Source organism: Mchenga conophoros, linkage group LG14 (assembly GCF_057382185.1).
Source record: "Mchenga conophoros isolate Kocher_MC1m ecotype Shallow Benthic linkage group LG14, M_conophoros_male_GT1.1, whole genome shotgun sequence".
In the NCBI taxonomy this organism is placed as follows: domain Eukaryota; kingdom Metazoa; phylum Chordata; class Actinopteri; order Cichliformes; family Cichlidae; genus Mchenga; species Mchenga conophoros.
In genome coordinates, this window is record NC_140539.1 from 4280700 (window position 1) to 4569057 (window position 288358).

General features: G+C 41.4%; 1 protein-coding gene and 1 pseudogene across 3 annotated transcripts; one reads left to right on the plus strand and one right to left on the minus strand.

The window, feature by feature from the left end:
- Positions 1–1461: 1461 nt before the first annotated feature.
- On the minus strand, positions 1462–242081 carry sez6b (seizure related 6 homolog b). 3 transcript variants are annotated; one of them, XM_085244803.1, is made up of 17 exons: positions 241674–242081; positions 156293–156817; positions 149316–149449; positions 70563–70752; positions 43186–43371; positions 40304–40472; positions 27748–27914; positions 24891–25085; positions 24176–24314; positions 12145–12341; positions 10174–10368; positions 9195–9386; positions 7055–7249; positions 5481–5516; positions 4576–4684; positions 3828–3927; positions 1462–2077 (listed from the first exon to the last, which is right to left on the minus strand). In XM_085244803.1, exons 1-17 carry the CDS (start codon positions 241747–241749, stop codon positions 2048–2050), a joined length of 2835 nt encoding a protein of 944 aa, XP_085100929.1. In that variant the 5' UTR covers positions 241750–242081; the 3' UTR covers positions 1462–2047. The 3 variants fall into 3 exon arrangements, with proteins under 3 accessions (XP_085100929.1, XP_085100931.1, XP_085100930.1); XM_085244805.1 differs by lacking the exon at positions 156293–156817; XM_085244804.1 differs by lacking the exon at positions 5481–5516.
- LOC146559111 (uncharacterized) lies at positions 185450–209537 on the plus strand (annotated as a pseudogene).
- Positions 242082–288358: the final 46277 nt, after the last annotated feature.

Here is a 288358-nt window from a genome sequence, read left to right on the forward strand (position 1 = left end):
GGCTTCATAAAATGCAATTCCAATAAGTCTGGGAGAATGCTAAATCTCTGAGCGTCTGTAATAAAGTAAAGGCAATTAAAATTCTACACAGAGCTCACATATCACCTTCTCCACGCCATAAATACAATTCTGACCTTTCTCCGCTGTGCCCTAAATGAAAAATAGAGGTGGGCAACCCCACGCACTGTCTATGCACCTGCTGCAAAACACAACAATTTTGGTGTGTCAATGCAACCCATTGTGCATGTTACTTGGAGTGGCAAACGACAAAATCAGGGGGAAGTTTGGAAAGCAGCTCTACGCACTGTTAACATTCTGTGCTAGGAAATGTGTCCACGGCCCCATCTAAGACTCAGTGGCACCGGACAGTATTGGAATATGTATATGTGTCACTAGATTTCTTAACATGCAAGTTACATAGTTGGGACAAAAAGTTTAATAAAATATGGGACCCATTTATGGCGTATGCCAGTTTGGATATTTCTGCTATTTTCTCACGGGCCCTGGTACAATGCAAGCAAATCACTGCTGTTTTACATATGTGTATTGTTAATTGTATCTCATAATCAAAGTGTCTGGAATTTCCATTTATTTATTTGTATTCTTGAGCCGGGTTGTTTGTTTTGTTTGGTTTTGGCTAGTTTGTTTTGTCCTGTTATGTTGGTTTTGTTTAATGATGGTGTCAGTATAAAGCTTAAAACTCAACAAATACATGGAAGGAAAAACAATTATAGCATACTAAGTGCAAAAAAAAAAAAAAAAATGCAATTCCAATGAAGGCCACTGGATGCTAGATACAAAACCATTCTTGGCCGCAGCTGACGAATGTTCAAATAGCACAGAATCTTCTTAAAGATGGAAAATAAATACTTTATCAATTACTAAATAACATTACTAAAAGTATACTGGTTGTTATGTTGGAAATTATTGCTTCATTATTGCAAACCAATAAGTTTTGAATGTAATACCATGTTACATACAAATTTACTGGCTCATTAATCTGCTAGCATTTGATAGCTAAAGCAGCTGGAGACACAACAGACAACTTATCATTCACCTTATACTATTTTAAAATCTGCCCAAAGTCCACCATCTGAGGTGCACGTGTAATTGGTGCACTGTAATATAAAATTCACTCATAGCCTTGCACTCACTGTCCAATGACAAAGTTTACATTAGCAATAAGCTATAACAGCGTTTAATTATTTTCTTCAGTTTTTCAAAGAATTCAGAGAATGAAAAGTTTAAGAAATCCACAAAACTATAAAAGGGGCTTTAATATTTTTTTCCAGCTTGAGTCATTGTTATCAGATGTAGTTTGTTTTTAAATGGAGCTTTGGAGTTTTGGTTTATCTTCGAGCTCTAGCTGTTTCCCCCTGCTTTCAGTTTTTATGCTAATCTAAGCAAATTATATATTGCATTGATCACTGTGCTGAACATACAGACATGAGAACATCACCCTTTTAGAGAGACAAATATTCCTTCAAAGGTCTTTTATTTAAGACATTTTATTTGTCAAAGAACAGATTCAAGCAACAACAGTTTGGGGATAATCAGATAATTGTTTATACTGTTGCTTTTTTCTAACATTAAAGTGTAAAATCTTAATATACCAATGTACCGCATCCCAACAATCCGTAAGCATTGTTCCTTTAATGGTGCTAGACGACAATGTGTATAATGTACAAAACACAGCCTAACACCTGTGGTTATATGCACTTAATGGCATTGCTTTGCATTGATCCCTCTGCTTTCTGAGATGTTACTTTGCACCGAAAGTTCTCAGGATGTGAGCACAGCGTTAAAAACTGTACAAACTGCTGCTGGACGGTAACTGTTGAAGAACTAGAAAAATATTCTGGTGGCTCAGCTTTTCCAGGGGTGCTGTGGTGGCCTCTGCCAGGTAAATAAAGAAAAGTTCATATTCAGTGTAGAGAAACCAGGGTGGAGGTGTCAAGCGAGTTACCAAAGGAATAAGTGTGGGGGATGTTGAAAAGGCCAGCAGGCGTCTTATCTGTCCATTAAACACACACATACATTGGAGTCTTCAGATAGAAACCTCGTATTCTCTGGATTCCTGTGAAGACATTGCACGAGTTTGGTCAGCACTCAAAGCAGTCAGAAAACTAAACCAGTGTACACTTTAAAATGGCAGGACAGCATGTTACACAAACATGATGGACAACAATGGAAACAATTATAGTTTTTAAATTATTAATAAAAAAACAATAAATGAGCAGAGGAACTTTAAAAATGCAGATAATTTTATAGAGATGCACTACATCAGCGGTCCCCAACCCCCGGGCCTCGGACCGGTACCGGTCCGTGAGTCGTTTGGTACCGGGCCGCGAGAGTTGAGGCTCAGGTGTGAAATGTGTGGTTTTCAGGGTTTTTATGGGTTTTCAGCATTATTTTATTATCGTTTTTATCGTTAACTCGGTTTTCCTGGGTCTTTTCACGTGTGTTATGAATAAATCTTCTTTTTTTCAGTACCGGTACTAGTTTTATTTTGTTGTATTTATCCGCGACACCTTAAAGGCCGCTGCACTACATGGAACAAAATAATACTCATCAACTCTTCTCTGTAACAGAGTCTGAGCTTGGTTCACCCGAATTGTAAAACTCAAAAACCAGTTCAATTTGTTGTTATCTATGATCCACCTGACCTTTACTCACAGTTCCTCTCAGATTTCTCAGACTTTTTGTTTGATTTAGTGCTCCAAATAATTGTGAGTGATTTTAACACCCATGTAGATGCTTAACAATGACAGCCTCAACACTGCATTTAATATATTATTAGACCCAATTGGCTCAACAGCTCAACCACCACTTTAATCACATTCTGGATGATGTTTTTGTCATATGGCTTATAAACTGAACATTTGTGTTTCTCTTTTGTCTGATCATTTCTTAATAACATTTAAATTCACAATAATGGGTTCCACACCACAAAGGCACCCTTATTGTAGATGTTTTTCTTGAAAAAAGGAGTGTGTAGCCCTATAAAAAAGGCTCTCTGTAAATCTAAGACATTGATTGAAGAAAATAGGTTTCACTTCAGCGCTGTAGCTCGGCTGACAGACAGTCAGAGATCTGGCTGCTAAAAATGGAGCAAAGTAGAAGTGTAATAAAGCTTGAAAGAAATCCTAGTACATGTACCTCAAATTTGGTCCTTTTGTGACCAAACTGTTATATAGATAGAACAAATGTGCCAATATTTTAGAGTATTTAGGCAAATGAATTCACTTTTGATACACAAATGAGTATTCAGGAAGTATAATCACAAGAGTATTTCACAGGAGGATCGAGGACTGACTCACCTCATTGTTCTTCAGAAATCGGAAGCATGGAAGGTGAACAAAACAGCAACTTAGACACTAAAGGAACATCCTCAGTTGCCATATGTTATTGAAGAACTAAGTGTTGAAAGCAAACGTTTGTTCTTATTTATTAATCACAGGTATGTTACTGTTGCTTCTCCTAAAGGAGATGGTATACTGAAAACTTGGGATGTGTGATCAATATATGATGTTTTTCTCTGACAGTGTCATAGTAGCAACTTTCAGTAGATCTTCCACTCTTGGATTTGATTCAAATCATCGTGGAAAACTTTGTGGTGCTGATGACCCATATTGCATTATTCAGAGATACGCAGCCTGCTATGTAGCCTTACCTTACTAATATAATAAGGGTAGATAATATTAAAATAACATCCATCAGTATACCACAGTACAATGCAAGTGAACCACAAAGTGGTTCTAAATGAATGGAGGGCCATTAGATTTGATAGCGTAACAGACTGACAGCTGTGGGGAATGTTGACTCACCATTGTCTCATAAACTGAGTTATAAAGTGTAGACTCTCCAGTGATATTTTCATATGGTAAGTTGGAGTACAGAGTGAGTCTTAGTGGCTTCCTCTGGAACCTGAGCACATAGAGAGAAGCACACATCAATTAAAAGGAGACAAAAAGAATTAAAAAACAAGAAAAACCCAACAACACTAGTTTGTTAAAACAGCTACTGTTTTCATAAGCAAGCGCTTACAGAGATGTATGTGCATAAAGAACATGACCTTACGTGCTTTAACTGAAAAACTTTATTTTTTACCAAACTCTTATTACTAATGATTATCTTCCACAAAACCCCAATTCAGGTATAAATTAGAAGTGTGTGTTTGCTTTCTGCACCAGTTTGAGGCCACACTCTGGCCTTTTGCTCAACATTGTTCTAAAATCCATGATACTAATTCCTTGGCAGGTCCTTTCAGCTAAATATATTTTCATTTGCTTTCAGTGCATCCCAGTCAGACCAAAGCCCCCCAAATCTCCTTATTTGTGACAGAGTTCAGAAATTTATGTTACTAAAAGCTTGCATGCACATTGCATGACTCTGCATTTGCACTGATTCTCTCATTGCATGACAAAGAGAGGCTGTAGTATTACTGTGCTGGAAATAAGTGCTTATTCCAAAAATTGTAAAGATTATGCTGTGTATATTTAAATTCTTTTCTCTAGTCATAATGTAATTTATTCTTTTTTTTCCAGCAGCATTTGTCAACTAATTTGGACATACTTTAAAAAATAAAGGTAGAGCCCAATGATGAGGATGAGGAAGAAGGTGATGGAGATGAAGACAGCCAATGCTACTTGGGCTCCTTCCATCCTTAGGTCTGCAGTAGGTACTGTTGGAGAAAAAAAAAGATTGTGAAGGTTTAACTTTATTTGCAGCATTTTCATCATGAATTCCTGATTCACGCTGAACAGTTGATATTAAGATGGGCCTACTACTTAAAATCTAGAAAGCAGTGATGTGGTCATTAATATAAGATGATAATACTGATGAATTCCTCCTCCTCCTCAGAAGCTTCATCTTCCTTTACTATTGGAGTCCTAGGGTCAGAGCCTTTTAGTCTTTGTGAAGTTTGAGAGATTGAGATTTATCTTCATTGATGGGCCTCCATGTCTTGAAATAACAATATACTTGTTTTGTTTTATTTGGTTGCTTTAATATGGATTCATACATTGACTGAATTAACTTATTAAGACCCAGAGGTTTGCCTGCTAACTGGAACCCAACCAAGTGATCACCTTGTAGAGCTGACTCCAATATTATCAGTGGTTTACAAAGTAACTACCAAGGCAGAAAGTACAGTAATATACGTTTTTCAAATGACAAACTGTGATTTGATGTCTTTAGTTTTATTATACACTCTAAAAATTACAAAAAATGCAAAAGCGTTGAAATAATAGGTCTGTTAATATGTTTGACTGCTATTACACACCTTTACACATATAGTTGAATTCCCCTCCAGTTGCCTTTATTTTTTTATACAAATTATGATTATATATTGCATATATATTGGAAATATTTCTAGCACAAATGATCCTTTAAACTGTTCATCCCTGATGGTAACTCGTTGTGTGCAGGTAGAATCAGAAAGTTTATACAAAGACTTTTATCTCTGTAGGTAAACTTACCAGCTACTCTGTGCTTATCATACTCTGTTGGGTGGGCTGAGAATACAGAAAGAATGAATGTTAAATAAAAAACAGCAAAAGAAATTAAGAAAATACTTAATAAGGTATTATTAAGTATTATTATAGTATTATTAAGTACATCACTCTGTCAACAGTGATGAAAGTTTAACAGAATAAAACTTCTTGACTTGATTACATGAAAAATTACATGTGCAACTACAGCCTAACTGAAGGAGACATTTTGCAAGCACAGTGAATACTTTTTTTTATCAACATTTTTTTTTACTTGCAATCATATATATGCATAATGTTCACAGTTTTGTGGATTATTATGAGTTTAATTCTATTTAAAATCGAATCTATCAGCTTACAATTTTCCTGGTTGGTATGTTAATTAATTTAATCTCATCTATCTAAATAAGTCAGCTCCCTTAAAGTTTTCCAGTTAAATTGCTTAAGAAGTGAGCTTTTGATTGTTTGGGCTACCTGTAGTATATCAGGATTTATTTTTTTAAATATTTTTTTTATAAATCAGGTAAAAATAAAAAACTTACTGAAGTGCATTTGGATATACTCCTTATTACTTTATTGTACTGTACATTGCAAAGATTACAGTACAGAATCCAAATGGCAGAAAACTCGCAGGATGATATTGCAAAGGACCAGATGAGATGCAAACACAAGGGCAGAGAGGCTACACCTGGGAGGACAGCCGAAACTATTCAAGACAATGAGACAATGTACGAGAATGGGAAAAATCATTACCAAAATAAACCTGGAAGCACAGAGCAGGAACTATAATTGTAAGGAGATGTATTTTGTTTACTGAAATGTAATTTGTATTGGAATTATTATAATTTTGGTACAAAATGCAACAAAGGGTTGTTGAGACCCTTTTTCTGCTCAGATATACTGTACCGTTTGCAATCAGAAAACAAATAAGTTCATTATTTTGTGCATATACAGCAGCTTGACTGTGCAACCTCTGAGACTCCTCTAGTAAAAGCAAATTACAGATGCATACTCTCACTGGAGTCCTGATAGGTCTCTCCTGCCTCGTGGTTGTTTGTTTAACATGTCCTTACTGCACCCTGTATCCCTGAGTTGCCTTGATCAAACAGCAGGCTCAAGGTAAAGGCTGCTCTTTTGTTATTTTAGCCTCCAGACTGGAACAACCTTCTCCAAATTGTCAGGACAAAAAAAATCAATTTGAAAAAAGACAGTTCTTTTTCATCTATGGCCTTTCACTGTGATTGATGTGAGTTTCTGCTTTTCCAAAACATACTTTTTTTTCTTAAGATGATCTGTCTTTCAGTCTGTAAGGTTTCATCATGGTCACGTTAATGTCATCTTTCCAGATCACGTTGCTATTCAAGGTTCATTAATACCTTTTTTTGCATTTTTTCTTTTACTTTTGTATGTTTTGAATTTGATTTAATATGGAATTTACATTTCCAAATATAACCTTTTTGCTTCTGGCTTGGCCACAACCAGTTTTTCTGAGCTGTTTTCCTTCACATGATCTTAAAAAATGAATTGACAATGTAGAAACAAGTCGTGCTGCAGTTTTCTACCTTTGCAGACAGGTGGCAGCCCACTCCACTGGGACGGGTGTCCAGGAACACAGTAGAGAAGAGGTTCACCCAGCAGCTGATGGCCATTCTGGCAGGAATAATGCAGGGTCTCTCCAGCCTGGAAGTGGAGCTTATTAGAGCTGGGCATCCCATAAGTGGGGGTTCCTGGATGATTGCAAGGCTCGAAGGTCTCAGCTGAAGGCAAAGTAATAAAAAATTATGGTCACAACTGTGTAATTAATTAACTCCATGGCAGGTCACAGAGTTGTTGTTAATTAGTATTTCTAACAGAATGCCATTATTTAATCAGCAGGACAGGTGGAAAATTATATTGTCAAGATTTCAATTAAATTATGTTGGTTATTCAGAATCTGCAAAGAAAGACAGCATCTATTATTGTAACAGCATCACTGTCACTCTTACGATATTCACTAATAACTAAGAAATGACAAAATTTCTGTCCTGATGGGAGTTGTGTCCTCCAGGATGACAGTACCACCATTCACAGGACACAAGGTCTTAATTAACGATTTGAAAATGATGAAAACGAGATGAATCATATCCTGTGTTCTTTGTATTCCCCAGGTCTAATTGGAGATTTAATACACACTGAAGCTTGTTTGGTCTGGTCAGGTGTCCTGCTTGGGTTCTGGTTTTAAACAAAATTGGGTCATTAAATTTAGCATTGATGAAGTTAGTTAGAAATCTGTAAAAGTGCAGTGAATGTCTCTATTTCTATGACTAGGATATTATAATCTGAATAGTAAAAGACTTAAAGTAGTAGATGATACTAGTTCAGACAATTTTAAAGAAGGCCTTCATACCAGTTTGAAACTAATAAGCAGGCTTAATACTTTCCGTGTAGATAAAGCTTATATTTAGGGTTGGATCAGGTGACCTTGGACCATCGTAGTTATGTTGCCATAGGCTGAGGCTGCTGGGGGCTTCCTATGCTGTGCATTTCTTTTTTTGTATTAATACATATTTATACACTACTATTACATTTACTCACTAGTAACTATGCAATTCTGACTCTTTCTCCCATAGAGTACATTTGTCCTGTCTCCCACTGCTCTCTTTTTCTTTCATTTCACCACCAACTGGTCACGGTAGATGGCTGCCCTCACTGATCCTGGCTATGGCTGACGTTTCTTTCTGGTAAAAGAACGTTTTTCTTTTCCAGTGACATCAAGGGCTTGCTCGCAGGGGGCAATGTTGGGGTTTTGTCCTGTTATTTAAGGGGATTGTATATGAAAGATGGACATAATGTTGCAGATGAGCAGTCCAGAGTTCACTGGTATGATGCAGAACATTTGCATTTGCACTGTTTCTCTCATCTGTACCTTGGGCCTCACAGTTAGAGAGCTGACTTCTGTCAATGAATGCTACATACACTGAGTGGTCTTCCAATGGACTTGTGTGTTTCTTAATAAGAAAGGTAAGAAAATCCCAGAAAGTTGATTCTGTTCATCTGGATGCAGCATTTTTCAGTGAGGGTGTTTCTTCACTCATCAGAATGACTTCTTCAGTCTCAGCTGACAGGTGACAGCAGTTCTCCACAACCTTATAAGCAGTGTTGCATAATTACTAAAACTAACTCCAAATGTCTAACAGTTGTCACAACCACAACAACAACAACCTCATTTGTTATTAAAATACAAATTGTGATGATCATTGATCAATGCTGATTACTACAAAGAGAGTTGGGGAATGTCTGCAATCACATCTGTCCATCAGAACTGTTTTCTGTCATATCCAACAGGCCTTGCAATACTATATTATCCCAATAGATCATTGCTCTTAGAGTGCCTGGTTTTTTTGTGTTTCCTAAAATTTCCGAAATTAAAAGTAGGACCAAAGGCACAGCCGTTAGCTCATGTCTTGTGAAGACTGATGCCCTCTTTACTTTTCATTTTAGGCTTTTACAGTTTTTTTTTTAATTCACAGTTTATTTATAAAACTATAGGCTCTCATTAAAAGTGGCACAAGTACAATGGCTACATGCAGACCCATAAGACAGAGCTTACATATAAAGCTTACAAATACCTTCACACACCAGAAAAATCTCCTCATGAAGTCTGTCTACTAATTTCAGTCATCTACAGTAATTATTAAAAGGGAAGGAAAAGTGTGTACGTACGCAGGCATCTAGGTAGCTTCTGGCTCCACCTGGGGCCTGATGATCCCCGACTGAAGCAGGTTAGCAGGCTGTTTCCAGACAGAGTGAAGCCCTTGTTGCAGATATACTGAATAGTTGAACCTACGGTGAAATGAGTACCTGACAGCACCCGTCTGCTATGCTCCACCTTTCCAGGGTCAGTACAAGACACCACTGGGAGGACAAAGAAACAAAGATTGGTCATTACTGACCAACTACTGACCAGCATCCCAGAAGTGCTCATTGGGGCTGAGGTTAGGACTACAGAGAAGCCATTCCATAATCTCTACTACAAATTCTGGAGCTTGTCCCTGATAAACTCTGCTCTGTGGGGGCGAGTGTGGAGTTGAGATATGGGATTACCACTGGTTGCAGAATCTCATCTTAATAGCTCTCCTCATTGAGGTTGCCTTTAGTGATTGTTTTACCAGTCAGGGAGATGTCGTCCCACACCATCACGTCTTCTCTACTTTACAGCCTGTCTCTGATATTGTAGTTACAACTTTGCCTTCAATCTGGAGATAAGAGAAGGGCTCACTCCAAATAATTCTGCAGATTGGTTTTGTGGAACACCAGCTTGAAGTTGCACTGTGACACAAGCCCTATCAAGATCATTCAAACATGGCATGCTTGAAGCAGACATCAAGTGACCACTGTAGCAGGGTCCATGCTCACAGGTGGTCCTAACCTGGGGTGATAATCTAAAATGTTTGGAACTGGCAGAGAAGATTTGGCAAGTTTTTCATGGGTGCTGCTCAAACCATAAATGTATTTTTCACTCACAGGTGCTTTAACGCAAGGAGTCACTGCTTTCCTCTGTTTTATATTCTATATGATTAACGGATTAATTAGACAAAAACACAGATTAACAGTGAGACAGTTAATTGTTTATCACTAAATACAATTTTTTTAGCTGTAGCTCATCTGGACTATTGAATTTTGACCTATACCAATTTCTCACCTCTTTCACAGCTCGGGAGATCGCCACTCCAGGTGAGGTCCCACTGGCACATGAGTAGTTCGGAGCCTACCACCTGATAACCAGGGTAACACTGGTAAGTCACTACGGTGCCCTGAACCAACTCAGGGTGAGATGTACTCTTCCAGCCATTAGAGATCTCAGGGAGCTCAGGGCAAGTGTCATTACGAGCTACTTCTGCAGGAGACAGCAAAAAGAAGAAGACAAAAATCTGATGGATGTAAGGTTCGACTGAAAGGTGCTTTACAAGACTTTAAAGTTCTTTCTATCTTTTACTAATGTCAGTTAATCAGTCTCTCTACCTTTTTATGGCCTAATTATGGCTAAAATAATGTTTGAAGATACTGTTTTAAATCCAAAATGTCCATGTAAGGTGATATTTTTGCATAACTTGGAGAGAAACTGAGAGTGTTTAGCTAATACATTAGTAGGCAATTTTTTGGCCCTGCTCAAGATGTATGGATGAATCTTGTAACTCTGGGTCAGTAGTGATTTTTGTGCTTGAAAAAACCTAGTGGTGGTGGGTGGCATTCCTATAACAACTCCATTTAGTACTATGTTCCTGCAGTAGTAAATGTGTTAGTTCTTTGGAAATTAAAGTTATCTAAACCTATTGTGGAAAAGTTTCTGATAGGACTGGGATCATCTGGTACACACATGCTCCTCAGAAGATTTCACTGTAAATAAAATGATCTGTCTTTTTTTTTTTTTTAAATTGTCCATTTAAATTTGCTTTATGCTTCTCACCTTGCAAAAACAATTAAACACTGTAAACTTAAAGCCACTTTACTGATGATTTCTATTCTCATTTCTTGTCTATGCAACAAGAAATAACATTGATTCTTATAACATAAAAAAGTATTATACATTGGTATTGTTTTCATATGTTAGACAGCTGTGTGCTGCTGTGTGTTGAGCAACATTATAAAATTTTACAGAGACATCAAAGTATGTATGAGGTGGACTCTAATTCCTATTGTGCACAAAAGAACATGCAACCAGCGAATTCTGTGCAGTGTCATTCTACCATTTGGTTGGTGGTTTGTAGATGTGGCTCATAGCACATAAAACATCTAAAACCTGAATATCTTAATTTGTCTTCAAAGCTTAGACTCAGTTGTTGACAGTATTTTCCATCATTTTAAATGACCTGTTCTCTGGGCAAACTGCCATACCTGATTGCTTTCCTCTGCTCATTCCTACATAACAGCACTCTTCTTAGGAGTCTAATTTCACCAAACACGCCAACGTAATTGCATCTGGGCACTAGACAAGCAGAATTCTCCAACACCTGTCTGTTTTGATGTCTTGTGTTTACATTACTCCAACATGTTTCATGAACCGATTGTAACAAGCTTTCCCTTTCCTTTGCTGGTAATCTGTATTCCGTAGCTTTCCTTTTCCTCTGAATTTATTAGCTCTTATCAGATAAAGTGTGGTCGCTGTGGCATGGTGCTGCACTAATGACACATTCTGTCCAAAACTAGGGATGGCCTCTCATTGCTTCCATTTTAGGTGCCATATCAGCAAAAATGAATTCAAACTTTTTCTTTTTGCCCAGCTTTTTGCTTAATAATAAATATGTGTTAGAGGAAATAAGTATGACGCTGCAGCTGCAAAAATGCATTGACAGGAGCGTAAGTTTTGTGGGTGATCCACTAAAAATGCAGCAACATCATTGCAGTAATGACAAGCATTCTACCCACTCCTGAGATGAGACACATAGAGGTGTTTTGCATTGTGTAGTGATCCCAGTGTCAAAATGTGACTAAAAACCTGAAACACTGCAAAACCACTACAGGTTTCACTTAAGGTTTAGCTTTCAGACAATGTCATCGTTTGAGTTTAAAGAAAAACCTTCAAAACCAGTGTACAATGTATCTGGTTTAAAATTCACATGTGGAATATGGCAGAATGAATATGAGCTGAGGCACAATTGTGCCTAAGACTTACCAAAGAAGTGGACCACAAAACCATTTCCATAGCCATAGACGTTAGTGGCAGGGTCAGACTGAAACTGGATGGTGACATCTGCAGTGGAGGTGTAGAGCTTAAAGCGGGACTTTGATCCTCCATACTGACCCAGCAGTTTGGCTGTAAGGTCATCCCCATCATAAAAGGTCAACAGGTCATTCTTCCCGATATTTAACCTGAAACAAAAATACAAAGAATAAAGTTTTATCTCTGTTAGTGATATTTAGTATTTTATTCTTTTTTATTTATTTTTTTGAAGGTACTTCATTCCTCCTCTCTTTGGCCTCACCTTTAAATTGCACCTTCTCCACGATAGATTTCCGACAGAGCTTAATGTTAATGGTAGGCCTCATAATGTGCTCATACATTTTTAAAATGACAGCAATTACTCAAAGAGAGTGAAGACAAATGTGAGCCACACAAAGGTTACATATTACTAATGTAGAGTATTGCATTATTCATCAGGGGCAGCATAGGTCTGGTTTCTCACTGCAGAGAACAACATCAAGATTTTAATGTGACATTAGTCTAAAGTAAGGTCGTGGTTGATGAACAGAAAATGCGCACTTAAAGTTCACAGTAGACTGAAAGTAAAGCTGCGACTTCTTTTTTCGGCTGCTTCTTTTGGGTCACCACAGATCATCTTCCTCCATCTCATCCTATCCCTAGCATCCTCCTCTGTCATACCAACCCTCTTTCACTGTATCCACGAACCTCCACTGAGGTCCTCCATCCTGGAAACTCCATCTTCAATATCCCTTGTCCAATATATCCACTATACCTCCTTTGCACATGTTCAGACCATTTCAGCCTTGCCTCTCTATTTTAGTTTTTCAAAACACTCAACCCATTTCTAATTCTGTCCATCCTCGTCACTCCTAATGAAAATCTTAGCATCTTTGACCCTGCCACCTCCAACTTGGCCTCCTGTCTCCAGACTATACTTCCTTTCATTCTTGCTCCTATCCTTTTGACACTCATCTCCACCCACCTCACCCTAGAGTGGGTACAGTGCCCTTGCTTCCTCACCTCGCTTGTGCACTGTACATTGCTTTGAACTGTGCACAACACTCTGCATTTAAATTTATCTACCTTCACTATCTCTACTCCTTACATGTTCACCATTCTTCCTTTGAATACTTTCCTGTTGTTCCTCATTCCACCATCATGTCTCCTTGTCCCCTTGTGCTTTACAAACCAAAACTAGTGGATTCTTCCTTTTCATTGCAGCAAGTCAGTAATAAAGCTTGGCCCTGACTCATCGAAGAATTAAGAAAGCGGAACCGGCTGTCCGCTGGGATTGGAACGATGGGAGAGGCGTGAGTTTCTCAAAATGGGCTCATTGAGTCAGCACGGATAAGATCTTGGAGAGGCTCCGGCTGCTGTGAATACTCAGAATAAGATCTCTGACTGCAGACTGGATACATCTCAGAAGGGCTAGCTCGGAATAACATCTCTGGGCGCAAATTGGATGACATCTCGGGGAGGCACACTGCCGTGGGTTCTCAGAAATCGGCTCCTTGAGCACAAGAAATGACAACATCACAGAACGCAAGTATGGCAAAGCTCGCGGCTCTCCAACGGGAGATTGAGAGACCAGTGTTGGACTGTAGAACTGCTTTGAAATTCATATGAGCTGTTTGCACTAAAGTAAAAAGCACCATCACTTCATGCGGATACCCCTTTGGCGCCAGCTGCGGTCTCAAGGCTGGAGCTGAACAACAACACCCTGATAACGACTGTGTTTCGTCTGTTCCCTCCCATTCCATGCAAGGCCACCTGGGTTGGCTGGAAGACTCTTTACTTAGCCTAGCAGGGCGAAGGACACTGTCTCAGCTGAACTCTGGACACATACATATACACTGATATGCACACACTCATCCCCCCTCCCTTTCCAAACGCCTTCGACACTTATTCCCTTCCGATGCTGACGGGGATCAAGGAGACCAGCGCACAGGCTGCAGGCCCGGATGTACTGTCTAATCCGGCTGTCTCTCACCCTTTACCCACCCCTGTTGCTTGTCATGTGTTTCTTTGGTGTATTAAGAGTTTTTTCATGTGCTTTGTGCAGAGGTGTTTTTTCTGTTCTCAAACTGATCTCCCTGTTGGAGCTCAGTCTGGGGGGAGTTATTTTTTTCTCCTTATCTTTTCACCTGTCCTCAGACATCCTGGTGAACTTCTATCGTTGCACCATCGAGAGCATCCTGACCAACTGTATAACAGTCTGGTACGGGAACTGCTCTGCCTCGGACCGGAAGGCGTTGCAGAGGGTCGTGAAAACTGCCCAGCGCATCGCCGGAGCACCACTTCCTGCCATAAAAGACATCTACAGGAAGCGGTGTCTGAAAAGGGCTGGGAAAATCATCAAAGACCCCAGTCACCCATCACATGGACTCTTCACCCTCCTGCCCTCTGGGAGGCGCTACAGGAGCCTCCGGACTAAGACCACCAGGTACCGGAACAGCTTCTTCCCCACAGCTGTCAGACTCCTGAACTCTGCCTCCTGACATCTGACCCACGTTAACACACGGACTGAACATACACACACCCACAATGGACAACTGTACCCTCAAACACACAATAATAACATGGACTGAACCACCACTCACAACCACTAGCACTTTATATAGCCTCTGTAGGAATTACAGTATATCTCACTTATCTTAACTGCACTATAGCTCTGTGTAAATAATCACTCTGCACATTTGATAATTTTTAATCCTACAACTGTTTACAACTTGCATAGTTCCCATTTCTGTATAGCTGTATATCCCAGATTCTGTAAAGTTATTTATTTCATATTCTGTATAGTTTTTCATATTTATATCCTGTTCATAGCCTGTACATAGCCTGTACTCACTACAGCCTGTACATACTTATAGTTATAGAATAACAACATACTTCATACCGTGTACATTATAACATACCATAATAGACCCATTTCTGTAATATACTCACATATCTATATTATTGCTAATATATATTGTAATATATCTATATCACTAAAGCACTTCTGGATGGATGCAAACTGCATTTCGTTGCCCTGTACCTGTGCATGTGCAATGACAATAACGTTGAATTCTATTCTATTCTCATGTGGTGCATTTTCCATTGTTATACCTCTCTGACCTGTCTTCCCCATGTGATGTTTTGTGTAATGTATGTATGGTCGGAGGGTAAGATGGCGCCGCCATTGCGTGCAATAGGTCGGCAGCCTTAACATGAAATTTCCCCTTGTGGGACTAATAAAGGTATATCAATGCAATTCAATTCAATTCAATTCAATAAAGAAGCATGTGTTGCTTAGAAGGCAAAGAGTAAAAGCAGACAATCTTTCCTTGTTTTTTTACATAAAATCTATTGTTACAGCTGGGCGCAATATGAGAGTGACCCTGTTAGAGCCTTTATTTAGTTTTAGTTTCTTCGTTTTCCATTAAGTTATTGGTTATTGGCCAAATACAGTGGTTGAACTAAAATCAATTCAGATAGTAACTAAGTTTTTGCCTACAGCATATATGATACTTCATCCACATAGTGAAGTCTCCAAGCCCAAGCTAAGATAACACTGCTGACATTGGCAGCTCTTACATTATTAGTTCCCATTAGATCTTCAGTCTATAACTGTTACACAGGATGAAAAATTCATTCCATAATGAATAAAGAGATCGTATGTTTTTGGGCACTCATACTCCTCCCACATAACCCCCCCAAGTCTCTAATCTTTAAAAACAGTAGTGTGAACTAGTATGTTATAGCCAACAGTCAGAACAAAAATAAAATTAATGACGTCTTGAACCTTTACAGAAGTTTCACGAGACACACAAGACGTTGTTTTTCAGCTGCCTCAGGTTGAGTGTCAAAATGTTAATGGTCAATAATGCAGAGATTTCCCTCTAGGAGAAGATTGAGTTAATATTGTGGTGAATAACTACAGTCCCTCGCTTGAAAGGCACAGTGCCTTTCATTTGCACTGATTTGACCAGAGCTGGAGCTCTTTTAAACCTCAGGGCTATTTGAAAATGTCACCTGGGGTTGAGCTATCTCTTTGTAGAAGGAAGATTTAGAGCATGGAAGAAATGGCTTAGCCAGAATAAAGCCGTGACATGCTCTTTGCTGTCGCTAATTAATCACCAGTGGCTCCTGATAAAACTCATTAGCCAGCCTGAGATTGAGCTATTAATCACTATGGGAATGCTGGAAAATCAAATGTTCAAGAGGCGTGGAAAGAATCGACACATGGCAATGCCTAGAAAAAGATACAATTTTCTTTCTCTTTCAAGGAAATGGTGGGAATGTGACTGAGCTTGTGAACAGATGATAATATGATTGTGGAGTGTTTATTCTTCCACAGGCAGACCCATTTGTCTTCTCTCAGCTGTAGAGAAGCTGAGAAAAGAAAAATGGTCACACACAGTCTTAGCTCTTGTTATTATATACTTGTTAGGACTTCTCACTGAACAAATTACATTGCAATAACGCTAACTGTAACCCACTAAACTTAGCAAGGCTTGATCAAGATCCAGTATTTACCAGGTTTCAAGCTTTAGGATTCTAACTGAGAAACAAGAGTGACAGCAATGACTGAAGTTTTTTAGTGGCACAAATCAGTCACATCCTTCAGGATTTAACAGGGAATAATCCTCAAGTGGTCTCAGCAGGTCTTTCTAATCCATTTATATTCTAAATGATAATTCTAGCAATTGTTGTGATTATGACTGTACATTCACACAGACTCAGAAAAACATAATCCATTCCTCTTGACATCCAGTTTGTGTAAGCAGGTTTCCCATTAGGCAGTCACTAGTAAACTGCCAAGTGGCCATTGTCACACAGTTTAACATGAAAACTGCAATAGTAGTTGGTAGGTTCAGAAAAATGAAATACAGATGGTTTTATTCTATATGTTACTATGCTGTTTGTCCATTGCTTATCTCACAATGAATATTAAAACAAACGCACAGTTTCTTAGGCAGTGGTTGCTAGACGACTGAAGACCAGTGTTTGGTGTAACATGTTACACCCATGTTACTGCGATCGCATTACATTTTTCAGTAGCGGATTAATCTAACACATTGCTGTACTGATTTTAATAATTACATTACAGTTACAATTGTGTTTTCACCTGTTTTACATTACTTTTTCAGTTATCTGCAGTCAGATGCACAGAAGCAGCTGAAAACACACAGTAACAGGAGGAGTAACTGTCATGGACGAACCTTCCTCTGCACCATCAACACACAGAGGGAGTGGCAGACATGTGCTACCTGTGTGTCTGTGGCTAAGATTTATTCTCAACTTTAATACTTTATAACCTCTGGCCAGACTTATCAGGACGTCCTTGGGTTTTGTATCATTTGGGGATTTGAAATCTTGGTACATTTAAGTTTAAAGATTTATATAAACTTTACCATTATGCTAGTGTTCTAGTTTTGATTTGGTATTTGTTGAATGTTTGGTTCCTTTATTCTTATGACTCTCAGACAGTTTTATCTCTGCTGATATTGAGTTTTCAGTTCACTTTACGATTAACTTTCTGGTTATTATAGTTGAATTTCAGGTTTGCAATCCTTAGTTTTGGTTCAAGACGTCACTGTTACTAATGATGGTTTTTAGTTCCCTCAGCATTTTCCTACATGTTTCTCCCTCTGTCTCGTTTCTGTGTTCTGCGGTCTGACATTGGATGTGTTAGTATTCATCTCTGCATCTGTTCTCTTGTTTATTCCATGACTTTGTTTCCATGATGTTTCAGTTCTGTGTTTGTCTTTGATTATTTCTTCCCATGTCTGTGTCCATCTATCTTATCTCTAATAAGTCCACTGTTTGTTTATATTCCAGTCTTCCCTGTATTCATTGTCAAAATGTCTTTTATGCTCCCTCTGTTTATACTCCTGTGTGTTTTTATTCCTCAGGCGTAAAAGGCTGATGCAGTATTGTCATCACCCTGCCAGATGGGCAGGCAGGTGGTTTGGAAACCAACATTGGGAAATATGATAACTCATTGGCTAGGTTTTCACTCAGGACAGTCCAGTTCTTGCTCCTCACCATTGTCAGTGGATTTTGATATTTAATTTAGATTGTTAAGCCACCTAACACTGACTCCTCATACATAGGTGCCTTTTTTATGCTGAATGAACTCATGGAATTAGTTAAGCCTTTTGCTTTTTAGCTGAATCAACAAAAATGCTGAAGATAACAGTTTGACAGACAGAAAATTGTATCTTTGCAACACAAACGTGACTCCCAAACTTTTCGTATTCACACAGACTCAGACTGATGTGCCCTTAAAAAGAACTGAAGACAGTGTGTAGGACAAAAGAAGTGGCAGGCCTAAAACACTACTTTTACCAGTTGGCAGGTGAGGAGCTTCATCACAGCACTGTCTTAGATAAAAGGAGAGACATCACTTTACTTTGCTACGTTTTTTTATGCCTATTTTTCACTTTGACGCTTGTCCTGACAGAACACCGCTGACTCCTGCTTACCTCAAAAATATTATTAAATTTGCAGATAACACAACACTTGTGGAGCTCATCTCACATGGTAATGAGACCGCCTACAGAGGGAAGTGCATAAACTGGTTGAGTGGTGCGATTTCAACAACCTGACACTAAACATCAGAAAAACAGAAGAGCTCATTACACACGCCAGGTGTGTCAATAGGGGGAGCTCCTGCCACTGAAAATCGAAGAAGTGGGGAGGGTGTCCAGCTTTAAATTGTTATCAGTAAAAAAATATTATAGATATATATTTACATATATGTCTTAACTTGAATCATATTTCCTACATCTGGTATTTTTCTTTACTTTTATTGCAAAGTTTTGCTTTAAATGTATTGTGCACCACATTTACGTTTTCAGGGGGAAAATTACACTAAATTGATTGAATTAATCTTCAGGAGTTAAGCTATTTAAGTCTATTTTTATTCCATCATATGTTGTTTTTAATCATTTTAAATTCTTATGGTATTTTTTATTTCTTAAGATGACTTTTTTTTAATACATAAAGGGTGTGAAAAAGTGTTTGCCTCCTTCCTGATTTCCTATTTTCTTTGTATTATTGTCACACTTTAATATTTTAGAGGATCAAAGAAGTTTAGATATTAGACAAAGATAACACACGTAAACGGAAAATGCAGTTTGTTTATTGAAGGTGTTTATTATTGGGGGGGAAAAAACCCACATGGCCCTTTGTGAAAAAGTGATTGCTCGCTAAACCCAATAAATGGTTGGGTCAATGTTTTCCAGAGCTATTCACACACCTGTTCTGAATCAAGAAAACACTTTAGTAGGACCTGCCTGACAAAGTGGAGTAGACCAAAAGATCGTCAAAAGACAAACATCATGCTGCTATCCAAGGAAATTAGTAAAAAAAAAGTAATTGAGATCTCTCAGTCTGGAACAGGTTATACAGCCATTTCTTAAGCACCCCAGCGAACAACCAGCCATGATCCACAAATGGCAAAAACATGGAATAAAACAACATCCAACATCTTTGTTCATTATTTAAATTTGTTTGATGATCTTAAACATTGAACTGTAACAAAAATACAAAACAATAAGAAATCAGGAAGGGGGCAAACACTTTTGCACACCACTGTTCATTAAAAAAAATTATTAAGCACGTCTGCAATGCAGCTTTCGTTCATTCAAGAGAGACAACACATTTCATTAAAAGTCACATGTAAAAACAAGAAAAGATATCCTATTCTATTCTACACCCAGCTGTCCTTCTGTATTTCTGATGAAGCCTCTTTTTTTCATAGTATCATGTTGTAAACAATAATATTATTAAGATCTTTCATCAGAGACTGTATACAATATCTTTTATTAGCACACCAGTGGCTCCAATGAACTGGGCCTGGTGCTCTCTTAACTGGGTGACGATTGGGGGAGCTGTCACTCAAGAAGTGCTCCAGCTTTGTTCTTGGGTGTAGCTAGTGGCCATTCTACATGTGCATTGTGCTCCAATACAACTGAGCTGTTTTCAGCCCCACTTTTTCAGTAGATCAGTTGAATGAGTCTCTAGCAAACACTAACACGGTAACACTAACACTAGCAAATGAACTGATCTTTGGGGTCTAATGCATTGAACAGTATAAATTGCACAGGGTGACTATACCCTAAAGACTCTCACTTTGGAGAACACTTTGAAATTATGAAGAAAGACAGAAGTGTAATTTTCTGTTATTAAACTAAAACCATTCTTTTAAAAATATTTTATTCTCATAGCTTGTGTCTTATCCATGTGTATACAAACAGATAAGTAAAAGCTGCAGAGAACAGTGGTTTGAAATTATTTTTAGCAACTTTGTATCCAACCAGCCAGTATTTTAAGTGAAAACTAATGTTTGCTAGTTACGGATGTTTGATTTAGAGTCTGTAGAGTGGTTAGAAAAAATGTAATGGTATTCCAGTCCTCCAATGCCCTCCTGCCATTTTTTTAATCTCTTGCTCTCTACCTTAGCTCTTTGTGTGTGTGTGTGTATGGTGTGCACGTATATGAGTTAACCACACTATACCTTACAGGGGAAGGCTCCTCCTGGGATCTCTGCCCTCGTCCCGTGCATACGAAACGTGTCTGTCTGTGTGAAAAGTGAGGATTTTTGCCTTTTCCTGCATTTTGTCAGCTCAGTGCAATATTTGCCTTAAATAAAAGTGAACTAAAATTCTTACAGAGAGTCAGACTGACCCAACATATCAAGGATCATTACTGTTGATGAGAGCTGATTCTCTATCATATCGAGACCTTCTCTCCACTCCGTTACATATTCCATTTGTACGGGGTGGAGAGATAGTGCCTCACTCACAGAACCAAGGTTACAATGTAACCGTACGGTCTCTGGCTATGACACAGATATCACAAAGCTGTCTTGAATAGAAGACTCCATGGTGTCACATTTGGTTACAAGCGTGTGCTTGCAACCATGTGTGCTCATTCACATGGTAGTCATTTTGAATTTGTCCCCTCAAGTCAAACTGTTTAATACAGTTCTGCTGTAACATCCTGAGACATCAACTTGAACTCTGGTTCAAGTTTTTTTTCTCCAACCAAACCAAACCAACACATTGATTGTATTGGTGGGAAGAGCACACACACACACACACACACACACACACACACACACACACACACACACACACACACACACACACACACACACACACACACACACACACACACACACACAGGTGCCTCCCTGCTGCTAAATTAAATTCTAATTGAAGTGTTGCTCTTTGACACTGTAGAGTACTGGGCTAGTGGACAACTGGGAGCAAGGATGGACAAGGAGACAACCTTATAGTGTAGAATAGTTAGAATCACGCCTAATTGTACAAGAAGCTTTAATGTAGGACATCATTATCAAACACAGGCTGATAATCATATAAAGATAAGTCATCACTCGGCATCAAACACTGATGAGATAAAGTTTCAACAGTTTTAAGTTCCCCTACAGAAAGAGAGGACAAGAGTCTGTGTGATATTATTCATTTTACTTCCTTCAGTTCTCTTTAATGACACTTGTACTTCCTCCTCTTTCATTTGAAAGCCATCCATGAAACTCATTTATTGATAATATCTCCCCCTCCATCAGAAAGATGGAGCTGGTGATATGTATATGTACACATATGCACAGGTGCGCAATGTGAGGAACCAATACCCAGGGACCATGTTAAAGGCCTCATTTATCTCTGTACACCAGAGATAAGCTTAGGGAGAACAACTGCTATTGATAAACCTGATATAAATGCTCAGGCACCTGCTGGCATGTGTTCAGATGGGGGAGGAGTTGTGCTAGATTAGATGTTAGTTCCATGGATTTGGTTAAATCCCATGGCCATTCTCTGGAAATCTGGACCACAGTATGTGCTGACACCTTTAGTTTGAGCTACAGATTTTTCACAGATTATTCCCGTTCACTGACACTGACACATGTAACAATGTGCCTGAGAAAGTCTAAATCCCCAATTATCATCCCAGAAGTGACAACATACAGTAGAAACCACAGTGATGATTCTTCAGGAAAGCGGGGGAGCAACAGGGGTTTTCACAGCTATCTGCTTATGACATTTACTTCATTCTAGTAACATTCAATCTGTTGTGACGATATTTCTTATTGTAGCATCCAACAACAATCCAACAAAAGTAAATTTAAAATAGCTGATGTTGCATTTAATGTCATATGTTTTAATCCTGCCACCTTTCCTGAGAGAATATTAAAGGATCATGTGGAGTTTTTGACCATTAACAGTGTTAAAACAATGATTTTTATCAATTAGGAGAAAGCTTTAAACTGGTATTGGATTATGAATTAGAGAACCAGATCAGTGAAGAATCAAGCTTTTAATTTCAACAGCAGTAATAAATCAAATCTGAATCATCAGAATGATGATCTCACATGTAGCTAAAATAGCAGAAGTGAGTAACTACATTGGGTCATTCGGTGCCTTTCTGACTTTATACTATGTCCAGACTTTAGACCAGATTGTAATATGCCAGACAGCTAAACCAAGGGTTAGGGGAACAGAAGAAGCCCGTGTCATATTATGGAGAACACGTGTTTCAGGTCCATGCTTTATAGTAACTTTATTCTTAAAACACAGATTTGGCTGCCAGGGAAGTTTTACTTTTACATCACCTGCTCAGCAGCAATAATTACTGATGTTTGCAAACTCCCTCTCAAAATCCAGAAGAAGCCATTAATCAGTATTTCTCAAAGTACAACACAGGTGGTGCTCAGAGAGAGAGAGAAAAGCGGAGCTTAAGATGCATCCGATGCAAATGAGCCCCCCTTAATTTGCTTGCAAATGGCAAATGATTTTCTATGGCTGACTGACTTATCAGGCCCTGACAAAGCAGGGTGTGCTGTTCTGTGTCTTCACCTTGGCACCGCAATCTCAGGAAACAAACACTCTCATGCTGTACACTTGCACCCTGTACTCCACACATTTATTTATTTATTGTCATTGTCAAGAACAATGAAATTGCGTTTGGGGCTTCCATACAACCCCAAAAAAAGAAGAAAATAATAAATACCCCCTAAAACCCAAGTGTACATATTTAACCCAGTGTGACTCCAATGCAATAAGACAATCCTTAGCAATAATGTTCGTAGAAATTCAGACAAAGACCTGAGAAACATGACAAAATACAACAATGCAACCCATTCAATATTATTGTACTGTGAGATATGATATCAGATATGATAGTTATCTATTTAAGAAAGAGGGGGGGGGGGGGCAGGAGGGGGAAGAGAATAAAGATATGATGCACCAATGCAGACCAGTTCATTGCTATTAAGAAGTTGGATATGGTTATTGTCCGTGAGAGGGGGGCAGAGAGTTCAGGAGCCTCACAGCCTGTGGATATAGGCTGTTGGCCAGTCTGGATGTTCTGGCCTGTATAGACCTGTACCTTCTCCCTGAGGGCAGAAGATAGAAGATATTAATAAAGTTCTATCTTATCTTATCTTAGATGGAAAAGGTGGCGCGCAGGGTGATGTTGGTCCCGCAGGATACTGTGCACCCTCCTCAGACAGCGAGTGGGGAAGATATTACTGATCTCCGGCAGACTTGTTCCAATAATTCTGCCAGCTTCTTTCACCACCCGCTGGAGTGCTTGCTGATCGGCCTTGGTGCAGCCATTACAAGAGTGCAGGGTTGGGGATTGGGGGAGGGCTCCTAAACAAATCCCTGATATAATTAGTTTTCTCCACTGCACCTAATTAACCTTTGTCTGTGTGCCATTTACACATCTCATTCACAAGCTGAGCATTCGTTCATTAGCTGCCTGTTGTGTTTTTAATGTGTTTTACTAGTCATGGTGAGGTAGCGCTTTGTTAGTGTCATACTGTTTCTGTGGATGTGTTTGAAGCCTGGGACTGCTGTATGTATCAGCAAAGGAGATAAAGCAAGTTTTGTGATGATTAGATGCTGCTTTAGTAATGTGGTTTTATGCTCATCAAAGGCCAACGGAGTGAAATAGATTGAACATGTGGAAGATGGATACGTACACTTGAATATCTAGCATGATCCTCTTGTCCTCCTCAACGTGGATTCCCCAGATACAGTCCTGGCCTTTATCATAGGATTCAGGCCAGTTGGGAGAGAGCACCACACCAGCTGAGTCTGTGATCTCACCACTGCACACAGCTGGAACACAAACACACAAAAAAAAACATGTTTACAGTTTAAATCTCTAAGTCATCATCAGAGATCGCTCTGTCCCTTTTATTTTGGGGTGTGTAACAAGCAAATTGGATGCGTGATCTCACTAAATATAGAAACAGAACAAAGAATTTTGTAATACAAACAATTAAAGAAATGAAGTCTGCTGTCAGTTTTGTATTGCTGAGAGTCAGTGTTTAATTATCTGTCATCCTGGGGCCAAAGATGTCAGTGAGCCCCCCGAGACTCATTCTTATATAGTGCTTTTTACAACATGCCACATTCACTATGTTTTAAGTGCTCACTAGCTAACATTCAGACACATTCATATCTTGCCCAGGGATATTTGGCACGCAGACTGGGGGAGCCAGGGATCAAACCACCAACCTTCCGATCAGTAGATGATCTGCTCTACCTCTGAGTTCAATCCTAAGTGTTAAGATGGGTGTATCAAGGGGAAAGTGACTCAAAATGGACAAAATTGTTGCAAAAATGTAGAAGATGACAAGAAAGAAGCACAAGTAATCCAAAGATGCATGTCAATAAATCAGGCATACAAACCTCTGCAAGCAGGCTCAGTCTCATTCCACTGTGGATTGTTAGGATCCATGCACTCAATGGTGACAGATCCCTGTTCCAGAGTATACCCCGGGTCACAGGCAAACTCCACCACAGCTCCTACTGACCAGGTGTTGTCAGTGCTGGTCATGTTACCGTACTTCACAAAGGGTTCATAGCAGTGACCCGCTGAAAAAGCTAGAGAGATGGAAGTAATGTTACAAAAATAGTTGTAGGAAGGAGTTAGAATCCATCCATCTATTCGCTTCTGCTTATCCTTTTCAGGGTCGCAGGGGATGCTGGAGCCTATCCCAGCAGTCATAGGGCGAGAGGAGGGGTACACCCTTGACATGTCTGTGCGGTACACCCTTGACAGGTCGCCAGTCTGTCACAGGGCTAACACACAGAGACAGACAACCATTCACACTCACATTCACACCTATGGGCAATTTGGATTAATCAATTAACCTATCCCCACAAGCTGCATGTCTTTGGACTGTGGGAGGAAGCCGCAGTACCCGGAGGGAACCCACGCAAACACAGGGAGAAGATGAAAACTCCACACAGAAAGACCCTGGCCTGATGGTGGAATTGAACTCAGGACCTTCTTGCTGTGCGGCAACAGTGCTAACCACTGTTCCACCGTGCTGGAGTTAGAAGCTCTATTAATAAATAATAAACAATTGTTTATATTTGCCCTTATATATATATGTTCAAAATCCATCTTTTAGAGTGTGCATGTGTCAACCAGCACACAGCCTGTTTCAGTTGCTGCTTTTTCTCTTTAGTTTAACTTTTTTCTTACTAATTTTCTTACTTTTTTCTTACTAATTTGTTTGTCCTTTACTCTTCACTCAGATGAGTGTTCATCTGTATTAATAGCTTTCTTTTCTACATCATTTTCCTAGGGATTATTAAAATATTCTGATTCTGAGATCAAATGTATTTTGTTTATATTTTCTTAAAAATGTGATTTTGTTAAAATCATATTGCATCTTTCACTAGATTTATTTCAAGGTCTCTTTTTTCAAGTGAAACACAGAAAAGAAAACATTAGTTAACAGATAGTCAAGCTTCATAACAAAAAATTTTTAAAGACTGATGCAAAATAGTGAAAAATATTATATTTAGTTCAGTAAAGCTATGAACCATATTTTAAATTTTACCTTCATCTATGTATTCTGTGGTAACTTGTAGGTTTTGACCCGTGTCTTAAATCAGCCAAACAAACAAACAAAAAAAAACAACCAGTTGTTTGTCAACCAATTGTTTGTTAAATCTTTTTGGGCTTCCTTAGCCATTAAAAGATTGGTTTTAATATTGCATGCTCAGTGAATAACTCAGCCAGCAGAAACCCAAAAATGAAGAAGAGAAGCCATCATAGGACAGGCCCCTGCATGGTATGTACCACCGGCAAATAGAGGAAGTGACTGACATCCAAAAATCCTACTGATGGCTGGACAAAGCTGGACTGAAAGACAGCACAGAAGCACTAATCAGGGCAGCACAGGAACAAGATCTAAGTACAAGATCCATAGAGGCAATGGCCTACCACACCAGGCAAGACCCCAGGTTCAGGCTGTGTAAAGATGCCCTGAGATAATCCAGCACAAAACAGCAGGGTCCAAGATGCTTAGCAGGCAGGATATACGTGGAACACCGTAGCCAAGCGGCCGGCATAGTATACAGAAACATCTGTGCTGAACACCCCTTGGAAGTCCCGAGGTCAAAATGGGACCTTGGGTGGTTGAGAATGACTGGGCTAAGATCCTGTGGGACTTCCAGATACAGATGGACAAACTGGTGATGGCTAACCAACATAACAACATCGCTAACGTACAGTACATAGTAGTGGTAGACAAGCAGTAGAAGATGGCCGTAGTGACAGATGTAGCAATGACCAGTGACAACAACATCAGGAAGAAGGAACATGAGAAGCTGGAGAAGTACCAAGGGTTGAGGGAAAAACTTGAGAAGATGTGGAGGGTGAAGGTAAGAATGGTCCCAGTGGTAATCTGAGCACTTTGTGCAGTAACACCCAAGCTAGGCGAGTGGCTCCAGCAGATCTCAGGAACAACATCCGAGATCTCTGTCCAAAAGAGCGCAGTCCTAGATTAAAGGTCTGTCAGGCAGTAGTTCCCCATTCGCTCAGATTCCATGGCGGCCAAAATAAAAACAACAAAAGTGGACTGATATTTTGGTTTATTGTGGGTTTAGATTAAATTAAGTTAATTAGGGCAATAGTGAGTGTGGATTTCTTTAAATTGCCACTTTGTTGTGTTTCCAGATTTTAATCACAACATTTTTTAGTTTAATTTAATGTTATTAATATGATATTAAATGGAAACATCCATCCATTCGCTTTTCAGGGTCGCGGGGGGCGCTGGAGCCTATCCCAGCTGTCATAGGGCGAGAGGCGGGGTACACCCTGGATAGGTCGCCAATCTGTCGCCGGGCTAACACAGGGACAGACAACCATTTGCACTCACATTCACTCACGCATTCACACATATGGGCAATTTAGATTGATCAATTAACCTATCCCCACTAACTGCATGTCTTTGGACTGTGGGAGGAAGCCGGAATACCCGGGGAGAACCCACGCAAACATGGGGAGAACATGCAAACTCTACACAAAAAGACCCCGGCCTGATGGTGGAATTGAACTCACAACATTCTTGCTGTGCGGCAACAGTGCTAACCACTGGTCACCGTAAATGGAAACAATAATTATAAATAATAAGAAGAAGAAATTACCACATTAGTACATTCTTGTTTCTTCATTGTTACCCTACTATTACCACTTTATTATCAGGCTGTAATAGAAAGTGCTATCCAACTCATCATGCATAATTCTTACCTTGATACCTAATGGCTATGCCAGTCGATGTTCCTGTGGCATCTGTAGTAAGCTCAATGAAGAGCTGCCTAGATGTGCTAAGGAGCCCTTCATTAGGCAAATACTCCACCTCATAGGAATCATACAGTACGGCTGCATTTATGCTGTTGCCATTCTTGATCAGGAGCCTGAAAGACAGTGAACAAAATTTTATTTACAGGGTATCTTATTTAACAGAATGGAACTTTTTGACTCCTACTGGCTGTTCTTTATCTGTTTGCATCCTTGCCTACAATTGAGTATAAAATACTGATTAACGTAACATATTTGAATGATCTATTTAGGCTACTTTGTAAATTAAAAGAAAATATCAATTTGCATGTTTAAACATATGTACAGCAAATTATAAACAGATATTTACAGCATTTTTCTTTTCAATTTGCCTTTGTACACCTCCAGTTGTTTAAATCAAACATCTGACTTTTCTTTTATTTCAGAGGGTTTAAGAACAATATTGCATTTTCATACATACTCCCTATTTTCAGACACTCAAAAGTAATTTAGAAGAACTAACATAAAAAAAATCATTTATAGTCAGCGACTGGCTGAAGTGTAGAACTCACAGACGTCACTGGACTGCAGGAGAAAGTTTGAGTCCCTGGAACTAGCAGAAAGCCCCAGTAGAATCAAGCCCTGAACCTTCTTGTTAAGTGGCAGCAGTGTTAATCACTAAATAACAGTGTCACCAGTGTTGGGGAGTAACGGAATACATGTACCGGTGTTACGTGTTTAAAATACAAAATATGAGTAACTGTATTCCGTTACAGTTACCATTTAAAAAGGTGGTATTCAGAATACAGTTACTTTGTTGAAATAAAGGGATTACACGATGGTCTTTTCCTGTTTCATATGTTAGGCTGTCCCCTCTCTATTTTTGGTAATTCCACGCTGGTGGAAACCCAAGCAAAACACGCATTAAGAGGCTCTAATGTCTGGGTCTCAATCTCGCGGCCCATATCACCTCTACTTGCAGCCCGCAAAACGACGTGAAGAAATATTTTTTAAAATTATTCAAATTTTTTTTAAATATGAAGGCAATAAGCAGAGTATTACAGGCATAGCCCTAAAGAATGTAGCCTCATGGGCAGTGTAGCCCAGTTGTAAGTAAGCTATTAAGACTCGACTGTACACTGTGTTCCTGTTTTCCTCTGAAACAATAAGCTCCGTTGGAGCAGCCTTTCAACGCCTCTCTCTGTCTCTCACTAGCAAAGTTGACCCAGACAACAAAGTAAAGCCAGTTTTTGGCTACGAGCCCGACACGGAACCCGCCAGAGGTCCCTTTACTACGGGTTCGGAGCTGCGGACCTGTTTTATATACGCGCGGAATAGTTTTCTATACGAGATCGCTGCAAAAAGTGCAGCCTTACCTAATGTCCACCCTACTGTTACTCATTTTATATTAAGATTTAAAAATCTAGTTGGTGTTGGTATGATGAGTGACCTTCAGTAATAGCAACAAATCACACAGCAATAGTACATTCATGTAGTTGTAAAAAGCATGATAATGTATTAAGTCATCCAAAGTATTCAGAATACGTTACTCTCATTGAGTAACGTAACGGAATATAATAATGGATTGGATTTATATAGCGCTTTCCAAGGCACCCAAAGCGCTTTACAATGCCACTATTCATTCACTCTCGCATTCACACACTGGTGGAGGCAAGCTACGGTTGTAGCCACAGCTGCCCTGAGGCAGACTGACAGAAGGGAGGCTGCCATGTCGCGCCATCGGCCCCTCTGGCCATATGCTACAAAATACAGGGTGGGCCATTTATATGGATACACTGTAATAAAATGGGAATGGTTGGTGATATTAAAGTCCTGTTTGTGGCACATTAGTATATGTGAGGGGCAAACTCCTCAAGATGGGTGGTGACCATGGTGGCCATTTAGAAGTCGGCCATCTTGGATACAACTTTTGTTTTTTCAATAGGAAGAGGGCCATGTGACACATCAAACTTATTGGTAATGTCACAAGAAAAACAATGGTGTGCTTGGTTCCAACGTAACTTTATTCTTTCATGAGTTATTTACAAGTTTCTCTTTGTTCACAGCCATTGACATGTCGAAGAGGTTAACACGTGAGGAGCGGATCGAAATTGTGTTGATATCTGGTGAACGCAGTAACCGGGTCATTGCAGCAGATTTCAATGCAAGACCCCCTACAAGACCACCCATCTCCCATGCTACAGTTAGCAAACTGCTTGCTAAGTTTCGTGAAACTGGTTCAGTGTTGGATTTGCCAAAATGTGGACGCAAGAAAACTGTCATTAATGAAGAAACATCAGTGGCTGTCCTAGCTTCATTCAGCAAGAGCCCACAGCGTAGCACTTGCCGCAGAGAGAGTGGAGAGTGGCATTAGTCGAACATCCCTTCGGCGGATATTAGCTACTCACAAATGGCACCCTTACAAACTCCAGCTACTGCAGCATCTCAGCGAGGATGACCCAGATTGGTGCACAGAATTTGCAGAATGGGCAAAACAAAAATTGGAACAGGACCCTCAGTTCACGCAGAAGATTTTGTTCAGTGATGAGGCAAACTTTTATGTGAATGGTGAAGTTAACAAACAAAACCACCGCTATTGGTCTGACACTAACCCACATTGGATGGGTCCCTCCAAGACTGTTGGAACAACAAAAGTGATGGTTTGGTGTGGTATATGGGGTACAACGATAGTGGGTCCATTCTTCATCAATGGAAACCTCAAGGCCACTGGATATTTGAAATTGCTACATGATGATGTGTTTCCCTCTTTATGCACTGAAGCTGGCACGTGCCCTGAGTTTTTTCCAGCAAGATGGTGCACCACCGCATTATGGGTGCCAGGTCCGAGCATTCCTAGATGAACAGTTTCCTGGAAAGTGGATTGGTCGTCATGGGCCAGTTGAATGGCCCCCAAGGTCTCCCGATCTGACCCCCTTAGACTTTTATCTTTGGGGTCATCTGAAGGCAATTGTCTATGGTGTGAAGATACGAGATGTGCAGCTCCTGAAACTACGGATACTGGATGCCTGTGCTGGCATTTCTCCTGCGGTGTTGCTATCAGTGTGTGAAGAGTGGGAGAAGAGGGTTGCATTGACAATCCAACACAGTGGGCTGCACATTGAACACATTTTATAAGTGGTCAGAAACTTGTAAATAACTCATGAAAGAATAAAGTTACGTTGAAACCAAGCACACCATTGTTGTTCTTGTGACATTACCAATAAGTTTGATGTGTCACATGGCCCTCTTCCTATTGGAAAAACAAGTTGTATCCAAGATGGCCGACTTCTAAATGGCCACCATGGTCATTCACCACCCATCTTGAGGAGTTTGCCCCTCACATAAACTAATGTGCCACAAACAGGACTTTAATATCACCAACCATTCCCATGTTATTACGGTGTATCCATATAAATGGCCCACCCTGTACATTTTGGGGCATGTAATCTGTAATCTGTAGTGGAATACATTTTAAAAGTAACCTTCCCAACACTGTGTGTCACCCAATCATTAATTACCATGTATGAAGGCATATACACACATAGAACACACACACAGATTTGATGTTGATGCACGTCACAGCCCTCCACCAGCAGCAATCTTGTGGTTGTCTTATTCTTCTCAGTTAAAAGAAAAAGGTTTATCAGAGCACTAAAGTGTTAAATAAAATCAATAAACTATTATAAAATATGTGTATATTTATGTTTTTTCTTAATGTTCCTGTTGGTTACTTCATAATGTAATGGGTTAGAGATGTGCCTAATAAACAAATAATATCCAGTTCAGTCTCAGGAGGAGACGCCCTTTGCGTTGTGTCAGGAAGAGCATCCAGTGTTCAAAACATGGGTAAGGGAGCAGTTGAAAATAACTTTTTATTTTTATTGTTTCTATTCACATAGACTCATATTCATACTCATATTCTCTAGATGGGTAAAAACCCTAAAAACACTGGCTATAGTTTTTCATGCCATTACCTATAAATCATGCAACATTTTGAGTATTAATGCATTCATAACAATTTTTCTTGCCTTCCAGATAACAACTGCCTGTGATTTCTTGCTATAACAAAAGTAAATCAGCAAACTCTACATTTGTAATCTGTTAAATAGAATATCAAGGGAGCATTTTGAGTACATTGATTAGCTAACGTCTAAAAACCTATAAACAAGAAAGAACGGTTAATTAAGACTGATTAATTAACTGAAGTCATTTTCTGTCAGTATATAATATCTGTGGGCTTGTGTACTGTAGTATCAATGATAAATCACCAATATTTGTCATTTTCCATTGGTTTATTGGAAAAAGTGAGTACATAGCTACATGGGATACATCATAGCAAGTTTCATGAAGTGCAGCTGAACACTATGAAATAGTGAGTAAATGGTCTTAAATGACAGATCTTAGATTTTTTTTTTGTTGAATAAACACTAGTATTTATATACTTAGGTTATATAATAACTAACTAGTTAAATAAATAATAAACTAGAGGGTTATATGATAGAGCATCTATCAATCGGCGGATCAATCAGTGGCTCCTCCAGCCCATGAGGGAAAGTATTCTTGGGCAAGATACTGAATTGCGAGTTGTCCCTCCATGTGACTGTGTGAATTGATGTTAGTTTTAAAAAGGGTGGGGGTGGGGGTGCGCTGTATGAATGTGTGTGTGATCGTGTGAATGAGACCAGTAGAACACACTTTGTTCAATCAAACTGAGTAGAAAGGTGCTATACAGTATACTGGAAGTACCAGTCTATTTCTGGCCTTTTAAAAGCCAACAAACCTTGGTGCATTAAATGAACACCTTTTGCACATTTGTCAGTTAACCTTTCCAAATCACCACTTCACCTAAATCTTTTCCTTTTGTTTCTAGAGCTGTCCAGATATCCCTTCGTATCTGTGAGGTCTCCATCTGTAGCATGAGTATAAGAGCAGCCTGGAGCCACTATTGTCTGGCAGACAGAATGGATTACTCAGCTAATTTCTCCCCCATGGTTACTCTATTCACTGGCCCTTAATTGCAGCCCCATGCTGCTAAAATGACATTCAGCTGTCACCGGTATGCGCTACACTGACATCCTGATGTTATTCTGTGGAGTCTTCAGGGACAAAGCAGAAGGTACAAAGATAAGAGGCCTCATGATTGAACATAAGTTAAGGACTGTGCTGAAGTAAAGAGGAAAGTAGTACATCAAAGTTAACAGGGTGTGAGCCATGAGACAGTTACACCAGCCAGCAAATAGCTCATATTTTCTAACAATCTGAAGTGTTTAAGGAGCTTGAAAAGAAAAGCGTCTGGACTTCTTTAAGTTGCTTGAAGACGTTTCACCTCTCATCCGAGAAGCTTCTTCAGGTCAGAAGAAGCTTCAGGTCAGAACTGAACTCTTCAGCATAAGCCCTTCAAGCTTACATGTGCTGCAGATATGATGAGGCAGAGGCGGAAAATGGGTGGGGGTGCTCTGGATAGAGGATTTTGTCATGTAATTTACCTTAATTGGACGGCCAAACATATTAAAACCCAACTATAACACTTCTCACCATTGCCAATATTAACATAACTAAAAAGGGTATGCACAACAGTCCTCCAGACATGGGCATGTGTGGTACCAGGGAGGATTGAACGATCTTAATGTCGTACGACCAAATACATGTTTGGGGTAACTACCCAGTATTGGTTGAGTACACATGCTTCTTTCTGAACTTCTAAAAGTTTGATTTAAGGGGGCAGGATGTTTGTTTAAGAGGATGTTTTTACGATACCAGTTTACTAGCTACTACCCTGTCGTTGCTGGTGCGTTGCAGGCATTTTTCAAGTCACCCCATGCACAATACATGTACATCCCAACTGTAACCTGAGTCTCACATTTGAACAGATTAGTAATTACAATTACTAATCCTCCTTGAATCGCTACCTTATCGTGGTGGAGGGGTTTGTGTGTCACAGGGATCCCAGGGGCTATGTTGTCTGGGGGCTTTTGCCCCCTGGTAGGGTCTCCCATGGCAAATTGGCCCTGGGTGAGGGACCAGACAAAGAGCGATTCATAAGACCCTTATGAAAAGGACACCGAGGGAACAGTTTACCCTGCCCGGGATAGGGTTACCGGGGCCTCGCCCTGGAGCCAGGCCCGAGGAGGGTGCCCGAGGGCGAGCGTCTGGTGGCCGGGCCTTAGTCCATGGGGCCCGGCCGGGCACAGCCCGAAGAGGAGACATGGGCCCATCCTCCCGCAGGCCCACCACCCGCAGGAGGCGCCATAGGGGTCGGGTGCATTGTGTGCCGGGTGGCGGCCAGGAGCGGAGGCCCTGGCGGACTGACCCCCGGCTGCCAAGACTGGCAATAGGGACATGGAATGTCACCTCTCTGGTGGGGAAGGAGCCTGAGTTAGTGCGTGAGGTTGAGAGGTACCGGCTAGATATAGTCGGGCTCACCTCTACACATGGCTTGGGCTCTGGAACCAGTCTCCTGGAGAGGGGCTGGACTCTGTCTCAGTCTGGAGTTGCCCTTGGTGAGAGGCGGCGGGCTGGGGTGGGTATCCTAATATCCCCTCGGCTTGCTGCCGGTACGTTGGGGTTTTTCCCGGTGGACGAGAGGGTTTGTTCCCTGCGCCTTAGGGTCGGGGAACGGGTCCTGACTGTCATCTGGCAGTTCAGAGTACCCAGCCTTCTTAGAGTCCCTGGGGGGGGGTGCTGGAGGGTGCTCCACCTGGAGACTCTGTTGTCCTGCTGGGAGACTTCAATGCTCACGTGGGTAACGACAGCGAGACCTGGAGGGGCGTGATTGGGAGGAACGGCCTCCCTGATCTGAACCCGAGCGGTGCTCTGTTATTGGACTTCTGTGCTAATCACAGTTTGGCCATAACGAACACCCTGTTCGAACATAAGAGTGTCCATAAGTGCACGTAGCACCAGGACGCTCTAGGCCGTAGGTCGATGATCGATTTTGTAATCGTATCAGCAGACCTGCGACCATATGTTCTGGACACTCGGGTAAAGAGAGGGGCTGAGCTGTCAACTGATCACTAGGGTTGCAAAATTCCCGGAATTTTCAAAGATGGAATCTTTCCATGGGAATTAACGGGAATTTATGGGAATTAACGGGAATTAACGGGAATTTATGGGAATAAAGTGGGAATTTTCAAAATTGAAGGTTGGCTCTTCTTAGGGAACTTAAATATAGTTGAGGAAAGTATATTTTAGCATAATATTGACAAAAACAAACAAATGCAATTCAAATACACTTGAATATCCATGCCATTCCTTAATCACATGTACAGAGCACAAGCTTGCTGCATGGCTATTGAGACCACCTACTGGCACTGTGCATGCCTCCATCACATGTACACATGGACCACACTTTTGAGCCTGAAGGACAAAGAGTATTAAAGGCACACATTTGAGCCTGTGGACTTAACAAGTGAGGTAAGTTTTGATGATATTATGGGAAAATATATTCATTAAATGTTTAAATTGTGAATATCACATAAAATGTATTAATCTGGTAGATAGCAATCTGATAAGATGCTAATAAAATGCTAGCATCTAATAAGATGCTAAATAAAATGCTAGCATCTGTTAGATGCTAAATAAAATGCTAGCATCTGTTAGATGCTAAATAAAATGCCAGCATCTGTTAGATGCTAAATAAAATGCTAGCATCTGTTAGATGCTAAATAAGCCATAGCTAGTATAACATAAAGAAGATGCTAGCTTCCTCATTTGGTTGTTTTGTTTTGAAGATCATTCCAGTTGTTTAGCTAGCCTTACTATTTATATCTGTTTATTATCATATTGCAATTGTATTATTACGATCTCTTGCATTGCATTAGCATTTTTACAAGCTCTTGTTTTATTTTACAGAAAAATGCCACGTGCGCTATCTGATGTGTGGAGACATTTTACACCAGCTAATGTACAAGGGAAATCTGTATATATGTGTAAGTATTGTGATAAGACGTACGTGAAGAATGCCACAAAAATGCAGCAGCACATTGCAAAGTGCAAAAAAATTCCTCAAGGCCCAACACATGCAGCAGCCAGGAGTTCCACTCAAGGGGAAAATGAATCTGTTTCAGCTGTATCAGAGTCAGATACCCACTCATCAGCTCCTGGTCCCTCTGCCATCAGAGGATTCTTTGATTTTATGGATGACACTAGCCAGAAAAACGCAGATGAGTGTTTCGCTCGTGCAATCTATGCAGCTGGCTCACCCCTGATGCTGACATCCAATGTGTACTGGAAGAGATTTTTGAATGTTCGCCGACCAGCATACATTCCCCCAACCAGACATGCATTGTCTACTCATCTACTGGATGAAGAGTTCAGTCGAGTTCAAGCAAAGGTGAAACAGACCATTGACCAAGGTGACTGTATTTCAGTCATCACTGATGGATGGTCCAATATCAGGGGACAAGGAATTATTAACTACATAATCACCACTCCTCAGCCTGTGTTCTACTAGAGTGTAGACACAAAGGAAAACAGACACACAGGCCAATACATTGCAGATGAGCTAAAAGTGATCATCAATGACCTTGGACCAGATAAGGTTTTTGCACTGGTCACTGACAATGCAGCCAACATGAAGGTTGCCTGGGCACATGTGGAGGAGACCTACCCTCATATAACTACTATTGGCTGTGCAGCCCATACACTAAACCTTCTCCTAAAAGACATAATGGCACTAAAAACAATGGACACTCTGAATAAGAGAGTGAAGCAAGTTCTGAAATATGTTAAAGGCAAACAAGTAACTTCCGCTACATTTCTGTCAAAGCAAAAGTTAAAGAACAAGAGTACTACACTGAAGCTTCCCAGCATAACGCGATGGGGTGGTGGTGTTATCATGTTTGACAGCCTTCTGAAGGGAAAGGAGTCTCTGCAAGAGATGGCCATATCCCAGTCTGTAGGCATCGACAGTGACATCAAGAAGGTCATCTTGGATGATGTGTTCTGGGTATCTAGAGTATCTAGCAGTCAGAAAATCCTCAAACCTATTGCAGCAGCAATAGCGAAGATAGAGGGGGATGGTGCCATCTTGTCAGATGTCCAGTGCCTTTTTGCAGAACTCAAAGAAGAAATCCAGACAATTCTGCCCACTTCCCTACTACTGAAAGCAGAGGAAACGGCTGTGGTCAAGTCATTGGAACAGCGGAGGGAGTTCTGCATGAAGCCAGTGCATGCAGCAGCATACATGCTGGACCCCAAATATGACAAGGGCATACTTTCTGGGGAAGAGATCAACGGTGCCTATGCGGTCATTACAGCCATGTCTGACCACCTGGGTCTCGATAAAGGCAAAGTTCTAGGCAGTTTGGCAAAGTATCGAACAAAGCAAGGCCTTTGGAAAGGGGATGGAATATGGCAGTCATGCCAGCACATATCTGCAGCCACCTGGTGGAAGGGACTATGTGAATCTGAGGCCCTTGCACCTGTAGCCTCCATTCTCCTCCAAATCCCACCATCATCAGCTGCCTCCGAGCACAACTGGTCACTGTTTGGGAACACCCACACAAAGGTTCGCAACAGGCTCACAAATGTGAGAGTGGAAAAGCTGGTCGGCATCCGGGCAAACCTACGGCTCTTTGAGCCTGACACAGAGCCATCCTCAACAAGGCTGGAAAGTGACACTGAAGAGGAAGACTCAGAGTTGGATGCTGAGGAAGTGGACATGTTGTTGGATGATGATGAGGTCCAGGAAGAGTCTATTGACTGAGCAAAAATGAGAAAAGAGGATTGCTTGAAGGAAGATTTGCATGTTTAATGGGACGTTTTGGAGGATAAGTGGCATTTTTCATTTCACCTTTTGAATGGGACTTTGTGGAGATTTTTGGACAGGGGGCATTTTTGAATGAGCGGGGTTAGGGGATGGTAATATTGAACTCAACATTTCTGTTTTTATTCATCCATGAAACAAGTTATTGAAACGTGTTCTATTCTACTGTACTTACAAATAAATCTGTTTAAATATCTGTTGAAAACATTTTGCATGGAGGTTTTCTTATGATTTCTGTTTATATTTATGCTTGGAAATAATATATTCCCAATTAGTTCTCCTAAATTCCCATTAATTTCCATAATTCCCATTATTTCCATGGACAGTTTCCAATATGGAATATTTCCAAAATTCCCAAGCTTAACTTACCATGGAAATTTACCGGAAACTTTTCGGAAATTTACCGGAAATTTTCCGCCCCTTTGCAACCCTACTGATCACCACCTGGTGGTGAGTTGGATCAGGTGGCGGGGGAAGACGCTGGACAGACCTGGTACACCTAAACGCGTAGTGAGGGTGTGCTGGGAACGTCTAGCAGAGGCCCCAGTCCGCGAGATCTTCAACGCACACCTCCGGCAGAGCTTCAACAGCATTCCGAGGGAGACTGGGGACATTGAGTCCGAATGGACCATGTTCAGCGTCTCCATTGCCGAAGCTGCTGCATTGAGCTGCGGCCGCAAGGTGGTTGGTGCCTGCCGTGGTGGTAATCCCCGAACCAAATGGACACCAGAGGTGAAGGAAGCCACTAGGCTGAAGAAGGAGTCCTATCGGGCTTGGTTAGCCTGTGGGACTCCGGAGGCAGCCGACAGGTATCGACAGGCCAAGCGGAATGCGGCTCGGGCAGTGGCTGAAGCAAAAACTCGGGTGTGGGAGGAGTTCGGAGAGGCCATGGAAAAAGACTTTCGGACTGCCTCGAAGAGATTCTGGCAAACCGTCAGACGTCTCAGGAGGGGAAAGCGGTGCTCTACCTGCACTGTGTATAGTGCTGGCGGAGTGCTGCTGACGTCGACTGAGAAAATTGTCAGGCGGTGGAAGGAATACTTCGAGGACCTCCTTAATCCCACTGACACGTCTTCCGAGGAGGAAGCAGAGTCTGGGGATGAGGGGAATGACCCGCCAATTTCCGGGGGCGGGGTCACTGAGACAGTTAAACAACTCCTTGGTGGCAGAGCCCCTGGTGTTGATGAGGTCCGCCCTGAGTTCCTGAAGGCTCTGGACGTTGTAGGGCTGTCCTGGTTGACACGCCTCTGCAATGTTGCGTGGAGATTAGGGGCAGTACCTGTGGACTGGCAGACCGGGGTGGTGGTCCCCATCTTTAAGAAAGGGGACCGGAGGGTGTGTTCCAACTACAGGGGGATCACACTCCTCAGCCTCCCTGGGAAAGTCTATGCCAGGGTGCTGGAAAGGAGAGTTCGTCCGTTAGTCGAACCTCGGATACAGGAGGAACAATGCGGTTTTCGTCCTGGTCGCGGAACACTGGACCAGCTCTTTATCCTCTCCAGGATACTTGAGGGTGCATGGGAGTTTGCCCAACCAGTCTACATGTGTTTTGTGGACTTGGAGAAGGCATTCGACCGTGTCCCTCGGGGTGTCCTGTGGGAGGTGTTGCGGGAATATGGGGTGTCTGGCCCATTGCTACGGGCCATTCGATCCCTATACAACCGTTGCAAGAGCTTGGTTCGCATTGCCGGCAATAAGTCGGACTCGTTCCCGGTGGGTGATGGGCTCCGCCAGGGCTGCCCTTTGTCTCCGGTTCTGTTCATAATTTTTATGGACAGGATTTCTAGGCGCAGCCAAGTGGCGGAGGGCTTTCGCTTTGGTGGCCTCAGAATCTCATCTCTGATTTTTGCAGATGATGTGGTTCTGTTGGCTTCATCGGGTGAGGGCCTCCAGCTCGCACTGGAACGGTTCGCAGCCGAGTGTGAAGCAGCGGGAATGAGGATCAGCACCTCCAAATCTGAGGCCATGGTTCTCAGCCGGAAAAGGGTGGAGTGCCCACTCCGGGTCGGGGATGAGTTCCTGCCCCAAGTGGAGGAGATCAAGTATCTCGGGGTCTTGTTCGCGAGTGATGGGAGAAGGGAGCCGGAGATCGACAGACGGATTGGGGCTGCAGCTGCAGTAATGCGGACGCTGCACCGGTCCGTCGTGGTGAAGAGGGAGCTGAGTGTAAAAGCGAAGCTCTCAATTTACCGGTCGATCTACGTCCCTACCCTCACCTATGGCCACGAGCTGTGGTTAGTGACCGAAAGAACGAGATCGCGGATACAAGCGGCAGAAATGAGCTTCCTCCGAAGGGTGGCTGGCCTCTCCCTTAGAGATAGGGTGAGAAGTTCGGCCATCCGGGAGGGGCTCAGAGTAGAGCAGCTGCTGCTCCACATCGAAAGGAGCCAGCTGAGGTGGTTCGGGCATCTGACAAGGATGCCCCCTGGGCGCCTCCTGGGTGAGGTGTTCCAGGCATGTCCCACCGGGAGGAGGCCCGGGGCAGACCCAGGACACGCTGGAGAGATTATATCTCTCGGCTGGCCTGGGAACGCCTTGGTATTCCCCCGGATAAGCTGGAGGAGGTGGCTGGGGAGAGGGAGGTCTGGGCCTCTTTGCTTAGGCTGCTTTGTTGCATTAGGTGATACTCATTCTAAGACTGTGTAAGACTGGAAACTTGAAAATTGTGCACATAGGAGCTTTAGAGTAATTGTTTTTGAAATGATCAATTTGTTAAAGGAAAGAGTTTTCAGTTTACAACAATCTCAAATCATAGCTTACCGATCATCATCCTCAGCCAGTGCTACCTTCTCAAAGTGGATGTGGAGCCTCTGGCCCTCAGGGGCCTCCAGCAGCCAGTGGCAGGTTAGGTTGTTGCTGTAGTTGCTCGGAAAACCAGGAGAGACAATCCGACCAACTGTGATGTTCCTCACCAAACCTCCACAGGCAGCTGAAAAACAAGAAGGAATGGAAGTGAACATCAAATTAAACTGTGGTGGATTTCACATTATGTAGTGAATCTCAGTCAAATTTACTCGTACTGACATCATCTCATTCTCTATTACCCTAACTTAATAACCAAACTCAAACTGGTGACCATGAAAAAAAAAACAAGAACCAGCCTAATAAGACTGCTTTTAGTATTTGAAAGCATTCAGACATTTGCCAACATCAAAATTTATTATAGCAAAAATTATTTATATTTCCCTTAATTTTAACATTATAAATTGTAAACTTGTAAAGCATAAATTTGATCCATCCACTGCATAATTTGATTATCATCATTAGTATCACACCACTGCTGCTCTGCTGTCAAGTGCTGTTACAATAATTTTAGTAAGTCAACACTTCCTGATACTGTTAGTTGTTATCAAGTAGCTAGTGTAGTACTGTTTGTACTATATTATGAAATTTCCGTTGCAGAAAAATAATGTGAATGTCTGGATGAAATAAAGCCTTTTGGGTTGTGCTAACAGCAGCCAAAGAAGAAACAATGCAAACTGGAGGTGACTACATAAAGAATACAACTGTCTAAATACACTTGTACATTTTACAATGCACAAGAAATGTAAGAAATGTGAATAGCATCAATTATTATTATGTAAAATAATTCTGTAGGAAAACCATTTAATTGCTGTCTGTCTGAGTAATTCACACTGTCAGTAGTTTTCAATTAAAACTACCTTCTACCAAGAAATGAACCTATCAACAGTAGATACACGACTTGATACAACTGCATGTAGGTGAGAAAATAGCTTTTGTTAATATTCAACCTGTAATCAAGAATTTAGATCGTCAAGCTGTTCCTAAGACCGTGCTGTTCTGTCCTTCCTGAAATCTGCTGGCAAGACTCGCCCAGTTTGGAGGTCACAGGCCTGAGTGTTCTGATTACCATGGAGACCACTGATGCCTTTACCTTCCACATCTTTTCCAGTTACCTCTCAGCCCTTCTCAAGCTTCATGTGTCCTTTCTTCCTGATGTTGCTATCAGTTACTATTTCCACATCTATCACCAGAGATGGGCAGTAACGCGTTACTGATTACTTTTTTCAAGTAACGAGTAAAGTAAGGGATTACTATTGCAAAAACGGTAATTAGATTACCGTTACTTTCCCGTAGGAACGCTGCGTTACTGCTACTAAAACCGTGATTTTTTGCGAGAATGTCTCATGACAGTGACGTAAGCAAGTGCGCTGTTAGTGACAACAGCTGTGTGCAGATCAACAATGGATCACATATCGAATGTGGGAGAGAGTACGAACGTGCAGCGTTTAAAGCGTGGAAGTACTGACCTTACTTTGAGTTTGATTCCATAAAAAGTGACAAAAACATTAGCGTCCATCGTGCGTGGGAAGAAAACTTCTTTTTACAGTGACAAAACCTAAACTTCCAAGCAAGCACCAAGTGCGCAAGGACATAATGGGAAACTCACAGAGAAACTCGCGGATTCTTCCACTGACCGCGGCACACCTGCACCAGCGTAAACCTCCGCCTACCCCACTCCTGCTTTACAGGTGAAAATAGACCGCTAGTCTTTGACTTTATTTATTTTCTGCTGTGTTTTACTTGCATCTATTTGAAAGACTGAGTGTAAACACAAAAAATATTTTATTTTATGTGCTGGAATGTGCAGAAAATAGATTTAAATGTTAAACTAATTTATTCAAGTCAGAGACTGTTGCATATAATTAAATTTTTGCTTGATGCATAAAGTTAAAAGATCAAAACTGATAAAACAAGTTTAAAAAAAGAGACTTTTCCATTTGATTACATTTTGTATGATGGATTATGCAGAAAAAGTAGAATTGGGCTGAAAGATCTATGGCTTTATCACCTATTCAGGTTGTAAATCGTGTTTTTAAAAAGTAACTAAGTAACTAAGTAATTAATTACTTTTGAAAATAAGTAATCACTAAAGTAACGGGATTACTTTTTTGGGGAAGTAATCAGTAATTAGTTACTGATTACTTTTTTTAAGTAACTTGATCAACACTTTCTATCACAACCTCTTCTTCTGCTTGTCCACCACTCGGTGTATCCCATTTTGACCCTGGAACTTCCAGGCCATAGATGGCATGTATGTATGTTCCTGTATGCTATCCCACCCACTCGAAACGCATATGCAATACTTCTATTAATTACTTTCTCTGACTAACTTAGACTGAGACTTGGGGCGATCGTGGCTCAAAGAGTTGGCAGCTTGTCTTGTTGCCGGTTCGAGCCCCGGCTCGGACAGTCTCGGTCGTTGTGTTCTTGGGCAAGACACTTCACCTACCGCCTACTGGTGATGACCAGAGGGGCCGATGGTGCGATATGGCAGCCTCGCCTCTGTCAGTCTGTCCCAGGGCAGCTGTGGCTACAACTGTAGCTGCCTCCACCAGTGTGTGAATGAATGAATGAATGAATGAATAGTGGAATTGTAAAGCGCTTTGAGGGGTCCCGAAAAGCACTATATAAATGCATTATTATTATTGATACAATTAAATGTAAATAGAATGCATAAAAACAATAATTTTGCACTTTTGTTAATGTGTAAATGCTATGAAATACTTATAAAAAAAACCTTTGTAACTAAAATATTGCCTGTATAATTAATTAGGTTATGTGTATAATTTCCGTCTTCAGCTGTGGCTAGTCGAAGAGTTTCGTCTGGGAAACGTTACCTAGGCACTTTGGTTCCTTCCCACTCCAGTAGGGTGTGCTAGAATTGCGGCAGGTCAACACAGAGGAACCTTGCAGCTTGTAGCCCGTCAAACAGGAGAAGAAAGCCTGCCCTCCAGAGTGGAGACTGCTCACTGATACATCACCATAGAGAGGCTGCTTGGGGAAGACACAGCTCAACATGAAGGCTGGAGAGAAAGAGGTGAAAGAGTCAGGGAAGCAGAGAGACAGCGGAAAATACACAAAAGGAGACTGAAATTAAGGTGTAAAATGTGAAATTTCAGCAAGACATGACATTTAGTTTCAGAAATTTAGACTAGTGTTTCCTGACAGTGGTGCAAGCATTATAAAAGAATCTGCTCCAAAGCCACCATTAATCTCTAACCTATAACACATAACCCACTTAACACCTTTCAAAACGTTTTCACACCCTCAGTTATATGGTCTTGGTTTTGTTTGTTTTTTTGTCTCTGCAATAATACAGATAAAACCACAAATATTAGACAACCCCTATCAGCAAGCACTTGAGCAAATGTGGGAGGGAAAAACTCCCTTTAAACAGGAAGAAATTTCGGGCAAAATCAGCCTCAGGGAGGAGCAGCCATCTGGGCTAGGGCGAGGGGAGGGAGAGAGGTCAGGAGACATGTTGTGGAGGCGAGCCAGAGATTAATAATAACTCATAATTAAATGCAGAGATGGATAAACACATGGTGAGTGACAAGGGGTGAGAGAAGGAGAAATGCTGAGCATATCATGGGAAGCCCCCAACACACTACGTTTACTGCAGCATAACTAAGAGGGGATTCATGGTCACCTGATCGAGTCCTAACTTTAAGTTTTGTCAGAAAGGAAAGTTTTAAGTCTAATCTTAAAAGTTCAGAGAGAGTCAGTCTCCCAAATCGAAGCAGGATCTGGTTCCACAGAAGAGAGGCCTGAAAGCTGAAGCCTCTCCCACATGTTCTACATTTAATTACTCTAAGTAACCCAGCAGTCTGAGAGCGAAGTGCTCTATTTGGGTTTTTTGTGTCTATGAGGTCTTTATAATAAGATGGGGCCTGATAATTCAAATAATTGTATATAAGGATATGGGAGAATGTTTGTTTGAGAGGATGTTTTTGGAAGAATCTGCTCTCTCTTGCTACAGCATTTTGGTAAATGGCCTGCATTCGTATAGCACTTTACTTATTTATTTTGGATGAACTGAAGGCTTTTCCGGAAGCTTTTAGGGCAACCAGACAATAATGAATTATAATAATCCAGACTAGAAATAGTGAATGAATGAACTAGTTTTTCAGCATCACTCTGAGACAGGATATTTTTAATTTTAGAGATGTTGCACAAATGCAAGAAAGTAGTTTTCCATATTTGTTTAATATGCACACTGAAGGACATGTCCTAGTCAGTCGCTGGAGGCCAAGGTAATGCAGTCCAGAGTGATTATCTGGTTAGACGTCATATTTCTAATATTTTTAGGGCCAAGTATGATTAACTCAGTTTTATCTGAATTTAGAAGCTGAAAATTTGAGGTCATCATGAAAAGAGAAAGGTGGCTATCATCTACACAGTGGCGATACTGCATAGGGGAAGCATAAAGAAGAATCCCCATTAACATGACAGATGTCATTCAAACCATGCGGAGCAGTACCTTTAATACCTACGACATGCTGTAATCTTCCTAATAAAAGTTTACGGTCAACATTGATGAATGCTGAGGTCAAGAAGGACAAGCACTGCGACGAGTCCACTGTCAGCGGCCACAAGAAGATAAGAAAAACAATAAGCAAACTTACACTAATGTGAGGCAAATGTCCAGATATCTGACTAACAACTGAGAATTGTTTTTAAAGTGGGTGTTTTGGTTAAGCTGCTACATTTTCTCAAACACTTCTTTAAGCAATATACAATCAGATTTGTTTATAGCAGCAGCATTCTCTTACTGAAACCCCATAATAACTCATTTGCATTTCAGTTAGCTTGCTGACTGAAATTCTTGAACTATGTTCAAATATTCACATTATACTTGTCTGCATAGATTCTCATGCTGTAAAAAAGTTGCGAAAAGCTGATGAAAGCTGATTTTGTGCAAGTAAAAAGAGAAGAAAAACCCCACTGGCGCTAACTTCCTATCTTTTCAATTATTCCACTGGTATAAACAGAGGTAAATAAACCCGAAATAGTACAAAACAATGAAACACTACAGTGCCGTATCCTCCTGTGACTCCCACCCACTAGAACCTTGTGCTGGCATTTACATTAATTTCTACAAAGAACTATCACATCATTGCAAAATGCTCGGAAACATGTCCAGAGTGCCTCTCAGGTGACCAGTGAACTAACAAGTTTCTTTATAGCCCACTGACTTGTCTTCCTACAGCCTCCTGGAATTCATCCAAACATATAAATAATATACTACTGCTAAAGATTCTGATCCATCTTACTGTAATTGTGCTAGTTTTATTGTTACCCCTCGATGGCATAGAGTAGCTCTGTTATTGATTCTGCCTGTTGAGAGCAGCACTGTGCCTCAGGTGAGGAAATATGTAGGGAGATTAAATAGGCCAATAAATGACAACCTATAACCCCAGCTGCTTCTAGTACTCTGTTAGTGCAGAGGGATGTTGCCCAGCTCTATAGTGGCTCACAAAAATAGAAATGAGTGCTGCATTGGTCTTTATAGTATTTCTTGTTTGAGCTAAAACGCAGCTGCTTAAGTCGTGTCCTCTCACTCCCTGAGCTGGTCATTAGCATGGTCAGCTGTAGCTGTTAAAACCTAGGCCAACCAAAAAACTAAAGAACTGAAAGGCTCGTGGGAGATGAGAAAAGAGATAAAGGAGCCATCATGGTAGCACTGTGGCATCATAACACTGGTGTTAGCAGGGAGCTTTCACAGAGACAAATTGTCCCCGAGGCTGCTATGTGCTACATCATTTTGCTGTGTCTTTCCAGAATTTATGGCCATTTATCATGTTTTGACTTTAATGAAACTTTACTGATATGCTCAGCTTTTATTTTTCTTTCATGTAAAATGTAGCAGATCTACATGGGGATGAATGGTAAAATAAAAGATGAAAGTGCAGTGGCAATGTAAAAATAGTTCAGCCCTGGACTGGCTAGAAGCCAAATATGTACAACTGCTGTGAAAAAATGTTAGCCTCTGCTGTATCTAATCAGGCCTTATGGCCACAGTGTAGATCACGAGAGAAGAGCAATAATTTCAGATGTTTAATGTTCCACTGTAGCAAGCGAATGTAAATTGAATTCATTTATTTTGAGCTTCTGATATGGCTTTGATGTGAAATGACCCAGCTCAGCTCAAACTTAGTCTCTAATCTCATTTGCTCCCTCAGAGGATTTATTTCTGCTGACCATTGCCCTCATATTACTGGAAGGAGATGACAAGCTCTACAAAGATTAATGTATGTTGCAGCTCTTTTTCTGGCTTTGCTATGGAATAGCTAGGCTACAGATACAGAGTCGGTGGGCATTGCTATTCAATAATAATGGAAACTGGCAGTTATTCTCTACACATTATTTCAAGCAAACAAAACACAGTTAGCAACATCCAAATTGTGTCGTATTTCACAAGGCCAACCATTAAGCCTTAATCTGGATATCAAAAAACAAAACAAAAAAGAAAACACCAGAATCACTTTGATTAATTCAGATGTCCAGAAAAACAAATCTTGCAGTGGTGTGGTGTTTTGGTGGTGTGGCATAAGAGCCACTTCTGGCAATGAATATGCAGGAGTACTAGAGCTTAAAGCCAAATATAATATAAACTAGGTTGGACTGATGCATCTTTCTCTATTTTTAGAATAACCACAATTACCTCTGTCTGTTAACTATAATATCTAAAACTAAAGTTCCTTATGTATTGGTCATTTGCACTTAGTGGCCACCCAGTTAGGCTTCAGTGTTCAAACACGTCATTAAAGAAATAATCTCAGCTGATATAGCAAATTCAGTTTATTTCTTTATTTTAATCAATTTTGGCAATTATTTACCTATCCCATCATTGTGTGAGTAATTTGATCAGATTCAGTAAGAAGGACTAGAGGTTACAGTCCCTGATAATGCATTGCTTTAGATGGAGAGACTCTTGACGGATGGCTGTTATGAGGAAAGGCAGCCCAGAAACTTTGTCAGCAGCACGCACCATTGTGTGCCTCAACTTTCGGTCTTTTACCCAGGCTAATCTGCCATTTTCCTTCCTTGGTTAGGTTTAGGGATTCGAGATCTGATCTGGATTATCATTTTAAAATTTGGGACACATCGTCAGTAGTGGACCTTTGATTCATCGGGTGTTTCGGCCGTTATCACTAGACACCCTCATCCAAGGAGGCCCTGCCAGGGTTGATCAGGCCCTGGAGTGTGCCACTGGTTTATGTTAACTTGTTATTTCTCTTCTTCTTTCTTCTGTTTAGTTTCCTACAGTTTATTTTCTATCTATTCACTGCAACTGAGAAATAATACTTACCTCTTTACCATTAATGGAGCCTAAATTCTTCAAAGGGATAGAAAAGGTGATAGAGAGAAGTAAGACAAAAGGGACAAGATAGGAGAGAGGAGAGCCAGACGGGGGGCGCCCGGTCGTACGCAAGTTTTTGGGAGTTAGACTAAAGGACGAGGTCTGGTCGCAAAGTTGTTGTTACGATCTCTGTGGGAAAAATTGGCCTCTGATCCAAGTCCACTTGCATCTGCCAATCCCTGGCAACCTTCAGCGGGCCCAAGTCTGGGGTTGAGGGGATTGTCCTCGGCTTGTCTCCTTCCCGGACAAATGTTGATGAAAACTGACGCTCCTCTTGGTTCATGAAAGGTTGAGTGATGATGGATTTTCTTTTGCACTCAACTTTCTCGGCTAGACACCCGGGAACCTGGTTGTGTCTCCATGTCTATCTGCCCTGAGTACGGCTAGTCCTACAACCAACCAAGATGTGCTTGAGTGTTGCTGGGACTGTACACAGGGGGTAGGATGGGTCCTTTCCAAACCACAGCTGCAGATTTATTGGGGAAGGTAGCAGATTTTATGTCGCTCGGATGATGAAACTTAGTCTATTAGACTCCATGCTGCAGATTTCACTCCATGAGAGTTTCCTATTTTCCACACTCTATTGTGTCATGCTGTCTCCCAACAGCATGACACAATGAAGGAATCACAAACATTTTTCTTTCTAGATGCACTTTATACAAACATTAGCACAAAATGCAAAGCTCATTGAGAATCACATTGTATATTTTGTGAAAAGTTTATTTCCCAAAACAATGGATTCAATGTGAATCTAAAGCAGCAGGCACTGTTCTGTTTGTATTAGCAGTAACTTAATCCCTCATTTTTCTGACTGTGTTTCCCGGACACTTTCCATTTTGACAAGTAGACTAAAAAGGCTGGTTCTAATATAATGCCTTCTTTGCTTACATACCTTGCTGTATTCATCCACTCACAATAGCACTTTTCTTCTATGTCTAAGTCTTCTATATAACATTCACACTTCAATGAACTCATCACTTCAGTCCCTTGCCCGAGGATACCTTGGCATCCAGACTGGAACAGACAAGGATCGAGTCACAAATGTTAATTAATTAATAGCTAACTGTTACTGCCAAAATACTTTCTCAAAATTTACACTCAGTAGCAACTGTGAAATCGGTAAATGGACTGGCATACATTGGTTCACCTTGCTAGTGCTTGTAAAACAGCTAACTGATCATCTGCAGAGGACTGGTTTATTTGAAGAGTTTCAGTTTGCTGGATGCTGGATTTTTCATGCAGGGCCAAATAAGAAAGGTCAAAGGCAGGAACACAGCTGGAGGCACTGGATTTCAAAAGCATGACCTCTTTTTCTTTCATTAAAATTAAGATAATAGATTTAGATTTACTATTAGCCAAATGTGAATATAGATAAATGTTGTTAGCAGTCTGTGTCAGTTTTAACATAAAAGACTGGATGTTAAGACCTCTTACCCTCTCACCAATGTAATGAGAGGTAAGCCAAGGGTACTTCAATTTCTTTCGATCTCACCTTTCTCGACAATAAGGGTATTTATTTGTTCTGTTCTGCCCTGACATCAACCGAAGCTTTGTTGGATAGAGAATCTTGATTACAGCACAAAGTGGCTGGCAACATTAAACAGAGCGGACTATTTGAATATTGGCAAAAGGCAAACCAGTGCAGGATTATGACAGTCATAGAGCAAAAGGCGGGGTACAGCCTGAAGAGGCTGCTAATCTATTCCAGGGCTAGCATATAGAGATAGACATATTCATATCTGTGGTATGAATACAATCACTAGTTAACCTAACTTCATTCATCTTTGTGTATCATCCATCTCTCTGGTTTATTGTAGGGTATTTACCTTATAATATAAAGTGCCTTGGGGCAACGGTTATTGTGATTTGGTGCTATATAAATAAAATTTTACTGAATTTTAATTGAATCTTTGGACTGTGGGAGGAAGCCGAAGTACCTGGAGAGAACACGCTAACCCCATTCAGAAAGGCCCCAGACTTGATTTGAAATACAGGACTGGCATAATTTCTGTCTGATATAAAAAAAAATCGTATCAACAGTGACAAGGAATTTCAATATATTCAAGAAGGAGCCACCAAGAGCTAGTATAAATATATCAGAGCTAGTATAAAACACAAAGACTTTCTTCATAAGTGTTCTAACAGTATTCCAGACATTGTCTGTGCTGTCCTAATTTCACAGAGATCCACTGGGAGAAAAGTCTGTGCCTTGACAGAGAGAGCAGCAGAGAAAAACAAAGAGAAACATGGAGAAGACCTACAGTATCTGCTCTGAGAAAAATCTACAAGAGCTGCTTCCCTCTTTTCTTCACCCTCAAGAGGCGATCAACTATGATAAATAGCCAGCAGGAAGAGTTGATGAAGACACGGAAACACCCACATAGAAATCATACATAAATCAGAGGGCCACAGATGATGCAGGCTGAGCTGAATGGAAAAGAACAAGGGGAGAAACAAATTGCTGGCACACTTGGGTCTAATCCAGGGGTCGGCAACCTGCGGCTCCGGAGACGCATGCGGCTCTTTAGTCCTTATAGTGCGGCTCCGCGTGGTTTGTGAAAATAAATTAGAAGTATTTAGCTTAAGTGTATTTTATTTATGTTAGTTCTTTTTTAACTTGTAGTTCTAAATTGGAAGATGATTGTGATATTGAAATATAAAAATACAATTATATTCTTTAATTTTTTCATCGCTCAAAATAAGCGTTACACTCATGGAAGTCGGTGTACGAAATGCCGTGCATTTATCGAGACTTTCAACTCCAGGTAGGCCAGTTATGGACCTTCGGATCCACATTATGTCAGCAGCTGTTCTCCACCATGAACTGTATTAAAAACAAACACCGCTCACGCCTCACAGATGACAGCTTACAGTCCTGCGTAAAGATGAGGTTCAGGAGCAGAAGTTCCATTGTAAACATATCACGGCAGACCCGACGATGTTTGCATGAAAATGCTTTTCAGCATCTCCTTATTGACCACTTTTTACACACGATTGCTGTATACAGCCGGCTGCAGAGGCGGAGGCAGACATTTGATACACCCGGGGCTTAGCCCTAAAGGGTAGAATGCATGTGGGATTGTGGGGGGGGGGGATGACTGAGTTTTGAAACATGGACATATATATATATATATATAATTCCTATAACAGTGATCAGACAAGAGACAAGAGGATGCAAAGGGGTCTGCATGGGATCCTATGGATATATATATATATATATATATATATATATATATATATATATATATATATATATATATATATATATATATATATACGCCCTGCCCGTGATCAGGTACCCTGCTGGGGTAATAAGCTGGCCAAAGGAGGAGATAGAAGCCACTGACATAAAGACAAGAAAGCTCCTTACCATGCATGGAGGGTTTCACCCCAAGTCCAGCACCCTGAGGCTGTACGCTAAGCGGAAGGAAGGGGGCCGGGGACTGGTGAGTGTCAGCACCACAGTCCAGGATGAGACAAGGAACATCCAAGAATACATTGGGAAGATGGCCCCAACTGACCGAGTGCTCAGTGAATACCTCAGGCAGCAGAAACCCAAGAAAGAGGATGGAGACGAGGAACCATCATGGAAGGACAGGCCCCTGCACGGTATGTACCACCGGCAGATAGAGGAGGTGGCTGATATCCAGAAATCCTACCAGTGGCTGGACAAAGCTGGACTGAAAGACAGCACAGAGGCACTAATCATGGCAGCACAAGAACAAGCTCTGAGCACAAGATCCATAGAGGCTGGGGTCTATCACACCAGGCAAGACCCCAGGTGCAGGCTGTGTAAAGATGCCCCAGAGACAATCCAGCACATAACAGCAGGGTGCAAGATGCTAGCAGGCAAGGCATACATGGAACGCCATAACCAAGTGGCCGGCATAGTGTACAGGAACATCTGTGCTGAGTACAACCTGGAAGTCCCGAGGTCAAAATGGGAGATGCCCCCAAGGGTGGTGGAGAATGACCGAGCTAAGATCCTGTGGGACTTCCAGATACAGACGGACAAAATGGTGGTGGCTAACCAACCGGACATAGTGGTGGTAGACAAACAGAAGAAGACGGCCGTAGTGATCGATGTAGCGGTTCCGAATGACAGCAATATCAGGAAGAAGGAACACGAGAAGCTGGAGAAATACCAAGGGCTCAGAGAAGAGCTCGAGAGGATGTGGAGGGTGAAGGTAACGGTGGTCCCCGTGGTAATCGGAGCACTAGGTGCGGTGACTCCCAAGCTAGGCGAGTGGCTCCAGCAGATCCCGGGAATAACATCGGAGATCTCTGTCCAGAAGAGCGCAGTCCTGGGAACAGCTAAGATACTGCGCAGGACTCTCAAGCTCCCAGGCCTCTGGTAGAGGACCCGAGCTTGAAGGATAAACCGCCCGCAGGGGCGTGCTGGGTGTTTTTTATATATATATATATATATATATATAGTCAGAAGGTAGTCAGAACTGAGGGGATTGAACTACCAGAAGGCAACATTGCAGACATAGAGGACAGTTACAAGTACCTGGGGATCCCGCAGGCCAATGGGAACCATGAAGAGGCCGCTAGAAAGGCTGCAACCACCAAGTACCTGCAGAGGGTCAGGCAAGTCCTGAGGAGTCAGCTGAATGGTAAGAACAAGATCCGGGCCATCAACACGTACGCCCTGCCCGTGATCAGGTACCCTGCTGGGGTAATAGGCTGGCCAAAGGAGGAGATAGAAGCCACTGACATAAAGACAAGAAAGCTCCTTACCATGCATGGAGGGTTTCACCCCAAGTCCAGCACCCTGAGGCTGTACGCTAAGCGGAAGGAAGGGGGCCGGGGACTGGTGAGTGTCAGCACCACAGTCCAGGATGAGACAAGGAACATCCAAGAATACATTGGGAAGATGGCCCCAACTGACCGAGTGCTCAGTGAATACCTCAGGCAGCAGAAACCCAAGAAAGAGGAGGGAGACGAGGAACCATCATGGAAGGACAGGCCCCTGCACGGTATGTACCACCGGCAGATAGAGGAGGTGGCTGATATCCAGAAATCCTACCAGTGGCTGGACAAAGCTGGACTGAAAGACAGCACAGAGGCACTAATCATGGCAGCACAAGAACAAGCTCTGAGTACAAGATCCATAGAGGCTGGGGTCTATCACACCAGGCAAGACCCCAGGTGCAGGCTGTGTAAAGATGCCCCAGAGACAATCCAGCACATAACAGCAGGGTGCAAGATGCTAGCAGGCAAGGCATACATGGAACGCCATAACCAAGTGGCCGGCATAGTGTACAGGAACATCTGTGCCGAGTATAACCTAGAAGTCCCGAGGTCAAAATGGGAGATGCCCCCAAGGGTGGTGGAGAATGACCGAGCTAAGATCCTGTGGGACTTCCAGATACAGACGGACAAAATGGTGGTGGCTAACCAACCGGACATAGTGGTGGTAGACAAACAGAAGAAGACGGCCGTAGTGATCGATGTAGCGGTTCCGAATGACAGCAATATCAGGAAGAAGGAACACGAGAAGCTGGAGAAATACCAAGGGCTCAGAGAAGAGCTCGAGAGGATGTGGAGGGTGAAGGTAACGGTGGTCCCCGTGGTAATCGGAGCACTAGGTGCGGTGACTCCCAAGCTAGGCGAGTGGCTCCAGCAGATCCCGGGAACAACATCGGAGATCTCTGTCCAGAAGAGCGCAGTCCTGGGAACAGCTAAGATACTGCGCAGGACCCTCAAGCTCCCAGGCCTCTGGTAGAGGACCCGAGCTTGAAGGATAAACCGCCCGCAGGGGCATGCTGGGTGTTTTTTATATATATATATATATATATATATATATATATATATATATATATATCCAGAAGAGCGCATATATATATATCCAGAAGAGCTTCTTCCTGATATTGCTGTCATGTAGCGGTTCCGAATGACAGCAATATCAGGAAGAAGGAACACGAGAAGCTGGAGAAATACCAAGGGCTCAGAGAAGAGCTTGAGAGGATGTGGAGGGTGAAGGTAACGGTGGTCCCCGTGGTAATCGGAGCACTAGGTGCGGTGACTCCCAAGCTAGGCGAGTGGCTCCAGCAGATCCCGGGAACAACATCGGAGATCTCTGTCCAGAAGAGCGCAGTCCTGGGAACAGCTAAGATACTGCGCAGGACCCTCAAGCTCCCAGGCCTCTGGTAGAGGACCCGAGCTTGAAGGATAAACCGCCCGCAGGGGCGTGCTGGGTGTTTTTATATATATATATATATATATATATATATATATATATATATATATGTCCATGTTTATACTGGACATATATATATATATATATCGGCTTTAAAACCAAGTTAACGCTGTAAGTACAAACATCACTAATGTCACACAACTTAGTTGTTCACACAAAGCATAAAGGTAAAAAACATTATATACAGTGTTATCTTCATTTTAGATGGCAAAATGTATTTTCAGCTCCCAGAGTTTTCGTTTGCGTGGAAACCGGGTTTAAATGGCTCTTTGGATGTGAAAGGTTGCTGACCCCTGGTCTAATCTATGTCACAGTCATTCCCCCACTGCCTGAGAGTCAGTGAGCCAATCAGGGGGCTTCAAACATAACTGCAACACCCACCCACACACCACCCCTCCAATCTATTTCATTTATGCTCAAAAGGCTGCAGTATGTGGACATGTTACATAGAGATCACTCTGAAGATTGCTTTTCAACTAGCCTAAACTGGTATGGAGTGCTGGATCTTCCACCCAATATTCAGTCACCCAGTTACCAGTTATACAGTTGTTGGCAATTATGCAAAATTACTCCACAAATATAGAGACCTAAGGAAGCAGCGGTTTCTTTCAAATGAAAGAGGTTCATCCTTTTCTAAAGACAAATACGGTTGGCGAATTTAACACATTTAATTGCAGTTATAGTTGATTGTCACTATATGTTCAAAGCCAAAAAAGAAGTCATAACCATGACAACAATGTCAGTCAATGTGTTGGTCACGCACCATGAGCTGGGTGTCAAAAAATGATTTTGTTTGGATTTAAATTCCAGATCAGTGAAATAAAGGCAAATGATCAAAGTCAAGGTGTTTTTGGAAGCTGCTTTGATTCAGTAAAAAAAAAAAGAAGGTTTGTTTCTTTTCTGTAAATATTTCTTTTAAATGGCCCAATGATAGTGCAAAATGTATTAATTTCACAATAAAGACTCTAAAATTGTGACAACTTTTCATTCTAAGTTCAAATCATGGTTTGGATTAAACCAGATAGAAAGGTTTAGAAAACTTTCTAAGAAGCCTTTAAATCAGACCTGAACGACGCCCATGCCACAGCCAGCATTTTGGTTCTCATGCTGGGCGGTCAGGGACAATTAAGAATTTAAATCTAAAAAATTTCTTGGATCAGATTCCTTGGATTTCATGGCTTTGTCTGTGCACTGAAATGGCAAATAAACTGGTTATTACTTAACCATATGCTTTACCTGACAACTCAAAGTGCTTTTTACAACTTGCCTAATTCACACAAGCAGTTTTTTCTTTGCTTATGTGCTTTCTATCTAACATTCACACTCAGATAAATGCATCAGAGAGCAACTTGGGGTTAATAGCTTGCCTGAGAATATCTGGCAAGCAGGCTGGAGACCCCCGGGATCAAACATCATTTCCTTTGGGATTAATAAAGCGTTCTGATTCTGACACCACAACCCTTCCAATTAGTACATGACCTGCTCTACGTCCTGAGCTACAGCTGACATGTGACAACGTGACATGCACTGTCAACTATGGGACCTTATATAGACATGTGTATACTTCCAAATCATGTCCAGTCAGCTTTAACACACATGGGCTCCAATCACTGGCGTGCACAGATAGAGACGAGGTGGTGCTGAAGCACTTGCCCTTTTGCCCTCAGTCCAAAAAAGTGCCCTTTTGAAAGACGTGATTTTTTTTTTTTTTTAAAGCTGCGCGATTTAAAAAGGTGTGAAAATAATGGCTTGATTTGTGCCCCTTCTTCAAAGACACCCGAACCCTGTCGCTTTTTCACTGTCACCGTGTCACGTGAACACGCTTGCAGTTCATTTGTTGTGAGGCGTGTAGCAGCGGCATGACACAGGACTACTTGGAGTAGGCATAGTAGGCTAACTGTCATGAATCGCCGTGCGGCAGGCAGGAGTAGGACCCAAAATGCAGGACTCACAGGCACGAGGGAATGAACTCAAAACTCAGCTTTATTCGCTGGCAGAACAAATATACAAACTAAACTAAACTGGGAAACTAAGAACTCACAGAGAGACACAGGGAGATCCACACACGGCATGAGGGACGACGTCACGCTGAACAGAGGGAGACGCAGACAGAAATACACAGAGGGTTAACGAGGGGAGTGGGAACACACGGGGAACACAGGTGACACTGATAATCATAACGAGACAGGGCGGGGTGAACTGAACACTGACGGGAGAGGTGAAACAGGAAGTACAGGAGGAGAGAGAGCACGAGTAGAACACCAACGTAACAGGCAGGAGAGACATGGAATAAACACGAAAGGGGACGAGGGCTCATAAATACATAGAGGGCACACAGGGGGAAGAGAGAGCACGGGGAGAACTTAGACATAATGGGCAGGGGAAGCATGGAATAAAATACAAACATACAAGGAAACTAAGAACACTGGGCCAACATGGCCCAGGACCATGACAGTACCCCCCCCTCAAGGGCTGGCTCCAGACAGCCCAAACACAGAAAAACAAAACCAAACAGAAAACAACACAGGGCGGGCGGCGGGGGCCCAGGACGGAGGGCCCGGAACAGAAAACAAAAGAGCACAGCAAACACCGGAGCCCAAGAAAATAACCCAAACACAGAGCAGTTCAGGGGGCCGACCGTGCGCAAGGCAACGGCGGCGACGCGGAAACAGTTCAGGAGGCCGGCCGTGCGCAAGGCAACGGCGGCGACGCGGAAACAGTTCAGGAGGCCGGCCGTGCGCAAGGCAACGGCGGCGGTGAAGGAGACGACGGAGCAGTTCAGGAGGCCGACCGCGCGGGAGGCGGCGGCGACGATGACAGCGCTGGTCCGGGGGCCGACCGTGCGGAAGGCGACGGCGGCCACCCAGGCGAAGGCGGTCCGGGGGCCGGCCGTGCGGAAGGCGACGGCGGCCACTCAGGCGATGACGGTGCAGTTCAGGGGGCCGGCCGCGCGGAAGACAGCGGCGGCGGCTCTCCAGTGTCAGGCGTACTGGCCGAGGCCCGGTGGGCACAGGACCAGTCGAGACGGGACCAGGCGAAGCACAGGCTGAGGCTGCAGCAGACGAAGACTCTGAGGAGGCTGCAGCGGACGAAGACTCTGAGGAGGCTGCAGCGGACGAAGACTCGGAGGCCGGACCAGACGAGGACGAAGACTCGGAGGCCGGACCAGACGAGGACGAAGACTCGGAGGCCGGACCAGACGAGGACGAAGACTCGGAGGCAGGACCAGACGGAGCTGCAGAGGCCGAAGCCGGACCAGGCGGAGCAGCAGAAGCACAGGCTGAGACTGGACCAGGCGTAGCAGAAGCACAGGCTGAGACTGGACCAGGCGTAGCAGAAGCACAGGCTGAGACTGGACCAGGCGTAGCGGAAGCACAGGCTGAGACTGGACCAGGCGTAGCGGAAGCACAGGCTGAGACTGGCCCAGGCGTAGCGGAAGCACAGGCTGGCCCAGGCGTAGCGGAAGCACAGGCTGGCCCAGGCGTAGCGGAAGCACAGGCTGGCCCAGGCGTAGCGGAAGCACAGGCAGAGGCTGGCCCAGGCGATGACGAAGACTCGGATGCGGCTGGCCCAGGCGATGACGAAGACTTGGATGCGGCTGGACCAGGCGACGACGAGGCGGTCGCAGATGGCGGCTGGACAGGCTCCTCGGGCCCTCCAGCCGATGCGGCGTGAGGCTGAACGGGCCCCTCGGACCCTCCAGCGGAGACAGGAGGCTGAACGGGCCCCTCGGACCCTCCAGCGGAGACAGGAGGCTGAACGGGCCCCTCGGACCCTCCAGCGGAGACAGGAGGCTGAACGGGCCCCTCGGACCCTCCAGCGGAGACAGGAGGCTGAACGGGCCCCTCGGACCCTCCAGCGGAGACGGGAGGCTGAACGGGCCCCTCGGACCCTCCAGCGGAGGCCAAAACAACGCCAACAGGCATGAAGTCCTTCGGCCGACATGAGGACAACTGGCGCTGCACTGAGCACTGACTCTGCCCAGGCAATGCGAACATGGTGCAGTTCTTAGGGGGCTGCTTAAACTTCAGGGGTCCAGAATCAGCTGGTGACTGAGACCTAGCCTCTGGGGAAGCCCTGGAGTGGCAAACTGTGCCAACGGCGGCTAAACCATGGAAAGTACCCTGAGTAGAAATCCAGTTACCTCTCTGCATGGAGTGAATGAGCAAAACTGGCGACACAGGAGACTGAGCGGAGAGTGGCTGCTGGGCAGCTAACTGAGTTACTGGAGACACGGGTGAGAGCGGGAGCTGAGCTGCTGGAGACACGGGTGAGAGTGGGAGCTGAGCTACTGACGGTGGTGAAGTAGATAACTGCACGGGAGACTGAACTGAGGGCGTCTGCACTGGCACAGGGGACTGAACTGATGTCTGTTGTAACGGAGGTGGTGAGAGTGGAGAAGGCAGGGGAGTTGATGACTTCACAGGAGAATGAACCAGAGGTGAGTGCACAGGAGACTGAGCTAGAGGTGGTAGTGATAGTTGAGGGGAAAGTGGAGCTGGTGATTGAGTGGATGACTGTGCTAAGGGATGCTGCACTGGGGACAGCAGGGCTGCTGGAGACTGCACTGGGGACACTGGAGACTGCACTGGGGACACTGGAGACTGCACTGGGGACACTGGAGACTGCACTGGGGACACTGGAGACTGCACTGGGGAAAGCAGAGCTGCAGGTGACTGCGCTAGAGACTGCAGTGATGGTTGTAGTGGAGGTGTGACGGGTGGAGGAGTGGCTGAAGTGGCTGCGGGTCGGGCGGCTAGTGGCTCAGCTACAGAGCATATTAACGGCAGGGCTATGGGTTGAATGACTGACTGAGTAGCAGCCTGAGTGGCTGGGTGTAGTGACGGTTGTGGTGGAAGAGAAACAGGTGGTAGTGTGGATGATGGAGCTAAGGGCGACTGAGTGGCAGACCGAACTGATGACTGAAGCGATGGTAGAGGTGAAAATGGAGCTTGTGGTGGAGTTAATGGCTGAGCTAGCGGGGACACAGGAGACTGAGCTGCGGGTGGCGGCGAGGGAGCTAACTGAGCTGCGGGTGGCGGCGAGGGAGCTAACTGAGCTGCGGGTGGCGGCGAGGGAGCTAACTGAGCTGCGGGTGGCGGCGAGGGAGCTAACTGAGCTGCGGGTGGCGGCGAGGGAGCTAACTGAGCTGCGGGTGGCGGCGAGGGAGCTAACTGAGCTGGAAGTAGCAGCGAGGGAGCCGACGGAGCTTCTGGCAGCACAGAAGGTGAATTAGAAGGCCGAATGTCCGGCTGTGGGGTGGCGCGTCGGCGGCGTGAATGCCGTTTCTTTTTTGACGATGGCTCTGACGGGCCGAGCGGCTCCACATCCGGCCCTTCAGGCAGGTGGGTAGTAGCAGCTGGGGGATGAAGGTGGAGCTCGTTGCGGATTAAATCCTGTTCGAGTGGGTGGAGCGCACTGAGTAGCCATGGAAGACCAGAGAACAAGCGCTGTAGTTTGGTTTCCACAGCACGGCGAAATTCCTTCCCCTCATGTTCGAGCCACAGATGCAGGAGTCTTTCCACGGAGTAGATTATGTCCAGACGCAGTTCTTCTGGTGGGTTGAGTGCTGCTGGGTCCATATCTGGTGACGTCGTACTGTCATGAATCGTCGTGCGGCAGGCAGGAGTAGGACCCAAAATGCAGGACTCACAGGCACGAGGGAATGAACTCAAAACTCAGCTTTATTCGCTGGCAGAACAAATATACAAACTAAACTAAACTGGGAAACTAAGAACTCACAGAGAGACACAGGGAGATCCACACACGGCATGAGGGACGACGTCACGCTGAACAGAGGGAGACGCAGACAGAAATACACAGAGGGTTAACGAGGGGAGTGGGAACACACGGGGAACACAGGTGACACTGATAATCATAACGAGACAGGGCGGGGTGAACTGAACACTGACGGGAGAGGTGAAACAGGAAGTACAGGAGGAGAGAGAGCACGAGTAGAACACCAACGTAACAGGCAGGGGAGACATGGAATAAACACGAAAGGGGACGAGGGCTCATAAATACATAGAGGGCACACAGGGGGAAGAGAGAGCACGGGGAGAACTTAGACATAATGGGCAGGGGAAGCATGGAATAAAATACAAACATACAAGGAAACTAAGAACACTGGGCCAACATGGCCCAGGACCATGACACTAACTATAGCGACTGGGAGCCACGGCGGACAACACGGCAGCTCTTTCCCTTCCCAACCAGTCAGGTAACCCATGAATCGAGTGAAATTATTCTGTTTGCCCTCTAAGACCAACCTGCAATTGTTTTGTTGTGAAGTAGCCTGTCAGAAACTGCACATGACAAACTTTGCCAGCTTACCCCTCCATCCATCCATATGGATAAACAAAAAAACGACACATTTAAAATGTAACCTAAACCATTTAGGCAACCCCACTCTCCATCAATTCCGACCTTTTTGCATACACTATTGAAAATATCACGTTATGCTATAGGCTAAGGCTACATGCCGTTAGGCAGAGGGCTCTTTTGAGCCCATTTTTCGTTACAAATTTTAGGATGATCTCACGGAAATCTGTGAATAAATACAAAGTTTTCAAACTGAAGTCAGTGACGGGAAGACATCACACTTTTTAGAGATGGAACTGCAGAAAAACCTAAAACCTTGACATGATTATGAATAATAGAATTATGGACGTTTCTCCGTTTTTGTGGATTAGCCTTTCCATAACTAACGTCAACTACTGTCCTACTTTGGTAAGATTGAAATTAATGTCTTTGACTGTCTTTAGTAGGTGTCTCCTGTGAGAAAGTTAGAACACCGTCCAACTGTCTAAAGATGCAGTCTTTAGCCTAACTGGTTGTTACTGACTCAGCGATGCTCGCAGACATTTACGCACTGTGTTGTGACCTGATTGTGACAGAACAGTGACGTTGTTATTGGTAGTTTGAAGGGTACGGTGTTGGGGGTGTTAAAAGTTTTGAGAAGCACTGGTTAGACATGTTAATTTTTTTTGGTGTAACATATTGGCAACATTAACACATTAATTTGCTAAAGGAAAAATAGGCAGTTCCCAATTGCCTGTGAAAACGACCATTCTGCCCTGTTCTTGTAATGACCACAGTCAGTCTTATTCGTTCTCATACATTTTGGTCTATTTATTTACTAATTTCAGCAAGCATAATGTCTAGGAAAGAGAGGCTGAGAAAGGAGAAAATAAAAGTCAAATTGCATTTAACCTGTGCGATTTTTTTATTATACAAAGAAAAGGTTTTCCACATATGCAAAAAGTGCCCTTTTTTCCCCCTGGAGCACTTGCCCCCCAAAATGTCTGTGCACGCCACTGGCTCCAATCAAGTTGTAGAAATATTTGACAGATGATCGATCAGTTAAAACAGGCTGCACCTAATTTTGAGAGTAATGGCTGGGAATATTTCTTTAAATAATATTGTGAAATGACAAAAAGTTAAACACACAAAGCACTCTGAATACTTTCTATATGCACTGTATTATACACTTGGAGGTGTTGTGTAAGTCAGTGCTTTAAATTAACCAAATTGTTGATATGGATATTTAATTTTTAATTATGCTAATGAGGCTAATAGACTTGACTTCCTTCAAAATGTGAAAGATCCCACTAACTGTTTTAATCACACACTGGATCTTGTGCTTACATATAGCTGAAATTGAAAATTTAACATCCATCTTTTGTCTGATCATTTTTGAAAACATTTAATTTCCCAATAATAGATTACACAGATACATGTTATTATAGTAGAGGTCTTTCTGAAAGTGTTGTAACTAAATAGCGAACTAACTGAAGAAGTGATCTCTCTACTATGATCTTCTTTATGCCATGTGCCAACACAATACAAAAGAGCTACCTAAATTTTACTCTCACCAAGGTTCATTGCCATCTTAATAGTTTACATTGTCACTTTATACAAGCCTGTATACTGTGGTTCCTCAGAAAAAGAAGGCAACTAATCAGAGATGCTTGACTCTTTGGTATAACTCACAAACATGGACCTCAAAGAAGAAGACATACAAAATAGAGAGGAAATGATACTGCACTCATTTCAAAGACCGGTTGGCCTGGAAAAATAGTTTGTTACTTTATAAAAATGCCCTCTGTAAAACTAGGACATCTTACTATTCATCAAATTGAGGAAAACAGGAGCACACTGTGCTGCAAGTCTTTAAAATGGATGATGTTACGAGAATGGTTCTCAGAACTGTTAATTTAATCCGAGCAAGTTTGAATCACCATCAGTTTGGTAGCTTTGTTAGTGATAAGAAGGCTGCCAAACTGATGGTCAAAGAGACTGGGCGGTTTACTAATCAAAAGTGACAACGAGTGAGTGAATTACAGGGTGCAGAATGGCTGTAGGATCATGCAAAAATGTTGCAAGGTCCCAATAAAGTTGCTATGCAGGAGTACAAGATTGGATTTTCCATAAACTCAATACTCAGATATTTATTGGTGCTAAACATTAATATTGAATTAAATAACTCATTTGCAACCGTATTGATAACAACTGTGCCGTCTTTGCCTCCTCCAGCTGACACTTCAGAGAGGAGCACTGCAGGCAGTCAGACACACAGCTCCTCCACTCACTAACTGAAGTAGTTAATATTAATAACGCAGGCATGACAGAGGTGCAAATGGTTGCAGTAAAGTGCCAAAGACAGTCAGCAGCATGAAGGTATGAATGCAACAGTCCAGGGGTGGGGGGTAGATGGGGGGAGGTAGTGAACAGAGTTATGTCTTCCGGCAGCCTGGTGAATGAAGCTGTTCAGCAGTTGAAGATGTTGATGCTGTTCTAGTGAGCTGAGCCTCGAATCTTCGGTACCTCCTCCCCGAAGGCAGGAGGCTGAAGAGGGAGTGTGAAGGGTGAGAGGGTAAGGGTGCTGATGATTTTGTGGGTATGAAAATGCCCATGAGGGAGGGTAGAGAGGCACCGATGACCTTGCTGGTTGTATTCATGTTTTGCAGTCTTCCAGCAGGAGGACATGCAGCCTCCGTACCACACAGTGATGCAGTTGGTGAGGACACTCTGAAGTCTCCTGCTATGATGATGAATCCATTTGGGTGTGCTGTCTGTTGTTCACTGATACCCTGGTAGAGCTCAATGAGTGCCTGTTCCTAATGCTGATAGTAGTGATGGGAGGGATGTAAACAGCAAAGAGGATAACCAATATAAATGACCTCAGCAGGTAGAAGGATCAGCACTTAATGATAATAAACTCTGTGTGACACACACACTGTCTGGGACCCTGGACATGGGGTGTCACCATCTCTCTCTGGCTCAGGTCTTTTCCTCTTCTCTGGTCCTAGCTATTAAAACAGGTAAGGCATAACTGGGTAACTGATCCCAGCTGCCCTGCCAGCCTCCCCAGCACTGCCCCAAAATCCACTGCATCACCCTTCCTCTGCAGCGGAGTCACAGACTACACCCTGCCACATACCCCACCAACCAACTTAGGTTGGGGAGCCATCAGTGAGCGGGACAAGAAATCAGCCCCGACCGTCAGCCTATTGACCACCACAAACTTAAAAGGCTGGAGAGTCAGATACCACCAGGTGATCTGGACATTGGCACCCTTCATGTGGTGCAGCTATTGCAGTGGAACATGATCCTAACAGAGGTTGAATGAGCATCCCAGGAGGTAATAACAAAGCGAGTCAACCATCCTCAGGATTGCCAGACACTTTGCATTCTGCTTTAAAGTTTACAGAGTAAAATCCAGACTAACCTGGTTACATTTTTGAGCAATGATAATGATTTTTACACTGTAAGTCAGCAACAGTTGCATGCTAGGACTCCATCAGCAGACTGCAGTATGTAAACTGCTCATGTTGCAAACTCACAGCTAAAAGTTGAATGTCCATAGAGACTTTCCTCCATGGTAAAAGGACTGCATCACCTTCCATTCACAAGCACTGGTTAAGCCATGTCCTCATACTTCTAATGTCTTACCAGCACCCACAGCTAACCCATCTTATTAATCAGACTCCACATTCCTCACAGAGGAAATATCAATGGAAGGTTTATTTTTGATGAGTGAATGGGTGAAGAGGGAGCTGAGTGTAAAAGCGAAGCTCTCAATTTACCGGTCGATCTACGTCCCTACCCTCACCTATGGCCACGAGCTGTGGGTAGTGACCGAAAGAACGAGATCGCGGATACAAGCGGCAGAAATGAGCTTCCTCCGAAGGGTGGCTGGCCTCTCCCTTAGAGATAGGGTGAGAAGTTCGGCCATCCGGGAGGGGCTCAGAGTAGAGCAGCTGCTGCTCCACATCGAAAGGAGCCAGCTGAGGTGGTTCGGGCATCTGACAAGGATGCCCCCTGGGCGCCTCCTGGGTGAGGTGTTCCAGGCATGTCCCACCGGGAGGAGGCCCCGGGGCAGACCCAGGACACGCTGGAGAGATTATATCTCTCGGCTGGCCTGGGAACGCCTTGGTATTCCCCCGGATAAGCTGGAGGAGGTGGCTGGGGAGAGGGAGGTCTGGGCCTCTTTGCTTAGGCTGCTGCCCCCGCGACCCGGCCTCGGATAAAACGGATGAGGATGGATGGATGGATGGATGGAGGTTTATTTTTCACTTTGGCTATGCATCTACAACATCATCTTTTGAGTTCCTGCATTGGTCTTCAAAACACCACTGCTGAAGCCCAACCATGAAAACTGATAAATAAAAAAATCATGAGGATCATACAAAGGGAAAAGGCAAATTATGCCAATGGTTTATATAATCTGAGCCAGACAGATATAGAGCCTCAGAAAGACAAGATTAACCCATATCTATGAAGGAAAAACACAAAAACTATCTGCTGCAAGAAGGTGCCATTTACAAGGTGCCATGATTGAATATAAATTAAAATAGCTTACTTCATTAGGACAACAGCACTGAATCAGTCACCGTTTGTTGTGCTTTTGGAGGAGCATGAGACTCAACATGGTGACATAGGCTACTAGATAGCTGTCGGGTTGCTCACGCTGGGCAAAGTGTTAAAAGTATGGGACATGAAAAAAAGCAAGGAAAGGCTGGTGGCGCGATCCCTGGTTGCTCCAGTCTGCCATATCACTGGGCAAGATAATAAAAAACATGTGTGAATGTTGGTAGAAAGCACTCAAGTGTAAAAAAATGCTTTTGTGAATGACAAATGTTTTCTAACTTGCCTTGAATTCATGAGTAGAGCAGAAAAGCACTATATAAGAACCAGTCCATCCAAAGTGCAAAGTAAGGGTCTATTTGCACAAAAATAAAGATTAGTTACATGAATCCCACGCTTAGTTGGCTCACAGGCATCAAAGCTTTGAATCTCACTGTGAGTGCATTTATTCACACAACTGCAAAAGGCTACCTGTGATTAACATTTTTGTTTTAACACCTGCGCAACTGACCAGTATTGTTGTTTTTCATTTTCTCTTTAAAACATTTTACACTTGAACATTCACTTGTATATGTGAGATATGGCAATGCAAATGAAATTTGCCTACAAATGACTACTGAAGCTAATTTATAGCTGCTTCCTTGAGAGGAAATTGTATCTGTGAGGGAGAGGCAAAGAGGAAGACAGAGAGAGATTAGACAAGTTTGGGCCCTCTTACTGTATTATCAACATTTCATTAACAACTATATTACAATAAGAGCATCTTAAAACAGCAGGCGAAGGAATGCTGCAGATGGGAGGCACTTAAAAATATAATTTTACACATTCTCTTCATTCAGATATATATTACTAAATTTCTTTTGACCATTTTGGAAAATGTCATGAAATAGACATTTATTTAGTAACTAGAACTGAAAACTGTGGACATTTACAAAGCCAGGAATGATATTAGAGTTTAGGACAAAATGCCAAGATATCAGTGCCTCCTGGTTTAATTTTAATTATCGTTTTTCAAAAATGTGTCATCCTAGAGTCCCCTAAATCTATTATTAAAAAATACTACTAGGTCACTAAACACCTTAATACACCCTTTGGCCTTTGCAGAAGTGCAGTCAGACTACATGCTAGTGTATTTTCATGTTAAATATACAGTACATACGTCAAGCATTTGAACGCACCAATTAAAACGGCGTAAATGTAAGGGTTGCTATGGCAGACACTGCCCTAGTTTCCAGACTAAGTCTGTTAAATAAGGTTGCACACCTTCAGTTTAATGTCCTGCTCTTGACAGCCCTGCATATGTTCTTATTTATAGCACCATGAAATCTCCTTTTGCTAACAGAGATTAATGGTCTATTAGCAGTCTTGCATTTTACATGAAGTGATGAAAAATAGATACATCTTATTCTGTGCCTGGACATCAATGAAGAAACTTACAAGGGAGATTCATTTATGGCTCACTCATCAGAGCTCACTGAAAATAAATGGGCGTGACAGGCTTGCACAGGACAAGCCAGTGTGGGTGGGAAATATCCTTCCATAATGAGATTCAATTTCACACAATGTCATAACTCCTGTCATGCTGGATGGGACAAGGCTATGAAATTTGAAGTCTAAATGGAAGTGGTACAGACAGCTCTGGAGAGAAAAACACTGTGCAGTGTTAACATGGGAGAAGGGGTGACCTTGGCTCAGGGGGTTGGGAAGCTCATCTGTAACCGGAAGGTTGCTGGTTCAACCCCCCTGCTCTCTGGTCGTTGTGTCCTTGGGCAAGACACTTTACCCTACTGGTGATGGCCAGAGGGGCCGATGACGCGATATGGCAGCCTCACTTCTGTCAGTCTGCCCCAGGGCAGCTGTGGCTACAACCGTAGCTGCCTCCACCAGTGTGTGAATGTGAGAGTGAATGAATAGTGGAATTGTAAAGCGCTTTGGGTGCCTAGAAAAGCGCTATATAAATGCAATCCATTATTTTTATAAACTGTAGAATTATATATACTAAAGATATTCATGTGATCACATACAAGGGAATCCAATCCAACTGAATTCTATTCATATACCACCAAATAACAACAACAACTGCCTCAAGGCAAATGAGTTATACAAAAAATTCATTGTACAGCCTGTCTTCCTTTAGGTTGTGTAATACTTACTACAATCTGAAAGTGTGTTTATAACTTCTAAGAAGATGCTATATCTATAACATAAAATATTAGAAAACTACATGAACACTTGCATGAGCAACTATGACACAGCCATACATTCACAGTAAATGTTAGTCATCCTCTTCCAGCGCTGCGTGAACTGTCCAATCCTTTCTCTGCCTGGGAACAATAAGTGGGCCCAGCAACTCAATCTGATGAATCCTATCTGAGTTAAAACATGGTCTCCCTCATCACTTGAGCTACTGCAGTCCAAAATCATTTAATTTATTGATCAATAGCCTCTTTTTCAGTATTACTGACGAACACTGAGGCCAGGGAGGGAACCATTTGAACGGAAAAGCACAAAATTGAGTTTTTCTGTGAAAAGTTTTTGCTCAGTGGTGGAAAAAATAGTGTCTACACTTTGAATTAACACTAACATTAAATCCTTTCTTTACACCTTCCAAACAACATTATCTATCCTTATAATTACATCCTCCAGTCGGGTTTCAAAGTTTCAAAATTTTCAAAGAACCTGCAAATAGTATGTTGTACTAAGGTATATTACTGTCCATTCAACAGGATTGGAAAGAGCTATGTGGGCCAGTAAGCTCAAGCTTTCTTTGCTGATCTAACCGAGCAAAGATGCATAGAAAAGCAAAGAATAGAATGCCTCAGAGAAAAAGACAGAATTTAATAAACCAATATATGAAACAATGAGTGGAGGGAAAGGACTATCAGTATTTGAGGTGGAGTTTTTGAGTTGTTTAGTCTGGATTTACACTTTTAAAATCAATCTCCTCCAGAAACTCCAGACATGCAAACAGAGACAAAAACACCATCAGCACAAAACAGTATTTAAACAGTGTTCAAGCAACACATCACCAAGGTGTAATTTTACTAAAAACATGTCCTGGTTCACAGAATATTTTTTCACAGAAGCCAGGGCTTCAGTTTATCAAGTTAGGTCATCATTAGAAGCATGTTGTCTTTGCAGTTATTTATTTTTAGTTTTGGAAACTATTTTCGTTTTTTGTTTCTTCAATTGTATACAACTGAAGAAACAAAAAAAACAGTAGAAACTATGTATAGTAGAAACAGTAGAAACTATATATAGTTTCTACTGTTTGCTGCTGCCAAGACAATCCTTTCATTCCACATTTAAATTTTTCTATCAGGAAGTATATTTAGTAGTACTTTCCTTGAGAGCAGGGAAGTCATGTTTGTGTTGCACTTTGATTTCACCTAGGCTACGGGATAACGCTTTACACTATCAAAGTGGATTTGAAATCAATCAGCCAATCATATTGAACATCATCCTCTTCAGTTTTGCTCAGTTCAAATCACTCTCATGACCGAATATTTGAATAGCCTTATAGACTGTGAATTTCTTGCTCATGTTGACTGATGCTACTACAGAATAAAACTGATAACATCTCACCCAACTCCCATTTATAGATGCTAATGTTTATTAGTCCCTGTCCAGGACGTGTACATCCTCATCACTGAAAGAGTGGCCACTAAATAGACTGCAGAGTCCTGGCCTGATGAGGTAGCTCTTCTGTGTTGTGCCATTTGGTTGGTCAGAGGTGGATTGGTTTGGCCATTTTAACACATTAAAAGAAATTTTCACCATTTCACTATCTCTAAAAGAGAGAGAGAATATACCTGCTGCTCGGCCTGTGGCTTTTCATCAGACTCGGGGAACACGGTGCTGTTTTTTGTAGCCATCCATTATTGTCGGGTTTCATAAATGGCATAAATAAGACACTCTCATGACTCATCGAGTGACTCTACTGACCAGCCATTTGGTGGCATGCAGTCTGACGATGTCACATTTTAGTACCTTGGAACGCTTGGAACCCCAGGAGAGCAGGTACTAAAAAAGTACCTGGTACCAGGTACTTTTTTATTACCTGGTACCAGGTACTATGACCTAATGGAAAACCCTGAAACCTGTGGCAGGTAAGGGTACATCTGGCACCATCTTACAATGCTGTGATTGCAGCCATTCTCCAACTTTCTGAATGGTACTCATGGCCATTGATCCATTGATAAATGGTCTTTGATCAGTGGTTGTTGATCAGTGGTCATCACAATTTGCATATTAATGACCAAGAAACTGACCTTACAGCCTATTGTTCGCCAGTAGTGCTATTTTCAGACCTTTTGCAAATGTACCGCTTATGAGGTTGGGGAAACCTGCATTCAACTAAACTAAAGAACTAACTCGGATGAGTGATGAAACGTTTTTTCCACTGAAAATGCTACATCAATATGAACAGAATCAACACTTTGGGATTTCCTTACTTGGATGATTGAGCATGCTTCAAGACAAGCACAGGCAAACGTTTTTTAATTTTAACTGCATTTTCAAGTTTTCTTCCGACTGATAAAAAAACATAAGAACCATTTCAACAACCACCAAACAGCTAAAATAACAAATGATTAAAGAGCAGGTAAACAGATTCTGCAAAATGGTGTAAATACAAAGCGAGGCTCCCACCATTCACCTGATATCAGGTGCTGAAAGAAGCCATCTGACAGATTCCCAAACTGTAGGTTTCATCACCCTCCAACCAAAATTCACTAAACCAGCAGCAAAAGAAGACCAAAACTACGCTTCACATTTGAAAAACATTGTAAGGAATTCCCTCTTACTTTGGCTCTCTTGCTTCCACCATGATATTGGCAAGACCCCAGATGCAGGCTATGCAAAGTACGTAGCTTTACATAGCAATGATACATAGCCCTAGCAAGACTCCTACACACTGGGGGACACTTAAAGACATAAAAATATAATGCAAAATACAATGATCAAGAAGAGTCTGGATCCCTTTATCAGTGCACAGTATATTGTTGTGTTATTTTTTTCCCCCAATAACTGTACTACAAGAAATTTCTGAGTCATTGCTTTGAATATGAATATTAAACAAGCAGGTACTGAAAAATAACAGAACAGGACAGTGTTTTAGTCTATAGTTTTAGTCAAAGCTGCTATTCAGATTTTCAAAAGTACATGTTGTCTTTAGCATTTAATATTTTAATAATTTATTTTAATATTTCTTGAATATCAACAGTGCGTTATTAGTGGAGGCCAAGAAAATACTGTTGAACTGAAGAAATGTACTTAAGCTGTTAAATTTAGCTGCACACAGTGCAATTCAGGCAGTCAGTTGCTGTAATACTTTTACATTTTGTGTGACATGTTTTTGAAAGTTGAGGTTTGATTTTTGTTCAGGTAAAAAAGATTACAAAACTGAGTGTTAAATACTGATTTTTGCTAAAGTAAAAAAGTGACTCTCTACTTTAAAGTGGCTCTCCTTTTAAGTTATGTTAGCTTATTTCCATGGGAGACATAAATGAAAATGAATGAAAAGTTCAAGTATATATATATGTTGTGTGTGTGTGTGTGTGTGTGTGTGTGTGTGTGTGTGTGTGTGTGTATTTGTGTTCGATGCACAACCTCATAAAAAAGTCATAAAACAAGATTGAAACATCTTCATCACTGCTGCATGCTGTGCCTGAATCTATGTTCATGCTTTGCAACAAGCATGAAACTGTCATTTCTACTTTTTTTTCAGCTTAAACTTTCAGCGTGAAGGAAGAACACGTTCAGTGATTCAGACTTACCTTGATATCTGACAAGGACTGCTCCAGCCTGAGGATTGATGCTGTGGAAGCGGATGGAGATCTGATTGCTGTGACTTCTTACTACCAAACCCCTCATTAGAATGGACTCGTTGGCCAGCACTGTGTTCTCGCTGTTTAGAACATCTTCAAAGATCACTTTGTCTCCTTCAGAAAGATTCACATTCATCACCTGACAAAAAAGGAGTACAGATTATATTGTTTGCACATGAAAATAATACTAGAAAAATCCACGTTCTGTGTCATTCTGTGAACTTTCCTAGAGAATGTTGGCTGTAGAGAGAATTTTCTAAGTTTCCGATACCACCACCATCTTTGATGTTTTTTGTTTGTTTGTTTGTTTGTTTTTTAAATGAAATGCTATGTTTTATACAAGATGCAATGGGATGCTAACTTTCCAAGAAGTTCAACTTTTGTCACAGAAAAAGTTGCAGAATATTTTTCTATGAGTCTTTAGAATCTTTAAGATGTGAATGTGAATGAATTTGTGTTGTTTTTGGTCAGCAGTGGTTTTTTGCCTTGGAACTCTTCCATGGACGCCATTTTTGCCCAGGCTCGTTGTTATTGTTCGATCATAAACAGTGACCCTAACTGAGGCAAGTAAGGCCTGCAGTTCTTCAGATGTTGTTGTATTTTTTATGACCTCCTGAATTAGTCATTGATGCGCTCTTGGTGTGATTTTGATAGGCCAGCTACTCCTCAGAAGTTAGATAGTTATAAATAAAGTTATAGATAGTTGATGTAGTTTCTTATCTCTTTCTTTAGATCATGGGATAGTGTATTGACCTACTTCACTTTGTCAGACAGGTTCTATTTGAGGGATCTTAGTAGATCTGGCAGCAATCAGGTCTAGCTGTGGCTAGTGAAATCGAATTCAGTTTTACAAAAAATGTTAATTACACGGTTAAATAAAGAGGTAATCTTAAAACATGAACCTCCACCAGGGAAGTTCACTCTCTTGGCAGCATTTACATTTAAGGGAATAGTATTGCATTTTGTATATATTCATTTTGTTTTCTCTGTTTTTTTAAAACATAGTTTAAGATGTTTGTAGTGCAGTAAAAGTCAGATTAGTGCAGCACAACAGTTTATTTAGATTACGCAAACATTATGTATGAGTAGGTAATGGATTACAGTTACTGATTTGTAAATAACTGGACATGAATAAGTTGAGCTTAGTTCTAACCACCTAGGTCAGCTTAGTGATATTTAGAATCCCTATATACCATTTCTTTTGCCTATATGTTGTCAATACAAATAATGTCAGTAGCAAACATAGCTTCAAATAGCTCTCTATAGCAGCATTATGACTTTGACTTCAGAGCAATCATTAGCATTGAAGGAGAGATCAAAGCTCAAAAGTGACAAATTAAATTTTTGTTATTAATAACCGTTATTATTGTTTTATTTCACAGTGGCTTTCACAAACAAAATAATACATTAATACTAATACTTTAGATGTTTTTAATATGAAATAAATCACTTTGAGTTCATTGAACAAACGTGGATGTTGGTTTTTAAGTTGCTTCACTAAATAAGAAATATTTTTCCCTTGAAGAAGCATTGTTCCCCTGAAGCATTGTTTGTGTTTTACCTTTTGTGAATTAATCATCAATTATAATCATTATTAACAAACAAGGACCCTTGCATTTTCAGAATTTTGCTATTGAATGGTGCCATAAGCATCAGTTCTAGATGCATCCCTACTGTTGACCGTCATGGACTTCCCTCTGCAGTTACCTGACTTCAACAACAATAAACAATTACGGGGGAACATTGTTAGTTTCAACCAGGAATGCCCAATACAGAAAGGCCTGGAACCGGATCTCTGTTTAAAAAGTCTTGGACTCTGATCCAGTGATTATTACCCAGTAGGCAAACGGAGCTTGGATACAGCTGAGAAGAGGACTCGCCCAGCTCTAACTGCTTTTCAGTCTCCGAATGTTGATACTGCCTGCTCTGAATGCATGCTTGCCAGAGATGCCTTGCAGTCAAGCATGAATCTTCAGTCACATCCATTATCAGAAGCTCTCATCCAAATCCGTGCTCTGCATAACTAACTGGGTTAACTTATAGTGGCCTGGAAAATACCCCCCAAGGATCTGTTTATTATAAAGGTTTTTACTTTTGCTGTTTCACAAATGATTAAAAAGGGAATCGCAACAATTTGGACTTTTTGAGTACAGGATATTTTACTAAAGCAATTTAGCAGAAACAAAGCAAAACCCAAGTCAAATAATAATAATCACATAAACAAATCACTTGATTTATAATTATTGAATTACAATTCAATTCAATTCAATTCTTTATTTATTTGTCACATGTAGTTATAACTAGTACAACACACAGTGAAATGTTTTTTCCGGCTAAAAAGTACCCCCCCCGACTGTGCATCTTACTAAACTTATAATAAAAAAAAAAAATCTATATAAAAGTATAAAAATGTATAATATCGTGCAAAATATTACGCTGTAATAGTTAAGAGCTATAGTGTACGTATTTACATAAATACAGATGTAAATGATAAAATACAAATAAAAATAAGGATAAAACTCAAAAGAAAATTATATACTGTGTATGGAATTGTCCATCATGTTGTCCGATTTATGTTTTGATTGAGGAGTCTCACTGTTTGTGGGTAAAAACTCCTCCTGAACCTTTCAGTTCTTGTTTTCAGGCTACAGAGGCGTTTCCCTGACCTCAGTGGCCTGAACAGTTTGTAAGCGGGATGGCTGGAGTCGTTAGTGATCCTGATGGCCCGGGATCTGCACCTTTCAGCGTAGATGTCCTGCAGTGTTGGTAAAGATGTTCCCATAGTGCGTTCAGCTGTGCGCACGACCCTCTGCAGGGCTTTCTGTTGCTGTACTGTGCAGTTCCCGTACCACACCGTGATGTTATTACACAGGATGCTCTCAATGACCCCGGTGTAGAATCTCCTCTGGATGTTCTTGGAGATCTTAAACCTCTTTAAACGCCTCAGATGATAGAGGCGCTGTCTGCCTTTGCTGATGAGGAAGTCCGTATGTGTGTTCCAATTAAGGTCCTCGTTGATATAAACACCGAGGTATTTAAAATTAGAGACTTTCTCCACAGGGTTTCCATTGATCTGAATTGGGGTGTGAGTTTTCTCGCCTCTCTGTCTCCTAAAATCATCACCATCTCCTTTGTTTTGCTGATATTCATGGAGAGGTGGTTTGCCACACACCACTTTGCTAATCCGTCCACCTCGCTTCGGTAGGCCCTCTCGTCATTCCCGGAGATGAGTCCTACCACCACTGTGTCGTCAGCGAACTTCACAATGGAGTTAGTGGGGTATCTGGCCGTGCAGTCCGCGGTGTAGAGGGAATAAAGAAGAGGGCTAAGCACACATCCCTGGGGGGCCCCTATGTTCAGTGAAAGGGTATGAGAGTACACATCCCCTATTCTCACCGACTGTGGTCTCGCAGTCAAAAAGCTGTGAATCCACCTGCACAAGGATGTGCTGAATCCCAGATCCCGGAGCTTATCCGTAAGGATGTGGGGCACTATGGTGTTGAACGCTGAGCTGTAGTCTATAAACAGCATTCTCACATAGTTCCCACGTCCCTCATCTAGATGGCTCAGTGTGGTGTGCAGGACCTGTGCTACAGCATCTCCAGTGGATCTATTTGTCCGGTATGCAAACTGCAATGAGTCCAAGTCGGGAGGGAGGAAAGAACTAATAAAGGGTTTCATGAGCCTCTCAAAACATTTCATCACTACAGATGTTAGGGCCACTGGGCGATAATCATTTAGGCTGGCTGGGCGGGTGTTCTTAGGGATCGGAACAATCACTGATGTTTTAAAGCAGGTGGGGACTACCTGCTGGGCCAGGGAGGCATTGAAGATGTTAGTGAAAACTGTAGTTAGCTAATCTGCACATACTCTTAGCACACGTCCCGGTATGCTATCTGGTCCCGCTGCCTTCCTGCAGTTGGTTGCCCTCAGAGCTCTCCTCACGTCATGCTCAGAGAGTATCAGTGGTGCTGGTTCAGCAGCGGGGGCGGGTGCAGGGCTCTGAGATTGAAACTGAGGCGCCTCAAAACGCGCAAAAAAAGCATTGAGTTCGTCAGCTAACTCCGGTTTCGTACATCTCACCGTGCTGGGTTTATAATCTGTGATTGTTCGTAGCCCGTCCCATATACGTCGGGAGTCGCCATATTGGAAATGCGACTCCACCTTGTCCTTGTAACGCCTTTTAGCCGCTTTCACAGTCTTCCTTAAACCATAAGAAGCTGCTTTATAGTTGGTCATATCGCCCGATGTGAGCCCCATATTGTAGGCCGTGGTCCGTGCTTTGAGAGCTTTGAGAGCTCTCCTGACAGTAGAGTCAACCCAAGGTTTTTGATTGGGAAAGGTCCGAATTGTAGTCGAGGGGATGATGGTATCCACTAGCATTCCAATGAAGCTAATCGCTGTGTCCGCAAACTCGTCAATGTTTGCGGAAGTATCCTGGAATACGTCCCAGTCTACATCACCGAGTACGTCCTGCAGCGTCGCCTCTGATTGGACAGTCCAACGTTTGACCTCTGGCGTCACCGGAGCTTCCTGATGAAGCCTTTGTTTATATTCCGGGGCGAGTAAAATGGCGGCGTGGTCCGATTTCCCAAAAGCCGGTAGGGAGATGGCTTTGTAGCCGCCTTTAAATGGACTGTAGCAGTGGTCCAGTGTGTTGTTTCCCCTGGTGGGACAGGTAACATGCTGGTGAAAATTAGGCATGACCTGTTTTAATTTAGCCCTATTAAAATCCCCCGCCACTATGAGGGCGGCATCTGGATGTTTAGCCTGGTGACTGCTCAGCACATCATGGAGGTCCAATAGCGCCTTGTTGTTATCCGCTTGTGGCGGGATGTAAATCGCAGAGATAATCACAGCCGTGAACTCCCGAGGGAGGTAAAATGGCCGACAGAGGATGGTGAGAAGCTCCAGATGGGGTGAGCATGACCGGGACAGGAACGTGATATTCTGAGGGTTACACCATCTGTTATTAACCATAAAACAAACCCCACCGCCCCGCAGTTTACCGGATTCCGCAGTTCTGTCCGAGCGGAAAATAGAAAATGATTCCGCCGGGGTTATCGCATGGTCCGGCACAGAGCTGGTCAGCCAGGTTTCGGTCAGGCAGAAGATGTTGCAGTCCCTGATGTCTCGCTGGTACCTGGTTCTCGCCCTGATGTCGTCCAGCTTGTTCTCAAGTGACTGGACATTAGCTAGCAATATGCTAGGCAGTGGAGGGCGGTATGCTCTGGTACGCAGCCTGTTCCGGACCCCTGCTCTTCTACCTCTGTATCGCCGTCTCCTTTGTCTCCAACATCCTCTGGAGTCATTGTTCTCGTCGCGGAGGATCTCTTCCGGCCACAACGTTGTGTCCAGTAAACCAGTAGCAGAGGTGAGTGAAAAGTGTTGTCCTATATCCAAAAGTGTGCCAAAGTCATATTGAGTCCGGCCTAGTGCAACACGAGCAAAAAAACCAATAAAAAACATAAATAAAACGAAATAAAAGCACAGTCGTCGCAGAGCTGCCAGGGCGGCAGCCGAACTCAATGGCGCCATCTTGATTACATGAATTACATCCTATAAACTGATGCTGGTTTCTAATGTTAATCCTGGAAGGAGAGAGGTTCGAAGAAAGAATGCGCATGCCTTGGCCACTACAGATTTATCTCTGATTGGTGTAGTTATACTACTCCAACGGGAAGGCAGTCAAATCCTTGGAAGTTGCAATCCAGTGGGAAATAGCCAAATTCTTGGAAATTATAATCCAACACAGCAAAAATGAGTAGAGAAAAAGACAAAAATTATAAATCCAGTTTGTTGGTCCAAAGTGTTTGGGCAGTGGTTGCTCCACTGTTTCTTACTGTATTATACAACTATGAATTCCCAGAGTCAGATCTTTAAATGATGCTCTCCTACTCATTGCACGGAACAAGAGGAAGAACCCCAATGTTCCTCTTTTATACTCATGTGCCCATATGCATCACCTCCTCTTTTACCTCCTTCATGTTCACCATCATGCAATTACTTACTGCACATAATGTCCTCCTGTATATATCCACTTAATGTATATAATGTTCTCTCTCTCTTTTTGCACAGTTGAGGAGCGTGTCAGGATACATTTCACTGCGTGTTGTACTCGTATAACTATGCATGTGAAAAATAAAGAATCTTGAATCTTGAATATGATTATGACATATAAATCCTCTTTTAAGACACACCTTTGTCAACAAGCTTCTTCTCTCTGTTTTTCACATTTCATATACATGATTTAAAGCAAAGTTCAAACATTAAAATCACTTAATTACCGTGGTTACATTTTCTTCTTTTCTATGTTGTACTTTAACATGATCTCACATTAACTGCATCACATGTGAATGTTCAGTCCCATATGAATATACAGGGTGGGCCATTTATATGGATACACCGTAATAACATGGGAATGGTTGGTGATATTAAAGTCCTGTTTGTGGCACATTAGTATATGTGAGGGGGCAAACTCCTCAAGATGGGTGGTGAATGACCATGGTGGCCATTTAGAAGTCGGCCATCTTGGATACAACTTTTGTTTTTCCAATAGGAAGAGGGCCATGTGACACATCAAACTTATTGGTAATGTCACAAGAAAAACAATGGTGTGCTTGGTTTCAACGTAACTTCATTCTTTCATGAGTTATTTACAAGTTTCTGACCACTTATAAAATGTGTTCAATGTGCTGCCCATTGTGTTGGATTGTCAATGCAAACCTCTTCTCACACTCTTCACACACTGATAGCAACACCGCAGGAGAAATGCCAGCACAGGCATCCGGTATCCGTAGTTTCAGGTGCTGCACATCTCGTATCTTCACACCATAGACAATTGCCTTCAGATGACCCCAAAGATAAAAGTCTAAGGGGGTCAGATCGGGAGACCTTGGGGGCCATTCAACTGGCCCATGACGACCAATCCACTTTCCAGGAAACTGTTCATCTAGGAATGCTCGGGCCTGGCACCCATAATGTGGTGGTGCACCATCTTGCTGGAAAAACTCAGGGAACGTGCCAGCTTCAGTGCATAAAGAGGGAAACATATCATCATGTAGCAATTTCAAATATCCAGTGGCCTTGAGGTTTCCACTGATGAAGAATGGACCCACTATCATTGTGCCCCATATACCACACCAAACCATCACTTTTGTTGTTCCAACAGTCTTGGAGGGACCCGTCCAATGTGGGTTAGTGTCAGACCAATAGCGGTGGTTTTGTTTGTTAACTTCACCATTCACATAAAAGTTTGCCTCATCACTGAACAAAATCTTCTGCGTGAACTGAGGGTCCTGTTCCAATTTTTGTTTTGCCCATTCTGCAAATTCTGTGCGCCAATCTGGGTCATCCTCGCTGAGATGCTGCAGTAGCTGGAGTTTGTAAGGGTGCCATTTGTGAGTAGCTAATATCTGCCGAAGGAATGTTCGATGCCACTAATGCCACTCTACAGTGATTTAGACTAACAAGCACCCTGCTTGTTAGTCTAAATGTGTTAGCAATGTCTTAATCCAACATGTAATTTAATCAGACTAAATCAGATTAAATCAGATTAAAAGTATTACAAATCATTATAAGTATTACAACACCCTTATTAAGATAAACTTTCGGATTTCTAAAATATTAGCTTTGAATTGTCAGTCACGCTATTCAGCAGACTACATTTATTATACCAACATTTAACAAGCTGTAGAACATTTTACAAGAAATTAAAAAGTTATTATGTTTTGCAGAAACAAATTTTCTGTGATGTAAATATCTAATAATTCATGCATCTTTTCTAGTTTTATGTTTTATTTTGAAGTTTACTTGAGTTTCATTTCCTATGAGGATTGTGAAATTATTATTATTATTATTATTATTATTATTATTATTATTATTATTATTATTATTATTATTATTATTAATATGGGTAATTTCTAAAGTGCCATAGAGGCTATGGACAGTTTTTCAGAGGTAGAGTCATTATTGTTGCCACACAGCATACTGTCATCTAGTGACAGAGCAAACTGGAGAACTTACCTGTTTCAGATCAGATGACGAAATGGTCCTTTTATGAAAAGACTTTATGGCACAAAAGTGCTAGCCTTCACAGATTAGTTTGAATTTAGAAGCTACTTGAAAGCTGTGATAGAGAGGTTATAAAAGGAAGATTTAAAAGCCTGTTTGCACTTAAACTATCATTAATTTCCTGGTAAAAAAGAGAATTGAAGACAAACTCTGACTTTCAGTTTTGTTATATAAATGCTGTCTTTGTCAAATCTAGCACAGTATCAGACATTTTATTATATTAACATTAAAATATCAGCATGTATCGGAAGAAACTTGATCAGATGTCTGCTTTGAATATTGTTCAAGAACAAATCAAACGTAAGAAACACAGGAAAAGTTTAAAGGACAGTATAGAGAGAGCTCAGTGATAATGCTTTAGATAAGCTTGTCTCTTTCAGTGAAAGCATGTATGGTGACACAAAAAAGTGTCACTTGTAACTTTTTCATCACAGCAGGTATATCTTTAGGAGGCATCCTATTTTTTTTGCAGTTTTCTATAGATCATATCAACCACATCACCTCATACCTAACTAAGAGATGAATCCACAGCTTTCCTTAGAAAAGCTGCCAAGGTAGGTTTGTGGGCTGGATATCCACTCAGAGGAGTGGTCAGCATGTTCACAAGTATGAACATCAAACTGGACTTAAGACTTCTAAGTACAGAACAACACTAAAAATGTTGACATACTTACAGTATAATATACATTTAACACATTAACATGTACAAACGCAAAGTCTGGACTTTAAATCAAATCAAGATGTTTAGAATTGACCTTAAACAGGTTGTTTGTGCCTGGAAAACCATCTTATGTGGCTGAATTAAAAAAAAATTCCACAAATGATAGTGTGCCAAAAGTCCTTAAAAGCAATGTGAAAAAATTATTCACAGTTATTGCAAATGCTGATAACAACTAGTTATTAGGGTTAGAGAGCATGTGTGTTTTTACACACAGGGACAGCCACGTTTAGATTTTTTGTCCTTAATGAATAAAATCATCCTTTAAGTATTCTCTCTGGTTTAGAGAAGGCCCAGACGGACAAGGTCAGGGGGCCGACCCAGAGGCCAAAACAGTTCAGTTCCGGGGGCCGACCGTGTGAAAGGCAGCGGCAGTGGGGCAGGTCCGGAGGCCGGCCACGCAGTAGGCAGTGGTGTGGAAACAGTTCTGGGGGCCGACCGTGCAGACGGCAACAGCGGCGTGGAAACAGCTCTGGGGGCCGACCGTGCGGACGGCAACAGCGGCGTGGAAACAGCTCTGGGGGCTGACCGTGCGGACGGCAACAGCAGCGTGGAAACAAGTCCGGAGGCCGGCCACGTGGAAGGTAGTGGCGGCGTTCAGGAGGGCGTTCAGGAGGGCGTCCACGGTGGCGGAGATGCCCAACAAGCGGCCTGGCAGATGACCGACGATGTGGAGGTGGTAGTAGGGGACCTGAAGGCTGCGTGGCCCCTGCAGCCCCAGGCGAAGCGGAGGCTGGACCAGACGAGGCGGAGGCGGAGGCTGGACCAGACGAAGCTGATGAGGACGCTGAAGCAGAAGCTGGACCAGGCGAGGATGATGAGGATGCTGGAGCCGGACCAGGCGATGCTGATGAGTATGCTGGAGCCGGACCAGGCGACGAGGATGAAGACACGGAGGCTGGACCAGACGAGGATGAAGACACGGAGGCTGGACCAGACGAGGATGAAGACACGGAGGCTGGACCAGACGAGGATGAAGCAGTGGCTGGACCAGACGAGGATGAAGCAGTGGCTGGACCAGACGAGGATGCAGAGGCTGGACCAGACGAAGATGATGAGGATGCAGAGGCTGGACCGGATGAAGCCAAAGCAGACGCTGGACCAGGCGACGAGGATGAAGCCAAAGCAGATGCTGAAACCGGACCAGGCGAGGCCGAAGACTCTGAGGCCGCAGCAGGCGAGGGTGATGAGACTGCAGCTGGTGATGAGACTGCAGCTGGTGATGAGACTGCAGCTGATGGCTGGACGGGCTCCTCGGGCCCCCCAGCTGACGAGGCAGAAGGCTGGACGGGCTCCTCGGGTCCCCCAGCAAAAACAGTGTCAGACCCAGTGGGCACTGGAGCCCCTGGCACACACAGAACAGAACCAGCAGGCACACGGGCCTCTGGCAGGAACGCAACAGAACCAGCAGGCACACGGGCCTCTGGCAGGGACGCAACAGAACCAGCAGGCACGCGGGCCTCTGGCAGGGACGCAACAGAACCAGCAGGCGCGCGGGCCTCTGGCAGGGACGCAACAGAACCAGCAGGCGCACGGGCCTCTGGCAGGGACGCAACAGAACCAGCAGGCGCACGGGCCTCTGGCAAACACATGGCAGACGGCAGCTGCACAGAGCATTGAGTCTGCTCAGGCAGCGACGGCCGGGTGCCGTCCCCAGCTGGCTTCTTAACCGCCAGGGGTCCCGAGTCTGCTGGGGGCTGAGACCCAGCCTCTGGGGAGGCCCTGGGGCGAGTAACAGTCTCTAAATTAGCCAGTTTCTGTGAAACTAGAGTGGTTTTAATGGGTTTGTCTCTCCGCTTAAAATGGGTGCTAGGAACGGGATTCAAAATGGGTGGCACAGACACAGCCTCCAGTATGGAGGGAACGGGTGATCGGGCTAATGGCATAGATGCAGGCTGGGCTAATGAACTGGCTAAAGGCTGATGTACTGGTTGAAGTGAGACTGGAGTTGGTGGTGGAGTGGATGAAACACAGTCAGTTACTGTTATGGATGTTTTGAAAATGCCAACTTGTGAGAGGTCAGTTACCACGAAGGTAGGTAAACGCCGTGTACTGTCTCTACTTTCACTATGAACAGCCCCAGAAAACACAGTCCCAGAAGCACCAGCGTCCTTAAAACTCACCACAGCTGGTCGCACAGGAGTCCCTGAATCCGGCTGTGGGGTGAAGCGCCGGTGGTGCGAATGTTTCCTCCCAACCGTTGACGGCTCCGACAGGCAGGGAAAAACCTCTGGGGGGTCGGGCCGTGAAACCTCCGGTGGGTGACTCTGAGACGGATGCTTTGTGGCGGTCGTAGTCCATTGTTGCTGGGCGCAATCCGCTACTTCCCGAGCTTGCACCGCTTCCCGGGCTTTATGCAGTAAGTCTGTAAATCCCCGGACCTGGTGGAGATAGGGATTTCCGGCCAGGATTGCTTCAACGGCATTTATCCCCACAACCTTCGCTCGTGCATTGGAGGTGTGGGTTACCCAGTCCACCAGGCGTAGGGCCCGTGTGAGGTCGCTCTCCCCGGTCAGGGCCGCTGGATCCATCTTGTGGTCGCGTCGTACTGTCACGGCTGCACAGCAGTCGTGTGGTGAATTGAGTAAAGGATCCAAGATGCAGGCACTGACTGGGGTGCGAGTGAATATTTATTGCAGAGGTGATAAGGGGACAAAAACAGGAGGAGCAGAGCGGGGAGTAAACCAACCTAAACTGGGGAAAACTAAAGAACTCAACTTAAACCAAACACACACAGGGGGAGGAACAAAATACACAATGAAAGATGGCGGAGAGACGCAGACTAAACACCAGGTTACACAGAATGATGCAGACGGACACGGAGTTAAACAGACGACGCGACAGAGAGCACAGGAAAACACAGGGCTTAAATACACGGGGAGTAATCAGGGAATGGGCCACAGGAGGGAGACACAGCTGGGAGCAATAAGGCTAACGAGACAGGGGAGAGGTAAAACTGAACACACTGACATGAAACATGAACTTTCAGAATAAAACAGGAAACTAACAGACACAGAGAATCAGACAGGACACTGAACATGACAGGCAGACTCATGAGCAGACACAATAACACCATGGACAGACAGAGGGAACACAGAGAAGTGGGAGCAGGCAGGCAAAGAACAGAAACCTAACAAATGGCAAAATCACAACAGAATACACACTCGGAATGAACAAAAGCATAAGAAAACACAAAACACTGAGTCCTCAGACTCAGGACCATGACAGGTTATCCCTCTGTGTAGTTAGGTCCTTTGTCTTCCTCTGTTTCTTGCCCGATCGTCCTGCTAACCTCCCTTGCGTCTCCATGAGGTATTTCCAGGTTTAGGTTTTCCCAGTTTAGGTTTTTGTTAGTTCCAGTCCTGTTTCTGTTTGTTTTCGGCCGCCAAAAAATGGCTCACGTTCTGTTCAAGTTCCATTCTTTCTCCAGTGCTTGCGTTTGGGTTGTACCACTCTTTCCACTCCACACGTCTGCCAGCTAAGATGTGACAGAACGATCCAGCCACACCATGAACCCAGCAGAGCTGGAGGCTCAGGAGACGCGGTCCAGCCTCCTGTTTCATTGGCTGGAGGATCTGAAGAGCTTGTCCAGCCATCTTCCTCATTCGCTGGAGGGTCAGGAGGCTCATTTAATTTAGCGCAACATGTTAATACATGATGGTAGATCTGCTTTCCCCATCTCTGAACCCAAATGCATTGTTACTGACACAGATTTACAGTTGGTGTTGCCTTGAATTCAAGTAACTAACTTAAGTAAGTTTGTTAATTGGTTTAATAGTGTATTTTCATCAGTTCTCAGTAGCGTAGCCCTATTACAAGTCAGATTAGCTCCAGTGATCCAATCCAAGGTTCTTCCTTGTTCTTCCTCCATAATACTGCTCAGTTTTTATTTCAGTCTTCTTGTCACGATCCTGGATACTTTGACCCAGCGTTTTGAGTTTTAGTTTATTTTGATGTTTATGGTTTATGTTTAAGTTCATTAAGTTATTCAAGTTCATTTGTTATTAGATCCCCCTTGTGTTTTCAAACCCTGTGTTAAGTCTTCCTTGTCCTTCATGTGTTTCATGTCTGCGTTTCATTATGTTTCCTGATTTATTTTGAAGAGGTCCTGTGTTCCTATGTTCAGTGTTTTTAGTTTTACTCTCCCCTTGTGACGTTGTTATGTTCACGTGTGTCAGCTGTTTCCCCATGTGTTCCCACTTCCCTCATTAGCAGAGATGGGCAGACGCGTTACTGTAATCCGATTACTTTTTTCAAGTAACAAATAAAGTAAGGGATTACTATTGCAAAAACGGTAATTAGATTACCGTTACTTTCCCGTAGGAACACTGCGTCTCATGACAGTGACGTAAGCAAGTGCTACGTTCGTGACAACAGCTGTGTGCAGATCAACAATGGATCATATATCAAGTGCAGGAGAAAGTATGAGCGTGCAGCGTTTAAAGCGTGGAAGTACTGACCTTACTTTAAGTTTGATTCCATAAAAAGTGACAAAAACATTAGTGTCCGTTGTGCGTGGGAAGAAAACTTCTTTTTACAGCGAAAAAACCCCCCTAAAGTTCCAAGCAAGCACCGAGTGCGCTACGACGTAATGGAAAATTCACAGAGAAACGCACGGATTCTTCAACTGACCGCGGCACACCTGCACCAGGGTAAACCTCCGCCTACCCTACTCCTGCTTTACAGGTGAAAATAGAGCAAAAGGACCGCTAGTCTTTGATTTTATTTATTTTCTGCTGTGTTTTACTTGCATCTATTTGAAACAGTGAGTGTAAACAAAAAAAATTATTTTATGTGCTGGAATGTGCAGAAAATAGTTTTAAATATTAAACAAATTTCTTCCAGTCAGAGAATGTTGCATATAATTAAGTTTTTGCTTGATGCATAAAGTTAAAAGATTAAAACTAATAAAACAAATTTAAAAAAGAGACTTTTCCATTTGATTACATTTTGTATGATGGATTATTCAGAAAAAGTAGAATTGGGCTGAAAGATCTATGGCTTTATCACCTATTCAGGTTGTAAATCGTGTTTTTAAAAAGTAACTAAGTAACTAAGTAATTAATTACTTTTGAAAATAAGTAATCAGTAAAGTAACAGGATTACTTTTTGGGGAAGTAATCAGTAATTAGTTACTGATTACTTCTTTCAAGTAACTTGACCAACACTGCTCATTAGCCTCCTGTGTGTATTTAGTGCGTGTGTTTTCAGTCATTCCTTGTCAGGTCGTCTGCTGTGTTCACGTCATGCATCCAGGTTTTTTCCATGTTTCCATGCCAGGTTCCATGTGTAAGGTTTTTCCATGCTTTAATCTTAGCTCACCCAGTTCAGTTTATTGTTTAGTTTCACCTTTGCCTTTTGTTTTGTACTTCTTTGCCAGCCCTTAATAAACGGCTCATTTTTGTTATTCCACGTCACGTTTCACAATCTGTTTTGGGTTATTTGAGTCCTTTTTCGCAACACATACAGTCTGGCAGGGGCAGACTGTGACACTTCTGATGACTGTGAAGAACTTTTTTGTTCATTCGGCTGGAAATATTAATGGTATCAGGTCACAGTCTGAGGATGTGTTTGGACATTTCCTCACAAAATAAAAGACACTTTCCAAATTAAAAAGAAAAAAAAAACACGTGTGAATTCCATGGTGGTTCTGAGTGTGAGTATTGTTTTGTATCGTAATATATTGTTAAAGCAAATTTTTTAAAAGTTATGGAATTGTTTCACGTTCTTCTTCAAGTTAAATGAAAATTATGTAATTTATAAGAAAAGACATAAGACAAGCATATTTCTTATCAAATTATTCAATTCATCGATGGAATAATCAATAAATTACTTGATTTCTAAAATAATGGAGCTGCAGCCCTAGACCATACATGCACTGAGGTGGTACTCAGTTGTAATGGAAAACAACAGAGTAGAGTCAAGTTGAGTCAAACAGGTACTAGTGGGAAAGCGGCATAAAAAAAACAGGTAAACACAATGCTCTAGCTAATTAATGTACACGGCTGTCTTTGAATGAGTCTACATTTATAATGCAGTTTTTTTCTCCTTTTTCTCTTTTAACTCCACGAATCCTCCACGGAAATATTCTAAATGTAAACAAGTAACTTCCACGTATACATAATGAATAAGTAACTCCTGGTTAAAAAACAAAAGACAATCATACCTCATGCAGTGACACAGCACCGAATAGAAAGCAGTGAGTGCTGTAGTGTAAAAGAAAAGCCTGTCTGACATCCATTTACTTTATAAAAGCAACAAATGACAGCTGAATAATTCAACTGACACTCGCTCATTAGATATAAGTTGACAACATTGGGGAAAAGCATGGAAGATGAGAGCAAAACAGCGACAGATGGAACTCTAGGAAATAGTGCTGATTAATTGATCAAAGTCTATATGAGTGTGTGTGGTGTGTGAGGGAGAGAGACTGAGTGAAAACAAAAACAGTAACACAAAGAAGAAGGCTGGGACAAATAAGAGAAGCATGCAGTGCAATGCAAAATCATTTTGAATTTTGTAGAAAGTGTTTCTGTACTATATTATCTCCTGTTGTCGGTGAGGACACTTGTTGTTGTTTTCTTTTTGTTGTGAAACATAAAGCGAGTAAGAGAAAGAAAGACAGTTTACATGTAAAGGTTCCCTCCATTTCAGACAAAGAAAAATCAAATATACATTCAGGTACTTCACTGGCATCTGCTTGTGATGTAGATACTGAACATTCCACATATATTCCTGTATCAAGGTTGATGTGTCTGAATGTGTGAGTGTGTTTGTGTTTACTAATAAACAGCAGTAATTAAGAGGGAGGTGAGTAAATGATGGTCTAGAGAACATCTGTTCCAGCAGGAGAAGAGGGTCACAGCAGGGAGCGACAACACAGACACTGAGGTGTTTCACAACCTGTCGGTAAATACACACGATGGAAATCCTGTTTCTTCCTACTCGCTGACTGTCTAAAGCAGGAATATCAGACTCATTTTACATCACGGGTCACATACACCTCACATACACTTTGATCTTAAGTGGGCTGAACCAGCAAAAACCCCGTTTCTCTCACTGTAAAGATGTTTACACTCATGTTTATACTTTTAATCACATTTTATGTAAAAACGAGCACAATTTCAACACCACAACTCAGTTTTTCTACATGATAAATGCTGATGTAATAAATATAAGAAATCTGTCACCACAAATAAATAAATGTGTAAAATTACAAATAAAGTGCTGATGCTGATGCTCGCTGCACCATGTCGCTTTTGTCCTTGTGAACCCAGTGGAAATATTAGATAGTGAAAAAACTGGAACTTTTCTATGACTTAATTGTTACTGTTTATTGTTTATTTAACTACTTTGGTGCATTATAAATAGCACTGGTGGATATCTTTATGGTAAATGCTGTAAAACCTATGAAAATAAAGAGCCCTCCTCCACATTTTACAAAGCCACCTTTGCTGGGCCAATTCCAGCCCTCAGGGCTTGTGTTTGACACCCCTGGTCCAAACTGTTACATGGACAACAACGGCGGAAAGATGATATACCCAAGTAGCAACGTATGACGCTGAAAGAAGACGTAAAAATGTGCATCCCGAGTACAGCACTTTGTCAAATGTCGACTTGAAGTTAGAGCTAAAAGTGAAGAAATCTCTAAAAACCCCATGACTTACATAAAATTACTGACAGCCGGGATGGCCTCCAACCCTCACACAGGACCACATTTTCTTAAAATGTTTGTTTCGGTTCCATCAATTAAGGCCAATACCTTCCCAAAAGTCTTCGGGTTTGTCACGTTTTTTTCGCAAAAGTAATAGAGACCTTTGTGTTCTTTTTGGTCAATGGTTTTCGTCTTTGAACGCTCCTTATGGATGACATTTTCGCCTCTTTTTTGTCTCTTTCTTATTGTTGAATCATGAACACTGACCCTAAGTGAAGCAATTAAGACTTCAGTTCTTTAGATGTTATGTTGTTATTCTTTTGTGATCTCTTGGGTGAGAGGAGGGATATTAGGTACTTTGTGTCAGACTGGTGATTTATGACCCTCTGACAAATTATTTGCCAGAGGAAGTAATAAAAGTTAGAGGCAGCCATAATTTTAATGACTATAATTAAATTATGTCAATAATCACATTTTGTCATTTTGAGGCAAAAAGTTTACTTTTTGACAAAAATGCCACCTTTTTAAACAGCTATTTTTGGGGACCTGTGTGTGTGTGGAAATGTGTTAAACCATAATAAAAAGGTTACTTTTAATGCAAATGGTGCTTTTTGTCACGGCTGCTGGGGCGAGCCGTGTGGTGTGGGAGGAAAAAGGACCCAAAATGCAGGCAGTGACTGATGATACGAGTGACGTTTATTTACAAGTGGCGGAGTGGCAATATGCCATATATCCCACAATTCATAGCGCGGCGGTGGGTGTGGCTAATTTTGCCGCAAAATACGGCAGAAGGGAGCGGCCGAAGAGTGAACTGTCAAAAGTAAGTACTGAATGTTATGTCACTTATTTATGTGCGAATGTTTAATGACGAAGAACATTAAAACTGTTGCTGTTGGCCACATGTCGGCAAAGTTGTGTGACATTAGTGATGTTTGTACTTTCAGCGTTAACTTGGTTTTAAAGCCTCTACATATATATATAGTCGACCTTAATCTTACAGAGAATGTGATGATTTTATGAATAATTAAAGTCAGTCATATATCCACAAACACAACAAGCTGAAAGTCAGTGATGCTGCTCGGTTTGCAGTCCTGAATATCACAGCACAAGCAGGATCCACTGCACTGTTAATGTTAGCTATGTTATATTGCTGCCTCTGTTCGGTGGTGTCGAGCCAAACGGACTTTAACGTGTGTTTGAACGAGCTGACGGTTCACTTGTTAAGCTGAAAGAAAGATGCTTCAATCACAGCAGTCACACATGTGTCCACTGTACCATCTGGGAACTCTTCTTGTTTACACTCGTAATAACACAAACACTAAATCCTCCTTCTCTGGTGCTGTTGTGTAGCAGTGTGTACACCTGAGACTGTCACCTGTCTGTCTGTCCTGCACTCTCTCTCTGTTTCTTTCTCTCTGATTGTGGAATAAAAGTATGAACATGTGTTTATAAGTTACACTTGTGTTTGAATCCTGCAGCTTATCACACATTTGATTTCCATGTGTGACGACTGCAAGTGTCCAGAGTGAGGACAGACTGAGGGACCCACTGCTGCACATCATCTGTGAGGCTTTGCAGCCCTGATGATCCACCAGGACAAACTCAGCAGTGTGTGAGGAAGAGGAGGAGGAAGAGCCAGCAGCAGCTGACAGATGGAGAGAATAGACAGACTGTTCCCTGTTTGTGAAGGACTGCTAGGAAAGTTTAACATAACTGTCTGTGCTGAATCAGTCTTATTAGGTAATGTTCAGATAATGTTATCATTCCAGTGTTTTCAGTGTGGGAGAAAGTACTCAGGGCCTTCAAGTTACACACTATGAAAGGCAGCAACAAATTTAATGTTCAGAAACCTAAAGTCTGTATCAGCAGCAGAATGGAGCTAAAAATAAATGTTTGTTTCAGTTCTATGAAGCTTTGAGTATTTTGGATCAGTAGCTGCTGTGTTTGTTGCATCATATTGCTGTGATTGTTTATTTGCTTTATATATTCTGAGGTAAGTTGATCTATAGTGTTACATCATATTCTATAAGGATGTTATGTGTTTGTGTACTTTCTGCCCAGTTTGACCCATTTAGCAGAAGTCAGCCTGTTTAAGGCTTTGATATCTATTATATATGACTTAAAGCAGTTATGACATGGTCTGATTTTCTCACCCAATAAAGGAATATTTTATATATCAGTCTACTCTTCATTCTATCAGACACAGTTTTCACATCTCGTACATTTTCCTTTTTACACATGTATGTAAGCATTGAGCCAAATGTAATAATGCCAACATATTAAACGAACAATATTTCTCTTATGTATAATACATCTGTATATACACTTTTGAGTGAAGATTTAAGGTGATAGGAAATATAAATAACTGCAACTTGAATCTTTGACCCAGAGTTCAAGCTCACTGCTGTAATATATATATATACACACACACACACACACACACATATATATATATATTTCCAGTCCTGTGGTCTCAGCCTCAGATACTCAACTAATCAAAGTGATGTCATGACAAAAATGAATGACCAACAAACGTTTCTCGCGGTTAGTATCATGGTTGCTAGGCAACCTGAACAGCGCGACGAAGGCTAGACCGTCCCATTTCACAAGCCTCTCACTTCCGCACTTCTCGTACTTATAGTACGCATCGTACGTAGTACGCGTAGTGCGCGTAGTGCGCGTACTTCAAGCGTGCAGACCCTGAATTGGGACACAGCCACAAACAAGGAGACCAGGAAATGACATACAGGTGGGAGTACAGCTGATTCTAATACACAAGACGACCTGAGGATACAAGCTGAACAACAAACACAGACCTTCAAAATAAAACAGGAAATCCACAACACAAACAGGGCACGAGGGGAGGACACAGAATACCAACATCAGAATAAACTAGAACAGAAGACAATAATCATATAAAACACAAAACGCTGGGTCAACGACCCAGCACCATGACACTTTTGTTACAACAGAGAGCAGTGAGGATGGGAGGAGTCGGAGGTTGCATGTCCCACTGGAAGGCTTGAATTCATACTTAGACACAGCTCCACCACAACATGAGACAGCTATAGCGAGCATCCCCGGGAAAAGTGAAATTGCATCTTCACACATCAGCCAGTGTGGGCAGAAATGACATTCTCTTTTATTCACAGTTTGAACCCTGAGCTAGTGCTACTCGCCAATCCACCAATAAAGCAATTTAAAATAGAGGTAGTGCTGGCTTTTGCCAGTTAGAAAAAGCACTGATCAATAAAGCAAGCCAGAAAGGCTCTCGCTTTGACCAATCAGAGAGCAGAGTAGGTCAGGGTTTTCCGGACCCCCTCCTCTCCTGAAGCCAGCAACCCGCGAGTCACCAGAAGTTGTCGCCTGCCTGACTTTGAGCTAATGCCATGACCCTTGGCCGAGAGAAAACTTCAACATTTCATGTTTCAAATGAAAGCACAGCAACATGGAAAGATATTTTTCTTTAATGATGTTGCTGTAGAAATCTCAAATGCTAATTATTCTAAGATCTTATGGTCAAACTCCATGATTTTCCATATGTGTGTAGAGTAACATGGCCTTTCTCTGATGATGCAAATGCTGTGACCGAGATCATTCAGGTTTAACAACACAAATTATTTTGATAGCAGAAAACATTCTCAGACGTTTTTACAATTACAAAAGTATCTCGGATATCCCTTATAATACTGGCTCTCCTGGTATTATGGTCTAATGATTGTGTGCAGTTGTGCAGATGGCTCATGTGCCCATGTCTTTCTGTGCCCTGATCATGGCTCAGTACATGATCAGGGCACAGAAAGGAATTGTGAAGGAATACCAGGCAAGCAAAACACCAGCTACTGGTAGGTAGAGTAGTAGCTGCAAGACTAGGCTGACCAGCATGGACACTGTCTGGTTTGATTACAAGAAGGCCTATGACTCAATGCCCCACACTGGGATCCTAGAATGCCTAGAATTGTACTAGATAATTTTTTTTTATCAGGAACTCAATGGGGACCAACTTCAAGCCCAAAGAACAAGTTACCATCAAGTGCGGTATCTGCCAAGGAGGTACGCTGTCCCACTGTATACCCCTGAAACCCCTCAGTGAGGTAATTGACAAGACTGGCTATGGATACCAACTACGGAATGGAGCAATGGTCAGTCACCTCCACTACATGGATGACATCGAGCTGTATGGAGGACATCGAAATGTCTTTTGGAGTGGAGAAGTGTAGTCAGATGATAACGAAGAGAGGGAAGGTAGTCAGAAATGAGGGGATCGAATTACCAGAAGGCACCATTGCAGACATTGAGGAAGCTACAAGTACAGGATCAGGGATAATAAGCTGGCCAAAGGAAGAGATAAAAACCACTGACATCAAGACAAGGAAGCTCCTGACCATGCATGGAGGGTTTTACCCCAAGTGGAGCACCCTTATACTGTGCGCTAAGCAGAAGGAAGGAGGCCAGGAGCTAGTAAGTGTAAGTACCACAGTCCAGGATGAGATAACGAACATTCACGAGTATCACCAGCAGATAGAGCAAGTGGCTGACATCCAAAAATCCTACCAATGGCTGGACAAAGCCGGATTGAAAGACAGCACAGAGGGACTAATTAAGGCAGCACAGGAACAAGCTCTAAGTACAAGATCTATAGAGGCTGGTATCTATCACACCAGGTAAGAGCCCAGGTGCAGGCTGTGTAAAGATGCCCCTCAGACAATCAAGCACATAACAGCAGGGTGCAAGATGCTAGCAGGCAAGGCGTATATAGAAAGCCATAACCAAGTACCCGGTATAGTATACAGAAACATCTGTGCTGAATATAGCCTGGAAGTCACGAGGTCGAAATGGAACACACCCCTTACGGCGGTCGAGAATGAACAAGCTAAGATCTTGTGGGACTCCCAGATACAGACTGACAAAATGAGGATGGCTAACCAATCAGACATAGTGGTGATCAAGTAGAGCAGTGGTTCCCAAACTTTTTTTGCTAAGGCCCCCTTTGTTTTACAAGAAAAACGTTCGCCTCCCCCCAATGCACAAATGCACAACGCACAAACACATCCTCCAACCACACATACCCATATTTTGCTCCATTTATTTCACACCTCAAACATTTAGTGAACAATTAAGCAAATACAAGTAAACTGCAATAAATTACAGGTAGTAATAAAATAAACTACTAACTCTTTACTTCACTACATCCACACCTATACAGGTATTTTGGAAAACGCAGCTGTTTCTATGCATTTGGACCTTTCGTCCACACGTAAATGGCGTTTTGAATCACCGAAAACTGAGGATTTTTTTAAAACTCCTTTTTTGTGTTTACGTGTGGATGAGGAATACAGAGTTCGACATGCAACGTCAAAGGTATGTGCCTTTTTTCACGTCACGCTGTGCGCCACGTTATTGTTTACATGAGATGAATTGCAGAATGGCAGATAGAGAAAATACTGTTAATCTGACTATCTGCAGTTTTACACGCTTACATATAAACACACAGTTACTGTCCCTCCATTTAGAAAGGCAGAGGCATCACGGTGTAATTATTTTACGTGTAGTTGTTTTTTTCAATTACGAAAAAAGGGGAGTTATGAAGGGGAGACCTACCTTGGCACTTGTACAGGTGAAGCCAAAGGGAAGATATGCTTAACCATATTTTCTAGTCTTTGGTTTAGAATAAAGTTGGTTTGGAAACATATCCAGCGATGCTTCATCTCCTGCTTTGCGCTTGTGTGTTTTTTCCCCTTTTCATACCGCGCCCTCCCTGCAATGGCTCTGCGCTCCCCCCTAGGGGGCGGGCCCCACACTTTGGGAAGCTCTGAAGTAGAGGAAGACGGCCATAGTGATAGAGGTAGTGATACCAAATGACAGCAACATGAGGAAGAAGGAACACGAGAAGCTGGAGAAGTACCACAGGCTCAGAGAAGAGCTCAAGAAGATGTGAAAGTTCCCAGTAATTGAAGCGCTCGATGCATTGACCCCCAAGCTAGGCAAGTGGTTCCAGCAGATCCCAGCAGATCACACATGAAGACAGACACACACACACACACATCCTACACACTATGATAGCCTTCTCCCAGTCTCCGTGAAGTGGAATATTACCAATTGCAATTTTTCTGATTCAATTCAATTTTATTTATATAGCGCCAAATCACAACAAAAGTCGCCTCAAGGCGCTTTATATTGTACAGTAGATACAGAGAAAAACCCAACAATCACATGACCCCCTATGAGCACGCACTTTGGCGACAGTGGGAAGGAAAAACTCCCTTTTAACAGGAAGAAACCTCCGGCAGAACCAGGTTCAGGGAGGGGCGGGGCCCTCTGCTGCGACCAGTTGGGGTGAGAGAAGGAAAACAGGATAAAGACATGCTGTGGAAGAGAGACAGAGATTAATAACAGATATGATTCAATGCAGAGAGGTCTATTAATACATAGTGAGTGATACAACACAGTATTTTATTCTACAGGCAATTGTCTATGGTGTGAAGATACGAGATGTGCAGCTCCTGAAACTACGGATACTGGATGCCTGTGCTGGCATTTCTCCTGCGGTGTTGCTATCAGTGTGTGAAGAGTGTGAGAAGAGGGTTGCATTGACAATCCAACACAATGGGCAGCACATTGAACACATTTTATAAGTGGTCAGAAACTTGTAAATAACTCATGAAAGAATGAAGTTACGTTGAAACCAAGCACACCATTGTTTTTCTTGTGACATTACCAATAAGTTTGATGTGTCACATGGCCCTCTTCCTATTGAAAAAAACAAAAGTTGTATCCAAGATGGCCGACTTCTAATTGGCCACCATGGTCACCACCCATCTTGAGGAGTTTGCCCCCTCACATATACTAATGTGCCACAAACAGGACTTTAATATCACCAACCATTCCCATGTTATTACGGTGTATCCATATAAATGGCTCACCCTGTATTTTGTAAAGTACTTCATTCTATTGTATACAGTATTTTATTCTATTTTGTATAGAATGTTGTTCTATTTTATCTTATTCTATTCTATTTTTTTCTTTTTTTTTGCTCCTCTTAACTTTGTACTGTCAACTTTTCTGCCATGACAAAAGCATTTTCCACGTGAGATGAATAAAGGTTTTTCTTTCAGTGCCCAAAGTGCTCTGTACCAAGTACCAAAAAACCACAAAGGAAGGCAAAGAGATGCTGAAGGTCAGAAAAAAACAAACTGTTGAGTGTTTCCCTGTTTCGGCAAATTGTAATCTACTGTACTTTAATATTGCACACACAGTAGCAACAAATTAGACAGACAGATGCTACTATAAACTGAATTTGAAATTCCAATTACATTTTGGGATTACTTCATATGGCAAGAAATTCAATAATAACAAAATATCCTCTCACAGGCTTTCATACTGACAGGGACAAAATACTTTTGTCTTCTGCGTTTTGGGTTTAGAACAGACAGTTTCTATTCTCTGTACAATCTGGTGGAGTTGCAAGAGAGACAGCATGAGGTGAGTGTGGCCTTCTCTTTGTAGATGAAAGAAAAAAAAGCACAAAAAAATATCTGGCCTGCTTTACACCACTGTCCTTGAGACGTCCTGTAGTTTCCTGCCACACAAGCTGCTATCAAAAGAACCCAGGCTACAAACAAAAAGAAGAGAGTAATTAGAGATTAGCCTGGATGTTTGAAAGGAAATTGAACATTGTGCGACCAGATGAGATGGGTTCTTTTACTCTGTTTTAGTTCCTTTTCTCCCTCAGGACAGCCAGGTAATCATGATTTCATGGACGGTATGAATGCAGATGGGCAGAAGGTTATCTGCTCCTATGAAGGTCAATTCTAGAGTGTTTATAAAATTGACCTAAACTGCTTAGCTGCAGTTATTCACAGCAATTCAGTTTGTTGTTTTAAATACAACACTTTTAGTCAGTTTTGTTAGTAAAGTTTACTACATTCATTTACTTTACTACGTTAATAATGATTACTCTGCATGGCATTACCTTGGCCTCCAGTAAGACTGTGATGAATCTTGGAGTCATTTTTGACCAGGACATGTCTTCAATGCACATATTAAACAAATATGTAGGACTGCACAACATCTAAAATTAGAAACATCTTATCTCAGAGTGACGCTGAAAAACTATTTCATGCATTTATTACTTCCAGGCTGGACTACTGTAATTCATTATTATCAGGATGTCCTAAAAACTCCCTGAAAAGCCTTCAGTTAATCCCTAATGCTGCAGCAAGAGTCCTGACAGGGACTAGAAAGAGAGAGCAGAATTCTCCTATATTGGCTTCAGTTCATTGGCTCCCTTTTAATCAAGAATGAATTCAAAATCCTGCTCCTCACATACAAGGACTTAAATAATCAGCTTATCATCTTATCTTAATGACCTTTTAGTACCATATCACCCTATTAGAGCACTTCGCTCTCACACTGCAGGCCTACTTGTTGTTCCTAGAGTATTTAAAAGTAGAATGGGAGGCAGAGCCTTCAGTTTTCAGGCCCCTCTTCTGTGGAACCAGCTTCCAGTTTGGATTCCGGAGACAGACACTATCTCTACTTTTAAGATTAGCCTTAAAACTTTCCTTTTTGCTAAAGCATATAGTTATGCTGCAATAGGTGTAGGCTGCTGGGGGATTCCCATGATGCATTGTATTTCTTCTTCAGTCAACTTTCTCACTCACTATGTGTTAACAGACCTCTCTGCACTGAATCATATCTGTTATTAACCTCTGTCTCTCTTCCACAGCATGTCTTTACCCTGTCTTCCTTCTCTTACCCCAACCGGTCGCAGCAGATGGCCCCGCCCTTCCCTGAGCCTGGTTCTGCTGGAGGTTTCTTCCTGTTAAAAGGGAGTTTTTCCTTCCCACTGTCGCCAAAGTGCTTGCTCATAGGGGGTCATATGATTGTTGGGTTTTTCTCTGTAAGTATTATTGTAGGGTCTACCTTACAATATAAAGCGCCTTGAGGCGACTGTTGTTGTGATTTGGCGCTGTACAAATAAAATTGATTTGAATTGAAAATTGATTACTTGGTAGAACTTTATCGAGATGGCTATCTTTAGTAAAAGCTAAAACTGATGCTTTCTAAACAAGTTTAGTAAGTAAATTAATTTAGTAAGCTAGTAGGATGGTGCTTTATGATTTGTGTCCTGTTTCTGTCACTCTTTACTTTTGTTGTATTTGGTTTAGATACACATACTGATTGGGAATGAGGCTGTTCTCACTATTGCCACATCAGGTGTGCCATAATACTGATGTCTGTGCATGTTTCAGATTACAAAGCTGCACCTGACCCTCTGGGAAGGAGGATCGGCTCACTCATCAGCAGGGCTGGACTGGGACAAAACATCAGCCCGCCATTATAGGAAAAGCCATAAAGCCTTTGAATGAAATCAGATAAAAACTTTGGTTGTAAGATTCAGATAATTACTTATTCAAAGTGAGACATTTTAAATGAGAATACAAAAGAAAAGTATTTCTTTGTGCCCCCCTTTCCCTGTTAATGCCCCACCTGGCCCCCCTGGCATAACTTTGCTAGACCCGCCCCTGCACAGTTACCAGCTGTCAGCTACTTAGAAAAGGATCCTGGTGTTATTTCTCAGAAACAGTTAATAACGTCCCTTCAACTCATTCATGTCACCTAAAAGGTAAACCTGTTTCTCCATCACCTGTTCAGCTCTGATGATTCAGTAAGAACATCTCCTGGTTTCATCTTCATGTTTCCCTCTCACCACATAACCAAACCGACATCATGACCAGCAGCTTTTACAGCTGTGGCTCCAGCAAACATCAGCTGATACTAGAAATAAATATTAAATAAATTCTAACAACAGCTGATCAAGCTTAAACGTGCTGCTGTTGTTTAGCACGACATCCGCTGGTTTCTTTTTTATGGCGCAAAGAGGGCGATAAACAAACAAGAGAGACGGAACTTGCGTCAGAAATGCAGATCAGCTGATCATTGATCAGTTTCATGATTGAAGTAGCAACAGGAGAGGGAGGGAGAGAAATTGAGGGGAGGAGAAACAGCTGTTCAGTGTAAAGACACAGAATAACTGCAGCTTTGTGTCTTTTTTCATTCTAGCTCAAGTCTGGGACAAACTGTTCCTTTTCAGCTCAATACGAAACACGTAATATTTTTTCTGAATATGGGACAGTTGCCAACTCTAATAACTAACCTTATGAATAAAATAAAGTTCACTATCAGTAACATCGTAGCATCCACCCAGCTGTATAGAAACTCTGTCATGCTAGCTAGTACGCAGTACGAGTTGTTGTAACTGACTGTAAAAGGTCAGCACAACAAAAATAAACTCCATCTAAACTTGGTTTATATCTTCTTACCTGAAGTTCAGTTCACCTGACACTCGGACCAGCGGCCGCCTCGGGTCTCTCCTCCTCCTGCCTCTCCTTTCCCTCATCCACCTGCTGGCCTCTGTGAAAGCTCCGCCATAGAAACCACCACCAAACAACTGAGTTATTTTTACACATCGGCCAATCCACCACCTTTCATTGTTTATACCATTACAACAAAACAAAAACAAACAAAAAAACACCCATCGACCCATAAAAACGAAAAATCACCATCGCCCCACCTGGCAAATGGCCGATGGCCAGTCCAGCTCTGCTCATCAGGGTCACTCATAAGCTTATCCCAACTATCACAGGACGAGACGTCTGGTCCACCTTGGACAACTTGCCAATTTGATGCAGGACTAACCCAGAGAAACAGACAACCATTCACCCTCACAGTCACACCTATCATTTTAGAATGACCAATGAACCTAACCCCACTAATTGCATGTCTTTTTCTCTGGGAGGAAACACGAGTATCTGGAGAGAACCCAAACAAACACAGGGAGAATATGCAAACTCCACACAGAAAGGTAAAACTTGGTACTGCCCATGACTGTCCACTTGTAAAACGCAAAATTGGTGGCATAAATTAAACTGCCTTTATTAACCAACTGGTCCTTTATATTACCACAGCACTTATCATTCCAACATGTTTTTCAGTTCTTGACATTTGACTGACAAAGTCACAGGTGAGATATATATAAAATAGTATGATATACTAATTCAACCTATAGCACGTATGATTCACCTTTTTACAAGAACTTCCTTAATAGAGGAAAGAAACCTCAGGCTGGCTGAATGTGTGAAGAAAGAGTGACAAGGTCAAAGGAACAAAACTATACATTAATTCACTGAGCTCTATTACATTACAAGACTGTCTGTTATTATTTTATGAAGCGCCTTGAGGCGACTTTTGTTGTGATTTGGCGCTATATAAATAAAATTGAATTGAATTGAATTGAATTATTAGATTAAATTAGAATCATAACCAACTATTAAAAAGAATAAACATCTGCAGTACTGTCTCTCTGTGTTAGTACTGCAACAGACTGCAACTTTTCTATGGTGTACCTGACTCCAATGCGTTCACAATTCTGAATTGGATAAGTGGAAGAAGATGGATGGACTGATACAAAACTAAACGAGCAGAACTTTAAACCCTTGACTTTTGCACATGTCATCTCTTTTTATGTTACATCCTCTGGTCATTAATAAAAGAACAGGATTGTCATTTGTGTGTTACTGTTCAGACTCAAATTGGTTTGATGTTTGGAGGCTTGCAGTGAGTAGATATACAGGCATTTGTTTAAAAATATACATAGTAAAAGTAAAAAGTAGTCAGAAAAACAATACTTAACTAAAGTACAGGTATTTGAAAATTGTACTTAAGTATAGTAACAAAGTATTTGGACTTCCAATCTTTGTCATATAGTCACCAAAAGCAAAAAATTTATTTCCTTTTTAATTATATTTGTATGGGAACAATCCCTTTGTATACAGCAAGCTTGTATAATCCCGTGGAGGAGAAGCAGGAGAGTGACGTTTCTAAAAAGCCAAGTGAAAAGTCAAGGGCAAGAAGAAGGACACTGTGTATTAAGATGTGTGTAGCTTCACTGAGCTCTGCGAGGTAAATATGTTGATATGCATGTGTGTGCAAGCAAGCACAAGTGTGTGTCTCTTCAAGCGGTGAATCAAAGGCCTTATGTGCAGAGCTGCACAGAGCTGATAGCTGACCCATCAAGCGTGGCCCACCTAAAGCAGAATAAAAAACACCCACATCAGAAAAAGCCTCAGTGGAGAGAATTTCTAAAGTGCAGCGCTGCACTGTGCACGTCTAAAAGGCCTACCTCAGCCACAAAAACATCCCTCAAATCCTCAGCCAACAATGGACACTTTCAAAAGGCAGAGAGAGGGCAAAGAGATGGGAAAGAGAGAGAGGGTTGGAAAAGACTTTGTGCTTCCCTCTCCACTCTCCAACCTTTCATGGTCAAGCTGCATGTTTCCTGACAGCAATTACTTGCACTCAGTGTGGTCTGGAGTACAGGACAATGTTTCTGCTACCCTATCAATAAGACCACGCAGTGCATACTCCAGCTGTGAGTGCACAGATTTCACCTCTGTGAGAGAAACATGAAACTGTCTGACAGTCTGACTTGAATCATAAAAATGAAATACACTTTTTTTTTACATTATTGTGATGAGGAGCACATGCTATTTGCCTTCTGAATACATGGATCATAAGGTAGGTGTAGCATCAAGTCAATCTTCTATCATATTGATCTGGTCTGTTAAGTAGCAGAGGGAGTTGTTAATCAGTTTCAGATGCTTTGTTGTTAATGGAATTGACAACAGGTGCACCGGGAAGGCAACAAAAAAGAGATTCTCCAGAAGAAGAATGGTTTTAAAGGTGGTGATAGGTACTTTTACATTTGGCTAGGGTCAGTGCCACTACTGCGACCAGGACCCTACAGAGGTTGCACAGGTATTCCATGGAAGGCATATCAGTGCATGCCATTTTCAAAAGGTTTGCTGTGTCTTCCAGCACATTGTCAAGTCCCTTGAGGAAATTCCAAGAGACTGGAGCTACTCTAACAAGGATGGATGCACACGATGAGCACTGCCAGAGCCCTACAACACCACCAGCTGGTGTGAATGTCTCTGACCACAACAGACTTCATGAGGGGGGCCTGAGGGCCCAATGTCCTACAGCGGGACCTGTGGTCACTGCGCAGCACCATGGAGCCCGATGGCATTTGCCACAGAATAGAACTGGCAGGTCCACAAATGGTGGCCTGCGCTTTTCACAGAGGAGAATGCTGCCCCAACGTTGTTAGGCATGCATACAAGCCATATAAACTACTGAGGACCATTCTGAGCTTTTTCGATGAAATGTGAAAACTGGGCTAGGCTGCCACATCATTTTTTTTTCTTTGAATTAAGCTTTCTGTAAGTTTCCATTTCCATTCAATTATTAGGCACATTTACTTTTAAATACAATTATGCTGTCATCTTGTGTTTAATGTCTTTAAATTCATTCCTTAATATTCCAATAAAAAAGAAAATAATAACGTTCTTTTTTTAAATTTTGGTTAAATGAAATCTTGTTATGAATAATTTAATACATTTTATTCCTACAGCCTGTACTAGTTTACAGAAAAATCATATCTTCATTAAATGAAAAATAAATATTATACATTTTAAATGGGATCTTTGTAACAATGATATTTATGATAAATAAGGTAACAAGTAATCTATGCTTACCAGTTAACCAGCCTAAATCCCCTGTTACAATTTTTTACTCTGTATCCAAAAAGCAATATGGGTGGTTGTCTAGTGCTTTTATCTGTACGTATTTTTATCTGATCCATTGTACCACTAGACCATATTAGACCATTCCATAGCCATTAACTGGCACCATGCTTACTGCCGGAGCAAAAATCTCTCTTTGACCAGAATTGATGTTATTATGGCAGATTTTTAACCACATCCATCCGTTTTCCCATTTTCTGTTTGTGGAGAGAAGCAAATTTAGACTTGACAACAGCCAGTATTGTTATATATTTTCCACAACATCGCCCAGGTTGACAGCGACAGGAACAATCACAGCAAGATGATACTGTCAGACTTTCCTGCTGCCGAATTAACCCTCTCAGGCTCAAATTAAACTTTCTGTTGCTAATGCACAACCAAGTCCTGCAGTGGTACTTCTGAGTAAAAAAACCTCATAAAATATGTATGTGGGGTAACCTCTCTCAAGCCTTTGCACTCTTTTTGAAAGCGTATGCGGCAACCAAGCAGAAGAGACCAAACACTGTAGACGAGGAAAATACTTCATCACTGATCTGTCGTCTCCTTGCACAGGTTCAGGCATTAATATTTAGTTGTTTAGCCATTTAAATCCATAATCAAAGCCAGCGAAAGTAAGAGCATTACCATAATAGCACAAAACAGGGGAACATTATAATTATATAAAGGGAAATGGAGACAGAGCGAATTAGCTAAAAACAAAATCCAATTAAAATATTCATCTGATCATATTTTCAGTCCTACTTTTTTATATCAAATGTTTTAGCGAGACCATTATTGATATAAATGTAATGATGTTATCTTTTTTAAGCTGTCAAATTATGTGACTCTTTCACTCCATGCCAGTGTGGCTGTCTGCCAAAATGTCAGTACTGCAATTTTCATATTGCAAAGAAGCTTCTTATAGTTCTCTACATTTAATATGATAATGTCATATTGTTTAGTTGATGTGGCATCACACAGTGTTAATTAATAGTCTATTCTGTATTTCATTGATATTTCATTTATTTAAAATAAAATTCCGTAAAATCTGAAAAAGTTTTTACAGTGTACATTTAGTGTATTTAAGATTTTGTTTAATTGCAATGTTTGCGACACGTTATTATGGGATGTGTTGTTATTATATTTGTGCATTTCCTGTAATGTAGGCTTTGTATCTTTTTTAATTTTTAATTATTTATGGTGCAGTATGACTTTCAAGCCTAACTGGTGAAATAAATATCAAGACCTAAGGAATATGTTGTTTTTATTTTTACTGCACAAACTAATCATGTATCAATTAACTTTTGTGCAGCATCAACACACACACACACACACACACACACACACACACACACACACACACACACACACATACAAACAAGAGAAAAAATGAGAGAGAAAAGAGTTTTCTTTCATAATGGATAGATGAGTAGAAGAGTTGATGCTGTTGTTTAGTGAAGGATATGCATTGTGGAGGATCCCATTCTCTGTTTATGGAGAGAAGCATATTTAGACTTGACAACAGCCAATATTGTTGTATTTTTTCCACAACATCACCCAGGTTGACAGCGACAGGAGCAATCGCTGCAAGATGATGCTGTCAGACTTCCTTGCTTCTTGTCTAAAAAATACATTTTTTTCTTTTTTCTGTTCCATTTCAGTCCTATTGGGAGAGAGAGGGGGGGGGGGGAAGGGGGCGGGGGGGGGGGGGGGGAGAGAGAGAGAGAGAGAGAGAGAGAGAGACAGAGAGAGAGCAAAGGATACATTGCTGCTTAGCAATGATCTGGTCAATGAGATCTTGATAGGCTGTTCTTATCTAATCAACACCTCCACTATTTTAATCCTGTGGTCCGATCTATTGCCTTCTTCGATTTCCTCCTCTTTGAAAGGCAATCAGAGTGTAGGGCACTTTAATAGCTACTTGGCAAAATGCACTTCAAGGGACCATGAACTCAGGACAAGGATCTTTCATCAGATTGTCAACTTTGAGTGATGTGAAGCACTCTGGATGGCACAAGCACATGAACGGGGTGGGGCAGTGGAGTGCAGGTTAGTGCTGTGACCTTGGACACATAATATCTCTGTAGATGGATAACTATAAAAAATGCACCTACCCACCTCTCTTGTGCTGACTCAAGCATGACACACAGTCAGACAAGATTGTCCTTTGTGATTAATTTTGACTGTTAGTCCTTAATAGGCAAGCCAAACAAGCTAAAGTCACAATGTTGCTGGAGACACATTCTATGTGTTTTCTATAGCAGCTGTATGCTGCAGTGCTGTGTACAGGACATCTTTTATTTTACTTTTGGTTGATACAGGCCTCGGTTATTTAACTGCTTTGCCAATTATAAGTGTATAACATATTACAATTGTGAACTCCAGGGATCCACCAGGAGATGCTGAAGGTTGTTGGGAAGAATGTCAGCATACAGTACACAGCACAAATTTGGTACTGGAATTCATATCCAAACTCTTATGACAAAGAAAAGCAGTTTGATTAAAGATCTGTGAATTTATCTCAAATTTTTGTGGCATTCTTTATTAAACCAGACCTCTGAGACACGCCTAATTTCCAGGAGACAGGGTTGTTATGTGTTATGAAATTAATAGTTTTCTTTTCATTTGAATATTTTCTAGTGATTCTTAGTGTGCTTTGCTATTTGCTTCCCATGTTTCTTCCTTAGTACCCGTTAGTTTGGTTTATAATGTCTATGTAATTTCTTGATTCGTTTCATCCTCTTGTGTTAATTTTATTTGTCAGAATCAGAATCAGAATCAGAAAGGGGTTTATTGCCAAATGTTGAGCAGGTTTACAACATTAGGAAATTGCTGCGGTGCTTCAGTGCAAACATAGTGTCATAAATAGCACTTAAATAGACATGAAAAAATAAAAGTAGAATAAGAATTAAAAGTGCTACGTAGAAAGATATGTGCATGAGATATACATGAGATATATACATGAGAATAAGAATTAAGAGTGCTACGTAGAAAGATATGCGTGCAGGTGGTGATCAGTGCCAAACATGGAATGATGCAGTGACACAGCGTAGGGTCATGTGTTAGTGGTGGGAACAGTCATATGGTTATTGTTCATGAGTCCAACAGCAGAGGGGAAGAAACTGTTCTTATGGCGAGAGGTTCTGGTGCGAATGGACCGGAGCCTCCTGCCTGAGGGGAGCAGGTCAAACAGACTGTGTCCAGGGTGAGAAGGGTCAGCTGAGATCCGAGCTGCACGCCGCAATGTCCTGGAGGTGTACAGGTCCTGCAAAGATGGGAGTCTGCAGCCAATCACCTTCTCAGCAGAGCGCACAACACGCTGCAGTCTCTGTTTGTCCCTGATAGTGGCTCCAGCGTACCACACGGTGATGGAGGAGGTGAGGATGGACTCGATGATTGCAGTGTAGAACTGCATCATCGTCCGTGTTGGCAGGTTGAATTTCTTCAGCTGCCTCAGGAAGTACATCCTCTGCTGGGCCTTCTTGATGACGGAGGTGATGGTGGGCTCCCACTTCAGGTCCTGGGTGATGGTGGTACCCAGGAAGCGGAATGAGTCCACAGAGGTGATGGGGGTGTCAGTCAGGATGATGGGGGGGAGTGGGGCTGTGTGCTTCCTGAAGTCCACAATAATCTCCACTGTCTTCTGGGCATTCAGCACCAGGTTGTTGTGGCTGCACCAGGACACCAGACGTTCAACCTCCCTCCTGTAGGCAGACTCATCCCCGTCAGAGATGAGCCCAATAACGGTGGTGTCATCTGCAAACTTGATTAGCTTGACAGACTGGTGGGTGGAGGTGCAGCAGTTGGTGTACAGGGAGAAGAGCAGAGGAGAAAGAACACAGCCCTGAGGGGAGCCGGTGCTGATGGTCCGGGAGTCCGAGACATTCTTTCCCAGCCTCACGTGCTGCTTTGTGTCTATTTTCCTGTTTAGTTGTCGCATTTCACTGTTTTATTTTGATAGTTATTTGTCTGTGGTGCTTGTGTTTGGTTTTACTTCCCCCTCATCTTGTTTTTCCAGATTGCTTTTCCCCATGGCTGTGTCATTTTCGCTTATCCCTCAGTGTTTATATAAACCCAGTCAGTCCTTTGTTCTTTGTTGGTGAATTAGTTAACCCTTCTCAAGATGTTTCTAGTTGGTTTATGTTATTTTATTATTATTTGTTTGTTTGTTTGTTCTTATGGTTTCTAAGGTCTGTTCCTTTTTGACTGAACCACAGATTATCATTAAAATTACCTTTTCGAGTTTCATTCTACCTGCCAGGATTCTGGTCTGCATTTGTGATCCTCTGCCACATCCACACCCCACATGACATGTTATGTCTCTCATGTCATTTAATTTTTCTGTATGTTTTGATTTCTTCATGTACAGTGATGTGAAAAATGATTTTGCCCCCTTTCTGATTTCTTATTCTTTTGCATATTTTTCACACACAACCTTAGAAAAAGATTATACAAGTAAATACTAATGCAGTTCTAAAATGACAATTTGAGTTTTTTTAAGAGAAGCATGCTATCCAAACTTTCCTCGCCTTCATGAAACAATAGTTGCCATCCTTGTAAAATCATTAGTTAATTGTAAGTAACCATGTGTTTTTGGAAAGCTGTTCAATTTCTCTAGCCACACTGAGCCTGGTTACTGCCAGACCTGTCAAATCAAGAAATCACTTCAATAGAACCTCTCTGACATAGTGAAATAGGCTAAAAGATCTCAAAATGCAATACTTCATGCCACAACCTAGAAACACAATCATTGGCATCTTTTTTTCCACTAGCACCTACTCTGCTCAACTCTGAAAAAGACAAAATATCCAGTGGGCAGCAGTTCTCTGGACAAGAGTATGTTATTGACACCACAGGTGAATAGCCAGACTGCCTGAGCCGACAGGAAGGCAACAGTGACTTAAATAACATCTTGTTATATCCAAGTAGAGACCTCACAATACCAATAGTAGAAAGATTACATTATCCCATGTACTTAAATATTAATGTCTTTATTAAAAATCACATTAAAATAATTGACACAGTGGTGGCAGACAATTTATTTAAAATGTAAACATTATATTTTGTTCATCTTCTTACATGTTGAAAGGCTACCAGTTTGGAAAAAAATTCCCCTTCATTGTTGAAGTATGGCAGACAACAGCTAGCTGGTGTTCTCACCAAAATGCTACATGCGTCTTGTGATACAACTACAGTACTGGATGAGTGATACAGAGGTATCATCATAGTTAACCTAAAACATTGTGATAACTGGCACAGAATCACACTTTTTGTCTCTGGAAAACTCCTCTGCATGGCTCTGTTGCATTGCTGCCACTGAATAGTTGAAAAGCAATTATGAGAAAAACAAGCTGACTGATCTTTATGAATGATTATCAGTTATCTCTCAGTTAACTTTATCAGTTTAGTTAAAGCTTTCACTAACGTACACTGCTTCAGTGGTCTACACTGAACAGTTAACATGTTTTACTTACTTTACCATCACTCCCACTGCTACATCTGCACGGATAAGGGGAGCACAGATTTCTTTGAGACTGAGCCTGGACAACATCAGGGTTGTGTCCCCTCAGCTTTTCTATTCTTCTTTGCCATCAATTTTTTTATGAGAAGGTCAGCCAACTAGGATTGTGTAGGATTGTCTTGGAGAGCAGCTACATATCTTGTAGACCTCAGTTTTGAAGATGACATAACTATCTTCGTGTTGACACAGAAAGATCTAAATATGACGATGGCAAAATAGGAAGCCATGAAAATGGCATGAGGAAAAAAGGAAAAAAAACTTTGCACAAAGAAGACGAACGTTCTGTGGATTGGCTTTATGGTATGGCCAACTTAGATGTCATCAGACAGGTGGGCAAAGCCTTAACTACATTATTATGACTAAGGCCGATCTGAGCATCTTCCTCTCTAACCTCAGGTAGAAATGGTAAATGGACTAGTGCTTATGTAGTACTTTTCTACTCTAGTGGAGCACTCAAAGCCCTTTATACAACATGTCTCATTCACCCATTTATATAAGCACTTTTTTCCATGCCTAAGTGTCTTCTATCTAACATTCACACACAAGCAACTTGGGCTTCAGTATTTTTTTCCAAGGATACTTTGGCATGCAGAATGGAGCAGCCATTGATCAAGCCACCAACCTGGTCCAATTAGTGGATGACCTGCTCTATCTCCTAAGCTATAGCCACCCCATCCCACATGCATCACTGTCTTTGTGCATATTTCCTGGACAAGACTGCAGATGAGTTGCCTCATCTTAAGTATTGAGTTGATGCCGTGGCTTATGGATGTGAAATGTGGTTGCTGTAAACCAGTGGGGGAGCGGGGGGGTGGCTTACTGGGCTTAAGCCTGGGTTGTTTTTTCAGAAGCCCGGGGTCTTTTGGAGTGTAATTTTTTCATAGTTAGATGCCTGGCTGACAACTGTATAAAACAAAAACTACACACAATATTCGAAGCACATAGCGCACACTGTGGGAATTTACAACTGTGCGTAAATCCCCCCTAATAGTGGTATGATCCGAGCTCAGACACTAAGCGACTGAGGGAGGGGGCGGGGGCAGCTGCTGCCTGCGAGTGCGCTGTTGGAGAAGCGCAGCGAGGCAGACAGAGGAGAACTGAAGTTCGACCAGGTACCAAAGCAAATCATTCGTACTGTACAAATAATGTAAATATGAAGGTGTATTACGAAAGATTGATGTCAAACTGATCGCTTGACCCATATTACGTTACTTCTCTTCAAGTGAATCAACAAATGGCGAAATGAAAAGCCGAACAACAACAATGCTGTTTCTTTAGAGCAGGGGTGTCAAACTCAAATACACAGTGGGCCAAAATTCAAAACTGGAACAAAGTCGCGGGCTAACATTAATATTTATTGAAAAAAAAAATCTTCCTCCAGATATAAGAATGAATCTTTTCTTATGGACTCAAAAAAGTTTTCCTGGAAAACTGAATATGGAACAAGCAAAGCTTAATACTAAACAATATATATATTAGCTGTATAATACCAGTAGGCCATCTCTAATAGTAATTTGGTATGGCTTCGTGGGCCAAATGTAATTAGGCTGCGGGCCAAATTTGGCCCGCGGGCCAGAGTTTGACACCTATGCTTTAGAGAGTCTTAGCTTACATGTGTGTTTATTTCATTTTTTCAGTTGTTTCCCTCCACGGCTAAATAAATCGGTTTCAGTAATGTACTGATATACAAGAATGGACATAAGGAGCTTCTTTCAAAGAAAAAACTCTGGTAGATGTTATTTTATATATTATGCTTTGTGTGTTGTTCAGTATACTTCTATGCAAAACAAGAGGAATTTCAATACACAGCAGTATATTCACAGTTTAAACCAGATATTTACATACACTTTATGGAAAACACAAGAACATTTTTTACTGTACAACATCAATTTAGAGTAAACTTGTTTTGTTTTGGATAAATAAATATTGAAATATCTTTTGAATTAGTTAAATGCAGAGGTGGGTAGTAACGAGTTACATTTACTCCGTTACATTTACTTGAGTAAGCTTTTGAAAAAAATGTACTTTTAAAGTACCTTTTTTGCACGATACTTTTTACTTTTACTTGAGTACATTTGTGAAGAAGAAACGGTACTTTTACTCCGCTACATTTGCAAAATTCGACTTGTTACTTTTTTGAAAAATAATTAGTTTAACACATTAGATAATATGCCGCCAGTGGAGTTTCCGGTAACTGTTTTACCAATGAGATGTGGCCATGCAGTCACATGACCAGTTTGAAACTGTGGCGGGCAGAGCGGCCCAAGCATTTCAAAGTAGCGGACATGAAACATGAAAGACGAAACATGAAAACATGGCAGAGTCTACGCTAGAGCTGAAGAGGATGAACAGCATTTTCCACACATACAAAGAATGTTTCGCTTAAAAGCAGCACAAAAGAACAGCTATGTCTTCAGTGTCGGTGTCTTCAGTGAGAGCCAAAACAAACCAACTTGTCAGCGTGAAACAACTCAACTCGTGTAACCTGGTGAAACAGTAAGTTTTCTCTAAATATCTTTTTAGCTGTGGTTAGCTGGATGTCAGTCTTATGTTACAGCAGCTGTGTCGAGCTCGAGCTGCGAGTCATATTTTTGGCGCTACGTTGTAGTGAGATAAGTTTGTGGGTGTTTTGTGCAGCTTCAGCTGTCTTTTTAACTGCTCGCTGGTTAGCTAGCATGAGCTATAAGCTAACAGCTAGCCTGGTTAATGACGCTAGAGTTCCACGCACATGCAAACAGCTCGTCTCTACTGCTTTAACTGTTAAAAGAGAAGGCAATACTGCGGCTGACAGGGTTTATTATGTGAAACAGCAGCTTGTTTAGTTTAAACAGTCTGCATTAAGCTGGGCAAACACTGTGCGATTTTTTTTCAGTCACGTTATTCTGCTCCTGCTCAAATGTACAATTAAATCGCAGGGGTTAGAAGTTCATAGGTCACGATGCAGGGTCTCACACTATACTTCCAAGATGGCGGCGCGTGAACAACGCGAGGCTCAGTGTCTCTCCAGAATCTGCTATTTAGCGGTTTTTTATCTACTTTTAACCGGATTATTCGTCCAGAATTGCTCTGTGTTGCTGACCTATAGCAGACAAGAGCTTCTGGACATCTGGACTCATAACTCCAACAGTTTTATCGCCGATCTCCGACTCATCCCAGAGATCTCCAGAACACCGGAGGCTGCCCACTCTCCCCGGCCGGGCGGAAGTGCACGCAGACGGCGCCGAGATCGTAAACAAAGGCGAGGTAGGCACGGAGGGCTACGGGCTAAGCTAAAGCTAACACCACACCGGCTGCCTTTACCCAGTATTTTATGTATTATGTCCGTTCTCTGGCAAACAAAATGGATGAGATACGGCTCTCCATCACTAACAACAGACGGATTATGGACTCAAATGTCATGTTTTTCACCGAAACATGGTTGAACAACAGCTGCCCGGACAATGCTATCGAGTTAGCAGGACGCCACACACACCGAGCCGACAGGCTAGCAGATGACTCCAGCAAGACCAGAGGTGGAGGTTTGTGCATTTATATTAACAATGCTTGGTGCATGAACTCCACTACTACTGAGAGTCACTGCTCACCTAATGCGGAGTTTTTAATGGTCAAATGCAGACCTTATTATCTCCCCAGAGAACTCACTTCGATCATACTCACTGCCGTGTATATCCCCCCCGACGCTAATGCTAGGTTGGCCATGAAAGAACTTTCTGCAGCCATTAACAAACACCAGAATAAACACCCCGAGGCTGCTTTTATTGTTGCTGGCGACTTCAACCACACCAACTTAAAGACAGTCCTCCCCAGATTCCACCAACATGTCTCCTGCCACACCAGAGGAGACAAGACTTTAGACCATGTGTATTCCAACCTGGCTGGAGCCTACAAAGCCACACCCCTCCCCCACATTGGACAATCGGACCATCTCTCCCTGTTCCTCACACCTAGGTACTCACCACTCATCCAACGTGTGAAACCTGCTGTGAGGACAATTAAAGTGTGGCCAGAGGGGACAGACGCAGTTCTCCAGGACAGATTTAAAAACACAGACTGGAATATGTTCACCCACACAGACCTGGACCAGTACGCCTCATCTGTACTGGATTACATCTCCGAAACCACAGACAGTGTCACCACCCAGAAACGGATCACCATGTACCCCAACCAGAAGCCTTGGATGAACCGGGATGTTCGTCTCCTCCTGAAGGCCCGCAACACTGCCTTTAGGTCAGGAGATGCACACGCCTACAGCATTTCCAGGGCTAATCTAAAGAAGGGCATCAAAAAAGCCAAACACCATTACAAAAAGAAGGTAGAAGAACACTTCTCTAACTCCAACCCCCGACGCATGTGGCAAGGACTCCAGACCATTACAGACTACAGGACCACCAAACCCTCCCCCGCATCCTCTGATGTCTCCTTCCTCAACGAGCTCAACAACTTTTATGCTCGTTTTGAGCGAGGAAACCCCACAACCACAACCAAAGCAGACGTGACGCCAGACCACCAACCTCTGACTCTCTCCCCCACCGATGTAGGAGCGGTGCTGAGCAGGATCAATGTCCACAAGGCTGCAGGTCCCGATGGCATCCCCGGGCGTGTTCTCAGAGCGTGTTCTAGGGAGCTTGCAGGAGTGCTAACAGACATATTCAATCTGTCCTTGGCCCACGCTGTGGTACCGGCCTGCTTCAAATCCACCTCCATCGTCCCGATACCCAAAAACTCCAACCCATCTTGCCTCAATGACTACCGCCCAGTAGCACTCACCCCCATCATCACTAAGTGCTTAGAGCAGCTGGTCCTAGCACACTTCAAATCCTGTCTCCCCCCCACCCTGGACCCCCACCAATTTGCATACCGCCAGAACAGGAGCGCAGAGGATGTAGTCTCCATCGCACTGCACTCTGTCCTCTCACACCTGGACAACAACAACACATACGCCAGAATGCTGTTTATAGACTTCAGTTCAGCATTCAATACAATCCACCCCTCACAACTCATCAGGAAACTGACAGACCTGGGCATCAGTTCCTTCATCTGCAAATGGTTACTGGACTTCCTGACCAACCGCCCCCAACATGTCCGGCTGGATAACCGCTGCTCATCTACAATCACGATGAACACCAGTGTACCACAAGGCTGTGTGATGAGCCCTTTCCTCTACTCCCTCTTCACCCACGACTGCAGACCTGCTGATGGTTCCAACACCATCATTAAGTTTGCAGATGACACCACGGCGATTGGCCACATCAGTGACAACGATGAGGCCGCCTACAGGGAGGAGGTGGATCGTCTGGCTGAGTGGTGCGACAGAAACAACCTGCTGCTTAACACTGAGAAGACCAAGGAGCTCATCGTGGACTACAGGAGGAATGCTGACCCACATCCACCCATCCACATTAAGGGGACGGCTGTGGAGCGTGTGAGCAGCTTCAAGTTCCTGGGAGTCCACATCTCCGAGGATCTCACCTGGACGACCAACTGCTCCAAGCTGGTCAAGAAGGCTCACCAGCGCCTCTTCTTCTTGAGGACTCTGAGGAAGAACCACCTGTCCTCAGACATCCTGGTGAACTTCTATCGTTGCACCATCGAGTCCATCCTGACCAACTGTATAACAGTCTGGTACGGGAACTGCTCTGCCTCGGACCGGAAGGCGTTGCAGAGGGTCGTGAAAACTGCCCAGCGCATCGCCGGAAAATCATCAAAGACCCCAGTCACCCATCACATGGACTCTTCACCCTCCTGCCCTCTGGGAGGCGCTACAGGAGCCTCCGGACTAAGACCACCAGGTACCGGAACAGCTTCTTCCCCACAGCTGTCAGACTCCTGAACTCTGCCTCCTGACATCTGACCCATGTTAACTCATGGACTGAACATACACACACCCACAATGGACAACTGTACCCTCAAACACACAATAATAACATGGACTGAACCACCACTCACAACCACTAGCACTTTATATAGCCTCTGTAGGAATTATATCTCACTTATCTTAACTGCACTACTGTATAGCTCTGTGTAAATAATCATTCTATACATTCGATAATTTTTAATCCTACAACTGTTTACCACTTGCATAGTTCCCATTTCTGTATAACTGTATATCTCAGATTCTGTAAAGTTATTTATTTCATATTCTGTATAGTTTTTCATATTTATATCCTGTTCATAGCCTGTACATAGCTTGTACTCACTACAGCCTGTACATACTTATAGTTATAGAATATTCACAACATACCTCATACCGTGTACATTATAACATAATAGACCCATTTCTGTAATATACTTACATATCTATATTATTGCTAATATATATTGTAATATATCTATATCACTAAAGCACTTCTGGATGGATGCAAACTGCATTTCGTTGCCCTGTACCTGTGCATGTGCAATGACAATAAAGTTGAATTCTATTCTATTCTATACGGCCTGATGCTCTGATGCGACCTGCTATATCATGTTTGTACAATATGCTATCATGTTAGTAGCCTTGTTGTTTGCACAACAAGGCTAAATAATTATATAAAGTTTTCTGAATCTAAATAGTGGACTTTGGTAGAATTAAAAATTAAGTGTAGTGCAGGTCTATGATGATTTTTAGTGCTACTATCATCTAGGTCTGATTCTGGTTTTGTCTTGGTTAAATCCTAAGTAGTCCTGATTTTGAACTGTTTTAGCCCTTTTTTAATTCCGGATCAGTTCTGGGTCTGGTTGAATTGGGGTTTAGTCCGCCTGTCTTGATACAGCCCTGACCTTGCTGCTTAATTAAAAAACTAGTTTAAGGTGTCCTGCATATGTGATATATATTTTTCCCTATATGAAGTCATTCTTTTTTAAACAAAACTCAAAACAGAGCCTATTAATCTTTCAGTCATTTCTAAGGTACTGAAGGGTTAGGGCACATAGGTCCTCACTGACACCATTACTAAGTGAAAATTTTGATCTGCAGGACATATTCTTCGCAGACCTCCTGAACAACTTGCAGGGATTGCTATTACCTGGACTTGAACAACTAAACATAAGCAAGCCTGACCATTAAGCTGTACACTTCTTCTCTGGTCTCTGACATTACTGAAAAAGGTCTGGTCATATCCACCTGTCCCTTCATCCTCGCTGGCACCGCCCCTTGAGCTCACTGCACCACACCTCCCCTGCAGCTGAGCCAGGAACTACACCACCGCCACAAGGAGAATGTGGACCAAACTTCTCTCAGGGATGTTTCCAGCACCTTTTTGAATCTACGCCATGAAAGACTGGGGCATTTCTGTAGCTAATACCTAATAAAGTAGCCAATATGAAAGTCATGCCCTTGACCACTGCATACCACTAATCAGGTTTCAGTGACTCAGACAGCTTTCCCTTTGACAGTTGGAAGGTCTGTTGTACAGTCATCAACATAATGAATAAGGAAACAAGTGTGCTCTTTGCTGTACTGCTAACAAAATTTAGCTTTTGGCTACAGTCTTGTGTGTCTGTACTATACTATGATTTAAAATTCAAACGAATGCAATGAACACATTGAAAGAACCAAGCCAATCTCGTCTTCTCTGAGAGTAAAAAATATAATAAACAAGTCAAAGGATAAAGATACAAATGTTTATGATAAGAAGAATAAAACTCATGCATAATGCATCGGCAAAATAGTTTGAATTTATTGTCCTCTGTTCCAGGTATCTTTCCTAAGTATGTCATTTATCTTTTGCTTTTTAGCTCCTCTATTACATAGCTTGATGGTAGTGTTAGTGTTAATGTAAAACACAAACAGGCCACAGTGTTCAAAGAAGGTTCAGTGAGTTTAAAGCAAAAGCATGAGTGCTTAACTCAGTTTAATACAATGTGAAGGGTGATTATTACAAGTTAACCAGTAAGCAAAGACATTTATCCTTTAAAGAAAATGCACGTATTGAAAATGAGCAAGAAAACCCCTTAAAGTGATGCTCCCAAAAGGATGTGAATGTTACCTATTTCTCTTGAAAACTGTCTCAGCATTGACAAATGCTTCCCAATCAATCTTTGCCATCAGCACAGACAAAGACTGAAGATAGAACTGTGCCTTATTGAACTGCGATGGTGTCTGGCTCAGCTAAAGCAGCTGAGGGTATTGATCCATCACTCGATACCCTGCACTATCTGAAGCCAAACCTTTGCTGACTATTGTTTGTATCTGTTGTGAGCCCTCTTCAGACCAATTGCTTTTTGGCCTTGGCCCTTTATGGTGTTATCATGAATGCATGCCTGGGCTGTATGCATGGGGAAGGCTCTGATTAAACAAAAAGACTGTCAGTATAATCACAGCACAATGTCAAAGCTGACAGCAGCATCAAGAGAGAAACCACTTTTTATTAAAAAAGCACTTCTAAAGCATTTCTAAACCGCACAAAATACTAAATAATTAATAAATAATAAAATGTCTTGAGCCAGTTCTCACAGCTTTATATTTAATTCCAGGGAACCAGACCTTTTTGTAACATTTTTTTGGTTCTGCTGGAGGTTTCTTCCTGTTAAAAAGGAGTTTTTCCTTCACACTGTCGCCAAAGTGCTTGCTCATAGGGGATCACATGATTGCTAGGTTTTTCTCTGTATGCATTATTGTAGGATCTACCTTACACTTTAAAGCACCTTGAGGCAACTGTTGTTGTTATTTGGTGGTCTATAAATAAAATTGAATTGAACTGAAATTAGTATATAGCAATAGCTTTCCAGGCTTAGGGCTTTCAAAGGTTTTCTTTGGACATTGGGTGGTTTTTTTCCCCACACATTTTCAGTCTAGTCCTTTTTATTTATTTAATTTTTGTTTTTTAAAACCATTTTAACACTGACCTATACATGAAAATGCAGCTAATTAACTATAGGAATGAATAAATGGCCTGTATTTATATAGCGCTTTACTAGTCCCTAAGGACCCCAAAGCGCTTTACATATCCAGTCATCCACCCATTCACACACTGGTGATGGTAAGCTACATTGTAGCCACAGCCACCCTGGGGCGCACTGACAGAGGCGAGGCTGCCGGACACTGGCGCCACCGGGCCCTCTGACCACCACCAGTAGGCAACGGGTGAAGTGTCTTGCCCAAGGACACAACGACCGAGACTGTCCAAGCCGGGGCTCGAACCGGCAACCTTCCGATTACAAGGCGAACGCCCAACTCTTGAGCCACAATCACCCCATAACTGTTGTGTTTACACATAACACAATTAAACACATTTAACATTTTAAATTGTATCTTTTAAGCACTTTTATTAGCAGCCTTTTGCAACAATACATCATTTGTTTTCATTTCTTTAGTTAAATCTACAAAAATGCCAATAATAAACAGTTCGACAGGAATAGAATATTATGTTTATACCAAGAAGATGATTTCTAAAGAACCATAAACCAAAAACTTTGCAAATTTCGTATAGTGTGTGTACTTAAAATTTTTTAGGAAACTGGACAATTGGAGGACAAGAGAAGAAAGAGCAAAACTATAGCAGATGAACAATATCTGAAGTCATGTCCTCAAGAAATAAGAAAAAAAAATCCAGCAGAGACCTAACAAATGCAACTGACCTTTCAGCTGATCGATCTACTTTACCACTGAAGCGTCATCAGAAATGGTTTTAATGGTGAAGAAGCTGTGAAGAAGCTATTTTAAAGGCAGTGAAAGAGGGAGAAAAATTACACAAGAACTGGACTGAAAATGAATGGGAAGAAATCTTATCTGTTGATGAAATTTTGGGGTTAAATCACGATGATCAAAATGTTTGGTGGTGAGGAGAAAGATATAGTGAGTGCATACAGCCATCTCTGAAATGTGGTGGAAGCTTCTTTAGCTTAACACTACACTAAAAGAAAAAAAAAGAAAAAAACGATACTGAAAAAAGTTTTCATTCTTGCCTTAACTCATGTCAGTTTAAATCTTGCTTATTTAATTTGTAACAAAATAAGTGTATAAACACATTCTCACTTCCAACTTGACACATACTGATATTTTAGCGCATAGTTGCATGGTATGAATATTGTTATGCATATCTAGCATAGGTTTCTTATATACAAGGATAAGCTTTTTGTGTCATTTACCTAAATAAACGACACTCACTGTGTTTTCTAAACATTTGCAGATTTCATGGGGTAGTCCAATGGAGTTTCTTTGGTGTGTGTGTGTGTGTCATGTCTTGTCAAAGTTTATGCAATCTACCACTTTCAGGGATTTCGCCTGCCTAAAGTATTCACTGAGCACGGTGTTGGCTGTGGCCATCTTCCTGATGTATTTGTGGATGTTTGTTGTTGCACCTGGACTGTGGTACTGATACTCACTAGTCCCTGGCCTCCTTCCTTCCGCTTAGCCTACAGTCTCAAGGTGCTCCACTTGGGTGAAACCCTCCATGCATGGTCAGAAGCTTCCTCGTCTTAATGTCAGTGGCTTCTATCTCCTCCTTTGGCCAGCTTATTATCCCAGCAGGGTACCTCATCACGGGCAGGGCGTAGGTTTTGATAGCCCGGATCTTGTTCTTACCATTCAGCTGACTCCTCAGGACTTGCCTGACCACATTGGCACTTCATGATTCCCATTTGTCTGTGGGATTCCCAGGTACTTGTCCTCAATATCTGCAATGTTGCCTTCTGGTAGTTTGATCTCCTCAGTTCTGACTACCTTGCCTCTCTTCGTTACCATCGGACTACACTCCAATCAGACTGACATGCCAATGTCATTATTGTAGATCCTGGTGGTGTAGATCTGTGAACCAATGTCTCATTCACTCTTAGCATACAGGTTGATGTCGCCCACGTAGAGGAGGTGGCTGACAACTGCTCCGTTCCGTAGTCGGTATCCGTAGCCAGTCTTGTTGATGATCTCACTGAGGGGATTAGATCCCGCACCTGATGGTGACTTGTTCTATGGGCTTGAAGTTGGCTTCTAGTGTTGTAAGCCACATTCCTGTTGAGTTCTTGATGCAGGCTCTTTGGGTCCTGTTAATATTGTACAGTTCTAGGCATTCCAGGATCCAGTGATCCTGTGACTCAGCACCTTCTTGTAATCAATCTAGGCAGTACAGAGGTTGGACACTTGTCAGGGCCTGATGCTGTGCCCTGGAGCACTCATTAGGTGTTCAGCTGGGATAAACACATTTACTCAGGGCCTTCTTAATATGATGTTCTTCTGGCTCCCTGGCACCTGTATCTGTGGGGATGGTGATCACTCTGTGTTGTAGTGTCCTGATGACACCCGGTTTGTGATCCAGTGAATGATGAGAGTGAAATACTGATCTATGCATTGGTTTACGATGCACATCAGCTTTTTTGTCCCACATTAGTGATGGAAATCTCACAGAAGAAGATGAAGAAGGCTAGCCTCTCAAAGGCTAGACTCTGGAAAATTAAAGTAAAACTCAAACTGCTTTATTACTGAAAACTTACAAAACAACTTAAAATAAACCAGGAGCAAATATTTTAAACAAACTATATCACATGGGAGAATAAAGTACAAAGTTAAACTCAGACACACACCTGATAACTAGGGAGATAGGAAACACCAAGAGCAGTAGAAGGCAAATAACACTTTTAAATATCCAAACATAGACAGTCAGGGTAGGAGCTGCTACTGACAAGTATGCCACTCAAACCTCCCCACAGCAGCCTGTGTGAATTTAGGTACGGATTTCTAGCTTTCCAGCTGACACAGACTCTTGTTCACTGACATCAATGAAAGAAGGTCTGCCATCTGAACAAGGGTTAGTAAATGTTGTCACCACTGATTGGACTGGGCTAAGCACATTATCGACAAATCTTCATCCTTATATTATCTACTTTAAATAAATAAATAATCTACTTATTTTCTTTGGGCATCTTTATCATGCAAACACACAGTTTGAATCAGTATATCTAGAAAGGTTTTCCTGATCTCTAAATGTAAAAACACATCTGAAAGAGACCAACATTCTGTTCTCCAAGTTTCTGGACATCTCAGCTATCTGATGATACATACTCTATGTTGCCATGAGATTTTATTATGCCCTAAGATAAGATTGCAACCCCAGAACTCCTTCGCATTTCTGGAAAGCTTGACCAGGTGAAGGAGAGGAGACTGAACAAAGATCACCCAAGGGCTTCATAGCTGGAGCTGCTTTCTTCTCTCCTTTTTACATATTCTGTGTGTCTCCCCAGCCCAGATTTCTACATTGAGAATTCCACAACACAGACCCCGGGATCTTGACAGTGAGAAGCTACTAATGTATATGTAATGGAATTTGCTGGAATAGGAAGTAACCTGAAAAATGCATTCTCCAGACCAACTAACTAATTCTCCACCCTATAAGGTTGGAGAAAAAAAACATATCCATAGGAACCACGCTGTCATAGTTGAACTATATATATATCTATATATATATACACCCATAAATGTGGAACTCTGCATTTGCTACTTTAGTTCTGGATTTTGTGAAAAGCAAGGAGTGCACGGTGTCACTAATAAAAGAATAAGAATATATGGAAGATAATAGCATGGAGTACTGACTAATGTTATGTGTGTCAGTGATCCAATTCTTTTCAACTCCTATTTTCACTGCACCACTGAAAGCTCCAAAACTCCTCACAGGCCGCAGGTCATTGGTAGAGAGCTATTTGAACAAGAAGCACTCTTCGTGATGATTTATTTTGTGCAACAGCCACACGTCTGCCACCGCTGCCGTAACACTGGTATTCTCTAAAGTTAATAAAACACATTTAAAGTAGGTTAATGAGCATGATCCTTTGATAAACGAAATTAGAATCCCACTGCTAGTGTATAACAGACCACCTACTAGATCTGCCTGACATTCTTTAATGCATGTCCAACATTATTTAAATTCAACCTGTGTTTAAATCTGTCTACCCTGGGAGGAAACCATTTTAATTTAGTTAAGAAAAGCTGATAAGACATTTTAGCCAAGCACTTTTAAAGAGGTCTGTAAATAAACAAAAGAAGAGGGCAGATAATCCATGAGCAATTAATTTGCTGCCGTGGCTCAGCCACATTCTTGCACTGGAGTCACTTTTAATAATGAAAGTAAATTGAAGATGAGAGTGAATTGCATTTAACCGCAGGTGTTATTCTACATATCAAATCCTCATCCTTTTCTCCTCTTCTTCTTGTTATTTTCCCTTGCTCTATTTTCCCATCATTCTCCTTTTCCTTCTAGTCAGATTCTGACACTATTCACTTTTCAGCCATTTCTTTCCTTTTTCTTTCACATCTTTCCTTTTAACCCATTCATTACGTTTTTAAATTTTTTATCCAAGGGCATCATTTCACCTAGGAGAATGTCGATTTGGCTAGGTTTTACATTATTCATTTGCGATGACACTGTTAAGTGCAGCCATTTTTCTGTTTGGCTTTATCCAAATACAGTGGGGCAAAAAAAGTATTTAGTCAGCCACCGATTGTGCAAGTTCCCCCACCTAAAATGATGACAGAGGTCAGTAATTTGCACCAGAGGTACACTTCAACTGTGAGAGACAGAATGTGAAAAAAAAAATCCATGAATTCACATGGTAGGATTTGTAAAGAATTTATTCGTAAATCAGGGTGGAAAATAAGTATTTGGTCAATAACAAAAATACAACTCAATACTTTGTAACATAACCTTTGTTGGCAATAACAGAGGTCAAACGTTTACTATAGGTCTTTACCAGGTTTGCACACACAGTAGCTGGTATTTTGGCCCATTCCTCCATGCAGATCTTCTCGAGAGCAGTGATGTTTTGGGGCTGTCGCCGAGCAACACGGACTTTCAACTCCCGCCACAGATTTTCTATGGGGTTGAGGTCTGGAGACTGGCTAGGCCACTCCAGGACTTTCAAATGCTTCTTACGGAGCCACTCCTTTGTTGCCCGGGCGGTGTGTTTTGGATCATTGTCATGTTGGAAGACCCAGCCTCGTTTCATCTTCAAAGTTCTCACTGATGGAAGGAGGTTTTGGCTCAAAATCTCACGATACATGGCCCCATTCATTCTGTCCTTAACACGGATCAGTCGTCCTGTCCCCTTGGCAGAAAAACAGCCCCATAGCATGATGTTTCCACCCCCATGCTTCACAGTAGGTATGGTGTTCTTGGGATGCAACTCAGTATTCTTCTTCCTCCAAACACGACGAGTTGAGTTTATACCAAAAAGTTCTACTTTGGTTTCATCTGACCACATGACATTCTCCCAATCCTCTGCTGTATCATCCATGTGCTCTCTGGCAAACTTCAGACGGGCCTGGACATGCACTGGCTTCAGCAGCGGAACACGTCTGGCACTGCGGGATTTGATTCCCTGCCGTTGTAGTGTGTTACTGATGGTGACCTTTGTTACTTTGGTCCCAGCTCTCTGCAGGTCATTCACCAGGTCCCCCCGTGTGGTTCTGGGATCTTTGCTCACCGTTCTCATGATCATTTTGACCCCACGGGATGAGATCTTGCGTGGAGCTCCAGATCGAGGGAGATTATCAGTGGTCTTGTATGTCTTCCATTTTCTGATGATTGCTCCCACAGTTGATTTTTTCACACCAAGCTGCTTGCCTATTGTAGATTCACTCTTCCCAGTCTGGTGCAGGCCTACAATACTTTTCCTGGTGTCCTTCGAAAGCTCTTTGGTCTTGGCCATGGCGGAGTTTGGAGTCTGACTGTTTGAGGCTGTGGACAGGTGTCTTTTATACAGATGATGAGTTCAAACAGGTGCCATTCATACAGGTAACGAGTGGGGGACAGAAAAGCTTCTTACAGAAGACGTTACAGGTCTGTGAGAGCCAGAGATTTTCCTTGTTTGAGGTGACCAAATACTTATTTTCCACCCTAATTTACGAATAAATTCTTTACAAATCCTACCATGTGAATTCATGGATTTTTTTTTCCACATTCTGTCTCTCACAGTTGAAGTGTACCTCTGGTGCAAATTACTGACCTCTGTCATCATTTTAAGTGGGGGAACTTGCACAATCGGTGGCTGACTAAATACTTTTTTGCCCCACTGTATTTGAGTGCTAAGTCTGACTCTATTATTACTTCTAAAATATCTTATTTAATTCTGGCTCCATATTTTTCTTCTAGGAAACTATTTGAGTAGCTCTATACTTTATACCTTATACAGTGCTTAGCAAATTTATTAGGACACCTATATTAAGTCAGATGGCATGGAGTTGCCCTCAAGCGACTAACCGCATTTTTGGTAACTACCCTGTCCCTTAATTTTTTTATTAATTTATTTAGTTTGTGACACAAAACACTTCAGTGTTCAGTATAATGAGGACTAGATGAGGGTTTAAACCAGGGGCCCCCAATCCCAGTCCACGAGGGCCGGTGTCCCTGCAGGTTTTAGATGTGTCCTTGATCCATCACAGCTGATTTAAATAGATAAATTACCGTCTTGAAGTTCTCCAGAGGTCTGGTAATGAACTAATCATGTGATTCAGGTATGTTGACCCAGGGTGAGATCTAAAACCTGCAGGGACACCAGCCCTCGTGGACTGGGATTGAGGACCCCTGGTTTAACCTTTGAACTATGGGCAATCAAAGCCAAATCTACATGTGACACAGTTCTAGCTGCTATTAAAACAAATATGTGCATGTATATGAATATCTGAAGAAGTATTTCTAGTTATTTAAAGGCTGATTCTTAGTTCATTTTTTTACTAAAAATGCATTTTTTGGTTGGTTGCCTCAGAGAAACATTATGCAATTAGGCCACTTTTCTTAACACATGGTAAATATGTGGTTCTAAATTGGTCCTTCTGATTTTGTTTTAGGTTTTTAGGTGCTTCCTCACTCCAAAACACCTTATTCAAATCGTCAGTCTGTTATCAGGCAGTTGCACGACAACACCCAGTCAGTCATTTGAATCAGGTGTATTTGAGGATTGGGATCACTTTTGAGAGCATTGATTGATGGGGTGTGAAAGCAAACAAATCATGCACTAAAATAAGCATGAACAAACTTTCAGGAAAGCAAAAGAACATTTTATGGGAAGAAAGAATTTGATTGGATATCATAAGGTCCCTCACTCTGTGAGGACAGTGAACTGGATAAGAGTGACAGCAAGTACTAAAGGATCCCAGAATCAAGTCTGAGGAACAGTTTGGAGCCTAGGGACCTACATATGTGATGTATGCGGGTAAGCAATTGTGTATGGATGCAAATGATGGTGTGTATGTGGGTGTGGGGGCATGGGTGTCAGTAGCTTGGAGAGGACTATATGAAGTGAAATGTAAGGTACCAGGATCCAATGGAACTCCAAAGGTCAAATGACACAAATATGGCATCCGCCTCTGATTGATAAAGTTCCACAGAGAGTAGTTAGACATCCAGACACACAGCTCTACATACAATTGCACATACAGCCCCATTCATTGCGCATGGTATCATACATAACCAGTGTATGAGCAGAGGCACAGAGATACACAAACAGTTATTTGTGATTTGTGGCTCAGGAGGTGAGCCACAACCACCACAAGTAATTCATACAAATCATCTACTAATCAGAAGGTTGGTGGTTTGATCCCTGGCTGCTCCAGTTAGTACATCAAAGTATCTTTGGGCAAGATACTGAACCCAAGTTGCTACCAACATGTTAATCAGAGTGTGATTATGTGTGTGAACATTGGAAAGAAAGCACTTAGATGTAGAAAAGTAGCTTGTATGACTGTGTGTGAATGAGTCATGTTATTCCATGCTAAAAGCTAAAAGCAGTCCATTGACCATTTATTTAGTTGTTGCATTAAACACAGATATAAAAATCAACTTGATTTTTGTTAAAATAAAAATAGAAATTTTTAATAAATTATTTGTTTCCTCAGAAATGTACTAAATCAATAAATACAGAAAACATTTTGGTACCCTTGTTGCACATTGTTGCCTCGAGTTTGCATGTTCTCCCTGTGTCTGCGTGGGTTCAAAGACATCCAGTTAGTGGGATTAGGTTATTCTAAAATTGCCCTTATGTGTGAATGTGAGTGTGAATGTCTCTCTGTCTGTCTCCCTGTGTTAGCCCTGCGACAGACTACATTTATACCATTGAGGGTTAATCAAACATAACATTCAACCACTAAAATGAATAATTTTTAATAATTTTTTCCTGTTCATGACTACAAGTCAGTACCTGGAATTAAGTATCTTAAAAAACTTCTTAAAGATCTTAAAAGTTTTTTTTTTATCAGCTCAGCTTAAAATCATAAATATCAGACTGGGCAGTGGTCTAATAAATTTGTTAAACATTGTACTTATACTAGGAATTGGTGCAACCTTTTAATTCATTCACTGTTTAAAACAAATTATTTTACTTTTAATATTGTTTCACTTCAAGCTGCTTGTCTCCTAACTGGGTGCTACTTGGAACCGGAAAAACTGAACAGCAGTGTATTTGTGCCTGGAATAATAATGTTAGGGATCTCCATCCTCACTGACATCATCCATAGCCTAGAGTAGAAAATACAATCTGAAGCCTGGAGTTTTAATTTACATGGATTACACTCCTCTCATTTCAATCAAAGTTTGGCTCTGTTTGACATGAGGATACACCTCAAGAGTTCAGTCATAGATTATCCTGTAGTTTTTTATTGTGGACATGTTCCTTGGCATTTAAAATGCAATATAATATTATATAACATAATTCACAAAATAAAGGATCCTCAAACAAATAACATCGTGTACAAATTGGAAGACATTCAGCTAGCTTTTCTAAAATTCTACAAAGATCTATACACACAACCTAGAGTGGATGATAAAGGTATGATATCCTTCCTGGACTCACTTTGCTTACCAAAGCTGACTGAAAACCAAAATATAACCTTAATCAAGGACATATCCGAAATTGAAATTAAAAAAGCTATTTCAAAATTAAAACCCAATAAATCTCCAGGCCCAGATGGATTTCCATCAGATTGGTATAAGCAAATGAAAGAGTTATTGATCCCCTTGATGAAAACAACATTCAATTCCCCCATCTTGGAATGAGGCTTCTATTTCCTTAATAGCTAAAGAAGGAAAGGACAGGCTTGACTGTGGAAATTACCGCCCTATTAGTGTTCTTAACCAAGACTATAAGATATTTACATACATCCTTGCCAAAAGAATTGAAAATATTCTTGTTCAGATAATTAGCTTGGATCAGACTGGTTTTATTAAGCAGAGACAAACGCAAGATAATGTTCGCCGAACATTACATGTTATTGATTATGTAGTTAAAAATAAAACTCAGATGGTCTTTATGAGCTTAGATGCTGAAAAGGCTTCCGATAGGGTTAATTGGGAATTTCTATACAAAGTTATGGGTAAGTTTGGATTTCATCAATTGTTTATCATGTCATTCAAGCATTATATAAATCACCAAGGGCAAAAATCAAAGTCAATAGGCGCTTTCTAATGTTTTCAATCTACAGAGAGGGAAACGCCAGGGTTGCCCACTTAGTCCTTCACTCTTTGCCCTTTTCATAGAGGCCCTGAGTCAAAGTGTTATACAAAACATTAATATTACTGGAGTCAAGATCATGGGTTGAGAACATAAGATTTCCTTGTTTGCTGGTGATATTTTGATTTACTTGACAAATCCAAATATTACTTACCCCAAGCTGTTATTACTTCTTGAGACGGGTGACCGTGGCTCAAGAGTTGGGCGTTCGCCTTGTAATCGGAAGGTTGCCGGTTCGAACCCCGGCTTGGACAGTCTCGGTCGTAGTGTCCTTGGGCATGACACTTCACCTGTTACCTACTGGTGGTGGTCAGAGGTGGCGCCAGTGTCCGGCAGCCTTGCCTCTGTCAGTGCGCCCCAGGGTGGCTGTGGCTACAATGTAGCTTGCCATCACCAGTGTGTGAATGGGTGGATGACTGGATATGTAAAGCGCTTTGGGGTCCTTAGGGACTAGTAAAGCGCTATATAAATACAGGCCATTTACCATTTAGCTCACTATCAGGTTATAAACTAAATATATCGAAGACTCAGATTTTAACTTTTAATTATAAGCCAAATCAGGAAATTAAGTCTAAAGTTAACTTGAATTGGGAGTTGGAGTAACTTGGAGTAAATATCATTAAAGGTCTCTCTAAAATATATCATGTAAATTTTAAAGCTTTGTGTTATAAAATAAATGAGGATATTAAAAGATGGAACTTAATTCCAATTTTAAATTTTGAGTCACGTATTGATACAGTCAAAATGAATATTTTGCCTAGGATGCTTTATCCGTTCCTAACACTCCCAGTTGAAATAACTGAAAAATAAAATAATCTCTAGGTTCATATGGCAGGGGAAAAGACCACGGATTAAGTACCAAACTATCCAGTTGGCTAAAGATAAAGGGGGGTTGGGGTTCCCATGTTTGAAAGATTACTACACTCAACAAAAATATAAACGCAACACCTTTGTTACTGCTCCCATTCCCCATGGGATGGACGTAGAGACCTAAAATTCATTCCAGATACACAATATAACCATCCCTCCCAAACAGTGGTCACAAATCAGTCCAAATGTGTGGTAGTGGGCACATCTGCTATATTGAGATAATCCATCCCACCTCACAGGTGTGCCACATCAGGATGCTGATCTGACATCATGAGTAGTGCACAGGTGTACCTCAGACTGCCCACAACAAAAGGCCACCCTGGAATGTGCAGTTTTTTGTGCTATTGGGGGTCTGGGGACCCAGAACCGGTCAGTATCTGGTGTGACCACCATTTGCCTCATGCAGTGCAACACATCGTCGCATGGAGTCTATCAGATTGTCAATTGTGGCCTGTGGAATGTTGGTCCACTCCACTTCAATGGCTGTGCGAGGTTGTTGGATATTCGTGGGAACTGGTACATGCTGTCGTATACACCGGTCAAGCACATCCCGAACATGCTCAATGGGTGACATGTCCGGTGAGTATGCTGGCCATGCAAGAACTGGGACATTCTCAGCTGCCATCTGCCCTGAACAATGTGAACCATGATTCATCCGTGAAGCGCACACCTCTCCAACGTGCCAGACGCCATCGATTGTGAGCATTTGCCCACACAAGTCTGTTACGGCGACGAGCTGGAGTCAGGTCAAGACCCCGATGAGGACGACGGGCATGCAGTTGAGCGTCCCTGAGACGGTTTCTGACAGTTTGTGCAGAAATTGTTTGGTTGTGCAAACCAATTGTTCCAGCAGCTGTCTGGGTGGCGATCTTGGAGGTGAACCTGCTGGATGTGGAGGTCCTGGGCTTGTGTGGTTACACGAGGTCTGCAGTTGTGAGGCCGGTTGGATGTGCTGCCATATTCTCTGAAACGCCTGTGGAGACGGCTTATGGTTGAGAAATGAACATTCAATGCACGGGCGACAGATCTGGTTGACATTCCTGCTGTCAGCATGCCAATTGCACGCTCCCTCATTGCTTGTGGCATCTGTGGCATTTTGCTGTGAGACAAAACTGCACATTCCAGGGTGGCCTTTTGTTGTGGGCAGTCTGAGGTACACCTGTGCACTACTCATGATGTCAGATCAGCATCCTGATGTGGCACACCTGTGAGGTGGGATGGATTATCTCAATATAGCAGATGTGCCCACTACCACACATTTGGACTGATTTGTGACCACTGTTTGGGAGGGATGGTTATATTGTGTATCTGGAATGAATTTTAGGTCTCTACGTCCATCCCATGGGGAATGGGAGCAGTAACAAAGGTGTTGCGTTTATATTTTTGTTGAGTGTATATTTCAGCTCAACTGAGGATCCTAGCATGTTGGTGCAATGTAGACTACCAAGCAAGATGGAAAGAAATAGAAACAGTTGTCTCAAGAGATTTTCTGATTCAGGCAAGCTTAGGGGACGTGACACTTATTAAAAACAAATTAATCAAGGAAACCAATGGATTAACTTGCCTTTAAAACTCTGGTTACAATTTCTTAATAAGAATGATTGGAATGAAGAGGCCACTATCTTAAGATGGTGCGCTTATGATCTTGATTTTTTTACCCAATAAGTTAGACGCAAGATATAAAAAATGGGCAGGACAAGGCTTAATGGGATATTGTATGTTTTATGATAAGGAAACTCTTAGGGACTTCCAATCAGTAAAAGATCAATAACAGTTAAGCAATATGGATTTTTTTCAGGTTTCTTCAAATCAGGCATCATCTACATAACTTTATACCTAAGAGATAACAGATCTTTTCTCTTAACCCGTTTTGAATATATAAGATAAGATAAGATAAGATAAGATAAGATAAGATAAGATAACCTTTATTAGTCCCACACGTGGGAAATTTGTTTTGTCACAGCAGGAAGTGGACAGTGCAAAAGTTATGACGCAAAAATTAGAATACAATAAGAATAAATACAGTACACAGCTGTACAGAATAGAATAAAATAATATACTATATACAGTAGAATAAAAGGCTTACCATGCAGATCCTGGCCTGAAGGTGATTTCTAGATTGTACAAGGGTTTACAAGAGGTTAAGAAGTTGAACACTATCTACATTAAACAAAAATGGGAAAAGGAAACAAATATAGCAATTTCAAATGATATCTGGTATCAGCAGTGTGTCTTTCAGTGGAAAATTTCTAGTTCTAATATATGGAGATGTTTTGGTTGGAAGAGTCTCTGCAGTTTTTTTTTTATTACACCTGCACAAAGTAAACACTATTCTAATCACTCTAGCTGTTGGAGAAACTGTGGGGCTCAAGGAATAAAACACTTCCACTTGTTTTGGTCTTGCCCATTGATCAACACTTTTTGGGTATCGATTCACTCTGAGTTACAGACCATTTTTAGTATGCAACTCCCCTTTAATTGGGATGAACTTTTGTCTGGATATTTATATTCAGTGAATGTAGATAAAATGTCCAAGCTGTTATATGGTATTCTGAGTCTGGCTGCCCGAAAGACTATTACTAAGAAATGGCTAAGTGTGAAAATTCCATCACTTAATGACTGGCATGAGACTGTTTATGGATTGTTTACAATGGAAAGAATTTCCTTCTTTAACAGATTTCAATATGACATATTCATTGAGATTTGGGATAAATGGAAACATTATATTTCGTCAAGGAGACCCGATTTTGTTTGAATCTCTGTAATTTTGTATGCCATATTTTTGAACTGCTATGTGTATATATGTGTATGTCCGTATGTATGTAAGTATGTATAGGCGTATATGTATGCATGTAGGTATGTATATGTGTGTGTATATATATGTATGTATATGTATATGTATGTATATATATGTGTATATATGTTTAAATGACTAGATGGTACACCCGTTTGTTTATTTTCGATTGCTTGTTTATTTCGGTTTATTTGTGTTTTCATTAGAGATGGACCGATCCGATATTACGTATCGGTATCGGTCCGATACTGACCTAAATTACTGGATCGGATATCGGAGAAAAATAAAAAATGTAATCCGATCCATTAAATATCACGAAAGCACCTCATAAAACTTGCAACACGCTGTAACTCGCCTCAGAACGTTAGCAGTCAGAGCAGTATGCATCACGTGATAGAGCGGCTGTGGCATGCGGGACCTGTCGGTGGTCTGGATAGCATGTGGAGCTTCGCTAGCAACCCGGCATTTCATCTCCGACAAAGTTATCCCCGAGAGAAGTAAAGCACGTGTGTAAGTCCATCTCTGAATGTTTGTAAAGCATTCCTGCGTTAAGCTTAACGAGCGACTGCCTCTTCTTGCTGCTACTTCAACTGCTTAAATGATCAGCTGATCGGCTTTTCTGTCGCGAGTCCGTGTCTCTTGTTTGCTTTTGGCCCACTTTGCACCAGACAGAGGAAACCAGCGGCTGAACAACAGCAGCACGTTTAAGCTTGATCAGCTGTTGTTAGAATTTATTTATTATTACTTTCTACTCCAGGATCTTTTTCTACATAGCTGACGCTGGTAACTGTGCAGGGGCGGATCTAGCAAAGTTTAGCCAGGGGGGCCGATAGGGCATTAACAGGGAAAAGAGGGCACAAAGACATACTTTTCTTTCTTATTCTCATTTAAAATGTCTAGCTTTTAATTATTTAATATTTATCTGAATCTTACACCCAAAGTTTTAATCTGATGTAAAATGTATAGAAGTCCATTATTGTATATAGTAACTGTTAAGTCTAATATATATACCCTAGTAAGCTATAGTACTTTTTCCTTTGGGAAGGTACCATCTGTGCAGTCTGCAATTTTGTTGAAGAAAGATGTTGAATCTATTTAATATTTCTTGAAAAATAATTGATTTCTGTGTATTTTTTTTCACACTGCATCAAATTAAGGTTGATTACGTCGATTAAGCATCATGAGGTGGAGCGTGAGGGGTGGTTCCCTATTTTTTATTTATTTATTTTTGTTGTTGCTGGGAGTTGGAACCCTATTAGTTAGGTTGCTTAATATTTATGCTAAGTACTCTTTAAAATACCAGAATAGGGAGGATGGTGTAGGTTTAAGTTTATTAGATTGATCAGTATTGCTGAACTATGAAATATTTTTTTTTGCATACAGGTATAACAGAATAGCTTTAGTGTAGTTGTTGTTTTAAACTTGAGTATGAACTTATACAAAATGCAGCAAGATATTTAAAAAACAGTTTTGTTGATTAAAAAACACTATATCGGATTCATATCGGTATCGGCAGATATCCAAATTTATGATATCGGTATCGGTATCGGACATAAAAAAGTGGTATCGTGCCATCTCTAGTTTTCATAGGTTGTTTTTATCTTACGTTCCTTATTAAATAAAAAAAAAAAGAATAAAAAATAAATAAATAAATAAAATGCAATATAAGCTGTAATTTCATAGTAACAGACAGGCAGAGCAGCTTGTGAACTTAAAAAACTAACCCAATATTTATTTAATAATTTCTTCTTTTTAATTTTAAATATTCACCACATGAAATTTATGTGTGTAAATATGACTGATCTGATCTCATTTTGATTTACTTGAAAAAAAAGAAAAAGAAGCTACTTTTAGATGCTCCCTGTGTACTATTTACAATTTTCATATTTGCAAACTTTTCTTTGCAGGGAGTGATTAATAAATGCGCAATCTCAAATGGTGGTAACTATTAAATTCAAACTGAAAGTGTGGGTGTGGGTTTCTTATAATGTGTGCTTTCATACAAGTATTTCTTATTCCACCTTCCTATAAGATTCCAAGCTCCCATGAGCTCACTTACTCAAGCAGTAAAGCTGCGGCTTCCATTAAACCTAACAAGGTTTAGTGATTAGGCTTTAGGGTGGCAGTTCAGCCCCTTTTTATTCCATTTTGCTTCATCCACTTTCCTCCTTTTCTACTTTTTTCTTTCTCTTTATTTCTGACATCTTACTTTTTATATCATTTCCATTGCGCCTCTTCCATTTTTTTCCCACTCCACATCAGTGACAGGAAGCAGCTGGGAGACATCATTGATAATGATTTGCAACCACATATTAATTTTTTATCCTAAATATATTAGGCTGAGAATCTGGAAGGTCAGCAGCATAATGGCCATTGTATATTTTATGAGCAGCAGGAAGCAAAGCTCCCAGAGTTAATCATGGAAATGAGGAGGTTTTCAGGTAGAGACAAGGGCGCTGCTTAAATCATCACATGAGGCACCCTAAAAAGGTCAGGCACTTCAAAGTGAGACTGAATTCCAGAGAATGGATAGAATAGCTGTAATCATTTGGAGAGCCCTGCTATTGTCTACAGGCAAGATACATTTGTGGAGGTGACATTGGACAATGTATTTCAGCAGCTGCTGCATGCTAGTATATAATACTGTACTGCAGGCTGTAAATGTTTAAAACAAGTAATGGCTTAGAGAGATGGAAAAGGCAAATGAAAAGGCTTGTTTATGTGATGCTGGACACTGAACAAGGAGAAAAGGACTTGGCTAGGCAACGAAATCAAAGTTGAAAGCATGTGCAGCAGGTTAGGGGTATTAAGGACGGAAAAGGAAACAAGTGAAGAGAGTGTGCTCAGAAGATGGAAGAAGTACTTTAAGGAGTTAATGAACAAAGTAAATGAGAGAGGAGGATGGGTGGAGGACAGGGAATGACAGGGCAGCTGTAAAGAAGATGAAGGGTGGAAAGGCGGCTGGTCCAGACGACATACCTGTGTAGGTATGGAGATGTCTAGGAGAGAGGGCAGTGGACATTTTCATCAGACTGTTTAACACAATCCTGGATATTGAGAGGTTGCCTGAGGAATGGAGAAGAAGTGTGCTGGTACTGATTTTCAAGAAAAACGTTAATGTGCAGAACTGTACTGACTACAGGGGAATAAAGTTGAAGAGCTATACCATGACGCTATGGGAAAAAGATGCTGAAGCTAGGTTGAAAAGACAGATTATGATCAGCGAACCGTATGGTTTCATGATGGTGCAGGACATGTATGAACGCAACGAGATAGTGGTGAGGTATGCAGTAAGACTGACAGATGGGTTCAAAGTGCCTCCTCTGGGATTCTTCTTGTTTGCAAATTTGATGGACAGGCAGGAATCTCTGTGGACTATGGTGTTTTCAGATGAGAGGGAACAGGTGGATCAGGTGGAAGAGAGTCTGGAAAGGTGGAGGTATGTGCTGGAGAGAAGAGGAATGGCAATCAGTAGAGATAAAACAAAATACACATGTGTGAATGAGAGGGAGACGGGCGAAAAAGTGAAAATGCAAGGAGTACAGATAGTGAACAGTAGATTGGTTTAAATATCTGAGGTCAGTCAATCAATACATCAGACACTGCACAAGAGAGATGAAGAACACAATGCAGGCAGGGTAGCATGGGTGGGGACCGGTGCTAGGGGTGTGACAGAAAAGTAGCAGCAAAACTGAAAGGTAATGTTTGCAAGATGGTCATGAAACGTGCTATGGTGTATGTTTTAGAAACACTTTTTTTAGTGCCACTGTTGTTTTGACTGTCTTTTCGTGACTGTTGTCACTCTTGTTTTTATTTTTTAAAGAGAGAGAGAGATCGAGCAAGCATATATACGATACACACCCACACACTTATTCAGCAGGATAGCATAGTTGTAAAACTACACGCTATCCAAGCCTAGCTCAGATATGAGTGAGGAAGAGATAAATGAAGTCCTCGACATCGCCCAAGAAGGTGTACGTCAGGAGTTGAGGAACCAGAACACACTGATGAGAAGTGGATTACTGGAACAAGAAGGCATAAATGACCAAGAGATAAGGACAGGGCAATATTGGAATGCCATTATGCAAGTAACCCCAGTGGAAGAGGTTAAATGAAGTTGGATGTGGGATGTTTGGATCTTTGATAGCCAACATCTACACTGAAGGCCAAACAACTAGTAGCTCAGTGTTCCAACATTCAGAAGCAGGAATTACTATCACAACTGGAGATCAATAAGTGCAACACAAATGCTACAGCAAGGGGGAGCCAGGATGTCAGGGCAAGGGGGAGATATCATCACTCCCACCGAGACAGAAGGAGCATTGAGTGCGAGAGCAGCTGACCTGAAAGATAGGATCATGGCGAAGTTGGAGACCGGGACTCTCCATGGCCAATTACCAAGATTAAGTGAAGTACCTTCTGAAGGTCTACTAGAAGAAGTGAAAGTAGCATTATGGACAATCCCTACTGCGACCATTACAGAAAAAAAAAGATCTAAACTATGGCAGCAGTAATCACAGAGATGCTTGGGTACAAAATGAATAGCCCCAAGGAGTAGTGCCCTCCATAGAGAAGGAGAGTCGAGGCTAAGATCAAGTTAGCATGGAGCAAAGGTAGCCAACTACTGGAGCTACAGAAAGGTGCAATAAAGAAAGGGGTGCCTAAGAAGTACAGCAAGTTGTTCATACCTTGGAAGCTGCTAAGCAAAGACTCACAACCTTGGCTAGCTGCTTGAGTAGTTATACATGAGAGATAGAAGGCAGGAGAATAAACCAGCTGTACTCTACTGAATCATTCAAGGTGTGCTCTCAGTGGCAGGGGAACAACATGAGAACAGCAACCCCATCAAGGCTGGAGATGGAACAATACTGGAAGAGCATCTGGGAGAAGAACACAACACATAACAGCTATGCTCAGTGGCTAATGGTGCTAACAGCAGACCACAGCAGCCTCTCTCAACAGGGGCCTGTAACTATCACAGTGGAAGGCATCCAAGAAAGGTTCTCCAGCATGAAGAGTTGGACAGCACCAGGCGCTGACATGATTCACGCCTACTGGCTAAAAAAGCTGACTGTACTTCATGAGCATCTGGCAACACAAAAGAACCAGCTGCTATTTAACGAGAGACACCCGGAAAGGCTGAAAGCCAGACAGTCTTGATCGGGGAGGGACTGGTGAAGTCCCTTCTTCCCCAGTCCTACTTGTACTTGTACTTGGTTATTGGCCAGTACTGGCCCACCTTCCTCAGCACCACGTGGCTAAGATGAACAGGCACATGGCTCAATACATCAGCAGAGCACATAAATGAATTGGCAGGAATACCAGAGAGGCAAAACACCAGCTACTGGCAGACAGAACAGTTGCTTGAGATTGCTTTACTGAAGGCCGGGCAGTCCTGATCCCCAAGGACCAACAGAAGGCACAGGTCCAAACCAACTACAATAACTTGCCTCAGTACCACATGGAAGCTCCTGTCAGGAGTGGCTAGGATGAACAGGCACATGGGTCAATATATGAGCAGGGCACAGAAAAGGATTGTCAAGAATACCAGAGGTGGAAAACACTAGTTACTGGCAGACTGAGCAGTCAGCGGAGGCTAGAAGAACAGGTTAACCAACCTTTGGACTGCCTAGATTGATTATTAGAAAGCCTATGACTCAATGCCCCACACATGGATCCTGGAATCCCTAGACCTATTCAAGATCAACAGGACCCGAAGAGAATTGATCAGGAATTTGATGAGGATGCAGAGAACAACACTGGTGGCACAAGTCAACCTTCAAGAGTGGGATCTACCAAGGAGATACCATGTCTCCACTACTCTTCTGCATAGGCCTGAAGGCCAGTGTGATCACTGACAAGACTGGCTACGGGTACCGACCATGGAATGGAATCGTCAACCACCTCCTCTACATAAATGGCATCAACCTGTACGCCAGGAGTGAACAAGACATCGATTCACTCATCCACACCACTAGGATATACAGCAACAACCTTTATCTGACAGAACTCTTGGTGGCGCTGTCACTTGGTGTTCGCTCGCTCTGCGGTAGAGTATCACTTCCTGTTCCTGCTCAAACACAGTGGTGTTTCTGAGTAGCTTATTTGCTTAGCAATTTAAATTAACAACTTTTAAATACATTCTTTTTTCATAGTATAATCTTCACGTGCTTCATCCGAAGCACACTTTCTGTGTACTCACTACCTAATTTATAGCCAAAGTATTCACTCACTGTCTCTGTACTGTTTCGCTAGCTTAGCTTAGCTCGTAGCCGACTCGTTAGCACCATGGCTACTTCACCTGTCCCTCCTGCACTTTCTTGCTCATTGTGTCAGATGTTTAGTTACTGTTTAGTTTAGGGCGACCGTGGCTCAGGGGGTTGGGAATCGCATCCTGGTCATTGTGTCCTTGGGCAAGACACTTTACCCTACTTGCCTACTGGTGTTGGCCAGAGGGGCCGATGGCGCGATATGGCAGCCTCGCTTCTGTCAGTCTGCCCCAGGGCAGCTGTGGTTACAACCGTAGCTTGCCTCCACCAGTGTGTGAATGCGAGAGTGAATGAATAGTGGTATTGTAAAGCGCTTTGGGTGCCTTGAAAAGCGCTATATAAATCCAATCCATTATTATTATTATTATTACTCCTCGGCCTCCTTTAGCAGTAATGATATCTGTAACAAATGTAGCATATTTGCAGCTCTGGAGGCCAGGAATACTGAATTGGAGACTCGGCTTCGCACCCTTCATTCACCCGTAGCTAGCCAGGCCCCTGTAGCTGGTGCAGCCGAAGATAGCGTAGGCCCCGCTAGCTGTTCCCCGACAGACCCCAAGCAGATGGGGAAAGAGGGCGGCTGGGTGATGGTGAGGAGGAAGCATAGTCCTAAACAGAAGCCCCAGGTACACCACAAACCCGTTCATGTGTCTAACCGTTTTTCCCCACTCGGCGACACACCCGCCGGGGGTCAAACTCTGGTAATTGGTGATTCTGTTCTCAGACATGTGAAGCTAGAGACACCGGCAACCATAGTCAATTGTCTTCCAGGGGCCAGAGCAGGCGACATTGAAGGAAATTTAAAACTGCTGGCTAAGGGTAAACGTAAATTCAGTAAAATCATAATTCACGTCGGCAGTAATGACACCCGGTTACGCCAATCGCAGGTCACTAAAATCAATATTGAATCAGTGTGCAACTTTGCCGAAACAATGTCGGACTCTGTAGTTTTCTCTGGTCCCCTCCCCAATCAGACCAGGAGCGACATGTTTAGCCGCATGTTCTCCTTAAATTGCTGGCTGTCTGAGTGGTGTCCCAGAAACGATGTGGGCTTCATAGATAATTGGCAAACCTTCTGGAGGAAACCTGGTCTTGTTAGGAGCGACGGCATCCATCCCACTTTGGATGGAGCAGCTCTCATTTCTAGAAATATGGACAAATTTATTAAACCCCCCAAAATATGACTATCCAGAGTTGGGACCAGGAAGCAGAGTTGAAGTCTTACACGCCTCTCTGCAGCTTCTCTCCTCCTGCTACCCCCCCCCCCCCAAAAAAAAATCCATCTCCATAGAGACTGTGTCAGCTTCCAAAAAGACAAAAAACAAACTAAAAACCAGTAACAAACAACTTAAACATAAACAATTACAAAGAAAGAACAATACAGTATCCACATCTGAACCAAAGAGTAAAACAGTGAAATGTGGATTATTAAATATTAGGTCTCTCTCCTCCAAGTCTCTGTTAGTACATGACTTAATAATTGATCAACAAATTGATTTACTCTGCCTTACAGAAACCTGGTTGAAGCAGGATGATTATGTTAGTTTAAATGAATCAACACCCCCGAGTCATTCTAACTACCAGAAATCTCGAAGCACAGGCCGAGGGGGCGGTGTGGCAGCAATTTTTCACACCAGCCTATTAATTAATGAAAGACCATGACAGACTTTTAATTCATTTGAGAGCCTGATGCTTAACATTGTCCACCCCAGCTGTGAAACTCAGAAACCAGTCTTACTTGTTATCATCTATCGTCCACCTGGGCCTTACACAGAGTTTCTGTCTGATTTCTCAGACTTTATATCTAATTTAGTTCTGAGCTCAGATAAAATAATTATTGTGGGTGATTTTAACATCCATGTAGATGCTAAAAATGACAGCCTCAACATGGCATTTAATCTGTTATTAGACTCAATTGGCTTCTCTCAAAATGTAAAAGAACCCACCCACCACTTTAATCACACTCTAGATCTTGTTTCAACATATGGCATAGAAACTGAACATTTAGCAGTGTTTCCTGAAAACCCTCTCCTGTCTGATCATTTCCTGATAACATTTACATTTACAATAATTGATTACACAGCGGTGGAGAGTAGACTTTATCACAGTAGATGTCTTTCTGAAAGCGCTTTAACTAAGTTCAAGAATATAATCCACCCACTGTTATCATCTTCAATGCCCTGTACCAACATAGAGCAGAGCAGCTATCTGAACGCTACTCCAACAGAGGTCGATTATCTTGTTAATAATTTTACCTCCTCACTGCGTACGACTCTGGATACTGTAGCTCCTGTGAAAACTAAGGTCTCAAATCAGAAGTACCTGACTCCGTGGTATAATTCTCAAACACGTACCCTAAAGCAGATGACTCGTAATCTGGAGAGGAAATGGCGTGTCACAAATTTAGAGGATCATCATTTAGCTTGGAGAAATAGTTTGCTGCTTTATAAGAAAGCGCTCCGCAAAGCCAGAACATCTTACTATTCATCACTGATTGAAGATAATAAGAACAACCCCAGGTTTCTCTTCAGCACTGTAGCCAGGCTGACAAAAAGTCAGAGCTCTTTTGAGCCAACCATCCCTTTAACGTTAACTAGTAATGACTTCATGAACTTCTTCACAAATAAAATTTTTATCATTAGAGGAAAAATTACCAATAATCATCCCACAGATGCAATATTATCTACAGCTTCTCTTAGTACCATTGATGTTAAGTTAGACTCTTTTTCTCCAATTGATCTTTCTGAGTTAACTTCAATAATTACTTCCTCCAAACCATCAACGTGTCTTTTAGACCCCATTCCTACAAAACTGCTCAAAGAAGTCCTGCCATTAACTAATTCTTCGATCTTAAATATGATCAACCTATCTCTAATAATCGGCTATGTACCACAGGCCTTCAAGCTGGCTGTAGTTAAACCTTTACTCAAAAGCATCTCTAGACCCAGCAGTCTTAGCTAATTGTAGGCCAATCTCCAACCTTCCTTTCATATCAAAAATCCTTGAAAGAGTAGTTGTCAAACAGCTAACAGATCATCTGCAGAGGAATGGTTTATTTGAAGAGTTTCAGTCAGGTTTCAGAGTTCATCACAGGACAGAAGCAGCTTTAGTGAAGGTTACAAATGATCTTCTTATGGCCTCTGACAGTGAACTCATCTCTGTGCTTGTCCTGCTAGACCTTAGTGCAGCGTTCGATACTGTTGACCATAATATCCTATTAGAGCGATTAGAACATGCTGTAGGTATTACAGGTACTGCACTGCAGTGGTTTGTATCATATCTATCTAATAGACTCACACACTGAGGTTAATTATGGAGTTCCACAGGGTTCAGTGCTGGGCCCAATTCTGTTTACATTATACATGCTTCCCTTAGGCAGCATCATTAGAAGACATAGCATACATTTTCACTGCTATGCAGATGGCACCCAGCTCTATCTATCCATGAAGGCAGATAACACACACCAATTAGTTAAACTGCAGGAATGTCTTAAAGACATAAAGACCTGGATGGCCGCTAACTTTTTGCTTCTTAATTCAGATAAAACTGAGGTTATTGTACTCGGCCCTGAAAAGCTTAGAAATATGGTATCTAACCAGATTCTTACTCTGGATGGCATTACCACATCTCCAGTAACGCTGTGAGGAACCTTGGACTCATTTTTGACCAGGATATGTCCTTCAACGCACATATTAAACAAATATGTAAGACTGCGTTCTTCCATTTGCGCAACATCTCTAAAATTAGAAATATCCTGTCTCAGAGTGACGCTGAAAAACTAGTTCATGCATTTATTACTTCCAGGCTGGACTACTGTAATTCATTATTATCAGGATGTCCAAAAAACTCACTGAAAAGCCTTCAGCTAATCCAAAATGCTGCATCAAGAGTGCTGACAGGGACTAGAAAGAGAGAGCATATTTCTCCTGTTTTGGCTTCCCTTCACTGGCTTCCTGTTAAATCCAGAATTGAATTCAAAATCCTGCTCCTCACATACAAGGTCTTAAATAATCAGGCCCCATCTTATCTTAATAACCTTGTAGTACCATATCACCCTATTAGAGCACTTCGCTCTCGCACTGCAGGCCTACTTGTTGTTCCTAGAGTATTTAAAAGTAGAATGGGAGGCAGCGCCTTCAGTTTTCAGGCCCCTCTTCTGTGGAACCAGCTTCCAGTTCAGATTCGGGAGACAGACACTATCTCTACTTTTAAGATTAGGCTTAAAACTTTCCTTTTTGTTAAAGCATATAGTTAGGGTTGGACCAGGTGACCCTGAATCCTCCCTTAGTTATGCTGCAATAGACTTAGGCTGCCGGGGGATTCCCATGATGCATTGAGTTTTTCCTTTCCAGTCACCTTTCTCACTCACTATGTCTTAATAGACCTCTCTGCATTGAATCATATCTGTTATTAACCTCTGTCTCTCTTCCACAGCATGTCTTTTATCCTGTCTTCCTTCTCTCACCCCAACCGGTCGCAGCAGATGGCCGCCCCTCCCTGAGCCTGGTTCTGCCAGAGGTTTCTTCCTGTTAAAAGGGAGTTTTTCCTTCCCACTGTCGCCAAAGTGCTTGCTCATAGGGGGTCATATGATTGTTGGGTTTTTCTCTGTATCTATGAAGTGCCTTGAGGCGACTTTTGTTGTGATTTGGCGCTATATAAATAAAATTGAATTGAATTGAATTGAATTGAACTGAAGAAGAGGTAGAACGTCGCATCCGAGAAGCTTCTTCAGTTCAGATGTGAAGAAGCTTCTTGGATGAGAGGTAAAACGCCTTCAAGCAACTTAAAGAAGTCCAGACGCTTTTCTTTCCGAGCTCCTTAGATTACGATGACCTGGATATGACTGAGAACCTTCACAGACAAGCACAGGATTTTAAGTGTGCCTTATAGTTTGAAAAAAAAAAATGTAACTATATCTATAGAGATAGTGTATATACATCTACACATGACACTTTATCTTAATGTAGTTTCATCTAACGAAAGAAAGAAAGTGGTTTATTACTGAGGTAATTTGTAATATATGTTATTCTTAAATTTTTACAGCAGTATTTTAAAGTGATTTGAACAGCCACAATTCAAAGCTTTGTAAAAATCTTGCTAGCATGCAGGATCAAGTTGTGAAATAACTAGAATCCGAAATAACTAGAACAATTTTGTATTTACTTTTTAGATTACTGTTAAGATGCCTGCGTTGTTGACCCAGTGTTTTGTGTTTATGGATTTTGTGGCTTGTTTAATCATTATTGTTATGTTCTCTGTGTGACTTATGTTTCCTAGTTGTCTTGAGGTTTAGTTGGCCGTTTCCCCAGTGATGTTTCTGTGTCGCTCTCTCGCCGTCACTTGTCTCTTGCTGTCTCACACTTTTTCATCCCATCACTCTATTCCCTGTATGTAGTCAGTCTGCATCTCAGTGATTGTGTTTCCTGTTTTATTCTCTTGTCCTGTGTGCTTTCTGTTCAGCTCTGCTTCTTCTGCCTTGTCTAGTGTGCTCCATCTGTGTTCCCATCCCATGTTATGTTCGTCTCTTGCCTGTTCAGCCTCATTAAAGGGCACGCCTTGAATTTGACCTCCTGCTGCTTCCCTGACTGCATTCTTGGGTCCTCCTAACCCAACCTGACAATGACATTAAATTCCAAACACTAAAGCCTAGTTTTTATGACTCCATTCTCTGAAAGACACTGGGTTAAATGGAATCCATGGAAGATTGGTAAAGTGAAAAACACTATTAATGGAGCTCATCTAAAATTTGCAAGAAAACACCTTAATAACTTTTAAACCATTAGAGGGAATATTCTTGGAACTGATGAGATAAAACACTGGGTAATCAATGGGTCCATTTTGCATTAGCACTATTTGCAACTAGAGGCTCTGCAGTATTGACTGGATTGAGACATTGTTCATTCATTCATTTCATTTATTTATTTATTTCACACTTGGTACAACAGTTTCCACAGTTAGTTCTTTCAGACCAACCAACCACACTTTCTATCAGTAAAGCACTGCAACCATGTGTGAAAAGGAGCAGGAAGAAGAAAATATTCTTATTAAACCTTGCCCCCTGTCGTGTTATTCAATTATACCCGGGTCCACTGTACGATTCATAACCACACTTTATTTTCTTGTTCTTGCTCTGCCCCCACATAACATAACATTCTATACAAAAGCACACCGGTCTCGCCCTCTAGCTGCCATCAGCCTAACTACACTGACTGGCTGCATTAACATCTACTGTACAATGCAGTTACACCACATCTACCCTTTCTAGAATCAATGGGTAGACTAACATTGACTCACCAGACCTTAGAGGGTTATTCTGCCTTTGTGGCTGGAAGGTCTGGTCCTGCGCTTACCTGTAAGGAATACTATATAACGAAAATCTTAACTCCAATTAACCCGTTAAGTAACACAAATTCTTACATGCTAACTCGTCACACCCCCTGCCTTTCCCAACTTCTGAACATGCATATTTGAAAATGACAACCTTTTAGCTTTTACACTTTTACCCTTACTGTGCAAACAATACTACGAAAGAGGGGTATTCTTGTGTAAAACTGTCCTTTCCATCTGATCCGTCACAAGTCCAATCTGGTTGGTCTCACAACAACTCTTCCGGATCTGGTTCTGGGTGTAGATGGAAGCTCTGGAGAAACTGGCTCTGGCATGTCCGTGGAGCACTGCTCCCCGGCTTCTGCAGATTCTGGCTCCCCATTATTGCTCTCAGTTTGGTCTGGAGAGTATTTCATGGGAACAAGATGCCAACGATTCCGCCTAATTGTCCCACGAGGTCCCTCCACGAGATATGATCGTGGTGTGGAGTGGCTGCCAATAACGGTGCCGCTGGCTCTCTGGTCTGTTATCTACACTTCTTGGCCTGGAGTAAGCCTATCAAGGCTGCGTGCACGACGACGAAGGTTATATGACTGTGCCTCTCTAGTCCTCCTCTCCTTTTCCCTCCGGGTGACAACCACACTATCAGGAAGTGCGGGGTCAAGCAGAGATGGCAGTATTGGCACCGTGGTGCGAAGCCGTCTCCCCATCAAGAGTTGGGCTGGACTATAACCATTCTGCAGTGGGTTGGCTCTGTAAGCAAGCAGAGCCAAGTGTGGATCAACAGCTTTCCGCAATAGATTCTTGACAGTCTTAATTGCTCGTTCGGCTTCGCCATTGCTTTGGGGATATTTCGGGCTGCTTGTGATGTGACGGAAGCCATACACTTTTGCAAATGTCTCAAAAGCTGCCCCCGAAAACTGTGGCCCATTATCTGTTACCAGCTGCTCGGGGATCCCATGACGTGCAAAAATCCCTTTGAGATGATGGATCACATCCTCTGACCTTGAAGGTGTGAGAGGGGCAATCTCAACAAATCTTGAGGCATAATCCACAACAAGAAGGTACTGTAGGTTTTCCCTCTCAGCATAAACAGATCAGCTCCTAGCTTTTGCCACGGCTGCCCCGGATACTGTGATGGCATCAGCGGTTCTGTGTGGTTTTCTCTCACTTGGCAACATGTCCAACAGTTAAGGACAAGCTCATTTATCTGCTGGCGTAGCCCTGGCCACCAAACCGACTGTCGTGCTCGCTGTCTGCACTTAACCACTCCCTGGTGACCTTCGTGTAGTCTGGTGAGCACATCATTTCTCATAGTTGCAGGTATAACCAACCTGTCCCCTTTGATTAGCAGACCATCATGTACGGTGAGGAACGCCCGTTCTGCCCAGTACAGTCTTAGCGCTGGTTCGCTGTTGAAATGTGTGGGCCATCCTTCCTCACACAGCTGCATCACGCGAGCACATACGCTGTCCCTCTTCAGCTCTTCTCTCAGCTGCTCCAAGAAATTGTTGCTAGCTGGCAGATTGTCCATCAACATGTCCACGTAAATATTTGTGCTCTCCAACAACCCCTTGTCTTGAAGTGTTTCTTTTGCTTTCACTGGAGATCGTGAGAGCGTGTCAGCTGTCCACAGGTGTTTGCCTGGTACATGCGAAATCGAGTAGGAATATCGCATGAGGCGCATCCTAAAGCGTTGAATTCTGGGAGGGAGCGCATCCAGAGTTTGTGCCCCCAGCAGACTTAGCAGCGGCTTATGGTCTGTCTCCATTTGAAAGTGTTTGCCAATAAGAAAGTTGCGGAACCGCTCACAAGCCCAGGTCAGACCTAAAGCCTCCTTTTCAACCTGAGCGTATCTCTGTTCTGTTGCAGTGAGGGAGCGTGACGCGTAGGCAATGGGTCTCCAATCCTCATCCCATCTTTGAAGCAACACACCCCCTAAGCCATACGATGATGCGTCCGCTGACACCTTGCAGTCACGGCTTGGGTCATACATGGCCAACACTGGCGGTGATGCGAGCGCATCTTTCAGGTTCTGAAATGCTCTAGCCTGGTCAATGTCCCATCTCCAGCAGTTTTTCTTAGACAGTAAGTCTCTTAGAGGTTTGTCCCTCTCTGCGAGCTGTGGGATAAACTTCCCAAGCTGGTTAACCATTCCCAGAAAGCTCCTTAACTCACTCACACTTTGTGGCTCATTCATCTCCCTCACAGCCTGGGTCTTGCTTGGGTCAGGGCTGATACCGCTGGCTGAGAGAACATGCCCTAAAAACGTCACCTGCTGTTTCGCGATGCCGCACTTGTCAATGTTTAGGGTGATGCCAGCTTTTTGTATCCTGCCCAGCACAGCGTGTAGGCGAGAGTCATGCTCCTCCTGCGTTCTGCCCCAGACCAGCACGTCGTCCATGTGGCAAACCACCCCTTCCATACCATCTGTGACCATCCTGTTCTGGAAATGCTCCGGTGCTGAAGCAATCCCGAAGGGCAGTCTCTTGAAGTAATAACGCTCAAACGGTGTGATGAAAGTGGTAAATGGTAAATGGCCTGTATTTGTATAGCGCTTTACTAGTCCCTAAGGACCCCAAAGCGCTTTACATATCCAGTCATCCACCCATTCACACACACATTCACACACTGGTGATGGCAAGCTACATTGTAGCCACAGCCACCCTGGGGCGCACTGACAGAGGCGAGGCTGCCGGACACTGGCGCCACCGGGCCCTCTGACCACCACCAGTAGGCAACGGGTGAAGTGTCATGCCCAAGGACACAACGACCGAGACTGTCCAAGCCGGGGCTCGAACCGGCAACCTTCCGATTACAAGGCGAACTCCCAACTCTTAAGCCACGATCATGGTGTATTTGGCTTTCCGTCAGAGGTATCTGCCAAAACCCCATATTAGCGTCCAGCTTGCTGAATATGCTGGCACCAGCCAATCTGCCCAATTTTCCTCCACCGATGGCAGTATGTACTTCTCTCGACACACAGACTCATTGAGGTGTGTAAGGTCGACACATATGCGTACATCTTCTGTCTTCTTCGGTACCACCACCATGCCTGAGCACCAATCAGTTGGCTCCTCAATCCTGCTGATCACCCCTAGTTCTTCCATACGGGCCAGCTCCTGCTTAACTTTGTCCATCAGAGGCAACGGGATTCTCCGTGGCGTCTTCAAGGAAAAAGGTTGAGCTCCAGGTTTCAGTTTGATGTCGTACAGGTTACGTACTTCACCGAGACCACTGCACAGCTTTGGGTAGCACTTTTTAAGCGTCTCTATAGTTATGCTCTCCAGACGGGCCACAAGCTCCAGCTTGCTAATGGCAGGTCTCCCCAGCAAAGCAGTGTGCAGGTGTCTGATGACAAAGACATCCTCAAGTATTTCTTTGTCTCCCTTCCTCAGTACAAGCTCACTGACACCAACGACATCCAAACGACTCCTCCCGGGACCCAGCAGAGCCTTGGTTGGTTTGTGGAGACTGGGGGGTGGTTGTGTCTGTAGAGCTCCTTAAACACCTTAAGGGGTAGGACTGTCACATCGGCACCTGTATCAATTTTAAATGACACGTTTTTGTTGTTTATGCTTAAGTCGACAGTCCACGGCTCACCCTCACACTTAACACTGCCCAGGAACAAACCATGTTCATCCTCTTCAACCTCATGCACTGTTTTTGGTGCCCTGCATACATGCCTGTAATGTCCTTTTTTCCCACATGCATGGCATTTCATTTCATTCACTGGACAATCCTGCTTTGAATGGGATGGAGCGCCACCACATTTCTGACAGGTTGGCCCTTTTTTGCCGTCTTCTCGGAATCCACGTGTTTTAGCTTGACAACTATCAGTCTGGAGCGGTTTGGTTCTAACAGGCTTACGACTGATTTTATGCACTCTATCTACTGACTTAGCATCGCTAGCCTCAGCTCTAGAGTCACCTCGCAAGGAGGATTGTTGTCGCTTTACCTCTTCACTTTGCCTCGCCATGTTGATAGCCCTCTGCAAAGTCAAATCTGGGTCAAGCTGCATGCGTTCTGCCAGCCGTTTGTCCGTGAGACCGACAACGAGCCTATCACGTATCAGCTCATCATGTAGCACGCCATAGTTGCAATGTTCTGCTAGCGCATACAGTGTTGTCACAAAAGCATCCACTGTCTCATTTTCTCCCTGTCAGCATATATTGAATTTGGCGCGCTCATAGATCACATTTTTCTTCACAATGAAAAAAGCCTGGAAACCATCACGTACCCCCTCATACGTTGTCCTTTGCTCCGCTGTTAAACTCAGACCGCGAAGCACATCGTCCGCCTCGTCTCTCATGCAGTAAATCAACGTGTTGACTTGGTTTTCCTCCTAGCTGACGTTCAAATTACTGGCGAGACGGAATCTCTCGAACCTCCGTATCCTTTTGGACCACTCCTGCGGTTTTGAAAAGTCGAAGGATTCCGGTGGCTGGATGCTGAATGTCGCGCTCAGCCCCGCCGGTGCTCTCTGTGCAGTCTCATCCGCCATATTCTCCCCTCGTTTTTCCGCGAGCTCCGCCAGACACAGGTTCGTTCAGTCGAGGTTATATGGATCAGTACAGGACTTCTGACACCATGTCGTGTTATTCAATTATACGCGGGTCCACTGTACGGTTCATAACCACACTTTATTTTCTTGTTCTTGCTCTGCCCCCACATAACATAACATTCTATACAAAAACACACCGGTCTCGCCCTCTAGCTGCCATCAGCCTAACTACACTGACCGGCTACATTAACATCTGCTGTACAATGCAATTACACCACACCCCCTATCTACAATCCAACTTATATTGCAAGTGGAGCACTGGACAATGATGCCCTGAACTTTCACATAGACAAACTGCTACAGTCTTGGCTGTCTTGTACTTGCTTTATGCTTAACTTTAAAAAAGAATCTTTGCCAAGGAGGTTGTGTTTTTGGTTGCATTTGAATGTATGCATGCATGTCATTCTGGCTTTAAACACAAAAGCCCAAAAGGTTTCAGTATTATAGCTGAGCCCAAGCCTTTAACTTAGAAGTTATGATTCTTACAATTATGGTTTGTTTTTCATTGTATAGAACATACTGGATAAACATCTAATGTATCTTGTCATAGTCGACCTCTGACCTCTACTTCAAGGTCAGTAGATTTGATATTAAAGATTAACTTTTAAAAAACTTTGTCTTTAAAACTATACTTAAAATTCCTTTATTTGTATAGGCAATATTTAGGAAATGACACTGGTAAATGGTGATTGTAAAATCACATTACAGTTTTTATCTAAATCACATTTGATCTCTGATCTTACTTTTAAATGTCATGTCTGCCTTTCATTCACATTGACCCCCAAATTTGTTATATCTTTAAAGAAACTACTGTTATATCAAATAATGAGCTGCATAGTTAGTAAGTAATATACTACAGTATAATATAACATTGTATAAAATGCTGAAGTTATTTATGTCCAGTTATTTAAAAATCAATACCTATTATCCATTGTCTACTTCAACGTTTGCGTAATCAAAGTAAACATCTGTCATGCTACCCTCTTGGAGTGCTTCATATAAAACTATTTAATAAATTAGTTGCTTTTCCTAAGACTTTGGTTCTGTTCATTGCTTTTCAAGGTAGGCCATGGTATTGTCACTTCTTAGAATCTTGTTACCGTATAGTAAGTTAACAATAGTCTGTACTGACTTCTGTACTGGCTCCTTTTCCTTTTCTCTTAAATACATTCCAAATTTTAGTGTTGAATAGTCCATGTTTTAATTATAGGCAAGTACAAAAAAAAATCTTTGAATGATAAAAACTGAAAAACCGCACCCTTACTTTTGGTTTTGGGTCATTGATAACAACGTTAAATTTTGAAAAATTATTGGAGTCCAACTCTGAATATCTGCACACATGTAACTGATTTAGTCTTGTATTAGGCTTAAACTGGACTTCAAAATTTCCTTTTGCCTAAAGCATATAGTTAGGGCTGGATCAGGTGACTCTGAATCCTCCCTTAGTTATGCTGCAATAGGCGTAGGCTCCTGGGGATTCCCATGATGCATTGAGTATTTCTTCTTCAGTCACCTTCTTCACTCACTATGTGTTAATAGACCTCTCTGCATTGAATCATACTTGTTATTAATCTCTGTCTCTCTTCCACAGCATGTCTTTTACCCTGTCTTCCTTCTCTCACCCCAACCGGTCGCAGCAGATGGCTCCGCCCTCCCTGAGCCTGGTTCTGCCGGAAGTTTCTTCCTGTTAAAAGGGAGTTTTTCCTTCCCACTGTCGCCAAAGTGCTTACAATGGGTCATGTGAATGTTGGGTTTTTCTCTGTATGTATTATTGTAGGGTCTACCTTATAACATAAAGTGTCTTGAAGTGACTGTTGTCGTGATTTGGCGCTGTATAAATAAAATTGAAATTAATTGAATTATTTTTAGTTAAGTCACTGAGTAGCTTCTCAGTGACTTAACTAAAAAGCCAAAAGAAATTCCCTGATAAATTAAAACTATTCCTAGCATTATATTTCAAAATATCGCTTGAGCGTAAATGCCTACAATTCTGTTGTACTCTATACATGTCTGCACCTAACTGTGAGTGTGATCTACAAAAACATGCTGTTTAGCCATTTAAAAAGGTTGTCTTTGTAAGAGGGTACCATGTTGACAGTATAATCAATACTGTATCGGCAACCTGTGATGCAGGCTTAGTTTTTATTCATACAGACATTGTGCTGCCGTCCTGCATGCAATGATTCTGCATACATGTCAGTATTGTACATTTGTGTTTAAATTGTCCTTGTCTGACTGTTTAAACACTTATTGCACAATATTGGCTTTTTGTTAGATGAATAGCTTCAATTCACATATTGATTTTTCACCACAGTCTGCAAAGACATAAAACATACGCATCAGTTGTTCTGAGAGGAGAGTGATTTGCGGACCATGTTTAAAATATAGCTCCACTATGATTCTTTTTCCATCTTCCTTCCTTCTTTCTCTGAACCTTCTTCTTCTTCTTCTTCTTCTTCCATATGTTTGAATTTTAATAGAATATATACCAGAAATATTTCATAAACCTGAACATTCTTAGAACATTCTCTTGTAGTCCTCCCACTTCTGAAATATCATCTCATCTTTCTTTCCAAGATAAAATTACTTTGGATAATGAAGTCAGTGAGGAGATTTATTTTCAATTCACTGTTTTTAATATAACATCAAGTCACAACACGAGTCAGTCTAAGTCAAGAACATACAATAGAGAAAACCCACTGATTGAGCATGCACACTGTGAAAGTTGAGATGGTCCTCCATCTTTCAGTAAAAAATTACTGTTATGGCATTTGTCAGTCAATTCTCAATCTCCTTGTGAATCCACACTGCACATTTTTGCAGGTTTGTGACAGTTGCTATGGTTTCTGTGTTTGATTTGAAACACAGTTTATTTTTTAATGTGTGTCAATGTGCATATTTTTAAGAACATGTTGATAAAAACGTTTACACTGTGAAATAGTTTTTACAGTACTATACTATAATTATAGAGCACATAAACAATTAATTGTCATGGTCCTGGGGCTGTGACCCAGTATTTATGTGTTTGGACTTTGACTCTAGTTTATTTAATATTCTAAGGTTAAGATTTTGTTTGAGGTTTTATTTATTTTTAGAGTTGTAATATTTGTATTCTCAGATCTTAGTTTTGTTATCTAGTCTTTAGGTTTCTATTATCATGCCTCCTCTGTGTTCTACGCTCCTTCTTGTGTAGTCAGTCTTGTGTCCGTGCTACTTTCCCTTTCTGTCTGTGTGTCAGGGTGAGTAGTCTGTACTTCCTGTCTTATTCTCTGTTCCCTTCCACCAATATCAGTTCCCTAGTATTTCGTCTATTTGTATGTATGTGTCTTCTTGTGAAGTCTGTTTGTTTACCTTTTTGTCTATGTCAAGCTCATGTGTCGTAGTCACGCTGTGTTTATGTTTTATTTTGATAAAAAATAATGTCCATTGTTTTGATAGTCCCTCAGTCCATGTTCTGCCTTTTTTGGTTGTAGGTGGATTCTATTCTGCTGAAGGTGTCTTCTCTCTGCCCTTACCTTATATGTGTATTTAAATCTTCAGGTTTCATTTGCTCCTTGTCATGTCATCATATGTCCTAACCCAGGTTGTGTGCTCTTTCCTATTAATCTCCTAATAATAGTTTTGCTACTTTTAACGTCCCTGGTAGAGTTTAAGCCTGAGTTTTGTGTTTCCTAAGTCATTGAACTTCAGCAATAAAGCTGTTATTTAAGTTTAATCTCCAAGTCCTAGATTTGGGTTTACTTAAAACTGCAATAGCTAAGACCACTAAGTATGTCATTTTCCATTACGTACATACGTATGCTGGGCAAAAGTATTTAACATCAGGCTTATCCAGTAAGCTACCGAAATATCCCGGGTGGATGTTGAACTTTTTCTTACCTGGACCTCCACTCCATAGCCCGTATAGACAGTGACGATATAGTTGCAGTCAGTTGTAAAGTAAAAAGCAGAATTGGTGTGTGGTGGAGCCTCGATGTAGCCTTCTGGACCAGTCAGGTTCAGCTGGCAGGGAACTGCAGGAACAACCACAGCAGCATAACAATAACACTGATAGAAACAGTGTGGACGCTGGTGCACAAACTACTCCATTCAAAACAGATTCAAAACTCCATTCCAAACAAACGCTGCTCTCAATGCAAATGGTCCCCTCATTATGTTTTTGTTATAGTAATAACGACCAATAACCCTGTTATCTTATCTTCACTTACAGATTATAATAATAGGGTTTGAGTCTTTTAAGACACTTTATGTAATGTCAATACTTTCTGCAAACAGGAGATGCCAAAATGATACTATGCTTTAATTCTGGGTAACATTTTTGACCTTTCCAACTGTAGTTAAGGAAAATATTGATTATGTTCAATGTATCTTGAGACCACAGAATCAGCTATTGATAGTTCAATGATTCTATTGTTATAACAGTCAGTCTGACACGGATATCAACTTAGTTTAATGTTTGATCTGTATCTGGATGTATTATTTGTATAAGGCTTATCTGGCATTACCCACAATGCAGGTGAATGATAATTAAAAAGTGCTTGGACTGAGTGTATGTGAATTGGTTTGTAGTAAACAGTACTTCGAGTGCTTAGTTAGAGTATCCATCTATCTGTCTTCTGCCACTTATCCGAGTAAAGATGGCAGGGGACAGCAGTCTAAGCAGAGATGCCTGAACCCTCCTCATCACATCCAGCTCCACCAGCTCTTATGGGGGCACTCTAAGGTGTTCCCAAGCCAGTTAACAAACCTAATCTCTCCAGTGTGTCCAGTGTGCAAATCCCTGGGAGGATTTGCATGTCCTGGGAGAAACTAGAAGGTCATAATTGTCCCTCTAGTTAAGTTGTTCCTGGGTGAGATGCCAGACTATGTGCAATTTTGATGATGGAGACCTGACTCCAATAAGGAACAAGGAATACTTCTCAAAATCACCTGGTGGACAGGTCTTAATCCATGAGGCACTGCCCAGCACCTGCAGGAAGAGCTATAGAGGTCCATTGTGTTGTGGACAGGGTCCCACATAGCAGACAGGTCTGGCCCAGATCTGGTGACAAACCGGCACTGCTGGCTGACTTCTGGTATGGTAAATGGTATGTGATTCAGGTCAGGCCTGACGCAGATGGCACTGTTTATGTGATGGCACGCCACATCTGGCCCGATTGTGGTTTGGTTTATGTGGCCCAGGCTCATAGAAAACAGGTCTGACCTGGATCCGGTATCAAGCTGGCACTTCTGACTGACTGGTGTTATAGCAGGGTGTATGTCAACCAGTTGTATGTTCCTATTTTCCTATTTTAGTTAGAAGACCCAAATGCTATGTTGCAATACTACACTGCTATGGTAGCCAATGTTTCAAATGCAGGTTTGACAGGTTTGTGAGTGTACACTTTATCCAAAACCTATTGAGGGTTTACTCGCATTGAGCGGGAAATTATTAAAACTCTCCCACGTCCACCCTCTTGTCTCTGAACTTGCTTCTGGCCTTGGTCCGAGCCTTGAATGCAGCAGAGTTGTGAAGATGCCTTTCAAAGCGAGAGATTTTCATGGCCTTCATGGTGGCTGAATCAACCAGCATAGGTGGCAACCACCGGGTGGCTGTAGCTCAGGAGGTAGAGCAGGTCACCCACTAATCAGAAGGTTAGTGGTTTGATCTTTGGCTCTTCCAGTCTGCCTGTCAAGATTCTGAATATGTATAAATGTAGTCAGGAAGCACTCAGTTTAGAGGGAAGTGTGTGAATATGGCATGTTGTATGGAGCACTTGGAGTAATCCAGGAGAGTAGACAAGTGCTCTATAAGAAACAGCCCATTCACTGTCTGAACAGAGTTTCATACTGTTACTTTTGCACTATTATGTTCTGGCACATGTTGTTATTACGTGGCTTGATTAAGGTACACATTAGCCTGACATCTGGGGCCAGAGCTGAAACTGTTCTGGGCCAGCACAGGGCCAGCAGTGTGTCTGCAACTGGCCCGTGGCTGCACACAACTTATACATGGCCCACATATTGCAAAGAATAACGGCCCTTTGGTGGCCCAGATCTGGTTTTCCAGAGGTAACCCACACATGGGCCAGCACGGGACCACCAGTGTGTCTGCAACTGGCCTTGTGCTGGCCCATGTGTGGATTACCTCTGGAAAACCAGATCTGGGCCACCAAAGGGCTGTCATTCTTTGCGGTATTTGGGCCATGTGTAAATACGTTGTGTGGGCTATGTGGGGTTGACCCTTGGGGGTTCAATCCCCAGCTGCTTAACCCTAGAACAGTATCGCTGGGTGATTTTCACCCGAGCAAATACATTTACATGATTTCTCTCTCCTGCAGCTGTGAGCGTGTCGAGGAGACTGTGCCTTCACCAGGGAAGTCTGGTAAATAATTACAGTGGGGGTAAATAATTATTTTAAGACCTGTTGATCAGTCAATCAATCAACCACTCCAACCAACACAGACGCTACTGATCTGAACTCATTATGTGCATAAAGCAAATAACACTGATATTGTTAAAACAATTTATATTTTTCTGATCACAGAAAAGGATTCCCAATTCCTAATTTGACTAATTTGCCATGATCAGTTTTAATTGAGCTTAACTGAGAAGATAGCAGTGCTTCTATATCCGGTTCCCATTTAGCTTGTTCATTCCATGATAGAGCTTTAACTGCAGTTATGGATTGCATGGCGAACTGTGTTCATATATGATCATTTCTTAATGTTCCTGAGTCCATGTAGTGATTTAAATGATAAATGGTAAATGACCTGTATTTGTATAGCGCTTTACTTAGTCCCTAAGGACCCCGAAGCGCTTTACGCTACATTCAGTCATCCACCCATTCACACACACATTCACACACTGGTGATGACAGCTGCCCTGGGCCGCACTGACAGAGGCTAGGCTGCCGGACACTGGCGCCACCGGGCCCTCTGACCACAACCAGTTATTGACCAGAATCATGCCTGTTTTTAATGCAACAGCGCCTGAGGGCATAAAGATCAGGGTGATCCAATACAGATTTTTGGCCTTGTCCCTTGTATCAGAATTTTCTCCAGATTTTGGTGATGAGGTTATGTACTGTAGATGATCCACAATTTGTATTTGTAGTTTTTTTGCAGATTGGTAAATCTCTGCCCAGTTTACTTCTAAAAAGCTCTACCTCTCTAAGATTTAAAAAAAAAATTTTTTTTTATATTGAATCATGCTTTTGTCCCGGATTAAGGAATGCTGGACCTGCTCTTTATCCTCTCAAAGATGTTCTAGCGTGCATGGAAGTTTGCCCAACCAATCTAAATGCATTTTTTGGACATGGAGAAGGCTACATGAATAGGGTGTCTGACCCTTTGTTACGTTGTTGTTATGTTAAGCTATTTAGCCCATGTACATCATCGCAAGAGTTTGGTCTGCATTGTTGGCAATAAGTTGGACTAATTTCTGGTGGGTGTTGGACTGTTTATGGACAGAATTTGTAGCTGTAGCAAAAGATGCACACATCCCCTTGTTCCCAGTTGATTTTAATCATCCAATGAGAAAGCAGCTGGGCAACCAGAGGAAGTTTTCATTATCACTATAAATAAATATATTAGATATTATATATATAAATAATATATATATTATTTATATGCAACAGTCAGTATATAATTAAGCATCTGTTAAAATCACATAGAAATGATGGTTTTGTGTTTAACAGTAACGACACTTAATGCTCTTTTTCTGATTTAGGATTATGCGTTTAAGGAGTTGGCGACACAGTTTTTATCTTCATCCTTTACTCCAGAACACACAAAACTGCCAAGGTTGAAGCTGGCTCATGGGCTGGCTGATGCACACACACACACACACACACACACACACACACACACACACACACACACACACACACACACACACACACACACACACACACACACACACACAAAACTCAGAACAGTAATTTCTACTACTCAAATTACATTTATCATTCATGTATTAATTACATTTATATTTTAAGTTATCTTTTATTAAAAACAAATTTGCCTTATTATTACGAAATAGAGAAACACTCTGTTTTAGTACTTCACAATTTAATAAAAGGTTTAAATAATCAATCCCCGCGACCCTGAAAAGGATAAGCGGAAGCGAATGGATGGATGGTTTAAATAATCATTAGTGTTGGTTAGAAAATGTCAAATTATGCAACTATGTGGATTATTTGGCACATAGAGAATGCTCTAAAGCTCTTTTCTTGTCTTCACTGTAATAACTCTGTCTCTGGCTGCCTTTCGAAGCAGCTGAGCTCTGTGATGGACAGCTAAGGACAGATCATTTCTTAGTGGCCTTCGGGAGCTTTCTGCTCCACCGCCTTCATCCATCTCTAAGCTAAAAAGTAAACTTTTGCTGAAGTGCTTCTTTATGAAGAAGAACATCCTCTCTGTGTCCCCTTGGTACTTCCCTTCAGGGAGTGTCCACTCCAGCATTATTGCTGAATTACAATTTTGTGCCTGAATGTCTGTCTCGGAGCAGGGTTTGTCTGTCAGTGCTTTGCTCTGTTATTATCTTGCACACAGATGAGCTGATTAATCAAGCTACTCCCACTTTGCTCTTCCTGACCTGAAAAGTCGAGAAGAAATTAATACCTTGATATTTATTTTCCCAGTCCACTCTCTTCATAACAGCGAGTCTCTGGGTTGTTCTACTGTGGTCCCTGTTTGGACCTCTTGATTAAGGGTTAGTGATGCAATGATGCTGTTGTAATTTATTTCAGTCCTATGGCAGTCCAGTCATAAGAAATGCAAACAGAGTAGATATTAGCTGAGAGCTTGAAGTCGTCATGGGTGTCAACAAAAGAGATAACAAAGTCAACTGATAAAGTAAGAGATATAAGAGACGGGGCTTCTATGGTGTTTGAATTGTTTAGACTATTACTTTTTAAGGTGTAACGGTAATTTTATGAAAAGGGTAAAAGGTGTGTTTGTATGTGGGTGTGTGAGTGTTGAAAAATGTTTTGTTTTTGTTTTTTAATTTACAGACTGCTTGCAGATTGCTATGAGCTGCTGTGGTTCCGATATATTTGCAGTAAATATAAACTAGAGGTTTCACAGATTGAATAAACAGGCTACATAGCAGAAACCGACATATGTACATTGTTACTGCTGATTACTAATTCTGAACATAAGATACATAAAATATTATTCAACAGCACTGGTAATGTTTTAATAGAAAGAAGAAATATTTCAATTTAAATGTGAGTTAATTCTTTACTGATTCATGTCTAAGCTTGATTCCAAAGGGAGAGCAAGACAGAGAGCACTTCTATTGTACAGCACAGATTCTCTCCCTTTACCTCTGACACTTCAAATGAGCTTTAAGGACCAGAAATATGTGGGGCTCTTAGGGCTGCACGATTTTGCATAAAATGAGAATCACGATTTTGCTTATTATTGAGATCACGATTCTCACGATTCACGATTCTCTCACGATTTTCTTTTCCAATATAAATATTTATTGCACTTATTAATTGCACATCAACTTAGTAACAGTTGAGACTGAACATAAAAACAATAAATAAACATAAAAACAACAAATGTCTCACATTTTGTCGTTGTACTGCTTGAAATTCCGTCTCCACCGTTGCTCGACGCTGCGTGTATAATGCAGGTAGTGCAACAATGGAAAAATAGTTGCGGGACGGCACTGTGTAGCGTTTGTCTAGGGTGTTGATCGTTTTCCTAAATCCCTCGATTTGCACAGTGTTGATGGGAGCCATATCTTTGGTCAGGTGATAAGTGATAGTCTCTGTAATTTCTTTGTGCCTGCGGGAGTTCGACAGGTATAGGGAAGCGCTGTATAAGGTTCCCGTTATTGGTGTTTGATTTTCTCCTGTCACTTTCTCATCATCCCTGACGTGCTCTCCGTTGTTTTTTCCCTGCCAATTTTAGCAGCCAGCTTCTGTATCACGTGGTATAAGGCTCCGCCCTTGTCATTTGTTGAGCAGGAAGAGTGAGCGCTTGTTTTCACGCAGATTACGTCCCGGATCAAAATGCGGTACAATCGTCGTCTTTTTTTTTTCTTTTTTTTTTAAATCGTTGTCATTTGGAAATGAATGCATAAGTATGCATTGAGATCGCGATTTTCTAACGATTAATCGTGCAGCCCTAGGGGCTCTGCTCTAAATATTTGGGGTGCGGACTCACTGAAAAGCTACAGGGTCCACAGGGTTAGCACTGTCAACTTAGCTAGCAGATTCCTTCCTAAGGTTCCCAGCTGGTCCCTTTCTGTAGGAAGTTTGCATATTCTGATTTGTGTAGCCTTTCTTTCCCTCTGGGTTTCCTCCCTTTAGATTTCCTGCAATTGAAGGTAATGCAGGTTCAGGTTAACTGTGGTCTCTAAACTAGCCATGGAAATGAGGTAGACGAAGAGCCTAAAGTTTATAGAATAAAGACGTTTAAATGTGGTTTGTAATTTAAAGTGCTATATGAATGTTACCACTATACAGAACTATATTTCTTTAGATATAAATTAGCATTTGTTTATTAAAAGTATAACATTGTTGTTTAGAGGCCCTTTGTTAATGCTTTCATATTTCTACATTTATAAACTATTATGAACCAGCTAATCAAAACGTTTTTCATGGTCAATTAAATCGCTCACACAGAAACTTAAAGTCTTTCCTGTTTTCTTACTGACTTGATGATAGTTTAACTGACACAACACTTCACAAATGTCTCCACTCGTAACCCCCCCCCACACGCACACACACACACACACACACACACACACACACCCCACACACACACACACATACATTCCCTTCCCTATAATTAATTGGTACTTTATAATAAAAACTATTATTTTTATGCAATGAGGTGTATTTAAAGACCTATTCTTACCTGGACTCTGCATGGTGGTGATGATGGTGGTGGTTGTGATAGTGGTGGTAGTTGTCTCCTCTTCATCACTGCCTGCCCCTGCAACCTTTTCCCTTGCAGCAGTATCACTGGAGGTCATAATGGTAGAATGTTTGGGGCCTTTCAAAACTCTGCCGGTAACTGGAAGAAGTGCACTGGAGAGAGAAGTGGTTGCTAATGCATGTATGGAAAGGGTTGCTTGCATGTTGGAGCTTTCAGGAGTCTCATCTGAAATCCTTTCATCACTGTTATCCAGTGTTCTCCTGGATGGTGATGTGGAAAGCTGAGAGCTTGATCCTCCACTGTCTTCAAGGTACTTTGCCTGACCACGAGGGCCTGGGTGGGCCTGGTTTTGGGGCGGATTCCGGTAGAGTGGGTGATGATTCAGGATGTTGATTGGCGGTGCAGTGGTGACCACAGGGAGCCTCCTGTCTGTGTCCTGGGTGGTAGGGTAAAGGTTGGGAATGCCCCCAGGAGTGATGGAGAGACTATCCTCAGAGGCAAAGTCTGCAGAGAATGAAAGAAAATCATAGAGGGATGGTGGTTCATATCACAGACTTAATCATCACCTGGCCAAGTGCAGGAATTCCACGCTTTACTTTCCTGCTTGCTGCTCTAGTTCTGAACCTCTCCATCCACAGCCATTATCACACTTCTAGCAGATCAACTTTTAAAAAACAAAACAACAATGATAGTGCATAGTTTTTATAATTGCAAGGTCCAAATCAATATGTAGAAGAAATGGAAAAAATGAGTCTCAGGGGGTTAAAATCAAGACTAACATTATAAAGACATGATGCATTTATAGGAACTTTTATTAATTCCCTTCAAAGATGGAAAAAGGTTTTGTGCTACTTTGCAGTATGGTTCTGTTGTAAATATTTTACTTTGGAGAAGGTGGTTTAAAATGTAGAATATTCAGTTTGTGATTCGCATGTTTTCATTTCTTATTATGTGTTGACTGTTTTGTACAATTTTTTTATTTTATTTTACTTAGTTTACGTTCATAGTGTGAACTTCAATTTTTTGTTATGTTGTAAAAGGAATATTCTGCTGACACAAGTGAGTAGCATGATCGAACTAAATGCTAAATGGACTTGTTCTTATACATAATGGTTTTCTGCTCTACCCGAGCACTCAGAGTGCTTTACACAACTTGCCTCACTCACCCATTCACACAAGTACTTTTTTCTACGGTATTCACACACATCCATACTCTGATCGGGGCGATCTCAAGAGTTGGGAGTTCGCCTTGTAATCGGAAGGTTGCCGGTTCGAGCCCATGGCTTGGACAGTCTCGGTCGTCGTGTCCTTGGGCAAGACACTTCACCCGTTGCCTACTAGTGGTGGTCAGAGGGCCCGGTGGCGCCAGCCTCGCCTTTGTCAGTGCGCCCCAGGGTGGCTGTGGCTACAATGTAGCTTGCCATCACCAGTGTGTGAATGTGTGTGTGAATGGGTGGATGACAGGTTGTGTAAAGCGCTTTGGGGTCCTTAGGGACTAGAAAAGCGCTATACAAATACAGGCCATTTACCATCGAAGCATCAGAGAGCAAATTGGAGTTCCTGCCCAAGGATATTTGGCATGCAGACTGGAGCAGATGGGGGTCAAATTAGTAGTTGACGTGGTAGAGGAATCTCCCTGGCAATCTCTCTCTGGAAATGTCAAAGAGATATTCTGCGTGCACATTGTGAATAAACCTCTGGTCTTTCATAGTAAATTCATGTGAGACAAGTGTGCTAGGCAAGCTGTCACTGGTTTAGCTTTCACTGCTCTGAGATCAGTTGCCAGCTGTGCTTTGTATGGAAACACAGCTACTATTAGCAAGCAAACAAGCTTCAAAGATTAAGCTTTCCTCTTGCTCGCCAACTTGGTCAACATGTGTGATGTAGAGAAAAACTGAAGAAGCTTCTCCTATGGGAGGTGAAATGTCTTCAAGAAACTCAAAGAAGTCCAGTTGCTTTCTTTCAAAGCTCCTTAGACCAGCGGTTCCCCAACCGCCATGGACCGGTTTATGTCCAACAATATTTTCATGGACTGGCCTTTAAGGTGTCACGGATAAATACAACAAAATAAAACCAGTACCGGCACCGAAAAAAAGAAGATTTATTCATAACACAGGAAACGACCCAGGGAAACAGAGTTAACGATAAAACGATAACTAAATAATGATAAAAACCCTGAAAATCGTAAATTTCACACTCAAGCCTCAACTCTTGCAGCCCGGTACCAAACAACTCACGGACTGCCTTAGACTACCATGACCGGGATGAATCTCCATCAACTAGAGAAGATTTCATGAAATGTAATGAATGAAACAACTCACTGTACAGCATTGAACAAAACTGTCACACTTTTTATGGTGGTGAAATAAGTCATGCTGCATTGTACAGAACTAATCATTTTTATTAATTTAGTGCTGAATTAAAAAACGTTAGGAGAATAACAAATGGAGATTAAATTCTGGAAATTCCCTGTACTAGATTTCTTGGCCATGGGTGTGTAAGCACAATGATTAAATGATTAAACGATACAAATGATTACATTTGTATGATCTCTACAGTCAGAAAAAGACTATTCATGGCTCAAATGTTTTGTAAAACAATTTCAAAATGCTGTGTAATTGAAACATGTTTTAATATCACAAAGCTGCAGTGATTTTGATAGCTTAACTTCATATCGCAGAATTAAACTGACATGCAGTCCCCCTCTTTATATCTTTACTCTGTCCAAAGCGGTGCATCCTGACATCCAGGCAGCGAGGGCCCGTCACATGCTTTTGGATGGAGACAATAACATTTACTCATATATCACTGCAAATTCATACCATTTTTTTTAAAGCTATTAAGTCAGACTTGCTCTCAACACTTATTTATGTGGAGCAGTGCATTAGTGTAGGGAGTCAATTGGCAAATGGGAAAGTTCTTTTAAAAAGCCCAACAGTACAACCCAAAGAGTTCTCATAAATTATTCACATTAGTGGATTCTACCCTCGCTATCATCCTCGTAATAAGCCTTAATGTTCGTTCCTGAGGAGATTTGATGAGCCGCTATAATTCTCCCAATGTAATGATTAGTGCTGCCCTCCCAAGTGCACCTGTGAGATCTAATCTGAGACCACTTCAGGAGGCTATCATCCACTGAGGGAAGTCTTATGTTTCCTTAACAATGCTTCATTTCCACCATAATAACTCCCACTCTCTTCCAGCTAATAGCTATCTGCTTCAAACAATCAGGCTTTATTGTAGCTGTGCCACTTTCCTCCCAGCAACTCCCTTGTCAAACATGTGCACAGCTCTTTGCACACAATTGAGTAGATTTGCAAGTAACAAAGAAAATAAAGGAAAATAAAGAATCTTAAGTCAATTGACTGAACATCTGCAGCTTGCTGCTACAAAGTCTATAATGTAATGGATATGCTTGTGTTTTATTTGGGTCAAAATAATTCAGTTGTGTGTTAGAATATTGCAGATACAGAAGGATTTGAAATCTATAAAAATACATAAGTATACTGAAGGGTATATGCCAAACTATAATCAATATTGATAATACTGATGATTAATTAAGGAGTAATTTCAGATCAATAGATTAATTCTTCTCCCTCTTTTTACTATTATTATTATTATTTTTAGTAGTAGTAGTATTGAGAACAGATTTGCCCAATCCTGCATTTTAATGGTCATCCAATTCAATTTAATTCCGTTTTATTTATATAATATATAGTTTTACATTTTATCAGCTCTGTTTCTTCCTTATTACACAGAAACTACCACAGGGACTTGAGTGATAATAACTTAGAAATTATTACATTCTTGTTTCTGCCATCTCAACAATAATGAATTACAGTAGTCCAGCCTAGGATCAATAACTGTACTGTGATGAGTTCTGAAACCTGACTGAAACTCTGCAACATATGAATACAGTTGTGGTCAAAAGTTTACATACACTTCTAAAGAATATAATATAATGGCTCTACCGAGTGTCCCGTTATTTCTAAAACTCTGATTTTTCTCTGATAGAGTGATTGGAACAGATACTTCTTTGTTAACAGGGTTAACAGAAAAAAGTGATCACATTTGCTGGTGACCCAAAATAAAGTCATAAAAGAACCAAACTTCATGAATGTTTTTTGTTAGTATCTTGCCCAAGGACATTTGGCATGCAGCCAGGAGGCAGCCTGGGATCGAACCACCGACCTTCTGATTAGTGGCTGACCTGCTCTGCCACCTGAGCTACAGCCACCCCAGGTAAATAGCACCATATAACTTTGTTGTTTGCAAAACTTGTGCATAATTTTTAGAAAGGTACAATTTCTATTTGCATTTCAAGTTATGAAAATGATTCGTTAAACATGTTTGTGGTTTTTACAGTAAAAAAATATAATATATTTTCTACTCGGATTTAAAAACAATTTTTGTCTGAATTTAGATCAATTGTGCTAATATAGTATGCCAAAATGAAAAAATAATGCCAATTTCAGATATTTGAGGTTGTGCTGAAAATAATGATACCAAACAAGGCAAGATAAACAATTTTTAAAGGTGAAATATAGAGGTAAAATCAAAAGTAGTCAAAAATGGCCAATTATACCCTGGACCCCAGAGGGTTAATTAGAGATAGACTGATCACAATTAAGATCAAAGCATTAATTAATAGCAGGACTTCTCTGAGCAGTCTTGTAGAAATTGGATCTACTGGATACATTAATAGTTAGGAGGAGGTAATTATTGAAGTTCTGGGAGGTTTTTTCTTTCATTGAAGCCACAGTATCCAGGGCAATACCATTTGACACACATAAAATAGTATTTTTTCACCAATAAAATTATTCCAAAGTTCTATTAGCTGAAGATTTGGTTTATATAAATATGCTGTGTAGTGTGTGCTTAGAAAATTAAGGGAGCTGGACAAGTTGAGGCCAATTGAACAGTATCTGAAAGTCATGTCCATAAGAAAGCTTCATCAGAAATGGTCTCAGTGGAAGGGTGATTGTCAAGAAGCAATTCTTAAAGAAATGAAACAGGAAAAAAAGACCTCCACAACAGTATTGAAGCATTGTTGAATCATCTTGTCGGAGAGTAGAACAAAAGGCAGCCAACATCCAAAGAAGACCTTGGGTATGTCATTCAAGAAACCCAGAGGACTATTAATGAAAACTGCTTAAAGAAATGAGAAGAAGCTTTTCTCAGAGATTTTAGTCTTGTTGAAGAATAAAAGTAATACTAAACTGTGGCAAACAATCTAATCTTAGAAGCTTAGAATTGTAAAAAGTCTTTTTTTTTTTCCTTATGGAGTGAAAAAGTCTTTTTAATATGTTTGTCTCACTTAAATGTTTCAGATTATCAAAGAAATTAAAATATTACACAAGCATAACAAAAGTTAACACAAAATGCAGTTTCTAAAGTGTTTATTGTTGATAAGGGGAAAGAAAACAAACCTACATGGTCCTGTGTGAAAATGATTGCCCCCTAAACCTAATAACTGGTTGGGTCACCCTTAGCAGCAACAGCTGAAATCAAGCTTTAGCAATGACTGGCAATCAGTCTTTTACTATTCAATTCAATTCAATTCTATTTATATAGCGCCAAATCACAACAAAAGTCGCCTCAAGGCGCTTCATAGATACAGAGAAAAACCCAACAATCATATGATCCCCTATGAGCAGCACTTTGGCGACAGAGGGAAGGAAAAACTCCCTTTTAACAGGAAGAAACCTCCGGCAGAACCAGGCTCAGGGAGGGGCGGGGCTGATGGGATTTCCGGCTCTTTTTAGTGAGCCGAACCGGCTCTTTCGGCTCCGAACCGAAAAAAAAAAAAAGTGGTTTTATTTATATATAAATATATGCGGTGGCCCCTAGAGACAAAACACGTACAAACTCCAAAAAACACATACAAACTCCAAAACACATTTCTAGCATGAACTGAACTTCCAAAACAGAGCTACCTAGATCACTTAAATTACACAATTGAAAGCATGAAAGCATATGTGTATTGTTTGTGTATTTATACACAAGCATTCATATATAGTCAAATAATTAAAAAGAAAAAAAGTTCATTTACCTGTTATTACCACACAGAAAATCCGGTCATTGGTATTTACTGGCTTGTGTAGCCACTAGGTAACAAAAGCTCAACACTGCCCCTAGCATCCTGGAGCACTTCTGTTATCTTTTGTAGGATGATCTGATATCCTCGTGTTGGTGTTGTTCCCAGACCATCATGAAAATGTTGTTCCAGGTTCAACATTGCAAGTGACCAATCACATTATTGTGACGTTATTCTTTTGCGCGCCAAGCCATTCGTGCATTTATGAAATTCCAATGTTGCAAGGACAGTATCAATTCTGCTTACTGTTTATTAAAGGGTTACGGTTAGGGTTAGGGTCAGGGTCCGTTGATCGGCGGACAGAGGCGGTTTCACGCAGCTTTAGTACAGTTTTTTGTTTTACGCCGGTTTTTCCCGAAGTCGCAAAAGTGTGACGTCACAACATTCTGATTGGTCACTTGCAATGTTGATCCTGGAACAACATTTAGTATGATGATCTGGGAACAACACCAACACGAGGATATCAGATCAACCGTCTTTTGTATGTGTTTTGAGTTTTTATGTGCTTCTGAGTTTTTACATGTTTTGGAGTTTGTACGTGTTTTTTATGTGTTTTGGAGTTTGTACGTGTTTTGTCTGTAGGGGCCACCATAAATATACTTTTATTTATTCACTCCACATAAAATGTAATAAATAAATCATATAATACAAAAATCAACTATTCACATTTCAACTTTTAACTATTTAAATTTTCAGCTTTTTCCTTTTAAAGTGAAACAACACAAAACACTGCAACACAATTAAATATAAATTATAATATGAAAACAAAAAGAAGATGCACATTCTCTGTCATATGGACCTGCATGAATAAACTTTCTGAATCCTTTATCATCCGCAACTGAAAATAGTTGTGGATGATTACTATACCTTTCTAATGTGACGTTGTTGTCCCTGGCTCTCTTTGTCCATCTCTCCCTCCCGCTCTGTTCCTGTGCTACTGAGTGTAACTACCGCCCCTCTTCCCAGCGTAGAGCACAAGGCTCGCATGCTGAGTGAAGCGGAAAAAAAGTGCGAGAGAGGGTGAGAGAAAGAAAAAAAAAAAAACATGGCTCGCGATAAGGAGCCGGCTCTAAGAGCCATTTCGTTCGCGACCGACACATCAGTACAACATGTGTTCTGCGCAATGCTCTGAAAATAATTTTGGTAGGCTGGTCACTCCCAGAAAGGTTTACCACGGTTCCATGTTCTTACCATTACTGGATAATGGCTCTCACCATGGGTAAATGGAGTCCCAAAGCCTTAGAAATGGCTTTGTTACACTTTTCCGACTGATAGAGGTCCGTGATTTTGTTTATAAAGTGTTTTTTTAGATTGTGGTATGATGTGTTGCTTTTTCAGATCCTTTAGCCTGCTTCAATTTGTCAGACAGGTTCTATTTAAGTGATTTTTTTTGATTCAACAAGTCTGGCAATAATCAGGCATAAGTGTTTAGTGAAACTAAACTCAGCTTTCCAAAAAATGTGGCTAATCACAGTTCATTAATGATTTCATTACTTACACAGGACCAGATAGCTTAATCAATGAAATCATCATTAAAAACTCCATTTTGTATTTACTCAGGTTATCTTTGTCTAATATTAAAATTTGTTTGATGATCTCAAACATGTAGGTATATGACAAATATGAAAAACACCAGAAAATAAGGAAGGGGGCAAACAAAAAAAGCAAAAAAAACCACTTTTTCTTTCACAACGAAGCAGTGTGCTATTCTTTTCTTTCTTTTGGCTGTTTCTTTTCTTCAGCAGCAGGTTTCTGTTCTTTGTGCTACAGCAAGAGGACAATTGTGAAAATGAGCAAAACACCTTCAGGGAATCTTTGATGTCTTCCCCCTAAGCTGTCAAAGAGCCACAACTGATTCTAAGCTCACCTTTGAATAAACCATGATTCCAGTACAAATCCCTCACATTAAAGTTCAAAGCAGTTTACAGTAGGAGACACACGCACCCTGGAAGAAAAGCTCTGCTTTGTGCTTCCAAAGCCTGATCTTTGGATTATTCTAAATCTCCCTTTAGCAGTCATTCATCTGAACTACAGTATATCAAACACATTTTTCACAAAATAACCATTCACTTCTACTAAGGTCCTGTATGCCATGAGAAGAATAAGTGAGCCTGAATGGTCTCCTTTTATGAATATTTTGGCTTTATTTGGCTGTTAAAAGACAAAGGAAACAGAACACTCTTTTAATATAAAGGAGCATCTGCATCAAGCAGATGTCTTGCAGCAAATGAAGGGATAAAAGAAGAAGAAAGACCCAAAACAAACTCCTCCTGTGCCTTTTAATGGGATTTCTTTCATTTAAGCTCTCTGAAGTTAGACTGGGTGACCACTTAATGTGAGTGCAGCACATGAAGCACTGGAAGAGTTGCATAGACGTGTGCTTCGGACACTTAAAGTGGTCAAGAAGGAGTGTGTGCAGTACAAGCTGGTTAATAATGTTTTTAATCTATGGAGCATGTTTTCCTATTCTATTCAATTTCATTGCTTTTGCAGTCAAAGCACTCTCTGCTACAAGTCCCACTGACTTCACCTGAACACCTATGTCACGTGCACTCTGATGGCTGCAACTCAGGGTTCAGTATTCTGCCCGAGGATATGCCCCTAAAAGAAGAGAAGTGAAATCATAGACAAGTCACGTACCATTGGCTGCAGTGTAATGGCATGGCCCTGGGTCATTGAGCCTATGTCTCTGTGTTTATGGACTTTTTAGTTTTATTTATTTAAATATGCACTGTTGATTCTTACGTTGTTTGATTACTTGCTTCATGTTTTCCTTTGAGTGTAGTTACTCCTCAGTCCTCTATTCCTGCCTATAGTTTGCCTATTGTTTTCATGTATTTTCTGCATTGTGTTATGTTTTGTTGTCAGATTATGGCTGTATAAGAAATTTTGTTCCATCCTCTTGTGTCATTGGCCTTGTATTAGGTTCTCTCATCCTTTTGTTCCGTTGTAGTTATAACATTTTATTTCCTGCTTTATTTTGCTGCTTGTGCCTTGTGTTTAGTTTGACTTCTTCTCTCATTCACTGATTGTTTGCTATGATCGCTTCCCATGATTTGCACCTATATTTTTCCTCCTTCTTTGTCAGTTTGTTACATATACGTTCCTTGATCGTCACATAAATGTAGTGTTTTTCTGGGGGTTTTCGTTTCTTGCAGCCACTCAAACATATGTTCTACCTGAATCACTATTTCAGCTTAAAGTAATTGTGATGATAATGCTTTATTCACCCTATTTTACAAATTGGCGCTAAACAAAATGTTGCATTTTTCTCCAGCACGTTCACTCCCTCAGCGCTAAATTATCTTAGAAAGTCAGATAGTTGTCAAAATATAGAAAGTCAAATATTACAGCAGTGCATGTATTAATGTGTTCCTTTTCATTTTCTCTGTTAAATTAGTCTCACTGGTTTTTCCCTGTGAGGCTTTTTTGAAGTGATTGTTGCAGTTTACTATGTTTCCTTATGTCAGACAATGATTCAATGTTATCATAACTGAATAGTAAAATTTAAAAGCCTTTCAAGAGCTTCCATTGTGGTTTACCACAAATCACAAGAAGCTCAGTCCTCACCAGTGTAATTGAAATATTTTGAGTGAACCTCGCAGACACGTCATAATGATAAAATTAAATACTCTGCCAGCAGCCACAGTGTGTCAAACACCTTTCTTTTTCCTCCACCATACTTTGCATCTTTGCTTTTTTAGTCACAAACATTCACCCTTGAGCTACAGATTAGCGATGTATTCTCTTTGTGAAGCTGCACAAAGCTCAAGCAATTAAAGGCTCTTCTCTTGCTTAACAAGCCCAAATCCAGACATGCTTTTATTGCATTTGATTTTGCTCGCTGTATGTGCCAAAATGCTGAGAGACAGGGACCCTGTTTTTGCTCTAAGTGTAGCAGTAACCAGTGAGGATTCAGGGTGAGCTCAGGTTTTGGTGGCTGTCACTTTTCCACCCATGGATTGTAGAAAAAGAAAGAGACACACAAACAAAAAAAAAAACAGTCCTAGAGAGAAGTCTGGATCCACCTATCTAACAATGGCAAGCAGAAATTGTTTGGCAGACGTCCACCTCATCACTGGCAGGAATTGTGATTTAGAGGGAAAGTACTTACTGAGACAAAACAAAGCTGTGCTATCAGTGCTTGATATGTCTGACCTGGCAGAAATTCATTCAGGGCTGTAAAAATGATTGAATTGATGACTCCAAACTGATTTATAACTGGATGTTGTAGTGACCACACAGGTGAATGCTGTTAATAGTTGAGTAAAATAGAAGTGACCACACTGCATGTGTAGAGATAATAAGCTAGAAGGAACTGTTTTCTTACTGTATTTGCTTGTAGAAACTCTATTCAGTTCAAGCATATGTTTGTTTAACAAGTCTACATATTATTTAATGTATATACCACCAATTCACAGCAAGTGCCACCTGAAGGCACTTTACATTGTAGACTAGACTAAAATAATCAAACACAAAATAAAATCACAGCAATCACATGACCACAGACGAGCAAGTGGTAGGAAGGAAAGATTCTCTTTAACAGAACAAAAGCTCGAGCAAAACCAGGTTTGGGGGGAGGGGCAAGCCATCTGTCACGACTGGTTGAGGAAAGGGAAAAAAAGAGAACACAAGACATTCTTTGGGGCACAAAGGCAGAGTTTAGTAATTAGCAGCAATAGTGACGCATAACAACAAGGAGAGACAAAATAGGTGAGTGGAAAAGAAATGCTTAGTGGATCATGGGAACGCCCTAGCAGCCTAAGACCATAGCAATTTAAGTAAGGGAGGGTTCAGGGTCACCTGATTCATCCCAGTGTTCTCAAAAAGGAAAGTTTTAACCCCAGTATAGAGAGGGTGTCTGTCTCCCAAATCCAAACTGGTAGCTGGTTCCACAGATGAGGGATCTGAAAGCTGAAGGCTTTTAAATACCCTAGGAATCACAAGTATGTTTTCAGTCTGAGAGTATAGTGCTTTATTGGAATAATATGCAAATAATATGCTACTATGCATTCTTTAAGATATGATGAGGCCTTTTTATGTAAGACTTTGTATGTAGAGACAGATTTTAAATTTGACTCTAGACTTGACAGGTAGCCAATGAAGAGAAACCAATATGGGAGAAATATCCTCTCTATTTCCAGTTACCCTGTCTAGTTTTCCTGTCGGTACTGTCGCTGCAGCATTTTGGATTAACTGAAGGCTTTTTAAGGAAAATGTAGAACATCCTAATACAGGGAGTGCAGAATTATTAGGCAAATGAGTATTTTGTCCATATCATCCTCTTCATGCATGTTGTCTTACTCCAAGCTGTATAGGCTCGAAAGCCTACTACCAATTAAGCATATTAGGTGATGTGCATCTCTGTAATGAGAAGGGGTGTGGTCTAATGACATCAACACCCTATAGGGCTTTGGAGTTGACATCACGCTGCAATGCATTGTGGGAGCGCAGCTCCATTTTCGGGGTCTACGAATCAAAACAAACACACTGTGTTGGAACGACTACGACAAGAAACATGCTTAAAAGCAGCTCAAAAGAAAACGGACGGTATAGAGACCGATTGCGTCCAGAGGCGAAGCAGCGGTACTTGAAAAAAAAAAAAATAGAGTGCATCGCAAATCTGGACCCATATGAAATACGGCAGTGGAGTAAAGACCCAGACGACTTACCGCCACTGTCCTACCCCGATATCTTCACGTATCTTGTTTGTGGAGTAAGCGCTTACACAGCGAACCAGTTTCGTAATTACAAGTCACTGGAGGCGCACATCCAATTTACAAATGGCTGGGTGCAAGATTTGGCTATTTTCAAGCCGCCAAACTCTGAGTACGTCGTCAAAGTAAGTCAGCTGGAGTGCATCGAGTGAAATAGCCATTTTCCACCCCCCACCATAATTAATGTTACACATTTATCATTGAACTGCTAAAATATCGTTATCATATTATATGCCCATAATTGTAAAGTACATGCAAATTAACACATTGATAATCGGGTAAATTATTAACGGCAATTTGTGTCCTTCCTGTCTCATTTCATTTATTGTCTTTACATCAACCAATCAAGTCACTCCATTCTATGTTTGATCGCAATTTCTATAACTTCCGAGACCACCAACGATGATATTATTCAGCTATAAAGTGTGATGTGAACATATTTAGAACTTACCGGAATGAAAATGTCTTGAGCACACCAACTGATATCTGGAGACGTAACAGAACTTGATATCAGCTCGTCTCACGGCTGCTATCCAGGCTAGACGCCTTCGTTTGGTAATATCCGATACATGAGCTCCTTCATGTTGCTTCCAGGTTGGGAAAGCATAAAAAGACAATCGAAACTTATTCCCGTGCCGGCCGTAAGATCGAACATTGCAGCGGACCACACAGCAAGTACGAACCATGGCTATGCTTTCGCTCCTTACTTAGACCCCCAAAATGGCGGATCGGGCCAAAATCCTTTCCACGCCCACCCCCGTGACATCACGCTCCAAAACCCTATATCAGGTGTGCATAATTATTAGGCAACGTCCTTTCCTTTGGCAAAATGGGTCAAAAGAAGGACTTGACAGGCTCAGTAAAGTCAAAAATAGTGAGATATCTTGCAGAGGGATGCAGCAGTCTCAAAATTGCAAAGCTTCTGAAGCGTGATCATCAAACAATCAAGCGTTTCATTCAAAATAGTCAACAGGGTCGCAAGAAGCGTGTGGAAAAACCAAGGCGCAAAATAACTGCCCACGAACTGAGAAAAGTCAAGCGTGCAGCTGCCAAGATGCCACTTGCCACCAGTTTGGCCATATTTCAGAGCTGCAACATCACTGGAGTGCCCCAAAGCACAAGGTGTGCAATACTCAGAGACATGGCCAAGGTAAGAAAGGCTGAAAGACGACCACCACTGAACAAGACACACAAGCTGAAACGTCAAGACTGGGCCAAGAAATATCTCAAGACTGATTTTTCTAAGGTTTTATGGACTGATGAAATGAGAGTGAGTCTTGATGGGCCAGATGGATGGGCCCGTGGCTGGATTGGTAAAGGGCAGAGAGCTCCAGTCCGACTCAGACGCCAGCAAGGTGGAGGTGGAGTACTGGTTTGGGCTGGTATCATCAAAGATGAGCTTGTGGGGCCTTTTCGGGTTGAGGATGGAGTCAAGCTCAACTCCCAGTCCTACTGCCAGTTTCTGGAAGACACCTTCTTCAAGCAGTGGTACAGGAAGAAGTCTGCATCCTTCAAGAAAAACATGATTTTCATGCAGGACAATGCTCCATCACACGAGTCCAAGAGTAGTAATATACCTATACTTTTTTTGCCCCCCCACACCCCGAGGGCATTCCCCCCACCCCTCTCCCCCCACCCCCCCACACCCCCCACCCCGAGGCCATTTTCCCCCCTCCCCTATCCCCCTCCGCATCCATGTGCGTGTGCACGTGCGCGAGAACGGACTTTTTGCACGTGCATGTGTGTCCAGGGGTCATATGAGTTCACATGTGTTTAATAGAGTATTATTTAATGAAACCATAATGTGTTTTAATTAAACTCTTTTTAAAGGATTGTATAGGTCTCAGAGTTCTGTTATTTAGACATAGGTGATTTAATTGAACTACTTTAGGGGTATTTTAACTAGTTAGGAGCCTTTTGCATTTTCTTCAGTGCTATTTAGGAGCAAATAGTTTTAAAACAGAGGTCCGCAAATAACAGGTATCCCTTTAGAAATAAACAGTGATACTTCTAAAAACCGTGTATGCCCACACAGCATTTAATTTAGCTAGTTTAGGAAGATTTCACTTTTCTAATAGTTTCACAGGCTAATAGTTTTTAAATAGAGCACCACAAACAACATGTATCCCTTTAGAAATAAACTGTGATACTTCTAAAAACCGTGTATTCCCACACAGCATTTAATTTAGCTAGTTTAGGAAGATTTCACTTTTCTAATAGTTTCACAGGCTAATAGTTTTTAAATAGAGCACCTGTGACAAAGTGGAGAAGCAGTTGTAATTCTCTCCATTTGTCCCAGATGTGTTTACCTTTTTTTTTTGCACATTGTACACGTTATTCTGTTTCTATGTATTTGCTATGATTTGCTATTTGTCAAGTAACATTGCTTCACTCACTATCCCGGGTTTGTTTGTGTAAGCGTTTTGTTGCCGGCAAATCAAACATTCTGCAAATTAAGACAAATACTAAGTTATGTTTCTTTATACTTTATTATGTTACAGATTAAGTAATTTGTTCATACTTAGTCTGTTTGTCTTTTCAGTCATCATGAGTGTCAGGTGTGGGGAAACGCCCGCTTGGCATTTCCTCATTTTAAAGTCCTGATCATGTCACACATGACATCATCAGGTCAAACCATGTGGAGGGGTTTCTTTTTCCAGAGAGATGCTTCCTTTTGTTTGTGTTAATGTTTAAAGGGATTTGTTGAATGTTTTTCCTTTTGTTAATACTGCCATTTAGTTGTGTAAATGTGCATATTAGAAGTGTGTAGAGGTTTTGTGTTTTTAGATAACCTGAGTAGAGTTTTAGATCCCTCAGTTGAGTGAGTGGTACTGGCTGGGCAATTGGAGGGAAATTGATGGCCCTATTTAAAGACAGTCTCTACCAGATGCAGGAGAGAGGAGAGGTGAGCTGTGTCATCAGAGCCATGTTATGTTGAGTTTTGTTAAATGAATTGATTTGGGGAAAGTTTTGTTAAGTTATACATTAAATTAAGTTCACTGCAAATAAATTGCTCACCTTGGAAACCCAAAATGTCTGCATAGTCTGCTTCCCTACCACCTTCCTTGACGTTCGAGTGTGACTACTTCACAGCACCACAAACAACAGGTATCCCTTTAGAAATAAACTGTGATACTTCTAAAAACCGTGTATTCCCACACAGCATTTAATTTAGCTAGTTTAGGAAGATTTCACTTTTCTAATAGTTTCACAGGCTAGTAGTTTTTTAAATAGAGCACCACAAACAACATGTATCCCTTTAGAAATAAACTGTGATACTTCTAAAAGTACATATTCACACTAGAGCTGTATCAACCACCATGTGGCTTTAATGCAACTAGTCTTATAATTATCTACTAGTCTACAACAGTTAGACTCGCTGATTACACATAGATGATTTAACTACTTTAGGGGCATTTCACGTTTCTAAAAGTTTCACAGGCCAATAGTTTTAAATAGAGCACCGCAAACAAAAGATGCTCCTTATCAAGAGTATCCCAGCCCAAAGGTGTTTCTAAAAAACACATCCACACACTCTGTAACAGTTAGACAGAGGGGGTGCAGCAGCTAGGCTCCCAAAAGTCTGTAAAAAGGTATGAAGCAACAAAAGATGCTCCTTATCAAGAGCATCCCAGCCCAAAGGTGTATATTCACAAACAGTTAATGGCTTTAATGCAACTAGTCTTATCATGTCAGAGGCCAGCAGAAACCATGTCCAACAGAGTCTCCAAAGGCTTTCCACCTTTCTTCCTTACATCACACTCTTTTATCTCTACATCTCAGAGCTCAACTGAAAGTAGCCCCACCTATATAAAAACACCCCATCAGACACACAGTATTTTCCTCAGCACTTCACAACGGCCGCAAGGTATATCGTTTTAACTTTTTATTTTTTCACTTGAATGTGCGTTGGAGCCGACTTTGCTACCCGCACAGAGCGTTTCTGACAGTCGGGCGCTGCTTATACAATAGAGAAAAGCAACAATACAGAGTGTTTCTCTGCTCCAAGAAATCCCAGGGCCTTTCACAAGGTAAGCATGTCTGTTATACCCAGGGCATAAATGTCTGTATGTCAGTGCTGATTATTCAAAACCTGTTTTAAAATGTGACACATATGTTGTCCGAAAACATTTCCTCTAAATTTGCAAAGTTACTGATTTAAAAAATATATATTTTCGAATTTTTAGTTGCATGTCAAACATATGATAGACTCTTGAGCATATTTATATAGCTAAATTCACAATGGAATAACCGTGCTAAATAAAAGAGGCCCAAGCACCAATGCACTCTAATCCACTCCGCTAAACTGTATGTTGATAAGTACATGAAGCGTACCTCTACAGCTGAAAACAGTTTGTATCAGCACTCTGAGGGTCTGCTGAATTGTTTTTAATACGGCGCTTTTTGACGAACAGCAGATGATGAAATCCTCTTTATTGTAGAAACTGTCCCTAAGCTATTGTTGCTCATACTTACTGAGGTCCCTAGCTACTTCCTTACTATGTCAGTAAACTTTTTTGAAAAGGAAGCTGTTGTAGATTTAAAGAAACATCTTAATTGAAGCAAAGACAAAAAAAAAAAAAACTGGAATGAATTTTATGGGACTGTTCATATTAAAGCCAACAACAAGTGAAAATCCAAAAACGGCTCCAATCCTTTGTATTAATGATCTCCCCCTCTCTATCTCTCTCTCTCTTTCTCTGTGTGAGTGTGTGTGTGTGTGTGTGTGAGAGTGTGTGTGTGTGTGTGTGTGTGTGTGTGTGAGTGTGTGTGAGTGTGTGTGTGAGTGTGTGTGAGTGTGAGTGTGTGTGTGTGAGTGTGTGTGTGTGTGTGCCCTCGCAGAAGGAAGGTCACAGCAGGAGCTTTTCTCAAACGCATTACCAATCAGTTTTTTACAAGAAGTGTAGCTCATACAATGGTATAAATGTATTCTTTGCGATACTTTATAAATATGAAACTAAAGATTTTGAGTTCGTGCACATTGTGAAGCAAGAATCTAAATATTTGTGTCACAATGATTTCTATAAAAGCGTGTTGTTTATGGGGATAATGTGACAAATCTTTTGTGACCCTATTAATGATCAATGGTAATTGAAGAGGAACCCTGACTCAGGACATTTTCATGGCATGTGACAGCGCAGACAACTACTAATGAGAGAACCTGTTTTATCATCATAAAGACTGTGATATGAAGCATCGTTAAAGTGTCACTTCAGTAATGTTGACTCATGTTTTTAATAGGTGACTTTAAAACACTAAACTCTAATTTCTGTGGTTTATTTTAAGTTTACAGAATATAACATGTGGTAAGACGATGAGTTTTACTTCTCACTGTCCGTGTTATGTGTATCTATTTATCATGTATGCTACTTTGCTCTGTGGACTGTAAAATGTTTCATTGTGTTCATGAAATAAACCAGACTTTCACTGTCTGCATCTTTTACTGTTTTTCTGCTTTTGTTCACTCCAAGTTTGACAAAACCTACAGATATCCAGAGTTAACTCACTAACAATGTGGAGCAGTCTCAGTGTATTTAGCTGCTTTTTCCCCGAACACAACCAACTGAGAGAAACGCCTGTAGGCCTCACTTTGGTCATTTGAACGCTGAAGGAGATTTGTTCCATAGACACCTTATACTAGTGCTTCCTGCATTTAATCCATCACTACTATGTTCTATATAAATCCAGATTCCTTTTATAGTTTGCAGTGAAATTTGTTAAACCACTGCTTAATGGGACAGAAGTACAAGTCACTCTTTACTAACACATTTGTAGATGAGTTTATTGCTGAACAACACAGCTGGCAGTCTCACACACTCTTTAGGTTTTTCAAGTTGTGTGTGTAAGGGTTTAGTCTATCAAACCCTACCCTTTTTTCCCCAGTATCACAACAGTATGACTCCCAAAGTACGGCTCAGTAAACAACCAATGATTCTAAAGCCAGAACAGAAAGATACAGTTGGAAGATGAATGATTGCGTTTTTATGATGCGTAGTAAAACGACCCCCTCTGCTTCTTTGCTGTGTTGGTGTTGTTGTTGTTCGTGTGTGTGTGTGTGTGTGTGTCCCCGTCCCTTAGAAGTCAATTAATACATTAGCCATACTTAAAAAAAACATCTGAATTTCATTTAGAACTGAGATTCTAAGTTGTAAGCAGAAATCTTATGCACAGCCAGAAACATGTTTCCCCACTTTCACAATGCTGAGGTGTCAAATCCACAACCCCCAACAAATGGTTTGTTACACACGGGTGTGAAGGGCAAGCTTTACTTACACAGCCTCACACACAGTAGATTTTTTAAAGTTTTTGGGTACAGGGGTTTAGCCACAGATGCAACATCCACTTTTGATAAAGATCACTCCACCTGTTTATTTCTTAAGAAATTAAGCATCTTTATTAAGCTTTTATTTATAAATGTCTACACAATAATAGACACCGTGTGCTCTGTGACATTATAGTCTTCTACTTCTGCTTCCATCGGTTTGCATTTTAAACTCCCAGCCTTTCAGTTTGTTATGAACGACTTTATATCACAAAATGTTAGAAATATAAAGTGAACCATGCGACTTTTTTTTTATTTTCTGTTTGATGGAAGGACTTAAGACACGAGTTATTTAAACAATTCTAAATGACAGTGTGATGGCCATAGCACTTTACGTGGGCCAAATGTGTTAAGGATAATGTTTATCAATGTAAAATTGCAAAGAACTTGTGGATAGAATATAACATTTTGTAAACAGTTACCTCAGAAGCTGCACTGGTAGATCTATGTATGTAAGGTAAAACTATCCACAGTACTTCCACTTAAGTAGCTAAACACATAAAGTCACCCTTACCAATAATCCGCTGCTCCTTGAAAAAGTAGCACAAACAGACAACTGACTGAGCAATGATAAGTAGAGCTACCCGAGGCCGAGACTCAAGCAGAAGAAAATTAAAAGTTGTTGTTTTTGTGGCTCGAAAAATTAAAGAAAGTATGTTTAATAATTCAACAAGACCCGCACCTTCAACACATGTACATTCAAATTCTGGAACAGGCTCATCATTGCTGCTGTTCAATAGTTTTTATCCGTTCGAAAAAGTCATTTTACAGCTTTAATGTTTCCAGCTGATAAGGAGAATGAGTGCATTTCAAATGAGCGTCCAAAGGCTTTTAAACATCTGCTTTGTCTGTAACGACAGTATCAAACTACAGAGCATTGTTTTACTAAAATTCAACATTTTCAGATGAAAATTTGGCTGCTTTTTGTTTTTTTCACTGTAACACCCACCTCAATGCCATTTTTAGGATATTCTTCATTCATATTGAAAAGTTGAAATCTTCCCTGCTAGACCCAAGTGCAGCGTTTAACACCGTTCGCCATAACATTTTATTACAGCTATTATTAAATGGAGAGTCCTCTTCACACACTGAGGTTAATTATGAAGCTCCACAGGCTTCTGTGCAAAGACCAGTTTTGTTTGCATCATATGCGCTTTAGAAGGCATAGCATAGCATACATTTTCACTGCTATGCATATGATACCCGCTTTTATTGGTTAAACTGCAGGGATGTCTTAGACACATAATGAGCTTTAATTTTCTGCTTCTAAGTTCAGATAGAACTGAGGTTATTGTAACGGGGCGTAAAAATCTTAGAAACACTGTGGCTAACAAGATCCTTACTCTGGATGGCATCGCCTTGAGCCGCCTGTTGTAGTGATTTGGTACATTATAAGTAAAATTGAAACATACAATCCCATAGCACAACATCAACATTTATTTTTATACAAAAATAAAAATGCTTTTTCAGAAAAGAATTGTAACTTCACAATTCATCACCGATTACGTGGGTACATAAGGTAAGTCCTCATCATTATCCCATAGCTGTTCCGGTAATCTCTCAGGGCCTTGGAAGGGCGGCCATGTCCAGTCTACCTCATCAATGTCGGGAGAGTCGCCGAAATACAAAAAATCTTCCTCGTTGTCAGTGTCCATCGTCCACAGCTGTGGTGGTGAGGGGGGTGTGCTCCACTCTGACACTGGTGAATACGGTGCGTCTTCACTCCAATCTTCAAATGTAGGGTTCGTGGCTGGATCTTCAGAGACTAAAGATTGCTCAGTATCCCTGGTACCAAGTACCAAATATGTACCAAGTTCTGTCACTCTGATGGTTGATTGAGCAGAAGGGCTGGAAGAAGCCATTTTCATGGAGAATTTCAAGCCCAACAGATGGGAATTACCGTTCTTTTCCAAAGTTACAGCTGCTAGAGACGCAGTGGTCAACTCTACGGTTTTTGAAAATAGCACTTTGGGCTGGGATACTCTTGATAAGGAGCATCTTTTGTTTGCGGTGCTCTATTTAAAACTATTGGCCTGTGAAACTTTTAGAAACGTGAAATGCCCCTAAAGTAGTTAAATCATCTATGTGTAATCAGCGAGTCTAACTGTTGCAGACTAGTAGATAATTATAAGACTAGTTGCATTAAAGCCACATGGTGGTTGATACAGCTCTAGTGTGAATATGTACTTTTAGAAGTATCACAGCTTATTTCTAAAGGGATACATGTTGTTTGTGGTGCTCTATTTAAAAAACTACTAGCCTGTGAAACTATTAGAAAAGTGAAATCTTCCTAAACTAGCTAAATTAAATGCTGTGTGGGAATACACGGTTTTTAGAAGTATCACTGTTTATTTCTAAAGGGATACCTGTTATTTGCGGACCTCTGTTTTAAAACTATTTGCTCCTAAATAGCACTGAAGAAAATGCAAAAGGCTCCTAACTAGTTAAAATACCCCTAAAGTAGTTCAATTAAATCACCTATGTCTAAATAACAGAACTCTGAGACCTATACAATCCTTTAAAAAGAGTTTAATTAAAACACATTATGGTTTCATTAAATAACACTCTATTAAACACATGTGAACTCATATGACCCCTGGACACACATGCACGTGCAAAAAGTCCGTTCTCGCGCACGTGCACACGCACTTGGACGCGGAGGGGGATAGGGGTGGGGGGAGAGGGGGGGGGGGCAAAAAAAGTATAGGTATATTACTACTTCCAAGTACTCCACAGCGTGGCTGGCAAGAAAGGGTATAAAAGAAGAAAAACTAATTGGCACACGCCAGACAGAGACAGACTCGTAAACAGGCATAATGACGTCATGGACAAACAGAGGGACATACGGGCAGAGAAGACTAAGCACAGGCAACCTAAACCAAACATAAGGGCAAGATAACAAAACCTAAACCAGAAATAATCATCATCGTCATCAACATCATCATCAGATAACTAAAGAATCAGAATATAATTGTAATCAAAACAGTATCACCAGAGAATAACTAATCCATAATGCAAAAATAAACCAAAACATAAGAAACTCAAAATGCTGGGTCGACCCGACCCAGGACCGTGACACTAATGACATGGCCTCCTTGTTCACCTGATCTGAACCCCATTGAGAACCTGTGGTCCATCATCAAATGTGAGATTTACAAGGAGGGAAAACAGTACACCTCTCTGAACAGTGTCTGGGAGGCTGTGGTTGCTGCTGCACGCAATGTTGATGGTGAACAGATCAAAACACTGACAGAATCACTGGATGGCAGGCTTTTGAGTGTCCTTGCAAAGACAGGTGGCTATATTGGTCGCTGATTTGTTTTTGTTTTGTTTTTGAATGTCAGAAATGTATATTTGTGAATGTGGAGATGTTATATTGGTTTCACTGGTAAAAATAAATAATTATGCACAGTAATAGTCACCTGCACACACAGATATCCCCCTAAAATAGCTAAAACTGAAAACAAACTAAAAGCTACTTCCAAAAACATTCAGCTTTGATATTAATGAGTTTTTTGGGTTCATTGAGAACATGGTTGTTGTTCAATAATAAAATTATTCCTCAAAAATACAACTTGCCTAATAATTCTGCACTCCCTGTACAACAAATGACAATAGTCCCGCATATATATGCATAAACTACTTTTTCAGCATCACCTGACATTAGGGCTGGGCCATATTATACCTAATGTTAGGCAACGATAGGAAAATGAAATATCGCGATAGAATGGGAGTAAAACGCGCATGCGCAGTGCCTTTGTTTTCATACGCACATGGCCGATTGTTGAGTGAAACAGATGAACCAGAATTGGTTTGTAAAAATGGTGCAACTTCCGTGATGTGGAACTGGTTTGGTGTTTGTCCGTCACTTTAGAAACAAAATCACGGACCTCTATCAGTCGGAAAAGTGTAACAAAGCACATTTTTTTGCAGAACATGCAAGCGGCCGTTGTTATTGTCATATTTGTCGGACTAAGATGCTCTTAAATCTGGGAGTAATCTGGGTCCTAAACTCTGTATACTTCAGGTCAAACAACACTGCAGCATCACTGAGAGTTAAAAACTGTCTAAATTCTGTCATCTTCAATAAAACGATCAGGTGTAACTATAAAGTTTAACTTCCAGGCATCCATGAAAACAAAAGTTATTACATTTAACGGAGTTAGAAGTTAGCAGGAAGCTAGCGGAAGTTAGCTCGCTAGTTTCGCTAGTTACCTAAGCATGATATAGCACGTTCTGACTGAGAGATTTGAAAAAATTCAAACGTACAGCTCTGCTATCACTTCCAACATAGCTGGTATATAATGATGTGCTACGTGATCGCTAGCGACACAGCTATGTTAGCATAACATAAACAGTGAAGCTGGAGGACGAACACAAACACTTTTCCACTTATAAAAGTTAACAAGAAGGTTCCTCATGGTTAGAGACAAATGCAATCGCATGGCAGGATGCTGTAAACGGACCAAACTTCAGTCAGGAGAACAACTGAGATAATCCATCCACAATACGAGGTTAGTCATTAATATAATACTGCAACAACATGGGAATAGAGCAGCTGCCAGAGAATTCAACATTAATGAATCAATGATACAGAAGTGGAGGAAGCAAGAAGAATGAGTTTAATAAAGTTTGATTTATCTGACTGCTTTGTTTCGCTTAATGTGCCTTATAATCCCGTGCACCTTATGGTCCAAAAAATACGTACTGCACACTGCAGTTTAATGTTGCAAAGCACCTCTTTTTAACTTCAGTGGATATTATACATGGTTATGCTCAGGATATGTCAGCCCATTTCTACTGGAAATGCCTTTTGGTTAAACTTTCAGCAAGGAATTTGCATTTGCACTGTTACATTTTTATAAAGCTTTAATGTACATAAAAACCAGCTTCTTGTTTAAGTGAAAATAAATGGAAGGTTGTCTTTTTGCGCTAGTAATGTTGTGGAGTTGTATTTTGTCTCGCATCAATTATATCGTCGGTTATATTGTTATCGCAAATTTTCAAATATATATCGTGATAAATATTTTTGGCCATATCGCCCTGCTCCACCTGACATATAATTTTTCTAATTTTAGTGATATTGTGCAACTGAAAGGCATTCTTACATGCTTCCTTTGCTTGCACATTTAAAGACAAATCTTCCATTAGGTCACCACCTTATTGTGGTGGAGTGGTCCAGTCATCCCATCAAAAAGGGACATGGGTCCACCCTCTGAGAGTTTGGTTCTTTGTGGAACCAAACTGGTTCTGTAATTTTACAGTCATAAGGCAACCACAAGTAAACAATGTTAATGTGCTGTTATCTACTCTAATATAATTCCATATACTCTAATAAGCAGGAGTGATTTTTATTTTATTTATTTATTTTTTTGACAGTGCAGTTGCAATAGCCTGCAGCTGCTTACTAGTTTACTGTGTATATAAACATTACCAAAGTCAAAGACATTTATCCTGACTGCTGTGACGGATCTCATTTCAAACTTCTGATATGAAGTTTTTATATAAGCTGACTCTCGTTTAAACTGCCGCGTGGGTTTCAGAGTAGCTGCTGACAGCCTGTCAGTTCCTCTGCACTGTACTGCCAGCACACAACAGCTACTGTCCATCTGTCACCTTGAATCTGTCCACCTACTGTTTCCATCAATCCTTACATCCAGCACCATAACTGAACAAGATGTTCCCTGCTTACTGACTGCTACAAAAACAGTATATAGCATTACCAGAGAGTATTTAACTTCATTAAGGGCAAGAGAGTTAGAGCAATGAGAAAAAAGAGAGAAGCTTTTAACAGAAAACAACCACTGGAAAAAGAAATGATAGATGCAAGGAAAAAGTCAGATGGAGGGCACGATAACATAAAGATAAATATGAATAGATAGAAAAAAAATAAGGAAGCAAAGTAATTACTTGGGGTATGTCGGGAAGCCTCAAGCTAGTAATCAGTAGTTGCATGCTGTATATGTGGAGGAGGTGTTGGTCATATGGAAATTAGATGCTGATGAGTTGTAAAGACATTTCTTCATCTAACTCATCAGCATCTAATTTGGTGGTACAGTGAGATCTGGGACCTATCAGCAGTGTGTAAGATCAAGCGCACACACACGCAGAGAGAGACAGAGAAGGAGAAACATATCAGCCCATAGAACATATATTTTTATTGTTGTCATCATCAGTATTGCATAGTGTTAGAGTAGTAGCTGTAAATGGAATGATTGAAGGCTTATTCATAAATCAAAATATACTGTATCTTTTGGACTAGCATCCAGTTAAGTATAAGTACAAGTCAGTAAATGAAAACTGAAGCATACTTTAGATCTGGCTAACCTTACTCACTGGTGCTTTGAGCCAAATACTAACCACACCATGCTAATGTTGAAGGTTGGAAAATGCTACATGTTTAGTATAACAGAAAACCCACCTATTTTTTTGATTTAGATTCAATTAAATTATATTTATGTAGTTCCAAATAACAACATTTGCCTTGAGGCACTTTTACTGTAAGGTAAAGACCCTAAAATAATACAGAGAATGCTATCAGCAAGCACTTGGAAACAGTGGGAAGGAAAATCTCCCTTTTGGGAGAAACTTCCAGCAGAAACATGGAGGCACAGCCAGATGCTGCAGCCAGTTGGGGTTGAGGGGGAGAAGACAGGAGAAAAGACACACTGATGATTAAATGACTAATGATTAAATGAAAAGTGGTGTATAAACACAGAGTGAAGGTGAATGAAGAGAAACACTCAGTGCATCATGGAAAGCCCTCAGCAGCCCATTGTGTTTTTAAATATCCTGGGACCCACAAGTAAGCCAGCAGTACTCTTTTGTGGTGATATGGTTCTATGAGGTCTTTAAGATGAGATGATGCCTGATTATTCAAGACCTTGTAGAAGAAAGATTTTAAATTTGATTCTGAATTTAACAGAAAGCCAATGACCAATTCAATTCCAACAACTGATTTTTATTTATTCGGCACAAAATTACAACAACAGTTGCTTCAAGGCGCTTTACACTGTAAGGTAGATTCTACAGAAGCCAATATGGAAGAAATACTCTTCTCGCTCTCTTTGTATTTTACCTGTCTTTTTTTCAGCAGTGCACACACAGTGACTTCTTTCTGATTACTATATAGCAAACAAAAGCAAAAATGACCATGAAAATGCAGCCATTAATGAATGCATCTTATTGTATTCGATTAATTCATGAATGTTCCAATTAAAAGAGGGGGAAAAAAAACAATGCGGCACAATAACATTGTAACTGGGATGGCTCGTGATTGATGGCAAGTAATGTTTGTTATTTTTCTACACATTGTGAAGATTGTGAACTGTACTATTCCACACAGATTTCAGGTTCATATGGTGGAATAGTTTTTAATTATGCAGATCTCCTCTGAAAAATCCTGCACTCACCTGTGTCTTAATCCTCAGCACTAGGGATGGGTATCGTTTAGGTTTTATCCGATACCGGTGCCAAATCGGTACTTTTGAAACTGTGCCGGTGCTCAAACGGTGCTCAAACCGGTGCTTAAAGAATGGAGAACACAAAATTGGTCCAAAAACCTCTCATGTTCAGCTGTTTTTTTTGTAAAAAGATAACAATGTTAGCCTTTTCTGCAGCTATGGGGCATATATGGTATCACTCTTGGCTGGAAGCAGTGCTTAATCAATGGAAAAAAAAACACAAACTTTGTCCAAAAACCGCTCATGTTTAGCTGTTTTCCACTTTTTCCTTTGGTCATTTTAGCCTTTTTGGCCAGGGTGAAGGGAGTATCTGCCATCAAACAAGAGGACAGCCGCATGTAGCTATGATGATGTTTGCTAGTTCACCTTACATGCATTAATGTAATAACGTGGTTAGCCTACTCAACGTAAATTACACACGAACAACATTAAGCTACTCACGCAGAGAAGAACGGCTGCTGCTGCCATCATCAGCCGTCATCATTTCTGCTACACTGGCAGGACTAGGGGCCAGGACTCTCCTCTTCGTGTTTTTGGGGGGGGATGTTGCATAACAGGCAATCCACCCGCAGTAGATGCGCTCGGTGTGAGGTCTCGCAGCAAGCTATCAAATACGGCGCATTTCTGGGCTTTTAAAAAAAAACGCTATGCGTCGCCAGGTGTTTCATCGGATTTGAGGTGTTACCTCCTTTGACAGTATCACAGTATCAGCTTAAAGCACTTGTTGCAGGCTGCTTGTCACGGCTGCCGAGGTGAGCCGTGTGGATTTAGAAGGAGGACCCAAGATGCAGGCAGTGGATGAGATACCGGTGGTTTTATTTACAGAGGTGTAGTGGCAAACAAACAGTGGGGCATAACAAACAACTAAAGACACCTAAACTGGGAGAACTAAAAATAACAGACCTGGGAGCATATGACAACGGATGATGAATAGCAGAGAGACGCAGACGAGGAACAGGACACCGTGGAACACAGGGTAACAGACTGACACGGCGTTACACGGTGGAACACAGACAAACCAGCAACAGGCAGGAGAACACACAGGGCTTAAATACACACACCAGTAATCAGGGGATGAGAGACAGGAGGGCAACACAGCTGGGAGGAATCTGGGCTGACGGGACAGGGGAAACGTAAACTGATCACACTCACATATGACACGGACCTTCACAATAAAACAGGAAACTCAGATACATGGAACCAGACAAGACATTGAACTAAACAGACAGATTCACAAACAGATGGGGAGACACCATAGACAGACAGATACAGACGCAGACTCAGAGGCAGATCGAAAATAACACAGAACTTAAACAATCATCATCTAGAAAATGATAACAAACTAAAAGCGCTGGGTCACCGACCCAGGACCATGACACTGCTGAGTTTGCATATTTTGCTGTGAAGTACAGCCAGACTTTTGACCGCTTCGCCTTGGACATTTTTAATCTGTAGCTCTGCTCTAAAAGAACGTACGTACCTGGGCCCGCCTACTATCCTCGGAAACGTAAAGTGATTGGCTAGAAGTGTATCACAGCTCAGGAAAAAAAAGCACCGAAATAAAGCACCGAAATGTGCGCTGCTTTTCGGTCTGGTTACTACCGTTTATGTCAGAACCGGTGCCATCATGGCACCGGACACCGGTACCCATCCCTACTCAGCACCCTTTGCATAGCGCCCAGCACTTTCTGTCAGAGGTGTTATCCCGAATATTAGAAAACATATTCATTTTCCATCATCTTCTTCTCATTAATCTGAACTGCCTTGCAGATTATTTTGGTAAGTTAGGCCTGCCACTCTCTCCTTCAAGCTCTCATCTTAGATCTGTTCATTTTTGAGCCACTAATTTGCCTGCTTAATAAACTGTATGGGACAATATAATATAGTGAGGGTTGCACTTTCTTGCGTTGTATTATTTTCCCGCTAAATAGTGATTCAGTGTACCTTCTTTCCTCCTCCATGTTTAGGATTTCTATGACTGAGGTAAAATTCCATTCAATCAAAATATATGAGCAGGTTATGGGTTGAAATGGATCATGTATAAATTAACATTTACATGATCTGTATGCATTGTATAGTTGTGTGATGTGAAATGCTCTATAAAAAAATAATCACAACTCCAACCAACCAAACACAAAATCAAAACCCATGGAGGCAAAGAGGGAGAAACTGATGCCAGCAGCACCTTGAGGCAACTGTTGTTGGGATTTGGAGCTATATAACACCCTCACAGACACTCACAGGTGTCACAGAAGGCATCCACAGAGTTTATTGAACAAACTGTGATCTGCTGTTTTGGAACCAAAAACTACATTGGTATTTTCGGAGCTGATTAACTTAGGCTACGTTCACACTGCAGGTCTTAATGCTCAATTCTGATTTTTTGATCAAATCCGATTTTTTTGTCTGCTTGTTCACACTACAAATAAAATGTGACAGCAAACGCGCTCTAGTGTGAACCCTCAAAGCGGCCGCATGCGCAAAAGAAGACGTCACACAAAACGCGTTCTGTTTAGACCCAGAGCAAACAATATTGTTTGACTGATGGCCCTTAATATAAAGACTGGTTTTGGACTTTACGTTTCCCAATTTTGCTTTAAGTTATTTTGTTATTTACAAATGGCCTAGATGTGTAAAGGGCTTTGGGGTCCTTAGGGACTAGTAAAGCGCTATACAAATACAGGCCATTTACCATTATCCTTATTGCTGTTTTAGAGGAGCGGTGCTTCAAAGGATAGCTGCAGATTTCTGTCAGAATCTGCAGATTATACAGTACAAATAAATTGTTCCCGTTTCTCCAGCGTTGTCTTCCCAACAGTTTCACTAACATCTACACTGGATGGCCAGGAAGCGTTCGCGATGTCTTCTCGGGCACTTCTCCGGCACTTTTCTGGCGCCGATAATTGGCGTCTGTCTTGTGTCAGTGACGTAAAAGATGGATTTAATGCGACATGACCATTCACACAGCAGTCGCTTTCTAAAACATCAGATATGTATCGGATTCAGTACCACATACGAAAGTGACCTGGATCGGATTTGAAAAAATCGGATTTGTGCTGTTCACACTGTCATACCATGATCGGATATGGGTCGCATAGGGTCAAAAAATTCAGATTTGATGCGCTTTCACCTGCAGTGTGAACGTAGCCTTAGAGTTTATGTTTAAACTCAAGATTTTTTAATATGCTTTTTGGAATCGGTCAGTTAGTAATTGTTAACTGACCATGAATATGAATGTGAGCGGCATAAATGGCTTTCTATCTCTGTCTGTTGTGACAGATTAACGACCAAACATACATTCTCAGTGATGGGTACATAAGGGTGTCCATAAGTGCAACACGACACCCTATGCCGCAGGTGGATGATGGATTTTGTAATCGTATCACCAGACCTGCGGCCATATGCTCTGGACACTCGGATAAAGAGAGGGGCTGAGCTGTCAACTGATCACCACCTGGTGGTGAGTTGGATCAGGTGGTGGGTGAGGATGCAGGACAGACTTGGTGCAACTAAACGTATAGTGAGGGTGCGCTGGGAATGCCTGGCAGAGGCTGCGAGATCTTCAACACATACCTCTGGCAGAGTTTCAACAGCATTCTGAGGGAGACTGAGGACGTTGAGTCTGAATGGACCATGTTCAGCACCTCCACTGCCAAAGCTGCTGCAGACAGGCAGCAAGGTGGTTGGTGGTTGGTGCCTTGCGGCCGCAAGGTGGTTGGCACCTGTCATGGTAACCCCTTAACCAAATGGTGGACACCAGAGGTGAAGGGAGCTACCCGGCTGAAGAAGGAGTCCTATTGGGCTTGGTTAGCCTATGGGACTTTGGAGGCAGCTGATAGTTACCAAAAGGCCAAGTGGAACACAGCTTGGGCAGTAGCTGAAGCAAAAACCTAGGTGTGGGAGAAGTTCGTGGGAGGCCATGGAAAAAGACTTTTAGGCTGCCTTGAAGAGATTCCGGCAAACCATCAGGCAACTCAGGATGGGAAAGTGGTGCTTTACCTGCACTGTGAATAGTGAGGGTCGAGCACTGCTGACTTCAACTGAGAACATTGTTGGGTGAACAAGATGGAACAAGATCGTGAATGCAAGCGGCAGAAATGAGCTTCCTCCACAGGGTGGCTGACCTCTTCCTTAGAGATAGCATTCAGCCATCCAGGAGAGGCTCAGAGTAGAGCCACTGCTCCTCCACATTGAAAGGAGCCAGCTGAGGTAGTTCGGGCATCTGAAAAGGATGCCTCCTGGGCACAGTGTTCCAGGCATGTCTTACTGGGAGGAGGCCCCAGGGTAGACCCAGGACAGGAGAGATTATATCTCTCAGCAGGCCTGGGACCGCCTTGGTGTTGGAGGAGGTGGCTGGGGAGAGGGAAGTCTGGGCTTCTCTGATTAGGCTACTGCCCCCGCGACCTGGTACCAGATAAGCAGAAGAAGACTGATGGATGGATGGATGGAGGATGGATGGATGGATGGATGGATGGATGGATGGATGGATGGATGGATGGATCAGACTTTGTGGGATGTCAGTGTTTTCCTTCTTCTCATATTGTTCCACTTTCCAGCCTCCATTGTAAAATAATTAAAACAAGCAAAACCACCGAAAGTGTTTTTAGAATAAAATAAAAGGTTTTGGGGGTGGAGAGATTAGGAAAAGAGAAAAGATAAGTAAATATCTTTATACAGAGAGAAATCTGGCCAAGTTATAGAGAAAGAACAGAATTCCATTTGAGGATTCAATGCAGTAATCCCTCTTTTTTCATTCACAACCCCTACTGTCTCTCCATCTCTGGTCCATAGCACGACACAGCTGCTGTCATTAATTTTGTAGAATGGAGTGAAGATGAGAGAGGCAGCGAGTCACAATTTTCACAGCCACATATATGGAGCAAGGCCCACTTTCATCTCTCCCAGACAAAAACACAAAGATACTATCTGTTATGCCTGAAACCCATTTCTTTGTAACATTAGGGGCTGAAATGGGGTCCTTCAAAAGACCCGTGGGTCTGGAATCATAAAAAGTCTGTGTGGCACTGACTGATTCACCTTCACCTTAGTGTTTTGAATCACCATCTACTAAGGAGAAACTGAGCACAGTGATGAGCAAGATGGTTCCAGTGAAAAAGACTATATTGACTGTTTTGAAGCAATTCTTCATAAGTCAACAAATAAAATTCTTTGAAGTAAATTTCAGTAAGCAGCACACTGCACTGAATTAGAATCAGAATACTTTATTAATCTCAGAGGAAATTATGTGGTCACAGTTGCTCCAAGACAGTAAGAACATATAATAACTAGGGATGGGTACCGGTTCTGACATAAACGGTAGTAACCAGACTGAAAAGCAGCTCACATTTCGGTGCTTTTTTTTTCCTGAGATGTCATACACTTTGGATTCCAGCCAATCATTTTACCTTTGCGAGCGTAGTAGGCGGGCCCAGGTACGTACGTTCTTTTAGAGCAGAGCTACAGATTAAAAACACCCAAAGTGAAGCGGTCAAAGTCTGGCTGTACTTCACAGCAAAAGATGCAAACTCAGCAGCCTGCAACAAGTGCTTTAAGGTGATACTGTGATACTGTCAAAGGAGGTAACACCTCGAATCCAATGAAACACCTGGCGACGTATAACATTTTGTTAAAAGCTGAGAAATGCGCCGTATTTGATAGCTTGCTGCGAGACCTCACACCGAGCACATCTAATGCGCGTGGGTTGCCTGTTATCTGACTCGGAGTTAGCAACATCCCCCAAGAACCCGAAGAGGAGAGTTCTGGCTCCTAGCCCTGCCAGTGTAGCAGAAATGATGACGGATGATGATGCAGCAGCAGCCGTTCTTCGTGAGTAGCTTAATGTTGTTCGTGTGTAATTTACGTTGAGTAGGCTAACCACGTTATTACATTAATGCATGTAAGGTGAACTAGCAAACATCATCATAGCTACATGCAGCTGTCTTCTTGTTTGATGGCAGATACTCCCTTCACCCTGGCCAAAAAGGCTAAAATGACCAAAGAAAAAGTGGAAAACAGTTAAACATGAGAGGTTTTTGGACAAAGTTTGTGTTTTTTCCATTGTTTAAGCACTGCTTCCAGCCAAGAGTGATGCCATATATGCCACATAGCTGCAGAAAAGGCTAACATTGTTATCTTTTTACAAAAAACAGCTGAACATGAGAGGTTTTTGGACCAATTTTGTGTTCTTCATTCTTTAAGCACCGGTTCGAGCACCGTTTAAGCACCAGTTTGGTACTGGTATAGGATAAAACCTAAACAATACCCATCTCTAATAATAACAAGTTAAAGTACCAATTAAACCATACAGTATTTATTACACTATTACCAAATATTACAAAACAGCTCTAATAAATACAAAAAGCTCTGAAATATAAATATCCCTCTCTGTTACAAAAAATTGAATATAGTTGGGGCTAATTTGTTGGCAGTTAAAAATACAGTTTAACTTCTGATGAAATTCTCAAGTCGACTTTTAAGTCATTAATTAATCCATCTAAATTCCAAATAAAAAACACCGACAAACGTTTTGAATGCCAAACCAAGACTATGTACAGCTATATCAATTTACAAACTATTATTGACTAAAATGATGTTCAAGTACAATTTCAGTTTTTGTTTTTATTGCAACACATGTAGTTACTCTCATGTACAACAGATAGGGATTAAAGGAAAAAAAATAGTGTCCGTGCTAGAAGAGGAATCATTTCCTTAATTTCCTGTGTTTACACATACACGCACGTGCGCACACACACACACACGCACGCACGCACGCACGCACGCACGCACACACACACACACTACTTTTAACTCCAAAGCATCTACTGAACAAGTTGTGCATCCTGAGTAGCTGCATGTGACTGTTCAGACAACATCTGTGTTTCTGAACCAGTGAGCTCACATCACTCCACCCCACAAAACTGTCCATCACCCTGTATACAGCCAACATTAGCAGAATTGTCTGAAAGTCACTGTAGGTGGCATGAAGCTAATCTGTACCTGAAGCCTGAAGTATAGAGCACGAAGCGGAAGGGTGATAAAACCTTTTGGTCCTCCTGTATGTTGGTGTAATAGCAGATATCATGTCTTTCCTTTGCATGTGTCCTGCAATGGTTCCATCCCAAGCCTCCCTGTTGTTATTTTGTTGACTTTGTTCTCCAGCTTCACTCTTTTCTCTATACCACTTTAATTTTAAGCCACCTCTGTACACATTTGCACACTTCTTTGTTTCCACTCTTTTCATCCTAATTCATTTTCACTTTAATGTCTCTTTTAAATCCAGTTTTGCTGCTGGGAGCAGCAGACATGCTTTTGGGGGGCAACATAATCCACACAGAAGTTCCAATTCACTCTGTCAGATTGTCAGTATTGTCTCCATAAAGACTGAAAATAAAAACACAGGCAGTGGTCTCAAAGCATCTCTGTATAGTCTCCTCAGCATTCTGTTGTTACTGGGATTGCACCAGCAGTTGTGGACATAAAGAACAATTCTTCCTCGTCTTTTCTTCTTGCTCTTGCCAGGGTGTCTGAATTCTCTTACACAGTGAAAACTAGCTAATGCTTGCTTTAACCTTGAGCGGGGGTAGTGAGAAGGCAATCTGCAAGCACTCACAGACTGTCTGTCTACCTGCGTGGAGATGATTTGTCATAGGCAGTGTCAAAAACTTGTGATACAACCGGTTGGTGGGCTACTCTTGCTTATGTGGTTGGTCTGTTGGCTGGATGTAGAAAAATGTAAAGATGAAAGACAGAATTTAAAACTGATTGTTAAAACAATAAAAAACAAAACAAAAAAACACCCACAGTCACTGTCTGTACTTTTGATGCTGTATTTTTTATTTTTGATCTATTTTTTTGTACTTCTCCCATTCTTGTTGAACTCCAGCGTTTCTCCCTTCCCTGTTCTGGGCCAATTGTGAACCAGTCAGCATTTGACTGGTGATATACACGTCGAGCAACTTGCGTTTTGGATTCTGAGGGATAGCTTAAGAGTGCAGGAAATTTACGGAAATCTGTATGCAGCTGGACGTGTTTGCAGGACCATAAACTACATTTGAGTTCACAGTCAAGTCTGCATTGTTGTTTTCCTGCCATGACACACATGGCACGCTCATAGAAACTTTCTCTCTCCTTGTTAACAATCCTAGTTTGTCCATCTTGCCTAACATTCCCCATTATTATCGACAAAAGCACTGGCCAGAGCTTTCTCTTCCTCAGTCATCTTCCTTTTTGAAAAACTCCAAGATCCAAAAGTGGCCAATAGCATGCTGTTGTGGGAGTTATGGCATATGCCAATGCTGCAATGGTCAGCCAGTTAGTCAGCCAATAAGCAAGCTGTTTGATCCTGCTGCTGCAGTGTTCAACCATTGTCTATGCATGCTAACTGTATGCCTCTTAGCTTTTTGCCTAAGAATTATACACAAAGATTTTTTTTTAAAGAAGAAGAAAACAGACTAACACACATTAACTTCTTAAAGAGGCAGGCTGCCATTTCCAACTCTGTTTTAGACCAAACTTCAAATTTGCAAAGAAAATACATATTTTAAGATCTCTCCATGTTAAGCCAAAAGTTAAAAAATTTAATTTATTTAAAAGCCCTCTTTCTTGCTATTTTCCAGACATTTCAGCTGCACCTCACAGCCCTGATCAATGGATAAAAATCACAATTAGTTTTTTTTTCTGAAAAAAGTCTAAATAAATATCATTTAATATGCATTCCTTGGAAAAATGTACTTGCAGTATATTTTCATATATTTCCTTCTTAGGTTTTCAATTTAAAATCCTTAAAGGCTGATTTAAGCAATAGTGAATGTTTTGATAAATCAGTGACTGATGAAAGCATTTTGTTTTTAACGGTGTCTATATGAACCTAGCCAACATCTTTGTTTAGCTGAGTTTGTAGTAAGCTGTTTCCTCCGATGCTCCTTAGTCATTTAGTAAGATTAGAAGAACATGCATGGCACACTCTTTATGATGCATATCAACTCTCCTCAAACTGTGAAAAATCATTGTGGTGCATTTAACATGTATGTATGTATTAGGTTTGTTTAATTTGCTTTTTCATCTGAATGTCCTATTATTAACATTCAAAATAAATACCAATAAAATCCTGGCTTCAGTGACAGCTGTATAAGTTTTGCTTTAGTTTCTATAGAAATGTATTTTTATTTATTACATGTACACATGATTTTGAACATAAAAAATAAGGAGAAAATACTTTACGGCAATATGATGACATACAAAAAAACACAAGCCTTAAATCAATATATGGCAGGTTTAGAAGCAATAATGTTGTTCCCTGGGAGGGGAAAAAAGACTGCAAAAGAATGGCTTTTCCTTGAAGCCAGCTCTATTTCCACTGCTGGGAACACTGCTGATTCTGCGCTGTGTTCCACATGGCTGCCCTCCTTCACCAAGCTGACAGCCACAAAAATGAGTGTTTACTGCTCTCCGGCAGAGCAAGATAAACTCACAGATGGGCCTCTCCACTCCAACAGGTCGAGAGGAGGCACCTCAGCATGGTAGAAGCTGGATGAAGATGAAGGGGGGCCTAGGTGATACAGAGTTGAAGGGAGTAGGAAGGCGACACAGATAGGCGGGTTTAGAAAGTGGCAACTGGCAACATTGGCACCAGTTCAACATCAATTGTTGTTCAATCAGGTTCTCACCAACACATTGCATAAATGCTTGCTCTGCTCTGAGGTCAACCTTATCTGCCATGTAGTTAATTTAAGTTTTAAAATACATCACCACTGTCACACTGCGTCACAAATGCCTTATAAGACATATCCTGTATCAGTTACAGGTGACTTTGTATTTTTCTACGTAAATATACACCCAAGCAACAACAAAATCCCAAACAAACAAAACCAGGAAACAAGTTAACTTTCCAAGATATCTTTGTCATTTACAGTATGTTCAAATTAACTTCATCTGATGATGTGTACCTTAAATCCTTTTCAGATAGTCAGTTATATGTTACATCATCTGGGGACTCATCACCACTGGTAAGCCTGGAAATGGAAACGAAGCTTCTAATGTGGCTAATGTTTTAAAAAAGTAATGTAATGTGTGTGTGAATGGGTGAATGACTGAATGTAGTGTAAAGCGCTTTGGGGTCCTATGGACTAGAAAAGCGCTATACAAATGTAGGCCATTTACCATTTACAGCCATTATCCACAAATGGCGAGAACATGGAACAGTGCTGAACCTTGCCAGGAGTGAACGGCCGACCAAAATTACGCCAAGAGTGCAACAACATCCAAATAACTGCATGCCTCACTTGCCTTAGTTAAGGTCAGTGTTAATGACTCCACCATATGAAAGAGACTGGGCAAAAATAATCTGCATGGCAGAGCTCCAAGACAAAAGCTACTGCTGAGCAAAAGGAACATAAAGACTCGTCTCAGTTTTGCTAGAAAACACCCAAGACTTTGGGGAAAATATTATGTGGACTGATGAAACAGAAGTTGAACGTTTTGGAAGGTGTGTGTCCCATTACATCTGGAGTAAAAGTAACACAACATTTCAGAAAAGGACCATCATACCAACAGTAAAATATGGTGGTGGTATTAAATTAATGCATGGTGGAACTTGATTAATGAAAACATTCTTGGCAAATGCTTTCGCTTTCGTCCGTCTTGCGCCGTTCCAAGAATTTCACCTCTAGCGGCACAATACGGGGCTGTTTTGCTGCCTCAGGACCTGGAAGACATGCTGTGGTAAATGGCACCATGAATTATGCTGTCTACCCAAACAACCTGAAGAATGTCCAGTCGTCTGTTTGTGACCTCAGGCTGAAGCGCACTTGGGTTCTGCAGCAGGAACAATGACCCAGAACACACCAGCAAGTCCACCTCTGAATGGTTTAAGAAAAACTTTAGAAAAAACTTTGGAGTGCCCTAGTCAAAGTCCAGACCTGAATCTATTTGGGATGCCTTGGCATGACCGCAAAAAGGTAGTTCATGCTCAAACCTTCCAATTTGGCTAAATTACAGCAATTTTGCAAAGATGAGTGGGCCAAAATTCCTCCACAGCACTGACAAAGGCTGATTGCCAGTTATCACACTTGATTGCAGTTGTTGCTGCTATTGTTATTAGGTTAGGTGGCAATCCCTTTTTCACACAGGGCCATGTAGGTTTGGATTTTTCCCCTTAATAATAAACACCCTCATTTAAAAACTGAATTTTGTGTTTACTTGTGTTATCTTTATCTAACATTTAAATTTGTTTGATGATTTGAAACATTTATGTGTGACAAACGTACAAACAAAATAGGAAAGCAGGAAGGGGACAAACACACTTTCACACCACTGTAGATAGATGTTCATGAACGGAGTCTGAAGCAGACCGTTTTTATTACTGTGGTCAATGTAAAAACTCTAAATTAATTATAAACTTAAACAAAACAAGTTTAGAACGTAAGAATATTCTAACTTTTAAATAAAAGTAATACGCCCAGTATTCTCAGTCTTATGTTTCCTGTTCAGACACAGGTGTTTGACAGGTGAATCAAACAATACAAAAGGTGTGTCTCAAAATTAAATTCCCCTTCTACTTAGTGCTTAATGTGTTTCCATTTAACTTCAGTATTAAATATGAAACAGTCTCAACATGCAACAACACAAAATGCTGTCAATGTATAAAATAATAAATATTTCTAAGAAAGCAGTTTACTTTGATGACAGAGTCTTTCTACTCTCCTGCAGGCTCCCAGCTGCAGAGCATCACACCTCTTTTAGGACCATTTGCAAACCTTCAAACAGAGAAAGAGGCAAATCTGTTACGTTTACTGGGATGAGCAGCAAACGTTCAAGGTTGAGGGGTGGCTGTAGCTCAGGAGGTAGAGCAGGTCATCTTATAATTGGACAGTTGGTGGTTTAATCCCTGTTTGCTTCACTTTGCATGCTAAATATCCTTAGGTGAGATACTCCCGAGTCTGTTTCTCCATCAAAGAGTGAATGTTAGATAGAAAGCACTTACAGATAGAAAAAAGTGAATGAGGCATGTTGTATAAAGCACTCTGAGTGCTGACATAGAGTAGAAGAATAATATATATCTATATCTATATACATATATAAGAACCAGTCTGAGATTAAGGCCTTTATACACTGGATATGTGAAATATATTATTATATGATTTTTCATGCACAATATTTTGTGCATGAAAAATCTGAAATTGGGACTTCTTGATCCTGCTCTTCACAATGAATGCATTATTTAGCGGGATAAATTTGCAGGTAAAATTAAAATTTGAATAATCAGATCTGACCAATCAGACAATCTGACCAATCAGCTACAGTGCACGTGTTGCTAAATGCAACAAACAACAAATGCAAGACAAAAGTTCAAACTGTCATCCTGAAATATGTACAAAAGTGGTCGTGGTTTAAGTTCTCCCCGCTGCTGCCATCTCCTATCTTGTTTTGATGAACTCGGAATGTCCACTTTCTAAGGATACTTTTTTTGGAAGTAGTGTAAGTAAGTAATGCTTTCGGTGTGTATAGAGGTTACACGACATGTTCGGATCTGAAAAATTCAGAATTTCACGTTGGTTTTTTTTGCAGTGTGTTCAGTGTACCCTTAAGAGGTAATAGATATGCACAGATGAGCAAGCTCTGTAATATGTTTTAGAGTAATATGTCCCACAGGTTCTGTGAGTGAAGGTTAAGATGGTTGTTTTCAGTCCTGGAGTGTGGCTCTTCTCTATCATTCCATCACAATAGCACCATCGATTACTAAGCCAATAAACCGTGTGTGAAATGTCTCCCTCTATTCCCTTCGTAACTGCAGGATGTAGCAGACAGCTGATCTTTCTTCTTTCAGCTTGTTTAACATGCAGTTAAACAAGCTGAAAGAAGAAGCTGTACAACTGACCTTTGTGTAATTCTGAAGTTAACAATCAGATAAATGGTTACATATAGCAGGAAAAATTCTAAGGTTTTTTTAATTTTAGTTTTTTTTATGAATCTCCTGATGTTCTGAATCTGGTTCATTTATATTTTGTTTAGTTAGGAGAAGTTTTTCTTGTGAAACATTAGCGCTAAGTGGCATTATGAAAGGTTGAAATGGAACCCAGCAGTCTGGGTTCAGTAATTTGCGCAAGAATAGTTTAATTTATGTGGAGAAGCCAGGTATGGACCTGCTCCTTAGCTAGCTAGTTAGCTAGCTAGATCATTCCATACTGTAGCATTCTTTGATTCTTTGTGTTATGGTTATAAAATGGATGACCAGAATAGGACCAGCTTTAACCTGAAACTATCACAGAGGGGATGGTAGTGGTGGTAGGGGGCCTTAGAGAGCTACACTCAGATGTGCTTGTAGCTGTTCGAGGAATCACGCAGCCTGACAAGTGTGAAATTTGAGTAAAGCCAGTGAAGTGAAACGAAAAGGACTGTTGACATCCAGAGAGTAGAGAGAGCCCAGATGAAACACAGGTGCTGTAAAAGACCTTTGAACTTAAGAAGGAAAGGGACACTGGCAGCAACAAGGGTACTCAGGAGGAAAATAAGTCTTACACCTGCCAGAATTGAGGCCATCCTTGCTTTCCCACGTGCAATTTTTAATCAGTAAAGTGCGAGAGAAAGATAGCCACAGGGATTAATCGCAGAAAAACAAACAAACAAGCAGGCTGTATGTTTAGGGGTGAATTTAACTATCATTTCTAACAGCAAAGCCATTAGAGGAGGGTGTTTAGAAGTGGAATGAAAAGTGGCGGTATCTCACTTTGGTGTGATTAAAATACTCCCCCACTAAGCAATCTGCATATCAGAGCAGTGACCAGAATAATTCAAATATTTGAATTTGGTTCAAAGCGTGGGCGGCATGTGAGAACCGCTTTTGAATCACCAGGAGTAAAAATCCTTCATTTGCCTTTTGTCTAAGAAGAAGAACTCGTAACTGTCCCATGCGTCTTATCAAGGTGTCAGACAAAACCTGGGCAGAACTACACAATGATTTCCGCAACACATAGAAGATAACTGACAGCAGACAAACGTTGATCCAGTTTGAGATGGGCATGCAATCTTGTCCCCTTGAGTCCCTCTTCTTGCTGTGACAGGCAGCCACACAGAATGGCGATAACAAAAAAGTGAATTCAGAGCTGGGAAACCCTGCTGCAGTCTGTGTGGATACATTTCTCTCAGCAGTATGCTGGTTGTGAACAAGCACATCTGAAAATCGAGAAAAGATGATGCTGGTATGACAGATTCACCAGCACTGACAACTTGTACAAATATAGAGTCAAAAGACAGCAGCAGTGCATAGCTGCTGCCTGTAGCCTTTTGTAAAATGACAACCTGAATGGCTTTCTGGTATCATTTTCATATGCTGTTTTTTACCATGTTGTCTGCATAAGATTTAACAGATGAAGAAATGTTTTTGAGTAGCTGACGGTATAGTTGATTCACAATCATACACATTTATTTTTTGATAGATTTTTTACAATTTAAAGTGAATGTTAGATACAATGTTATTTTTGTTTGTTTGGTTGGTTGTTTATTAATGTTGTTAGACAGACCCTGTTAGATTTTGTTACAAAAAAAGCTCTGAAACACGTTAAAGCCTTTGCACAGTGTTTATGCATTTGGAAACTGCTTTTCAGTCAGTCTGCACTCAGTCGGACCCCCTTCAGTTAACACAAACGTGTGTAGTAATGTTCATGATGTCCTAAAGTCTATAAACTCAATTAACGTTACACTACTGTCACACTTATTTTTGATGTAAACTACTCAAAAATTGTGTATGCCAAATTCAACTGAGAGCTCTAAATGCAGCTTCATGACTTTTACCTGCCTTATTAGCAGTGAAAGCAATAAAGCTTTAATTCAAGCAGATAAGAAAAGTTCCACTAAGATATAATAATGCTGCATAAATATGTATATGTGTATTTTATAAATACATAATCAATATACAAAGACTTTTGATGGCAAAGGTTTCACTGTGTTACAGTATTACTTCTTTATTCCATCTGGCTGAAACTAACCAGAAGCATGTATTTACATTCACAAAAAATTGCAGAGCTCTACTTCAACTGTGATGAAAACATTCTTAATTCATGCCAGCAAAGTTCTGGGTCTAACTCAAGAAAGCAAACACAATTACCAAATCAATTATGTTCCGCTGATTACTCTTGATTTATAATTACTGAGCTCAGGGCCCACTCTGCTTTTCAGCATTAATTCAATAAGCTTGTGTGCACGGCAAACTGCTTTGCACTCAGTCTGAGTTGATTGGCTTGATTGGCGGTTGGCAGGCTGTTGGCAGGTTCAGGTCCATGTCCTTTATTGCCTGTCTAACAAACAAGAAGGCCCATACTTATACAGTTGGACTGGCAATCTGAGATAGCAGAAGTTTACACAGTGGGAGTGCTGGAAACAGAAGCTACTTTGCACTGGTGAGATGAGCAGTGAGAAAAGCAAGACAAAAGACACAGCTCTGAAAACAAACTATGGTAGGAATGGCTTTCTATCAGTTCTTTTTTGGACTAGCACATTATAGGCAGGCAGAGAGTTGTCAATAGTGTGTGTGTGTGTGTGTGTGTATATATATATATATATATATATATATATATATATATGAGAGAGAGAGAGAGAGTCCTCCTCAAAGACAAGTCACAGGAGTCACAGGAGGACAGAAGTATATCACAATTTGAAAGGAGAGCAACAATAGATCAGTTACAGACTGAATAAATAATTCAGTCTGCAGCATCAGCAAAGCAGATTTTTATGAAGCCTCAGAAGTCAAGGTGACACCTGCAAGGAAAATTCACTCTGTCAACTTCATGTAACTCAAAATGTGATTTTTTTCACATGACATTACTCTGTCAAAAAATAAGCATTTTAATAAAAGGAAATTTTTAACTCACAAAGTTGAAAAGAGGACAAATAAGTCTTTCAAGGACTGCAAGTCCTTGTCCCAGTGTGAACAACTCACCCAGGAGGCATTCACGAGGCATATATCAGATACCCAAACCACCTCAACTGGCTTCTTTCGATTTGGAGGACCAGCAACTCTACTCTTGAGTCCCTTGAGTCCAGGGTGGCTGGCCTCTCCATCTCTAAGTGAGAGGCCAGCCACCCTTCGGAGGAAGCCCATTTCCACCGCTTGTATCCACAATCTCGCTATTTTGGTCACTACCCACAGCTAGAGACCATAGGTGAAGGTAGCAACATAGATCGACTGGTAAATTTAGAGCTTCTCTTTTCTAACCAAACACAATGCTGAAATAGCCCAAAAAGTGTGACACCTTAAGAAGCTGATCGTAGACAACATTTTTACAAATGACATTGAAAATAAGACTGTAAGTGGACTCCTGATTAACGACATAAGTGACCATCTTCCAATTTTTACAATCTATGATAGGAATTACAAGATCAATAAAATGGACAGTAAAAAAGAGTACAGGCGAGTAAGAACAGAAGAAAGAATGAATGCATTTAAAAAAGATTTATTGAAAGAGAACTGGGGTGAAGTATATCAGGAACATGACGTTAATAGTGCGTATAATGAATTCCTTAGAATATTTACATTACTGTACAATACCAACTGTCCAATAAAGCAATATAGTAGGAAACATAAATATATGAGCTGTCCATGGATAACAAAAGGTCTGCAAAATGCATGTATAAAGAAAAATGCTCTATACAGAGATTTCTTAAGAAAGAGAACTAAAGATTCTGAAATCAGATACAAAAGATATAAAAATAGGTTAACTAATATACTTAGATATAGTAAAAAGGAATACTATATGAAGCAATTAGATATAAATAGAAATAATAATAAAAGATTATGGGAAATACTGAACAGTGTTATAAAATGTGGGACTGGACAAAAGAGCTATCCCAAGTATTTCATTTGTAATGACCATGAAGAATACAATATGGATGTTGTGGCAAATAGTCTCAATGAATTCTTTGTAACTGCTGGACCAAATTTAGCAAGAACAATCACTCATCCTGGGAAAGCACAGGAAAAACCGGATACACTGATAGACAGAAATCCATATTCTATGTTTCTCACAGACGTTGATGAAAATGAAGTTTTTGAGATTGTTAAAAAATGTAAAAATCAGAAATCTTTGGATTGTAATGATATTGATATGATAATGGTTAAAAGAGTCATTGAGGCTATTATAAAACCATTTACATACATCTGTAATTTATCATTTCAAACTGGTCGATTTCCAGACAGAATGAAAATAGCTAAAGTTATACCTCTATACAAATCTGGCAACAAACACCATTTCACAAACTACAGGCCTGTCTCTTTACTACCTCAATTCTCAAAAATTCTTGAAAAACTGTTTAAAAACCGACTGGAAAAATTTCTAGATAAACATAAACTACTCACGAGAGTCAACAGGGTTTCAGATCAAGCAGATCAACATCATCGGCACTATTAGATTCAATAGAATACATCACAAATTCCATAGACAAAAAGCAATATGTGGCTGGGTTATTCATAGACTTGACACAATAGATCATGATATATTAATAAGAAAACTGGAATGTTATGGTGTCAGAGGGGTAGCTTTAGATTGGGTCCGGAGTTATTTAATGACAGGAAGCAGTTTGTGAAAATAAATGGTGGTTGCTCCTTATGTATGGACATTGCTTGTGGTGTACCCCAAGGGTCAGTTTTGGGTCCAAAATTCTTCAACTTGTACATTAACGACATCTGTAAAGTGTCCAAAGTATTAAAAATGGTTCTCTTTGCTGACGATACAAACATCTTCTACTCTGGTGATGATCTGCAGAATTTATTGGAGGATATGACTAATGAAATAAGTAAAGTGAAGTTCTGGCTTGATAAAAATAAATTATCATTAAATTTGAATAAATCTAAACTTATGTTATTTGGAAATAGTAGTTTAAATACAAATGCAAAGATTCAAATAAATGGTGTTGATATTGAAAGAGTCAGTGAAAATAAATTTCTGGGGGTAATAACAGATGAAAAACTTAACTGGAGAGCTCACGTAAGATATATTCATTCCATAGTAACACGAAGCATTGCAATACTCAACAAGGCAAAGCAGGAATTAGACAGAACATTACTTCATATTCTCTACTGTTCACTGGTTTCACCATACTTAAGCCATTGTGCAGAGGTCTGGGGCAACAACTATAAAACCACATTACATTCACGTTTTACTCTTCAAAAAAAAAGCAGTTCGAATCATCCACAGTGCAGGTTACAGGAACATACAGACTCACTATTTTTGCACTGAAATATTGATATCTTGTGAAATTCCAAACGGCACAAATTCTATTCAAAGCAAAAAATAATGAACTGCCAGGTAATACTCAGAGTATGTTTTTTGGTTTTTTTTGAACGAAGGAAGCTATAATTTAAGGGTTTTTTGTAACTTCATAACAGGGAAGGTACGTACTACAAGAAAAGGCTTTTGTGTTTCTGTTCATGGAGTGAAACTGTGGAACAGTCTGAATATGGAATTGAAGCAATGTCCAAACATAAAACTGTTCAAAAAGAGTTATAAAAATATGATCTTCTCGAACTACAAAGAAAGGAAACATATTGAAATTAAGTGAATGTCTCTATTTAAAAAAAATTATGATGTGATATTGTAGTATATAGTATATATTATATCAGAAATCTGTTGACTATTCTTATTACAGATTATATCGTGAGGAAGCTGACTAAATATTAACTTATGGTAAAGGGATGGGATTAAATAAGTGTGTACTTCTTCCCACTCCCTTTCAACATGTAAATGAATCAGAACAGTAGCAATATTGAAATGTATTGACTTTTGTATAGTATTTTTTTCTCTCTTATTTTAAATGTACCTGTATACTGTTTACATGTTTGAAATAAATTAACAATCAATCAGTCAAGTTGTTCTGACTTCTATCTTCTGTCAACATCTCACACATACACACACACAGCACTCACAGCAAGGCAATGGAGACATTACGGTGAGTGATGGGCCACACCAGGCTCTCTACTCCACCACCTGTGCACATTAGAGACAACTCCATTTGCTCAGCACACCTCAGCAACACTCCTATAGTGAAAAAATACATGTACAGCAAAGAATTTGGATTCCACAATTCTGACAGTTAAAAGTCAATGTGTATATGTTCTGTTCTTTTTTATTGTCATCTTTTGTAAAGATGTTTTAGTCCAATATCATCTTGTTTCATCCACCAGACTAAGCATTGTCAGCTTCATTAGACACCTGAATGACAAGTTCATATATCCATACCGTGACTTGGTATTCTTCTTACACAGACACCCTGCTGCTGGCTCATCTAAAGTCTGCATGCATTTCTAGCTGCCTGACCACATCAGTATATTGACTTTGAGTACTTGCTATGGAGCAAGCCCCAAAAACACTCCTGGCTTCCATCACAGAAGAATCCTTCTAATAGCTGCAAAACACTGGAACAGCCACATATTCAAAATGTGGGGCTTTCTTTAAAAAAACCTTCCCAACAAATACTTTTCTTTAATTTTCTTCTAAAGGTGAGTAAGTAGAAATTTAAGCAGTCACCTGACTCACTTGTCCCTGCACCAAAGTAATAATATTTTTTTACACCTACCTATTAATTTCTTTTACCTAATGTCCTATTGTGAAATTATATTCCCCCAATATTTACTGCTATAGATGCTATCTGTGATCGTTTCAGTCATCTCAAGTTTACTTAGAGCAGGATAAAGAAAACAGAATAAGTTTGCGGTGAAAGCTTTGTGCTTTACTTATAATGTATTTTGTGGACAGTCACAGTACCTGGTGGTTATGCTTAAGAATGTAATGATAGGTCAAAGTATGGCTAGTGCGTCATACCTTGGACTGACATGAGCTCGTTTTAATTATGATGCAGTGTACATGCTTCCAAAAATACATTTACATTTTTTACATTTGAAGAGAAAAATCTCATAAAATGACGAAATGGAGCCTAACAGGCAGTAAGTAATCAACAGTTCACAGCTATAGAGGAAACACAGGTGCCCAAACAGAAGTTAAGTAATGCTGCTGTTTTGTCTCAGTAAACACAAGAGCCTTAATGGGATTTCACGATTTAGCTTCCAAAGCTAGATACTGCAAATCTCCTACAGAGCCCTGAGTACAGGTAGTGAATGATAATGAAAACACAGGCACAGGCTGTAGAACTGGTCAAAAGACAAATTAAGTTGCAATCACTGCTCTATGGTCAAATTGTCTGTGTCCACTGAACAGGGAAAGAAATGTTACTTAGCCAAACTGGGACTGGAAAGAAATGCATGGCAAAGGAAAACCCTGAACACTTGTTCCCTACAATGAAGTGATCTGGTGCCTCCATGAAATATATTATATCATAATTATATGCATATATGTATTTCATTAGGGTAGGTAAGGGTTACTTTCCAGAGTATTCTTGTGCCTTTGCTGCTATAAAAAAACATCCCAGAAATTTTGCTAAATATTCCATCTACACAGTTTGATAATAATATGCCCTATAAATACAATATACTGATTATCACAAGGATAATATCACAGTGAGACAATATGTAACAGACTGTAGATGTATCAAGTTTGCTCACAAAATACTAGCAAGAGCTGCTATTTCACCAGTGTAGACATACACTCTGTTTTGTTTGTGTCTTTGTTTTTTTCAGCTCTGACAATACATGTATACACTCGGTTGGCCTCAAAGTCTTTTCTCATTTCTGTGTTATGTCTGTCATGTCTGCTCTGCTTTTCCTGAGAAAGATTAATTCTTGGATTTCTTACCTTGATATATTTATAATCATATTTGAATCATTTAAAGCTTTTCAGAAAAATATTTACCTTTTGCAGTTCTTCAGCAAATATCCACTAATGTCACTTGCCTGTTAATGATAGTTTAAATAAAAGACAAAACGCTAATGTCTGCAAAGTGATGTGACTTGACAGCTAATAAATAAACATTTGTGTAGAATTTAGTCTGGAGATTTAACTATGTAACAGGGAAATACTGCAAAAAGACTTATTTGTCCATGTTTGTCTTATCTTGAGTTTTTCCAGTAGAACACTGTGGGTCATCTCTCGGTCATTAGAACACCACATTAGAAGCTTCATTTAAAGTCCAGCTAGTGTTAGTGAGCTGTGTTTAAGGTATGAGTAAAGTCCTCTGGATCTGTGCACTGTGCAATGATTCCCTTTAATTAAAGAGAGTACTGAGCCGACCAGAGGTCTCAAGGGAAAATCCACTGGTCACAGTCAGCTCAAAAAGTCAAACACTGTCACAAGCCAAAGATCTGCTGTAAAGCTCATTAATCTAGTGCAACCTATTTACTGTGAGCCCAAATCCCACCTTTAGGGATTTTGGCTGACCAGTATTCCTTATAATGATATTTGACCTAAAATTTTCAGGGAGATGTAGCGCCTCTCTTTTCACACTATTAAATCAGAAGTCCACCTAGTGCAAGGATGTCAAACTAATTATACATCATGGGTTGCATATATCCCACTTTGATATTAAGTGGACTAGAGCACTAAATCTCACTTTCCAATAAATGTAAAGTTTAAATACACATTTAGCTACAAACAGCTTTCTAATCTATCATATCACTCTATGTCACCCTATGAATTAATTAACCGATATCAAATTCCTACTAATGACTGGACAAAGCCGAATTGAAAGACAACAGAGAGTTACTAATCACAACAGCAAAGGAACAAGCTCTGAGCACAAGATCCATAGAGCCTGGGGTCTACCACATCAGACAAGACCCCAGGTGCAGGCTGTGTAAAGATGCCCCTGAGACAATCCAGCACATAACAGCACAGTGCAAGATACTAGCAAGCAGGGCATACATGGAACCCCATAACCAAGTGGCCGAGATAGTATACAGAAACATCTGTGTTGAATATGGCCTGGAAGTCCCGAGGTCAAAATGGGAGAATCCTCTATGGTGGTTGAGAATGACAGAACTAACATCCTGTGGGACTTTGTGATACAGACAAACAAGCTGGCAAAGATTCTGTGCAGGACCCTCAAGCTCTTCCAACTCAGGCCCTTTTGTAGAGGGTCCGAGCTGAAAGGATAAAGACGGCCCGCTCTGCAGTCGGTTGTATTACAAGCTCCATTCTGTCTGACATCACAGGTTAAGTTTATTGCTTTTGCTTTTATGTCATACCAGGAGGTAGGAATATACCATCCCTGATCTGGTGGGCTGCATTTCAAGTGTCAAACCAAATCTGACCTCATATAAAACACACCTGACACCTTGCTGCTGCAACCTTTGCACACCCAAGTCTTTACACTTCTAAATAAAATTCATAAAGTCGATTTCTCCAGCAGTCATTCTGTCTAATTCTGTGTTGAACAACCTGAAGGGTCAACAGTTTAACACAGTTGGAGTCTAACAGAAATTTATGCTTCTAACAAGCGGCTTCTTTTACAGATATAAAATGAACATCAACTGTGTATTGTAAGAACACCTGGACACCAAAAGCTAGACTGAACAGACTTCTTGTATTCAAACTCTTACTCCTTTGTTTAGTGTAACACTTTAGTAGTTAAAGCAGATCAGAATCAAAGCAAGAACACTCATAAGAAATATTTTTTAACATTTCTTCACAGACTGAAGAAAACCAATGAAATATTACTAAAACTGAATTACATTTTAAGTTTGATGACACAGAATGCAGGACACATAAGCTACTGAACAAAAGATAAGCTTTAATAACTGATTTGCAGATTTATTTGAAACAAGAATCCAGAATACAGACATGAAAGAGGAAAGGAACAGAAAGAAACAGAAAACAATTAGTGATGACCAGTGATGGGAATAACGATGTTACTAACGGCGTTACTTTTTTCAGTAATGAGTAATCTAACTAATTACTATTCCTATCGTTACAACGCTGTTACAGTTACTAACAAGAAAATGCGGTCAGTTACTATTTTTCAACAAACAGACGGTTGAAGCTGTGTTCAGTTTATGTCATCTTATATCAGTTGCACGGAAGTAGCTGTAAGTAATCTGGGCGCTACAGCTTTAACCAGCTGCATGCGCTCCTGCGGACGGTGATCACGATCACTGTCTAGCACAGAGGTTCCCAAACTTTTTTTGCTAGGCCCCTCTTTGTTTTACAAAAAAAATGTTCGCCCCCTACGCGCGCACACACGCACACAAAAACACATCCTCCAACCACACACACCCATATTTTGCTCCATTGCGGTTTATTTCACACCTCAAACATTTGGTGAACAATTAAGCAAATACAAGTAATCTGTAATAAAATAAACTACTAACTCTTTTACGCTATGTCCACACCTACACGGGTATTTTTGAAAACGCAGCAGTTTCGTCCACACGTAAACGGCGTTTCGAATCACCAAAAACTGAGATTAAAAAAAGCTGAGTAGTTGGTCATTACAACAAGTGTTTGTGAACTAAAAATCAAGAATGTGGGATACTGTTTGTCCGTGATTTGAAGAGCCCAGCGCTGCTCCCGACGAAGGGAAAACCAATTCTGCAGGGAGACCTACCTCGGCACTTGTGCAGGTGAAACCAAAGGGAAGATATGCTTCACCATATTTTCTAGTCTTTGGCTTAGAATGAAGTTGGTTTGGAAACATATTCAGCTATGCTTCATCTCCTGCTTTGCGTTTGTGTGGGCGCCCCGTGCTAGCAGTGTCCAAGCGTTGTTTTTCTCCTCCCCCTTTTCATACGCGCCACCCCTGCAATGGCTCTGCGGGCCCCCCCTAGGGGGCAGGCCCCACACTTTGGGAAGATCTGGTCTAGCACAACACACAACACAGACTGATTTCAAAATTACCGGTCATTTCTAAGATTTTAGAAAAGGTTGTGGCTAAGAAGCTTATAGCTGTTCTAGATGAATACAGCGTTCTGGATAAATTCCAATCCCGTTAAATTCAGGATCCAGTTTAAGGTTTTGACCTTGACTTTCAGGGCCCTGCATGGACAAGCACCAACATATATAAGTGAACTTTTGCATCCATGCATTCCCAGCAGGTCCCTGAGGTCATGTGACCAGGGCTTGCTTGCTGTCCAGCACACGAGGCTGAAAACAAAAGGCGACAAAGCTTTTGGAACTGTGGCCCCCAGATTGTGGAACTCTCTCCCTTTGAGCCTGAGATCTGTGGACTCAGTGGTCGCTTTTAAAAAACAGCTAAAAACCCATCTTTTTAAACTTGCTTTTAGTTGATTTTTATTTTTAGGTTTTAGCTTCTGTGAAGCACTTTGTGATTTTTATCTTGAAAGGTGGTATATAAATAAAGTTTTACTTACTTTTACTTACTTACCTGGAGCTAAGGGGGCAAAACAATCGTGTGAGTGCTGCTGTTTGACTGAGGAAGAATAAAGTAGTCGTGGTAAGCCAGTCACACGACCACTTAAAGACAAAGCAACAAGATGATATATTCCAGTTTTTAAATTGTGTTGATAGGCCACGTAAAACCACAGTCATGATAAACAATATATACGTGGCGTTTTTACTGTCTAAGGACAGCGCTAGCAAGCACTCTCTGCTTATGACCAACCCCCCCCCCCCCCCCCCCCAAAAAAAAAAAAAAACAGGGGAAGTTTTAGGAGTGACAGAGAGAGAGAGAGAGAGAGAGAGAGAGAGAGAGGGAGAGAGAGAGAGGGAGAGCAAGTTTTGAGTTGTGAGAAATTTGTAACATTTAGCATGTTTGGAGTGTGTAGTTAATGTGTTGTCTTGTAGTTAGTGTGTAGTGTTGTGGATAGTTTTGTGTTGTGTGTCAGAACAATGAGGCGACTGCTGTCTCCAGGTAGAAACAGGAGTGATACACCTGCTGCTGTCAGACCTGCAGGTATCAGGCTGTGACGTTCTCCTTTATAGTGGACAGAAAAAAATTTTTTGGAGTGGCACAAATAATTTGTGTGGCATCTTATTGAATGCAGAACAGCTGATTGTTCTGTAAATACTTTGAAATGGTTATTTAAAAAATCAAGGTAAAAGGTAAATGGATGCAAATAACTTTGTTGTTTGCAAAACTTGTGCATAGGATTTTAAAATTAACAATTTATATTTGCATTTAAAGTTATCAAATATGATTCATTAAACATGTTTGTGGTTGTTACAGTAAAAGTACTTTTTCTACTCGGATTTTATGTTTTTTGTCTGATTTTAGATCAATTGTGGTAATACAGTATGTCAAAAATGAAAACATAACTGTAAATTCAGACACGTGAGGCTGTGCTGATGATACCAAACAAGGCTAAGTAAATAATTTTTAAAGGTAAAATGTGGAGGGAAAATCAAAAGTAGTTAAAAATGGCCAATTATACCCTGGACCAAAGAGGGTTAAACAATTTTTTTTAAAGTAACGCAATAGTTACTTTTCAAGTAATTAATTACTTTTAGAATATTGTAACTCAGTTACTAACTCAGTTACTTTTTTGAAGAAGTAACAAGTAACTATAATTAATTACTTTTTCAAAGTAACTTGCCCAACACTGGTGATGACCAGAGATGGGCAGTAACGCGTTACAAGTAACGCGTTACTGTAATCTGATTACTTTTTTCAAGTAACGAGTAAAGTAAGGGATTACTATTGCAAAATCGGTAATTAGATTACCGTTACTTTCCCGTAGGAACGCTGCGTTACTGCGTTACTAAAACCGTGATTTTTTTTGCGAGAATGTCTCATGACAGTGACGTAAGCAAGTGCGACGTTGGTGACAGCAGCTGTGTGCAGATCAACAATGGATAATATATCGAGTGCGGGAGAGAGTATGAGCGTGCAGCGTTTAAAGTGTGGAAGTACTGACCTTACTTTGAGTTTGATTCCATAAAAAGTGACAAAAACATTAGCGTCCATCGTGCGTGGGAAGAAAACTTCTTTTTACAGCGAAAAAAACCCCTAAACTTCCGAGCAAGCACCGAGTAGCTACGACGTGATGGGAAACTCACAGAGACACTCGCGCGGATTCTTCAACTGACCGCAGCACACCTACACCAGGGTAACCCTCCGCCTACCCTGCTCCTGCTTTACAGGTGAAAATAGAGCAAAAGGACCGCTGAGTCTTTGACTTTATTTATTTTCTGCTGTGTTTTACTTGCATCTGTTTGAAAGAGTGAGTGAAAACACAAAAAATATTTTATTTTATGTGCTGGAATGTGTAGAAAATAGGTTTAAATGTTAAACTAATTTATTCAAGTCAGAGAATGTTGCATATAATTAAATGTTTTGCTTGATGCATAAAGTTAAAAGATTAAAACTGATAAAACAAGTTAAAAAAAAGAGACTTTTCCATTTGATTACATTTTGTATGATGGATTATGTAGAAAAAGTAGAATTGGGCTGAAAGATCTATCGCTTTATCACCTCTTCAGGTTGTAAATCGTGTTTTTAAAAAGTAACTAAGTAACTAAGTAACTAAGTAATTAATTACTTTTGAAAATAAGTAATCAGTAAAGTAACAGGATTACTTTTTGGGGGGAGTAATCAGTAATTAGTTACTGATTACTTTTTTCAAGTAACTTGACCAACACTGGTGATGACATACAAAACGGGAATAAGATGCAGGTGAAAGTAATCAACAGGTGTCAACAGACAGGAAGCAAAACTAACACAGGACAAAATCTTATTCTCAAAGTAAAACAGAGAAAAACAAGAGAGTAACACTTAACAAGAGAACACAGGGTGTCAAAAGTATAAACACAACCCAAAGACATGCATTTAGTGGGGTTAATCTTTGCTCTCTCTGTGGTAGAGTATCACTTCCTGCTCATGTTCAAACACACAGTCATGTTTTTGTGCAGCTTATCTGTGTAGCCAGTTTAATTAAACTTTAACTTAAAATTTAACTTACAGATAGATTACTTTTTGTTTCATAGTGAGTGTAATCTTCACGTGCTTCATCTGAAGCATACTCTGTGTATTTACTGTGTCTTTAGCGATTTGCTAGCTTAGCTTAGCTCTTAGCCAACTCTCTAGCAGCATGGCCTCTTTATCTGTCCCTCCTGCACTTTCCTGCTCATTGTCCTAGCGGTCATCCTTTGACCGCTAGCTCTCCCCCAGCAGATTGTCACGAACAGGAAGGCTGGCTGATGGTGAAGAGGCAGCATAGTCTTAAACAGAAGCCCCTAGTACACCACCAACCTGTTCATGTGTCTAGCCGTTTTTCCCCACTCAGCGACACACCCACTGGGGATCAAACTCTGGTAATTGGTGATTCTGTTCTCAGACATGCGAAGCTAGAGACACTAGCAACCACAGCCAGTTGTCTTCCAGGGGCCAGAGCAGGTGGCATTAAGGGAAATTTAAAACTGTGGCTAAGGGTAAATGTAAATTCAGGAAAATTATAATTCACATTGGCAGTTATGACACCCAGTTGCGTCAATCAGAGGTCACTAAAATTAATTTTGAACCTGTGTCTAACTTTGCCAAAACAATATTGGAGTCTGTAGTTTTCTCTGGTCCCCTCTCCACTCGGACCAGGAGTGACATGTTTATTCGCATGTTCTCCTTAAATTGATGGCTGTCTGAGTGGTGTCCAAAAAACAACGTGGGCTTTATAGATAACTGGAAAACTTTCTGGAGGAAACCTGGTCTTGTTAGGAGACAAGGCATCCATCCTACTTTACACCGAGCAGCTCTCATTTCTAGAAATCTGGCCAAATATATTAAACCCTGCAAAACGTGACTATCCACAGTTGCAGTCTTACATGCCTCTCTGCAGCTTCTCTCCTCCCATTATCCCCCCAAACCCCCATCCCCTTAGACAAAATCTGGGATCAGACTGTGTTTTAACTAATGGAAAGGTTTCCACATTTATTTTGAAAATTTGACTAATTTTAATTTGGTAGAATTGTGTTCTTTGCTTGCTTTAACCCTTTCACGCATAGTGGTCACTATAGTGGACAGCTATTCAAAGGCTGTTTTCTTGTATTTGTATCAGAGTTGATGGTATACTTGCACATAAACCACTACACTGGACACTAATGTGTCTCTCCATACACATCAATTGTCCACCTGAGTGGACATGTAAAAACCACTCTTTGAAAAGTACATGTTTAAGAAATTGAAGTTCAAAAATCTTTTTTTCATGCCTAAAAATGAATAAAAATACTTAAGAAAAAAAAAATCCTGATTGAGGTTGTCATGCATGCATGACAGGGTTAAAGTACTTTCTTATTTCTCTCGCATTCTGTTCTGGAACAGCTGATAAGTTCATATATAGGCTCATGACATATTTTAATGGAATGTATGAAATGAAGTGAATACAGACTTAATAGCAATCTTTAATTGCATCAGATATCCTGTTAAATATTGATACATTCACTATATATGGCTTTAAAGCACATTTCCCTGTATGCATTTGCACTTAATTACCATCACTAGATGGTCAATTATTTCATTTTACAATTTTAACTTTCACTGAACCTGATGTTGATGTTTCACTCTGCTTTCTGTCTAAAACTCAAATGATTTTTGGAGTCAAGGTTGCTCAGACTCATCCAGAGGAGACACAAGCAGCTAAGTAGCTGCAGCCCCCCACCACCACCACTCCACTCCACTCCTCTCCCTTTCTTCAGCTGCCACCTATCTCATTTCAAGTGATGACTGGAGCACTAAGACAGCAATCAATCAGGAGTAATATGTTTGACTCAGCTAATCAATAGCACCATACAGTATATGTAGGCTAAGAAAAGTAGCTCTTAAATTATTGTGAAGCAGACAAGATCAGAACTGCCTGGAGGAAAGAGAGGTCTCCCTGCTATTAATATGAGAAAAGGAGACATCTCCAGGAAGAGGCTGTTTAATTTATATCTTCTGCTTCAAGCCATTATAGACTCCAATTCAAATCTACAGGGAAATAGAACTCTAGGTGATATTGACTGTAAAATCTGTTCAAGATGTCAACAGAAGTATTGCTTTAGTTACTGTAATTTGTAATATCTCAACACAGGCTTTACACTGCTGCTAGGTAAATGTAGTCCTCTATCAGGGTTGATGATGTTTACCCCCAAAAAATCCCACAGTAAAGCTAATTGAAGTCAATCAGTAATGTTGAAGCAAATGACTAATGGTGATCGTAGCAGCATTAACCGCAGCCCAACCAATCATAATCAAGACGGTGCTGATTAACATGCCGTGCTTCTGCATAAACAACCCTAGTGTTGGCTAACAACAGAAAGCACTCTGCATTAAATAACAATTACGTTTGCTAGGAGTGATTCGGCTGCTTTTTTCCATGACAATCAGAATCGTAAACTTGCAAATCTGGTATGTTCTTTAAATACTAACCCAAATTGTTCCCTTGTTTTACTTTTTTGTCCTTTTGGATTTATATGTGTGCATGCAAAAACTGCCCATAATCCTTCAAATATAGCACAGTCAGTGGTCTCCATTAGGACATCACTGACTGTTGTATGGACTACAAACAAATCTAACAGAAATCAATTTAAAAAGTTCTCCTTTTATCTCAAACAGCATTCTGTCTCACCTGTTATCCATCCTTTACATCACTTCCATCTTGTGGCCACAATTGGCTATTGTCCCTGGAAGCACACTTGTATGGTGGCCCTGAAAGGTCAAATGCACCAGCATAGAGAAAACGCTGCGAAAGCACACAACACAAAACGGACGTTGAATAAAACACAACAGAAATTGAAAATACACAACAAAAACTCAGAAAAGAAAATTTCAAAAAACACAATGGAAGTGTTTTTAAGGGAACCAAAAACGTGAGTTGTGGAAATGATAAGCTAATAGTTAACAACAAATAGCAAACCACAGTATTATACGAATCATGCAATTAAAACACACATTATCTTTTCACCCTCACAACAATGAAGAATCCTTTGTCTCAGTGCAGTCCTTTGAATGGTTTCTGTCCCTTTCGTAGCTGTTCCATCACATTAATATTGCCTCATAACCATTTTTTTCTACTTCTACTATGTTGGTTTTTTTTATTATTATTTCTGTTGTGTTTTATTCAACTTCCACTGTGTTCAGTGTGCTTTTACAGCATTTTTATATTTGCTGGTGTCAAAGGTGATTCTAGGTTCAAACTTTTAGGGGGGCTCAGCTCCTGATTATAATGTCATGCATACAGTGCCTTGTAATATATATTAAGAGAATATGATGTTTGTAATCAGTCCTTTTCACATTTGCAAACCACAGTTCAATTGGATACACATTACAATGTTACCTTCAAAAACAACCTAATTAGTTGCATGACCTATTGTAGTGTCTAAGAATAATTCAGAGAGAACGATCAGAGATTAAAATATATTCCAGCAGTTTTAGTCAAAGCCGAGGAAAAGGCACAGTCATTAAAGAAGTTACAGAACTATTTGTATCAAAGCAGACGAGGTGAGAAACATGCACAACATTATTACAGTCTCTTAACCACATAGAGACAGTCCACCAAATCACAAAGCACTTAAAGTAGCCATCTGAAGTACAGACACAGGAAAATCACCCTGCCACTCCAAATACCTGTACACAAATCAAAATGGTAATAGAGTTGTTTTATAATAAAGCTTTTGAATTCATACAATACAAATCCTCCGTTTATTATGCAGTCTCAGCCCAGAGCATCATGTACCCCAGTTTCCTGAGTGGAGAAAAGATTTGTAGTCCGTCACATCAATGTAGTAATAGCCATCCTGTTCGGACCGCATTTAGAGTGGTATGAATCCTGTAAAATGCTCCCATTCATTACAATATTTTCTGTTTAGAAGTAACTAGCTTCACTATTGTTCCCTCGTTCTTCCTGTTCTAGTACAACCTCTCTGTCCTCTCTTTCTCGCTCCATCCTCTTCAATCAGCTAGAATTGTATTTGCTGGAAAATTGTAAAAATATAACCTCATAATAAAGTAAGTTGAGGATCCATAACTGATACCAGTACATCATACAGTGCTGAGAGTCCCACAGCTATTTCTGGTTGTTTGCATTTGTATACTGTGGATAAAACACAGTATACAAACAGGGTATACAGCTGCTGCTAGCTCTCCTTTTACTTCTCTGAGATAAGAGTTACAAGTCCTACAACACATTAGCAAATAGACATGATCATCTGGATCATCAGCTTCTTTGATTTATCATCATAACAGAAACGTTTCTGTTACTGACCACCTTGACCAACATGTGTGATATAGAGATGATGGAGTGTCACGTAAAAAAAACCTTTTAATAAGTATTTTAGCATATCAGCCTAGATGATGGAGAAAAATAGTCAACCCCTGTTTAATAAAACAAGGAAGTTAAACAGGTGCAGGCTCAGTCAGCACTTTCAGATTAACATCTCAGAAAAATCACTAATGAAGTAAACCCACTGTTTTGCCAAGACAGAAACTTCGTTTTTCATTAATATTTTTAATACAACCTGTGACTATCGACAGTTGACCATGTCACACAATGCTCAAGCATAAGCTGTACCAGAGCGTTCTCACTCCCGAGGCGTAACATGTCGACGTTTTGTCACGTCCCGCGGCGTTCCTGAGGAACGCGAAAGGAGACCTTCGGCGTTCTTATGGTACGCGGCGGGTTATGGCTGGAATCCAGTGCAATGACGCTCCCGCGGTAGTAGACGTTCCAGCCCTGTATTCCAGCCCTAAACCTAACCTTATCCCTAGCCCTGACCATAACCTTATTCCTGACCTTAACCAGGACTTTAATGATGTTAAATAGCGTGTTTCTAAGCGATTTGAAGAAAAAGAGCGAACATGTGTAGGTTCAGTCCAGACGGTTCTCATATTTCCTCTTTTTCCGAGGTCGTCATTTAGGAACGTGGTGGGTAGCCGAAAACGTAATATGGTGACGATTTGTCACCTAGCGTAAAATGTTACGCTTTGGGAGTGAGAACGGGTTGGCTGTACTTTATGTCCATTTGAGAATTCTTCGGTCATGGATTCAGTACACATTCCACCCTCCTTGACAGTGTTGCTTATCACAAACGCCCCACTATGGTAATGGTACTCCCTGAATCCAATAAGATGATGCATGCGGCCACAGCAGAAAAAAAATACTTGGAAACATCTCAAGGAACATGACTGTGAAACTCTCCAGATCGTTATGAGATCAACAACCACAGGATGTACTGGAATAAGGCTAATCCATGGTGGCCAGACAGTAAACCTAATGACACTGTTGTTATTACATTGTTACACTGGTGATGTTTTAAGTGTCTAATTGCTTTCTTGTTTTGTTCAGTGAGGCAATCATTCATGCTGTATTGTATAGCTATCTTCAAAGACAGCTCATGAAGTATGGTGCAATATTAACAGATGATACAAAAAAACCCAACTGTATAATGACATCAACCATGCTACAGCGCTCCAGTATTTTCTGCATTCTTCTTACTGCAAATGATCATCAACAGTGACCCAGGTGAGACAGATCAGTGGCTTGCCTCTAATGACATTTTAATGAGAAACTAATGGGGGTTTCTACAGACAGACACCAGTGGGTTCGATGTGAGGTCAATGAGGCACGAGAAACACACTAATTTCTGCATCATAAAGGGTGTGCATAAACACAGTTATTGTTCTGCTCGACCCTCTGTGGAAGGCATTTTGCACTGAATGAGGTTTCACACTTGTTTTCTGGCAGGCCATGATCGCTGGTGCAATGATTAAAGTTTATTACGCGTAATACAACAATTTCCAAATGCAGAAATCATCTGTAATAAGAGGAAAGGCAGAAACTATTGTGTTCCCCATCTTTTTATGTTGATGCACTTGCCTGTGTGTCTGTGTATATACCTGTTCATTCTAGAAAAGAGAATTATTTCAGTCAGAATATCTTAATATTTCTCCATTTTTGTTTTTTGTGTCTCGGTATGTTCTGAATAGGTGAAGCATTTGGAACAAAAACGTGCAGTCTTGTGCTCTGTAAAGTTAAATATGCCTCTCTCCTCTCTGTTCCCATCACACCTAGTCAGACTAGTGTCAGACCTAGAAAACTCACTAGAAATCGTATCAGTCCATTAAATAACCATTATCAGTTGATATCACTCCCATAGATTTTGCTAGGAGCTCACCTCTTCCATCAGCTAGTTGCTCAGTGGGATGTTTTCACCTCATTTAAGCATGCCACTGCCACACTGTGGAAACATTATGTTTCCACTATAACATAAAATAGCAACATTCATCCATATAAGATGGTCTTTTGTGCATTAGAAAGTGGCAGAGGCATAAATCACATAATTTTTAAGGCATAGTTTTTCACACCTAGGAATGGCAAAACACAACAATAAGATGGTATCCTCTGGTGGACCAGTGGTCCTTTTACATGCTTTGCTTGGAAGATTTCTGCAGACTTTACATGTTTACATGAATCCCGCAATTTTCTTCATGGATATAGTGATGTCAAAGCGATTTTCTTTTAAGATCGGTTTTTTCCTGTAACCAACTTTGAACATCAATCTATTGGGATATGTAAAATTTCCAATAACAAAGCTAATTTGATGACATAGAAATAAAACATTCTCTTTGATTGATAAGTTACATAAAAGGTCTCGTTCTTACCATTATTTTAATATGAGCTTCATTTCATGATTCCTTTGACTTCCTTTCCTATTGTCAAATATGTCAAAATATTGTCTTTTTGACATAGTAATTTTGAAATGTTAGTGTTGTAGCTTATGGCTCTGAAATGAAAACCGTTTTCAATATCTGAACACAAATATACTGGGAATATTTATCAAAGAAGGCCCTGAAGGTCATGCATATAAAAATGCATTAACAGCGTCATGGCGGACGGCTGCCCCTCACTGAACCTGGCTCTGCTGAAGGTCTCTTCTTGTTAAAAGGGAATTTATTCCTTCCAACTGTTGCCAAGTGCTTGCTAAAAAACAGGGTTGTTTGATTGTCAAGAGTTTTTTCTGTCTTGTAGTGTCTTTACCTCACAATATAAAGAACTTTGAGGTAACTGTTGTTTTGATTTGGCACTGCATAAATAATCCTGAACTGAATTACAAACACGCTATTTCCAGTCACACTGCATTATGCATCTTAACTGAAAATAAAAATTGACCCTCCCACTGCAACATGCCAGACACTGGTGATTGTCAGTGTGTCTCACTATAAAGCTTTGCTGCAAGGTCAACATAGAATTCTAGCATGCACAGCACAGCCTCTGATAATACTTTTTTCTGTAAGGGGTCATCAGATGAAGAATTCCCCATTGTGGTGTGTGTGTGCATATGTCTCTGTGTATGTTTGTGTATCCCAGCATGGTTTTCTTTACTCCAGTTGACCAACAGCAAAGAGTATGAGCAATGAGGCTGTGTTGTTAGAAGCTTAAATTGGTAGTGTGGGGTCAGAGGGCAAGCTGCGGTTAATGCTGTTCTAAATTGCCTTTCCCAGGAGGTTTGGCCCATCGAGATACTTGAGAAAGGTGGGAAGGTCATGCTGTGAGGAACAGCATGAAGGAAGTACATAGGAATCTCAAAGAAGCACATTCAAGGCCAGTTAACATCTCGACTGTGATGACCATACTTCCAACCTCTATGACAATCAAATGAATTCTGCAGAGTTTGCTAGTATATGCTTTCATTAGAAAGCAATCAGACACAAAGACAGCTCCGACAGCAAAGTACCTACAATTTACAATAAGCCAAGGTCTCTAGAGCAGACTGACTTTAGTGATTAGAGTCTCCGATGTCACTGTAGCAAAACTGAAAATTGCCTGTGAAAATTCACACAGCAAGATAAGGTATTTTGGGATTTAACAACTGAGCTCTACGAAACTGACTCCCAGTAAATTAGAGATCATGTATATTTTCCTAAAAAAAAAACTAAACATTTTTCTTAAACTGAGTTCAAGCAAGGTAATGAAGCTGTGCGAATCGGGACCAATCAGTTTATTTTCACGTTTGAATATTGATAGTATAAAAGAGTGCCGGCAGTTTGAAAGGCTGAGCAGTTCCCTTTCGCTCAGCCACAAACACCTTTTTCCACCAACTGCAAGTTAATCTCAGGTTTTATGGTCTCTTTTCAACACTTATTATCAAGACCATTTGAATCAAGTTGTGAACAAATCTCATTAAATCTAATTTTTAAAAAAAACCAAATAAACAGCATTGCTCAAAGTCAATTATTGCATCAAATAGACGTGTCCTAAACTAAGTGGAAACACTCCTCTACTTACCTGCCTATCCCAACTTACCTATTTCATAAACCCTATTTTTCACGAAGGTTAGCAGTGTACTGCAAGTTCACTACTCACCTGATTGCTCTGGAGGTGCCTTTGAGCCAAATGCTCTAAACAATTCAATTCAGTTTTATTTATGTAGCACCAAATCACAACAACAGTCTCCAGGCAACACACAACACATAAAGAAAAGAAAGAGAGAGAAAAACAACACACACAGATGCACCACACTGAAGTCCTTACAGATGGAAACTCCACATAAATTAAAAGTTACCACACTAGAAATCCATGAAATTACTACTAATAATTCACACCTTCCACAAGCGTCCCTCAGCCACAACCAGTTGTAGCAGATGGCAGCCTCTCCCTGAGCCTGGTGCTGGAAGTTTCTTCCTGTTAAAAAGGAGTTTTTCCTTCCTGGTCTCACCAAGTGCTTGCTCAAAGTGGATAATTTGATTTTAAGGTTTCCCTGTATTATTGTATGCAAATACAAATCACCTTGAGGCAACTGTTGTTCTGATTTGGCAGTATATGAAAAAAATTGAAATGAGCTGAAGTGAACAGAACAGAATTAAAATGGAATTGAATTGAACTAAACTAAACTGATTACTTCAGATTAAGTAACTTCAAATTCAAATGCTTTTTTGTCCTAACAACAAAACACAGAGACCAGGTCACATGGCCTGGTGTTTGGTGACCTAGTGTTTAGTCAGCACAATCAGTAGTGCAAATAAGTACATGGGTGAAAAAAATGGTGCATGCAACATTGTTTAATTGAAAAGCTCAAACCATAGCACAACTGAAATCCAAGATGTCTCAGGGAGGAGAGCCACACAGCAACTGAGTTATAAGGGCTTAAAAGCACTGACACACTGGCCTCAGGGGCTCATTCACCATACCCAGAGTATCTTACTGTTATCTGAATTCACTTTCACTAACATTGGCAATTAGTATAAATGGTCACACAAAGCTTGTTATTAACTCGTTTCCACTCACGTGAAAGGGAAAGGGATGGCATTGGCAGCAAGAGGGATCTTCCAGGAATGGTGAAGCTATCTTCTGGAGAATTAATTGGTCAATAGGTGGTGATTTCATACCATCTGATCGCTAATTATCTTATCTTAAACTGCATGGCAGGTTAGGTTTACAGCACAAGTTACCATGGCGATTTGTCCCCTGTAAGAAGTGAACCACCTTCAAATGACAGAAAAGCCAGGGTTAACCCAGAAGCTATCTTCTGTGTAGTACAGGCCTCAGATGTTGGCAGTGTCACTGATAGGAAACAAGCAGCACCAGCTCACCGATGGCTGCAAATGAGACTTGCCACATAAACAGGCAAGAAGGAAGGCATTATGGAGACACAGGCTTATTCCTTATATTTAAACAGCTGGGTTTATAACTGGTTTTAAAAAAAGCAATTAATCTGAAATGGTCCTAGGGGAAAGAATCAAGAGGAGAGTTCAAAATATTTGAATCTTATTTGAAGGTCACTCTTTAGTAGAATTTTATTGGTTTAGAAAGTCTTGACGTTGGTGAGAATCCCCAGAAACTTCTTAGTGCAATATAAATGAATGTGTAGGGATGGAACTCACAAATCACGGCGGTTCTCATGATATCATATGTCACTATATAAATGCATTGGTGTATCATGGATTGTCTATGTTCAAATGCAAATTTTCATTATTGCCTAAATATATTGCTTAGACGATATGTCTTGATTTGCATCTAAAACCAGGTCACCAGCAGAAAGCATGTCAAAACTATTCCTGCTGTGCATCCCACTCTGCGTTTGCTCGGTTCTTTTCAAAATGAGGCAGAGCTGAATGTAACCTTGCACACAGTGTGTTGCGTCTGTGGACTTGCATAGTTCTCCCTTCAGTGCTCTCCACATTCACTTTGAATCTAACAGAACCAGGTCTACAGTGTTAAATATTTCATCATACCTTTCCATGTAACTGTTTTGTAGCGAGAGCAGCTAAGAAAACTAAAGAAAAAGAAGCAGGAGTAACTGCAAGGAGAAATCTAACTGACGTACATTTAAATCTTTCTGAGACTGCGGAAGTGTGTTTATTTCTTAGCTTACACACACTACTATGTATTCCACAACGCAAGGCAAGGCAAACATGCTATTAAATACATCAAGCAATTTACTGAGAAAGACTCTGGGAGCAAGAGACTCATATTTATCTTTTCTTTGAATCTGAAGAAAAGAAGCAGCACTGGCCTTCTACTACATTCAGGATCGAAGACTTCTATAGTGGATAAGCTGAAAAGAACCTCACAAAAATATACAAGCAGATGATCTTGTAGAGGTGGAAATGAATAGCAGACAGTTGCACTGATCCTTGGTGTAATTTACGAATGCAAGGGTTGAGAAGAATGACACTGAAAGCTCCTTCTGTCTGCACTGTGGAGCAGGAGCCATTACTGGCTATAGTGCTGTCAGCCGTTTGGCATCAGCTCCTTTGAGAATGAGGCTTTCAATCAATGTATGAAAAGCCAGTATCTCTGTGGAAAGAATGAGATAGAATAACTCATGATGGGGGCAGTGGCAGCAGTAGGTGTAGGTGTTCAAAAGCAATGCAGCTGTCTAGAAGAAATTGTCCATGCCATCAGCCACTGCATTGTTTCTGGTAATGGTGGTTTTTTGGCTGCTGTCAGGCGTATTCACAAGCACAGCACATCTGACAGAAATTAGCATGTGTGGACTGTATTGTTAGGCTGGACTATATACGAGTATATGAGAGACAGTTATTTTCTAGAATTCCATCATTATATAAATGTTTAAAACCTGTTTAGTCAACATTAACTATACCAGGGATTTCACACATTTACATACAGTAACATTGGTTTTGATGCTTTAACAAAGCAGCATATTTATGAATGTTTCTATTGTTTCCCCTAATTTCCATTATTTTACACAAAAAATAAGATGTTGGTGATCCCCGAAAGTATAAAGTAACAGCAATAAATGAATGATTTTGATCTGGTACTAAGGTAAGCCAGGTAAGCCATCTTAAAGTGTTGCAATATACCGAGTTGTATATAATGACATAATCTGAACTATAGTGAGCAACATGTAAACCTAACATGAATGTAGTTTTGTTGGCAACACATAACAACTCAAGATGCAGACATTTATGGGGGGGAAAATTGGTCCTGGTTTGTTAACTGCCAATGGAACCCATATTAGCATGGTCCCCTCACAACATGAATGTTTGAATCTGGTGGTTGGAGCAGGCCTTTCCAAGTGGATGGTGCATATTTTCCCTGTTTTTCCTATGAGTACTTTGACTTCCTCCCACTGTCCAGAGAAATCCATGTTAATCAAATTAGTGATTCTAAGTTGGCCACACATGTAATGTAATGTGTGTATGTGTTAGTCCCCATAGGGAAATAGTTCCTCTGCATTTAACCCATTCACCCAGTGAAGCAGTGGGCAGCCACCAATGCAGCGCCCGGGGAGCAGTGTGTAGGGACGGTACCTTGCTCATGGGTACCTCAGGGTAGCTGTTCAGTGGAGTCGAACCCCCGACCTTCCAATCAAGGGGCCACCATGTGAGGTAAGTGTATAGCTTGAACGATTAATAAGAGTAGAAAAGTACCATATGAATGCAATTCACTGTGGAAAGCTTTCATACTCATTGACAGCAGTTACGCTGTTTATCTGTTGAGTCCTATTCGATTTACCATCCATGTATCTGGGACCTAGTTTCATGAATTGTATGTTTGTATGCAATTGTATAAACAAATTGGTGTAATTTAAAGATAGCTTGGAAAACCTGAAATTGATTATTATTACAATAACAACTGTGGTCTTCTGATCTTTGTCAATCACCACTTTGTCCAGTTGGCATGCTAGCAGCTGCTTGTATGTCTAGAACTTGAAGTTGCACAGGACCTTAGGCATTTTGTTCTCAACCATCTTTGGTAGCGTCTCGTATCAGGACTTCTAATCCATATGTGGCACTATCACTTCATCCCTCTTTATGTACACGCTCCCAACTTGCATCTTACATCCTGCTGCTAAATGCTGAACAGCCTTTGGGGCATCTTTGCACAGTCTTCTTTGGTCCTGTCAGTTGTGATATTGTTATTGTCCTGCTATTCTGACCCCTTCAGTCTGGATTGCCTTCCCTCTCTTTGCAACCATTCTGCCACACTTTTCCAGTCCGAATGACATCCTTATGTCCTCATTGTAAATGCTTGTGAGTTAATATCTCACTCACTCCTGGAGTGAGGTCATCTATATGCAGGCGGCTGATGGTCACTCCATTGCTGAATCTATATCCATAGCCACTCTTAATGATGAACTGACTTTGGGCATCCTAGCCTATGCAGAACAACAGTGGGGATATCGCCTTGGCATGTTCTGCACTTGATGGTGACTTTGTGATTACCTTTGTGTTGGCCTCCAGTGTTGTTTTCCATAGTTCAATTGAGTTGATTTAGTGACTGACACACTATTAGGCTTGTACAGTGCCAAGCACTCTAGCATGCATGTGATGGGGTATTAGGTTGTATGCTTTCTTATTGTCAATTATGGGAGTTCTTAAATTGCTCTGCCTGGTCTTAGAGTCCTGGTATACTGCTATATTAACAAGGAGCTGGTGCTTTAGTCCTCTGGTGTTATTTGCAATGCATATAACACCATATAACACTCATGCATCAATACATGAGCTGTGCTCATGTATTGACTCGTGCCTACTGCTGTTTGGTTTCCAGCTTGTAGAGAGGCAATTAATCGGTGCGTACTTCAATGGTGTTGTACCCTTTTGGACATGCTTCATGATCAGAATTGTTCTACCCTATATTAGCCGGTGTGGATGAGACTCATTTGTGCTGCAAGGTGATCAAGTCCTGTTAGGGACTTCTGCTAGTAGGTGTGGAGACTGGCAGTTACTTTGCTAATCTGATATTTGTAACTTTACTTACAATTGAAAACAACAAAATCAAGAATGAGAAGGCTCCTGTTTTTGTAGCCAGTGGTACAGAACTTTTACAAGAGCTGAGACAAGAGACTGATGTTTCATATACCTAAACTTTGGATTTTCTGATGCAATCAGTACCTGTATTTTACTGCAGATATTATGGGGTTTTAGTGACCACATTTTATACTTAAATATAAAATAGGGATTCTGGGTTTTAGCAGGTGCGGCGCTGTATTTTAATTATTTTGCAGCTTAATTATTTTCCTAAACAATAATCCAATGAACGTGCACATCATTAGGATATTTTTCTCTGACACATCCATTTTAGCTTCCGTGATCTGTCCTCATGTCTGATGTGTAATTCACTCACTCAACAGACATGAGGAAAAGTTTGTCAGGCTGTTATTTGCAATGTGGGAGTTTTGAATAGATTCCTTTATGGAAACAGGTGCCAACTTCTGTAGGTGAGCAGAACTGTTCTCCTCACTTCCACTAGCCATTCAGAGCACAAAGTACCCATCTCCAGCCAGCAGCACTTCCTCTGTATTTCTGAATAAGAACAGATCTTATTCAATAATACTGTATGACTAAAACTGAAAAGTTCTAGATTGGACTATTCAGACATGCAACACTACACAGAAGTTGCAGTGTTGCTGCAAGGAAACTTCAGACAGTCAGTGAAAAAGATTAAACTAACAGGCGCGTCTTTAAAGACAGAGAATGCTCTCAGTATTACTGTTAGGTAGGAAAACAACTCTACGCAAAGGTTTGCATGCCTCAGGCACTCAAGCATTCATTTTATTTTTGCAGATGTACAATGCAGAGCGTTTTTCAGTGACTTTTTTTCTTAGCTCTTACTGCTCTTCTGTTGTTCATCTGACAACTCACAAGGTAAATAATGATGCAGCTGATTTCTTCTGACAGGGTTCTGTGTCTCAGCCCTGTATTTGCTTGTTTTATGTTTATTACTGCAAGACTGAGAGCCTGGGGTGCTCTGTCAGTGGCATTTTACTTGGTGAGTTCATTTTATACACACTCATTTCAAAACCTCATCTCTACCTTTCATTTCCATGTAAGTGATTAATACACATTCTCCTCAAACTCTCCTTTGCCATACAACTGAATGAACTTTGTGCAAAGCTGTACTTTAAAATGAAAAACCCATCATTATGTGTGTTTATAATATCTTTTATATACTCTGCATTCTAACAACACAAACCATCTTTGCTGACTCATTCAACAGCACAGTGAATAATCATTATAATGTCCGTGAAGAGGAACAAAATACCTAAAGTGGCAAAATGAGAGCATAAAGCATGTTGCACATCAGTAGAGATTTGTCTCTTTCTCCTCATTCATAAGACATTGTTTTCCCACAGCAGCTTGGAGAGCCTTCTTTCTCAGCTTAAAGTAAATTGCTTGGCTCAACCCATCCGGAGAGCAGAATGGACAAACTTTGGACAAACTGCCCGAAATGCGTTGACAGAGACATTTCAGGGTTTTTGAGTCATTCGGCGCTCCAGATGGGTTGATTGCATTAAAAATTTTAATTGTGTTAATCGCAATGACAGCAGCCCTAATTTTTTGTATTTATTTATTTATATATGTTTGTTTGATTTATTTGTTTTTTTTTTCCAGTCCAGTAGGTATACCTATATCTATACCTATATAAGTACAGGGTGGGCCATTTATATGGGTACACCATAATAAAATGGGAATGGTTGGTGATATTAAAGTCCTGTTTGTGGCACATTAGTATATGTGAGGGGGCAAACTCCTCAAGATGGGTGGTGAATGACCATGGTGGCCATTTAGAAGTCGGCCATCTTGGATACAACTTTTGTTTTTCCAATAGGAAGAGGGCCATGTGACACATCAAACTTATTGGTAATGTCACAAGAAAAATAATGGTGTGCTTGGTTTCAATGTAACTTTATTCTTTCATGAATTATTTACAAGTTTCTGACCACTTATATAATGTGTTCAATGTGCTGCCCATTGTGTTGGATTGTCAATGCAACCTTCTTCTCCTACTCTTCACACACTGATAGCAACACCACAGGAGAAATGCCAGCACAGGCATCCAGTATCTGTAGTTTCAGGTGCTGCACATCTCCTATCTTCACACCATAGACAATTGCCTTCAGATGACCCCAAAGATAAAAGTCTAAAGGGGTCAGATTGGGAGACCTTGGGGGCCATTCAACTCGCCCACGACGACCAATCCACTTTCCAGGAAACTGTTCATCTAGGAATGCTCGGACCTGGCACCCATAATGTGGTGGTGCACCATCTTGCTGGAAAAACTCAGGGAACGTGCCAGCTTCAGTGCATAAAGAGGGAAACACATCATCATGTAGCAATTTCAAATATCCAGTGGCCTTGAGGTTTCCATTGATGAAGAATGGACCCACTATCATTGTGCCCCATATACCACACCAAACCATCACTTTTGTTGTTCCAACAGTCTTGGAGGGATCCATCCAATGTTAGTGTCAGACCAATTGCAGTGGTTTTGTTTGTTAACTTCACCATTCACATAAAAGTTTGCCTCATCACTGAACAAAATCTTCTGCGTGAACTGAGGGCCCTGTTCCAATTTTTGATTTGCCCATTCTGCAAATTCTGTGCGCCGATCTGGGTCATCCTCGTTGAGATGCTGCAGTAGCTGGAGTTTGCAAGGGTGCCATTTGTGAGTAGCTAATATCTGCCGAAGGGATGTTCGACTAATGCCACTCTCCACTCTCTCTGCGGCAAGTGCTACGCTGTGGGCTCTTGCTGAATGAAGCTAAGACAGCCACTGATGTTTCTTCATTAGTGACAGTTTTCTTGCGTCCACATTTTGGCAAATCCAACACTGAACCAGTTTCACAAAACTTAGGAAGCAGTTTGCTGACTGTAGCATGGGAGATGGGTGGTCTCGTAGGGTGTCTTGCATTGAAATCTGCTGCAATGACACGGTTACTGCGTTCACCAGATATCAACACAATTTCGATCCACTCCTCACGTGTTAACCTCTTCGACATGTCAACGGCTGTGAACAAAGAGAAACTTGTAAATAACTCATGAAAGAATAAAGTTACGTTGAAACCAAGCACACCATTGTTGTTCTTGTGACATTACCAATAAGTTTGATGTGTCACATGGCCCTCTTCCTATTGAAAAAACAAAAGTTGTATCCAAGATGGCCGACTTCTAAATGGCCACCATGGTCACCACCCATCTTCAGGAGTTTGCCCCCTCACATATACTAACGTGCCACAAACAGGACTTTAATATCACCAACCATTCCCATTTTATTGTATCCATATAAATGGCCCACCCTGTATATCTTTACAGTGCACCACTGCAAGACTGCACCAGCTGACAAGTTCCTACAACCCTCTATTACTAAACAGCATTTTCTCAAAATCTACTTCAACTGTACCAAGTAGAATATAGACATGTTTTCATCACTATTTTAATAGTTTATTGTTTTCACTGTATACTGTAAATTTGATAGTCCAAGTAAAACAAACAGTTACCTTTTTACACAGCTAGTGGAGTCACAGAAACAAAAGCAAAAAGAAAAGGTTTAAAAATGTAAAAAATAAAATCCCCATGCACTCTATTACATTTCAGTTAATATCAACAAACTGGACCTAGACACTTCTATTACACAGCGATTCTGTTGTAATAGATACAGAATTGTTTCGCTGAAATATGCAAGGCCTTCCTTGAAATTGATGATTCCTTTCCAGATGTGCAAGCTGGCAATTCCACAGGCACTGATGCATCTTCATACAATCAGAGATGCAGGCTTTTGAAGAGTTGATAACACCCAGATGGCCCCTCTCATCTTTAGGCCAGAGGATGCAGCATCCAGTTTTTCCAAAATGAATTTCAAATTCAATTTGTCTGACCACAGAACAATTTTACACTAAGTTCATTTTAAATGAGCTTTCGACCACAGAAGATGGCAACAATTTCTAGCTCATGTTCACCTAGTACTTCTTTGCATGATAGAGCTTTAATTTATGGATGGTTGCATGGAAAGACATTAATTTCTGTAAGTGTTCCTGATCTGTCATCTTTATGACAGAATCATGGCTGTTTTTAATGCTATGTCAACTGCGGGCCAAAAATAATGGGCAACTTTTTGTGATTTTTGGCCTTGTCCTTTGCAAGCAGACATTTCAAAGTTTTCACAAATTTATATTGAGTAATAATATTCTGAAATTTTTCCAGACTGCAGTTTTTGCAGATTGGTAAATTTCTGCCCGTCTTTACTTCTGAAAATCTCTATTTTCTTTTTTACCCAATAATGCTACTGACCTGGATCTCATCCATGCATGCTTCAAGTGGGGGGCAGGGCTGTGGCTACCGACACCTACTATCAGATAGTTACATGGATAAACCTTTTGAATACAAGCGTTTGCACCTTACGGCGTTTTTGGTCACTGAAAACGAAGATTTTTGAAAACTCCGTTTTTGCATTTACGTGTGGACTAGAAAAACGGAGAAAACGCAGCGTCAAAGGTGTGCGCATTTTTTGACGTCACACTGTGCGCCACGTTATTGTTTCAGTGAAATGAATTTCTACAATACTGTTACTGTTAATTCTACTCTCTGCAGTGTTTAAATGCTTACATATACACACAGTTACTGTCCCTCCACACATACGACTCGGTTCTGCTTCTATGCCCCAGCTTTGTTTACTTTTTCCCACCGAGGCTTCTAGACTTCTGATTGGCCAGCATTTCTGCACAGTTAGGAATCTAGCGCCACCTGCTGCTTTGGCATGTTCATAGCAGCGTTTTCCTTCATTTCTGCCTTTACGTGTGGACGGGATTATTTTTTAAAATGGAAAATCTCAGTTTTCAAAAATACCTGTGTACGTGTGGACGTAGCCTCAGTCTCTGACTGGAAGCACTAATTCGTCATTCGGCTTTTGTCAGACTAAAGTAACTGTTAAAACTGTTTGAAAAGCTAAGCTATACAACAAGGAGAGATTGAGAATTTCCTTTTAGTTCTCAGTTTATTTGATATTGACAAAAGTTAGTCAGTTTTGTCTGTTCTTCTGTAAAACAAACTAAGATTTATTTTTAGAATTAATATTTTGTTTCTAAGTGGAATTGACAATTTAGTCTGTTTCGTTTGTTCTATTTTGAAACTTAAACGCTTTAGCGGCTGCCTTTTGTGCAGTTTGCAATATTTGCCTTTATTTACCTGAAAAAGTCTCATGTTCCTTAAGTACATCTACCCTGTTGAACTTATTATGGGAAATAAATATTTAAATAAAAACAAGCTGCTGATTATTTCACATTTTACTTGTGAGCAACGGCACATTTAAATATTACAAATATAGTTATTTGGCTTATATCGTGATAGATATCGTTATCGCCTGAAATGAAAAAAACATATCGTGATATGAAAAAATCTCATATCACCCAGCTCTACTAGGAATTAAGGAAGAAAGTTTCCAGCTGCTATAAAAATAGTGCCAGATGCAGTCCTTTTTGAAACTGTTAGAATATGCAAATGGTGATCGAGACGTTCAGTAAACAAAAATTCAGAGTAAAACTTAAAGTAATATTTAATAATAACAAATTATATAAGTGAACACTCTCTGAGGGCTGCAGTGAACACACAAATTAACTTGGTGTCAATACCAGAAAGAACAAAAGGGGAGAACAGGTCAGTGTCACATAATGGGAAACAATCACTTTGTCAGGATGAGGTCGTGGACGAAAGAAGGAGGACCCAAACGCTGGACTCACAGGTAGGTGAAGATTGGTGTTTTATTGTCAACGGAGTGAACAAACAGAACAGAAGTAGGAAACGGCTGGCCGGCTGGACGACTGACTGAATGGATGAATGAAAGACTGACTGACAACTGACCGGCTGACCTGACGGAACTGAATAGAGGACAACCTAACAGCGGCGAGAACAACATCACAATAACATCAATGACACGACATTGGACTGGTTGAACTGAGGGACATAAATACACAGGCTGAGTGATGAGAGATTAGAACCTGGTGAGTACACAGCTGAACATAATGACCTAATGATAAACGGGAAGAGGACGGAGCATAATGCACATGGACCAAGGCTAACACAATAAAACAGGAGGTGAAGCAGACAGAATATAAACAGTGAACATGAACTAAGAATACTGGGTCAAAGACCCAGAAACCCTGACACACTTAAATAATAAATAGTGAAAATCCTTTTGCTATTAACTCACTGGTCACTGGTAGAGGTATAAAGAAATGATCAAAAACAAGGCAAACTCCAAGTTTTACATTGGCATCCATAATTAACCAAAATACACACTGATTATCTTCATGAAAATCACAATGAGCCAGATAATGATATGAAGCACTACAACAAATTCTTATTTAACCTCCTAGGACCTGGCGTCCACATATGTGGGCATCACATTTTGGGATGTCTAGACGAAAATACTTAATTTTTCTCTACATGGGTCTGGTATCCACTTACGAACATGAAAGATTCCCATATGGAAAAGAAATAGTAAAAACGTATATGTGATTACTCATGAAAGTGGCCACTTTCATGAGTAAATCATATAAGGCTTACATGATTTACTCATGAAAGTGGCCACTTTCTCATTACTTTCATACATTGTTTTAGTAAGTATCCAAAACATACAAGTTTCATTATATAATTTTTCAAGGGATCTTATATCTGTTTTCACTCTTATATGCTTTTCATACAAATTTCACACAAGACAGATACAAACTTTATAAGATTTATATATATCTTTTCCATATGGGTTAACTGTGAATTATAAAGTAAAGACTAGAATATGTTTTGTTGTTATGACTGATGCATCAAGCAACAGAGAAATTGTACAGTGGCAGAAACCAAAGTAATATTATTTATTTGTAACTTTACTGTATAAAGAGCTAACATCTCCAAAATGTCAGGATTAGTTAGTCATTACAACAAGTGTTTGTGAACTAAAAATCAAGAATGTGGGATCCTGTTTGTCCATGATTTGGAGAGCCCAGCACTGCTCCCGACGCAGGGAAAAGCAATTAAGCAGGGGAGACCTACCTCGGCACTTGTGCAGGTGAAACCAAAGGGAAGATTTGCTTCACCATATTTTCTAGTCTTTGGCTTAGAATGAAGTTGGTTTGGAAACATATTCAGCGATGCTTCATCTCCTGCTTTGCGTTTGTGTGGGAGCCCCGTGCTAGCAGTGCCCAAGCGTTGTTTTTATTTTTTGTTTTTTTCGCTTTTCATACCCCCCCAATGGCTCTGCGGGCCCCACACTTTTTCTGTCTTGTCTACTCACTTTTCCTCTGCTCAGTTATTCTCTTCCTCCTCCATAACCAAGACTCTGCCTTTCTGTGACATGATTTTAGCCAAGCTCGGTTTTTGCCCACCCCGCCAACCCAGGCAGCTCTGTTTACCTTTAGAATATAGATTTAAATTAGTGGACAAAAAAGGAGGATTACTATCACAGCCTTTACTGACAAGTGTTATTTCTCTCATTCTCTTCCAAGGACAACAGAAATGTGTGACACAAAAATAGCGACTTCCCTTGTCTGTCTACCTTTAAACAACAAACTATGACCCTCCTCCCTCTCCTCACCAAAACAGCTCACTGGATGTGAAGCAGCAATCTAAAAGAGAGCCAAGCTGTCAGAGTCCTAATCATTGTGGAGAGGCCTTTGGCTCTGTATGCACAGAAGAAGCCAGCCCCAATTAGACAGGTGTACACTGTCTGCCAGTGCATGAAGGAAGAGCGGACAGGGCCTGTCTTCTGTATAAACAATGGCCATGCGCCACTGCTGCTGGATCAATGCGCCTCCAGTACCCAGTGGACTGGACTTAGAGGCAGCAGCAATGGCTGAGATGGACAGATGAGATGTTGACAGAGAAGGAAATGAGCAATCACCCAGGAAATGAGAAGCAGTTACTGTCGATTACAAACTTGTCAAAGCTGCTCAGTTGATGTTTTCTGAGTAAGATTTTGATAAAAGACAAAGAGAAGGCTATATATTCGTCAACTATAAAAATAACAAAGAGAGATTGGACATCCTCTGTAGCTAAAGAGAGTACAATTTTTAACAAATTTGACAAAACTGTTCTTTAACAAATAAAGAGACATAAAGAAATCCCTGAGATCAGACAAAATATGCATCAGCATATAAGTCATTTGCAGAAGTGGGAAGCAACGAAGTATAAATACTATACCGTGCTTAAGTAGAATTTTCAGGTATGTGTACTTTACCTGAGTAGCTATTTTCTGACAACCTTTTCCTTTAAGTTTGTACATTTTTAAAACAAGTATATGTACTTTCTGATCCTTACATCTTCAAAACAGGCATATGATTGTATTTAGTATTTCACATCACTGCAGGCCTTGAAACATCAAACCGGTTTAAGTCGAAACAGTAACACATGAAAGGCGAATAATCACCAGGGCATCTCATAAAAAGAGATAAAAGAAGCAAAACCATGCGCCATAGTCAGGGGTTAAAATGGGCTGTTGTTTTTTCTTTTGTTTGGCCCAACACCAAAACAACTGCAGGTACTTGGTACTGGCATACTAGCTAACCCTACAAAAGTGGAAACATAAAGGCAAACATAAAGGGAGTAATGTTTTTTAACACTCTGGTCAATTCAAATGCAACATTTCTATCACCTTGACAGCCATCAGCAAACACAAACTATCTATGTGTAGTTTGTTGCACAGTGTGTCTGCTAGCTAAAAGTACAGCTTCTCTTGGACGAAAAGAATGAGAGCTAACTTCACTCAGAGATGGAGAAAGATAAGAAAGACAAGATATGAGAGGAAGAAGAGAGGTAATATTTAAATTTAAACATCCTAAACATCAAGTTTCACTGGGAAAGTTCACTCTGCCAAATAAGATCTGAACCACTGCAGTGCAGTACTCCCAACACCCACCAACTGCTCTAACCGAGAAACTAAATTTTATGATCCACTGAATCAAAGGCAGCAGTTAAACCTAAAAGCACAATAATAACATTCACCTGAGTCGGTTGCTAAAAACACATCATTAAAAACTCTTAAAAGGGCAGATTCAGTACTGTGTAAAGCTTTAAGACCAGACTGAAAACCCTCTAAAATACCATGTTCCTCTAAAAAGGACATTAAATGCTTGTAAACTACCTTTTTAAGAGTTTTTGAGATAAAAGGCAGTTTGGAAATATGCCTGTAATTTGCAATAATATCAGGATCAAGAGCAGGTTTCTTGAGCAGAGGCTGAATTACTGCACATTTACAACAGCTCCAACACCAGACGACAAATGACTTTTTACAATGGAATGTACAAATGGTGCTATGGTGAGTAAAAAGCTCTTTGAAAAATCATGGAGGAAGAGCATCATATAGGGAACCTGAGGGCTTCAGGTGAGAAACCAACTCCTGCAGGCTGAGCAAAGAAACTGTCATAACTGGTAGCAGAGCAAAGGACACGGATAGAAGGGTCAAGAGCAGAATAGGAAATCTGCGCTTTCACACGTGATACTTTATCAATAAAAAAGTTTAGAAATTTTTCACAAATTTCCTGAAAGGACTCGACACCAACAGCGCATGAAGGACCATCTCAATAGTTTTTAATAAAGCATGAGGCTTACATCAATTTGCCTGAATAATAGCAGCAAAGTGTTTCCTCTTAGCGTCATATCTGGATTTAAGAATTACTGGAATTACTGCAGTTCTGATTAAAAACAACAGAGAACTGTCCAGCAGTGGAAGGGTTAAAACATGACAGCACCCAACAACTGCAGCAGGACAAGGGCAGCACACCTGAAGGTTGAAGTCCCCAGAAATAAGGACATGATTGTGTTTTGGCATAATTTCAGCCAACAGATCAGAAAAATTAGTTAAGAAGTCCTTATTGTATTTGGGGGTTCTGTAAACCACAACACAGAGCACTGTGTGAGAGCGACTCAGCTCAAACACACGCAGTTCAAAGCTACTAGGTGATGTTGATAAGGACAGTGGTTTACATTTATACTGCTTCTTTACAACAACCGCTAGGCCTCTGCCCCATATTTGAGCAGAGTTTAAAAAGCAGCAGGCATCCGCTGCAAGTTCTGTGAATGCGCTGGACTCACTAGCACTTAACCATGTTTCAGCTATACAGAGGAAATTTAGTCCTTGGGTGATAAATAAAAGTTGTATTACTCAACAATCTAGTGTTCACAAATCCAAAAACAAATCCAATCAGCACATTTGTGGCTGACTGTGAGACCCCACACAGCAGCTGCAGGTTAACCCCACACTGACAAAGATGAGGAGTGAAGATCCTACACGGCTGGAACATCTGATCCAAGCCAACAACAGGCACCAGCCAGGTGTCAATGGGATCCACGGGCACAGATCCATGTTCATTCCAAGGAGCCGGGGAAGGGCACACCAAGTACGCCTTAAGCTTCACAAGCAGACCACTGCGCTTGCACCAACTTCTGAAGCGCTTTTGCCATGAGACTGAGGCCAGGGTGCGAGAAAGGTGAGCTGGAATCCCAGATAGGAGTGGAGACAACGCCTTATGTCCAGCATAGTTGCATTAGTAAGTTCACTGGCAAAGAGTGGAAGCGCCATCTTGACAAACTATTGAGCAAAAATTAATTGAATTGAACTGAAGACGTAGACAGGTCAGTTTGCTCTACTATGAATAATTTAAAATAAAGAATAGCGTGTCAACGGTGCAAAGTAGCTGTTGTGCCATTGGCCAGAGTAAGGTTACCTTGAGTGTAACAGAGATGAATTTGAAGTTAAGCTGATGATGCTTAGGTTCATTTATTGAATTCCACCTTCACACTAACATTATACTGTCTAGTATAATGTTGTAAAACCGGTTAATATTGGTTTTAACCGGTTTTACATGGTGCACCGTGAACATTTAAAAAATAATAATAATAATAATATTTTATTTTTTTTTACTTTTTCACTTTTACTTGAGTAAAGAAGCTGAATATGTACTTCAACTTTTACTAGAGTATTTTTAATACTAATATCTGCACTTGTACTTAAATAAAGAATGTATATATTTTTGCCACCTCTGGTCATTTACTGCACAGCGTCAGACCTGTCAGGCTACAGGCCCTCCACCTTTGAGTGAAGCCATTCCTCCTAAGCTGGGCTTATACTCATCTCAAAAGCAATGTTTTAATATTTAGGCTCAGCTGTGACTGTGATTCTGCACAAGACTGTCTCTTCCTTCATGGTGTCCGATATTCATGGACTCCTGCCTGTGCATCCCCAGCTACTTACCTAAAGAACTCACCCATCTTGCTCTGTGGAACTCCAGATCATAGGCAAAACATCTCTAGCCTTCTAGCATGCAGCTTCTCCCATACAGCCAGCCTCTGACAGAAACTCTTCTCCCTGCCCAATCTAAACCACAGGTCTCTGGTAACCTCAGCTCCAGTCACCCCTGCAACTAACCTCCCTTAGAAACACACTCTTCGGATTTCAAGGAATGTTTCAGTCAAATATTCAGTTATTTGCCTCTGCCTGTACTCCTGCCTCTACTAATTCTCCCTCTCCCCTTTTACAGACTCCCTGAAAGCCACATAAAGGTATATATGCCACACCTTAATTCAGTTTTTTTTTCATCACTGTTGAAGCTTGTAAATAACCCACTTTCTTGCACAACTCGTTGTTTTGCCTGCTCCTTAGGTCTACCCACTTCCACAAGCCATCACAAAACCAAGGATGAGAAGAAGAAAAGGGCTTTGGGTAAAATTTAAATATGGCTACATGTTAATGCCACTCATGCAGGTTTAACTGCTTACCTGATTGGATTTAGACACAAAAACATCTGCTGAGTTTAGACAGGATAGTCGCAAAGAACAAAAGCATCCATGATGAGGGAAAAGTTTAGAAGAATGAAAAAATTGGTTCTCATGGTAAGGTATGATGAAAGCATTGCATGTAGTTTTTCTCTGTGTGTTTTTTGTTTGCTTGTTTTTTTTGAGTTGTGAACCTCTTAGTGGAAACCACAACCATTTGCTGATCACATTTATTTATTTATGACCATAGTGCACCATCTTTGAACGGCTTGGGCAGGATTATGCAACACGTCGAAATTCTTTTATCATCACGTTTTTAAACATGAACCAGCAGAGTGCAGTGATCCACAGTCACCAGACTTCAATTTGGGAAATGGGAAACTGGCATCAAAAAGGTGCTGCCTGCAAACCGACAATAACTGTTTGATGCTAACATGTCAACAAGGAGCAGAATTTCTGCTCTATGTTCATGCCCATTGTTGAGTGTATAAGCTCAGTGACAAGGTGTCACTAAGCAAGTAGAGCGTACAGTTTAAAATAAAGTAAATAATTTGTTCATCATTGGTGAAAACCTTTGGAAGGTCAAACACAGGGGAGAAGCCAAAAGTAGCTTTTACCTAAAATAAATGGTGCAAGATCCAAAATAGATTGCTTGAGGCATAGCAGCAAACCAAATATGACTGACACTGACTATTGATTTGCAAGAAATACCCCAAGGTGCTCTTGGATTGATGTTAAGTGACAGCTATCAATTAGGCCATGCTAAGGATTAATGTACCAGTTTGAAATTCAGACTGTTAGAGTGGACTTAATTGTGTCTGTGTGCAAAACTGGATTCAGAGAATTCTTTATTGTCAGATTTAAAGTCAAAAGAGACACTCTCAGCTCAATGTGTGACTCTTCATGAATGTTCTGTAAAGGCCACATGAAGCAGCATTCAGAGATGTCAGGATGTGGGATGTGATAAGATAAGATAAGATAAGATAGAATATAAAGCAGATGCAATTCAAAATGCATCATCTGCCATTTGCATCATATTTAATTTAACTCAGAGACTCTGTCATGGGAAATAGCAAACTGGAGAGGACCCAAAGATATTGTAAAGCAGATGAATGCAGCCTTAGGAAACCAGCTTTGATTGACAGAGATGAGGGTAAATACTTCACAAGAGCACTGTTCACTTCACAGGGACTGCTATCCAAAGAGAGAAGAGGAGATGGAGAAAAGGGAAAATGAGAGTGCTCCACCTCTCCACCCCCTCAGCTCCTCTCTGAAGGTGTCAGCAGTTGTATGTAAAGAACCAAAGCCGCTATTTCCTGTGAGAGGGAGCAGCAGTGAATTTTGATAAATCTCATTTCCAAGTGAGTGCTTTAAAGAGGAAAAGGCTGGGAGACAATTAGAAGGAGATTGTAGTCTCAACACCCTGAATAGCTCTTGATGAGTGCAACGGGTGAGTTTGGATAGGTTAATCAGTCGTGATTGTTACGCAGGTGTTGAACAAGTAACCCTTACGTCCTCCACCTTAAATTATATGATCATCACATTCACCAAAGTGTGTCTTTTAATTAAACAGTGTCCTTTCTCGTTGTCTTTTCTTTATTCAAAAGCGTGAAGCAGTGCTGATTGCATCAGATCAGTGACACCAAGAACAAATTGCTTTTCTGCTGTGGCAGGGATGATGAAGGGGGCGGGGAAAGGGTGTGTATGTGTGTGTGTGAGAGGCAGAGAGATACAGATAGAGAAGGAAGAAAGGGTCTCTTATCACTTCTGAAAATAGTTCCTATAAACATTTGAAGGAGTTATATGAATTAAATGAGGACAGGTTCTGAAAGGAAGAAACCGTTTTATTCAGCAAAAGATTTAGTCAGCCATGTATGAATGTAACGAATGACACTTGTGACCAAAGCTTGGTACTGTCACCTGATAATTCAAAAATAGAAACTTCTATCTTCTAAGAGTAGGAGCTAAAATGAGGTTTCACTGAGGCTTCAAAATCAAGGCAAAAGGGTGACATCACAGTGACTGTGGATGGCTCAGGAAGTATAGCTGGTCATCTACTGATTGGACTGTTGCTGGTTTCTCCAGTCTGCATCGTATCCTTGGGCACAATACTAACCCCAAGTCGCTCTCCGGTGAATTCATCAGAATACGAATGTGTCAATGTTAGATAGAAAGCAAGGAGTTTTGAGTGCTCTTGTCTGTCTTTTTTATAAAATCCCTGGAAAAGGTATTAAGAAAAGCTTAACAATGACACAGGGAAAAAATTTAACTTTTGCCAAACAGAGAAGCATAATTCATCACTCAATAGAACACATGTCTACTGCTGTAGAGGCCACGGCAGTTTGCTTTACACTACTCCATCCGACAGTTAGATATTCTATGTTTTTATGTATTAGTTGTGTAGGTACAATCCTCTTCCACACGTTGAAGACTTATGTAAGAACCCAAAATATACTAATTCATCTCTAAGAGAAAATATAACATAACTTTTGGGGTGTGGTAACACCCCAAAAGGGTGCTGTTTAAAAATTGGATCACTTCTATTTGCCAAGGGCACTATGCAGCCCCTTCCTTTAGACCCTGAAAGCTGTGATGTCTATGTGTTTGGTGCACTGTGTTGTTGTTGGCCTATAATAAAGCCCCTTTAGCCCAATCAGCCTTGCAGCAGCCATTAGTGTCAGGCAGCTCTCCCAGCAGAGTGCTGACAATGATGACAGGCAGTGGCAATGCAAGCAGGCCCTGGGGGTGGGACTGAGGGCATCACTTGCTCTGGGTCAGCCAGGGCCAACATATTTATCTGGGTAGTAATCTGAAGGAAAAAGGACAGACTGTCTGACCCCAAAACCTCTGAGGCATCATCAAAACAGGTTCTATTTCAGGTCTACAACTACTTGCAGTTATATTTCCATTATTGTGCTTAAACTGCACAGAATGCTACATGAAAAGAGACAGTATAACAGAATAACAGAGCAGCAATCAGCAGTGAGTGTAGTAGCAATGGCAAAACATTAAGTAGAACCAGGACTGATCGCTCAGGTCTAAGCTTCAGGATAAAACTGCCCAAAGCTGAAAATGCAACATTGTCAGAGATTTACTTTGTCATGGAGCTACTTCTTCTCTCTGACATATAGTACATCCGCACTGTTGACATGTGCTGCAGTGTTAATTGTGTAGAGGTTGAGCTGTTTCACATTGTAATTTTCCCTTAGTATCCCATATGGAAAAGATATATATAAATCTTATAAAGTTTTTATCTGTCTTGTATGAAACTTGTATGAAAAGCATACAAGAGTGAAAACACATATAAGATCCCTTGAAAAATTATACAATGAAACTTGTATGTTTTGTATACTTACTAAAAATATATATGAAAGTAATGAGAAAGTGGCCACTTTCATGAGTAAATCATATATGTTTTGCTATTTCTTTTCCATATGGGATAGATCTGTTAACAAGTGCCCCAGTTCTGCAAAGTATTGTCTTCCTCCATGTTCTGTATCATTACCAAATGAAAAACCAAACCAGCATCCTTTTAAATTTTAACAAAATATGTTGACTAATTGAGATGCTGTGGGTACAATGTGTAGCTGCACTTTATGTTTAAATTCAAGATCTCAAACCTATTTTGCAAGTCATGCCATAATTTTTGCCAAAAAAAAAAAACACAGGACTTAAGTCAACTTAGGTCATATTAAAAATAACTTGATGATCACTATGACAACCAAGCAAGCAATTACTGGTAAAGGCTATGAGACTCTTGTATATTATAACAAATAAATTGCTTCAGATTAAGTGGTTTACGCCAAATCTGTATTTCAAGGACAAAACAAGGAAAGTGAATGACATATATTGGTGCGTGCAGAATAAACTAAGGTTGAAAAGGATTGGTCATGGACTCTGATAGTAGTTTCTGGGTTGCACCTTTGTTGCCACTTGTTATAGTTCACATTTTGATTAACTATGTTTTTTTATTCTTTATTGGTTGTTCCTATTTGTACTGAATTACTTAAAATTGGAATAATTATCATTAGGCAAGATTAAAGTTATAGTTATCACTTTATAATGGGCATTGTTCATAAGTAGTAAACTGAGTTAAGCTTGACTTAATAATCATTTACTGTTAACTAACAATGACTAACAATCCCCTGGACAGTCATTGTAAAGTTGTGGTTCAAACAGTTCAAATTCACTTGTTCACACCCGAATCATAAAACGCTGTGTTCACAAAAGAGGATGCTTGGGACAGGGTCAGATGGTGGGAGATGATCAGCTGTGGTGAACCGTCCCGGCTGGACGAAAAGGAAGAAGAACAAGAACAAGAAAATATAAAACGTTGTGTATGCAGATGTCAACAGAATATAACTGTCAGCTTATTTTTGGCTCAGTATATAAAAAAGGAACAATACAGAGCGAATAAAATTGGGATTTTGTTGAGTCATTCTGTACATCACAGTGAACATCGTGTCTGCCTTTATGCCTGTTGACACTGTTTTGTAGTTGTAAATGCAGAGTAATTTGAAACACTTGTGCTGTATTAACAATGGAAACACGAGCAACCCAAAGAAGTTAACAGCCTAAAAAATTGATTTCCAGACCATAGAGACATAAATAGAAACAGATAGCTGTCTATGTACCTAAAAAAGACACAAAAATGTATGTTATGCTTTGGTCGTACTGATGTTGAAGTATTTTGGATTTGTAATAACATGAATGTAACACACACCACTGGATTTTGTTTTGTAAATAGAACTTGGTGCTAACACAGTCCTGCAAAGAAAATGCCTGCCTTCCAGAAAAATGAAAGGTCAAGGTCAACTACAAGCATGATCCCTGAAGCCAACAGTGAACCAAAAAAGACAGACTTTATAACCTCTGCTATTCTGCTTTCCAAAAAGACACTAGGTTTATTTCATGCAAGGCTTATTTCATACCATTAAAGCTTGCTGAGAGCACACCGTTTTGTGCATCAGTGACAGTGAAGAGCTTTGAATAGTAAGAAGTGGCAGCCAAACAAAGCGTCTGCAGGGTCCTGGCACTTCCGATTATAGGCTAATCAGAAGCCAGGGTCAAGGATAGCAATTACTAACATAAAGTATCACATCCCTTGGGTGACACTTGTCTATTAGATCAAGAGTAGCGTCTCATAAAACCGATTCATTAATTTAGTGGTGAAGAGGGAAGTAAAATGGACAGTACTATACAAGCATAAAACATGAAATGTTACATGTTTGAATATTACGTATATTACAAAAGCAGGCCAATCAATTGGTTAAAAAATTGTTAATACCGAAACACACAAGTGCCACATCTCCTTGAATCTTAAGCTTTACAACTTTTTTAAGACCACTAGCAGCTAGATTGTTACAAATTATGCATTAAACTAAGCATTCTTCAAACCTACTGGGATATCAAACAGCATCTCTACTTTTTTATCTTTTTTGTCACAAGCTACCTCAGGACGCAAGATTGAGCACTACACCAAAAAAGCAAATTTAAGCTTGACCATTACCAAATACTGCATTCTATATATCAAAGGCTAAAAAACAGAATTTTGAAAAAGCTGTTTACAAATTAAAAGCCCCAAAATCCCTACTCATTGTTTCTAATTTAGACACAAAAGCAACCAAGGTCAGGTGAAGTATCTTTGCATGAGACACTTTGTGTTATACTAAATTTTTACACACTCAGAATAAAACTTTGTTTTTATCCAGGTTTTCACTGTTCACTTCCACAGCTTTTGATTACCTGAAAACATGACTGCCAGCAATGTAATTCAATAAAGAGATTTTTGCTTAGTCAATATCAGATATATGAGCATAATTATGAGCTAGATTATTTTTCAAGAACATTTAAACATAATAATGGTTCCTTTAGGGACTCTTTAGCCCCAGAACAAGTTCCTTGGATGACAAGTTCTGGGGACAAATTAGATGCATATGTCATTCAACCTATTCAATCCTGGTCTGGATCCTGGGTCAGACCAGTCAGTCATGCCAACAACAGGCCATACATTATTTATTCCATGAAACTCCATTGCTTGGGTAGACTCCAATAACTTTACACAAATAATTTACTGTGACTTTTGTTATGAGATTCGAACCTATTAAAACTTCAATCCTAGTGGCTCGGGTCAGAAAGTTTTTCAAATCCCAAACTAATTCTAACAGCTTCAAACTGTTTAGATAAAGTCTTCTCTAATGGACAAACTTAGGAGAAGGTGGACCTGAATTTTCTCTGCCTACTTCTTTTTGACCTCAGTCAAAAATGTCAGACAATCAAAACATTAAAATCACTGATGACTTAGATCAGTAATCTTGTTGCACATCCTCCACTCCAGTAGCATTCGCAATCATCAGCGACATCTTACAGCCCCAGAACAAAAACTCCTCAGGAATAACACCTCAGTAGGTCCCATGTTCATGACGTATTGTAGGGGAAAAAACAATAACACAAAATGAAAGAAAACAAAAAACTGTAACATAAGTCTCTTCTCCTTCATGTCAGCCCAAAAGTGTATACAGCACTACAGAAGTTATTAATCTTCTATCTTGAAGTAACTCTACAAAAAATACGAATTTTATGAGTTTTGACATTTGACATTGACAGAGAAAAATATGTATTTGAGCCTTTAATCTGTGTGAAGATATCCACCAACACTTTCTGAAACATATTTATATTTTCAGCAACTTAGTAGCTTACCTTTTTACCCTTAGAACTGTGAATTTTTAGTGTACACTAGCAGTGCAGTACAGTCAAAAACACACTTGGTCTATATTTCATTTTGCTGTGGAAACACAAACATACTAAGACTAATTATGTAGTGTAAAATTAGTACACGGCTCTGCTAATGGAAGTGTGTATGGTGACAGTAGCAGCAGTCTAACAGGGAACAGTTTAACTTTGTGACATCAAATTCCTAGATGAGACTCAAACCAAATGGCACACTGAGCAGTTCATTCTAGCTATGTCATGATGAATCCTCTACTCTACTTACTTATTTAGTAAGTGACACTTCTAACATATCACAATATAGATCTAAAAACAGGCATCTGACTCCGATCATCCGAAAAATGTGGATTCTGCCGGTGTCGGCTACACCTACACAGACATGTCTAATTAAAAGATGAGTGACAAAGCAGGGGCTTCTCCTCAGATAACTTCTTTACTTCATAGAGTTCTTGTCATCTGTCAAAGAGGCATGTATGATATAGATGATATGATAACAGTTTTAATGCTTAGACTAGGCAGTGTTGATAAGTCAATTCTTAGGTATCGGGCTAGGGATTCAGAAAATATTAGGCGAAATGTCGCCTAGCCTCTATCCGGGGAGACGTCTAACACCATCCATGCTTTGTTGCCCTCTGTGTTTTGTTGGGAAATATGAAAAATGTAGGAAAGCTGTAAAGCCATTCCTCTGTTATGATAAGAGCACTGAGAAAGATGCGATCTTTCTTTGTTGTTTATTAATGTATACATTTTATTTTTAATGTATTTGTTGTAATTAGTTAGTAATGTTGAGGATGGAAAATTGCATTTTTATCCGCCCGCTTGCCTCTGGACTTATAAATGAATCATATACTAAGTTGTAACGGTTATTAAAGTTTGCTTTCTGCTATGTAAAATGCGCCTTGATTGACAACTTTAATGGGCTTTTAAGATTTGTGCTGCTCATGTTTTTATCGGACAGCAATGTAAACAATCAAACCTGAAATTTAGCCACAACCTGTACGCACTCGTGTCTTCCTCACAATAACCAGTGCGTTTTATTCGTAAGCCGTGTGAGCACATGGAGGAGCTGGAAAACGGTGGAAACGGAAAGCGTCCATTACGAAAATAAGACAAAATCCACCACCCAAGCCTCTAATTCTGGAAAGCGAAGTCGAAGGCTGAAAAACCATGTAAGCACTCGGGATAAACACGGGAACAGCTTTTTCGAAATAAATATAATTTGAACAGTTCTTACCTCTGGCGTCCGTGTCTTTGACCACCGCCACCAGAACAAGCAGGACAGGAAAATAATATCTCATCCCATTCATCATGTTTTCCCGTTTAGCGCTTCTTGAGCCTTGGAATCAGCACTTTCCCTCCGACGGATCGAAGCACCGAGAGCTCCGCCGAACAACGACTACACACACTGCGTGCTCCTTTGGGTGACTTCAGCCCGGTTTTGCTGTCTGAACGTACTCATTGAAGCAGACGACGGGCTGTTATTTTCGTTCCACCAACACGACTACAGACTACAGACTGTACTCTGTGCGATGACTGGAGGCTGTAGAGAGCTGCTGTTGCCGTTGCAGCGCTCTGTGTTCTACTTGCTAGGAGACTCCTCTTCAGGGCAGCACTGCCGCCGAGCATTCAGCACTGTGAACAGCTCCTAGCGTCATCCAGTGGAACACAGGAAAAACAGTTGGAGCTCAAAGTTTGGTCTAAAGACAGTGATTCTTTTAAAGGCTAAAAGTGAATTGTGAACGTTTGACGTCAGATCACTGATGATTATGCATGCAATTTCTACATTTTTCTATATTTTGATTTTAGTTTTGTTGCAATTAATGAATTTATATGCTATCTGATCCTTTGCATTAAGTCCTGCATTTGGAACCCTAGTGTAGTAAAAAGGTAATATATTACATTCTAAATTGAAATAATGCCAAGAGAAACAATAATGATCAAAAGAAAGAAAATCATTGGAATTTGATAGCTTCTGTGAACATTATTTTTATCTTCTATTGATTCATTTTTTTCTAAACCCCTCAAGAAGCGTCTAAACTTTTGTGTGTTCAAAGAAATTCAAAGTGTGAGTACTGAGGTTAGCTAAATGTATCAGTGCAGACGTGTCACTATAGTCTGGGTGTTGCCTCTATTTTCTAGTTTTTTTAGTTTCTGTTTTTGTTTTTTGTTTTTTCATTTTCTTTAAAAAAAAATACACAAGCCTTACATTACTACAATTTTCTTGCACTTATATAAAGTCTATGGACTTCATTTTTGCTGAGATGTCATGGTCTGGCAGTTTCTGCTGGTCGACCTGCCCATGTGCATGTTTTTCTTTGTGTTTTGTTTCTGACTTCCCTCCCCCCGCCTCCTCTCCTGTGTGTTTGTGTGTGTTCCACCATGCCAGTTTGTGGGCGTCATCAGGCCAGAGGAGTTTCCCGTGCTGAAGCCAGCCACACCTGTCGCCCATCTACTTCACCAGCTGCCGCTGATCACCTTTGTCAGTGGCCACTACTTAACTGGGTGGATGAGTTTCAGTCGACACTGGATTGCTGAGTTATTGAGTTAGTGAAGCCCGGGGTCTGACCAGAAATATTGCTTTCATGCATTTCATGAATAGGCCACTGACCTTCCCGTCTTGTCTTAGCAGGTTTTGGAGAGGAGTGTGTTACAGGAGCGGAGCGAGGAGCATTCCTAGCATACCTTCACAATACATTTAGGCATCCCACGTCTGTCCAGCATCCACCTGATCCAACTCACTGCTGATTGGTGATCAGTTGACAGTTCATCCCTCACCCCCTCAACCTGTTCCCTGAACCAAAGGTGCAGGGAACAAACCCTCTCATCTGCCATGAAAAATGTCAATGTACAGGCAGCAAGCCAAAGGGATACCAAGATACCCACCCAAGGCCGGTGCCTCTCACCAAAGGCAACTCTAGACTGGGACAGAGTCCAGCCCCTCTCCACAAGACTGGTTCCAAAATACAAGCTGTGTGTTGAGGTGAGCCCGACTATATCTAGCCGGGAGCTCATGATCTCACACACTAGCTCAGGTTTCTTTACCACCAGAGAGGTGATGTTCCATGCCCCAATCACAAGTCTCAGTAGCTGGGGATTGGTCCCCAGGGTCTCTACCCTTGGTCGTCACCCGAACCCTACAGTGCCTCCTGTGGGCGGTGAGCCTACGGGAGGGTGAACCCATGTCTCTTCTTCGGGCTGCACCTGCCCAAGCCCCATGGGTTAAGGCCTGGCCACCAGGCATTCTCCTTGGGACCCCCTCCCCAGGCTTGCCTCCAGGGAGGGCTTCGGTAACCCTTTCCCTTGATTTTTGACTCATAAGGGTCACCTGAATCGCTCTTTCTCTGGTCCCTCACCCAGGACCAGGTTGCCATGGGTGACTCTGACATCATAGCCCCTGGGATCGCAGGAATAATTTTAATAGTATAATTTTAAGCTTTATATTATACACTACGTAGATGATCAATTTATACTTTATCATTTCGATGAAATTTAAAACATCTTATGAACATTTATTGTTGTTATATACTTTTAAAAAAGCATAGTAAATGTCTGGAATAAACTATGCAAATGTAATTGCTTACTTGGGGATCCAAGGGTCCTTCAGGCCCCTCTTCTGTGGAACTACCTCCCAGGTTGGATTTGTGAGAAAGTCACCCTCTCTAGTTTTAAGATTAGGCTTGAAACCTTCCTTTTTGATAAAGCATATAGTTAAAGCTGTCTCAGATGACCCTGATTCCTCTCGCAATGTTGTAATATGCTGTATTATTTAATTTAGTTTAGTGAATTACTGTCCTTACTGTCTTGGAGCAACTGTGACCACATACTTTCCTCTGGCAATAATAAAGTATTGTGATTCTGATGATTGATGATTGTTGGGGTTTTCTTTGTTTTCTCTCTATTATTTTGTAGTCTTTACCTTACAATATAAAGTTCCTTGAGGAAACTGTTGTCATGATTTAGCATATATAAATGAATTGAATTGAAATAAATTGAACTGAACTGTATTCTACAGGGTGAGCCATTTATATGGATACACCGTCATAACATGGGAATGGTTGGTGATATTAAAGTCCTGTTTGTGGCACATTAGTATATGTGAGGGGGCAAACTCCTCAAGATGGGTGGTGACCATGGTGGCCATTTAGAAGTTGGCCATCTTGGATACAACTTTTATTTTTTTCAATAGGAAGAGGGCCATGTGACACATCAAACTTATTGGTAATGTCACAAGAACAACAATGGTGTGCTTGGTTTCAACGTAACTTTATTCTTTCATGAGTTATTTACAAGTTTCTCTTTGTTCACAGCCATTGACATGTTGAAGAGGTTAACACGTGAGGAGTGGATCGAAATTGTGTTGATATCTGGTGAACACAGTAACTGGGTCATTGCAGCAGATTTCAATGCAAGACACCCTACGAGACCACCCATCTCCCATGCTACAGTCAGCAAACTGCTTGCTAAGTTTCGTGAAACTGGTTCAGTGTTGGATTTGCCAAAATGTGGACGCAAGAAAACTCTCACTAATGAAGAAACATCAGTGGCTGTCTAGCTTATTTCAGCAAGAGCCCACAGCATAGCACTCGCCGCATGTCACTGGAGAGTGGCATTAGTCGAACATCCCTTCGGAAAGGCTCTGACTTACTCAGCCTTCAATTCAGTTTTATTTATATAACACCAAATCACAACAGTTGCCTCATTTTGCTTTATATTGTAAGGGACAGACCCTAGAATAATGCAAAGAAATCAAAGAAAACCCCAACAATCATATGAACCCCTAAGCATTTATTAACAGCTCATGGCCCAAGAGCCCACCTCAGCTGGCCAGGCCATCCCTCACATTCATTGCGCTTTGTGGTTTCATTAGACCTTTTAACTCAAGCCTGCATTAAACTCTTTGGTTCATTTTTGTCACAGAGGATTGTACAACAGTGTATTTAATAATTTTTTTTCATACTGGAAACAAACTACTTTAAAAACGTGTCCTTGTCCTGGGCAATTTGACCCAGTGTTTTGTGTTTTCTTGCATTTTTTGTAAATTTTTATTATTATTCATGTTTAAGTCCACTGTGTCAGTCTGGAGTTATTCTATACAATCCCTTGAACAAAAACTACCCCTTGTATCTTCCCCTTCCCTGACTATTTAGTGCTCCCAGTATAGTTCGAGTTATTTTCCCAGTTTTGGCTTTGTATCGCTTTTTTCGTTCTCAGCAATAAAGCTGTATTTTGAGTTCACGTTTCGCCTAAGTGAGTTTGTGTCCTGCCTGCACACAGCCAGCTCATGACAAAAGTAGAGAGAGACAGGCTCAAAGTGGTCAAAGAAAGCCAAACAGGAAGTTGAGATTGTCAGATCATAAGAGGGTGGTAAAAAGAGAGTCCTAGCGCTTAATTTTCAAAAAAAAAAAAAAAAAGTGAGCTGGAGCTCAGTGTGTTAGAAAGAACAGGGGGGTTGTGAGGGTTAGAGACAATGACATCAGAGAAAAATTTTGACCTAGCAGTGTAACACAAGCCGGTGTTGGTTCTCCCCAACAGGACACACACACACACACACACACACACACACACACACACACACACACACACACACACACACACACAAACACTCCTTATTTATAGGTTAGATTTCCAAGGTGTTATAGGGTTTCTCTCATTATGAGGGTGACTGCTCATTCGCAGCTGTCTGCTCTCAGCTCTCCTCCCCTTCTCAGTTGTGTGTTCATCAAATAGGGGAGGCATGATCCCATAATGGCCTCCGACTGCCAGCCTCCCCTTGCTCTGCCCTCTGAACCCACTGCACCACCCTTCCTCTGCAGCTGAGACCACACCCCGTCAGAAGCAGTTTCACATCTATACCGTCACAAACTTTTTCTCAACATTTCAAAAGAAACCTACAACCTGTCCTATTTCCACCTCTGTTAAGCCCTCCTGCACCCCCTTCAAATGGGCCTTGTACTGCCATTTAACCTTGGCTCTGACCTGGGTTTTGGTTGCCTGATTTTTAATAGAGCCACAGACGCCAGAACAGTTAGACTAAAAGAACGCAATTGAAGTGTTAGCTCTTGAGTAGTGGAGGAAGTCACTTCATAGTTAAAGGTAGCACAGAACTGAACAGCAGTGGAAGGCTTAAGAGCATGGCCATGCAGTGCCATGCAGGAGTGCACAGTTTAGCAGGTTGACAGAGATGAACAAAATCATTTAAGAAAGGTCTGAAACCACTGATTCATCAAGTTCCAAATTGAGAACATATTTTGATCTTTTGAAACCAAATGATACAAAGTGTGGCCATATTACAGAGTGGCTTCTTGGGACAGCAAACATCTGTATTAAAAATGTTTTTTTTAATTTCAATTAAAATTTAAAACAGGTGCTAACTCTCCACCATGACCTGAGGATTGCAGGGAATTAAAATACAATTCCAGGCCTGGCGTTGACCAGGCCTGGTCCAAAAAAGCAGTGGTAAGGGGAGCCCGCACCAAAGGCTTCAAGTTCAGAAAATTTGCTCCTTGCCGGCACAAGTGAAATGGGCCAGGGCACAGAGACGGAATCACTTGATCAAAGTTAACAACACATACCAGCCAGGAGTCCACAGCATTCAGAGAGTGCCAAGAAGCAAATAGGTGAGAAGCTGATTCCTTTTGGGCCTGGAAAGTGGGCTAAACAGGCCTTTAGTTTCACTATACACCTGCCTCGCCTACTCCATCGTTTGTAATGCTTCCTCCAACAAGATATCCCTTGCATTATATAATGTAAACAGAACTGGTTCTAGTATGGAAAGGTGTGGAAATCCATAATTAATCTTAGTACCTGAAGGGGTCTTTCTATTTACATCAACAAATTTGAGTCTATTAGATAGATATGATTAAAGTGCCGTACCCTAAACACCTACAGCATGCATAGCTGTAATAGAATATTATGGTCAATAGTATCCAACGCTGCACTGAGGTCTAGCAGGACAAGCACAGAGAGGCCATTAGAACATCATTTTGTAACTTTCACTAAAGCTGTTTCTGTGCTGTGATGAGCTCTGAAACCTGACTGAAAATCTTCATATAGACCATTCTTCTGTACATGATCAGTTAGCTGTTTGACAACTACTCTTTCAAGAATGTTTGCGATAAAAGTATGGCTGCACAATAGATTGGCCTAAACTTAGTGAAGACAGCTGGGTCAGGTGATGGCTTTTTAATCAGTGGTTTAAATACTGTCAACTCGAAGGTCTGTGGTACATAGCCAATTATTGATTGTTTTTATCACATAGGAATGGGGTCTGTTGATGAATAGTTACTTGGAAGAAGTAACTACTGAAGTTAACCCAGAAAGCTCAATTGGAGAAAAAGAGTCTAAATACATATCAGTGGCTTTGAAAGTAGCTGTACATAATGTTATGTCTGTGGGATGGTTATGAGTAATTATTTCTCAAATTGTTAAAATTTTATTTATAAAGAAATTCATGAAGTCATTAATAGTGAAATGAGTGTTTGGCTCGACAGAGCTCTGACTTTTTGTCAGCCTGGCTACAGTGCTGAAGCAAAACCTATGGTTCTTCTTGTTTTCTTCAATCAGTGATGAATAAGATGTTTAATCTTTAGGGAGAGATTTTTTATAAAGCAGCAAACATTTTTCCAGACTAAATAATGATCATCTAAATTATTGAGATGCCGTTTTCTCTCCAGCTTACAAGTTTTCTACACGTTTGAAAGTTATACCAGGGAATCAAGTACTTCTGTTTTGAGGCTTTCTCTTTCAGAGGAACTATTTTAACCAGAGTCGTACACAGTGAGGAAGTAAAATTGTTATAATCGACCTCTTTCAGAGTAGCGTTCAGGTAGCTCCTTTGTACTGAGTTGGCGTAAGGCACTGAAGATGATAACAGTGGATGAATTATATCCTTAGATTTAGTTACATCATTTTCAGAAAGACATCTACTTTGATGAAATGTATTCCCCACTGCTGTGTAATGCAGTATAGCAAATATAAATGTTATTAGGAAATGATCAAACACAGGAGGGTTTTCAGGGAATGCTGTTAAATTCTTTTTCCAGGCTAAATGATGATCTTCTAAATTTGTGAGACTCAGTTTTCTCTCCAGCTTACTAGTTATCGTTCAATTCAATTCATTGTACTTCTCCCCAACTGGTCACTGTAGATGGCCACCCCTCTCTGAGCCTGGTTCTGCTGGAGGTTTTCTATTAAAAGGGAGTTTTTCATTCCCATTGTCAACAAAATGCTTGCTCATATGATATGATTGTTGGAGTTTTCTCAATTTTCTTTGGATCTGTACCTTACAATATAAAACACTTTGAGGCAGCACTTTGTTGTGATTTGGTGCTACATAACTAAACATTAATTGAATTAAATTAAATTGAACTGAATGTTAAAATCACAGACATGAATTAAAACTTTGTTTGGGTCTTTGGTTGATTAATAAGTGGATGATTGCTTCCACAGAGTGTTGCCATGCTTGGCCTGTGCTTCAGCGATTCTGACAATTAGTATGACTCAGAAGTGTTGATTCATTTAAACTGACAATCATCCTGTTGTAACCGGGTTTCTATAAGGCTGAGTAAATCAGTTTGTTGATCAATTATTAATTCATGCACTAACAGGTCTCCAATTCAGTGACAGACTCCAGAGCTGTAAACATGCTACATTTATTACAAGTATGAATATCATTAAAGAGGGAATAACTAAACATCTGCCACACTGAGCAGGAAGGTGCAGGAGGGATAGGTGAAGAGACTACCCTGCTATCAAGCAGGTAAAAGCTAAGCAAAGCTAGTGAATCCTAAAGACACAGGGAATAATGTAATTAGCAGGTGGATCAACAGACAGTGTGTTTTGGACAAACCAAGATTACAGGATGAAATAAGACATTATCTCTGAGGTTTTAATTAAACTGGCTACACAGGTAAACTACACAAAAATGCCAGTGTGTATTGTAACAGCAACCACAGACAGAACCAACACCAGTAGTTTAGTTAGTAATTTATTGGTGCAACCTTAAAGGTCGTGGTATATAGCGTATTAATAGAGATAGAGTCTTAATGTTTAAGACTGAAGCATTAATTAATGGTGTTATGACTTATTTGAGTAGTCTTGAAGCAGTGGGATCTAATAGACAAGTTGATGGTTTGGAGGAAGTAATTATTGAAAGATCGATCAGAGAAAAAGATTCTAAATATATGTAATTATATTAAAAGTGGTTGCATGTAAATTATGACTAATTTATTCTCTAATGACTAAATTTTATTTGAGAAGAAATTCATGAAGTCATTACTAGTTAAGCATAAAGGAATCCTCAGTTCAACAGTGTGCTGAAGAGAAACCTGGTGTTAGTTTTATAGAGGAGCAACTCTTTTTCCAATTAGTGAAACATTAATTCCTCCCAAGCTTATGGGTTATCTGTTTTATGGTGGGCTTTTGAGTGTTATCGGGGCGTCAAGTTCTTCTGATTTCAGGCTGTCTTTTTCGGTATCCAGAGCCGAACCCAGTGAGGACGCAACAATATTAACTAGATAATCGACTTCTAGGGGAATAGAGTTTAGATAGCTGCTCTGTACTGTTTTGGCACATGATTTTGAAATGACTGCTGCTCTATTCAAAGTGGGATGGATTTTACACTCAAACAATTCTGGATGAACACAATTTAATCATGGTATCTTTTTCCACGTAATTTAACCAAGTACAATAACAAATTTTTGACCATGTCAAACAAACACATTTGGCATTTGGTGGTTTGATGTAATCAGATTACATTGGATCAATGTAGTGTCATGGTCCTGGGTCGGTGACCCAGTGTTTTTGGTTATGTACTTTTGATAGTTTTGTATTTTCTAGCATTTAGTGGTGTTCCCTCTGGTTGATGTCTTCCCTGCTTGTGCATTTCCTTAGTGTAGTAAGTCTCTGTGTTTAGTCCGCGTCTTTGAGTCTGTGTCATTACGTGTATGTGTTTCCTGTTTTACTTTGAAGGGCTCTGTCTTATGTCAGTGTGTTCTGTTTACGTTTCCCCTGCCTTGTCAGTTATCATGTATTCCAGGTGTGTTCCCCTCCTGTTTCCCATCCCCTGATTCCTGGCATGTGTATTTATAGTGTGTGTTACCGTGTCCTCGTTGCTGGTTCGTCTGTGTTGTTTCCCCTCGGTCTCCCTGCATGTATTTCCCCGGACCTCCCTGCACCGTCATTCCTGGTTTGTGTGTTAGTTTACCCAGTTTAGGTTTCAGTTTTATGTTCCTAGCGCCTTTGTTGTTTGCATTTTTGTTGTTAATAAACACTCACCTGCACCAGAGCTGCCGCCTTTTGGTCCTATATATATTCCACACGGCTTGCCCCCGCAAACCGTGACAGAACGAACCAGCCACCATGGACCCAGCGGCAGTCAATCCGTCCGAGGAGCTCCAGGATGACATCGGCTACAATGTGGAGATCCTCCTCGGGCTGTGGCTGGAGAATCCTCCGCACGAGCTTCGCCTCGCCGTGGAAGGTCGGCTACAACGGCTCTTTTCCGGCCTGCCATGGCTACTAAATTCACTTCCTCCGACCATACAGGCTTTTCTCCGGCACACACCCCACCTTCTCTCAGCCACTCCTGCCTCGCTGCCCGACTCGCCGGATGTGATCTTGCCCGGCCCGTCGGAGCCGTCTGCGGGGAGGAGACGCCGATCGCGCCGCAAGCGCGCCACCCCACAGCTGGATGTTCGGACATCTAATTCGCCGGCTGTGGTGAATGAGGACTGTTTTCCATTTGCGGACTGTATGACTGTTCATTCAGGGGCGGTGTTCTGTGCGGCAGATGACTTTGTGAACAGCATATCAGCTCCCCCGCAGCCACTCTTAGCCCAGTCAGCTCCCCCGCAGCCAGTGCCACCCTCAGCTCAGTCTCCAGTGCCACCCTCAGCTCAGTCTCCAGTGCCACCCTCAGCTCAGTCTCCAGTGCCACCCTCAGCTCAGTCTCCAGTGCCGCCTGTAGCGCAGGCCCCAGTAGCTCCCGTGCCGCCCGTAGCGCAGGCCCCAGTAGCTCCCGTGCCGCCCGTAGCGCAGGCCCCAGTAGCTCCCGTGCCGCCCGTAGCGCAGGCCCCAGTAGCTCCAGTGCCGCCCGTAGCGCAGGCCCCAGTAGCTCCAGTGCCGCCCGTAGCGCAGGCCCCAGTAGCTCCAGTGCCGCCCGTAGCGCAGGCCCCAGTAGCTCCAGTGCCGCCTGTAGCGCAGGCCCCAGTAGCTCTGGCTCCAGCATTACCGGTTCCACCCGTTCACTCCGTGCAGGGAGAAAGCCTAAGTCCTACTCAAGGTGCTTTTCATGATTCAGCCGCCATTGGCACTGTTTGCCGCTCCAGGGCTTCCCCAGAGGCTAGGTCCCAGTCCTCAGCTGATTCTGGACCCCTGGAGTTTAAGCAGCCACCTGGGAAGTGCCCCGTGTCAGTGCTGTCTGAGCAGGGCCAGTGCTCAGCACAGCACCCATTTCCTTCATGTCTGCCAGTGGACTCCATGCCTGCTGGCTTTGTGATGGCTTCTGCTGGAGGGTCCAAGGGGCCCGTCCAGCCTTCGTCTCGTATCTCCGCTGGAGGGTCCGAGGGACTGCTCCGGCCTTCGTCTCGTATCTCCGCTGGAGGGTCCGAGGGACTGCTCCGGCCTTCGTCTCGTGTCTCCGCTGGAGGGTCCGAGGGGCCCGTTCAGCAACCTTCCTCGTCAGCTGGGGGTTCAGGAGAACCGCACCAGCACCATGCCACATCAGCTGGAGGGCCCGAGGCGCCCATCCAGCCACCATCTGCTACGCCAGCTCCAGCCTGTGCTTCGTCAGCTGCAGCTCCAGCCTGTGCTTCGTCAGCTGCAGCTCCAGCCTGTGCTTCGTCAGCTGCAGCTCCAGCCTGTGCTTCGTCAGCTGCAGCCTCAGAGCCTTCGTCAGCTGCAGCCTCAGAGCCTTCGTCAGCTGCAGCCTCAGAGCCTTCGTCAGCTGCAGCCTCAGAACCTTCGTCAGCTGCAGCCTCAGAGCCTTCGTCCACGCCTGGTCCAGCTGCCTCTGCCTGTGCTTCTGCTACGTCTGGTCCACCTGCCTCTGCCTGTGCTTCTGCTACGCCTGGCCCACCTGCCTCTGCCTGTGCTTCTGCTACGCCTGGCCCACCTGCCTCTGCCTGTGCTTCTGCTACGCCTGGCCCACCTGCCTCTGCCTGTGCTTCTGCTACGCCTGGCCCACCTGCGGCCGCCTGTGCTTCTGCTACGCCTGCTCCTGCGGCCGCCTGTGCTTCTGCTACGCCTGGTCCAGCCTCTGCCTGTGCTTCTGCTACGCCTGGTCCAGCCTCTGCCTGTGCTTCTGCTACGCCTGGTCCAGCCTCTGCCTGTGCTTCTGCTACGCCTGGTCCAGCCTCTGCCTGTGCTCCTGTTACGCCTGGTCCTGCCTCTGCTTCAGCGTCGCCTGGTCCTGTGCCCTCCAAGCCTCGGCCGGTGCGCCTGACACTTGGGCGCCGCCGCTGCCTTCCGCGCGGCCGGCCCCCTGATCGCCATCGCCTGAGTGGCCGCCGCTGCCTTCCGCACGGCCGGCCCCCGGACCGCCATCGCCTGAGTGGCCGCCGCTGCCTTCCGCACGGCCGGCCCCCGGACCGCCATCGCCTGAGTGGCCGCCGCTGCCTTCCGCACGGCCGGCCCCCGGACCGCCATCGCCTGAGTGGCCGCCGCTGCCTTCCGCACGGCCGGCCCCCGGACCGCCATCGCCTGAGTGGCCGCCGTTGCCGTCTGCACGGCCGGCCTCCCGAACTGTATCCACGTCGCCGCCGTTGCCGTCCGCACGGTCGGCCCCCCGAACTGTTTTGGACTCCTGTGCTGTCGGCCCCCTGGACTCTTCTGTTTTGGACTGTTTTTTTTTTTCCTGTGTTTTGGTGTGCTTCGTTTCTTTTGGTTTTGGGCTCGTTTTTTGTTTTTGTCTTTTGGCCTTCTGGTGCTCCGGTCTTGTTTTGCTTCGAGCCCTCCTTCCTGGGCCCCCGCCGCCCGCCCTGGTCGGGTTGTTTTCTGTTTTTTCTGGCTGTTTTTTTTTTTTTTTTTCTTGTTGGGCTGTCTGGAGCCAGCCTTTGAGGGGGGGGTACTGTCATGGTCCTGGGTCGGTGACCCAGTGTTTTTGGTTATGTACTTTTGATAGTTTTGTATTTTCTAGCATTTAGTGGTGTTCCCTCTGGTTGATGTCTTCCCTGCTTGTGCATTTCCTTAGTGTAGTAAGTCTCTGTGTTTAGTCCGCGTCTTTGAGTCTGTGTCATTACGTGTATGTGTTTCCTGTTTTACTTTGAAGGGCTCTGTCTTATGTCAGTGTGTTCTGTTTACGTTTCCCCTGCCTTGTCAGTTATCATGTATTCCAGGTGTGTTCCCCTCCTGTTTCCCATCCCCTGATTCCTGGCATGTGTATTTATAGTGTGTGTTACCGTGTCCTCGTTGCTGGTTCGTCTGTGTTGTTTCCCCTCGGTCTCCCTGCATGTATTTCCCCGGACCTCCCTGCACCGTCATTCCTGGTTTGTGTGTTAGTTTACCCAGTTTAGGTTTCAGTTTTATGTTCCTAGCGCCTTTGTTGTTTGCATTTTTGTTGTTAATAAACACTCACCTGCACCAGAGCTGCCGCCTTTTGGTCCTATATATATTCCACACGGCTTGCCCCCGCAAACCGTGACATGTAGTATACTTACATTGACTTGAAGTGATTCATTTAAGTATGTAGAGTGAAATTTGTTTTAATTCATTCTACACAAGTTAAAAACTTTAGGAAAACACAATGAAATCTTGTTGCTTAAACAACTACTTTGTTAATCAAGGCAATTACTGCTGGTCTTGCTTAATGAACCAATACGGGGGTAGCTTGTTTCATAGAGACAAACAACCATTTGGACTTACATTCAAGGGTAATGTAGAATCACCAGTTAATCTAACTCTAATTTCCCCCCCCAGGGGCAAGGGTACCTAGACCTGGGGCTTAGAGTACGCTTGGGGAGTGTGATTGTGTGTACAGTGACTCTTTATGTCTGTATCTGTGTGTGCCTGTATGTCTGTGTCTATATGTCAGGTTGGGTATCAGATGTATGGAGGCCTATCTCCCCCCACCACTTCCCCTGCCAGTGGCAGACGCCCTCAGACACCGATGGTTCTTTGGGTCCGGGGATGGGTGTCCAGGTACACACCGGCTCACTCCTTGGTGGCTGCTTATCTGGGCCTGGAGCCTGGGGCTCGCTCGGGCCACTTCGGGGGTGTGGTGCCCTCGGCCTCTCGGCCTGGGGCTCAGTCACTCTGGCATAGTTGGCTGCCGGCAGAGCTCATGGGCACGTCACTGCAACCCCCCCTGGCTTCTGCTGCTGAGTGACCCCTCATCTGGGGCTCTCCTCAGCTCTTTCCAGGACAGTGGCACGGCTGCCCCTCCGTTGGTCTTCCTTGGTCTCCTTTGCTCTTGCGGCCTCTGGATGTCTGGAGCCTTGATCTCCTCCAGCCTGCTTCATGCCCTGGAGGATGGGGCTATGGCCCCCCACACCCTCTAGCAGATCATTACATGAAGGAACCTTTTAAATACAGTGGGGCAAAAAAGTATTTAGTCAGCCACCGATTGTGCAAGTTCCCCCACTTAAAATGATGACAGAGGTCAGTAATTTGCACCAGAGGTACACTTCAACTGTGAGAGACAGAATGTGAAAAAAAAATCCATGAATTCACATGGTAGGATTTGTAAAGAATTTATTCGTAAATTAGGGTGGAAAATAAGTATTTGGTCACCTCAAACAAGGAAAATCTCTGGCTCTCACAGACCTGTAACGTCTTCTGTAAGAAGCTTTTCTGTCCCCCACTCATTACCTGTATGAATGGCACCTGTTTGAACTCATCATCTGTATAAAAGACACCTGTCCACAGCCTCAAACAGTCAGACTCCAAACTCTGCCATGGCCAAGACCAAAGAGCTTTCGAAGGACACCAGGAAAAGTATTGTAGACCTGCACCAGACTGGGAAGAGTGAATCTACAATAGGCAAGCAGCTTGGTGTGAAAAAATCAACTGTGGGAGCAATCATCAGAAAATGGAAGACATACAAGACCACTGATAATCTCCCTCGATCTGGGGCTCCACGCAAGATCTCATCCCGTGGGGTCAAAATGATCATGAGAACGGTGAGCAAAGATCCCAGAACCACACGGGGGGACCTGGTGAATGACCTGCAGAGAGCTGGGACCAAAGTAACAAAGGTCACCATCAGTAACACACTACAACGGCAGGGAATCAAATCCCGCAGTGCCAGACGTGTTCCGCTGCTGAAGCCAGTGCATGTCCAGGCCCGTCTGAAGTTTGCCAGAGAGCACATGGATGATACAGCAGAGGATTGGGAGAATGTCATGTGGTCAGATGAAACCAAAGTAGAACTTTTTGGTATAAACTCAACTCGTCGTGTTTGGAGGAAGAAGAATACTGAGTTGCATCCCAAGAACACCATACCTACTGTGAAGCATGGGGGTGGAAACATCATGCTATGGGGCTGTTTTTCTGCCAAGGGGACAGGACGACTGATCCGTGTTAAGGACAGAATGAATGGGGCCATGTATCGTGAGATTTTGAGCCAAAACCTCCTTCCATCAGTGAGAACTTTGAAGATGAAACGAGGCTGGGTCTTCCAACATGACAATGATCCAAAACACACCGCCCGGGCAACAAAGGAGTGGCTCCGTAAGAAGCATTTGAAAGTCCTGGAGTGGCCTAGCCAGTCTCCAGACCTCAACCCCATAGAAAATCTGTGGCGGGAGTTGAAAGTCCGTGTTGCTCGGCGACAGCCCCAAAACATCACTGTTCTCGAGAAGATCTGCATGGAGGAATGGGCCAAAATACCAGCTACTGTGTGTGCAAACCTGGTAAAGACCTATAGTAAACGTTTGACCTCTGTTATTGCCAACAAAGGTTATGTTACAAAGTATTGAGTTGTATTTTTGTTATTGACCAAATACTTATTTTCCACCCTGATTTACGAATAAATTCTTTACAAATCCTACCATGTGGATTCATGGATTTTTTTTTCACATTCTGTCTCTCACAGTTGAAGTGTACCTCTGGTGCAAATTACTGACCTCTGTCATCATTTTAGGTGGGGGAACTTGCACAAACGGTGGCTGACTAAATACTTTTTTGCCCCACTGTACAAGCGCGCTCACACTCACAGGTGTACACACAGGTGCTCACACACACAAACTACACCCTTTTTTACTCCTACCTACCTCAAAGCACACTGTACGCTGTCGATATTACGTGCTGCACAATAATGTTCAATATTTAGCATTTACTGTTATATTCACATAGATCATCGCGATGATGTTGTTTATTATGTTGCTCTTTTTCTTTGCTTGTTTTCCTCTTTTTTCTTTCTCAACAGGTGATCCAGGTGATTGATATACGTATTTTTTGTCTGTTTGTTTTGTTTGTTTTTGGTTTTTGTGGATTTGAACCCAGGCCCTTCTTGCTGTGAGGCAGCAGCACTAACCATCACACCACCAAGCTGTCAGTCAAGGGTTTGCAAAACTAGGAAAGCTATGATTACAAGGCTTGATGCAGGCTTTTCTGTACGTTTTTGTCCTTGACAGGTTAAAACAATAAATAGCTATAGCATACAGGTGGTGTGGGTGTAGTTGTCTGCCTCTTAAAACTCCAGTGATTTTATTGCAGTTTGACATCTAATGTGATCTTGTGAATTTCGTGAGTCCAGGCAACTAACCACTCTTACTAGATTGTATCCTGTCATCTCAACAAGAACAAATTCAGTTGCTGAATTTCATGCAGATGCTACATGTTCTAATTATGTTCACCATAGAAACATGAAATTACTTAGTTCAAATTACAAGTTTGAATCTTGTACATGTAGCAACCACCCAATTTAATTTTTTTGAGTGTACCTTGCAATTTAAAGTGGAGTTGGAGTGATACAAATACAACTATATTTCCGCCATCTTCCAAGAGTTAACAAAATCAGAGTACTAAACCTAAATTCTGGAGTGGGCACCAGATCTCACTGTCAACAGAGCAATAACAATCACATGTGGCCCAGCAGTCACTTTACTGCTGGAAATATTTAGGCAGTTATTAACTGTGTAAAGAGTGTGTGGACATCTTGTCAGAAAACTCAAGGTTTAGTTACCATATATTTGTCAAATTCTCTGCTTTCTTCTTCCTTTTTCTTCTTTGTGACTTACATAGATGATTGACATTTAACTCAGTGAAACGACACCCATCTGGATTGTGATCTAAGTTCATTTATTGTAGGCTAGTGACTCCGTCTCAGTCATGACAGGTGTCTACATTTTGACAGAATGTCCACATAGTCCACCACTGCCAATCCTGCAGTCTTCTTATAAAAGTTAAATATATTGATTGAAAGAATGAACAATAAAGATAAACACCCCCAAAACACCTAAGCAGGGTTCAAAGACACATAAATCATAAACATTATACAAGCTGCTTCCGACACATCCCAAAGGAGAAGAAACTAAAATCCACTGAACTTTTATTTTCATGAAAAACATTTTGAGACAAGTTTTGTTTTTGCACAGTTTAATAATCAGTACCAAACTGTGACACTCATTCTAATGGTTTATTTGGTCCTCTCAGATTTCAAATTATTATTATACAACAAAGAATAGAAAGCAAAAAAAACCCTGTCGCCAAGCAGAGATGTGAACTCAAATCCAGAGGACTGAACATGGAAAGAAATGTTAGAGTATTTTTTTAGTCTTTATTAAACACCAGCGGGATTAACAGAGCAGATCATGGGAATGGAGACAAAAGTCTAAGCCACGGTCAGAAGAGTCGAGGTATTGCTCTGAGAAGCAAAGTTTTTGGTGTGAATATGGAGCAGACATTGTGAGGGAATCTTCCAGCTTATGAGAGTGGTGGGTCCAACCAGGAGGAAAGCAACCAGTTTGTGAGAAGTAAGAAATGAGTGCAGGCGGGAGTGTGCTGGAGTCTGGTGCCATTTTTCTTTCTTTTAGTATATTTTCTTGCCGCCTATTATATCCTATAGGTGCTCTGGTAATAGAATAATGAGTTATTCACATCACTTTTCAGTGGTTTTTATCTTGTGTCGAATTGTTAGAAATTATATATCTTAATGACTGCATCCAGCTTCCTTTCCTGTGCTTTAAGGGTTTGAATTAATTAAAAATTATTCTAAAATGCAAATGATGTATAAAGTGTGTGATGATAATAATGTCTGAAATGTGACGAGCCATGAATAATCCAGTAGAACGTCATTAACACCCCCATTAAAATTGGCATTATTAAGAGGTTAGGGCACACCACTGATGCCCACTGTTGTTTATCAATGGTTTTTCACATTTATGGTGTTTTGGCTTGAATTCCTGTCAAAAGAAAAACAGCAGGCAGCACAATGGAAATGAAGTGCTTAAACTAGTCTTTTATAGAGATTAGCCATACAATGACCTGCTCATCATCGTGTTTGCTGTCTGGAAATATCTAAATCTGCATTTTAAAAAGAGCAACACTTATGAATCATACATGAGGATAGACATCGGCGACTTGGGAATTAATGCTGAACTGCTGAATGTATTACAGTGCTGTGTTGTGCTGTGCTATATCTGCAGAATGATTATATGTGAGCTTGTGTCTTATCATAAGGTTTGTCTTGAAAATCTACATACTGCTGTCGCATCTGTAAGTTCAACACCAAACTTATTGCTGCATCTCTGGCAGGCCTAAGGACTTTGGGCAGCTGATCTCAGCTTTGAATTCTATGGATTTTGCAGCCTAGGTGCTTCACATTTCTCAGGGTTATGTCTAGCCTGGCAGCTGGTGCTTACCTCACTGAAAGATGACTCAAGAACACGGTCCTGAATGTCCTCAACAGATTTATTGCCATTTCTGTACCTGTCATGGTCCTCTGTTCTCGTTGGTCTGGCCTGCCATTTCTGCCTTTCCCCCCTCCTCAAGCTCTTTTTCCCTTTGCTATCTGTGTGTGTTCTGGTGTTCTCGTCTTTGTGCTGCGTCTGGACTTTGAGGGGTTTTCCCCATTCTGGGCTGCACACACCTACCTTTGATGATCTCATCAGGAGCCACTATTTAGGAGAGTGGCTGAGCTTCAATTGACGCTGGGGCAGTAGTCTCACGTATTTCCAAATTCTCCACCATCATACCAGTCCCCAAAAGACCAGACATATCCACCCTAAACGACTTCAGGCCAGTGGCACTCATACCAGTTGTCATGAAGTGCCTAGAACAACTGGTTCTCATGCACATCTACCACATGGTCCCAGACACTGTCGATCCCCTCCAGTTTGCTATCAGTGGAATGAAGTGGTAGCAATAGCCCTGCACCACACTCTGCAACATCTGGTAAGCAGTGTTGAGGAGTAACAGAATACATGTACCGCCGTTACGTATTTAAAATACAAAATATGAGTAACTGTATTCCGTTACAGTTACCGTTTAAAAAGGTGACATTCATAATACAGTTACTTTGTTGAAATAAAGGGATTACTCGGCGGTCTTTTCCTGTTTCATATGTTAGGCTGTCCCCTCTCTATTTTTGGTAAATCCACGCTGGTGGAAACCCAAACAAAACACGCATTAAGAGGCTCTAATGCCTGTGTCTCAATCTTGCGGCCCATGTCACCTCTACTTGCATAATGATCTGAATAAATATTTTTAAAATTATTGTTCATGGGCAGTGTAGCCCAGTTGTAAGTAAGCTATTAAGACTCGACTGTACACTGTGTTCATGTTTATAAGCTCCGTTGGAGCAGCCTTTCAACGCCTCTCTCTGTCTCTCGCTGGCAAAGTTGACCCAGACAACAAAGCAAAGCTAGTTTTCGGCTACGAGCCCGACACGAACCCGACGTATTAGCCAGAGGTCCCTTTACTACGGCCGCAGACCTGTTTTATATATGAATAGTTTTATGTACAAGATCGCTGCAAAAAGTGCAGCCTTACCTAATGTCCACCTACTGTTACTCATTTTATATTAAGATTTAAAAATGTAGCTGGTATTGGTATGATGAGTGACCTTCAGTAAAAGTAATAAATCACACAGCAATAGTACATTCATGGAGTCGTGGGGTGACCGTGGTTCAGAGGGTTGGGATGCTCATTTTGTAACCGGAAGGTTGCCGGTTCGATCCCCTGCTCTGTCTTGGTCGTTGTGTCCTTGGGCAACACACTTCACCTACTGGTGTTGGCCAGTGGGGCCGATGGTGCGATATGGCAGCCTCGCTTCTGTCAGCCTGCCTCAGGGCAGCTGTGGCTATAACTGTCGCTTACCTCCACCAGTGTGTGAGAGTGAATGAATAGTGGAATTGTAAAGTGCTTTGAGGGTCTCAAAAAATGCTATATAAATACAATCCATTATTATTGTAAAAAGCTTGATAATATATTAAGTATTCAGAATACGTGACTCTAATTGAGTAACATCAAGGAATACGTTCCAAAATACATTTTGGGGCATGTAATCTGTAGTGGAATACATTTTAAAAGTAACCTTCCCAACACTGCTGGTAAGTAGCAGAACTTATGTTAGGATGCTTTTCCTGGAATAAAAGCTCTCCAGAGAGTGATCCGTACAGCAGAACGCTGCTGCAGGATTGCTCTCCCCCCGCTTCAGGACACCTACACCAGGAGATGCCGGACTAGAGCAGCGCAGATACTGAAGGACCCGTCCCATCCTGGCAACAAACTGTTCCAACTTCTGCAATCTGGTAGAAGGTTCCGCATCTTCCGGGCAAGGACAGAGAGACTCAAGAGGAGCTTCTATCCCCAAGCCATCCGTGCCCTAAACACACACACCCGCCCTCTCACATCATCTATAATTGACTGAGACAGGACTCTCTTCCAGACACTCTAAACCAAGGCACAATGTACATTTCAATTCCTTTAACTTTAAATATGTTTATATTGTCTATCCTGTAAAATAGTCAGATGTCTATTCATATTAATGTACAGAATTCACCTGCTTGCTGCTACTACTGCACATTCACCCAGTGTATATACTATATGTCTGTATATATATATATAATGTTCTTCCTCTACACCCCCCCCCCCCCCCCAATTTTTGCACATGTCGAGGAGCGTGTCAGGCTACATTTCACTGTGTGTTATACTTGTATAACTATGCATGTGACAAATAAAGAACCTTGAACCTTGAATATAGTTCTGCCTTCAATACCATCCCTCTGGGGAAGCTGATCAAGAAGCTGACAGACCTCGGCGTCCCCACAAGACCTTGGTAAACAACAGTCTTTTCTACGGAGAGGTGAATGACATCATCATCAACACAGCTAAGAACAAAGAAATTATGCTGGACTTCAGGAAAAATCCTCCCCATCTGCAGCCTCTTATCATCAAAGGAACCAATCCCCTCAGGTTACACCACAGGTTACACCAGACCTGAACTAGACTCTTAACACCACAGCCACAGTGAAAAAAGCCCAGCAAAGGTTCTGTTTCATTAGGCTGCTCAGGAAAGCCAGCCTGAACCATTGCCCTCTCACCCAAGACCTACAGAGGACCGGTAGACAACATTGTCACCACAAACATCACTGTCTGATATGGGAACACCACACAGGCAGATAGGAAGGCTCCTCAAAGAGTCATAAAGACTGCGCAGAGCATCATAGGGACAAATCCATCCATGGACTCTATATACACAGAGCACTGCTGGAAACGAGCAGAGGGAATTATCAGGGACTCACTCCATCCAGATCACTCTCTGTTCTGACACAAGAACTGCAAATACAACCTAAGACACAGCAGAGCGGACAGCATCATCACTCACAGAACAAGATTTTTCAATAACTTCTTCCCCGTCACAGTAAGACTGATGGCAAACAAAAACCACTGAACAATATGCAATAATAACCTCACACTACATCACTCTACTTGTCAGAAATGTGCATATCCTAACTGTACAATATGTGCAATATAATCAGACTCCTGTGTAGATATTGCTACTCCTCTTGTAAAGGGGGTAGAATTTATTATTTATAATTTACAAATTTGTATTAGCATTGTATTGTCTTGTTTATGTATGTCTATTTTTTCTAACATGCTTACTATGACAGAGAGCTCCATTGTGCCTTGACTGCTGGTTTATGCACAAGTGCCAAATAAAGAACCCTGAACCTTGACCCTTGATAAAAAAGAAGCTAGATTTCTACTTTACTTTTTTTTACTTGGCCTCAGCAGGCATGGTCATCTTGTTATATAGAACACCGGGTTTGTGACAGCAAACCTATTATAGGTTTACAGCAAATGCATCCTGCGATAGAAGATGTGTCAGATCATACTACTACTTCAGCTAGGGCTTTTTTTATCTAACTCATAATTTCTGTTGTTGTCATGTACGGTCGTGTGGCAAGCAGTGGTTGGACCCAAATGCAGGACTCGGAAACAAGGGTGTAAACTAAGGGAGGCAGAGAGAGTGATATTATACCCCTTATGTCAAACTGAGTGATTTATGGCCCCCCTAATTGATTTATGACCCCTAATAAATTATTCATGAGCTCCGGAAGTAGGAAGTAATTAAGTAATAAAAATATGATATTCATAAAATTATGATATTCATAAAAATATGATATTCATAAAAATATAATTGATTATTTAGAAAGTTTCTTATATATCAAAATAGCATTCTTTTATTTCTTTAAGCAATTAAATATTTTTTTTTTTTTTTTATGCTCAAAAAACACCATCTGGTGGCGGGTCAGTGTGTGTGGGTGTGCGCGCGCCCGCGTGCGCCCGAGGCTGTGTGTCTGGGCGCGCGGGGACGCGCCCGTGTCTCCGGACCGTGCTCTCTCGGGCTCCGTGCTCATGTGTTTAAAAATGTATTAAACCATATTAAAATTGTTTAGTTAAACTTGTGCTTTTGTAACGTTCAGTATGGCCACAAACACATGCTGCATGCCTTGGGGGAAAACTTTATTTCGATTTATATGCATTTGTAGATTTAGAATAAAATTCATACTCAGAAAAAACTCGCGATCCCCTAACCCTAACCCTCCTTAGAAACATAAGCAGGGAAAACTCCTTAAAAAACCCTCCGCGTTTTCTCCAAAACCCTACAATAACTTGTTAGGGTACCCCCTCTATTCCCAAAACCTTATATTCGATAACAGGGGAAATCCTGAAAAAATCCTTAGTCTTTTTTCTCAAATTCAGCGCCCCTCGGCTCCCTTCATGCTCAGCCAAACAAAGCCAAAACTCCTTTTAAAAATTTCTCCGCGATTTCTCCAAAACCCTAGAATAACTTGTTAGCTACCCCTCTATTCCCAAAACCTTATATTCGATAACAGGGAAAATGTGTGTGTGTGTGTGTGTGTGTGTGTGTGTGTGATCAGAGGTGAAGCTGCTTTCTGCAAAGTCTCATCAACAACCAGGAAGAGTCTAAAAGCACTAAATATGAAACAGACCATTTACCATACCCAACACTGAGCTCCTGCACAGTCAGATGGAGTGAAACATAATGTCCCAGTGGTGTTCTGTTGGATTTAGCAGGTGAGCGTTGTTGCCAGTCAAAACCTTTTTGGAAACGCTTTACAAGAATCAATGTAACACACACACACACACACACACACACACACACACACACACACACACACACACACACTCAACTCCACTCACTCACCTGGAGGATCAACACTCAGGCTAATGATGCTGATGTGGTTATTGCTCTGGGGATTTAGCAGGTGAGCTAAATCATGTGTAACATGTGAATTTCCTGAGTGTGGCATTAATAAAGTCTGTGTCTATGTCAAAGCTGACGTTTAAATTCCTTTTTAAATTTACCAACATTTCTGATTTGCGGTTAAGACTGTGACATGTTTTCACCATTTGAAAGCCAGAAGAGTGATCACTCTTGAAGCCTGGTTGCTGCAGAATACTAGGACTACTAGTACTAGTTCTAGTACTACTGCTACTCCACAAAGCACATTGTTCAGGAATTTCACAAATTTGCTTACGTCTAATGTGTTGGCTTACAGGTAAACTTGTTTTGCAGATGGATAGGATGAAAACTTGCAGCATATAAATAATGTTTTCCGATCAGTAGGTTTGGAGTAAAAAAGAACTGGACATATATTTGTCTTCTTTGGGCTACTTTTATGTCAAGAAAGTTAACTTATTTAGAACTGTGATCAAGGATAACACATAAACCCTTGCAAATGTGATGGTAAAAGAGTCTAACATCTAGGTGTTACATGGTGTTGCAGGTGATAAAGATCCATAAACTACTTCCATTTGTTTAGAGGTGATTGCCAGTTTTGTTGGGATTTTTAGAGATACAGAGATCCTGTTCTGCTTTACTTAAAAAAAAAAAAGGATTTTCAGAGCTGTTGATATATTAATCAGTGTTCATAGAAACATGGATCAACCCTGTTTTGACAGTGAGAGTGTTACATTGTGACAGTTTCCATAAAAGTCTGCAAATTCTCTGAACAGGTAGCCATGAAGCAGCCATTTTTTTAAAAGATTAATTAAACTTAATATTATTTGTATGGCCATATCACAACAACAGCATAGCCTTAAACCAGGTTTGGAGTAAAGAGAACTGGACATATAGTTTCTTTTTTGGGTTACTTTGAAGTGAAGAAAGTTAACTTGTTTAGAACTGTGATCAAGGATAACACGTAAAACGTTGAACGTTTCAATATAAAAAGTGTACAAACTCCAGAAAAGTGGCAACTGAGGTGGCAAAATTGCAGGCAATTTTCACTTAAGTAGAAGTACAGCTGCTAGTGTCAAAAACACTCGAGTAAAAGCTTGATAAAGTATCGGGTCAGAAATGTGCTCAAATTGAGGAAGTCAAAGTAGTAACCTAACTGAAACTTGTGCTATAATAAAAAAATAAAATAATATTAGTAGATAGGACTACAAACTTAGTCTGGTGGTAAAAGGCACAAAGGCCTCAGGGGGACATTTGGCAGCCAGGGTTAGAGCTCAGACACCTGGAGCCTGGGGGCTGGGGCTAACAACACTGACTGGTAAAAGAATCTAACATCCAAGTGTTACATGGTGTTGCAGGTGACAAAAAGCCATAAACCACTGTTTAGAGGTTGTTGTGGAAGTTTTCCGTTTAATAAAGCCTGCAGACAAGCGATGAGCGGGTTAGGGTTAACACTTACCGAATGATATGCGGATAAGGAAAGAGACGCAAGTTGCTGTTGAAATCGGCCGCTCCCTATGCGAACTCGCAAGCAGTCTGAGCGGTTCCAGTTGTTGATATGGCTGAAGGCAGGGGTCTTCTGGGACCTCGAGGGTAGTCTTAACCTCAGCGGGAGATCGTAAAAATCGGACCTGGAGCGGATTGGCTAACCGGGGTGCAAAGGGAGCGGTGCAAGGGTTATGTGATTGGCAGCGGGGCGCAGTGAGGCGGAGTTGGTCTAAGGGGGGAATTTTCAAACGAGGTAAGCAGCGCATTCGGGAGCAGAGCAGGGAGCGAACAAGTAGGAAAAAATTGTGCTCTGCAAGAAGTTGTGGATCGGAGATTAAGAGCGAGGTAGAACTTAGAGTGTGGGTTGAATTTTAGAGCTTGCTAGTAAGAGGGAAGTTTTTGAAGAAAAAAAAATAAGGATTTTCCCTGTTATCGAATATAAGGTTTTGGGAATAGAGGGGTAGCTAACAAGTTATTCTAGGGTTTTGGAGAAATCGCGGAGAATTTTTTTTAAAAGGAGTTTTGGCTTTGTTTGGCTGAGCATGAAGGGAGCCGCGGGGCGCTGAATTTGAGAAAAAAGACTAAGGATTTTTTCAGGATTTCCCCTGTTATCGAATATAAGGTTTTGGGAATAGAGGGGGTACCCTAACAAGTTATTGTAGGGTTTTGGAGAAAACGCGGAGGGTTTTTTAAGGAGTTTTCCCTGCTTATGTTTCTAAGGAGGGTTAGGGTTAGGGGATCGCGAGTTTTTTCTGAGTATGAATTTTATTCTAAATCTACAAATGCATATAAATCGAAATAAAGTTTTCCCCCAAGGCATGCAGCATGTGTTTGTGGCCATACTGAACGTTACAAAAGCACAAGTTTAACTAAACAATTTTAATATGGTTTAATACATTTTTAAACACATGAGCACGGAGCCTGAGAGAGCACGGTCCGGAGACACGGGCGCGTCCCCGCGCGCCCAGACACACAGCCTCGGGCGCGCGCGGGCGCGCGCACACCCACACACACTGACCCTCCACCAGATGGCGTTTTTTGAGCATAAAAAAAAAAAAAAATTTAATTGCTTAAAGAAATAAAAGAATGCTATTTTGATATATAAGAAACTTTCTAAATAATCAATTATATTTTTATGAATATCATATTTTTATGAATATCATAATTTTATGAATATCATATTTTTATTACTTAATTACTTCCTACTTCCGGAGCTCATGAATAATTTATTAGGGGTCATAAATCAATTAGGGGGGCCATAAATCACTCAGTTTGACATAAGGGGTATAATATCACTCTCTAGGCAGCTTTCTGCTGTAACAGAATATGTGAAAAGTGTTAAAGATACATGATTTTTTTTCTGTTGTGAATACAACTAAATGAAAAGGAATATGTCATTTTAATGCATTTTTAACCCATTATGCTTTTATAGTACATTTATTACACTTAAATATTTATCCTGATACATTATACTAGATTGATCTTTACATTGTGACTCATCATAGACACTTGGTGTGCAGTCTTCTTTTGGTTGCTTCCTTTAGGGCGTCACCAGCAGGTCATCTGACTCCTTCTCACCCTCTCCCTAACATCCTCCTTTGTCACAGTAATCCTCTGCATGGCATCCTTCACTACATCCATGAACCCTGTCTGTGGTCTTCTTCTTTTTCTCCTGGCTCACATTTAACACTGTTTGCCTAATATAGCCACTATCCTTCCTCTGTATAGGTCCAGACCCCTTCATCCTTTCATCTCTAACTTTGTCTCCAAGGCACTCAAACTGTGCTGTCCCTCTGATAAACACATTTGTAATCTTGTGACTCTTGCCATTCTTGTCACTCCCAACAAAAATCTTAAAAAGCTCCAGCTCTGCCTCCTGTCTTTTTATGCAACGATCTCCAAAACAAACTTCATAAAAGTTCTGAATACTATCTTGAAAATCTTCGTGTTCATTCTTACAGCTATACTACAGTCATAAATCATCCCCGACACTCATGTCCACCCATGCCACTTTGCCTATACTTTCTTCGTTGTATAGCTTGTGCACTATATTGCTTTGGTTGGTTGAACCCTGGTATTTAAACTGGTCCACCTTCACTACCTCTGGCCACTGCATCTTCACATCTGTCACCTGTCTCCCTCTTACACAAATGTTGTCTTGCTTCTACTAATTTTAATTCTCCTCTCTCCAGTTCCTGTCACGGCGGGGTGCGCCGATGTGTATGGAAACAGGACCCAAAAGCAGATGAAGACGAGGAGTTGTAAGTTTAAACAGAAAAGTGATCCTTTATTAGATGACGGCAGGGGTTAACCAGGAACCTAAAGCAAACTGACAAAAAAAACACTAAGAAACAAAAACTATGACATACTATGACAAAGACTGTAACTATGACTATGGTGGAAAAACAGGCGAAGACTATGACTATGACTGAGGTGGGAAAAACAGACGACCCGACAATGACATGCAGAAAACAGAGGGCTTAAATACATACATGAGGTGATCAGGGGAAGTGGAGACACATGGGGGAACAGCTGACTGACATAAACCTAAATGACAGGACCAGGAGGAGGAAAGCTAAATACAATGAACAAAGAACACATGACACTGTCAGAATAAAACAGGAAACACTAAAACTAGACATGACAACACAAACTTAACAGACCTAATACGTGATGAATAATACAAGAACCCAAAACATAGAAAACCAATGAACAATAATAAATAACAGCTTAAACTAAAGCTAGATAGGAAATGACACAAAAACTAATCACATATCAAAATGAGACAAATACAAAAATGAACTCAGAGCGCTGGGTCAGAGACCCAGCCTGTGACAGTTCCATGCTTTATTCCACCAACTCCCTACTCTCACTACTGATCACAGTGTCATCTATTAATGTCATCATCCTGACCTAATCTGTCAGTCTATCCATCATAACTGCAAATAAGAACCCTGATGTAATCCCATATTTACCTTCAACCAATCTGTTACTCCAACCACACTTCACCAGTGTCTTGCCCTACTTACACGTCTTGTATCAACCTCACATACACCCTCATATACCTACCCAAGTTTTTGACTGTACAACTAGGAAAAGTACATACCGTACACAGTCACATTTCCCTTCTTCATCGCATGATCATGGCATGGTACACCTCTCTCCCTCCTACATATGAGAGCCTTCCAGTCACCACCAAAACATCAAAATGCTGGTATCTTCAAGCTGATGAAGTCCTGAAAAGCTGTTTTTATACAACAGAGCAAGAGATCTTTTCTGTGAGCTGTATGGGGACAATATTAATTAACAGAAGGAAATCTTGCCCTCTAAAGAAATTTGCTGTTTCCTAATATCAAGGCATGGGTTATAACCAGCCAGAAGGAACTGCTGAATGGGAAGGAAAAGGCTTTCAGGGAGGGTGACAGGAATAAAAGCTTCACAGAGAACTGAGGGTGAAGATTAAGGAGGGAAATGAATTGTACAGAATCAAACTAGAACATAAGTTGCAATAAGATTGAGTGAAAAAGGTTTGGGCTGCCATGATAAAGATCACAAGCATGAAACAGAAAGGTAATTTGTTACTTATGGTGATCAGAATCTGACATATGGACTGAGCAGTTTTTTGTTTTTATTTTTATTTTTATTTATTGGCTTTCCCCAAACGGCAGCTCAATTCATGTTTAAGTCATTTGTCTTTAGCTATTAAAAAACACTGTCAAACCTAAAATGAGGTCGTGTCCCCAAAGTGAAATAAAACAAAAGAACAAATAATCAGAGTTGCTGTTAAGTAGGTCACACTTAACCTTCCACAGTTCAAAATAGTTTCAGTTACCCCAGCTTTTTTCCAAATTCAATCAAGAGATCTTCTCAGAGTGCTGATGTTTAGCAATATCCACTTCTTTACTGAACCTGTACTTGGCCTCTCTGTAGCAGTCCCTGCCTCCGCTTCTGAACACCTTTCTCTTCTCTAACCACAGCTGTTTGAGTTTAGGAGTAAACCAGGGTTGTCCTCGCAGAAGTGGATATAGGAGGTGACAGTGTCCATAAACTCATTCAAGCACATTTGAAAACAACACAGGTTGACCAAAGTGCTGTACACAGCAAAAAAAAAGAAAAAGAAAAAATAGAAAATGTAAAAAGTAGAACAAACACACACAGTGAATAAAACAAAAACTCACAATTACAAACAAATTTAGTTTTGAGAAATTCAGTTTTTAGAATCTGTTTCTTCAAATTGTATCAAAACCCATTTCTGGTGTATTAACCCATAATACAGAGTTCCTGTAGAGAAAATCCAGTTTGTAATCTAACTAATTACTATTCCTATCGTTACAACGCCGTTACAGTTACTAACAAGAAAATGCGGTCACGTTACTATTTTTCAACAAACAGACGGTTGAAGCTGTGTTCAGCTTACTGCATCTTATATCAGTTGCACGGAAGTAGCTGTCTACGTAAGTAATCTGGGCGCGACAGCGAGAGAGAGAGAGAAAGACAGCAGAAGAAGAGAGAGTTTTGAGTAGGGATGGGTGTCGTTTAGGTTTTATCCGATACCAGTACCAAACCGGTACTTTTGAAACGGTGCCGGTGCTTAAACGGTGCTTGAACCGGTGCTTAAAGAATCAAGAACACAAACTTTGTCCAAAAACCTCTCATGTTTAGCTGTTTTTTGTAAAAAGATAACAATGTTAGCCTTTTCTGCAGCTATAGGGCATATATGGTATCACTCTTGGTTGGAAGCAGTGCTTAAACAATGGGGGAAAACCACCAACTTTGTCCAAAAACCTCTCATGTTTAGCTGTTTGTCAATTTTTCTTTGGTCATTTTAGCCTTTTTGGCCAGGGTGAAGGGAGTATCTGCCATCAAACACGAAGACAGCCTCATGTAACTACGACGGTGTTTGCTAGTTCACCTTACATGCATTAATGTAATAACGTGGTTAGCCTACTCAACGTAAATTACACACGAACAACATTAAGCTACTCACACAGAGAAGAACGGCTGCTGCTGCATCATCATCCGTCATCATTTCTGCTACACTGGCAGAGCTAGGGGCCAGGACTCTACTCTTTGGGTTCATGTTGCTAACTCTGGGTCGATAACAGGCACCACACCCGCAGTAGATGTGCTCGGTTTGAGGTCTCGCAGCAAGCTATCAAATACGGTGCATTTCTCAGCTTTTAAAAAAACGCTATGCGTCGCCAGGTGTTTCATCAGATTCGAGGTGTTACCTCCTTTGCACAGTATCACCTTAAAGCACTTGTTGCTGCTGAGCTTGCATATTTTGCTGTGAAGTACAGCCAGACTTTGACCGCTTTGCCTTGGGCATTTTTAATCTGTAGCTCTGCTCTAAAAGAATGTACGTACCTGGGCCCGCCTACTAGGCTTGCAAAGGTAAAATGATTGGCTGGAATCCAAAGTGTATGACATCTCAGTAAAAAAAAAAGCACCGAAATGAAGCACCGAAATGTGAGCTGCTTTTCGGTCAGAACCGGCACCGGCTACCGGTACCCATCCCTAGTTTTGAGATGTGAGAGATTTGTGACGTTTAGCGTGTTTGGGGTGTGTAGTTAATGTGTTGTCTTGTGTAGTTAGTGTGTAGTGTTGTGGATAGTTTTGTGTTGTGTGTCGGAACAATGAGGTGACTGCTGTCTCCAGGTAGAAACAGGAGTGATACACCTGCTGCTGTCAGACCTGCAGGTATCAGGCTATGATGTTCTCCTTTATAGTGGACAGAAATATTTGGAGTGGCACAAATAATTTGTGTGGCATCTTATTTAATGCAGAACAGCTGATTGTTATGGAAATGATTATTATGTTGAAATGATTAATAAAAAGGTTAAAAGGTAAATGGCTGCAAATAACTTTGTTGTTTGCAGAACTTGTGCATACGATTTTAAAATTGACAATTTATATTTGCATTTAAAGTTATCAAATATGATTCAGTAAACATGTTTGTGGTTGTTACAGTAAAAAATATAACTTTTTTCTACTCAGATTTTATGTTTTGTGTCTGATTTTAGATCAGTTTTGTTAATACAGTATGTCAAAATGAAAACATAACTGTAAATTCAGACACGTGAGGTTGTGCTGAAAAGAATGATACCAAACAAGGCAATGTAAATAGTTTTTAAAGGTGAAATGTAGAGGAAACATCAAAAGTAGTCAAAAGTGTCCAATTATACCCTGGACCCAGAGGGTTAAACATTTTTTTAAAGAAACGCAATAGTTACTTTTCAAGTGATTAATTACTTTTAGAATCTTGTAACTCAGTTACTAACTCAGTTACTTTTTTGAAGAAGTAACTAGTAACTATAATGAATTACTTTTTCAAAGTAACTTGCCCAACACTGTTCAGGACACATCACCTAATATTATAGCGTATAGTTTCAGTTCAGTGTCAGTCTGATCACCTTGGGTAGAATGGCCACATTTGGCCACACCATTACCCCCCGAACCATCTGGCTTAGAACTTAAGCACCAGAGAGTGTGCAGAGCTTACTCGCCAAAAGAAATCTTCACTTTCTCCCATGGGCTTGAATGGTGACCTGCCCAGGGCCGGGAGGACCAATGGCAGGTCCCATGCAGCCACTCGTTTTACTCTGCAAGGCCGTAACCTCCTGACACCACACAGAAACTGTGTCACCCAGAAATGTGCACCAATTCCCTCAAAGCAAAATTGGTATGGCCCGGATCTGGCCCACACAATGTGCTTACACATGGCCCACATACCGCAAAGAATGACGGCCCTTTTGTGGCCAGATCCGGTTTGCCAGAGGTGGCCCACACATGGGCTAGCACAAGGCCAGTTGCAGACACACTGCTGGCCCTGTGCTGGCCCAGAACAGTTTCAGCTCTGGCCCCCGATGACAGCCTAATCTGTATGTAATAACAATATGTGCCGGAACATAAAGTAACATGACAAAACTCTGTTGAGACAGTGAATGGCCTGATTCTTATATAGCGCTTTTCTACTCTCGCAGATTAATCAAAGTGCTCTATACAACATGGCACATTCACCCAATTACACACTTTCCTCTATACGGAGTGCTTCCTAACTACATTCATACACATTCAGACTCTTGACATGCAGACCGGAGGAGCCAGGGATCGAACCACTAGCCTTCTGATCAGTAGGTGACCTGCTCCACCTCCTGAGCTACAGCCACCCACTGGTAAACATGAGTAAACCCTCACTAGAGTTTGGATAAAGTGTACACTCACAAACCTGTCAAACCTGCATTTGAAACGTTGGCTACCATAGCAGTATAGTATTGCAACATGACATTTGGGTCTTCTAACTAAAATAGGAAAACAGAAACATAAATAGTGCAATCATTGCCAGACCTGGCCCAACATCTGGCTGACATACACCCTGCCATGGCAGGGTGTCATGGCAGGGTGTATGTCAATCGAGCCAGATGTATGTCAATCGAGCCAGATGTGGCATGCCATCACATAAACAGTGCCATCTACGCCAGTGTAGAATTGCATCCTCGTCCGTGTTGGCAGGTTGAATTTCTTCAGCTGCCTCAAGAAGTATATCCTCTGCTGGGCCTTCTTTATGACAGAGGTGATGGTGGGCTCCCACTTGAGGTCCTGGGTGATGGTGGTACCCAGGAATCGGAATGAATCCACAGTGGTGACACAGAATTCCACAATAATCTCCACTGTCTCCTGTGTATTCAGCACCAGGTTGTTGCGACTTCACCAGGACACCAGACGTTCAACCTCCACCTGTAGGCAGACTCATCCCCATCCGAGATGAGTCCGATAACGGAGGTGTCATCTGGAAACTTAATTAGCTTGACAGACTGGTGACTGACATCTGGTTGACATACCATGACACCAGTCAGTCAGAAATGCCAGCTCAATGCTGGATCCAGGCCAGACCTGTTTTCTATGAGCCTGGGCCCTCAATACAGTCATGATAAGCCCATATAGCTGCCATGCAACCCTTTAGAGTTGACATGGCTTCAAAAAGACGCTGCTAATACAATGGACAGGTGAGTGATTCCAAACTCCTGCCCTTGTATTCTGCAAGGTATAACGAATCAAGGGTTCAGTCAATTCAAGGTTGGTCAAGAATGACTGATTCCCTTCAGTGGTCACACCCAAAGCTGGAGGAGGCCTCAGGACAGATGGCAAAGCTTCCAGCTGGGAAAAAGGTCTGGTGTCCTTGGAAACTGCCACGTGTCCCTGCTTACCAGGGAAACCAGATCCTTGGCAGCCACCTGAGTGCCACCAAGAGGACCCTGTGATCTGAATGCCTCACCCTGTGAAACAGGGACATTACAGTTGGTGCACATTTCTAGGTGACACAGTTCCTGTGCAGTTTCAGTGGCATCCAATGGATAACTTAAAGTGGATAACAGGTGGTCCGCCATAGAATTAGTTTTGCCTGGGAGATGCATGGTTTTCAGGGAAGCAAAGTGAGAATATGTCCCTGTTAGCAATGTCTAGGCTTCCCTCAAGGCGATCTGGCCCCACCCTGATGGTTTATGTGAAAAACTGCAGAGGTAATAGCCAACAATCTTAACAGGCTAGCTGGCCGACCTAACCAGGCTTTGTACTAGTTAACGTTGTCAAGCTAAACAGCTCCTGTAGCTGGTTACCTCACCTGAAAACTGTAACAGTCACAGAATGCAAGTGGAACCTCCAGCCAATTCACACACCGACATCAGTCAGTGTAGCTGGTGAGGAAGCCAAGTATCAGATAAACAAAGAGAAGTGAAATCGTTTTGCCTACAACAGCCTTAGAGGGCAACAATGTGCACTTCAACATAAAGTCACAGGCAGGATGACAAACCCACAAAAAGAAAGCCACAAAGTGTCCTTACCTGCAATAGAAAATGGTCAATTCCATTCTGCTGTTCCTACCATGCAGTGTTGGCCAGTGCTCTATTTTTTGTTGTGGGCTGCTGGAGAGAAGATGTTTGTATAGCAGACATAAACAGGGTAGATAATCTTATCATGAAGCATGGTTAATTTTTCAGTAACCTAAGTTGTTTTATGCCTAAGTCTAACCATAACGTTAACATAGCACTCTTATAAGGAGTGACAGCAAAAGTAAAGACATTCTTTACTTAAGTATAAGTACAGATACTGGTTGCTTTGGTAAAAGTTGAAGCACTGGTTCATCTTCTTCTTTGCTCGAGTAAAAGTGAAAAAGTACAGGCTCTAAAATGTATTCAAGGTAAGAAAGTAAAAAGTAGGTATTTGTACTAATTAACTGAACCTATGATAATAAAATAATATTAATACATAGGAATACAATGTTTTTTAAATTTTACCTGTACATCTAAATAGAAAAATAGGTATAGTCGGGGCTTAAAAGTGTGATTCAGCAGGTGGGAGAAACCAAGATCTTTTGCTTAGTGTGAGGAAAAACCTTCAGCTCACAACAATTTGTATCACAAGCTCAAATTGATTTTCTTAGTGTACAACTGTAGTGATCAGCTGATCTGTGCTGCCGCTCTGGGATTTACTTTTCTTTGTGGATTTACATAACTGAGTTAGATCAGATGCAAATATTTGTCAAGTTGTACTAGCTAAATTCCATTCCTGCAGTGACACTATACCGTTTATACTGTCTTTATACTAGACAGCATACAATTCAATGTTGAATTAAGTGAATGGATCAAAGCACCATCAGCTTAAACTCAAATTCATCTCCATAAAAAGTAAAAAGTTGTCATAAAAATAAATACTCAAGTAGAGTACAGGTACCTGAAAATGCTACTTAAGTACATAAGTATTCATACTTTGTTACTTCCCCCTTTGTTTTCAACAATAACTGTTTCAAAGGGCAGTACCACCTCCTTTGTCATTTTCCGATAAAAAGCACTAAGGCGCAGAAAAATAATGCTTGTAAGAATGGGGCATGCTGTATGCAAGAAACAGTCAGTTAACTCATACTTTAATGTTCTACTGTAGAGCTCAAATCATGCTATTCCACAATTTGAATGTCATTAAATTTACGTGTTTTCCACCACGAACGAAAGAGAGAAGCTGTATATGAGTTATAACAAAGCCATTTGCAGGCAGAGTAGTTACCTGCTATGTCTTGTTCATTACAGACGTTCTCTTTCTGCCAGCTCCAGAGGGAGTGCAGCCAACAGCTATCTCATCACACCCCGGAAGGGACTGCAGTTTGGAACATGCTAAAGAATACAGAGTACAGAATAAAGAATAAGAGTGTGTTTGTTTGTTTTTTCCAGGAAAGCTAGTGGAAGAATTTTAAATGTTTTCTTATTTACATTCAAAGCATTAAAAAATAATTGTTAAACAATGTGCACAGCACAGGAAAAATGATGACCAGGTAGTCACAACTTGTATCATGGCAGTAAAGAGAGAAAGGGCCGCTGGTTTCTGCCTTAAACCGAAGCACAGTAGGAAAGCTAATGATTATTCATAAGCTTTCAGTTATTCATTAAATGTTCCGGAGCATATTCTTGCCCTGTTAGTATGGGCAATCATCATGAATATTTACATGAGGTCCTTGATATTTAAACATGACTAAGAATACATGCCCAGTAGTAAATGGCAGATAAACAGCAGTAGAGTAATATTTGAGTCTCGGTGAGTGCTGTCTTTTTAGCATGACCGAGACTCAAATGAAGTTTTTTTCACTGGGTTGGACTTTATGCAGATAATTTATACACATAGTTTAGAAATGCACAGGCATGCATATATAAACACCCAAAATACAAACTGCAAGTCAGGAAAAACGCTGAGTTATGAAATGCAGGGAACTGTCTTCTGGATAAAAGTGTTGTGAGGCTAAAAAAAAACAGAGATATAAAATCATCTAAATCTTTGGTTTTCTCAGGGGTCCACACTGGACCCCTGAGAAAAACGTATGGAAAACCCTTTCAGAAGGTCACAACATTTTAATGGTAAACCACGTGGATGATACCCTTCTATAATCCTGTGTTACCTTTTCTCTTGGTATTCCCTCAATCCACTGCCTCATGCTACCAGTTGTGATGAAGACCATAGCAAAAAGTAGAACTAGAGAAAAATCAGCATGGATAAGAGGAGAGCAATGATCTTTGGCCACCTTCGCATGAAGATAAGGAAATGTTTCACTGTGAAACTGAGCTGCTCTGACTTGTCAGCTGCATGTGGACTGAAACTTCTTAAGGTGTGTACAGCACCGGGGGTAGTTCCCATGTTCAGGGTGATTCTAAGTTTAGTTTTTAGTTTTTTAATTGTTGGTCTCTCTTTGTTTACATGGCTTTTAAAAGCCAATTGGCACCAAGCATTCCATTAGTACAATAAACAGAATGCACATCATTTCAAGTTTTGTCTTGTCAGAAGCATTTTTCTGGGCTGGTCCGGACAGGCCTCACCTGGGATACATGAAAGACATTGTGAATTCTCATGGAACGGGGAAGAGACAAACGGATAGTCACAGGGTTCAATATGGCTTGGATGGGGAAGGGTCAGATAAAGCGTGGGGCAAGTTTTTTTGACCTGACCCTTAGAGGAACATGTTTCGCAGAAAGCCATACCTGTTGCCCGACCCGGTATGCAGGGACTGAAACGCGGTGGCGATCCGCTAGTCTCTTGTTCTGCTCTTGTTCTGTGGTGCTGGACTGAAGGAACCGACAATTCCCCTTCCGACACAGAGAGAAGCGGGGGCTGGTACCCCAGGGAGGCCTCAAACGGGGAAACTCCAGTAGCTGCTGACATGCTAGCATTATGGGCATATTCGACTCAAGCCAGTTGATCGCTCCATGATGACTGGTTGGAAGAGACTACACAACGTAGCATCGCTTCGAGTTCTTGATTAGCTCGTTCCGTTTGCCCGTTAGTTTGAGGGTGGAAGCCGGACAATAAGCTGAACTGGGCCCCCAGTTCCTTACAAAACTCCTTCCATACTCGGGACGTGAACTGGGGACCCCGATCGGACACAATATCTTGGGGAACCCCATGGAGACGGAACACCTGCTGTGTTAGAATCTTGGCAGTTTCCAGGGCTGAAGGGAGTTTAGGCAGAGCAATGAAATGAACAGCCTTTGAGAAGCGATCGATTATGGTCAGGATGACTGTGTTACCTGAGAAGAGGGGAAGACCGGTGACGAAGTCCAGTGCGATACGAGACCACGGGCGGCTGGGTACAGGCAATGGATGAAGGAGACCAGCAGGAGGTGAACTGGAGACCTTGTTTCGGGCACAAACGGGGCAAGCTGCCACGTACTCCTGAGCATCCTTCCCTAGAGCTCGCCACCAAAACAAACGTTGCAAAAAGGCAATAGTGCCACCCAGGTTTTTACCTGGGTGGCAGGCGAACTTGGCCGTATGGACCCAGTGAAGGACCTTATTTCGGACTACCGTGGGAACAAACATCCTTCCCTCGGGCCCTGTCCTGGATCAGGTTCTGACCGCTGAGCGTCCTTGATGATCCTCTCTATCTCCCAAGTCAGAGCCCCCACAAAGCACGAGGAAGGCAGAATGGGTTTCTCCTTCTCTTCTGGGTCGAGATCCGGGGTGAATTGGCGTGATAAAGCATCCGCTTTGAGATTGCGGGAGCCAGGTCTGTAAGAGATGGTTAAGTTAAACCGTGTGAAAAATAGAGCCCACCTGGCCTGCCGGGCGTTCAGTCTCTTGGCTGCTTGGAGGTAGGCCAGTTCTTGTGGTCTGTCCAGATTACCAACGGATGCTCGCTGCCTTCGAGCCAATGCCGCCACTCTTCAGGAGCCAACTTAATGGCGAAGAGCTCCCGGTCTCCAACGTCGTAATTTCTCTCTGCAGGAGATAAGCGACGAGAGAAAAAGGCACATGGGTGTGACTTTGCGTTCACCCGTTGGGACAGGATTGCCCCCACACCTGCGTCTGAAGCATCCACCTCCACAAAAAACGGTTGACTGATGTCTGCCTGCACCAACACCGGAGATGAGGAAAACAGGTGCTTGAGTCTCTCAAAAGCTCATTCAGCACCGGGAGACCACTGGAATGGCTGATTAGGAAAGGTTAGTTTGGTGAGAGGCAGGGCAACCTGACTGAAATTCCGGATAAACCGTCGATAGAAATTGGCAAATCCCAGAAACTTCTGCAGCTGCTTACGGTTCTTGGGTTCAGGCCATTCCATCACTGCCTTCACTTTTGCTGGGTCTGCCCGCAGCCGTCCCTCCTCAATGATGAACCCCAGAAAGGAGGTTTTACAAATAGCCGGTTCTCCAACAGGCGTTGCAACACCATTCTCACGTGCTTGACATGCTCAGCTGGGCTCCAAGAAAACACGAGGATGTCGTCTAGATAAACGAAAACACAGTGATTAATGAAGTCACGTAAAACATCATTTATCATGGCTTGGAAAACCGCTGGAGCATTTGTGAGCCCGAATGGCATCACCAAATACTCAAAGTGCCCAAGGTGCGTGTTGAATGCCATCTTCCAGTCATCCCCCTGGCGGATTCGGACCAGATGATAAGCACTGCGGAGGTCAAGTTTCGAAAAGATGGTTGCTCCCTGAAGGAGTTCAAAAGCAGAGGTAAGTAAAGGAAGCGGGTATTTGTTCTTAACGGTTAGCAAAGTTATGAAGCGCTATGAAAGTGAGAAGCAGGATCTTGAAATTGACACGGAGGTGAATTGGGAGCCAATGGAGCTGTTTAAGAACAGGTGATTAAATGTTCAGTGGATCTAGTTCTGGAAATAATACGAGCAGCTGTATTTTGAACTAACTGCAATTTATGAGGTAGACCATAGAGAAGAGAATTACAGTAATCCAGACGAGATGTGACAAGAGCATTGACAAGTATGGTGGTACTGTGTGGTGTGAGTGAGGGACGAAGACGGTTAATATTACGGAGATAAAAGTAGGAAGACCGAGTGATATTATTTATATGTATTTCGCCCATCTTTTCTTTAAGTCCTCATAGTATGACATTATCCAGGCAGAGCACTTTGCTTTCACACTGCACGCTTATTTTGTGTTCCTAGACTCTTCAAAAGCAGTATAGGAACCAGAGCCTTCAGCTATGTATCGGCACCCTCTCCTGTGGAAACACTGCTCAATGGATTCAGCAGATAGACACCATCTGTACTGTTAAGGTTCAAAGGGTTGGAGCAGGTGACTCTGAACTGTTCTTTAGTTATGCTGCTATATAAGCTCAGAATGCTTGGAAACTTCCTGTTATGCATTTTGCATCCACTCACATCTTTTCACTCATCATGACTGTCATGGTCCCTCAGTCCTCCCTGGCTGTCTGCTCCAGGTTTATTTTTTTTCTGTCCAGAGGAAGATTTTCCACTAGAGCAGTCTCGTGATGATATTCTGGTCAGCCTTTGATCCGTTAATAAAACTTGATGTTAAAATGGAGCAAACTGATGTAGCAGTGATACAGACTGTATAGAGTGAGTCACTTGCACTGGAAAGGAACACATTCAGTTGCTGGTGCCTACAAACTGTTGGCCTTGAGTCCCCTGACTCATTTTAACCCTATGGCTGGTCACATGCAATACAAAAAATTTCGATCTAATCAAGGCATGATTTTATACTTACACACTCATACATGCGGCTGGGCATCTGTGGTACATAATTCCAGTGGTGTGCATCTTGAATGCCAACTAGTAAATCAGCCAAAGTGGCGTTGCATCCATTGCCATTAATGTAGGTACCGTTTGAGCACAGTGGCATGGACTTTATCAGGCCATTTCACTGAAATCACAGGGGATATCAGGGGATATTGTTCTATTATTAATGGATAATACAACACAATATCTCCGAGGCAGTGCCACTGTGCAGCATTTCTGCAACGAGTGTGAGGCAGGCATCGTGTCAGGTAATCTCTCAGGTCAGTGTCCCAGAAGAGATACTGGTTGAACAGAGCACAGATTAAAAGGAGCTGTACGAATTACTGGGCTATTTCTGACAAGATCTGACAACTGCTGTTCACAAACGCTGTCCATCTAATCTGACGGAGCTATTTTGCAAAGAAGAATGGGCAAGAATTTCAGTCTCTAGATGTGCAAAGCTGGTAGAGACAGACCCTAAAAGACTGGCAGCTGTAATTGCAGCAAAAGGTGGTTCTACAAAGTATTGACTCAGGGGGCTGAATAATTACGCACACCCCACTTCTCAATTATTTATTTGTAAAAAATGTTTGGAATCATGTATGATTTTCGTTCCACTTCTCACTTGTACACCACTTTGTATTGGTCTTTCACGTTGAATTCCAATAAAATTGATTCATGTTTGTGGTTGCAATGTGACAACATGTGGGAAAGTTCAAGGGGGCTGAATACTTTTGCAAGCCACTGTACGTATGGAATTGCTGGTTAGACCATCTGGTTTGTGGAGGTGCCTGAAGCGTCGACTGGATAACTGTTGTTTGGCAGGAAACTGCATGGGGTGTTGGACCTGCTCTAAGGAAAACTGGAAGGAAGGATCATAACCAAGTAAAAATAAAATTCAATACATCCTGGACCTGAGACCAAAGCTACACACACACACAACAGTGGGGCGACACTAATGCAGTTTACACCAGGGGATGAAGCACTTGTATTGCTCTCTTTATCCAGTTCAAAGTTACTTGACCTTTTGTGGTCATTTGGCAAGTGGAGGATATTTACTATGAAGCAGTGCATTCACTCAGGGGTGGAGCCATATAAATACTGTATACCATTCTACCTTCTCAAATCATTGAGAGAGACAGAATCTATTTCTCTGGTGAGCTTGGTGAAAATACAGATGAGGTGAAGCCGGAGGTGCCAAATTCAGCAGCATAGTCCATTGAGACCATCTCACGCTGACCCATAGAACAGACATTGCTGCATTACAACTGTATTTTGCAGATCTGTTCTTCCCACTGCCCAGTCATACCATTAGCTGTAATTGTGGAGATGGGAGTGATAGAAAAGATGCACAGTGCATGATGTTGACCTATAGCTCTTTTAGTAGAAAAAGATGGGTCTATACGGTTCTGTATAGATTATTGAAAGGTGAATGAGGTATTTGATGCTCATCTCATGCCTGTGTTTAACAAGCTCCTTAGATGATTGGGACTGGCACTGCTCATTTTTCCACAACACTTTCCAGCACCTCATGGACCAGGTGCTGAGACTGCATGCTGCATATGCAACTGACTACCTGGATGATGTTATCATCTATAGCAACACCTGGGCATGTGCAGCAGGTGCCCACAGTGCTATTCCCTCAGGCTGGCACAGCCACCAGCCATCCTCTAATTATGCCTCTTCTATTTTAGAAAATAACACACTGGTGTCTATGATGTAAACAATTTAGTCATTTATTTTTGGTTTAAATAAAGATGTGGACAAATTAGATGATTTGTTGTTGCGTAACGTGATGTAGCTGGGTGGAAAGTTTATTAGCCAATAAGCTAACAGCTATGCAGAGGAAAAAACTCATGTTAGCAGCATTAATGTGTGTGTGTGTTCCTGTCTAGCTATATTTGTGAGGACTGAATGTGTGTGCGCACGTACGTGTGTGTGTGTGTGTGTGTGTGTGTGTGTGTGTGTGTGTGTGTGTGTGTGTGTGTGTGTGTGTGTGTGTGAGCGAGCTACTGTGAGTTGCCGGATGCAGCTGAAGTGTCAAATCTAGGAGTTGGGTTTTTTGTGAACATTGTCAACTCTTCAAGTTGATAGAATTATAGCTCACATAGAAGGATATGATGCTGCAGTGATTTATTTTGTTGTACAACAGAGCTAGTTGAATTAATAATAACAATAATAATAAACTTTATTTTTAAAGCACACTTAAAAACCAAGGGTATGCCAAGGTGTCATGGTCCTGGGCCATGTTGGTCCAGTATTCTCAGTTTTGTGTGTTTTGCATTTTATTCCCTAGTTATGCCTTGGTTCCTAGGATTATTTAGTTAAGATGTTCCTTATTTGGTTACCTCCTGTGTGCCCCTGTGTATCTGTGAGCCCTCGTCTCTCCTTGTGTTTTATTCTATGTTTTCCCCAGCCCGTTATGTCTGTGTTTTCCCCGTGCTCTCTCTCCTCCTGTCTGAACCTCTGTACTTCCTGTTTTACTCCCGTCAGTGTTGCGTTCACTCCTGCCGTGTCTTGTTATGATTATCAGTGTCACCTGTGTTCCCCGTGTGCTCCCACTTCCCTCGTTAACCCTCTGTGTATTTATGTCTGCGTCTCCCTCAGTTCTGTGTCGCGTTCGCCCTCATGACTGTGTGCCACTCGTAAGTCTGTTCCTTAGTACTTCCCAGTTTAGTTTCATGTTATTTTGTATCGCCGTTATCTTTTGTCATCTTTTGTCAGCAATAAAGCTGCATTTTGAGTTCAGTCCTGTTTTCCCGTGAGTTTGCGTTTGGGTCCTATTTCCTGCCTGCCACACAGCCAGATCATGACACAAGGTGCTTAACAAGTAACATAGAGAATAGAAGGAAGATAATAGAAATAGGACCAAAGCAAGTACTAGGTATGCAAGCAGGTAGCTGTCACTGATACATAGGAAAGCAACAGGTACAGAGCAAACAAGAAATTAAATGAGCATAAAAGTTCATAATATAAAATTATAAAAGAAATATTAACTAGAGGGAAAGGCAAGATTGAATAAGAGGGTTTTTAGTCGTGATTTGAACAGTGCAATGGAATCAGATGCACGGAGGTCGAGAGGAAGGGTATTCCACCGTACCGGGGCAGCCAGAGCAAACGCACGGTCACCCCGAGACTTCAGCCGAGATCTGGGTTGTAGTTGAGTGGCAGATCTAAGTGTTCTAGCAGGAGTATGTGGTTTGAGAAGTTCACTAAGATAACTTGGCGCTAATTTATTAATAGTTTTGAATGTAAGGAGTAATATTTTAAATTGAATACAGTACTTTATGGGCAGCCAAAGCAAGCTAGCTAGAACAGGAGTAATAGGGCAAAATTTCCTGGTACCAGTTAAGAGGCGGGCTGGTGCATTTTGGACTGTTTGCAGTCTAAGAAGAAGAGAAGAGGGAAGACCGTAGTACAAGGAGTTACAATAATCCAACCTGGAGGTCACAAAAGCGTGAATAAGCTTCTCCAGGTCCTCATGCGGAACATAATGCCTAGCCTTAGAGATAAGGCGCAGTTGGTGGAAGCTAGATCTCACTACAGCAGACACTTGCTTATCGAGTTTGAGCGAGCTATCCAGCAGTACACCCAAGTTACTGACATAGTCACAAGAAAAGCTAGCAAAGGAACCCAGGGCAGCACAGAGTTGGGCACGAGGGATTTTACTGTTGAACACCACAATCTCAGTCTTCTTATCATTCAAAACAAGAGAATTACTCAGGAACCATTCTTTGACCTCCCGCATGCATTCTTGAAAGTAGTGCAGGGACACAGCAAGGTCGTCAGCAAGTTCAAAATAGATCTGTATGTCATCGGCGTAACAGTGGAAGGCGATATTGTATTTTTCAAAGATTGCGCCTAGAGGGAGCAAATACAATGAGAAGAGAACAGGGCCTAAAACTGATCCTTGAGGCACACCACAACAGACCGGAGCGGAGGAAGAGGAGAAGGTGCCTAAGTTAACTGATAAGGATCTATCAGCGAGATATGATTTAAACCAATCGAGGGCAGTGCCTCTAATACCCACAGTGTGCTCAAGTCTTATAATAAAATGTTATGGGCCACCATATCAAAGGCCGAAGAGAGGTCCAGTAAAACTAGGACCATAGAGCGTCCAGTATCAGTGATTACAAGAATATCATTAAGAACTCTAACCAACGCTGTTTCAGTGCTAAGCAATGGCTTGAAGGCAGATTGAAATTTCTCACTAATATTGTTCATGTCCAAGTACGCCTGGAGCTGGGAGAGAACTAGTCTCTCCAGGATCTTGGACAAGAATGAAAGCTTAGAGTTCGGTCTGTAGTTTGAAAGGCCATAACAGTCAGTTTCTTTTTTTAAGAATCGGGTGGACTACTTCATGCTTAAAGGCCAAAGGAACACAGCCTGAAAGCAAGGAAAAGTTAATAAGAAATAGGATACTAGGTCCAATTACATCAAAACAGTCCTTAGCTATGCGAGATGGAAGAATGTCAAGCACAGTATTGATATTATTCATTTGAACAACTAGCCGCTTAAGAGACAAAAGTGACAATTGAGATAAAAGTTACACTGTTACTTATTGTTCATTCTGAATGTTCTGAATAAGTGGTGTATGTGACTATATGGCTCCTGTGACCCGTTTATAGGTCAGAGTTTTTTCATCTGGTAAAACGATGACTCGAGATACGAACTTAGTCTGAAGCAGGGGCAAATTTAGCCCATTTTTGGGGATGCTTCAGCTAACTGACTGGACGCCCATTAGCCTTGTAACTCCCGGTGTGTGTGTGTGTGTGTGTGTGTGTGTGTGTGTGTGTGTGTGTGTGTGTGTGTGTGTGTGTGTGTGTGTGTGTGTACAGAGAGACAGCCAGGTTCATTATGGATATAAGGAAGTTTTTTCAAAAAAAGGAGCCACATTCAGGTAAAAGTGTAAGAACAAATGATCTATCAATCAAGAATAATGTTGGATCAGTGTTTCAATATTTATGTGTTTTATTAGATGTTCTTGTGGTTTGGTTATTTGCCTTTTGGTTGAAAGTACACTGAAAGAGGACTTTTTGTTAGTGATCTTAATAGTATTTCTTTTTTCATATTAATGTAATTTTTCTCCTCCTTGAATCGCTACCTTATCGTGGTGGAGGGGTTTGTGTGTCCCAGGGATCCCAGGGCAGGGCTCTAGACTAACTTTTTGCCATGGGCGTACCGGTACGCCTAACTTTTTAAAGTTAGGCGTACCGGCACAAAAGTTAGGCGCACACAAATTTTATAATAATTTATATAATATAATGTGTTTTCTGGATACACTGTGCTTTTTCAGCATTCAAAGATTGATGACACCGTGTCAGAGCACTGGCTATGAATTTCAGAAGGATCAGGCCTTAACTTAACAGAAAAGTTAGCAATAGTTCTTTTCCTATTACAGCTACATCCACTTCTGTCGTGCCTAGGCTGCTCACTAGGGCTGGGTATCATCACTGATTTCTATAATCCATTCGATTCCGGTTTTCAAAGTCCTGATTCGATTCAACTTAGCCTCAGACAGTCAGAAATATTATAATTCTGATCATTTATCAGTACTGACTTCATCAGAATTGTGAACATCAAAGCAGATGCCTTTGTGTGAAAGTAACTGAGAATAAAACACAGAAAAACATGAAGGAGATTTTCCTGGTCTGGCTTTTTATAGCAGATAACCTTAAAAATATTCTACAATGTTCTGCATATAAAGTTTTAATTTCTTCAGTATTGAACAACAGAAAAAATAGGCTTTCTTGTCCGAGGTCATTTAAGTGAAAAAAAGAAAAAGAAAAGAAAAAGACAGCAGCCGACAGCACTGTAAACAACGGTAGACTGGTGGGTAATAAGTGAATGAATAATACAGAAAACAGAGATTGGAGACGGGAAACTGTTCTTGAAGTACAGAGAGAGATAGAGAGAGAGCTAGCTGTGCATGAAGTGTGATTTTAATAGTCGTGGAAGCAAAACAGCAAAATTCATGATGACATTGATCAAATGTGAAGCGCAGTTTGCTGCTTCTTTTGCTGCTGGCTCGGTGAATTTTGGTTGGAGAGAGAAAAAGCCTGCAGCTCAGAATCAGCGCAAAAAGACGTAAACACAGCGCGGACCGGACGCATCAGAATCCCTAAGCTCCAACAGCGTGTCCGTCTACGGGCCGTCGGGTGAGAAAGCCGAGAAAGACAAAGTTGATTCTGATGCGTCGGGTCTGTTCTGTGTTACGTCTTTGTGTGGAGTCCGTGTACCTGCTCTCATTTGCTGTTTGGTTGTTGTTGAAATGGTTTTGTGAGCTTTAATCTGAGATTCTGGCGTTTCTGGCAAAACACAGTTATATTTAAAAGTCGATTCAGGATTTAATGAATTGATATCACTTTATTCAAGCTACTCACCTCCATTTCCACCTGCACTTTCAACTGGACCACAGCCAATCAGAGAGGTCCCGCCCCTTACTATCTCTGATTGGTTTAGTCCACGATAGGGGCATAATGTGTGTCTGTTGTTGACCACAGGGAAGGTTACAGATATTTTTTTTTTTTTTTTTGCTACCCGAACATTTGGTCGCACAGGTGCAACCAAATATTTTTTTTAGTCGCACCACTGAAAAATTTGGTCGCATTTGCGACCAAATTGGTCACACTCTAGAACCCTGCAGGGGCTATGTTGTCTGGGGGCTTTCGCCCCCTGGTAGGGTCTCCCATGGCAAATTAGTCCTGGGTGAGGGACCAGACAAAGAGTGATTCAGAAGACCCTTATGAAAAGAACATCGAGGGAACAGTTCACCCTGCCCGGGATAAGGTTACCAGGGCCCCGCCCTGGAGCCAGGCCTGGGGAGGGTGCCCGAGGGCAAGCGTCTGGTGGCCAGGCCTTAGTCCATGGAGCCCGGCCGGGCCCAGCCCGAAGAGGAGACATGGGCCCATCCTCCCGCATGCCCTCCGCCCGCAAGAGGCGCCATGGGGTCGGGTGCATTGTGTGCCGGGTGGCGGCCAGGAGCGGAGGCCCTGGCGGACTGACCCCCGGATGCCAAGACTGGCAATAGGGACATGGAATGTCACCTCTCTGGTGGGGAAGGAGCCTGAGTTAGTGGGTGAGGTTGAGAGGTTAGAGGCTAGATATAGTCGGGCTCACCTCTACGCATGGCTTGGGCTCTGGAACCAGTCTCCTGGAGAGAGGCTGGACTCTGTCTCAGTCTGGAGTTGCCCCTGGTGAGAGGCGGCGGGCTGGGGTGGGTATTCTAATATCCCCTCGGCTTGCTGCCGGTATGTTGGGGTTTTTCCCGGTGGATGAGAGGGTTTGTTCCCTGCGCCTTAGGGTCGGGGAACGAGTCCTGACTGTCATCTGCGCTTATGCGCCGAGTGGCAGTTCGGAGTACCCAGCCTTCTTAGAGTCCCTGGGGGGGGGGGGGGGGGGGGGGGTGCTGGAAGGTGCTCCACCTGGAGACTCTGTTGTCCTGCTGGGAGACTTCAATGCTCACATGGGTCTCCAGGAGTCTCCAGGTGGCCAATCACAGTTTGGCCATAACGAACACCCTGTTCGAACATAAGAGTGTCCATAAGTGCACGTGGCACCAGGACGCTCTAGGCCATAGGTCCATGATCAATTTTGTAATCGTATCACCAGACCTGCGACCATATGTTCTGGACACTCGGGTAAAGAGAGGGGCTGAGCTGTCAACTGATCACCACCTGGTGGTGAGTTGGATCAGGTGGCGGGGGAGGACGCTGGACAGACCCGGTGCACCTAAACGCGCAGTGAGGGTGTGCTGGGAACGTCTAGCAGAGGCCCCAGTCCGCGAGATCTTCAACGCACACCTCCGGCAGAGCTTCAACAGCATTCCGAGGGAGACTGGGGACATTGAGTCTGAATGGACCATGTTCAGCGTCTCCATTGCCGAAGCTGCTGCATTGAGCTGCGGCCGCAAGGTGGTTGGTGCCTGCCGTGGTGGTAATCCCCGAACCAAATGGTTGACACCAGAGGTGAAGGGAGCCACCAGGCTGAAGGAGTCCTATCGGGCTTGGTTAGCCTGTGGGACTCCGGAGGCAGCCGACAGGTATCGACAGGCCAAGTGGAATGCGGCTCGGGCAGTGGCTGAAGCAAAAACTCGGGTGTGGGAGGAGTTCAGAGAGGCCTTGGAAAAAGACTTTCGGACTGCCTCGAAGAGATTCTGGCAAACCGTCAGGCGTCTCAGGAGGGGAAAGCGGTGCTCTACCTGCACTGTGTATAGTGCTGGCAGAGCGCTGCTGACGTCGACTGAGAAAATTGTCAGGCGG

Excerpts from the sequence above, each read along its gene's own strand:
- sez6b (XM_085244803.1), bottom strand. The coding sequence starts at position 241,749 with ATGATGAATGGGATGAGATATTATTTTCCTGTCCTGCTTGTTCTGGTG. Across the intron at positions 156,818-241,673 it reads CAAAGACACGGACGCCAGAG|ACTTTGCCTCTGAGGATAGT; the intron begins GTAAGAACTGTT and ends CATTCTCTGCAG. Across the intron at positions 70,753-149,315 it reads GCTATGGAGTGGAGGTCCAG|GTGATGAATGTGAATCTTTC; the intron begins GTAAGAAAAAGT and ends CTTTTTTGTCAG.